Source organism: Moschus berezovskii, chromosome 5 (genome assembly GCF_049115385.1).
Source record: "Moschus berezovskii isolate FMDL1 chromosome 5, NW_MosBer_1.0, whole genome shotgun sequence".
NCBI lineage: Eukaryota > Metazoa > Chordata > Mammalia > Artiodactyla > Moschidae > Moschus > Moschus berezovskii.
The window spans coordinates 120,458,296-120,702,088 of record NC_142464.1 but is presented as its reverse complement, the minus strand read 5'-3'; the positions used below and the strand labels follow the sequence as shown (position 1 = coordinate 120,702,088).

General features: G+C 47.8%; 2 protein-coding genes and 1 pseudogene across 5 annotated transcripts; all 3 read left to right on the top strand.

The window, feature by feature from the left end:
• Positions 1-7,280: 7,280 nt before the first annotated feature.
• On the top strand, positions 7,281-165,676 carry PROM1 (prominin 1). Of its 4 annotated transcripts, none has more exons than XM_088836536.1 (27): positions 7,281-7,824; positions 10,394-10,524; positions 16,425-16,543; positions 43,110-43,552; positions 90,004-90,059; positions 99,604-99,809; positions 111,469-111,589; positions 112,412-112,475; positions 113,352-113,441; positions 120,201-120,418; positions 122,849-122,923; positions 125,267-125,330; positions 128,933-129,092; positions 131,943-132,095; positions 136,948-137,071; positions 141,329-141,432; positions 148,556-148,640; positions 150,454-150,600; positions 151,331-151,402; positions 152,105-152,197; positions 154,506-154,559; positions 155,167-155,247; positions 155,353-155,421; positions 159,022-159,114; positions 162,915-163,045; positions 163,534-163,593; positions 164,517-164,638. In XM_088836536.1, exons 4-27 carry the CDS (start codon positions 43,333-43,335, stop codon positions 164,524-164,526), a joined length of 2,550 nt encoding a protein of 849 aa, XP_088692662.1. In that variant the 5' UTR covers positions 7,281-7,824; positions 10,394-10,524; positions 16,425-16,543; positions 43,110-43,332; the 3' UTR covers positions 164,527-164,638. The 4 variants fall into 4 exon arrangements, with proteins under 4 accessions (XP_088692662.1, XP_088692661.1, XP_088692660.1 ...); XM_088836535.1 differs by lacking the exon at positions 164,517-164,638 and adding an exon at positions 164,019-164,457; XM_088836534.1 differs by lacking the exons at positions 7,281-7,824; positions 10,394-10,524; positions 16,425-16,543 and adding an exon at positions 33,678-33,897 and having other exon boundaries at positions 164,575-165,676.
• LOC148777936 (U6 spliceosomal RNA) lies at positions 129,257-129,357 on the top strand (annotated as a pseudogene).
• Positions 165,677-201,733: 36,057 nt separating the features above from the next.
• Positions 201,734-204,776, top strand: LOC148777935 (fibroblast growth factor-binding protein 1). Its single transcript, XM_088836532.1, has 2 exons — positions 201,734-201,866; positions 203,700-204,776. The coding sequence occupies exon 2, from the start codon at positions 203,720-203,722 to the stop codon at positions 204,422-204,424; it is 705 nt and encodes a 234-aa protein (XP_088692658.1). The 5' UTR covers positions 201,734-201,866; positions 203,700-203,719; the 3' UTR covers positions 204,425-204,776.
• Positions 204,777-243,793: the final 39,017 nt, after the last annotated feature.

Here is a 243,793-nt window from a genome sequence, read left to right as displayed (position 1 = left end):
CTGGACGTGGTACAGCTCCTCTCGGCCACCGCCCTAACTCTGGGCGCGGGGCAGCTCCTCTCAGCCACGATTCTGCACGTGGTCGGTTGCGCCGGGAGCCGGGCGTCTCTCGCGTCTGCGCCGCCGGGAGCCGGGCGTCTCTCGCGTCTGCGCCGCCGGGAGCCGGGCGTCTCTCGCGTCTGCGCCGCCGGGAGCCACCCCCTGTGCTTTAACAAGTTCCCCGAGTGATCCTCACACACATTCAAGTGTGGACAGCAACAGCTTCAGCAAAAACAGATTCACTATTTCATACATAAGTAGCGGGCTTCCCTGGTGGCTCAGATGGTAAAGAATCTGCCTACAGTGCAAGAGACCTGGGTTCGATCCCTGGGTCAGGAAGATCCCCTGGAGGAGGGCATGGCCACCTGCTCCAGTATTCTTGCCTGGAGAATTCCCAGGGACAGAGGAGCCTGGCGGGCTGCAGTCTGTGGGGTCACACAGAGTTGGACACGACTGAGTGACTAAGCACAGCAGAGCGAACAGGTAGCACAACGTCAGCTGGGAGGTGCTGTTTGATTTGACCCAGGGCCTGGGTGCTTTCTGCGCTGCTTGGTTTGCTGGCTTTGTTCTCAGGTTTGTCTCATGGCTGCTCAGCCTCTGACCACGAATCTTCTCAGAACCACGTCCGGGAACAGGAGGGGTGATTTCTCCTCACACAGCCTTTCCATCAGAGAGGAAATCCTCCCCCAATCCCCAAAGGACCCTCTCCTTTTCCCTCAGGAACAAGGGTCGCCTCCCATGGCTACTCCTAAGCCATCACGGATGTGGGCGAGGAGGGACCACAGATGGCTCAGACCAAGCCGCATCCATTGCCCGTGGGCTCAGAGGCGCCAGCTCCCTTGAGCAGGTGGGAGAGGGGATGCCCAGACCTGGCGGGGGCTTTGGCAGCAGGTGAAGAGGGTCCAGCCAGCTGAGGGGCACCCCCAGGAGGGTCTGCTGCTCGGACGACAGGAGGGTGGTCTGGAGCCATGGTCCCCAGGCTTCTGGGCACCAGGGGCCAGTTTCATGGAAGACAATTTTTCCACAGACCAAGGGTGGGGAGGGGATGGTTTCAGGATGATTCAAGCGCATTGCATTTATTGTGCACTTTACCCCTATTATTATTACATTGGGATATATAATGAAATAATTGTACACCTCACCAAAATGCAGAATCAGATCATCAGATTCTCGTAAGGAGCATGCCACCTAGATCCCTTGTGGGTACAGTTCACAGTAGGGTTCTCGCCCTCTGAGAATCTAGTTCTGTCCTGGGTCGGACAGGAGGCGGAGCTCGGGCGGTGATGGGAGCGATGGGGAGTGGCTGTAGATACAGAGGAGGCTTCACTTGCTCGCCCACCACTCACTTCTTTTGGTGCAACCTGGTTCCCAACAGGCCATGGACTGGGACCCGTCTGTGGTCCAAGGGTTGAGGACCTCTGCTCTAGATGTTGGAGCCATCGTGTTGCTTTATCCCATGATCTGTCAATGAAAATCACATGGACAGAGGAGCCTGGTGGGCTGCAGTCCATGGGGTCTACTAGTCGGACACGACTGAGCGACTTCACTTTCACTTTTCACTTTCACACATTGGAGAAGGAAATGGCAACCCACTCCAGTGTTCTTGCCTGGAGAATCCCAGTGACGGCAGAGCATGGTCGGCTGCCGTCTATGGGGTCGCACAGAGTCGGACACGACTGAAGTGACTTAGCAGCAGCGGCAGCAGTGGGGACCTCCACTGTGTTGGGAGCCTTCTCCATGGGTCATGGATGAGCAGGATTTTCCAGGTGTAACAAGTGAGTTTTCGTTGGTTCAAAAGGGCCAAGGAGAGAGGCTGGGCAGGCAGAGTCCCCCAGGCATTACCTGCCCCACAGGTCTATCCCGTGTGGACGTTGTAAGTCTTCTGCGGTGTCAAGGCCACACCCAAACCCGCCAGCATCACCATCCACGCAGCAGGGCTCCACCTGCTCAGTCGTCTCATCAACTAGCGGTGCCTGACGGCCTCCAGGGACACAGTCCAAGGCATTTCTAAGTTCACGAACAAGGCTTCACCTGGGGACGCCCTGGGAACTGAGGAACCGGGAGGTTTACCCGAGTCCGCCAAGCCCCCAGCTGGAGGACGCTTGAGCCTCACTGGAGGGATGGGTGTCCCGCTGCCAGAGTCAGCTTCCGTCCAACAAGCCAGGCCGCGTCCCCGGCAGGCCGGCCAGGCGCCCCCCGGATGGGGCTCCCCGGGGGCGGCCGGGACCCAGGCAGTGCCTGGGCCCCTAGTGAGGAGGGCGCAGCTCCTGCCGAGACGTGCCCTGGTCTCCAGAGGCCTCCAGACAGACGGAGGACGGGGCGCGAGCGCCCTGCAGGGGTTCGAGCCGCGCGGTCCTCCCCGGCGAATTGTCTGTGATGCCGTCTTGGTCGGGTGGTGATTTTAATTCGCATCCTGGGAAAAGGCCGCCGCCTCGCAGCTCTCCTGCGGCATCTCAGGGAGGCTCCAGGCCCCAGGGGCTGTTCTGGTTGCAAAGCAACGCTGAGCACCTGAGCGGGCGGCGCCGCGAGCCCCGGGCTGAGCCGGCTCCGAGCTTCAGCGCTCGAGGCGCTGCTCACGGCCGCTCAGGGCTCGCTCTGCGCCGGGCGGAGGGGAGGCGCGGTGGACGGCGTCTGGGAGCGGCGGCGGGGCCTGGCTCCGGCCGGCAGCAGCAGACGCCCGGCCTGGAGCGGCCTCGCCGAGGGCCCTGGACCGGCTCCGGGCGGCCGGCGGCCTCGGGGCGTCTGGCTCCGCTCTGCTCTCCGGGGCCCCTGCAGGGGCGCGGCCGGGTCCCCCCGAGACGGCCAGAGCGGGCGGCCGGGGGACGCCACCCGCAGCCCGGGGGACCCAGGAGGGAGCATGGAAGCTGGGGGCCGCCCAGAGGTGAGGGCCCGGGCAGGAGGTCTCCGGTGCCCGGGAGGGGGCCGTGGGGGCGGGACGGAGGCAGACAGCAGGTCTGCTGGGAGCCAGCTCTGCCCCAGCTCGCTGCGTGACCGCGACACCAACCTTCTCTGCAAAAGGAGGCGGTGATGACGACCGAGCGCATCCCGGACTCGAAAAGCAGTGTTTGCTTCCCATTGCCTTTTGGCAAGTTGCTTAACCTCTCTGACCCCGGGTTTCTTCCTCTGCAGATACAATGATGCCCATGACGTTGAGTTGTGGGGAAAATATGATAATAGCTGGGCTTCCCTGATAGCTCAGTTGGTAAAGAATCAGCCTGCAATGCAGGAGACCCAGGTTCTATTCCTGCATCGGGAGTATCCGCTGGAGAAGGGATAGATGCCCACTCCAGTATTCTTGGGCTTCCCTTGTGGCTCAGCTGGTGAAGAATCTGCCTGCAGTGCAGGAGACCTGGGTTCAATCCCAATGTGGGAACATCCTCTGGAGAAGGGAAAGGCTACCCACGCCAGTATTCTGGCCTGGAGAGTTCCGTGGACTGTGTGGTCCCTGGGGTCACAGACTGGACGACTTTCACTTTCATGTGTTGGCTCAGCGTTTATTCTGTGGCCTGCTCCATCTTCAGTTCTTCACATGTATTATTCATTCATTCACCTTCTCAATCGACCCCTGAATTGGGTACTATTATCATGTCCTTGTACATGTGAGGAAAGGAGATACAGAGAAGTCATGAAACCAACCCCAAGCACGTAGCGGGTAGAACAGCCTGGCTCCTCACTGATGTTAGCTTGAGGGCAAAAGTGGAAGATTTATCTCTGAAACATTAGCATCGTTATTCTGAGTAATGGGACCAGGAGCTATTTTAAGTGTCCATTTTGGAATTTTGTCAGTTTTCGGGTTTCCTACCATGAAATGTGTGACTTTCACTATGAAACACACGCGAGAGTCTCAACACAGGATAACAATTATCAGAACGGAAACCACAGCTCAGCTCTTCTCCACCTGGTGCTCTGCAGGTCGCTGAGAAGAGAGGGTCATGCAGTTCCATTTGTGGGAAGCATCCCGAAGAGGTGACCCCAGCAAGACAGATGCAGATTGTGGGGGCTCCTGGGGGCTGGGGGAGGGGCGGAGCCCCTGTTTCACGAGGAGGTGAGGAAGGCATGCTGGGACTAGAAAGAAACAGTAGTTGTCCAACATTGTGAATGGACTAAATGCCAGGGAACTGTACACTTGACAAGGGTTAATTCTACATGATGTGAATTTATCTCAATCTTTTACAAAGGAGGACAGACTCGTGCCTGTAGCTTATTCCTATCCAGGGGTTGGATCTGCTGGAATGACCCCCCATTTCCTCCCCAGGAAAGAAGCTCCAGTGGGGAAAGCCTCCTCTGCAGGTTTTGCCTGAGGCTCTGGGGGAGGCCAGCCCCCTGTTGGGGCCCCAGCACCTTCATGGGGGGCACTTATCAGGCCCTTGGAGCCTTATGGCCTTTTCTGGATGAGGACCACCCCCCCCAGCCCCCAACCCTGCCTAGGGAGAAGCCTGCTCCACAAACCCAGCCCTGGGTGATCCATGTGGCCTCAGGGCCTCGGTGCAGGGACCAACCTGGTTCCCAGCTTCAACACTTTTAGGAGACAGGGTGGGTGCGAGTTGACAAGAGAGCTCCGAGCCCTGCAGATGCAACAGAGAGGCAGGCAGGCCTCTGTTTCCACCCTTCCTCTCCTTCCCTCCTACAAAGTCTTCCCTGTGGCTCAGACGGAAAAGAATCTGCCTACAAGGTGGAAGACCCAGGTTTGATCCCGGGGTGGGGAAGATCCCCTGGAGGAGGGCATGACAACCACTCCAGTGTTCTTGCCTGGAGAATCTCATGGACAGAGGAGCCTGGTGGGCTACACTCCGTGGGGTCACAAAGAGTTGGACTGGACCGAGTGACTCACACTTTCACTTTTCCCTCCAACAAACAGCTGGCACTTGGCAACGGTCTCCAGAAGATTTCTGTGGGGAGACAATAAAATCTTGTGTTTCAGTCTCAGCTCTGCTCTCTGTGCATTCTTGAGCTTAGGTTTCCTTCCCTGTTCAAGGGGGAGGTAGGAGCAGCCCCTACCCCCAGCCCCCAAACACCCCCAGGGGTGGAGAAGTTGCATAGGCAAAGGGGCAAAGGCCAGCAGGCCCTGCGAAGGGGCCAGGAGACCCTGAGCTGCGTCGATGGGATGATGGCATTCTGGGAGAGGGGCCTCCACCAAGGCCTGCACACTGTCACTTTCACACATTTCCCGAAACCACCTGACTTATTTTCCCAGGGTTCAGCCCCCTGGGGTTAAAGAGCTGGAACTCCCACTGAGGCTTTCATTAGCTTTCAGATGTAAATAAGGAAACTTTCCTCCTCCTGGCCACCCAGAATCTGATCCCTTTCCTCCCCTGGGAGGGAGGTGTCCTGCCCCATGTGGGCACCAGGGAGATCACTGGACAGGTTTCCGCCTCACTCCAGAAGGAACAAGTGACCATGGTTACCATCGGGGCCTCCTCTGCTGCAGCACAAGGGTGCAGTCTGCTCCAGGCGTGGGAAACCCCAGGGCCCCCCAACCTCCCACGCCCCCATCTAGAGGAGCAGCTCCAGGCGGTGGGAGAAGTCTTGGCGGCCCGAATCTCAGCCTCCGGCTGGATGTCAGACCCTTCTTGCTGTTTTGCTGTTGTTGCTCAGTTGTCTGACTCTTTGTATCCTCAGGTTCCTAAACCTGCCAGGTTCCTGTATCCATGGAGTATCCCAGACAAAAATACTGGAGCAGATTGCCATTTCCTTCTCCAGGGGATCTTCTTGACCCAGGGATCAAACTCGTGTTTCCTGCACTGGCGGGCAGATTCTTTACCACTGAGCCACCAGGGGAACCTTGTGGGGAACATGAAAACTTTATGAGCTTCAGCTTCCTTATCTGTAAAATAGAGACAACTCCTCTCCCTTTGTGGGGTGTGGGTTCATTTGCTCAGGCCACTGGAACCAAGTACCACAGACAGGACTGTCTCACGTGAGGGGCTCTGTCCTTGGCTTGCAGGCGGCCACCTGCTCTCTGTATCTCTGCACAGCATCGTCCCTCTATGTCCGTCTTTCTGTCCAAATGTCCCCTTTATATAAGAATACCAGTCATAGTGAATTAGGACTTATCCTAATGGCCTTGTCTTAACAGTTACATCTCTAAGGACCCTGTCTCTGAAGAAGGTCACGCTTCAAGGTATTAGGGCTACGAACTTGAACATGAATTGAGGGGTATGTATTCCACCCATGCAGACCCTGATGCTGGGAAAGATTGAAGGCAGGAGGAGAAGGGGACGACAGATGAGATGGTTGGATGGTATTACCGACTTGATGGACATGAGTCTAAGTAAACTCCAGGAGTTGGTGATGGCCAGGGAGTCCTGGCATGCTGCAGGTCCTTAGAGTTGCAAAGAGTTGGACACGACTGACTGAACTGAACTGAACTAAATTGATTCCACCCATATCACGGCAGTTGAGTGAGACTGAGGCAAAGCTCTTGTTACCGAGGGAGGGTTCGTAAGCTTGATTCACCAAGAGCCAAATTCTGACAGTGGTGTTGGCAGCAAAGTCAGGGTTGACTTGCAGGACATCAACAGAGGATAACGGGAGACTCAGGCTCAAAAGACCTGAACCGCTGATGGCTTCCAGGTGAGCGTTTTGGAGACAGGGTTAGGGGAGGGTCCTAGGATGCCTGACTTCTGATTGGTCGGCGGTGAGGTAGCGGGCGCTGGTTTAGGGATCACCACGCTTCTGGCCTGGGGTCTCCGCGCTTGTGCTCAGCACAGTCACCATCCCCCACCTGGTGGGGTGTTAGGTGTTACAGAACAACTCGAGGTGTGCACCAGATTCTTCTGTGTCTCCAGGAGTCCAGTGACTCCTCTTCTAATCGTTAACCGCATGAGTTGGCTCTTTGGAGCTCAGGGAGACCTAGGGGACCCAGGCCTTTTTTCTACAAACAGGAGACGCGGCGCACGGAGGGGCTTTTGTATCCAGGAGGGCCCCCAGGTTCCTGCTTGGCCGCAATCCCTCCTTTTCCTTGACTCTCCTCAGTCCTGAGGGGCTCTGGGAAGGACAATAAAGGGAATGCAGTTTGGGGTAAACTCTGCTCGTGAACTCAGTCTCAGGGGCCCTGGGTTTCACTCAGGATGACCAAGCTGGGCTCCAAGGCCCCGGGGTGCTGGGCAGGGTCTCCCGCAGCGACGCTGCTGTCAATCAGGCAGGAAGAGGGGATTCTGGGACAGGAAGTGGCGCGGAGGGCGGGCCTGGGCCTGGGCGGCGCGGCGGCCTGCTTCTCTGAGGGCCCGTCTGAGGGCCCGGGCCCGGGGCAGGGGCTGCCCGGGAGGCGGCTGAGCCGCGCGGGGGCGGTTGCGGGAGGCCTGGGGGTCCTGAGGGCCGCCGAGGCGGGGGCGGTTGGCAGGTGCTCTGGTTACGTCCCCCGGGGGTCCCTGAGCCCCCTGTAAATCCTGCGAAACCGTCCAGCGCGGCTCGGCTCGGGGTTGGAACCGACGGAAGGGCCTGTGCTCAGGGTCAGTCAGAGGGTGAGGGGCGGCGGGGCGAGATGACCCCGGGGAGCCGCTCGGGCAGAGGGCAGTGCCGGAGCCGAGCCTGCCAGGGCCCGGCCCGCCCTTCCGGGCCGCCGGAGGAGCGGGATGAGAGCCGGTGAGGACGCTGCGGGGAGGCTCAGCCGCCGCGTGACCGCAGCCCTGCAGACACCGCCTTTCCGAGCTCGAGTGTCTGGGCTTGTGCGCCCCGGGGGCACCGGGGCAGGGGTTCGAGTGAGGGCAGAGGGAGCCTCCGGAGGGTCAGGAGGCTCTGCCTGCAAGAGCCAAGTTCAGATCCCGGGAGCACCAAGCTCAGAAGGTCAGAGCGTGATTGGGGGCATGTTATAGAGCTTAGGGTTTAGGAAGCCTCATCTGCACCCTCAAATCTCTGACCTTGTTTCCTGGCATTGCCCTGGGAACACCCAGGCTCCTGGCTCTTCCCCGAGACTGTGGAGCGGCCCCGAATCAGGGCCTTGGCACTGAACCTGTCGTGGTTCTCCCTGGAAGCCTCTCCCAGGGTTGTTCAGATAACTCGGATCTCTGCTTAAGCATCACCTCCCACCCCTGGAAAACAGCCCTCGTGCATCCCCTACGCTGTCTTTTACTTCACAGCTCTATTCCTTAAAACTGTATTCTACAGCACGGTTACCTGTGCATCTGATGACTGTGACTTTGCCCTGGGAGAATGGAACCCATGAAGGCAGGAGCCGTGTTTTGCTCCCTGTTGCCTCCCAAGGGTCTCAGACAGGGCCTGGCACATAGGAGATACTCAGTGAGTGTCTGCTGAGTAAATAATTACAGGTGATAGGTGTGTACTGACCTTCCACTGGAGTGCCCACACTTGCCTTTCTGGACCTCGGGCTGCGTTAAAGGGCCGGACACTGGCAGGGGCAGTGTGGACGAGCCACAGGTATCTCTAGGCCTTTGGCGACTCTGTCTCCCATCGTTCTCTCTCTGGTTCTCGGTCCTCTCCTCCGAGGAGACCCGGATCTCCGCAGTGGCCTCGGCCACACTGCTCACGTTTACTGCCCCGTCTTCCTTCTTGCTTTTGTCTTACGGTGTCTTTTCCTTTTTCCGTTTTCCAAATCTTGCTTCTCTTTCAGGTCAGAACTATTCATCCTTCAGGACCTAGCTTGAAGCTCTTAAATGTTTCTGTGAAAACCTTTTTTACCAGGCAAAACTAATATTCCTTTTCCTCAGATCCCTGAGCACTTCCATTAGACTTTGAGGACATAGCAGGGGTCTGTCCTGCTTAGCAGAGATGAACTTCTTAAAAATCTCAAATGGAGTGTTGGTATCTCCAGGATTTTGCATGTAATGAGTGCTCAATTAATGTTTGCTTAATTGAATAAAACTGACATTCTTCTCTGAGAATCAGAAGGGGAAAAGGAAGTGAATTTACATATGCTCTGGGTGTTTCACGCCACCACATACTTTAATTTCCAAAATCTTTTTTCCAAAAAATAGCACTCTTCCAGGAAATACATCTTATGGAGTGTACATTACCATCCCTGTTTTATAAACAAGGATCAGAGAAACTGTGTGAGCTGCCCAGGGTCACACAGCTAGTTAGAAGCAGAACAAGGGTTTAAAGTCAGACATATATATTTAGAGACAAAATGGCTTATATTCAAATTATTTTTATCCCTGTCAATTCAGAGTGAAATTCTAGAAGATGACCTAGCTAGATATAAATATAAGCATGGATTTGTAAACCTTATCCTAACAACCAAAGGGTAAAAAAAAAGTGACCTTTTCCTACAAGAATGAAAATAGTTTTTTAACTGCCTTTTGTGTGTGTGAGGAGTTTCTCTGAGCTACACAGACATCTGTCCCAGTTGAGTCAAAACAATAGGCTGCAGTGAGGTCCCATAAATGTGTGATGGCTAACTATCATTGTTCTGGAGGCTAAAACAATTAGTGCAGCTTTACCCAGGGCTTGAAAAGGCAAGAGAGATATTTATAGCAACAATAACAGGTGATTGCAAGCATCTGTATGCCAATTAAACTTATTCTAGGAAATCTTATAATTATCAAGTTCAGTAGCTATCCCATTGGATGCATCAGCTGAAGCTGCAGTTTAAAATTTTATTTTTAAAACCTCCATTGAAGCTAATAATAGACAAATAAGAGGGTTGTCCTGATATGGTGTCTCGGGGCAAACTCAACTCCCTGAAAGCAGTTTAGTCCCTGAACAGATAAAACTTTACAACTGTGTAAATGAAATAAAAGCTATCCGTAAAAAAAATATTTCCAAACAATGCATTGTGATGATTATAGAACTTATCAAGCAATTGTCCTTTAAAGTGGGCTTCTCTTGTGGCTCAGATGGTAAAGAATCTGCCTGTAATGCAAGAGGCCAGGGTTTGATCTCTGGGCCAGGACTGTCCCCTGGAGAAGGGGATGGCTACCCACACTGATATTCTTTCCTAGAGAATTCTATGGACTGAGGAACCTGATGGGCCTCTGGAGTCACAGCGTTGGATACCACTGAGCAACTAACACTACACGCATGAAATCCTTAAACTAAAAAGTTCCAGATTGAAAACTAAATGCATCTTTAAACTCTCATTTTTTTCCTAGAAAAGCTGGTTACCCAAATGTATCACTTATAAACTCAAACAATAGAAAAACTTTCAAACCTAAAAAAATAGAAAAGGAGGGATTGAATGGAGGTATGTTCATACAATGCTATGGATCTTTTTTTTCCTTCAAAGAGTTTTCATCTTGTAACGGTCATGCTTTCAAACAAAGGTTTGTAAAATAGAAAATCTGGCAGATACAGAAAGAATTTTAAAAGAAAAGGAAAAGACTTTTGTCCCATTGCTCCCAGAAACAATCGTGGCTAACGTGTCAATCTCCTCTTGCTTTGCTTTGTTTTTTCTCAGCCTGCTTCTCACTGTCTCCAGCTTTGCTGTTATTCATCTGCCCTGTTTCGCTCTGAGCAGTGCTGGTGACCTGGCAGATGGGGTCTTCGGAGGCCCCGGGGTCTGAGCTGCCGTCCATGTAGTGACCACAGGTGCGTTATTTCTCCTCTTCATGGTGGATGTTTACACAGGTCTGTTCTGAGAGTCTGAAAGAATCAAGCAACCTCTGTGCACAGATTCACACCACCTTGCATACAGGCTCTGTGGCCAGGTCCAAAGTGAAAGTGAAAGTTGTTCAGTCATGTCCGACTCTTTGCCACCCCATGGACTGTACAGTCCATGGAATTCTCTAGGCCAAAATACTGGAGTGGGTAGCCATTCCCTTCTCCAGGGGATCCAGACACCTCAGCTAACCAGAAGCCTCTTGTTCAATGCAACTATCTAGGTGAATCAAAGACCGCTTGGCATTAAAATGAACCCTTTTGAGTCAGTTCTGGTAAGCTGGATGAACCTAGAGCCTTACACAGAGTCAAGTAAGTCAAAAAGAGAAGAATGGATATCATATATGAACACATATACAGGGAATCTAGAAAAGTGGTACTGACGACCCTATTTACAGGCAAGACTAGAGACACGGACCTAGAGAACAGACTTTGGACAAGGGTGAGGTGGGGCAGACTGACGTGAGAGAGTAACACTGAAGCATATACATTACCCTGTGTCAGATAGATAGCCGGGAACTTGCTGTATGATGCAGGGAGCTCAGCCCGGGGCTCTGTGACAACCTCGAGGGTGGGATGGAGTGCGGAGGGGAGGGAGGTGCAAGGAGGGGACAGATGTGTACGTATGGCTGATGCATGCTGATGTACGGCGGAAACCGGCACAACGTTGCAAAGCAATCGTCTTCCAATTAAAAATAAACTTAGAAAAGTAAGATCGGAAAAATATAAAAAGAAATAAGACCCTTTGGAACCTGTGTCTGCTTCTCAGAGCGGCTTTCACGAGACCCTGCTTACTGTTTAATTCCCCGTGAGTTGTGAGCAGGAGGCAGGAGGAGAGAGCCTTTCCGGAACACTCCTGGGCCTCCCCGCTGCAGACTGCTCGCTGTCTCCATCTATCTTGCAGGCGGGTGGTAGGACGGGGGCGGGGGCGTCAGCAGGCTCTGTGCCCCTGACCCCGGGTCACTGCGGGAGACGTTCGGATGAAGGCCGTCTGTTTCTGTGTGGGTCCCGAGGAACGAAGCCTTAGTCAGGGCTCAGGGAAGGGTTTTCTTTTCTCTGCAAAATGGTCCAGCTTCGCTACATGCCCTGGCATGCACTGGATGTCACCCAGGGTGATGGCCACACCCAGGCCCCGGCCACACGGGGTCCAGGGGCAGCAGGACAAAGGCTAGAGTCCGAACAGCCTGGGCCACAGTGTGTGCAACCGTGACGCATGCCGTTTCCTCCAGGGGCACAGCCAAGCCAGCAGCGGGGCAGCAGGGAACCCGCAGGTCAGTCAGGGACAGCCAGGGGCTGGCAGGCAGGGCAGAGGGGCCAGTGGGGGCCCCGGGGATGAATGGTGCTCCGGGAAGGACTTCTCCTGGGAGCCTGGAAGACGGGAGATTGGGGTAGAAACAAACAGGGGAGTCCTTCCTAAGTACTGAGTTGGCCAAATAAATCGCTTGGGACAAACATTTTGGACAAATATGTTGGACAAAAATTTTGACCAACACAACATTTACTAAACTCAATGCTATCTATGCGATAATAGTATTATTCGAACTGACCAACCATGCGAGATAGGGCCTGTTCAGATATTATGGGCTGGTGCTCTGCCCCACACTCTGGGGCAGATGGCAGTAAGCAGACCCCAGATCTCTGTTCCCAGGAGCTCCCCTTCTACTGGAAGGAGCAGACAGGAAAGAACTAGACAAGTAGGTATCTGAGATGACAGGTGCCCCAAAGAAAACCAGAGCTACATTGATGGGGAGCCTTCGGGAAGGGCTGAGACCCCAGGGGGAAGACGCAGCCAGCACGCAGCCTGAGGGCAGTCTGCTGGGGCCTGGGGGCCACAAGGAGGCTGGAGCTGGGGGGCGGGTGGAAGGGGGAAGCTCATCAGAGGCCACCCTGGGCAATTTCCAAGTTGTTCTGAGTCCAGGTTGAGGTGGCGACCCTCAGGACTTCTGAGCAAAGCTGGGACAGGATCTGGCTTCCAGAGTGAAAGCCTGGCTCCCCTGGGCAGAGAAGTAGACCACGGTGGTGAGAAAGAAAGAGAGAAGGCAGGAGCGCCTCACTCACCAGTGAAGATTCAGGGCCCAGGAAGGGCCTGCAGCGTCTGATGGCTCCACGAGGGTCCGGCATCCTTGAGTGACTTCCCTTTAGAGTTAGGGCGCATGCGCTGAGGTGAGCCCGAGTGATCTCCCTCCACTCCCATCACAGTTCCCCCACTCCCCTGTCACTTTCTAGTTTTCTTTCTTGACTCCTCAAAGGGTCTGAGTCAGGAGTTCAGGTGGGCACCCGGCTCTGCCGCATTGTGCTATCCCTGCAGTGCGCTCAGCCCACCCGCTCACCTGGTCACGTCCTAGTCGTCTTTCACATCCTGAACGGCCTTTTCTCAGGGAAGTCATTTCGCGTGCCCGTCCGCTTTGGTGGCATTGCTCACCTTCAGGGGTTCCTGCCCTTTGGTAATCTCCCCTCCAGGCTATGGGACACCCATGGCCTTCTCTCTTTCCACTCATCAGCCCTTCAGCTGGGCCCATGATGATCTGACAGATGATATGGACACCTGCTCATCAGTACTTTGTGAGTTCAGTAAAACACTTGCCCAAGATCACACAGCTAATACACAGGAAGATCAGGACTCAAGCTTCTGACTCCAACTTTCTTGTAACCTTAGGACTTGGACTCTCGTCTTGGTTTAGCCCAGGAACTGAGTGCTTCTCACTTATTTATTTATCCTTGGGTGTGCTGCCTCTTTGTTGCTGTATGCAGGCTTTCTCCAGTTGCAGCGACAAGGGCTGTCTCAATTGTGGAACACAGGCTGTAGGGTGCAGGGGCTCAGTAGCTGGGGCACACAGGCCTAGTTGCCCTGAGGCATGTGGAATCTTTCCAGACCAGGGATCAGGCCCACGCCTCCTGCATTGGCAGTTGGATTCTTAACCACTGGACCACCCGGGAAGTCCGTGGGTGCTTCTTAAGCATACTTTTTCCCGGCCTTATTCTGATCTGTAGAATCACAGCTCCAAGACCGACTCGGGACTCTGGTTCTGTCTGTTTGTTAGTGTAATCAAGAACCCCAGCTTCTTACTACCAAGTGTACTTTTGAAACACATTACGATGGGGCTCCTTCCCAGAGGAGGTTCCTAAAAGAAAATGATCAAGGAGAAGGTGAAAACAAGATTCCAGGAACTAGTTCAACTATAACTACAGTTCCTCCTCAAACATCGTCTGTCTTTTACAAAAGGAAACTGCAACTGAAGCTTAATATTTATTTATGTGAATTATTTGGGGGGCCTAACGGAAGGTTCCTGAGTTTCCACTAAGAGTGTAATTTCCTAGAAAACTCTAAATGGCACTGCCTGATGAGCTTTGACCAACTTTGAATTAAGGAACACTTGAACACCATCAGAGGGGTGGGGGGAAAACCTTGAAGGCCCTGAAAGAAAAGACAGAAGACCAGAGAAGTTAACCAACCTCTCTGAAGGCGCACAGCTGGCAGGTGGTACAAGTGGAACCAGACCCAGCTCCCAGTACCCCTGGCTGGTCTTTTTCCATCTGAACAATGAGAGTGTGCCAGGGCAGTGTGGGCTCTGCACAGAAACAGAGATGCTCACACTTCAGAGGGAAGGTGCCCTGTAAACACCACATCAGCGACAACCCACTCTAAAAAGGGTGCATGGCACACACCAGGCACTCAGTGGGTCGTGGTTAGTTGATTGCCTGACCCCAGCCTCTTATCACCTGGAAATTGAACACTTCATACTATTTCATTCTCTGCCTTGTTGGATTAAGTCTGTGCAGTCAAGTTCCCACTAGTCAAATGAAAATATGTCTGATGATTTTGAAGGATAATTACTGTGGAATCAAGGGAGGCAGACTGATCATCACTCTGCCATCTCCTTCTCAGAACCTCAGTTTCCTCATCTGGAACATGGGGATGATGCCTTCCTCATGGTGGTGTTGGTGACAATTCAGTGAGATACTGCATAACCCCTGGAAAAGAGTCAGTCAGCATTTTGGTTGATGAAAATGAACAAATGAATGATGGAGGAAGTGGTTTGTTCTGCCTTAAATTTGGAATTTATCCTCCCTCCTCCAAACCTCTTGCTCTATTAAGTGCTCAGCAGCTATAGTCAGATGTTTCCTAAATGAAAAGTCAGTGGTTGAAATGAGAATGTGAGTCCAAATACACTCTACTAATAAAGGCAGCAATGAATGACAAAAAAGCCCCCAAAGGACCCACCACATTTCATCAAATGTGATATTTTGGCATTTAGTCATGAAGATGTTTGGTTACAAGTAATAGAAAAAAATGAAAACAACTAGCATAAATCTTACAGAGGTGTTTGTCACTCATAATCACAGTGATGGAAGGAAGGCAGTGTGGGCTGGAGTGATACCCCACTGTTCCTTTCATGTCTGCTGTATGTGGCTTCCAGTCTCAAGGTGAACTCATGGCCCAAGATGGCTGTTGGAGTTCCAGCCATCAGTCAAATTCTGGTCAGCAGGTAGGAGGAAGTGATGAATTACCATCTCCCTTTGTGGCGGTTCATTTTATGTGTCACCCTGACTGGCCACAGGTGCCCAGTTTAAACACTGTTTCTGGGTGTCTTTGTGAGAGTGTTTCCTGATAGGATTAGCATTTGAATGAGTTGCTTTAGAGAATTAGATCACCCTCCCCAATGAGGTAGGACATTGTCCAACCTATTGAGGCTTTGAATAGAACAAAAGGTTGAGTAAGAGGAGACTTTCCCCTCTTCTTCTTTCCTGCTTGAGCTGGGACATTTCATTTCATCTCCTCTCGTCTGTGGACTGGGATTTACTTTGTCAGCTTCCCTGGTTCTCAGGCATTCAGACTCAGACTGAATTATACCACCGACTTCCCCGGGGCTCCAGCTTGCTGTGGGGAGATCGAGGAACTCCTCAGCCTCCAAAGTCACGTGAGCCAATCTGTAGTAATAAATCTCTGTATAGATCTCCTGTTCAGTTCTGTTTCTCTGGAGAACCCTCCTTAATACGCCTTCTAAGGACATTTCCGAGAACTGCTTACTCCACTCTAGCTTCATTCTGCTTGACCATGATTTAGTGAAGCGGGGCACACCTAGCTCCGAGAAAGGCTGGGAGATGTGACCTTTCCTGGAGGAGGCGTGGGTAACTGCTTTTCTGAGGTCTCTGTGAGTGAACCGAGATGGAGAGATGAACACTGGTGGACAAGTGGCGGTTCCCATCAGTCACACTCTTCTTATCTGTGTGCTGCCTGACTACTCGTCAAGTTCTGACTTCTCTTCCTTTCTTTTTTAAATTTATTTTTTGGCCTTGCCGTGTAGCTTGCAGGTCTAGTTCCCCAGCCAGGTATCGAACTGGTGCACCCTGTAGTAAAAGTCCAGAATCCTTACCACTGGACCGCCAGGGAATGTCCACCTCAGGGCTTTCCCTAGGCCGATTCTAAATGTTGAGGTGGGATAAAGGATAGCTGCTTTTATTCTTAAATGAAGATCTTATTTAGTAACCCGACATATGTGGCTGACACCTGGGCATGTGCTCCCCTTGAAACGGGTAGGACCTGGACCCTGCCCTGTTCTGGGGCTCCCTGCCCCAGAGTTAGAAAACCACACTCAGAGCGGGAGCCCTTTGAGAAAAGGCCTCTGGTAAAGGAGGAGTCAATGGGCTTTTACTAGGTATGAGCTGTGTCAGATACACAACCCGGTGGTGCCCTTTGTTTCGCAAAGCTTGACGCCCACACCTCTCCAGCCCCGACACTCCTTCCGGAAGCAGGGCTAATCTTACTACCACTGTTCCTAATCATAACCTTCCCGTCTGGGCTTCTCCAGTGTTCTCTCTCCTCCCACCAGGGGCTGGAAGCAAAGACCCCTGAGCTGAGGATCCGGAACCCTCTGTCCCACCTTCCAGCGACCCCTAGCTACAGTCTCCTGAATCCCGCGGGGCTCCCGCTGCCAGCGTCGAGGATCCTGTGAGTTTCTGCACAGACGGGGGTGGGCAGAGCTGAGCCTTGGTGCGTGGGAGAGGGTGGTATGCAGGGGCTGTGCCAACCCTGGGGGCACTGGCTGCAGGCGCTGCTGGGGCATCTGGGAGGCGGGTGCAGTGAGGGGCAGGGAAGGGCAGCCCGCGCCAGCATTCTTGCCTGGGGAATCCCATGGACAGAAGAGCCTTGCGAGTCCCGGTCCCTGGGGTAGCAAAGAGTCGGACAGGACTGAGCGACTAACACTTCATAGTGGGGGGCAGGGTGCCTGAGAAGCCAAACCTTGTGAAGAGGGGCCTAAAAGCGCAAAAAGATCCAGGTTTATTTGGGTCTCCTTGGAGTTTAGTGGGGGAACTGCTCGGACCAACCCTCAGTGATGGGGGGCTAACACCATGGTCCCCAGCCTTTGTGGCACCAGGGAGCCATTTCATGGGAGACAGTTTTTTCCCATGGACTGGGGATGGGGGGTGGTTTGGGTATAATTCAAGTGCAATGCATTTATTATGCACTTTATCTCTTATTATTACATCAGCTCCGCCTCAGGTCATCAGGCATTGGATCCCAGAGGTTGGGGACCCCTGAGCTAGTCTTGAGAATCATTTCCCCAGACGCTGTCTGGGGAGTCTTTTGGCCTTCCAAATTATGGCCCAGATTTGAGAATGAGGCCATAACCCCCGGTCAGAGTGGTACCCCTGGAGCTCCACGTTTTGCAGACCTTGTAGCAATTTGGAGGTGACGGTGGCAAGAGTATTGGTGTCCTGTGATAAGCTCTGTCCGCAGAGGTGGGAGATGGGCTTCCCCAAGTGGTTTTGTGGTTGTGGGTGTTAGAGCAGCTGCTAGAGACGTGTCAGGTTCTGAGTGGTGGGGGGCGGCAGGGAACAGATACCTTTGGTGTGTGTGCATGTGTGCTCAGTCATGTCTGACTCTTTGTGACTTCATGGAACATAGATCCTGCCAGGCTTCTCTGTCCATGGAATTCTCCAGCCTAGAATACTGGAGTGGGTTTCCTTCAGGGTATCTTCCCAATGTAGGGATGGAACCCGCATCTCTTGAGTCTCTTGCATTGGCAGGCAGGTTCTTTACCACTGCACCACCTGAGAAGCCAGACACCTTTGAGAACTCCTCCAAATACCTCATTGGTACTCTAAAAGGCATCTAATTTTCTGCCTAGGTAGGTAGAGGGGGCAGGACGTGGAGACTCCTCACTGGGACATAAGCGTAAATGAGACTTTACTTTGTAGACCTAGGATGCTGAGGCCAACAGATGTTAGCTACATATAATAATTACCCTTCTTGCCATCAATTGGAAGGAAACAACACAAGGAGAGATTAAATCTCATGGATATTCCAGATGCCAGACCCCTTCAACAGAGAGGAAAAAGCCAGAATCCTGATTAGGACACCAAGGCCCTCATGAGCCAGCTTCTCAACACCCACCCTGGGTGGCCTCTGGTCAGGCTCCTCTCTCCCACTCTACACACCCCGCTGGTCCCCAGCTCTCCTTCTGGAGTGATCTACCGAAAACTAGGGTCATCCCTTCTCTCCTCTACTTTATAACACTGATGACTCCTCCGTTGCCTGCAGAGTGGTCCAAATGCCTTTGCATGGTTGGCGTGTGAGCCCCTTCGTAGCCTGACTCTCACAGCCCCCTGGTCTAGTCTCATCTCTCACTCCTCATTTTCTCCAAATTGTTTGTTCTAGACACTTCGCAGTCTAGCCCTACAATATCACTGACTGAACCTGAGTGTTATCAAACCCAAGTTCAGTCCCTGAAGCATGGTGAAGCCAGATATACTGAAACCTCAGAGTTTGGAGCAGAAAAGGTTTATTGCAAGGGCCAAGCAAGGAGAGTGGGTGGCTCATGCTCGAGTAGCCTGAACTCCCTGATGGTTTTTGGGGTTTGGAGGGAGGGCTGCAGGGTGTGTTCCAGGGCTACAGGCTTCCTCTGACTGGTGGGTGCTGAGGTTACAGGGTGGTGTTCCAGGAATCTCAGTCAGCAGGCTCCTGATTCCAGCCAGAAAGGCTCCTGATTCCAGCCAGAAAGGGTCCATGTGCTTATGCTTGGCCTGAAGTTACCATTCCCCACCTGGGCTCCTACTGAAGAACTCAGAGATACATGTCAGATTGTTCTGTACACCCTGTTCTACTGCTGTGCCATTGTTTCTTGACTGCCTTTCCTTTGTTTCTGCATTCCCTCACTCCCCTGATTAGTAACTGTTTGGATTTGCCCTTTGGAAGCTGTAGGAGGCTGGAACCTTTTTGCTGCAAATAAGAAACAGAGAAGTTTTGGGTCTTTGCTTCCAGTTTGAAGGTTTCTGTGTGTTCCCCTGGTAAGAACTTCCTTCCAGCTGGGAGGCAGAAGGTGGGATTTTGAAACAAATCATCCCATGTATGTATCTGTTCAGGTCCACTTTCCCTCCTGGATGAAACACTCTAGAAAGGCAAGGACTGTCACCTGCTGTGTTCCTGCCACCCAGCACCTCCTGGGACATAGTGGCTGCCCCCAAATTTTTTGTTTAATTTGCTTATATAATACCTGCTTCCTACGATCATCTTAAACAGGAAATGAAACATTGAGAGTCATGGTTACCTTAATAAACGGTTGGGTTGCCGAGGTGGTGCTTGTGGTAAAGAACTGCCTGCCAATGCAGGAGACATAAGAGATATGGGTTCAATCCCTGGGTCAGGAAGATCCCCTGGAGGAGGGCATGGCACCCCACTCCAGTATTCTTGCCTGGGAAATCCCCTGGACAGAGGAGCCTGGCGGCCTACAGTTCACAGGGTCACAAAGAGTTGGACATGACTGAAGCAACTTAGCATACGTGCTGTTCTTCCTGTTGGAAAAGATAGTACAGCCTGAGGTTGTGAGCCTCAGTTTCCTTCTCTGGAAAATGGGGGTAACGGTGCCCTCGCAGGAGGGTTTAATTAAATAAAGGAACATATGGAAAGCACTTTGCTCGATGCTTGAACAGAGAGACAGTAGATGGTCACCAAATGGCAGCAGCCAGAAAACTGTCCCATGGATGTAATCACCTGTCTCCTGCACTCTTGCTGTTACTTGATGTCAAGGAAAAAGTTAATCAGTAGTCAATCTAAGAAAGAAACAAAAAATTTTACTCACAGCAAACTGAGGATTATAACCCAGGAGAAGTCAGTCTCTCAGAGAGCTCTGAGAACTACTCCAAAGAGATGAAGGGGGTGGCCACCCACTATACACGTGACTTTGGTGAAAGGAGTTTGTGCAGTGAATCACACATCTCATAGAAGGTTGCTGCTGGCCTTGGGGGATAATCACCTTAATGAATGGTTTTAGGGCTTCTCTAAGAATGGAGAGATGCAAGAATCCAGGCTTATAAAACACTCCTCTTGAAAGTATCTAACTACAGGAAGGCCTGCTTTTCCCAGAACACATAGCACCTCATTCTGATCTTTGTCCTGAATGCCTAGCGGGTCAGGTCAGTTACTGCAGCAGCTAATGGCTTGATTGTTATGGACTGGGTGACAGGCAACCTTCTTTGTTTTATAATCGCTTCCCTTTCGGTCCTAATTTCAACCAAGGTTTGGGAGGCATTTCGTGACCAGTTTGTCCCACGGTGCTGGGAATCCTCATACCCAGGTCAGGCAAGGGTTTTGTTGACAGGCCACTCAGTGCACTATAACTGGACTGAACCCTGTTTACAATAAGCAAGGGCCGTCAGGATGGCCGCGTGGTCTAAGGCACCAGACTCCAGCTAGAATAATAAGCCTGCCTCACTGGTCTGTTATGGTCTAGGAAATGGTTCCCTCTTGTTGCTTCTTCCCATACGTAGAACTCTATAAGAGTTCATCTGATAGAACTCTACATTTGGCCAATCGTTTCAAGTCACCTAATGAGTGAACTCCGGGAGTTGGTGATGGACAGGGAGGCCTGGCGTGCTGTGATTCATGAGGTCGCAAAGAGTCGGACACCACTGAGTGACTGAACTGAACTGAACTGAATCATCATTAATTTTATCTGAGCCTCAGTCACATATAATGCAAGAAGCAATAATCTCGTAAAATGGGCAGAATATAAGGAATATAGCTGGTGACATTAATAATGGTGTGTTTGAGAGCTCAGTCGTGTCTGACTCTTTGCAACTCCAGGGACTATAGCCTGCCAGGCTCCTCTGTCCATGGGATTTCCCAGGCAATAATACTGGAGTGGGTTGCCATGCCCGCCTCCAGGGGATCTTCCTGACCCAGGGGTTGTGATTGGGAAAGGTTATTTTTGAATTTATGCTGGATCTGCTTCTGTGACTTTAACCCTCATCTTACTACTTTTGTTATTGTCCGTGTACCTCATGGCTGCCCACCTGTGAAGGACTGTAAGGAAGTGACACTAGTGCATCCTCCTGTCTGAGACTTGCCATTGTAAGGGACATTTGTAACGGCTGAATAATCTTTTCCCTCTGTTGCCTCACCTCCCCCCAAATCTTACCCATAAAAAAAAACAAACCTGGCATCCAGGCCCCACAAGATGGTTATTTTGAGGTTCTGGCCTGCCATCTCCTTGGTCAGCTGGCTCCCAAATAAAGCTCCTTCCTTGTCTCAACATCTTGTCTCAGATTTAGTGGCCTGTTGTGTGATGAGTGAGCTTGGACTGGGGTAATGGGACCAAACCCACATGTCTTACTTCTCCTGCGTTGGAGATTCTTTACTATTGAGCCACCCAGGAAGCCTCCTTATAAGGGTATAAGTAAATATTTAAGTGTAAACTTCCGCCTGGTGCAGTCCAGTATCTCCCCAGGTCATCTGACCAGTCTGTCGACAGCAGTCACTATCTCTATGGGAAATTATATGATGGCTTTATTGTGAATAAAGTTCACTGAAGATCTCTGCATGTACAAGGTGAGAGTGGGTCTCCCTGACCCCTTTCAGGGTTGAGGCAGGATTGTTATCTTCGAAGGAATTGCTTGGCTGGAGCCAGTAGGAGAAAAATAGATCTTCATGGTTGATCAGGTATGGTTAAAACATAATGCAGGTTCTGATGCACACCAGAGGGGAGGGAGGAGGCCAAAGGGCAGGAGAAAAAAAAACACCAACTTTAAATTTTTCTTGCCTTGCCTTAAAATGTGAACTTCTGTCTCATCACTACTTTTGTCTTCTTGATGAATTTACGTTGTTGTTCAGTCACTAAGTCATGTCTGACTCTTTGTAACCCAACAGACTGCAGCAAGCCAGGCTCCCACGTGTCCTTCACTATCTCCCAGAGTTTACTCAGGATGCTGTCTGTCTCATCCTCTGCTTGCCCCCTTCTCCTTTTGCCGTCAACCTTTCCCGACATCAGGGTCTTCCAAGGAATCAGCTCTTTGCATCAGGTGGCTAAAGTGTTTCAACTTCAGCATCAGTTCTTCTAATGAATATTCAGGGTTGATTTCCTTTAGAATGGACTGGTTGGATCTCCTTGCAGTCCAAGGGACTCTCAAGAGTCTTCTCCAGCACAATTCAAAAGCATCACTTCTTCAGCATTTAGCCTTCTTTATGGTCCAAATCTCACATCCATACATGACTACTAGAAAAACCATAACTTTGACTATATGGACCTTTGATGGCATCACCAACTCAATGGAAATGAGTTTGAGCAAACTCCAGGAAATGGTCAAGGACAAGGAAGCCTGGCTTGCTGCAGTTCATGGGGTTGCAGAGTCAGACATGACTGATTGACTGAACAGACAGAACAGAACCCTTACAGAGTTGTGATGTAACCTAGTCAATAGAAGTGAAGTCGCTCAGTTGTGTCCGACTCTTTGCTACCCTGTGGAGTATAGCCCACCAGGCTCCTCTGTCCATGGGATTTTCCAGGCAAGAATAGTGGAGTGGGTTGCCATTTCCTTCTCGAGGGGATCTTCCCAACCGAGGGATCGAACCCAGATTTCCCACATTGCAAGCAGATGCCTTAACCTCTGAGCCACCAGGGAAGCCCCCTGGTCAATAGAACTACAATCAAATACACACCTCTATCAGTTCAGTTCAGTTCAGTTCAGTTGCTCAGTAGTGTCCGACTCTCCACGACCCCATGAATCACAGAACGCCAGGCCTCCCTGTCCATCACCAACTCCCGGAGTTCATTCAAACTCATGTCCACAGAGTCAGTGATACCATCCAGCCATCTCATTCTTGGTCGTCCCCTTCTCCTCCCGCCCCCAACCCTCCCAGCATCAGAGTCTTTTCCAGTGAGTCAACTCGTCGCATGAGGTGGCCAAAGTATTGCAGTTTCAGTTTCAGCATCAGTCCTTCCAATGAACACCCAGGATCGATCTCCCTTAGAATGGACTGGTTGGAACTCCTTGCGGTACAAGGGACTCTCAAGAGTCTTCTCCAACACCACAGTTCAAAAGCATCAATTCTTCGGCGATCAGCTTTCTTCACAGTCCAACTCTCACATCCATACATGGCCACGGGAAAAACCATAGCCTTGACTAGACGGACCTTGGTTGGCAAAGTAATGTCTCTGCTTTTTAATATATTATCAAGGTTGATCATAACTTCCCTTCCAAGGAGTAAGCATCTTTTAATTTCATGGCTGCAATCAGCATCTGCAGTGATTTTGGAGCCCCAAAAAAATAAAGTCTGACACTGTTTCCACTGTTTCCCCATCTATTTCCCATGAAGTGATGGGACAAGATGCCATGATCTTTGTTTTCTGAATGTTGAGCTTCAAGCCAACGTTTTCACTCTCCTCTTTTACTTTCATCAAGAGGCTTTTGAGTTCCTCTTCACTTTCTGCCATAAGGGTAGTGTCATCTGCATATCTGAGGTTATTGATATTTCTCCCAGCAATCTTGATTCCAGCTTGTGCTTCTTCCAGCCCAGCGTTCCTCATGATGTACTCTGCATATAAGTTAAATAAGCAAGGTGACAATATACAACCTTGACGCACTCCTTTTCCTATTTGGAACCAGTCTGTTGTTCCATGTACAGTTCTGACTGTTGCTTCCTGACCTGCATACAGGTTTCTCAAGATCCAGGTCAGGTAGTCTGGTATTCCCACCTCTTTCAGAATTTTCCACAGTTTCTTGTGATCCACACAGTCAAAGGCTTTGGCATAGTCAATGAAGCAGAAATAGATGTTTTTCTGGAACTCTCTTGCTTTCTCCATGATCCAGCAGATGTTGGCAATTTGATCTCTGGTGCCTCTGCCTTTTCTAAAACCTGCTTGAACATCTGGGAGTTCATGGTTCACATATTGCTGAAGCCTAGCTTGGAGAATTTTGAGCATGACTTTACTAGTGTGTGAGATGAGTACAACTGTGCGGTAGTTTGAGCATTCTTTGGCATTGCCTTTCTTTGGGATGGGAATGAAGACTGACCTTTTCCAGTCCTGTGGCCACTGCTGAGTTTTCCAAATTTGCTGGCATATTGAGTGCAGCACTTTCACAGCATCATCTTTCAGGATTTGAAATAGCTCAACTGGAATTCCATCACCTCCACTAGCTTTGTTCCTAGTGATGCTTTCTAAGGCCCACTTGACTTCACATTCCAAGGTGTCTGGCTCTAGGTCAGTGATCACATTATCGTGACTATCTTGGTCGTGAAGATCTTTTTTGTACAGTTCTTCTGTGTATTCTTGCCACCTCTTCTTAATTTCTTCTGCTTCTGTTAGGTCCATGCCATTTCTGTCCTTTATCGAGCCCATCTTTGCATGAAATGTTCCCTTGGAATCTCTAATTTTCTTGAAGAGATCCCTGGTTTTTCCTATTCTGTTGCTTTCCTCTATTTCTTTGCATTGATCACTGCGGAAGGCTTTCTTATCTCTCCTTGCTATTCTTTGGAACTCTGCATTCAGATGCTTATATCTTTCCTTTTCTCCTTTGCTTTTCGCTTCTCTTCTTTTCACAGCTATTTGTAAGACCTCCTCAGACAGCCATTTTGCTTTTTTGCATTTCTTTTCCATGGGGATGGTCTTGGTCCCTGTCTCCTTTACAATGTCATGAACCTCCGTCCAGAGTTCATCAGGCACTCTATCTATCAGATCTAGTCCCTTAAATCTATTCCTCACTTCCACTGTATAATCATAAGGGATTTGGTTTAGGTCATATCTGAATGGTCTAGTGGTTTTCCCTACTTTCTTCAATTTAAGTCTGAATTTGGCAATAAGGAGTTCATGATCTGAGCCACAGTCAGCTCCTGGTCTTGTTTTTGCTAACTGTATACAGCTTCTCTATCTTTGGCTGCAAAGAATATAATCAATCTGATTTCGGTGTTGACCATCTGGTGATGTCCATGTGTAGAATCTTCTCTTGTGTTGTTGGAAGAGGGTGTTTGCTATGACCAGTGCGTTCTCTTGGCAAAACTCTATTAGCCTTTGCCCTGCTTCATTCCGTGCTCCAAGGCCAAATTTGCCTGTTACTCCAGGTGTTTCTTGACTTCCTACTTTTGCATTCCAGTCCCCTATAATGAAAAGGACATCTTTTTTGGGTGTTAGTTCTAAAAGGTCTTGTACGTCTTCATAGAACTGTTCAACTTCGTCTTCTTCAGCGTTACTGGTTGGGGCAGAGGCCTGGATTACTGTAATGTTGAATGGTTTGCCTTGGAAACGAATAGAAATCATTCTGTCGTTTTTAAGATTGCATCCAAGTACTGCATTTCGGACTCTTTTGTTGACCACGATGGCTACTCCATTTCTTCTAAGGGATTCCTGCCCACAGTAATAGATATAATGGTCATCTGAGTTAAATTCACCCATTCCAGTCCATTTTAATTCACTGATTCCTAGAATGTCTATGTTCACTCTTGCCATCTCGTGTTTGATCACTTCCGATTTGCCTTGATTCATGGACCTAACATTCCAAGTTCCTGTGCAATATTGCTCTTTACAGCATCGGACCTTGCTTCTATCACCGGTCACATCCACAGCTGGGTATTGGTTTTGCTTTTGCTCCATCCCTTTATTCCTTCTAGAGTTACTTCTCCACTGAGCTCCAGTAGCATACTGGGCACCTACCGACCTGGGGACTTCCTCATTCAGTATCCTATCATTTTGCCCTTTGATACTGTTCATGGGGTTCTCAAGGCAAGTATACTGAAGTGGTTTGCCATTCCCTTCTCCAGTGGACCATATTCGGCTGTGGTCCATGTGATCAGATCGACTAGTTTCCTGTGATTATGATTTCAGTGTGTCTGCCCTCTGATGCCCCCTCCCAATACCTACCGTCTTATTTGGGTTTCTCTTACCTTGCTCGTGGAAAATCTCTTCACAGCCGCTCCAGCAAAGTGCAGCCACTGTAACTTACCTTGGATGAAGGGTATCTCCTCAAGGCCGCCCCTCCTGACCTTGAACGTGGAGTAGCTCCTCTCGGCCCTCCTGTGCCCGCGCAGCCACCGCCTGTTGGACATGGGGCAGCTCCTCTCGGCCCCTGGCCCTGGCCTCAGGCGTGGGGTAGCTCCTCTCGGGCGGGCCTCTTTGCCTGATTGGTTGCGCCGGGGCCGGCGTCTCTTGCGTCTGCGCCGCCGGGGCCGGCGTCTCTCAGTAATTCCCAGAAGGTCCTTTAGATCACATACCTCACTCCACTGAAAAGATGCCCACTCATCTCCTTGACCCATTTCTGAGTCTTGGACAATTTCTTTTGCACAGCAGAGATCAGAGTATATCCAGCTCCTTCAGGCTCTCTGGCTTGGAGCCTTACAAATCCTTAGGATGTTAATATTTGTGAGATAAATATTTAGCTTGTGGATCCAAGAGTCCTACCCCACTAGAAATTGAAAATAACTTTGAGGGGTAGGGGTGAAAGAAAGTTTGACAGAGAGCTAACAGGAGCAGAATAATTGCCTCCATTCATTGCCTACTGTGTGCCAGCTATGTTGCACACATCATCTCATTTAATCTTTGTAAAACCTTTATTTCATAGGTGAGGAAACTGGGAATTCAGAGAGGTCAAGTACTTACTGAAGAGTATACACGGACATGATTGTTGCTTTGTTGGTTTGTGTGTGTCATGTTCTCCTTTATGAGAGGTTTGGCTCTCATAAAGGGGTGTCCTTTGTCTTATTCTCTGCTCTGTGTCTTTGCTGAGTCTTGTCCATGGCACGGGCTGAATCAGCGTTGGTTACGAGCAAGTGAGTGAATGATGAGTGAGTGAGTGAATAGAGTAGCAGAGCTGGAGCGCATTCCCAGGTCTGTTCAGCCTCCACCTCCCAGGCCTTCCCTACAAAACACACTTCAGTTTTTCCCTCTGGCATAAGTAGCTGGTTGGGACTATATTTTAACACTTTAATTGCTTGGGCAAAAAGTAAATAGTGTTTCAAGTAGCAAAAAGTGTACTGGGTTTAAAATAAATATCTGATGATAGCTTAGGTAGCCAAGTGTGAAGCAGAATAAAATTTTGCAGAGAATGCTTTTTTAGTAAGTCTCACAATGAGGGAAATATGCTAGGAAATAAGAGGAAAAGACAAGGCTTGATAAATGACTTTTTTCATAAGTTTTGAAATGATTATGTGTGATTCAGTGTGTGAAATATAAAACTTCCCCACAACTGTCCCTGACACAGGATGACTGACTTTTTGTAAGTATATTCTGGGTCAGAGTAACTAGATTCTCCAGCTGCTAATGAGGAACCGTGTTACTAAACTCAAATTCAGCTGCTTTTTGCTCAAGAATCTAGGATTTTCCCAGCAGTACAGTGGATGAGAATCTGCTTACCAATACAGGTGACATGGGTTCAGTCCCTGGTCTGGGGAGATTCCACATGCTGTGGGGCAACTAAACCTGTGTTCTGCAGCTGCTGAGCCCGTGTGCTGCAACTGCTGAAGCTCATGTGCCCTGGAGCCTGTGCTCTACAAAGAAGCCACGGCAGTGAGAAGCTTGCACATCACAACTAGAGAGTAGCCCCTGTTCTCTGAGACTACAGAAAAGCCCTTGCAGCAACAAAGACCCAGCAGAGCCAAAAAAGAAAAATAAATAAAATTTTAAGGAAAGACTCTCTTAAGAAAGAAGAATACAATACTGAGTGATGAATGTTGGGTGAAAGGAAAGAGATTTGTTGAGGAAGCCTGCCGTCCTGGGGAGAAGGTGGACTCACGTCCCAAAGACCCACCTCCGAATTCCCCAGGTTTTGCTCAGAGTTTGAATAGGGAAAAGAAGAAGGGGCTATGTGCTGAGTTGGGGGGAACCTTCTATTTTCAGAAATGATTGTCTTGATCACACGATTCCAAGTAGCCATCAGGTCTTCCTTGCAGTTGAAACATTACCTGAGCCATAAAGTGTGAAAGTTTTAGTCACTCAGTTGTGTCCAGCTCTTTGTGACCCCATGGACTGTAACCCACTAGGCTCCTCTATCCATGGAATTCTCCAGGCAAGAATACTGGAGTGGGTTGCCATTTCCTTTTCTAGGAGCTCTTCCTGACCCAGGGATCGAAACTGGGTCTCCCACGTTGCAGGCAGACTCTTTACTGTCTGAGCCAAATCTCTGGTTGTCTAGGAGGGCTCTGCAGGATCCTGCTAGGTTTCAGGTGCTGAGTAGATCCTGCTGAATGGATGAGTGAATGCTATTAATCGATGCTTAATAAGTGCTTTCAGATGCTGATGAAGACAATGCAAATTAGTAATTCTTTAGAGGGGAGTACCAACAGTAATTATTCCCAGATGGGCAAAGCAGTGTGTGCACAGAGGCAGGTTCTCTTTGTTTTTCTGGGTTTTGGTTGTTTTGCTGCACTCATTGTGTCCTTGTTGACGCGCAAGGGCTTTTCTGGTTGTGGTGAGTGGGGCTGCTCTCCACTTGCAGTGTGCAGGCCTCTCGCCTCAGAGGCTTCCCTTGTTGCAGAGCACAGGCTCCAGGGCACCTGGGCTTCAGTGGATGTAGCTCACTGACTCAGTAGATGTGGCACACGGGCTTAGTTGCCCTGAAGCATGTGTAATCTTTCTGGACCAGGGATCAAACCCATGTTCCCTGTATTGGCAAGTGGATTCTGAACCTCTGGACCACCAGGGAAGTCCTGGATACAAGTTTTGTGTTGCATAAATTAAAAGTTCCTGGGTGAATCTTTTTGGGGCTATGATAAAAACTGAAAACTAGAGAACCAGAAATTGTGGGATTTTCCTGCCTACCTCCTTCTGCAAGCTCTCAATAGCATTTGGCTGGAAAGAACCTTGCCTTCCTCAAGAAAATGAGAGTGAGTATCCTAACACTTTATAATTCTCTCACCTTTCACTGTTCTCCTGTTTCCCATACGGTTGCTAAAGGCAAATTATGACTCCCCATCTGAGTTAGTACATGTTAAAAATGATGTCAGAGGGAAAGCCAGCCATAGAGATGAGGCATTTATTCCAAAGTTACCAAAGACAGATTCAGCACATAAAATATAAAACTGCCCCACACCTGCCCCATTAAATTGTGACTGAGTTTTCCAAGTTCTCAGCAGGTTTTGTGTTTGGAATCCAGGCTCGGAGGCACTGTCTTTGGCCTGGCCCCTTTTCTGTCTTTCCTGCTCTTGCTCCAAACTGGATTGAAGTTTTCCCTCTCCATCTTTGAACCAGCATGCAGTGGGCTTGATGGATGAGTTCCAAATCTTAGCTGAAGGTTTTCAAAGCTCAAGAATGTATTTCTGACTTTTGGTTATTAAACACCAACAATACTATTTTTTTGGAATCTAAGCCCAGAGCCAAGTGGAAAAAAGAAAGATTAACAGGAAATCATGAGGTAAAACATTTATAAGAGAACCCTGCCTTGCGTGAAGCCATTCCCTTCAAAACTAGTGGAATTTCTATTAAGAACAATTACTCTCGTCCTCTTTCTGTCTCTGTCTGCCTCTCTGTCTCCCAGGTGGTCTTTACACAAATTTCAGTCTTAAGAAGATAAGTCAGTAGATGTTGGGATGATATGGATTTATTTTTCTATAGAGTCATATGCTGCCATATTTGTTAGTAACACAAACAAAATTTTTTGGAACGTAATTATTCATAGAAATTGTCAGATTAATTAGAATAATATACTCACTAACCTATTTTGTTTTAGTCTTAGACTCAGAGGAAAATTTTCAGTTCTTCATAAGGAACATCTTGCCAAAGATCAAGGATTGTTGAATGACCAGGGGTTGTGTAGTGACAATAACTGATATGTCAGTCAACACTTCATTTCTAATGTCATAAACCCTGACAACTTTTCCTGAAACTTGAGTTTGTTTTTGCAGTCCTGTTGTAATTTTTCCTTTAATATGGTTCTCTCTAAGGCAGCACTGTCCAACAGACCTGTCTGTGATATTGGAAACGTCCCATCTGCGTGCACTGTCCAAGATGGTGGCCTCTAGCCTGCTGTGGTCATTGAGTACTGCTGTTGACCAGTGAGGAAAGTGAAGCGCAGGGGTTACATGACTCACTAGGGACCACACTAGCTGTTCGTGACTGAATCTGAATGCCTCTTCTAGCTCTTTCGAGGGTGACCTGTTGTCTCGTGTTTACATTTCATCTGGGCAGGAAAAGGGAGGAGCGATTTCAGAAAGGGAGACCTAATTTTTGCATCTAATGACTCAGTGTGTATATGGGAACAGCATCACCCTCTCTGGCCTTGCCTATAACAGATGATGTAGAAATTCAGTTGGACTAAATCAAAAGGTATTCACCTCACACCCATCAGAGTGGCCATCATCAAAAAGTCTAAAAATAATAAATGTTGGAGAGGGTGTGGAAAAAAGGGAACCTCCTACACTGTTGCTGGGAATATAAACTAGGTGCAGCCACTAAAGACTATGGAAGTTCCTTATTAAAGATATGATCCACTCCTGAATACATATCTGGAAAAACTGAAAACTCTAATTTGAAAGGGTATATGCACCCCAGTGTTCATAGCAGCAGCTATTTACCATAGTGAAGACGTGGGAACAACCAAAGTGCCCAGCAACAGATGATTGCTTTAGGAAATGTTATGCATGTATATAATATATATATTTATATATATATGTCTCCCATATGTGTGTGTATATATATCTCCCAGATATATATATCTCCCATATGTGTGTGTGTATATCTATATCCCGTATATTATTCAGCAATAAAAAAAATGAAGTATTGCCATTTGCAGCAATATGGATGGACTCAGAGATATTATACATAAAGAAATAGGTCAGGCAGAGAAAGACTAATACTATATGATATCACTAATATGTGGAATCTAAAAATTAATACAAATGAATCTATATACAAAACAGAAAGAGACTCACATAGAAAACAAACTTATGGTTACCAAAGCAGAGGGGGTGAGGAGGGACAAATTAGGAATATGAGATTAACAGGTACAAACTGCTATACATAAAATAGATAAGCAACAAGGATTTACTGTATAGCACAGGGAATTATATCCAATATCTTGTAACAACCTATAATGGAATATAATCTGCAGAAAATAAAAACGAAACTCTGTCCTGTACACCTGTAACTAATGCAATATTGTAATCCATCTAGACCTCTATTAAAAAAAAAAAAAGAAAAGAAATTCAGTTGTGCTGAATAGTGAGACTGTTGGATTAGAACTCTAAGCCAAATTGAACAGAACAAATCATTAGGTCCTGTTGCTGTCTGCCTATGACTGCTCAGAACACATCTTAATATTGTTCTGTTTTTACCATTTATTCATTAATTTATTAAACACCTGCGATGGTCCAGGTAGAGTAGGTGTTGAGGGGTATGAAATGGATAAAAACAGTTAAAGCATTCAGTGTCTACAAGAAAACCAGTGGCCCACCCTTTCAATCCACAGTACACTATCTGTTGGGAGAGTACAGGCCCAGAGGGTTTCATGTTGTCTTGATGAAGGTGAAAGAGGAGTATTTTACTCTTCTTTAAGAATCTATATTAAATCTATTTAATAGAATAGATCTATTCTACTTAAGAATCTATTATTAATCTATATTTAAGCTGGCTTAAAACTCAACATTCAAAAAACGAATGGTGCCATACAGCCCCATCACTTCATGGCAAACGGATGGGGAAACAATAGAAACGGTGACTGACTTTATTTTCTTGGGCTTCAAAATCACTCCTGCCATGAAATTAAAAGATGCTTGCTCCTTGGAAGAAAAGCTATGACAAATCTAGACAGTGTATTAAAAAGCAGAGACATCGCTTTGGTGACAAAGGTCCATATAGTCACAGCTATGGTTTTTCCAGTAGTCATGTATGGATGTGACAGTTGGACCGTAAAGAAAGCTGAGCACCGAAGAATTGATGCTTCTGAACTGTGGTGTTGGAGGAGACTCTTGAGAGTCCCTGGGACTGCAAGGAGATCCAACCAGTCAATCCTAAAGGAAATCAGTCCTGGGTGTTCACTGGAAGGACTGATGCTGAAGCTGAAACTCCAATATTTTGGCCACCTGATGTGAAGAGCTGACTCACTGGAAAAGACCCTGATGCTGGGAAAGACTGAAGGCAGAAGGGGGCAGCAGAGGATTAGATGGCTGGATGGCATCACTGACTCAATGGATATGGGTTTGAGCAAATTTAGGGAGATAGTGAAGGACAGCCTGGCATGCTGCAGTCCACGGGGTCCTTTGCCTGGGAAATCTCATGGACAGAGGAGCCTGACGGACTATAGTCCATGGGGTCGCAGAGTCAGGCACTACTGCTATTGTCATTATTAGAGGTAAAAAAGAGCCTCCTGAGGCATAATTATTTTTATTTTGCAGACGAGGAAACAGGGTCAATGAGATGAAGCAGCCAGAGTCACAGGGATAAAAAGGAACAGCGTCCAAATTTGAGGCAGGAGAGCTGGCTGCTACTGGGAGGGGAGAGCTCGTCTCTGGGCCCCACTCAGAGAGGGCTGCCTTTGAGCGGAAGTGTGGGGATCTCTGGAGGTGTTCCAGTAGAGACCCGGAGCAGCTGATTAGATGTGTCAGGGTACCACCTAACCTCTCCATGCCTATAGTACAGGTTTCAGAAGTTTCCTGAGCTAGGAAATATCCTAGAAATATGCACAGTCAAGCTCAGTTTAAACTTTTAGTTTTCTTGCATTAAAAAAAATATTATTTGCTTGGTGCCCTGGGTCTTGGATCTTTAACCTTTGGTGTGGCATGGAGGATCTTATTTGCAGCCTGGGGACTCTTAGTTGTGGGCTGTGGGATGTAGCCCTCTGACAAGGGATTGAACCTGGCCCCTGCATTTGGAGGGTGGAGTCTCAGCTCCTGAACCACCAGGGAAGCCCCAAGATCAGTTTAAAAGTGAAAGTTGCTCAGTCTGTCTGACTCTTTGGGACCCCGTGGACTACACAGCCCTTGGAATTCTCCAGGCCAGAATACTGGAGTGAGTAGCCTTTCCCTTCTCCAGGGGATCTTCCCAACCCAGGGATCAGCCCAGGTCTCCTGCATTTCAGGCGGATTCTTTACCAGCTGAGCCACCAGGGAAGCTCCTCCCCACCTTTTTTTTTTTGACTTAAAGTTGTCAAACAAATAATGCTCTTTTGAGCACCTGTTTTCTGCTAGATTCTGGGGTAAGTGAAAGAACTATTAAGTCAACCTTCCTGTCCATCATTCAGTTGTCAGTCTGTCCATCTTTCCATTCATTCATCAATCCATCCATATCACAAACATGAAACACCTACTGTGTGCCTGACACTGTCCGGAAGGGAGTAGGAAGTAGTGAGTGAGGAGTGAGGTGAACCTCCGGTGACCACAGCGGGGGGGGGGGGGGCGCGTTGTTCTTGGAGAGAGCTTCACGCCCCTCACCAGTGGGGGTGGCAGGGGTGGGTGTCTGTGTTAGTCGCTCAGTTGTGCTGACTTTTAGCGACCTCATGGACTGTAGCCCGCCAGGCTTCTCTGTCCATGGAATTCTCCAGGCAAGAATACTGGAGTGGACTGCCATTCGGTTCTCCAGAGGATGGCAGGTAACTCCCAGCAAATGAAAGCTCCGTGTGTTTGGACCTGTAGCGGCTGCCTGTGTGTGTATATGGGAGCAAGGGTGGCTCTTTCTGGGTGTTCTAGCCCCAGCCACTAGCATTGCGGTTGGTACACGCTAAGGAACCAAAGGATTTTAGTTTGGTTTTATTTGGGTAAATTAAAAAAAAAAAAAAAAGGCCTTGTAATCTGTCAATAAAAGCGTCTAAGGTGGCAGAGGGAGTCAACCGAGGCAGGTCTGATTTGGAACCAGAGAGAAGTTTTCAGAAGCGCAGCGGTGTTCAAACACGCTCAGCCTGCCTCGAGGAGGCATGGGTGCTGGGAGAAGGGCGTGCGCGCCGGAGCCCGGCTCTCGCCGCAGGAAGTGGCAGCAGCTGGGTCTCCAGGAGTGCCCCGAGGCATGTGGGCAAAGCTGCCCAGCGGGTTCAACCGGGAGCGCGCGTGCAGAACCCTCAGCCGGTCCCCACCGGGGCCCCGGGCCGCGCGCTCGGCCCTCCAGCCGCAGGCGCGTACGTTTCAGGAAGCGGCGCGTTCCGGCGGCCGCATCCTCAAGTCCCCGCCCGTGAGCGCCAGTTGCGGGGGTGGGGGGCGGTCTGCAACAGGTCCCCGCGGCACCCCCCGCTCCGGACCTCGCCGGCTTGCCTCCAAGGCCGGCGCCTTTCCAGACCTGCCCTGTCCCGGGGTCTGTCTGGCAGGCGCGCGGGGCTGCGGGGCCGCCTCTCCGGAAGCCAGCCCGGTGGTCCCCGAAGCCGACTCATAAATCATTTATGAGCCGGGGCGGGGTGAGGCTGGTGGGGGGAGGCGAGGAAAGAGCCGGGGGCGGGGGGGCGGCGGCGGCGGCTAGATCTGAAGGAGAGCTGGACCCGGCGCGCGGTGAGTAGCCCCTTCGGGGCCCGGAAGGTGTCTGCGGCCCCGACCCGGGGGACTAAGCGCCCCGCTCCCAGAAAGCCGGGGGGTGGTAAATGGGGGGGAGGGGCACGCTCTGCGACCCCTGTCCCAGCCCCCGGCGCTCTCTCCCCGGCCCGCGGCAGGTGATGCCAGCCCAGAGAGCGGCAGGGGAACCGGAGGGGCTGCAGGGCGAGGTGGACCCCGCGGGAGTTCGGGTCAGGGCGCAGACGCGGGCCAACTTTGCGGGCTGCGTGCTGGGTCTTTCCACGCAGCGGAGAGGAGCCGACGGCTGTTGGGTGCGAGACGGAGATGGAAGCGCGAGCGCGACTCGGACCCCGAGGCCACCGGCTCGCTCTCTGAGAGGAGGGCGGACCAGGGAGGCGGGCCTGGGGCTTGGGAACTGGTGGTCGGTGAGGGGAGTCCCCGGGGGAGGGGGAGGTTAGTGGAACGAGGGGTGTGGGGCACTGACTCTCCCCGGCTGGATAGGGAGAGGGGTCCCCTTCCTCTGATTTGCTGAAAAGAGTACGGAGAGCGACCTACCAGCACACGTGGGGGCTCTGGGGGTGCCGTGGGCGGCCTTGTCGCCGTGCCCACGTGGGAGCGCAGTCACCCCTGGCTTGAAGCATCCCTCGGTCCACTTTCAGCGGTCGCCGGACGGAGAACGGGGTGTTGGAGGCGCACCCCGGCCGGTAAGGCGCCGGGGAGGATAACAAAGGGAAGCGTGGACAGAGGAAGATTCGCAGTGTGGGGGAGTCGGGGCCCGAGGTCAGTTTCTCCAAGTTCTCGCCGAGAGCGGCGGTGGATCGGATCGCGGGAACCGGGGGCGTACCTCTCGGGACCCCTCTCTCACCGGCGACCCCAGTCCACGCCAACCCGCGCCAGCGCCGGCCAAGTTACTCGGGCACCCCCCGGTTCCCCCGGGTGGCGAAGGATTCCTGGAGTCTCCGGGCTTCGCGCGCCCGCCCAGCCGGCCGCGGATCCTTTGTCCAGCAGCCCTGGAGAGGCTCCTGGCGCCGAGGGCGCGCGGGCAGGACGGGGCCCTGGGCCGACAGAGGGTGGCGGGAAAAGGCGGGAGCAAGCGGCGCCTCCAGCTCGGAGTAGCAACAGGTTGTGCCCTGTAGCCCGCGGCAGCTGCTGAAACTTGCTCCTGCCCCGGGGCTTGGAGGACGGTTTTCCCGGGTTCCAGAGACAGGCGGCTGAGCTTGCATAGTTTCAGCAGGTGTGTACTTGGGGTCCTGGAACGTCCCCGCCCCCGAGACTAAACTGCTGGCTGTTCCTGGGTTGCCTGAGCCGCATGACTGTTTTCGAAAGACTTGAATGTAGGCAACTTCCTATTATTCAACGTGTGTGAACTTAGGACTTTGGATCTTCTCCTCTGTCAGCGGCGGCCGCGGCGGAGCGGAGGCTGTTGCTCTTGGCAGGGGCGGTCCAGACCCTCTGTTGACTGCCAGGTGTGTGTGCGGCCACGTCCTGTACCTGTATTACATCGCCAGCCCTCCCACGCCATTCAAGACCCCATTTCACAGATAGCAATGAGAACCGCACGGGGACTGTAAACAACTGCTGTTACTCAGGTTATCAGTGGGACTAGAGACTTCCTCCTCTTAAAAGCCAGGGCCCTCTGTTCCCTGATACAGTGCCTTTTAATTAGTTTTCTTAATGTATCCCATTTAACTTCCTTATGAGTTCTGGGCTTCCCTGATAGCTCAGTTAGTAAAGAATCTGCCTGCAACGCAGGAGACCCGGGTTTGATTCCTGGATCAGGAAGATCCACTGGAGAAGGGATAAGCTACCCACTCTGGTATTCTTGAGCTTCTCTTGTGGCTCAGCTCATAAAGAATCCACCCGCAATGCGGGAGACCTGGGTTCAATCCCTGGGTTGGAAAGATCCCCTGGAGAAGGGACAGGTGACCCACTCCAGTATTCCGGGCTGGAGAATTCCATGGACTGCATAGTCCATGGGGTCCCAAAGAGTAGAACACAACTGAGGGACTTGCACTTTCACTTTATGAGTTCCATGCTGGACTATTCCTGTGTATCTAGTGTGGTGAAGCAAAGTGCATCAAAGAACAGGTAGAAAATAATAAAGCGAATATTGTTTTGTTGGGACCACTTACAGTATGAAGGAAGTCAGTTTGTAGGGAGCAAGAGTTCACACTGAGATTAGTTCAAAGTCAGGATGCATTGTTACAGATGATCGAAAGCAATTCTGCATAATTTTAGCAGAAAAGAGACTGGATACTGGGTGGCTTAGTGATGGGACCGAAAGACTGGCTAGCCAGGCTTGGGAGCCCAGAGGAGTGGACTCGGGGCTTGCAGCAGGATTCCTGATGGGATACAGCCGTGGCCGTCATGAGGCTCTGACTGTGGCTGCTCGCGTGTTGCCATCACTGAAGCTGAAACTGCCACTGCTGCCCTGTGTCTCGTGCACAAGCCCAGGAGTGAGCGTCTGATTGGCTGAGCCTGGGCTCAGTTTGGGTACCTCAGCAGCTTCCCAGGTGGCACCAGTGGTCAGTGCAGGAGACGCAAGAGATGTGGGCTAGATCCCTAGGTCGGAAAGATCCCCTGGAGGAGGGCATGGCAACCCACTGCAGTATTCTTGCCTGGAAAACCCCATGGACAGAGGAGCCTGGCAGGCTGCAATCTATGTGGTCCCAAAGAGTCAGATAGGACTTAGTGACTTAGCATGCACACATCCTTACTGAGTGCCTACTATGTGCCAGGTTCCAAGGGCACCAAAATGGGGAAGTCAGGGGCCCCACAAAGCTACTGGGCTTGGTCAGCTCAGTGCAACCGAAGAAAGATGTTTGGGGAGGTTTTGCTTCACGTCTGTTGTTCTGCAGTTGTGTTTGGGAGGATGGAGGTGTCTTTGGAAAGCTGCATGGATTAGTCAGGAACACTGCTGGTTCTCAAGCCTTCGTTGTCTAAGCATCAGTCACCAGGGTAGAAGGCTAAAAATGCAGATTAATGGGCTACATCTCCAGAAATGCAGTCTGATAATCTCACTTTAAACAAAGACCCTTGCTCTTGTCCGCACTCCACTGTGCTGGAGGAGGCATGAGCCCTAGCTCGAGCTAGAAATAAACACCATTCTTGCTTTTGCATTGCTGCGAGTGTCTTATTCTACCAGTATGGGGGGACCGGACTCAGGGCATAACATTTGGGGCCTTGTCCGGGATCCCTCTGACTGGGGAGAATAACTCTCTCCCGGCAGAAGGGGTTCATCAGCCCGGAGGAGGGCTGATTACAGCACCGGTGCCAGGTCTGATCAGGGGCAAATTGATTGCTGTAGCCGGCGTAAGGCCGAGGCCCAGCATTCGTGCTGGAAGGCAGCTGGCTCTGCGGGAGAGAGGTCTCTCCCCATCTGGAATCTGGTGGGCAGTGGACGCCCTTCGAAGATTTATAAAAAGGACTTTTGGATAAATACCAAGTTTCTGAACTGGGATTTGGCTGAGTTCTTGAAGAGCACCCAAGGTTTGTTTCTGAAGCTTGTCTCAGTGATCTATCTTTGGATGAAGATCAGATGCCTCATGACCTGCAACCAGGACTAGAAAAAGACATAATTTAAGGGACTGTCTCCAACCTGGATGGAAGGACTTACTTTTTGCAGAAGAAACTACACTACACCAGGATGAGAAGACGACGACATCAGAGGCAGACAGCTTGCCCAAGATGCTGGACCTGATTCGTATGATCATTTATAATGTTTTCTTGACTTCTTAGACCTCTGCATATAAATCAAATGCTTTTCTACCATAGGCCTAGTTTTAGAAATTAATCCCATTGTAGGGTTTGTAGACATGTAAAAGCTCATTTTGCTTATACAAAAACTCTGTTAGACTTATGCCATCCTAATGTCCTTAAACCATGGCAACAGTCTGCTTCTAAATAGGAAAATTAAAAACAATAGCTGGAAATCAGAGTCAGGGCTATGGGAAATCCAAGATGGCTGCTTGGCTTTTCCCAGCTCCCTGACAAACCTCATTTTTTATTTGACGGGTTAAAGCCTTCCTAGATACAGGGTTAATGTCTCCATAATGAAAAATCATGGAATATTAAGTTTTGTAAATTGTTAAATTAAGTTTCTAGTTTTGTTAATTAAGGTCTAGTGTTTACCAAGACTCACTGCTGAGACAGTTCCTTGTTACGTGATACTGCTAAAAGATTTAATTAAGTTATTAAAAAGGACACTCTAGGTTAGTTTCTAAGGCTTATCTCAGTAACCAATCTTCAGATAAAGGTCAGATGCTCCATAATGTACAACCAGGAGATTAACACCAGGCTATCGGAGAAGGAAATGGCAACCCACTCCAGTGTTCTTGCCTGGAGAATCCCAGGGACGTGGGAGCCCGGTGGGCTGCCATCTATGGGGTCGCACAGAGTCGGACACGACTGAAGCGACTTAGCAGCAGCAGCAGCAGCATAGTCATTTAACAAATGAAGTCAGGTGACTTGGGGTATACCAGGCTTTATCTAATAAATGTTCTTGACTTATAATTCTTATTTTGCTAATAACTGCTAGCTATGGCTATATTATTTTCTGTCACTTGTTTCACTGAGCCTGTGATATAATGCTGATATGCAGTTCCATATGAGATCAATAATTGTAATAATGTGACTCTGGGTATGAGAAAAAGCAACAAGAGGGAATATTTTCCTGGACCAGGAGGCTAGTAAGACAGTGGTCCAGAGACTTTTGCTACTTGCAAGGCCTGGTCCAATTTTAGCACACTGAGTGGCCCATCGCTTACCTAGACCTGGGAATGAGCCTTCCCAGCACCGCGGGACACAATGGCCATAAAATGGTGTCACATGGTCAGATATGTGGCTATGAAGGGACCCTGCTGACTGGAAGTTGGTACTTGCCAGCTGCCTCTACAAAGATTACATCATGACCATTCCAAGCTGCTGACCTTCAACACCCCCTGAAAGAAGTTCAGGGTGAAAATCAGGAATGAGGCACTCTGTGCTCTGAAAAAAACTGGCAGAACAGGCCTTCAGATAGTCAGATCTTTTCAGAAAAAGGTTTTATGAGTTCCAATTCTTGCATCTTCTCATACCTAGAAAAACACTGACGTCATTAATGGTGACATCTGCTTTGGCTATTAAAATTTTTTTTTTAACAATTAAAAGTCAAAATAGAGTAGCTATGGTTCAGACATCCTGGGAAATAACTATTTCCCAGATATCCTGAAAAATGATATTATGGGTGTGATTTCAGATTAGACGCTGTGACCTAATGTAGAACTTAATGCTTCTGTAATGCATTTTTGCTTCTGTACTTTGCTTGCTGCTTGCTGCTCGTAAAACCAAAGTTACTCCATTTTAGATAAGGTTGTTTTTAAAGATTCCTAAAATTGAAAAAAAAAAACAAAGACCCAGTTTTGTGCTGATGCAGCTCTTGGGTCTGGAGCCATCCTGGGGTTTCTGCTGGCAGTTCTCTGATGGCTCTCAGTGGGTCTTGCTACTGAATGTGCCAAAATACCCAGACCTTGAAAGCACAGCAGTTCGAACTGAGATGAAAACTTCTTCCTTGGCACCTTGACTTTTATCTGTAGTCTGGTGTTTCATAAGTAATGAGGTTTCGAAATGTTCTTAGAAGTGGCTTCAGAAGTTAAGAGGGACCTCCACTCGGGAGCAGGATGCATGCGCTGCTCGGGTGCTGCCCTGACCCAGTGGACAGCTCATCTTCACCTTTCCTGAGGGATGTCTCCACCCCTCTCCTCACTGAGGATGGCTGGAGTCTGTTTATTCACAGCGTCTCCCCTCGCTGGGTTTCTCTCTGTCCCCAGCGGAACCTTGGTGGCATTTCCGGGAAGTCAGCCTTCCTTAGCAGCTGAGCCTTTAATCCTTCCAGCGGCTGTGCTCCTGCGTGTCCTCTCGCAGAAAACACGACGTGTGTGCAGTGTGTGCCTGTGCGTGTGCATGTCCGCCTGTGGAGTGTATGCACCTGGTGTGTTCCGTGTGTGTTGTGGGTATGTGAGCTGTGTGTCAGTGTGAGAGCCTGAGTCGTGTGTGTGATGTGTGTGCATGTCCACCCGTGGAGTGTATGCACCTGGTGTGTTCCGTGTGTGTTGTGGGTATGTGAGCTGTGTGTCAGTGTGAGAGCCTGAGTCGTGTGTGTGATGTGTGTGCATGTCCGCCCGTGGAGTGTATGCACCTGGTGTGTTCCGTGTGTGTTGTGGGTATGTGAGCTGTGTGTCAGTGTGAGAGCCCAAGTTGTGTGTGTGATGTGTGTGCATGTCCGCCCGTGGAGTGTATGCACCTGGTGTGTTCCGTGTGTCAGTGTGAGAGCCCAAGTCGTGTGTGTGATGTGTGTGCATGTCCGCCTGTGGAGTGTATGCACCTGGTGTATTCCGTGTGTGTTGTGTCTATGTGAGTTGTGTGTCCGTGTGCCTGCCCGAGTCATGTGTGTGAGGCGCGTGCATGTCCGCCTGCCCACCCGCAGGAGCGTGGTCGTACCTGAATAACCACACGCCCCTCCATTGCATCTTCCTCCTGCCCTGTTCAGCCCTGCGGAGGTGCAGACGGGCTTGGCAGCGGCTGACTTGCTGTGTCTCCTTCTTTTTATCTGTTCTCTCTGGGAGAGATTTGGAGATGGATCAGGGGGCTGATTCGTGGTTCAGTTCAGTTCAGTCGCTCAGTCGTGTCCGACTCTTTGTGACCCCATGAATCATAGCACACCAGGCCTCCCTGTCCATCACCAACTCCCGGAGTTCACTCAGACTCATGTCCATCGAGTCGGTGATGCCATCCAGCCATCTCATTCTCTGTCGTCCCCTTCTCCTCCTGCCCCCTGATTCGTGGTGGAAACCGTGAAAGGCTCGAGCGCTTCCGAGCCCGAGCACAGGTTGTTGGCAGGGATTGTCCTTTAGAAATACCAACCAGGGTCCCGGTGTGTCTGTGTTCGTGGGTGAGGTGGACCCGAAAGCTTGGGGTCCATGAAGGTGGCACTGGGCACCACTGGGGAGCCAGACAGCCCATGGTTTGATAGGGGGAGAATCAAGGGTCCTTCCATTGGCAGGTCTGTACGGATGGGCCTGGAGTGGGACGGGGCTTAGAAGATGAGGTGGTTCTAAGGGCACCTGATGTGAATGAATGTCTTCACTCAGATGGCTCATTCCCTCCTGCTTCTGGCCTGGGGCTTTCTTTGACTTGGTGGAATATAGTGAGTCCTCTGGCCTCTTGTACAAATGTGTCCGTTTCTTGGTGGTCCCTCTCCCTCATCTTGTGTGTGTTTCTGGAGAAAGTGAAAGAACGTGAAGTTGCTCTTTGCAACCCCATGGACTGTAGCCCACCAGGCTTCTCCATCCATGGAATTTTCTAGGCAAGAATACTGGGATGGGTTGCCGTTTCCTTCTCCAGGGGGTCTTCCTGACCCAGGGATTGAACCCTTTACCATCTGAACCACCAAGGAATCCCTATGTGTTTCTGGAGCAACCCGTCCTTACTTTGAAAATTAGTGAGTGAAATACACGAAATAAAGTCAGGTGTTCCTGCCCCCAGAGGAGGACAGGCAGAGCGTGGCTGCCCCAGGAAGTTCTCTCTCGAGTCCCCCCGCCCAGTGCCTTGGCACAAGCCGAGCTCTTGGTCTGGGTTATGTGGTTGCCTGTTGCGCAGCTCACACTGAGCCCTGCCTGTGCGCCCTCCTCGTGCTCAGCTCTGGGGAGAGAAACTCCAGGAGCACAGGGTCCACACCGCCCCCACTGGATGCTGGGTTGGGAGCTGATTTTGGTTCCTGATCTTTCTCCCCGTCCCCAGGGGAGGGCGGGGGTCTCCTGCTGCTCAGCTTCTCATTTCCTGGACCCTGAGTCATCCAGGGGGTGACTTGAGATGGGGACTTCCATCAGGGTGACCTGGTGAGTGTGTTAGAAAGACAGAAAGCAGCGTCACCTGGCCTTATAAAGTTTGGTCTCTGCCCTTGAGACCATGCTCTTCCAGTTTGGGTTGAGGGGAGTGAAGAGATAAAGTTGGATCAGTGAGCGTATTAGTGAGATGAAAGATGGAGTAAAACACGTCTCCAGAAATGGGGTTGTTGCTGTTTGTTGTTTAGTCCTGACTGTTTTGTGACCCCGTGGACTGTAGCCCGCTAGGCTCCTCTGTCCATGGGATTTCCCGGCAAGAATACTGGAGTGGGTTGCCATTGCCTCCTCTGGCAAGAATACTGGAGTGGGTTGCCATTGCCTCCTCCAGGGGATCTTCCCCACCCGTGTCCCCTTCATTGCAGGTGGATTCTTTACCACTGAGCCAGATCACCGAGCCCATTAATAAAGTAAAACACAAAATAAGACATATCTGCGGAGACGGGGAGAACAGCCCAAAACTGGAGGAAAAGTGAGCATCTTATCTATTGCTGGGGGGCTGTGCCTCTTTGAGATGGACGGCTCTGCAGGGAGGTTGTCTCAGAGTTGGGAGAATCCAGGTGTGGGCTCTGAAAGCCACCTACTGGGTGTGAGTTCTGGCCTACTGTTAGTCAGCCGTGGCCTCGGGCAAGTCACTGAGATTCTCTGAGTCAGTTTCCTCATCTGTAAAATGGGATAATGCCTTAAGTGATTTCCTACCTGTGGGCATGTAGAAGGTTTTCAGATACGGTTGAGTGTCAGCTTCTGAGACTGCACAGTCACTCCACTGCCTGGTGTTCCTGGGTCTGGCTCCTGGTGGGTGACCTTCTAGCTTTCCTGCCCCCACGCTTGGAGCAGGCTCTGTGTTTCTTCCCCAGCAGCGGATTAGGCTAAGCGCTTGCTCTAAAGCCTGGCAGCCTCTCCACCAGGCGAGCTGCGGGTGTGGGCAGGCTGCAGGCATTAGTGACCCCGGTCCCTTATCTCCCTGCCAGGGATGCTGCTTTGATGGACTGAGTCCCCCTCCCCTGCCTGCCGGAGAACGTTCTCTGCTGCCCTTTGCTGCATGCCAGCCCGGCCAGGAAACTGAGGACACCACAGACTCAACCATCACGACACTTCTGCACAGGAACGCGCTTCTGCTGTCCCCAGGGCTTCCAGAACCCCTGACGCGGGTGGCCTCCAGTACCACCTCATGTTCGGGGCATCTTGCTAGCCATGGCCCTCCTCCTTGGCTTCCTCCTGCTGCTGGGACTCTGTGAGGACACTGTGTCAGAGGAGCCGTCGTCATCCGGGTACCGTCCTGATGGTTTGGAATTCCAGTTGCCTCCACCCTCCTATCAGACCAGCGACTCTTATGATCCTGGTCCCACTGGCTTCTTCTTTGAGATCGTGCGCCTCTTTGTCCAAATTGTGCAGCCCAGTGCTTTCCCTGAAGGTAAGTCCCTGGGAAAAGGTAGAATTTGTTTCCTAACACCACTCTCGGGCACACACGCATTAGTGTTGTTAATGACAGCGTGATCGGAGGAGGAAATATTCTGTGTGGTCAAGTGTGAGAATCTGAGTGATGGAGTTTCACAGGAGCAGAAAGCATTTCGATGGAAGTTAAGAAAATCAAGTGAAATAGGTTGTCAGGAACGTGATGATAAGAAAATGAAACTGAACTGTGTTGCCATGTTGTTCTTCCAATTCTTTATCCTCCGTCCCCTCCTTTTTTGTGTTGGTTGGAGAATTGAATTATCCTCAAGTTCCTACCAAAGGTAAAAGGTAGGGTAAAAATGCGAATTCCCTGCCATCAAATGAGGAGTTAATAATGACCACTCATGCACATTGAAAGTTACAAATTTAACTCTCCTCCACCTACCATGATATGTGGTTTTGACACTGCTTTGGGCTAGGTCAGGTGGACCACACCTGTTACCTGGGTAACGTGTTTGCTTCAGTTCTAAGAGTCTGAGTCTGAGGACAGGAGGGAACTTTGCTGGCATCGTGCAGTTGCTCTGTGTATGTGCCACTGTCTGGCCTTAGCACTGGGGCTAATCTGTACTGGGAAATCTTCGGGGTGTGTGTTTTCAGGAATGGGATTATGAAAATGTAAGTGGTCTATGGGAAGTGTCTGCTATTATGGTTTGGCAGCCTAAATTTTTATTGATTTAATGTTAGATCTAGCTTAGGCTTGTTCTTTTAACTGTGAAGATTTGTATACTGTCATTGATTATTAAGTGTTATAAAATTTGTGGTAGTCTTGATCATCTTCCTAAGATGGATAGCCATTGTTCATAAGAAGATTATTTGTGAGAGAGAGAGGAGAGAGAGAATGTATTTAGTGAACTTTAGCACCTGTTTATATTATGGGCAGTTTATTTTCTTAATATACATTTACATAGAATTTTTTACATGTATTTGTCTCAGATTAAGCAGTTGAAACAGTCTGAAGTGTAGTTCTCAAATTTTTTGTTAGTTTAAATTTCAAATCAGTGAAGTAAATCACTGTGAGCCCTTCTGTTGTAGAAGAGAGTCCTGCGCAAGCACTGGTTACTGTTTACATCACTGCCTAAAAGACTCAATCTGGAAGTCCGAAGGACGGAAGCAGAAGACACGTTGAGTTTATTTTTCATATTGAATACACGTTCACGCTTCTCAGTAGATACCTCTTCTTTTATCTTTAGACTTGATGTAAATATAATTGAGTAAATACACGGTTGACCAAAAAGTTGGTTGGAGGTTTTCTGTAACATGTTATGCAAAAACCCTCACAAACTTTTTGACCAGTAAGTATCTGGTGGTTCAGTGATAAAGAACGCACCTGAAAGTGCAGGAGGCCCAGGTTCGATCCCTGGGTTGAGAAAATCCCCTGGAAAAGGAAATAGCAACCCACTCCAGTATTCTTGCCTGAAGAATCGCATGGACAGAGAAACCTGGTGGGCTACAGTCCAGGGGGGTCACAGAGAGTTGGACACGACTGAGCACACGTGCAGGCAAGCACAAATGCCTACTAGTGATTTTAGTATTGGCTTCTTTTTTATGTAGGAAACATAGAATGCAGTGTCTGATATGAATTTGCAATGACTTCTTTAAAAAGATTGTGAGGGTTCTTTGTGTCTTTCTAAGGCAGATCACGTAATCAGTTAATCCTGTAATCTCTTTCCATATGTTTATTTTTCTCCCTCTGGGTTTCATAGGAAGACTTCCTCACACTGGTTTCACTAGGGAAGACAGTATTTTTGAAGGTCTTCACTCGAATGATCAGGTTAAAAGGTGTCTTACTTCCAGTGCTTCTAGGGTTTTCACCTCCAACAACATGATTAGTGTGGAATTTAAATCCTAATGTAATCTTAGGGTGTTAGCCTTCCTTGTCCCTTGACCTTCATCAATGCTTATTACTTTGGAGAAAGAAGGTCCCAGAAGGAGATCAGAGTAGACCAACACTGCCCCTTTCAAAAAGCTTGTCAGGCTACTTGGAGAATATAATAGCGAACTTAGCAGCTGATGCTTGCAAGTGTTGGCTTTCTTCCACCGCTTCCTTCTTATACCTTCCACTCAGTTATGAACTTTCATAGTAGCTTCAAAGTGCTCATTAGGTGCCTTGCAATATAAAGGCCACTAGGGCACAGTCATGGTTTTCTGGGGTTTTTTCCCCTTTTTCACATGACTTTTTTAAAAAAATTGAAGTGTAGTTTATTTACAGATTTACAGTGTGTGTTAGTTTCAGGCGTTCATCACGTTGATTCAGTTTTTTTTGTGTGTGTGTGTATAGTGTATTTATATACGTATTCTTTTCAGATTCCTTGCCCCAGTTCCCTGTGCTGTACATAGGTCTTTGTTGGTTATCTGTTTTATATACAGTAGTGTGTATATGTCAGTCGCATCCTCCCAGTTTATCCCTCCCCGCCATCCCCCTTAGTACCCATGGGTTTGTTTTCTGTGTCTCTGGGTCTGTTTCTGTTTTGTAAGTAAGTTCATTTGTGTTGTTTTGTTTTAGACTCTACACGTAAATGATATCAAATGATATTTGTGTGCCTCTGTCTTACTTCACGTAGTGCGGTCATCTCCAGGTCCGTCCATGTTGCTGCCATTGGCATTATTTCGTCCTTTTTTATGGCTGAGTGATATTCCGTTGTGCGTTGCACCACCTCTTCAGTATCCATCCCTCTGTTGATGAGCACTTGCTTTCCTGTCTTGTCCACTGTGAATAGTGTTGCGGTGACCTTTGGGGCCAGTGCATTTTATGAGCCCCAGAACGAAGGCTGAGGTCTTCATAATTTAAGATGCAGAGACAGAGAGGGAGAGGTGGATTTTTGTGTATTAGCTAACTTAATACATTAATCAAAACAGGAAACTTCAGGATGAGTCCTCTGTGGAGTAACATCTTCACAGAGGATCAGATCCCACAGGTCTGTTCTTTCATGTGAGGGAGTAGAAGTGTTTTGGGGGCACAATCCCAGTGCAGGGGCAGAAGAGGAAGGGAGGCCCTGGAACCCAGCTCCCTCTTCTTGTGCCGTAGGACCTGGGGAGTTTTCCAAGTTTACATCCTGTGTCCAACCAAAATGGAATAGCCAGTTTTGCATTTGGAACTCTCTAAAGAGAAGCACATTATTTTGCCAACAAAGGCCCATATACTCAAGGCTATGGTTTTTCCAGTAGTCATGTATGGATGTGAGAGTTGGACCATAAAGAAGACTGAGCAGCAGTTGATGCTTTTAAACTATGGTTCTGGGGAAGACTTTTGAGAGTCCCTTAGACTCCTAGGAGGTCAAACCAGTCAGTCCTAAAGAAAATCAACTCTGAGTCTTCATTGGAAGGACTGATGCTGAAGCTGAAGCTGCAATACTCTGGCCACCTGATGGGAAGAACCGACTCATTGGAAAAGAACCTGATGCTGGGAAAGACTGAAGGCAGGAGGAGAAGGGGACGACAGAGGAGGGGATGGTTGGATGGCATCACCCACTCAATGGACATGAGTTTGAGCAAGCTCCAGAAGATGGTGAAGGGCAGGAAATCTTGGTGTGCTGCAGTCCATGGGGTCGCAAAGAGCTGGACACGACTGAGCGACTGAACAGCAGCAAAGAGAAGCACAGGCTGCATCCTGGTAAATACAAGACGGAGAGTTCCTGTTCATCCAGGGCTTGAAACAGAGGCCTGTTCCTGCACAGAAGAAGGATTAGCTTAGATTAGACCAGGAAGACAGGCAGGTAAGCACACAGCTCAGCAGAATGTGCTCCAGAACTTGGTCTGGGTACTTCATAAACTCTGCCCTGATCTGAAGCTGCAGGGGAGATGTAGTGTCCTGGGCTTGGCTCACTAAGAAGCGAGTGATGACTTACATTAGGGAGGAACTGTTAGTCCGTTTATTAACGTAGAAAGGGTGTTGACGGCAGAATGTGTATGTGGGGGATGGGAGGTTGGGGAGATGGGGAGAGAACGTGCCGGGGAGAGAACGTGCCAGGCAGAGAAAACAGCGTGTCCAGGGAATGGAGGAGACAGCGGATCATGGTGGACCATGAGTTGTGCATTCAAGTCGGCCAAGGCGGGGGAGCTAGAGCTGGAGGACCCTGACTGGCAGCCCGGGGAGCTTTGTAGGGGGCAGGAAGCTAAGGCAGCATAAGCAAAGGTTGCATTCACTTGGCAAGTGTTGTTGAAAGCCGTGCCTTCTGTGGTGCACTTGCTGGGTGCTGGGAACCAGCCTCAAAGTGGACTTGGGTTTTGGGAAAAGAATCTGACTGCAGCTGGTAGGGTAGCTCACAGGGAGGGTGAGGCTCCTACCCTGATCCAGAGGGTGGTAATGATGAACTAACATGGGCAGGTGATGGGGCAGACTGAGGCAGGTTTCATTTACGTCCAGGGGATTTGGATTAAGTCCTAGGTCTTGCCTGTTGCCTGTCGGGCTAACAATTCTCAGAGCCTCTGTTCTCATAAATGTAGTGTGACTCTATAGCTTTTGTCTGTGAGACTTAGATGAGATGATGCATGTAAAGCCTATGTTTAAAACCATGCCTGAGAGGCACAGAGAAAAACCTTCCATTATATTGTTATTTAGGGCTTCTCTGGTGGCTCAGTCAAGAATCTGCCCACGATGAGGGAGACCAGTTTCAATCCCTGAGTGGGGAAGATCTCTTGGAGAAGGGAATGGCAACTCACTCTGTCATTCTTGCCTGGAGAAGTCCATGGACAGAGGAGCCTGGCAGGCTATAGTCCACGGGGTTGCAAAGAGTGGGACATGACTCAGCAACTAACACGTTTACTTTCATATTGTTATTTGCGAGGAAGCATTGACCAAACTTGTTGCAGAACTATTATTGGGAAGAATACAGGAAAGAAAAGGTGTCTCCAGGAGGCATCTTTAAAATGTCCTTGCAGCTGTTCCCTTAGGAACATTCTCCGTGGATATGCCTTGTGAGAAGCAGTTCCGTTACTTCTGAAGTTGGTTGGGCTGTGCTCCCCAGCAAGCCCCCACAGCAGCAGAGCTGGTCTAGAAGCCAGGACTTGGATGCAGCGCTGGTTTACTAAGTAGTCTCTACTGCCACAAAGTGTCTGCATCTCATGGGTGCTTGTTTTTCTCTTTTTTTTCCTGCTGTCCCCAGGGTCTGCTGTAAGGCATACTATGCATCATGTCGCTTGTTTGAATCTCCCACCAACTTTGAGAGGTGGATGGTGATTTTATTTCTATTTCTTACAGCCCCCTTTACAGATTGGAAAACTAAGTCAGGGTGAGATTACAGGTTCAAAGCACACAACTCGCCAGTGGCAGGTTGAGAACCCCCTGTCTCCAGGACTAGTTATTTTTGCTGTATTCTACAGCTTACTTGATGGGTAATATATTTCCGTTTTGTTTTGGCTAAGCTATGCCACACTCAGGATCTTAGTTCACCAACCAGGGATTGAACCCATGCCCTCTGCACTGGAAGTGCAGAGTTATAACCACCGTAACGCCAGAGAAGCCCCTCCCTTTTATTTGAATACTACTACTTTTAAACTGATTGTGCGTCACTATGAAGAGTAGTGACTTTTGCCCACTGTCAGTGGGCACTGCGGGAGATTATCTGGTGTGGGTGGTGAGCAGTTTCCAGTTTCATGTGCCCGTGATGAACGTGCGGAAATCATTAGAGCCTTTCTAATGGAGCAAACGGAAAAGCCTCCTCTGCTTTTATGTTCATAGAAATTTTCTAAAATTATTCTCTACTCTGTTTTGGTACATTTTAAAATTAGATTTGAGGATGGTTGACCTATTTCTAGGCCTTTCCCATGTGGCGCTTGTGGTAAAGAACCCACCTGCCAATACAGGAGACATAAGAGACTCGGGTTCGATCTCTGGATCGGGAAGATTCCCTGGAGGAGGGCATGGCAACCCACTCCAGTATTCTTGCCTGGAGAATCCCCGTGAACAGAGGAGCCTGGAGGGCTACAGTCCGTGGGGTCGCACAGAGTCGGACAGGACTGAGCGACTGAACACGCATGTACGCAGGACCCACTTCTAGCAGCATTTTCGGCTCATCTGATTTGCTCCCGGGAGCGGGTGTGGAGTGGGGTTGCGAAAGCGGTGGAAGTGCAGTAGAGGGAGGAGCTGAGCTTGGTGTCTGAGGACTTTGGTGCTATCAGACTGAGTGCCACGAGTCTGTCTGTTGCAGGTGACAAAAGCCTATTCACAAAGGCAGTCCAAAAAGGGATTTACCAACAATAGCGTCTTACTGCATAACTCTGGGGACCATGTTCAGTATCTCATAATAAACCAAGATGGTAAAGAATATGCATCCTAACAGTGACAACAACCAACAGCCGTGATGGGCCTGCCTCTGGGGATTTGAACAGCTCAGCAGTTCTGTGAGCTGGGGACTAGTAACCTCATTTATTCAGAAGAGGAAGCTGAAGTCCCGAGAGCTAGCTAGTTGACACAACGAGCCATTGGCAGAGCCAGGGCAGCTGGGTTGAATGTCCAAGCTCATGGTTGCCGCTTGTGTTTTGCTAATAAGGAAAGGGGGACCCAGGGAGGGAGGTTAAAGGACTGCTCCAAGGTCACACATGCCGATGGCTCAGGGACCATGCCATGGTCTGACCCATGGCACTGTGAGCACGTGTCTCCTCCATGGGCTTCCTGGTAGGAGGCAGGTCTGGAGAGTGTGTGTAACGGGCACTCCACTGATCCATCTGATGGGTCTCTTAGTACAGCTTTCATACAATGGACTTGAAAAGCGAGTCCTCTGTTGACTCTCTTCCCATAAGCTTGTCCACGAAGTGTGTGCCAGTCCCGTGGAATACGTGAGAAGGCGTGCTTCCTGGTCTCTAGTGAGGATGTCCTCTTCGAGGCCTTCAGGTACACGCAGGAAATGAGAGATTAAGTATGTAGTGTTAGCCACTCAGTCGTATCCAACTCTTTGCAACCCCATGGACTGTAGCCCCCCAGTCCCATGGCTTCTCCGTCCATGGGATTCTCCAGGCAAGAATACTGGAGTGGGTTGCCATGCCCTCCTCCAGGGGATCTTCCCGACCCAGGAGTGAACTCGGGTCTCCTGCATTGTAGGTGGATTCTTTACCATCTGAGCCGTAGACTAAGTGTGAATGTCAGTAAAGAGAGGCCCTCCCACCCCAGCAGCTGTGGGGTGAGACCCACGTGGTGGGAGACATCGCTTGTCTCCTGAGTGGGGGAGAAGCTCTAAGACAGACACCTAGAGAAGCAGCTGTCCACCATGATCCGGAAGTGCTGGGGCAGAAGCAAAGGGATGTTACAGGAGGGGTGGCCCCAGGCAGGCCCGTTGTGTACCCTCTGCTGGGCTGGAGTCTAGATTCAGAAATGAGCCCAACAGGTTTTGTTGCTGTTGCTTTTTCGGCCACATTGCACAGCTTGTGGGGATTTTAGCTCCCGGATCAAGGATCGAACCTGAAGCTCCTGCCTTGGAAGTGTGGAGTCTTAACGCTTGGACTGCCAGGGAAGTCCTGAGCCTGACATTTGAGTGGCGGTGATGAGTCTGCACTCTGGAGCCACTGCCTGGGTTTGAATTCCGGCTCCTGTATCAACGAGCTGTGTGACCTTGCTGCTGCTGCTGCTAAGTCACTTCAGTCGTGTTCGACTCTGTGTGACCCCACAGACGGAAGCCCACCAGGCTCCCCCATCTCTGGGATTCTCCAGGCAAGAACACTGGAGTGGGTTGCCATTTCCTTCTCCAGTGTGTGAAAGTGAAAAGTGAAAGTGAAGTCGTTCAGTTGTGTCCGACCCTTAGCGACCCCATGGACTGCAGCCTACCAGGCTCCTCCATCCATGGGATTTTCTAGGCAAGAGTACTGGAGTGGCTTGCCATTGCCTTCTCCATGTGTGACCTTGGGCATGCATAACTCATTGGAAAAGACCCTGATGCTGGGAAAGATTGAGGGTAGGAGGAGAAGGGGACAACAGAGGAGGAGATCGTTGGATGGCATCACCGACTCAATGGACATGAGTTTGAGCAAGCTCTGGGAGATGGTGAAGGACAGGGAGGCCTGGCGTGCTGCAGTCCATGGGTTTGCAAAGAGTCGGACATGACTGAGCAACTGAACAACAACAAATCTGCAGTGAGCTAGGCACCTGGTGCTCTTTGGAGAGATGGTGCCACCTGGATCTCCCTGCTGTCAAAAGGCTGACGTTGAGCCAGCAGCCTGTGCCTCAGCAGTCAGCTGCAAGGCTGGAAGCCTGGTCCCTGCTGACTGCCAGGCATGAACAGTGCCCAAGACTTCCGGAGGAGGGACTCGTGCTGGTGGGCCATTGTAGAAGACTTCCTGGAGGAATAGCGTTTGAGCTGAGCTATGTGGGTGTGGAGGAGCTCAGAGAGCAGAGTGGAGCACTCCTGGTGCCCAAGCAGAGAGGCCGGAATGATGCGAGATGAGACAGGGGCTGGAAGGATGGGGCCCGGGGAGCAGGGAGCCCAGAGCCCTGAGTATCTGGGAGGTTGTCAGGCTCCTAGCTTGGGGAGGAGCTTGTGGGCAGATGGCAGACCGACTCTGGAATGTTGGCTGACGTGCCTGCACGGGGTTTGATAGATGGTGGAAGGTGGGCATTGCTCAGTAAAGCTGTCACCCCAGCCCGAGCTGCAGGAAGGAGGCCGTAGGGGTGGGGTGGGGTGTGCACTGCCCACTGAGGCTGTTCCTGGGAATTCTCATGTTCACGTGGACACTCATGGCCTAGCTCAGTGCTACTCGAGGTGTGGCCTTTGGCCCAAAAACGTCAGCCTGATCTAGGAGTTTATAACCCATCCTTGGGCTCCACCTGCTAAATCAGGGGTCGCAAAGAGTCAGACACGGCTGAAGTGATCTGGCGGCAGCAGCCTCCTTGCTGTGTCCTCATTTGGTGGAGAGAGAGAAGGTTCTGGTCTGTCCCTCTTTTTCTTTTTTTTAAATAAATTATTTGGCTGCACCAGGTCTCAGTTGCGGCGTGCGGGATCGTCTGTTCATCGTGGCAGGCAGGATCGTTTTTAGTGTGGCCGGCGGACTCTTTGTTACGGCGTCCGGTTCCCCAGCCAGGGAGCAAACCTGAGCCCCCTGAATTGAGAGCTCGGAGTCTTAGCCGCCAGACCACCAGGGAAGTCCCTGGTCTCTTCCTTTTCTTGCGAGGACATTAATCCCCCCATGATCCCATCCTCATGAGTTCATCTAAACTGATCACCTCCCACAGACTTCACTTCCAAACTCCTGCATACTGAGGGTTAGGGATTCAGTCTATGAATTTGGGGTGACTCAGTCCATAGCAGGGCCTCAATACTTAGTGCTGCAGTGAAGATTCTTGTATGTGTCTTTTGTGATTATATATTCACATAATATATATGAATTGGGATGAATTCATATTTGAATTGCTGGGCCACAGGGTAAACATTTCTTTTCACCTTTACTCATACTACCAGTTTTCCAAAGTGAGTAAACCAACCCAATCCTTCATTTTTTTTAAATATGGAGAATTTCAAGTACATGTGCAAGTAGAAAGGCCCTCATCACCCATCACCCTCGACTCTGCAACTCGACCCATGACCCGTCTTATTTCTGCGAGTACCCAATGCTCACTCCCTTCACTTGGCAACCAATTCCAGTTTTTCCGTCATTTCCTCTGTAAATATTTCAGTGTAGCTCTTTAAAAATAAAGGCATCATGCTGTTATAGAGTAGAAAGTTAGCGGTAGATCTTCGGTGTAATAAAATATCCAGGAAACGTTCAGATTTCTTGATTATCTCATAAATGCAGTTTTTAGAACCATTTGTTTGAGCTGGGATCCCAACGATGCCAGCGCACTGCAGTTGTTACTGTGTCTCTCTGTCTGGTTTTCCCTTGTACGATGCCCCGCCGGGTCTCTTTCCCCCCTTGAATTTATTTGTTGAAGAACTTAGTTACTGTTGCAATAGTATTGCCCACGGGCTGAATTTTGCAGATTCCACCTTCAGGGTGTTCTTTACATGTTTCTTTGTCGTCTATGTCTCATATAAACTAAGACCCGTAGAGCTCAGATGCAGATTTGTTTGGGAGATATAACAGTTTATAGATGGTGTTGACATCTGGTTATCTCTCCTTTTGGTGATGTTAACAGCACGGATGGTCACCATCTATATTCACTCATTCGTAACCCATCCAGTCCTTTCAAAATCATTTGTAAACAGACTCTCAAGTACATTGGAACTCTTCAGAAAAACATATTTCTTTGCATATTCTGTAACTTGAATTGTTCACTCAGCATTTTTTGGCAGACATCTTCTTTTGTCCATTCCTGTAAGTTGTGTTGCCTAAAATAAAACTCTTCTAAAGCAAGGAACCTAAAACGTTGATTCCCCAATCTTTTGATGTAGGGTCAAGGCTTACATTTTTAAATTTTGAGTTAATTGCTTACAGTTCAACATCAGTTAGTGTCTCCGATATAAACCGCATCCATGATGCAGCCTCCATAATTTCTGGTTCTTTGTTTTGATTTCTTTGAAGTGGAGCTAAACAGAGTTCAGGGCTCTCGATTTTCAGTCTGGTTTTTCCTCCCCACACTTCTGCAGTTTACTCACATGTATTTCATCCAATGAACCGGCCTTTACTAAGTCTTTATAGAACGTTAGACTTAGTTTTCAGAGCTCATTCTTTTCATGTTCGTATTTCCTCAGTTTGTGTAATGTTTTAATCACACATTTCTTTAATATTTTGTTACTTATTATAGATGGGGAGGCAGAAAGAAACTTGAAAGCAAACCCAGGGTTATGGGTTGCATTGTCCCCCCCCCAGTTGGTACATTGAGGTCCTGACCCCCTGTACCCCAGACTGTGACCCTGTTTCGGGGTAGGGTTCTACTGGAGTAGCGTGGGCTCCTCATCCCTTGGGACCAGTGTCCTTGTGAAAGGGGAAAGCTGGGGGCATATCCAGACCCAGGGAGGACGCCACGTGAAGACTGGACACACGCTGCCCCAGGCAAAGGAAGCACCAGAGCTAGGGGAGATCTAGAACAAGTCTCCCTGAGCATCTTCGGAGGCAGCGCCTTGACACCCTGATTTCGGGCTTCCAGCCCCCAGAAGCGTGGGGCAATCAATTTCTTCTGGCTGAGCCACTCTATTGTGGTCCTTTTTTAAAGCACTATTTTAAAATTCATTTTTGGCTGCACTGGATAAAGATACAAAGATGAAACAAATTTGTCTTCTTTTCTGCATGTGGGCTGTCTCTAGATGTGGCTGGCAGGGGCGTCTCATTGAGGTGGCTTCTCTTGTTGTGGGGCACAGGCTCAGTTGCCTCCTGGCACATGGGATCTTCCCAGGCCAGGGGTTAAATACGTGTCCCCTGCACCAGCAGGTGGATTCTCAACCACTAGACGCCGGGGAAGCCCCCCTGCAGTACTTTGGTACAGCAGCTCTAGCTAACCCGTCTGGACGAGTGGACTGGTGTTTGCAGAGGACCAAGGGCAGGGGGTATGACTTCATGGTGACGGCTGGTCCACAGCCATGTTCTCTCAGGGCGGGGACTGATGTTTGGGTCGTATGCTCAGCTGCAAAGTGGGGTTTAGCTCCAGAATCTCCACCGTCCATTTGTACGCTCACATCATCCTTGCCTTGAATTCATGAAGATTCAGCTTTATGTGTTGAAGAGTAAGAAAAAGACAGAGAAGTAACTTAAGCAGTACAGATGTTTCTTCCTACAGTGGTACAGTTGCATTACATAGTATGGAGCTGCCTCCTGCATCAGTGCTTTAAAGAAAACCTCCCTGCTTGCTTGAGACAAGATTTAAGGGACTTTCATGAATAATCCCTTTTCTACCTGTTTTTTGTTTCCTGCACTTCCTGCTTGACCTTGAAGACATCGCCCCCTGGAGATCAGACACCTCATTCTGTTGCCTCCTTCCCACCACTGGCTTTCTGGCAGACTCCTTCTGTTTCTTTAAAACTGTCTTCACATGATACCTGTTCTGGAAATCTGGTCACGCTCCTCTCATCATTTTGTTTGTCTTATTTTGGTGTCTTTGTATTTTATGCACTTTTGCTGTTGTATGTTTGACATTACGTTTTAATAGTTTGCTATCTTAGGTTATAAAGTTACTGATGCTAACAGTGCCTGGCATAGTGGAGATCCTTCATCAACAGATGAGTAGATAAAGAAGGTGTGGTGTACACACACATACACACACACAATGGAGGATCACTTAGCCATTAAAAAAATGAAATTCTGTCATTTTCAACCACATGGGTGGACCTGCAGGGCATCACGTAAGTGCAGTAACGCAGACTGAGAAAGACAAATAATGAATGATATCACTTACATGTGGAATCTAAAAAAAAACTCAACAAACTAGTGAATATCACGAAACAGAAGCAGACTTCCAGAGTCAGAGAATAAACTAGTTACCAGTGGGGAGAGAGGGGAGGGCCTATAAAACGGGGGAATGGGTGGTACAAACTGTTAGGTGTAAGATGGGCTCAGCCATGCATTGTGCAACACAGGGAACACAGCCAATATTTTGTCATAACCATAAGTGGAACAGAACCTTTAAAAATTGTATAAAAATAAATTAAAAAAATTAAACAATAGAATCCTAAAAGCCAAGTTCTTCTTAAGTGGGATTTTAAAAAATACTAAATAATTTTAAAACTAGCAGTAAAAGGTTGGAGAAGACCCCCAGGGCAGTGGCTTAAGTGAGAGAAGTCTGTACAGCCCTTCCAGGAGAGGCGTGACCCGTCCACAGGAAGTAGCTTGAAAGAGAGACAGGCTTCTGTTTGGTAATTCTCCGGAAGGAAACTTTGGAGTAGGCGCTGTGGACCAAAAGGTGGGGGTGACCTAATTTCTTTGTGTTTGACATTTGTTTAGCTTGTATTGCAGGAATCTGTAAGTCCTTGTCCAATTTTATATTTTAATAATGTAATTGATGGTGTCACTGACTCGGTATGACATGTTTATTGACGGAGATGAAGGCTGTCTCCCAACCTGATTGGCAGTAAATAGCCTTGTATCCCAGAGAGGAGGAGGTTGTATGCTTTCTAATATCCTCGTGGAGGTTGGCTGACCCAGAAGCTCAGCCTAATGAGCTTTGGACAGCAGGCTTCTGGAAGGGCGATTGATTGTGACATGTGCGCTTAACACTGCAAGGCTCCCGTGCTATAAAATGATGGAATCCTCGGGAAGCCTGCTTTGCAAAGAACTGCCTTTCTTTAAGGAGTCATTCCAAATCTACCTGGAATTTAGTGCAACAGCAGTAAAGCAGAGTTGAGATGAACATCTACTCTGAAATTAACAGCTGACTTCAGAAACGCGTGCTTCCCGAGTATTACGTTGTGATCACAGACACAAACCAGTCTCCCTAAAGAACCAGCTTGCTCGCAGGTAGATCCACGAGTTCCGCTGTGAGCATGTGTATCAAATCTGCGCGCTTCTCTGTCCGGATGGTTCTCCCTCTCTGAGGCCGCCCATCACCCGGACCAGTGTGGATGCTTCAGCTCAGAGAGAATGGGGAGGGCGTACACCGTAGCCTCTAAAGGACCGTAACAGTTCGCACCAGCGGCCTCCCCCATCTTCCTGGAACACACCCCACGATGTCCTGCCATGGACCCTTAGCCTCTGACTGTTCTCTTTGCGTGGACTTTCTGCATGGCTTGCTTCTCACGTCACTTGGTCTCTGCTCAGATGTCATCTCCATCTCTGGCCACGCTCCCTAAGTGAATACCCCTCCCCCCAGTCCTTACCGTGCTTCATCTTTCTGTCTGGCACATATAGTGGTGTTTTAGTGTGACTGAGCTAGACAGCATATTAAAGAGCAGAGACATTACTTTGCCAACAAAGGTCCGTCTAGTCAAAGCCATGGTTTTCCCAGTAGTCATGTATGGATGTGAGAGTTGGACCATAAAGAAAGCTGAGCACCAAAGAATTGATGCTTTTGAACTGTGGCATTGGAGAAGATGCCTGAGAGTCCCTTGGACTGCAAGGAGAACCAACCAGTCCATCCTAAAGAAAATGAGTCTTGAATATTCATTGGAAGGACTGATGCTGAAGCACCAATGCTTTGGCCACCTGATGTGAAGAACTGACTCTGGAAAAGACCCTGATGCTGGGAAAGATTGAAGGCAGGAGGAGAAGGGGATGACAGAGGATGAGATGGTTGGATGGCATCACCGACCCAATGGACATGAATTTGAGCAAGCTCCGGGAGTTGGTGATGGACAGGGAGGCCTGGCGTGTTGCAGTCCATGGGGTCGCAGAGTCAGATATGACTGAGTGACTGAACTGAACTGATCGGCATCTTGAAGTGTGGGACTCTTGGGTTCACCTCTTCCGTACTGTGTCCCCAGAGCCCAGAAGAGCGTCCCTGGAACATACACAGCAAGTGCTCTTTAAATGTTTGTTGTGTTTGCACCAGTGGATAAGCTCTTGTACACCTCCGCACCCCGCCCTGCCCCTGCTGGCCTGTTAGGAACCAGAAGCTCTCCACATTCCTTCCTGTCAGTGGTGGCTTTGCACGTGTCATGCCTTCCGTCTCAATATTCCGCATCTTGGTGGGTGGCTGGTTCCTTCATCTCTGCCAAGTCTTGCCTGCCTGTATTTCTTCCTCCAATGGCGACCTTCCCAGATGCACAGCAGCAAGCTGCCTCCTTGCTTTGCCTGCTCCGACTCAGTGCTGCCTCCTCCCAGCCCCTCATCCTCCAGGAGCCCCCTCTGTGAGCACCATCCCGATCATCACCATCCCCTTCTTCTCTTCCATCTCGATTCTCTTCTGGCAAAACCTCAAATCTGGTCGCCCCTCTTTCTGGTTACTCCATCTTCTCATGTCCATGTCAGAGCAACTCACTGCTTCTAGGAAACATTGCAACTGCGCCTACAGGACTCGCTTTAAATGTGTGTCCACAGACTCCAAACACAGCACACCCCCGGCAGTCCAGACACGAGGTAAGTTCCCTTGCTGCTTGCATACTCTCTCTTCTCTTTCTCAGATTTCTACTCCAAACCTTCCTCCACCAGATAAGAACCTTGTACTTCATGGAGAAAATGGGTGGAATCACGTGGGAAATAACTTATCCATCTGTACTTTTATTTCCATTTTTTTGCTAGACTTATTCAGGCATTTAGAATTGTTTTCCCTTGAGTTAACAATGTCACGAACCTCCGTCCAGAGCTCATCAGGCACTCTATCTATCAGATCTAGTCCCTTAAATCTATTTCTTACTTCCACTGTATAATCATAAGGGATTTGATTTAGGTCATATCTGAATGGTCTAGTGGTTTTCCCTACTTTCTTTAATTTCAGTCTGAATTTGGCAATAAGGAGTTCATGATCTGAGCCACAGTCAGCTCCTGGTCTTGTTTTTGCTAACTGTATACAGCTTCTCCATCTTTGGCTGCAAAGAATATAATCAATCTAATTTTGGTGTTGACCATCTGGTGATGTCCATGTGTAGAGTCTTCTCTTGTGTTGTTGAAAGAGGGTGTTTGCTATGACCAGTGTGTTCTCTTGGCAAAACTCTATTAGCCTTTGCCCTGCTTCATTTCATGCTCCAAGGCCAAATTTGCCTGTTACTCCAGGTGTTTCTTGACATCCTACTTTTGCATTCCAGTCCCCTATAATGAAAAGGACATCTTTTTTGGGTGTTAGTTCTAAAAGGTCTTGTAGGTCTTCATAGAACCATTCAACTTCGGCTTCTTCAGCATTACTGGTTGGGGTATAGACTTGAATTACTGTAATATTGAATGGTTTGCCTTGGAAACGAACAGAAATCATTCTGTCTTTTTTAAGATTGCATGCAAGTACTGCATTTCAGACTCTTTTGTTGACCATGATGGCCACTCCATTTCTTCTAAGGGACTCATGCCCACAGTAGTAGATATAATGGTCATCTGAGTTAAATTCACCCATTCCAGTCCATTTTAGTTCACTGATTCCTAGAATGTTAACGTTCACTCTTGCCAGCTCCTGTTTGATCACTTCCAATTTGCCTTGATTCATGGACCTAACATTCTAGATTCCTATGCAATATTGCTCTTTGCAGCATCGGACCTTGCTTCTATCACCAGTCACATCCACAACTGGGTATTTGTTTTGCTTTGGCTCCACCCCTTCATTCTTTCTGACGGAGGTTCGTGACATTGTACAGGAGACAGGGACCAAGAACATCCCCATGGAAAAGAAATGCAAAAAAGCAAAATGGCTGTCTGAGGAGGCCTTACAAATAGCTGTGAAAAGAAGAGAAGCGAAAAGCAAAGGAGAAAAGGAAAGACGTAACCATCTGAATGCAGAGTTCCAAAGAATAGCTAGGAGAGATCAATGCAAAGAAATAGAGGAAAACAACAGAATAGGAAAAACAAGAGATCGCTTCAAGAAAATTAGAGATATCAAGGGACCATTTCATGCAAAGATGGGCTCGATAAGGGACAGAAATGGTATGGACCTAACAGAAGCAGAAGATATTAAGAAGAGGTGGCAAGAATACACAGAAGAACTGTACAAAAAAGATCTTCACGACGAAGATAATCACAATGGTGTGATCACTCACCTGTAACCAGACATCTTGGAATATGAAGTCAAGTGGGCCTTAGAGAGCATCACTACGAACAAAGCTAGTGGAGGTGATGGAATTCCAATTGAGCTATTTCAAATCCTGAAAGATGATGCTGTGAAAGTGCTGCACTCGATATGCCAGCAAATTTGGAAAACTCAGCAGTGGCCACAGGACTGGAAAAGGTCAGTCTTCATTCCAATCCCAAAGAAAGGCATTGCCAAAGAATGCTCAAACTGCCGCACAATTGCACTCATCTCACATGCTAGTAAAGTCATACTCAAAATTCTCCAAGCCAGGCTTTAGCAATATGTGAACCGTGAACTTCCAGATGTTCAAGCAGGTTTTAGAAAAGGCAGAGGCACCAGAGATCAAATTGCCAACATCTGCTGGATCATGGAGAAAGCAAGAGAGTTCCAGAAAAACATCTATTTCTGCTTTATTGATTATGCCAAAGCCTTTGACTGTGTGGATAACAATAAACTATGGAACATTCTGAAAGAGATGGGAATCCCAGACCACCTGACCTGCCTCTTGAGAAACCTGTATGCAGGTCAGGAAGCAACAGTTAGAACTGGACATGGAACAACAGACTGGTTCCAAATAGGAAAAGGAGTACGTCAAGGCTGTATATTGTCACCCTGCTTATTTAACTTCTATGCAGAGTACATCATGAGGAACGCAGGGCTGGAAGAAGCACAAGCTGGAATCAAGATTGCTGGGAGAAATATCAATAACCTCAGATATGCAGATGACACCACGCTTATGGAAGAAAGTGAAGAGGAACTCAAAGGCCTCTTGATGAAAGTGAAAGAGGAGAGTGAAAAGATTGGCTTGAAGCTCAACTTTCAGAAAACGAAGATCATGGCATCTGGTCCCATCATTTCATGGGAAATAGATGGGGAAACAGTGGAAACAGTGTCAGACTTTATTTTTGGGAGCTCCAAAATCACTGTGGATGCTGATTGCAGCCAGGAAATTAAAAGACACTTACTCCTTGGAAGGAAAGTTATGACCAGCCTAGATAGCATATTAAAAAGCAGAGACATTACTTTGCCAACCAAGGTCCGTCTAGTCAAGGCTATGGTTTTTCCCGTGGTCATGTATGGATGTGGGAGTTGGACTGTGAAGAAAGCTGATCGCCGAAGAATTGATGCTTTTGAACTGTGGTGCTGGAGAAGACTCTTGAGAGTCCCTTGGACTGCAAGGAGATCCAACCAGCCCATTCTAAAGGAGATCAGTCCTGGGTGTTCATTGGAAGAACTGATGCTAAAGCTGAAACTGCAATACTTTGGCCACCTCATGCGACGAGTTGACTCACTGGAAAAGAGTCTGATGCTGGGAGGGATTGAGGGTGGGAGGAGGCGGGGACAACAGAAAATGAGATGGCTGGATGGCATCACCGACTCGATGGACATGAGTTTGTGTGAACTCTGGGTGTTGGTGATGGACAGGGAGGCCTGGCGTGCTGTGATTCATGGGGTCGCAAAGAGTCAGACACGACTAAGCGACTGAACTGAACTGAACTGAGAGTTAACAATCAAAAGCTAGTTTTGGAAAGAACTGTCAACTTACCAGAAGGTCCTGAGATGGCTGATGCCACCACCAGTAATGTGTTGGACACTTTTTAGATGGAATTAATTGTATCTCATTACTTTAGTATATGTTTCTGATCACTGGGAAGGTTGATTGTTTTCCCACCTGTTTGTTTCCTTTTCGAGGAGTTTGTGAAATTCCTTCTGCTGGGTTGTGTCGCAGAGTCATTCTTCTTAATACTGATTCCAACAGGTCCTTATACAGACACGCTTTGCCTCATTTCTTGATTGTCAGTTGGCATTAGGTCATTGGTGTGGGGTACTTATTTAGGGGCAACCATTGGGTCAGAAATAGCCATCTGGTTTCACTGTTCCATTTTGTAGATGAAAACACTAAGGCCCAGAGATACAGGAACTTGCTCATTTTAAATTATCAAGCCAAACAAGAGCTAGCAGGACTGGGAGTCAGGAGAGATGATGTAGGGAGTGGTTGGCTGTGAGGGAGGCAGTGTCTGCTCGTTGTTGCAAGTTGGGTTCCTGGTACTCGAGGTATAGCAGGAACTTTTGTTCAGTCAAAGATGCTTTTGTTGACAGCGTTAGTCCTTTATCGTTTTTGGCCATGTCGTTCTTGGCAAGCGCAACAGGCATATGTTTATTTGTACCCATTTTACAGATAGAATATGTTCTTATACAAAATGCACAGAAACAGACATTTTTAAAAGAGTCCATTCTCCACCCAAAGAATAAAGATAGTTTTCCAGACATTTTCCCTAGGCAAAGATTTTTTTGGTTATTGTTTTTCTGTATCTAAAATCACCCTATGTTCTCGTGTAGAATGTGAGCATAAAGTTGTGAACTAGAGGAAAAACAAAACGATATTTAGATCATCTGGTTTCAAACCATTTACTCACTGGTCTCCTGTGTATATAGGTTATCTAGAACTGACTGTGCCTGAAGGTCTAATCATTTTTTTCTTATTAAATGAGACTTAAAAAAAATAAGTTGTGCATTTAAAAACCAGACTGAATTAAGGACTTAGAGCTGGAGAGAAATCAGATTTTGTCTGATGTTTAATGTACCACTGAAATGACCTGGGTTTTAAGGTTCAACAGTAATGGTGATTTGGGATCTGTTTTAGTTGTAAGAGGGCTTTCCTAGTGGGTCAACTGGTAAAAAAAATCCACCTGCAATTCAGGAGACCTGTGTTCGATCCCTGGGTTGGAAGATCCCTTGGAGAAGGGAATGGCTACCCACTCCAGTATTGTGGCCTGGAGATTCCATGGACTGTATAGTTCACGGGGTCGCAAAGAGTCGGATATGACTGAGTGACTTTCACTTCAGTTGTAAGAAGTCTTAGATTTCTCAACCCCACCCCTTTTGGTAAGACATGCAGGATTTTCTTTTTCCTTTTACAAATTATTTCTTATTTTTTTAAGTTTGATTTGTATTTAAATTGGAATATAGTTAAGTTATAATGTTGTGTTAGTTTCAGGCGTACAGCAAAGTGATTCAGTTATACTTATATATATACCCATTATTTTTCAGATTCTTTTTCCACATAGTTTATTACAGAATGTTGAATAGAGTCCCCTGTGCTATCCAGTAGGTCCTTGTTGACCATCTGTTTTGTGTATAGTGGGACGTGTGTGTTAATCCCCAATTCCTAATTCTTCTCTTCCCCCTATGGTTCCCCTTTGAAAACTGTAAGTCTGTTTCTAACGTCTGTGAGTCTGCTTCTCTTTCATAAATATTTGTATAATTTAGAATTCACATATAAGTGATATCGTATGATATCTGTCTTTCTCTGTCTGACTTCAGTTAGTATGATAATCTCTAGATCTATCCATGTTGCAGTAAATGGTATTATTTCATTCTTGTTCATGGTTGAGTAATATTCCATTCTATATATGTACCACATCTTTACCTATTCCTCTGTTGATGGACATTTAAGTTGCTTCCATGTCTGGGCTATTGTAAACAGTACTGCAATGAACACTGCATGTAACTTTTCATGCCTTCTGTTCTCCCTAGTGCTTGTGGGTATTTATTTACTTTCCCACCAATAGTATAGGAGGAGGATTGTTTTAAAACAAAATGTAGCAGAACTGCTTAAGAATAGTGCCCTGACTGTTTCTAGATATTTTTTTCAAGGAAAACATTCTTGCTTTGAAGAAGTTAGTTTCTTAGATCTGACTTCAGTGTCTTGTTTAGGGCATGCAAGTTTTACTGAGCTCTTGCCACAGATCACAACACTGGTTTAGTGATTATGAGATTTATGTGGGAGAGAGAACATTTCCTACTTCAACAGTCCTCGGTTGAGAAGGCAAGATGCATTTACAGAGAATAAATAGGGGGACATGTAAGCCAATGGATCATTCAGTGTTGCAAGTGAGTGATAAACTGTAGGTATTTGATGACAGGAGAAGTCAGCTGAGAATCTCAGGTTTTAACTTTGAAGAGGGTTTTGATAAATGGAGAAATAGAATCACCAACTTCAGAGGGGTCTTGAATAAGGTGTGTTTTGTTTTGGGGAAAAGAAAGGGATTCTGGCTAGATTGGAGGTGTTTTTATTCAAAGGGTGACATAATTACAGCAACTGTCTATTGACTGTGTAATATGTGCTGGGCATCTTGTTCAGAGCTTTCCATGTATTACTTTTTAATCGTGGGTGTTATTGCCTCTATATTACAGATGAGAAAATTGAGGTCCAGGGACATTAAATAGATGGCCAAGTTCACACAGCATTACATATCAGACCTGGGATTTGAACTCAGGATCACCTGATTTACAGTGTCCATTCAATTTATCATCCAAGCTAGAACGTTTTAAGAGTGGAAGGGAGCACTGGTGCTGACTACGCCAGAACAGTATGTTCAGACCTAGATAGCTTGGAAGATAAGTGGTGGAGGCCGTGCAAAACAGGTTGTTTGGTTCAGTTCAGTCACTCAGTCGTGTCCGACTCTTTGTGACCCCATGGACTGTAGCACGCCAGGCCTCCCTGTCCATCACCAACTCCTGAAGTTTATTGAAACTTGTGTCCATTGAGTCGGTGATGCCATCCAACCATCTCATCCTCTGTCGTCCCCTTCTCCTGCCCTCAGTCTTTCCCAGCATCAGGGTTTTTTCAAATGAGTCAGCTCTTCACATCAGGTGGCCAAAGTATTTGAGTTCAGTTTCAGCATCAGTCCCTCCAGTGAATATTCAGGATTGTTTTCCTTTAGGATGGACTGGTTGGATCTCCTTGCTGTCCAAGGAACTCTCAAGAGTCTTCTCCAGCACCACAGTTCAAAAGCATCAATTCTTTGTGGTCCAACTTTCTTTATGGTCCAACTCTCACATCCATACATGACTACTGGAAAAACCATAGCTTTGACTAGACGGACCTTTGTTGGCAAAGTAATGTCTCTGCTTTTTAATATGCTGTCTAGGTTGGTCATAACTTTTCTTCCAACAGGGTTGTAGGCTAATTAATTTGACAACATTGTATAGGATGGAGTAGAGTTAGAAGAGGTGAGAGTCTCAGGGAATAATCAGTAGGTGAGTTCATGAAAAATAGGTTACATATGAGGAAGATCTGAATTGAATGACGGAGTGAGAGAGAAGTAAGATTTCTTACAAATTGTTGATAATGAAAATTTTCATACCTACCCCAAAATGGAAAGAATAATACAATGAATTTCTACATGCCAGTGGCCCAGATGAAAAAATTACCTGATTTTGTCCTTCTTGTTTCATCCATCTTCCTTTTTAATTCTTTTTTCCACTTCCATGTGCATTTATAAAGAATATGGACATTTCTTACTATCCATAGTGCCATTACCAACTTATCAAAATTAATGAGAATGCTAATTTTTTACTATTAGTTCTCATTTTTCTTTGATATCCACATTTTCCCAGTTACCTTTTTGCCGATTCCTTTATTCCCTCGAGTCAGAATCCCAACAAGGAAGGAAGAAACCATTAAGCATTGTGACTTTCCAAAGCTGAGTCCAAAAGTTTTGAGCTTTCATAAACAGAAAACTAAGTTAATTGGCTAACCGGTACGGGAAATAATTTGGAAAAGGAATTTTCCAGATCCCTTTATAAACAAGATAATTTGGAAAATGGTTGCAGGGGAAGATGGGAAGAGAGCCAAGAAATTTTTTCCTTCCAAAATTTTGTTTCAAATAATTTCTAATCTTTAGAAATTTTACAAAACGCAGTGCAGATGGATATCTGTATATTCTTTACCTAGATTCATCAATTGTTAGCAGTTTGTAACACCACTATACTTCATCATGTATCTCAGAAGAATAAATCTCTCTCATGAACTTCTGGTTGCTGGGGGAGGATTGTGGGGAAGAGGTAGTTGGAGAGTCTGGGATGGACATGTACACACTGCTATGTTTGAAATGGGTATCTGACAAGGACCTACTGTACAGCACATGGAACTCTGCTCAATGTTGTGTGGTGGCCTGGATGGGAGGGGAGTTTTGGGGAGAATGGATATATGTATATGTATGGCTGAGTTCCTTTGCTGTCCACCTGAAACTATCACAGTATTGTTAATCGGCTATACCCCAATACAAAATAAAAAGTTTTTTTATTAAAAAAGAATAAATCTCTCTCCAACCACATGAAAGTACAACACTCAGGGCATTTAACATTATTATAGTACTTTTATCTAATGTACAGTTCATATTTACATTTCTCAGAATTTTCTATAATGTTCTATTTTTTAATTCCCCAGATCCAATATTCAGTCTAAAATCCTGCTTCACCTGTGTATATATATAGTCTCCTTTAATCTAAAACAGTTCTCTGGGACTTTTTTGCTTTATATAATACACATTTTTTTTTTTAAAACCTAAGCCATCCTCCTCCCCAGATGTCCTTTTATATTTGAATTTAATCAATATCTCCTGATTGGATTCAAATGAAATATTTTGTCAGGGATGGCATCATGTCAGGAGGTTATTGATGTCAGTTGGTCCCATTATTGGTGAAGTGAAATTTGCTTTGGTTGAGGTGGTTTCTTTTCTAGACTTTTCCATAGCCTATCCTGTTCCCCAATGCTTTTAGCATCCATGGATTACACCTGCCTGTATAAATCATCACCATGGTAGTTGTAAACGGGAACGTTCTACCATTTCTTTTCCAAACATTAGTGGGCTTTCTGCTGCATCAGAAGCATTCTGGTGTCACGTCTCAGGCATGGGGGAACCACACAGTGTAGTACTTCCCAAGGACTCTGGTGATTTGGGGTGGCTGGAACAGAGCTCAGGAACTTGGATTCTGTATGAGTGCAGCGAATGTGTGTCTCCACATACAGATGTCGAAACGATTGGGGTGGAAGGTCCACAGGCTCCATCAGTTGCTGGGGAGACTTCCGCTAGCCTGTGAATTCTCAGTGGGGCCCCAAGGGTCCTTAGCTCTCATGAAGCATTCCTTCTCATCTCCATGCTGCTTGCAGAGTTCCCATCCTATATCTGATAGACAGGCATAGCTACAGACCCAACAGAAGTTGGTTTGTATTGTGTTTAAATCGAAAGAAGGTGGGCTTTGGGCATTTCATTCCCTTCTTTTCATTAGGTAGGAGAGATTCAAACAAATAGGCAGTGTTGTGTTGGTAATGGGGTTTGGGACGTTGACTTTGGGGACTAGCAGGCTCTTGTTAATCCCAGCCTCTTTCTGAGTTTCTCACTCGTCCCTGCCACGAAGAGTAACTGGAGGACCGTGTAAAAGGCCAGGCCGCCAACCAGGCTCAGGAGCTGGGCCCAGGTTTGTTCCTTCTGCTTGAAGCTGCTTCCTTTCACTTACTGCATTTCTCCTCGTCCATTAAGACACAGGTCAGTTATCTCCTGCCCTGTCTTTCCTTCCTCCCCAGAGCTCCTCTGCTCCGCCTGCAGACGCTGAATCTTGTATGACCACATTGTCCCACATAGCACACCTACCTCTGTCTCCTTCTCTGTCTTCCTGGTAGACTGCGAGCCCAGTAACCACAGGATTATAACTTTTCAGTGCTGAACCCTTAGGACTAGTATGGGATCTGGGACATATCTGTGCTTACTAAATTTTTTTTTAAGATGCAACTCTTTATTGAGGTATCGGTTTACTGTGTTAACATTAGTTTCAAGTGTACAACACAGTGGTTCAAAATTTTTACAGAGCTTACTCCATCTTAAGTTATTATCAAGTATTGGCTGTGTTCCCTGTGATACACAGTATATCCTTGCAGCTTTTTAATTTTATACAAAGTAGTTTGCACCTCTTAATCCCCTACTCCAGTCTTAATCCTCTGCTTTCTGTCCTCTACCTTCCCTCCGTTGGCAATCACCAGTTTGTTCTCTGTGTCTGTGAATTTATGTCTTGTTCCATTCATTAGTTTGTTTTATTTTTCTTAGATGGTCTACGTACGCAGTAGTACACGGTGCTGGTTTTCCTCTGACTTGTCTCACTCAGCATGGTGCCCTCCGGGTTCACCCGTGTTGCTGTAAGGGCAGCACTCCCTCCTGTGGCTGAACAGCATCCCATTGCGTACGTGCCACATGTCCGTGCTCCATGTATCTGCTAGAGGATGCCTAGGGTGCTTCCGTGTCTTGGCCACTGTAAATATTACCGCTGTGAACATTGGGGCGCATGGATCTTTTTGAATTAGCGTTTCCGTTTTCTTCAGATATCCACCCAGAAATGGGATTGCTAGATCATATGTAGTTCTGTTTTTAGTTTTCTGAGGAACCTCCATAGTGTTTTCTTTAACGTCTGTTTATATTCCCACCAACAGTGTGCAAGAGTTCTCTTTTCTCCACGTCCTTGCCAATACTTGTTATTTTGTGCTCTTTTTGGTGATAGTTGTTCTGACACTTGTGAGGTGATATCTCATTGTGTATTTTTTAAAATTTATTTTTGTTTGATTTATGGTTGTGCTGGGTCTTTGTTGCTGCATGTGGGTTTTCTCTAGTTGCAGTGAGCAGAGACTACCCTTCACTGCGATGTTCAGGCTTCTTATTGCCATGGCTTCTCTCGTTGTGGAGCCCAGGCTCTAGGAGCGCTGACTGTAGTAGCCGTGGCATGTGGGCTCATTTGCTTCACGGCATGTGGAATCTTTCCAGACCAGGTATCAAACCTGTGTCCCCTGCATTAGCAGACAGATTCTTATCTCCTGTACCACCAGGGAAGTTCCTCACTGTAGCTTTGATTTGCTTTTCTCTGATGTTTGTTTATGGTGAGCATCTTTCTTGTGGCTGTTGGTGTATTATTTAGTTGGGTTTATTTTTAAATACTAAGTTGTATGAGCTGTTTATATGTTTTAGTTATTAGCCCCTCATCAATCATATCACTTGCAAGTACTTTCTCCCAATCGGTAGGTTTTCTTTTTGTTTTTGTCTGTGGTTTCCTGTGTTATGCACAGGCTTTTGAGTTTAATTAGGTCCCAAATGTTTCTTTTTGCTTTTATTCCTTCTGTTTTAGGAGACAGATCAAAAACAAATATTGCCATGAGTATGTCAAAGAGTGTTCTGCCTGTGTTTTATTTTTGGAGTTGGATGGTTTCCAGTCTTACATTTACGTCTTTAATCCACTTTGAATTTATTTTTGTATAAAGTGTGAGAAAATGATCTACTTTCATTCTTTTACATGTAGCTGTCCAATTTTCCCTGCACCACTTGTTGAAGATACTGTCTTTTCTTCATTATATATTCTTGCCTCCTTTGTTGTAGATTAGTTGACCACAAATGCATGAGTTTATTTCTGGGCTCTCTATATGATCTATGTGTCTGTTTTTGGGCCAGTATCATATTGTTTTGACTAGTGTAACTTTGTGACATAGTCTGCAGTCAAGGCATATGGTACCTCCAGCTCTGTTCTTTTTTTCTCAAGACTGCTTTGACTATTCAGGGTCTTTATGTTCCCATACAAATTTTAGAGTTATCTGTCCTGGTTCTGTGAAAAATGCTGTTGGTATTTTGATAGGGATTGCACTGAATCTATAGATTGCCTTTAGGTAGTATGGACATTTTAATAATACTGATTCTTCCAATCTGTGAATATAGTATATCTTTCCATCTAGCTATCAAATATTTTTGTGAGTGTAGCCTAATTATGTCATTATACCTATGGGAAAACTCAGACCAGAGAGGGTAAGGGACTTAATTGGATATGACAGAGCAAGTGAATGGAGAACTGGGACTAAGACCGCAGTCTTCTCCTCTTAACCTGCCATGAATAGATATTTTGCCAATATTTATCTTGGATCAAAAAGCCCAGAGACCTGTCTTTTCATAAACTACTACTTCAGCTACCACCACCACCGCCACTGTCACCACAATTTGGAGGCATTAATTATTATGTCAGGTACCCTCCTAGATGCTTTATACACCACATATAATTTACAATACTTAGGATCATCCTGCCAGGTAAGTCTTATTAACTCATTGTCCATATGAAGAAATGGAAGCATACAGAATTCAGGCAGTGGCCCAAGTCACTTTATTTGCCCACAGGTGGCAAGGCTGGACCTGGAATTTGAACCACACAGGGCTGTGTACTGGAAAGGGCGTGGGCTTCAGCATTAAAATGTTCCTGAGTCTGAATTTCTGCCCCCCCATTTGTGAACCAAGTGATCTCGTGCAGTGTGTTCAGCTTCTGAGCCTCAGGGTGCTCACTTGGGAATCAGAGTGGCCCCACTTCCCCTACCGGATTGCTGGGAGGATTCTGTGTGATGGCCATCTTATGTCATTCTGAGAAGCTCCTAAGTAGCAATTGCTTTCTCTTCATTTTACAGATGAAGAAATTGAGGCCCAGAGAGTTTCTGTAATTTGATCCATATTCTAACCGGTCACATGGCTTCTGAGTAGTGAAGGCAGAAATTGTTAAGTTCTAAACTGCATACTCTTGCTCTGCCATGCTACGTAAAGCACATGGCTCAGTGGTGATTCACAGGGCCCCGTGAATTTCCTGGTGGCTCAGATGGCAAAGAATCTGCCTGCAGTGCAGGAGGCCTGGGTCAGAAGATCCCCTGGAGAAAGGAATGGCAGCCCACTCCAGTATTCTTGCCTGGAGAATTCCATGGACAGAGGAGCCTGGCGGGCTACAGTCCATGGGGTCGCAAAGAGTCAGCCAGGACTGAATGACTCACATAACACTATCTTCCCCTCCATTTCCCCTAAGGATTCTGAGAAAGGATATAGATGTCGGGGCCCACAGGTTGGAAACTTGGACAGAGCAGAACAAATTATAATTCTTAGAGAATTCCTGCTAGATTGATTTATAGTAAAAAAAAATATTCCGTTCCATTCCATTCCGTCCCTCAGTCATGTCCGACTCTTTGCGACCCCATGGATTGTAGCAAAAAAAAATATTAAGATTAATTTAAGGAGAGTTCAGTTCAGTCGCTCAGTCGTGTCTGACTCTCCGCAACCGCATGAATCACAGCACGCCAGGCCTCCCTGTCCATCACCAACTCCCGGAGTACACTCAAACTCATGTCCACAGAGTCGGTGATGCCATCCAGCCATATCATCTCGGTCGTCCCCTTTTCCTCCCGCCCCTAACCTTTCCCAGCATCAGAGTCTTTTCCGGTGAGTCAACTCGTCGCATGAGGTGGCCAAAGTATTGGAGTTTCAGCTTTAGCATCAGTCCTTCCAATGAACACCCAGGATTGATCTCCTTTAGAATGGACTGGTTGGATCTCCTTGCAGTCCAAGGGACTCTCAAGAGTCTTCTCCAGCACCACAGTTCAAAAGCATCAATTCTTCGGCGATCAGCTTTCTTCACAGTCCAACTCTCACATCCATACATGACCACAGGAAAAACCATAGCCTTGACTAGACGGACCTTGGTTGGCAAAGTAATGTCTCTGCTTTTTAATATACTCTCAAGGTTGGTCATAACTTTCCTTCCAAGGAGTAAGCGTCTTTTAATTTCATGGCTACAATCAGCATCTGCAGTGATTTTGGAGCCCCCCAAAATAAAGTCTGACACTGTTTCCACTGTTTCCCCATCTATTTCCCATGAAGTGATGGGACCAGATGCCATGATCTTTGTTTTCTGAATGTTGAGCTTCAAGCCAACATTTTCACTCTCCTCTTTCACTTTCATCAAGAGGCTTTTGAGTTCCTCTTCACTTTCTGCCATAAGGGTAGTGTCATCTGTATATCTGCGGTTATTAATATTTCTCCCAGCAATCTTGATTCCAGCTTGTGCTTCTTCCAGTCCAGCGTTCCTCATGATGTACCCTGCATATAAGTTAAATAAGCAAGGTGACTATATACAGCCTTGACGTACTCCTTTTCCTATTTGGAACCAGTCTGTTGTTCCATGTACAGTTCTGACTGTTGCTTGCTGACCTTCATACAGGTTTCTCAAGAGGCAGGTCAGGTGGTCTGATATTCCCATCTCCTTCAGAATGTTCCACGGCTTATTGTGATCCACACAGTCAGAGGCTTTGGTGTAGTCAATAAAGCAGAAATAGATGTTTTTCTGGAACTCTCTTGCTTTCTCCATGATCCAGCGGATGTTGGCAATTTGATCTCTGGTGCCTCTGCCTTTTCTAAAACCTGCTTGAACATCTGGGAGTTCACATTTCACATATTGCTGAAGCCTGGCTTGGAGAATTTTGAGCATGACTTTACTAGCGTGTGAGATGAGTGCAACTGTGCAGTAGTTTGAGCATTCTTTGGCATTGCCTTTCTTTGGGATGGGAATGAAGACTGACCTTTTCCAGTCCTGTGGCCACTGCTGAGTTTTCCAAATCTGCTGGCATATTGAGTGCAGCACTTTCACAGCATCATCTTTCAAGATTTGAAATAGCTCAATTGGAATTCCATCACCTCCACTAGCTTTGTTCATAGTGATGCTTTCTAAGGCCCACTTGACTTCACATTCCAAGATGTCTGGCTCTAGGTCAGTGATCACGTTATCGTGACTATCTTGGTTGTGAAGATCTTTTTTGTACAGTCTTCTGTGTGTTCTTGCCACCTCTTCTTAATATCTTCTGCTTCTGTTAGGTCCATACCATTTCTGTCCTTTATCGAGCCCATCTTTGCATGAAATGTTCCCTTGGAATCTCTAATTTTCTTGAAGAGATCTCTTGCTTTTCCTATTCTGTTGTTTTCCTCTATTTCTTTGCATTGATTGCTGAGGAAGGCTTTCTTATCTCTCCTTGCTATTCTTTGGAACTCTGCATTCAGATGGTTATATCTTTCCTTTTCTCCTTTGCTTTTCGCTTCTCTTCTTTTCACAGCTATTTGTAAGGCCTCCCAGACAGCCATTTTGCTTTTTTGCATTTCTTTCCATGGGGATGGTCTTGGTCCCTGTGTCCTGTATAATGTCACGAACTTCTGTCCAGAGTTCATCAGGCACTCTATCAATCAGATCTAGTCCCTTAAATCCATTTCTCACTTCTACTGTATAATCATAAGGGATTTGATTGAGGTCATATCTGAATGGTCTAGTGGTTTTCCCTATTTTCTTCAATTTAAGTCTGAATTTGGCAATAAGGAGTTCATGATCTGAGCCACAATCAGCTCCTGGTCTTGTTTTTGCTAACTGTATAGAGCTTCTCCATCTTTGGCTGCAAAGAATATTAATCAATCTGATTTCGGTGTTGACCATCTGGTGATGTCCATGTGTAGAGTCTTCTCTTGTGTTGTTGAAAGAGGGTGTTTGCTATGACCAGTGCGTTCTCTTGACAAACTCTATTAGCCTTTGCCCTGCTTCATTTCGTGCTCCAAGGCCAAATTTGCCTGTTACTCCAGGTGTTTCTTGACATCCTACTTTTGCATTCCAGTCCCCTATAATGAAAAGGACATCTTTTTTGCGTGTTAGTTCTAAAAGGTCTTGTAGGTCTCCATAGAACTGTTCAACTTCGGCTTCTTCAGCGTTACTGGTTGGGGCATAGGCCTGGATTACTGTAATATTGAATGGTTTGCCTTGGAAACGAATAGAAATCATTCTGTCGTTTTTAAGATTGCATCCAAGTACAGCATTTCGGACTCTTTTGTTGACCATGATGGCTACTCCATTTATTCTAAGGGATTCCTGCCCACAGTAGTAGGTATAATGCTCATCTGAGTTAAATTCACCCATTCCAGTCCATTTTAATTCACTGATTCCTAGAATGTCTATGTTCACTCTTGCCATCTCCTGTTTGACCACTTCCAATTTGCCTTGATTCATGGACCTAACATTCCAGGTTCCTATGCAATATTGCTCTTTACAGCACTGGACCTTACTTCTATCACCGGTCACATCCACAACTGGGTATTGGTTTTGCTTTTGCTCCATCCCTTTATTCCTTCTAGAATTATGTCTCCACTGATCTCCAGTAGCATACTGGGCACCTACCGACCTGGGGAATTCCTCATTCAGTATCCTATCATTTTGCCCTTTGATACTGTTCATGGGGTTCTCAAGGCAAGTATACTGAAGTGGTTTGCCATTCTCTTCTCCAGTGGACCACATTCGGCTGTGGTCCATGTGATCAGATCGACTAGTTTCCTGTGATTATGATGCCCTCTGATGCCCCCTCGCAATACCTACCATCTTATTTGGGTTTCTCTTACCTTGGGCATGGGATATCTCTTCACAGCTGCTCCAAGAAAGCGCAGCCGCTGCACCTTACCTTGGATGAGGGGTATCTCCTCAAGGCTGCCCCTCCTGACCTTGAACATGGAGTAGCTCCTCTCGGCCCTCCTGCGCCCACGCAGCCACCGCCTCTTGGACATGGGACAGCTCCTGTCGGCCACCGCCCTGACCTTGGGCGTGGGGTAGCTCCTCTCGGCCACGCTTCTGCGCGTGTTCGGTTGCGCGGAGCTGGCGTTCTCGCGTCTGCGCCGCCAGGGCCGGCGTCTCTCGCATTTGCATCCTCTCATTCAACATTATGATTGGTAGTTGATTGGTTAAAGTTGGTAAATTTGGACTATCCGGAAAATGGTACATACTTCTTTTAGGCATTTTATTTTACCTTGAATTATAAATGTAAATCCTCCCAAGAATCATTTTTTTTCTTTTTTTTTTAAGCTCCTGTCTGAAGGTTCTCTAACATCTGGATTGTCTCTGCATCTGATACTCTCTTAACGATGGGTCACATTTTTTTCTTTCTTTTATGTGTGTCTTGTCATTTTTTTCCTGAATGCTGGACACTGTGTGTAGAATTGTAGAAACTGGGGTGAACCGTCCATGTCTCCTGTCAGGCTGTTCATGTGGGAAGCTGAGTCCTTCCAGTCAGTTGGTGAGCTGGGTTGAGTTGGTTGCTGTAGCAACTTCAGCACACCACCCTCAGGCTTTCAGTTCCCCCGCAGTGGAGTGCACAGTTCCCTTGTGCATCGTGGGGGGCCTGGCGTGTGTGCAGGAGGGCTGTCTGCAGTGTTCCCCTCCGCCCTCCTCATTGATCAGCCCCTGCTCACCTGTAGCCCCCCCCTGCCGCTCTGGCTCCTTCCGCCCTGATGGAGGCGCTTGTCACTTGCTGCTGCCTCATGGTGGGAGGCAGTGTCACCCTGGTCCAGCTTCAGGCTTAGCCAGCCAGCTGAGCCTGGGGGATGGCAGTAGGGTTTTCTCAGCCTTCGTAGGCCTTCTCCCCGTGGCAGCCATGGTCTGACGGGGATCTGCCCTGGTGTTGGGAAGAAGCAAGTCTTCTGCCCTAAGACTGCCTTCCTTCCTGGGAGCAAAGGAGTCTTGCTTCCACCTTTCCCTCCCCCGCCAGCAATTGGTCCTTCCCTGTGTCCTGCAGGCAGGAGGGTTTCCAGCCTCTTTTCCGTCATCAGTTGGGTTTGCTTCTCCTCCCAGCCTGGAAGAAGCAGTGGAGTGTTGCCTTGGCCATGGGACTCTGAGGCTTTGCCTCGTCTCAAAGGAACGTCCAGGGAAATATTTGGGCTTTGTGTGTGTCAGCTCACCACCTCCTGGCCCCCTGCCCCCAAGGGGACTTTGTCCAGGTACCTGCCCTGCCCCAGTCTCTTTCATAATCACCCCATGGAAGCTGCCAGCAAATACAAGCCCCTCCATGATTCTGGACTCTCATGTAGCCCATGGGGACGTGCTAGTCCAGACTCAGGCTTTAAGGCATTGTGAACACTTGCAGTGGTTTCCTTCTGCCTGACCACCAAAGGGGAAATAGCTAGCGTGGCCCTTGTCTCACCTCAGCAGCGTGGTGCTCACTGGAATAGGTTGCTTTGTGGTCTCAGCTCTCCTCTCCGATGCGTCCAGGAAAGCAATAATGTCACCTGTTATCTGACCAGTTCTCCATTCTAGGGGGTGGCACTAGTTTGGAGATTCCTGAGTCCTCATTTTCCACCGAACAATCCAAATGTCAGTTCAGTGCAGTCATTCAGTCATGTCCGACTCTCTGTGATCCCATGGGCTGTTGCGCGCCAGGCTTCCTTGTCCATCACCAACTATTGCAGCTTGCTCAAACAAATGTCCATCGAGTCAGTGATGCCATCCAACCATCTCATCTTCTGTCATCCTGTTCTCCTCCCACCTTCAATCCTTTCCAGTTTCATGGTCTTTTCAAATGAGTCAGCTCTTTGCATCAGGTGGCCAAAGTATTGGAGTTTCAGCTTCAGCATCAGTGCTTCCAATGAATATTCAGGATTGATTTCCTTTAGGATTGGCTGGTTTGAGAGTCCAAGGGACTCTCAAGAGTCTTCTTCAACACCACAGTTCAAAAGCATCAATTCTTTGGCACTCAGGTTTCTTTATGGTCCAACTCTCACGTCCATATATGACTACTGGAAAAACTATAGCTTTGACTAGATGGACATTTGTAAGCAAAGTAATGTCTCTGCTTTTTAATATGCTGTCTAGGTTGGTTATAGCTTTTCTTGTAAGGAGCAAGCATCTTTTAATTTCAAGGCCGCAGTCACCATTTGCAGTGATGTTGGGGCCCAGGAAAATAAAGTCTGTCACTGTTTCCACTGTTTCCCCATCTATTTGTCATGAAGTGATGGGACCGGATTCCATGGTCTTACTTTTCTGAATGTTGAGTTTTAAGCCAACTTTTTCACTCTCCTCTTTCACTTTGATCAAGAGGCTCTTTAGTTCCTCTTCGCTTTCTGCCATAAGGGTGGTGTCATCTGCATATCTGAGGTCATTGATATTTCTCTGGTCAGTCTTGATTCCAGCTTGTGCTTCTTCCAGCCCAGCGTTCCTCATGATGTACTCTGCATATAAGTTAAATAAGCAGGGTGACAATATACAGCCTTGATGTACTCCTTTCCCAATTTGGAGCCAGTCCGTTGTTCCATGTCTGGTTCTAACTGTTGCTACTTGACCTGCATACAGATTTCTCAGGAGGCAGGTCAGGTGGTCTGGTATTCCCATCTCTTTAAGAATTTCCCACAGTTTTCTGTGAATGTCGGGGGAGTGTCATCCTAATGTCAAAGGAGTGTAATTCTCTGGGTGGGAATTTCCCCAGCAACACAGCTCCTGTGGCTTCTAGTTCAGGTTTTGAATCTGTGGTGTCCACTGAGCACTGATTCCCCCTCCCCCCAGATTCTTATTGTTTTTCTATCAGGACTTTTGGGCTTCCCTGGTGACTCAGATGGTAAAGAATTCTCCTGAATGGAGACCCGAGTTTGATCCCTGGGTCAGGAATGTCCCGTGGAGAAGGGAATGGCAACACACTTCAGTATTCTTGCCTGGGAAATCCCGAGGACAGAGGAGCCTGGCGGGCTAGAGTCCATAGAGCCGGACGTGACTAAGCAATTAACACTTTCCCTTTCATCAGGGCTTTCAGAGTGGCTGCTCCTACAGTGCATTCAACAGACTTTTTTCATTGTAAAATAACCCCTCTTTAGTGAGTTTTAAAAAACATTCAATTTAGAATCTGTATAAACAACTTTTGTTTCTTGTAGTCGTGTTTTGTCTGTTTACATAATAATTAAGTTATGAAATTACATCAACAAGGACAACTGATAGAAAGTGGTTTGGAGACCAACATAAGAGACTCTTGGAGATTGTACAGCTCAGCTGGTGCAAGCTGAGAGAATAGAGACAAAACCACAAAAAAGGGTGCTTCTGGTGTGTTAGTAACAAAACACTGGAAGAGTGTATTTTGCCTGGACCACATACTTGTTGGGACAAAACTGGGCTTTTCTAGATCCTGACCATTTGATTATCACCTTTCCAATGATCATGTATTGGGAAACGTGTGAAATTTTGCAGATTTTAGCTTCATTTCTTTTCAGGATTTTTCTTGTTTCTTTTGGCCATGCCATGAGGCTTGTGGGATCTTAGTTCCCCGACCAGGAATCAAACCCATGCACCCTGCATTCGAAGTGCAGAGTCAGCCACTGGACCACTAGGGAATTAGCAAGGTTTTTTTCATTTGTTTGTTTTTTAAATGACAAATACTACATGCTGACATACTGTAAAAATGACTCCGGATCACATCTCCTACACAAGAAACTCTCAAATCTGGTTATATTTGTAGGAACTAGAATTTTTTAGCTTGATAGTGTTATAAACTCTGTCCTTTTACGGTTTTTTGGGGGAGAGGAGGGCTGGCAAAGGGGTGAAAGAGGATGTCTTTCATATTGTTTCGTTATTAGATAATAAATAGCTTTGTTTAAAAATTTTAAGATACTTTCTTAAAAATTCAAGGAAGTTTAGAATATACACAGGAAAAATTCTTCCTGCTTCACCCTGCTCCTGGTCTCACTCTGTATCCATGGGGGGCCGTGGTCCATAGCTGAGCCTTCTGTTGTCACACGAGGGAGCAAAATGGGACTTTGATTTGCACGCTCACGAGAGTGTCTGTGTGGTCACATGGACCTTGGCGCAGATGTGATTCAAACACCCTCAAGGTCAACATTCCTCAAATGGAGAGCAGACACAAAGTGTGCTTTCCAGGAATGTCTTAGTGAGGGAATGACCGCATACTCTGGACTCTGCAGGTACTTTGGCTCTGTTCCCTGCCTCCCCCGTCCTGGATTTACCAGCAGTGGCAACACTGCTGCCGGTCCCTCTTTGTCTCGGACCCAGTGGCCCCTTCCCAGCCCCGTCTCATGATCAGGAGGCCACTGGGCTTTGAGCCCTTATTCCAGTGGCATCTTTGTCAGGGATTCCAAGTTCCAGAGACCCCACAAGTCCCCCTGCTCCTGTGCAACGCAAGAGCCTGCCTTCTCTATGGCACTTGAAATGATTAAGCCAAGTCTGCCCCAGTCGCAGACTTGGCTGTACGTGGTCTCACAGTGAAATAGAATCCCTGGTGTGGATGGGTGTGAGCTGGTGCTGGGAAACGTCAAGGGCCAGACTGGTCCTGGAGGTTTTCTCAAGAATCGTGTCCTGTGTAGCATTTGCCTGGGCTCTTTTCTGGAAGAGTGAGCTAGTGCCAATGCGAATCTTGGTGCAAGCCCGTGTGTCCTCCTGCAGGGAAGCCACTCCAGTCAATTCAAGGAGAACTGTTCAAATGAAGGGAAACCACACCAAGGGTTGATTCAAATTGTATTAAATACAGGAAAAGGGGTTTTGCCCTCTGGGATACTTGGTGACATACCTGGAGACATGGAGACTACCTTTGATAAGTTCCAGTAAAGGCAGCTTGGCTTTCAAATATCTGAAGCATCAATCCCTTTACTGAACCACAAACCGAAGGATTTAGGCGTGTTGATGGAGGAGGTGAACTGCAGAAGGAAGTTCTCTGTGAAACTGAAAGGTACAGGACTGTGGCTGCCTGACGGGTTCATTGAAATGCATTCTTCCTGAAGTGTTAAGTTCAGACGGACTCATTGTGGACACTCCAGAAGGAATATGGTGAACTCCGGGACCCGAGGCAGTGGCATGGTTTGGGTCCCCAAACTGACATCCAGAGCAGCCAGACGAAGGTGTGAACCAAGGAATGGGCAGGTCATGTTCATCCCAATGTCAAAGAACAGCGAACACATTTCAGCCAATCAGGCTGCTGAAGATGGGCTCGCTGAAGTGTCTTTGTCAGAGAATTGACACTTAACCTTGGCAACTGACCAACTAATTTAGTTCTGACGTTTTTGATGGAAGTCTTTTCAAGATACAATTGTCTGCCTTTTGCTCAGTGCACACCAAACCTAAGTCGACTCAGGGTGCTTTGTTCCATCATTCAGGATCAGTTGTCCTCAGAGACGACCTTTGGCCCCCCGTCCTTGCCTAAAGGGACCCAATGACCTGGCTGGGGGCTCAAGTTGTCAGGACTTGTCACTACTGAGGGTGACAGGGCTGCTCAGATGCGCTCTGCTCCAGCACACCCACGGGGCGTAACCATTCCCTGGGGAGCGCACCTGGCATGGCCAGGTCATGGTAGGTCTTCTGTGTCCACGTGGCCAGAAAGTGGTACCCAGTGATTTGGTGAAGTGGTAATCTAAGCGTTGCTGGCAAGGTGCTTTGTAGCTGTGGTTCACACCTACAGAAGAGGACTCAGTCTAGGGGATTCCCCTCCATAATGTGGGTAGCCCTCATCCTATCAGCTGAAAGGTCTTCAGAGCAAAGCCAGGTTTCCACAGGAAGGAGAGACTCAGCTTCAAGACTGTGTGATGTCAGCCACTGCCTGAGCTCCCAATCTGCCTGAGGTTTCAGACTGGCCCGTGCCCACGAGTCCTCAGGACCAGTCTCCCACCTCCTGCCTCTCCCACCCCCTCTGTCTGTCCTTCTGCTTCTGTCTCTAGCTGTCTATACTCCCTATCTCACCTCCCTGTCTCATCTCTCTGTCTCTTCTCTCTGTCTCTCCTCCCTGTCTCCGTCTCTCTGTCTCCTCCCTCTCTCTCCTCCCTGTCTCTCCTCCCTGTCTCTCTGTCTCTGTCTCTCTGTCTCCTCCCTGTCTCTCCTCCCTGTCTCTCCTCCCTGTCTCTCTGTCTCTGTCTCTCTGTCTCTGTCTCTCTGTCTCCTCCCTGTCTCTCCTCCCTGTCTCTCCTCCCTGTCTCTCTGTCTCTGTCTCTCTGTCTCCTCCCTGTCTCTCCTCCCTGTCTCTCTGTCTCTGTCTCTCTGTCTCCTCCCTCTCTCTCCTCCCTGTCTCTCCTCCCTGTCTCTCTGTCTCTGTCTCTCTGTCTCCTCCCTGTCTCTCCTCCCTGTCTCTCCTCCCTGTCTCTCTGTCTCTGTCTCTCTGTCTCCTCCCTGTCTCTCTGTCTCTGTCTCTCTGTCTCCTCCCTGTCTCTCTGTCTCTGTCTCTCTGTCTCCTCCCTCTCTCTCCTCCCTGTCTCTCTGTCTCTCTCTCTCTGTCTCTCCTCCCTGTCTCTCCTCCCTGTCTCTCTGTCTCCTCCCTCTCTCTCCTCCCTCTCTCTCCTCCCTGTCTCTCTCCTCCCTGTCTCTCCTCCCTGTCTCTCTGTCTCTGTCTCTCTGTCTCCTCCCTCTCTCTCCTCCCTGTCTCTCCTCCCTGTCTCTCTGTCTCTGTCTCTCTGTCTCCTCCCTGTCTCTCCTCCCTGTCTCTCCTCCCTGTCTCTCTGTCTCTGTCTCTCTGTCTCCTCCCTGTCTCTCCTCCCTGTCTCTCCTCCCTGTCTCTCTGTCTCTGTCTCTCTGTCTCCTCCCTGTCTCTCTGTCTCTGTCTCTCTGTCTCCTCCCTGTCTCTCCTCCCTGTCTCTCTGTCTCTGTCTCTCTGTCTCCTCCCTCTCTCTCCTCCCTGTCTCTCTGTCTCTCTCTCTCTGTCTCTCCTCCCTGTCTCTCCTCCCTGTCTCTCTGTCTCCTCCCTCTCTCTCCTCCCTCTCTCTCCTCCCTGTCTCTCTCCTCCCTGTCTCTCCTCCCTGTCTCTCTGTCTCTGTCTCTCTGTCTCCTCCCTCTCTCTCCTCCCTGTCTCTCCTCCCTGTCTCTCTGTCTCTGTCTCTCTGTCTCCTCCCTGTCTCTCCTCCCTGTCTCTCCTCCCTGTCTCTCTGTCTCTGTCTCTCTGTCTCCTCCCTGTCTCTCCGTCTCTGTCTCTCTGTCTCTGTCTCTCTGTCTCCTCCCTGTCTCTCCTCCCTGTCTCTCCTCCCTGTCTCTCTGTCTCTGTCTCTCTGTCTCCTCCCTCTCTCTCCTCCCTGTCTCTCCTCCCTGTCTCTCTGTCTCTGTCTCTCTGTCTCCTCCCTCTCTCTCCTCCCTGTCTCTCCTCCCTGTCTCTCTGTCTCCTCCCTCTCTCTCCTCCCTGTCTCTCCTCCCTGTCTCTCTGTCTCTGTCTCTCTGTCTCCTCCCTCTCTCTCCTCCCTGTCTCTCCTCCCTGTCTCTCTGTCTCTGTCTCTCTGTCTCCTCCCTGTCTATCCTCCCTGTCTCTCTGTCTCTGTCTCTCTGTCTCCTCCCTCTCTCTCCTCCCTGTCTCTCCTCCCTGTCTCTCTGTCTCTGTCTCTCTGTCTCCTCCCTGTCTCTCCTCCCTGTCTCTCCTCCCTGTCTCTCTGTCTCTGTCTCTCTGTCTCCTCCCTGTCTCTCTGTCTCTGTCTCTCTGTCTCCTCCCTGTCTCTCCTCCCTGTCTCTCTGTCTCTGTCTCTCTGTCTCCTCCCTCTCTCTCCTCCCTGTCTCTCTGTCTCTCTCTCTCTGTCTCTCCTCCCTGTCTCTCTGTCTCCTCCCTCTCTCTCCTCCCTCTCTCTCCTCCCTGTCTCTCTCCTCCCTGTCTCTCCTCCCTGTCTCTCTGTCTCTGTCTCTCTGTCTCCTCCCTCTCTCTCCTCCCTGTCTCTCCTCCCTGTCTCTCTGTCTCCTCCCTGTCTCTCCTCCCTGTCTCTCCTCCCTGTCTCTCTGTCTCTGTCTCTCTGTCTCCTCCCTCTCTCTCCTCCCTGTCTCTCCTCCCTGTCTCTCTGTCTCTGTCTCTCTGTCTCCTCCCTGTCTCTCCTCCCTGTCTCTCTGTCTCTGTCTCTCTGTCTCCTCCCTGTCTCTCCTCCCTGTCTCTCTGTCTCTGTCTCTCTGTCTCCTCCCTCTCTCTCCTCCCTGTCTCTCTGTCTCTGTCTCTCTGTCTCCTCCCTCTCTCTCCTCCCTGTCTCTCCTCCCTGTCTCTCTGTCTCTCTCTCTCTGTCTCTCCTCCCTGTCTCTCCTCCCTGTCTCTCTGTCTCTCTCTCTCTGTCTCTCCTCCCTGTCTCTCCTCCCTGTCTCTCCTCCCTGTCTCTCCTCCCTGTCTCTCTGTCTCTGTCTCTCTGTCTCTCCTCCCTGTCTCTCCTCCCTGTCTCTGTCTCCATCTCTCTCTTTTCCTCTGACTCTGTCATCTCGCCTCTTCCTGGTTCTGTTTCTTCGGAGAACCTGACTGTCGGAGGCAGCTATCTCCAGTGTTTGAGGCTGGGGATGAGGAGGTAATGTGTAGCTGGTCAAAAGTCTAGTCCTGTCCCAATTCCAGTCACTGAAGAACTGAATAAGCAAGATCCTCCCATTTTCAGGGCAGAGCAGCGTGAGGGTGAAGGTGAAGGACAGCTGCCAACATCCCCAGTCAGTGTATCGATACCACATACCGAGCACTGCGCTGAACTCTGCTCGAGACAAGATGCCCCAAGCTCTTCCACACCCATGGACCACACCCATGGACCACAGTCTTGTCTAACTCAATGAAACTGTGAGCCATGCCGTGTAGGGCCACCTGAGGTTGACGACGGGTCATGGTGGAGAGTTCTGACAAATGTGGTCCACTGGAGAACAGAATGGCAAACCACTTCAGTGTTCTTGCCTTGAGAGCCCATGAATGGCCTCCGGTCCCATCACTTCAGGGCAAACAGATGGGGAAACAATGGAAACAGTGTCAGACTATATTTTGGGGCTCCAAAATCACTGCAGATGCTGATTGCAGCCATGAAATTAAAAGACGCTTGCTCCTTGGAAGAAAAGTTATGACCAACCTAGACAGCATATTAAAAAGCAGAGACATCACTTTGCTGACACAGGTCCATCTAGTCAAAGCTATGGCTTTTCCAGTACTCATGTATAGGTATGAGAGTTGGACCATAAAGAAAGCTGAGTACAGAAGAATTGATGCTTTTGAACTGTGGTCTTGGGGAAGACTCTTGAGAGTCTCTTGGACTGCAAGGAGATCCAACCAGTCTATCCTAAAGGAGATCAGTGCTGGGTGTTCATTGGAAGGACTGATATTGAAGCCGAAGCTCCAGTACTTTGGCCACCTGATGCGAAGAGCTGACTCATTTGAAAAGACCCTGATGCTGGGAAAGATTGAGGGCAGGAGGAGAAAGGGACGACAGAAGAGATGGTTGGATGGCATCACCAACTCAATGGACATGGGTTTGGGTGGACTCCGGGAGTTGGTGATGGACAGGGAGGGCTGGCATGCTGCGGTTCATGGTTGCAAAGAGTCGCATGCATGCAAAGTTGCAAAGAGTCGAACACAACTGAGCAACTGAACTACTGAACTACTTGTCAAGATGAGTGTTCTCTAAGCTGAGGAAGATGGATCTGTCAGAGACAGAGCCTGCACAAGGTATTTTTCTATTTTACATACATGGCTTGGGTAGCTTCAGACATCAAAAAACTCATGAAGAAATGACACATAAGGAGCCAAAAACAAAACCCACCCACTTTGTAACTTGGTGGTATAACCAAGGGATTATTCTTGCTCTTGCTACCACAATTCTTTTATTATTATTATTTTAATGGATATTTGGCTGCATCCAATTTTGGTTGACAACTTTTGTTTGTGTTTTTTCGGATCTATGAATCTGTCATTCATTTCACTGTCCTCTAGCCTCCATAGTTTCTTCTAGGAAGTTACGTTATTTGTAATAGTCTTGTTTCTGTATATAATACAAATTTTCTCTTGTTATTTTCAAGACTTTCTGTACTTTAATCTTTTAGTTGTTAATTTTTTTTGGCTAGGCCACATGGCATGTGGGATCTTAGTTCCCTGACCAAGAATCAAACCCTGTCCCCTGCATTAGTAGCTCAGAGTCTTAACTACTGAACTACCAGGACGTCCCGCTACCGCATTTCTTAATTTCCATCATCACATGCAGTTTAAAGTAAATCCCCAGTTGAGAAGACATTGTAAGGTCTGGGAGCCGAGCATAGAGAGGCTGACAGTCTACCCAGGAAAACCCACGGAGTCGGATTCTGAGAAACAGTCTTCTGCCGTGGAAATAACTTCCTCATCCACATGTTTACATATTTCCTTCACGCTGCTGTGTCTTCAGAGGCAACTACTATGTTATGGAAAAGAGAATGGAAAGATACAGTAAGAAGTGAATCCAGGGCAGGAAAAAAGATGACCAGAGCCGCCCTCTGAGTCCAGGGCAAGGAGATCTCACTTGCCTCCTGGAATAGTCCAGTCCTCTGCTCGTTGCCTTTTGGGTCCCATCTCAGTAGATCCTCTTTCAGCTCTGGAGGGACAAGGAGGTCACTATCGTCCACGCTGAAGCCTTATGGAGGGCAGGCGAACACTGCGGTTTCTCAAGCAAGGGGTCTGATTCCCTTCTATCATGATCAGAGCACCTGGCACCCTGTAGGCACTTAATACAGTGGTTGAGTGCTGAGTGACCCGAAGACTGGGTCAGGTGTAAGTCAGCAGGATTCTTGCAGCAAACGGAACCTGCTGCCCTCATGGTTTGGGTCATTTTATAACCTGCTTTGAGCTGTGCCTGCCTTCCCAAGAGCTGAGAAGCATGTAGACACGATGGACAGTATCAGGCGAGACTGTCCATTTAGACCATCCACCGTGACCCACACCAGTTCTGATGCTTTCCAGATGGACCGAGAAGGGAAGTGGGGGGAAAGTTGCTCAGTCGTGTCTGACTCTTTGCAACCCCAGGGACTGCAGTCCATGGAATTCTCCAGGCCAGCATACCGGAGTGGGTAGCCTTTCCCTTCTCCAGCGGATCTTTCCAACCCAGGGATCAAACCCAATCTGGGCAGCTACAGTCCATGGGGTCGCAAAGAGTCAGACACGACTGAGCGACTTTCCCCTCACTTCCCTTCACGGTCCATCTGGAAAGCATCAGAGCTGGTGTTGGTCACGGTGGGCAGTCTGTGGTGAGCACCCCGCCTAGGCCAAGGTTTCCGTTTGCATGTTCTCCAGTGCTCTGTACCGCCCGCGTGCTAATGGCTAATACTCAACAGGCGATATGGGGAACTAGTCACAGATTGAGGGGTCCCACCGGAACTGTGGGGTGGAAGCAACCCTCTTTCTGGTGAAGGAGTGTTGTGTGTGGGCAGCATTCACACCACGGATGGTTCTGGAGCCCTGGAATTTGTTGCTGGGTTGGTTCACGGCCTTGTAGCATGAGGGAGGGGGACCCAGGTGAAATCTGAAACTTGAGAGCAAGGAGAGGCTTAAGAGGTGGACCCCCCACCATGGGTCAGTAGCAGGTTTAAGAAGGAGGAAAACTTACTTTCGAGGCCTGTCTTGAGGGGCTGCAAGATGAGTAGATCTCTGCACAGCTCCCCCCAGCCCACCCTGAATCTTCCAAGTTACTGTGGGGGTCGACTGGGCTCTCTGGTGTACACCGTCCAGATGGGCTCAACTCGCATTCCTCTCTGCAGGCCGTGTCCTTGAACCCGGCTCCTCGTGTGGACAGAAAGAGTGTAGCAGGCGGGGCCGGGGGAGCCTCTGAGTGCCTGGGTCCAGCTTGCAGGCCAACCCACAGTCACGTCCTCTCCGTGACCTCCTCCCATGTGAGGACACAGGCCACCCGGAGACTTGGGGTGGTTCCACCAGAAGCCTTTCACGGGCCGGTCAGGAAAGATGAAGACAAAAGGACCAGGGCACAGTAGAGCGAGTGTGATGCTTGGGGACCATTGGGGGCGGCGCGAGAGGTGGGAGCCCGGTTCCTGCACATGCTTTCTGAGACGGATGACAGCGGATTCAGAGTTCTCACCAGCGATGAAGCTGTTAAATCCGAGATAGAGTTTCCTTGCCTGGAGGCCTCTGGTCTCCTGGAGGAGGTGTGAGCCACAGAAGGTCAGTCCCTGGCTTGTCAAGGAAAGAGGCTTGCGTCACGTTGGGCAGGCATTTCTCGTGTTCGCTTACCCTGATGAAGAGCCACTTAATTAGAGATACATAGGGAAGCTGAGGAAAGCATGGATATTGTGGTCCTGAGTGTGAAGGATGCTCATTCTGTGTGCTTGTGGCGAGGGACGCTGGGAAGCAGGGGAGGATAAGGAAGTGGATAGAGGCCTTAGGACTTTGAGGGGAGAGGGTGAACGCTAGGGTGAATTTAAGCAGGGGGACCCGCTGCCTCTGGGCCTGTGCTGTCTAGGGCAGAAGTCCCCCACCACATGTGGCCACAAAGCACTTGAACTGTAGCTTGTCTGAATTGCAATGCCCTAAAAGGATCCAAGGACTCTTGAGAGTCCCTTGGACTGCAAGGAGATCCAACCAGTCCATCAAAGGAGATCAGTGCTGAGGGTCCATTGGAAGGACTGATGCTGAAGCTGAAGCTCCAATACGTTGGCCACCTGATGCGAAGAACTGACTCATTTGACCTGATCAGACTCATCAGACCCTGATGCTGGGAAAGACTGAAGGCAGGAGGAGAAGGGGATGACAGAGGATGAGATGGTTGGTCGGCATCACTGACTCAATGGACATGAGTTTGAGTAAGCTCTGGGAGTTGGCGATGGACAGGTGCTGTGGTCCATGGGGTCGCAAAGAGTCGGACACGACTGAGTAACTGAACTGAACTGAAGGGATCCACACTAGCTTCTGAACTCTTACTATGAAAATCAGACTGTAAAACAGCTCATTCCTATTTGTGTGTGTGCTCAGTCACTCAGTCATGTCCAAATCTTTTGCAACCCCATGGACTGTAACCCACCAGTTTCCTCTGTCCATGGAATTTTCCGAGCAAGAATATTGCAGTGGGTTGCTATCTCCTCCTCCAGGGGGGTCTTCCTGACCCAGGGGTCAAACCTGGGTCTCCTGCATTGCATTGGCAGGCGGGTTCTTTACCTCTGAAACAACTGGAAAGCCCCTCCAGATTCATATTTATATTGATACCATATTGAAAAGACCCTGATGTTGGGAAAGATTGAGGGCAAGAGGAAAAGGGAGTGACAGAGAATAAGATGGTTGAATGGCATCACCAACTCAGCGGACGTGAGTTTGAGCAAATGCAGGGAGATGGTGAAGGACAGGGAAGCCTGGCGTGCTGCAGTCCATGGGGTCGCAAAGAGTCAGACACAACTTAGCAACTGAACAGCAACAACACTGAAGTGATACTGTTTTGCATATATTTGGAGTAAGTAAAATATTAAAGTTAATCTTAAAGATTTTTTTAAAATATTTGTATAACCTTGACATGGTAGAAATTTTTTGGAGGGCTGAACTGTAAGGCATGTGAGATATTAGTTCCCTGACGAGGGATTGAACCTCAGTCCCTGCATTGGAAGTGTGGAGTCTTAACCACTGGATTGCCTGGGAAGTCCCTAAAATTAATCTTAAATTAATTACCTTTTTCAATGGAGCTACTCAGAAATCTGAAATTACTTACGTGGCTCTCGGTGTTTCTGTAGCATGGTGCTGCTTTAAACCTTGGGAGCAGAGATGTCTCTGCTTCAAAGTCTTGAGGTGGGTTTTTGGTCAGCACAACAAGGTGAGGGCTCTGCCAGAGCAGCACTTGTTACCTGTGTGCAGATGAAGCAGAGACTGTTTCCAGGCCGGAGGATACCTGTGACCCTGCCCTGAGTTGTCCTGTGGGACCTTGGAGAAAATCTGGGGTTCCCAGGGCACCTGCCAGCTCGAAAGTCCCTGTTCCTGCATCACACGTGTCTGCTCCACGTGCCTGTCTGCTCCATGCAGTTGGGAAGCGGTTTTCCAGAAGGAAACCCCTCACGCGTCCTGTGGGGATGCGACTTGCTTTGTCTCCTGGCCTGTTCATCTGAACATCTTTGATTTAAAACGGGGTTCACCCTGGGATTTCGTTTGCCCCCTAGTAGTGCACTGTGGAAGCGATCGGGCAGGACTCAGAACATCCCAGACGCTCACTCCTCGGGCAGGAGACAATGGGCAGTGTGGGATGGACCCCTCCAGAGGGAGGAAGACCTGGGCTGGGCTCACAGATTTCAGACAAGGCGTCCTCCCTCTCAGCGCACCTGTGTGCTCAGTCCTTCAGTCGTGTCCGACTCTCTGTGACCCCATGCACTGTAGCCTGCCAGGCTCCTTGTCCATGGAATTTTCTAGGCAGGAATCCTGGAGTGCTGGAGTGGGTTGCCATTTCCTCCTCCAAGGAATCTTCCCAACCGAGGGATCGAGCCTGCTTCTCCTGCACTGGCAGTGGATTCTTTACCACTGAGCCACCTGCCGTCTGCTGTGCTATGTCATTACTAGATGAGTGGATCAGGATACAACGTAGCTCCAGACCTACATGAGAGTTTTTAAAATGCCCCAAATGATCATGCCCAGAAAAATCCAATTTTGTTTAGTGTTTCCGGATTTTCATGCAGTGCTTGGAGCTGGGGAGGGACAACTCATGTTGAGAGTCCTTGGTCAGGGACTTCCCTGGAAGTCCAGTGGCTGAGACTTCACCTTCCAATGCAGGGGCTGTGGGTTCCGTCCTTGGTCAGGGAGCTAAGATCCAACAGGCCTTGGGACCAAAAATACAACAGAAGTAATATTGTAACAAATTCGATAAAGACTAAAAATGGTCCTCATAAAAAAAAAAAAATCTTAACAAAAGAGCTCTTGGATTAGGTTAATTGTAAATTCCTTTCATTTGTAAAATATCATGTAAATGTGGAATTATTAAAGACTAAATTACATCTGTGTTTCCAAATAAGAATTCGCAGTTTCATGGGCTATGGGACAAAAAGCATTAGGGATAAATGGAGTCACAGTTCACTAAGGAAATCTGATTGCACTAACCTGTGTGCAACTGTTAACGCGTTTTCCAGCTAAAAACAAAAATCGCATTTACAGTTTAGATCTTCATTCTTTCCTGAGGCTGGTTGCTGTCAATCCAATTTGGATTACATAAATTAACCAGCAAAAATCAAGCGCGCCGTTCACGTTAAAACTTTAAACGTTTCAATTCAGTGTCCTGTCAGCGTGTTCATATGGACAAGGGTTGGCAGACTTGTTTTGTGAAGGGCAGGGTAGTAAAGATTTGAGGCTTTGAGGACCATATGGTTTCTGTTGCTCAGCTCTTGCAGTTTGTATGACTGAGCAACCAGAGTCAACATATGGGTGTGGCTGCACTGGAAACTTAAAAAGAAATGATTAAACTTGATTTATTGACAAACAAGAATTAGCGATTTCAATGTAACATTTTATCAGTGAGTATTAAGTAGGTATATGTAGTTTGGTGGTAAATAAGGCGTCTTGTGAAGAGCTGAAAACTCTTAAAAATGGCAATCCTCCAGTTCTGCCAACTGGCAAAACTTTAGGTCAAAAATATCTGCCCTCCATTCTTTGATTGATTAGAGCCTCATTATCTCAACTATTTACCTACATTAAGAAAGAAAAATAAAAGTATACTATGTCACAGTTCAGTAATTTGTGAGCACGTATTTTCTAAATAGGCTTTTTATATTTTTACTGAAAAAGTAATCTTGCTATTGTTTTGTGGCTTTTTTTCTCCCCCCAGATATTTTAAGAAAGATTATACAGAAGAAGTTTGACCTCTCAAAGGAGTATGATAAGGTAATTTTGGATTGATGTATTCGTTACCAAAAAATGAGTATGAGCAAAATATTGGCTAACTTGAAAGTTAATCTTTAAATAACCAGTTATCTGTGAATTTAGCTAATATTTTGACCTAGAAGTTTTATGGAATGTTGAAACACCTTATAAATCCCATTTGAACTACAGAAATTTCAGAGGTGGCATTTAGAGAACTATTCACCTTTTAAGCTATATTTTATTGAAAATCTAAAAGTTCCTTAAATGAAGTCTTATGCTGTTTTGTTTTTTTTTTAAGCCAAGGGAGGAGACCTCTAACAAATGGAGTGGTTTGAACATCCCTAGAAGCAGGGACACATACTTGTAACAGCTGCATGCACGCTGCATGCACACGTGTCGAGGAAAAAGTGAATTCTGAGCAGAGTGCGTCCACAAGGAGGCAACTCTGGTGAAGAAGACGATCAGGGCTGAGTGGAGGGGAGGCGGCTTTGCGGGTGGTCCAGGCTGCGGGGACCAGGGAGGGGAGGATGGGGTGTGACAGGAGGAAGCCCATAGATAGAGCCGGTGGGTGAGGGGAGAGGATGGCCAGGTGAGCTGGGGCCAGGGCAAGGAGGGCCTTGAAGGCCCCACTCAGGTGAGCGGCCAGTGTTCAGAAAGTACCCAGGCACCTGCATGTCTCCACTTAACTCCAAGGTTAGGGTTAGGCTGAGGGTGCTGCTAATTCACCCCGTTTGCATCCACGAGATTCACTTCCTTCAAGAGACAAACGTGTTCTTTCGATTCTGGCTTATGATGAATGCCAGTTGCCAGTAAAACAAACAGACAAATGTTTGTTGCCGTGAATGTTAGGATAACAGAGATTAGTTGAATCTGTTTGTCAAGCTATTATTCCTGCAGGGTTAGACTGCCCATTCCAACCTTTCCTTGTGTGAATGTGGTTGTCAAGACAACAGTCAAAAGGACTAGCAGGACTTTTACTTATTTAATGGCCAGCACATCAGATGTGAATGAAAGTGTCCCCGGTGGGTGTGAGGGCCCTGTACCAGGAGGGCAGTGAACCCTTCTTGCCTGACAGTGGCTGCATATTATCCATTTGCAGTAAAATGACAGTCAAGAAAAAACTGAATGTAAAAGCCAAGAGGAAAGCCTCATTTCATGGCCGTTTATGTGTATAAAAGAAAATGAGCCGTTTACTCCCTGATGCCCGCAGCCTGCCCTAGTACCTCGGAAAGCCTCTTTATTCTTCAGTTCCACTGGCTTCATTTGTATCTTCCAGACATTATGCCCCGTGTCTGCCTGCCTCCCTGGGCAGAATAAAATGACTGTTGCTTTCATATTTATGTCAGAAATTTGCATGCCATTAGCAGCCCAGCCAGAATGCCAGTTAGCCCTGCAGAGGCATGGGAGGGGGTTAGAGGCCGAGCTTCATCTGGGCCAGGCCTGGGGGGCCTAGGCCCTTGGACCCCGAGGTGACTCTGAGCGGCCTGTTAAGTATGAGCTTGCGTTGGCTGCCACCATCCCTGGACGAGTCCTCTGTGGTCGGCTTGATCTTAGACCTAGAGTTCCTGTAGACTTGGGGGCCCCTTTGTTCCTGATTTCCTCTCCACCTCAGGTGTCTTTCCAAATGGATAAACACTGCTGGGGTGGAGCTGGGATGGAGAAAGGAGACAGAACTGGGCCCACGTGAATGAACAGACTCCTGCCCTAGGCGTGGAACTGGGTCACGTTTTCCAGTTATCCAGGGAGAAGGATTTGGTTAAACAAAGACACCCAGCAAGCCAGGGCGCCTTGGGAGGGGAGTTTTCTGATTGGCCTTAGTCAGGTAAATGCTCTCTTGAAGCAGAGTCTGAGTCAAGGACTTTAGGGCGAGTCACTTATTTGGGAAGTTCTGGGAACCCTGGCTGGAGTGGGAGGTGAAACAGGAGGGAGGGCAGCCTACAGAGGGTGTTTCATTCCACCACCCACCACAGGGGGCGACAGAGCTCCGTCCCATAGAGCAGCTGCGCTGGACCCTGTAGACACAGCAGCGTGGGAATGAGCCCACTGGAAGGTGCAGGGGCTGAGCACTGTCTACACCGAGAGACTGAAGAGGCTCAGGGCCATTTGGGGCAGGGGACAGTGTTAATCCCTCAGCACTCTGTCCTTTCATGGTTCTGGAAGATGCCTTCAAGCACAAGTACCAGTAGTAAGAAGTCTGGGGAGGCCCACGGAGATGGCTAAGGTCCCGGGACTTGGGTGGACTCCACAGCATCCTCTATACTGGCCATGCCCACTGGGTGTAAGCTGCACAGTCACACAGGTACCCTCTGTCCAGCTGAACGGCCCTTGGGAGTTCTTCAGCTGTCCGTGTCCTGAGCTCGTTTCATCTCCTGGTGAGCCCACAGTAGTCAGGGCTGCTGACTTGGTGGTCTCTGGACAGGGGCTCTTTCAGTGAACTCCAAACCTTGGGAAGTTGGAAGCTGTCAATAGGTGTAGACCTTTTGTTCCAAGGGGCAGCCTTGACTCTGGATGGAAATATGACTCCTTCCCATGGAACTACCTCCTTCTTCCACGTCAGCTGAACGTGCAAAGTGGTACTTTAAAATCTGTGCACTCATTCTCTTCAGGAGATTTTTTAAAACACTTTTTCTCCCTTTGTTTAATGTATTCACTTAATGAGTATTTACAGAGTGCACGCTAGGAGCAACTCTTAATAGGAGGACAGCATGTGAAAGTAATGTCTTTACTCCAAGAATTTGCAGTTGGTGAGAAGGAGGTCGTGGGGTTAGACTTGTGCATGCTTGGATATTGAGAGCTGAATTGTGTCCAAAACTCATACGCTGAAGTGCTAATCCCCTGTGGCTCAGAATGGGATTGTATTTAGAGGTAAGGTCTTTAAAGGGGTGATTACGTCAAAATGGGGTCATTCAGGTGGGTCTTAATCTAGTCTGACTGGTCTCCTTCTAAGAAGAGATTAGGACACAGACAGAGAGAAGACTGTGTGGAGACAGGAAAGAAGATGGCCGTCTGCAAGCCAAGGCGTTGAAAGAAACTCGCCCGGTCCACACCTTGACCTTAGACTTTCCAGCCTCCAGAACTATGAGAAAATACATCTCTGTTCTTCAAGCCACCCAGCCCTGGTATTTGGTTAGAGCAGCCCTAGCCGACTGGTGCAGTAGATACCTGGAAGGCAAGATGGAGAGGGACGCACATGCCATGAGAAGTTCAGACCCAGGGCTGTGAACCTGCTGAGGATGGAAAGTGTGCTGCGCTTGGGGAAATCAAGAAAGCCTCCCGAGAGGCGCTGGCATGTAAACTGATACTTAAAGGCAAAGGGGCAATGAGAAACAGAGCTGTGAGAGTCCATGAGAAATAAAGCTCTGGTTCCATTTGCAAACCTGGCTCGAAGCACAAAGCTGCTCCTCTGCTTCTTTTATTTTTAAGATTTTTTTTTAATGTGGACAGTTTTTATGTCTTTACTGAATTTGTTACACGATTGTTGAACACCATTACTTCTGCTGCTTCTGTACTCGTTTTTTGTCTGTGAGGGATGTTGGGTCCTAGATTCCCAACTAGGAATGGAACCCACATCTCCTGCATTGAGAGGCCAAGTCTTAGCCACTGGACCGCCAAGGAAGTCCCTCCACCTGCTTCTTGAAGCATGTTCTTAAACTGTCACCTTCCACTTTGTGATAATAAGAGTCATCATTTCTTGTCTGCCATGTTCCAAGCACTGGATTAGCGGTATTTTAATTGTTTCTAATCCTCACAACACCTGTCCAAGACAATCCTGCACTCACAGAGTCTAGGGAACTGAGGTCACCCAAAGACTGGATGGCGACACTGGGGTCTGTCCCCAGGCCAGGCTAACTCTGAGCGCATCAACAAAAATGAGGCTCACTCCAGGTCAGCGTGCTGTTATCCTAAGGTGGCTCACTGGGAAGAGCGGCTTCCATTCGAGTATCTTGAGCTGTGAGCACAGAGGGTGAGATCCCCTGAGCTGCGCCTTTTACCTATGAAACCATGAAAGATTACTGTGTGTAATTCCCCCGGCAAGAAATGGTCAGGCAGGAGTGGAAGACCTGGATCGGAAGAGAATTTGGAGTTATGGAGCCATGGGGAAATCTGAGGACCAGACAGATGAAGCATAGAAATCCAAGAAGCAACTTGAATAACCCTCTTTTTTTTTTTTCACTTGTGTTTGGTTTTTTTTCTTTTTTTTAATTAATTTATTTTTATTGAAGGATAATTGCTTTACAAAATTTTGCTGTTTACTGTCAAACCTCAACATGAATCAGCCACAGGTATACATACATCCGCTCCCTTTCGAAACTCGCTCCCATTGACTAACCCTCACTTGCTAGCACTTGTGTAGCACAGGCTCCGGGCAGGCGCCCAAGAACACGCTTTGCAAATAGTCAGTGTTCACAGAGGTAGACTACCCACCGCAGAGGTATTTAGGCCACCATTAAATACATTCATCCATTCCGTCCTGAGCTTTCAGCACGCAGGGCATGAGCCAAGCCCTGGACTTGCGATGCAAAATGGGCTATGCAAAGCAACCCTGTTATGGAAGGATACATTTCCCCTGGGAACCAACGGGTGTGGGCCAGCCCCTCCACAGACTCTCCACCAGCTGGCTGACTGTAAACAAGGGAAACAGAGCAACATCACTCGTCTCACTGCTCACTTGGGGTTTCTGCAGGGAGAACGTCTCAGCCTAGCTCGTCAGAGTGGTGCCTGCTCAATGAAAGGACAAGGTTCCTATCTTCAAGGAAAGCACAATATCGGATAATTTAGGTAGTAACTTAGGGTCACCTCCCACCGATGACCCATAAGTGCCACCCACACCTCTAAAACTTTTCAGGGGAAGTTCTCCCAGCCCCCTGACCCCTCCCCGCTGCCATCTTTTATATTCTGGGCGTCACTATTGGCAGGACTTCGAGTCTCCTTGCAGTGACTTCCTGAAGTGGTTTCGTGTGGCCTTGGTTCAGCCCCACTCCAGCTCTTGGTTGATGATCCTCTAGACTCAGCTGGGCTGGATCCTCCTCATTCTTTTCATCCCTTGGTTACTACACTTCCCTGTCTTGGATGAGATGGCTGGCTGGCGTCACCAACTTGATGATGAGTTTCAGCAAGCTCTGGGAGTTGGTGGGGGACAGGGAAGCCTGGCGTGCTGCAGCTTATGGGGTCGCAAAGAGTAGGACACGACTGAGTGACTGAACTGAACTGAACAGTCTTAGAGCTTCCTCTGGGGTCAGGTGCAGGGCTTGGGACTGATTGCTGAGGCCTCAGTCCCGACCTCGCCAGAGCTAACCGTCCTGGGATATTGATTCGTCACTTTGTAAATGTCAGGTCATCAATCCAGGTGGGTTTGTGACGTTTGAAATCCAGCCTCCATGTTTGCAAAAGTGTAACAATGACTCTGTCCCCCCGTCATACATGAATCACCTCCTTCTTTTTTTAAAAAACAAGGGATAGCCTCATAACTTGAGCAAGTTTCTCATCGTGGGAAGCTCATTTCTTTGCTGTGGATCGGTGCTTGCTGGTCGCTGACAGTCCCCCATCTCTGGACCACTGTGGAGGGATTGTTGGTCTTAGGCGATGTGGCTCCTTCTCTCTTCTCTCCGTTAGCTTGTCTGACTGTGATCCGGCACCTCTCGTAAGGCAGGTCCTGGACCGAGCACCTGGGGGAGACGGCGAGTGTGATGGTCATGATGCTCACCCTCCTGGAGCTGCAGGTCCCGCGGGGCTGTCACTGCACACAATGGAAGGGCTGTGAGAAGGCGGCTGTAGGACCCCACGGCAGCACAGAGGAAGAATGTACAGCCAACCCAGACGCTATCAGGACAGACTTCCTGGAGGAAGCAACGTCCACACTCAGACTTGAATTTCCTCAGGAGAAGAGTGATGGGAATAATGTTCAAGCAGGGGGGAGCTCAAAGTGAGGGCGGGAGAGAGAGCACGGTGCTTTCTAGGGACTCGAGTGGCCCAGAAGAAGGGGACCAGGAAGCCAGGAGTAAGTAAGATAGGACCACATGGGGAAGTTTGAATTAAATGTGGTGGGAGCCCATGGCATGCTGCTAAGCACGAGGATGACATCAGTGGATTGTCGTTTGAGAAAGGACGCCTGGATGGTGCAGCCTTGGGTTCTGGGGTTTAGGCAGCCCCGGCCTCTGTTTTATGGGGACCCTGTGGTTAGTGTGTTAAGCACTTGCAGCTTTCCCTCTAATTCCCGGGTCCATAACTGATGGGCACACCGATGAAGAGCCTTTCAGGAAACGCAGCTGTGGATTCACGTGGGAGCCCTGGAGCTCGACTCTCCCCGAAGTGCTGCTCGTGGGTCCTTCTCTCTCTCTTGTCTCTCTGTGAAGGATGTTAATGTTCTCAGGGCCCGTTCATCGCTCCAGTAACGTTTTCTGTTTTCTTGATGCATGCTGCCTGTGCTTGCACAAACTCTGCAACGACTCTGCCTTCCTCAGCCAGAAAACGTAGTCTTGACTCTGAAGGTAACTCCCTCGCCTGCTGTTTTAAGTTGCTCTGTGTAAAGCCCGCTGTGACGCTTTTGCCAAAACTCCCCGTTCCCGGTGCTCTCCACTCTGATGGTTTTTAAGTTGTTTCCCTTTTGTTTCTGCCATTGTCTGCATCTTCTCTTTCAGCTCCAGTAGTCCAGGAAACAACAAACCATCTTGGCAAGCTGAAAATCTTGATCTTTTCAATGCAACCCACAAAGCCCTCCAGAAATCTTGGTGTATCAGGACAATATTTAGGTCTTTGTCAGATCTTGGCCAGACTTCAGTCTAAACGTGAACTCTGGAAATGACATATCTTGTTCCAGATACTGTTCGACCCAGTATTTAGTCCTCCCTGGTGACTCAGATGGTAACAAATCTGCCTACAATTCTGGGTTCAATTCCTGGGTCGGGAAGATCTCCTGGAGAAGGGAATGACTACCCACTCCAGTATTCTTTCCTGGAGAATCCCAAAGACAGAGAAGCCTGGTGGGCTACAGTCCATAGGGTCGCACAGTCGGATACCACTGAGCGACTTTCATTTCACTCACTTCATTGGAAAGCTTATATACAAAATACAAAGTTCTTATCTGGAACTAAAGACAGTGCCTCTAAAACGTTTCAATATACCTTCTCTCCTGGATTTGGGGTTCTCTGTCTCCTAGGATTCAGAAAGGATTTTAAATTCCTTTAGAAGTACTAACAGTTTTTAAAAATAGTCACAATTTAGAATACTTGCTGAGAAATGATAGCAGAATAAGAGTTTGGTGTGTCCAGAGCTGGTTTTTCAATTGGCAAGTGATGTGAGTCCTCAAGGGAGGGTTATATAGCAGCAAATAATGACTCTTCATGGCCCTAGTATCCAGCTTATTTTAAGGAGTATGTTTGATGAATGCATCAAAAAGGCACTATTTTTCTTTTTTATCCTTTTAACCTTATAGGATAAAGGATATCTAATTATATGGAATTAGATAATATTCAAGTGCCACGTACACCTAGTGTAATGCTCATAATAAGTATTTGCCCACAGAGTTAGCTAATATTGATTGAACATTTGCTGTGTGCTGGGCACTTTGCTAGTTGTTTACCCATTAGCTCATTTAATTATCTGTCCCTCTCAATCTGCTAATGACGTTAATCCTAGTGTAACATTTCCTGCTTTAGAGAATTTTTTTTTTTTAGGTAATTAATTTATTTTTTATTGGAGGCAAATTATTTTACAATATTATATTGGTTGGTTTTGCCATACATTGATATGAATTTGCCCCGGGTTTACATAAGTTCCCCCTCCTGAACTGCCCTACCACCTCCCTCCTCCCTTTATCCTCCCTCTGGGTCATCCCCGCATGCCAGCCCTGAGCATCCTATAACATGCATTGACCCTGAACTAGTGATTCGTTTCACATATGACAACATACGTGTTTCAATGCCATTCTCCCAAATCATCCCACCCTCACCCTCTCCCACAGAGTCCCAAAGACTGTTCTATACATCTGTGTCTCTTTTGCTGTCTCGTAAAAGCCTCCTCTGCTGGGATTCAGAGCAGGTTCTCAGACTCCCAGCTTCAGTGCTGTCTCACAGGGACATCACATTTGCTCGTAGGAGCAAGACTTGGGTTTCATTTTCCTTTGCTCTGCTTGGCTTCCGAATGTCTTGCTCTCTAGCTGCTCCAGTAGTTGCAGACCACCAACCTGTAGCTTTTCTGCATTCTTTCACAATGTCTTCCTTTATGTTGGTATGAGTAGCTTGCCTACAGGGATTGGAACGAGAACAAGTGTTATCCTCCTGGTGCGTTAATTTTTACTTAGCTGGAATAAAGCCAGCTGTGTTTATGAAAACAGGTTCAGTCACGTGATTGTGTCTAGAAATTGTGCTCGTTAGGAACCTAGGGACATGTGAGATGAAAGCTGCTGAGACTCATCCCACCGGCCTGAAAGGGGCACTTATGGAGCGTCTGCTTGTGCCAGGTACTTTCCTTGGCACCTTATCACTAATTGTATATGATCTCAGTGTTCACAATGACCTTACAAGGTATGTATTTTTATTCCCAGTACCTGGGTGAGGAAACTAACATGTTTGATTTGGAAAGACTGAACCTTTTCCCCCAAAATTTAGGTATATTCCAGATTCTTCTATAACAATGAATTTGTCATTAATTGATCCTATCCAAACTGCTGTGACTCCTAAATAACTACTGCTGGTTCTATCTTTCTGGTGAAAAACACCCTTGGTATGTGTGTGTTTAGTTGCTCAGTTGTGTCTTGTCTGGCTCTTTGCCATCCCATGGACAGTAGCCTTGCCAGGCCCGTCTGTCCGTGGGACTTTTCCCAACAAGAATACTGGAGCGAGTTGCCATTTCCTCCTCCAGGGGTTTGACCTTCCCACCCAGGGACTGAAGCAGTGTCTCCTGCATCTCCTGCATTACAGGCAGATTCTTTACTGCTGAGCCACCAGGGCTTATTCATTATGCAAGCAATTCTGGCAAAATTTATCATGCCATTTAAAAACAAACAAAGTACCTTTGAAAGTGGAAGTATTAATCTCTCAGTCATATCCAACTCTTTGGGGCTGAAATTAAACCATTTGCAACTTGACTTTGCATTTGGATATTTTCCTGGAAGTTGAAAGAAGGTCTTTTCCAGAACTGACTCATTGGAAAAGACCCTGATGCTGGGAAAGATTGAGGGCAGGAGGAGAAGGGAACGACAGGGGATGAGATGGCTGGATGGCATCACCAACTCAATGGACGTGAGTTTGCGTAAACTCCGGGAGTTGGCGATGGACAGGGAGGCCTGGCATGCTGCGGTCCATGGGGTCGCAAAGAGTTGGACACGACCGAGCGACTGGACTGACTGACTGAAAGAAGGCAACAACTGCTTGACCCCATGTTCTGACAACTCAGATCTTTGCACCCTTTGTTTCAGGAGGGATCTTCAAAGTGCACACACACACACCCCCCGAAGGTTTAACCCATGATGGCAAATAGGTTAAAAAGCATGAAATGTGTTCACTGTGGAATGTTCTCTGTGTAATTGGTGTCACAGTATGTGCTGTTTCTTTTGTTTGACTTGCAGATTATCTACTATGAGATCGGGATTATCATCTGTGCTGCCCTGGGATTGCTGTTTATTATTCTGATGCCTCTGGTGGGCTTTTTCTTTTGTCTGTGTCGTTGCTGTAACAAGTGTGGTGGAGAAATGCACCAGCGACAAAAGAAAAGTGGTCCCTTCCTCAGGAAATACTTTACAATCTCCCTCCTGGTGATCTGTGTGTTCATAAGGCAAGTAGAACCTTGGACAACAGCTGAGTGGGTTTGAGGCTGATGAGCAGTACTCGTGTTTAACTGTTAAGCACATGAGCTTGAAACAACAAGAGGATACAGAAACAGAAAAAAAAAAACAGAAAATAGAGAACAAAGATGTCTGTCCTGCGCATCACTATAAAGAAGATGGCAGTGTCACCGCTGCTCTAGGTCAGGTGATGAGCCAACCTCATGGTATTGTTTCCATTTTGAAGACGCCTGAATAAATTCTGGGCCTGCAGAAAGCACTCCCCTTCCAGGACAGCACCTCCTTCCTCCGAAATAGCGCTCTCCAGACAGGGGCCGTGCAGGACGGCGGAGCAAGTATCTACTCGCTGATCTTTATGTCCCAAGGGATCTTTTTTTAAAAAGTTGGTTGTTGTTTTTTTTTAATTGAAAATCAGTTGATCTACAGTATGTTACTGTCAGATGTCTAGCACAATGGTTCAGTTATATGTATATATGTGTGTGTACATATATATATATTCCTTTTCAGATTCTTTTCTTTTAAACATCATTACAAAATATTGAGTATAATATCCTGTGCCCTACAGATGGGTGGTGTTCTTGAATTGGGAGATTTAGAATATTGTTGGATGGAATTAGCTTCCTAATCGTATAGCCAGTTTTCCTGATTTTTACAATTATGCTGGAACCCTGTCTTCCTTTTTTTTTTAAGTTTGTTCAATGTAGATTCTTATTGTGAGAAAGAAATCTGTTCACTATACCTCTTTCCCCATTGGAAACGACAATTACGCTTGCAGTCACAGCTGCTTGAGAGAATGATCCTCACACCTGTGACGCAGAGTAGGGAATGAGTGTGTGGACACGGGGTGGGCTGGGATCGGAAGGTTGGGACTGGCGTGCACGCCACGTGTGAACCAGAGAGCGGAAACCTGCTGTGCGGCACCGAGGGCCCGGCAAGGTGCTCTGTGACGGCCCAGAGCGTTAGGATGGGTGTCTGGGGTGGGAGGGAGGCCCAGGAGGGAGGGGAGACGCGCATACATGTGGCTGATTCAGTTCATTGTATGGCAGAAACTAACAGGACATTGTGAAACAACTATACCCCAGTTTAATAAAACATAGCATCAAGACTATTCCTGAGTTAAAAATAAACAACACATGCAGAAATCTAGAAATCTAGCTCCTTCAGGGACTTCTCTGGTGGTCCAGTGGTTAAGACTCCATGCTGCCAATGAAGGGGTTGTGGGTTCGATCCCTGGTCAGGGAACTTAAGATCCCACATGCTGTGCATGCAGTGTGGCCAAAAAAAAAAAAAATCTAGCTCTTATAGTGTACCATGTTCTCTAAACATTTCCTTAAGTGTTTTGCATGGTAATCTGGAGGCAGGTGCCTGTACCCTAGTGATGCATTGCAGTTATAGAATGGGCGTATTTCTGGTTCTGTCTGTGTTCTTCCTTTTGGAAATAATATGGACCCCTCTCTTGAAGCCTGGAGCACACTTCATGATTTAGGATGTTTCTCCGGCAGCCCCTGCTGCTGCCAGAAGTTTTCAGTGGGCTGACAGATCAGAAGGACACTGCTTTTAAGATAAGGACAATTGTTCTTGTGTGTAGTAGCTAATTTGTGTCTGACTCTTTTGTGACCCCATGGATTGTAGACCTCCAGGCTCCTCTATCCATGAAATTTCTTGAGTCCAAATCAGATTCCTCCAAGAGGAGTGTGCTTCATGATCTTGGCACCCTGGTGGTGATATTTGGGGATCTTTCCACATTCCCTCCGGAGAAGGCAATGGCAACCCACTCCAGTACTCTTGCCTGGAGGATCCCAGGGATGGGGGAGCCTTGTGGGCTGCCGTCTATGGGGTTGCAGAGTCGGATACGACTGAAGCGACTTAGCAGCAGCAGCAGCAGCCGCCACCACATTCCCTCATCCGTTCAAGGAGCACGTCATATCCAGAAATAAAGTGCCTATGACATGAGCGATGCTGAGTTTCAAGGAGTCCCAGAGATAGTGCGGAGTGGCGAGTCACACCCTCCTTGACGTGTCTGCAAGCACCACAGTTGCTTAATAGCCGTGAGAAAGATTTTTCAAGTTTCGCTAAAGAACTGATATTGGGCAACTTAAGCAGAAAACAGACATTAAATAAAACAATTTAAAGTTCCGAAGTTCTGGCTGCAAATCAAAGAAGAAACGTTCTTTAAGCGTGGCCATCAGTAGAGGCGAGGAGAGAGGCACTATCTGGGGAGCTGACAGTCCCCAGCTGACTCCGTGCGGCTTGGTTTGACTGCCAGGGGGTTGTGTGTGCGTGTGCGTTTGTCTGCAAGGCACGGCTGTGGGCTCCGCTCCCTCTCTCTTTCCCTGTGTCTCTGTCTCTTGTTTGTAGTTTGAGTCTGACTGCTTTTGCACACTGAATTCTGAAAGGCAGCGTAAGTTTGGGGCGATGGTAATTCCAGATGTCCCCAGTCTCTCTGCTTTGTGTTTGAAGTATTTTCAGAAATGTACAGACCCAAAAACTGGGGGAGTAGCTACGGGAGGAATGTCGGTTACAGCCCAAGGCTAGTCAGACCCTGTGCATTTCCCTGAAGCCTGAAACCTACATCCTTCATTCATCCGGAGTCTTGAACTGTGGTCCCTCTTCCTCTCTGCACACCTGTGGACGTCAGAGATGAGGTTCAGGTGACAAAGTGTCTTTTGAAAATACTTGTCCTTGGGGCTTGTTAGCATGATTACTTAATAGTTTTCACTTCATGTAGATACATGTATTGTAAAGATGTATAAATGTTAAAGCTTCGATGTCAGCGATAAGCTTGGCTTTCATTTTATATAAAATGATTGCTACATAAATCCCTTTATTCTTGAGAACTCAGACTCATCAAACACATTTAGACAAGTTTTTTTTTCTCTTGAGTATATTTTAGTTTAGAAAATCATTTTAAAAAATACATCTGTGATTCTATAATCTGCTGTACATTCAGTGAAGATATTTTCCCCACTCAAGTAAAACTTGTAATTTAATATCATAATTTTAAATTCAGTGTAGTTAAACCAGAGTGGATCCATGCTTTGAGGCTGTGACAAATTTTAAGCTAATTTATTTCACATAATACATTGAATTTATATACAAATTATATACAGATTATAAAATAGGTCGAAATAAGAGGAGTATTGAGATTGTTTTGTTTACTTTAAATTCAGACTAGAAGTTTAAACTTCTTTACTTTGAATTTTAAACATTTAAATAGTGATTTTTAAGTCATCCTTTTAGAACACCTACTTGTTTGTAAGTTTCTTCAAAACCATGAGTTGTTTTAAATGTTTGCAAGTAGTCAAAACTAGCCAAGAAGATTAAAAACCAGAGGAAAACAGAAATATCCATACTATGACGAGATAAAAAGGAGGAGAGACTAGGTCCGCAACATCAGAAGATTAGATAAAACAAGAAGGAGGAGTGTCCACAGAATCAGAAGCAGAAGGAGAAAGAAAAAGAGGTGTGAGCGTGTGCCGCCGAAGACCTCGGCAGAGGCTGAGTGCCGCTGCTGTTTAATCTTTGTATGTGATTTTTTAAGAAGTCCCTTCAGAAGCCCAGAGCAGTCCACTTGCCTTTTATCAGGTTCAGTCCCAGTTTGTGGTTCTATACTAAGTGTTACATTCAAAAAGAAGTTGGTTTTTAAGTGTCTTGGTTTTTTTTTTATACATCCTATTTTGCAAAAGTTTTTAAAATCTTTTCTTTCTAATTGAGAAAGGCGTAGGTGTCAAGGAGAAAGATCCCCTGGTATATGTGGAATGTATGTGGTCATGTTCTTTCTCCTTTTGAGCTTTTCCCAAGGCAGCTATGGAATGTTCGAATTCCACAGGCATTGATGTATGTTTATGTAAGTCTGTCTGACCATCAGCAGTAGATTACATCGCCGCGTCTTACGGTGGACTCTTTAAGCACATGTGTCTTGCTCCAGAAAAAAAACAGGTTTTCTCTCCTTTCTTTCCTTTGCATTTATCATCACTGAATTTTTCAGAATTTCAAAAAGGTTATAAGCAACAACAAAAAGGACAGCTGTGCCTTTATTTCTCCAGCATGCAGTTGTTGCTAAGTGTGCCAGTACAATGTCAGCTTTTGCCAGTTACTGTGGTGAAAACTGAATCCCAGTCATTTTCAGGAAGGTGGCTCTTTTCAAAGTTAATTTTTGTTGTTGGTCTTAGGATGTGATGTCAATTCCGGGTTTGGAGGCCACAAACTTCTAGAAAAGAAATCGAGCTAGCATGCCTGGAAAGTCATGAGACTTTTTAATGAGAGGGCTAGTTATTTAAAATTGAAACTGAAATTGAAAAGTTATCTTTAAAAAATAAGAGGTTAGTCACAGACTTAAAGCATGTATTTGGCTCTTATTGGTGAACTTCATTGTCAGTAGGAATTGGTAGAAAAAAATTGCTACCTTTCTTAAAGGTTTAGAAACTCTAAAAACTTTTAAACATTTACTTTTAAGTGTATATGAGAGGAAAGTAGTCTGTTCATGTAAAATATAGAAAGTGTCATGTTAATATATCATAAAATAAATGCCCATCTTCTGCTAAAAACTTCAAGAGGTTTTGTTGTACAAACTAAAAGTATGTGTTTTCGATAGCTTAAAGTCTCTTTTTGTGTCAGTGCTAGAGAACTGTCAGTCATTTGGCTATCATTTGATTGAAATTTTATTCCTTTTTAATGTGAGGTGAATTTCCCTTATTATCATTATATCCTAAGAGTTGACTGAAGGTGACACTGCTAGTCATTCAGTCATCTCTGACTCTTTGCGACTCCATGGATTGTAGCTGCCAGGCTCATCTGTCCATGGAATTTCATTCCCCAGGCAAGAGTACTGGAGTGGATTGCCATTCTCCAGGGGATCTTTCTAACTCTGGGATCAAACCCAGATCTCCTGCATTGCAGGCAGATTCTTTACCATCTGAGCCACTAAGGAAGCCCAATAGTTGACTGCTAGTCATAAAAAAAAAAAAACATATTAATTCTTGTGATTTTCTTTTTCTTTTTTTGCCCAAAAGAACATTGAATAATAAGGAATGTCTAACTAACAGCCCCCCACCCCAAATGTAACTTTTAAATTCTCTTGTTGTTTATTCCTAAGTTGTGTCCAACTATTTTGAGACCCCATATACTGTAGCCCTCCAGGCTTCTCTGTCCATGGGAATTTCCAGGCAGGGATACTGGGGTTAGTTGCCATTTCCTTCTCCAGGGGATCTTCCTGACCCAAGGATCTAACTCTCCTCTCTTGCTTTGGCAGGCAGTTTCTTTACCACTGAGCCACCAGGGAAGCCCCCTTAATTCGCTGTACTGTGCTGTGTTTTGTCACTCAATTGTGTCCAACTCTTTGTGACACCATGGACTGTAGCCTGCCAGGTCCCTCTGTCCAAGGGGACTCTCCAGGCAAGAATACTGGAGTGGTTTGCCAGGGATCAAACCCAGATCTCCTGCATTGCAGGCAGATTCTTTACCATCTGAGCCACCAGAGAAGCCCAAGAATACAGGAGTGGGTAGCCTATCCCTTCTCCATGGGATCTTCCTGACCTCGGAATCAAACTGGGGTCTCCCACTTTGCAGGCAGATTCTTTACCAGCTGAGCTACCAGGGGAGCCCTCTTAATTCTCTGTTTGTATTTGAATAAAAGTTATACAATTGGTCTGTGTAGTATTCAGAATTTTTTTTTCTTTGATTTGCTGGTAGTATTTAAAAATGGGAAGTTTTTTTTAAAATAGGAAATTTTATTTAGATTCCCAGATTTTTGTGAATAATTGGAAGATCTGGCAACTCTGGTCTTCTTGCATCAAGGCAGCACTTACCAGAGGTGTAGAGAATCTCTGCCATCACCACCTCTGATCTCCCAGCTCCCACACACTTTGCCCTTCATGCTTTCTGCCTGCCTGTGTAGGCATTTGAATTTGCCATCTTTAATTTAAATATAAAATTTGCAGTGAGTTGTGAGTATGAAAATCAGCTTTGAAAGTTGGCTGAATTCTATCCCAGAATTCTGTTTAGTACAGTTTTTGAAAAATGATCCATGGCTTTCATTTTAATTAGATTCATAACTGAGTAACAGAAATGTGTCTTTAAATATGTTGCATTGAAAGTCAGCTGTTTTATTGCAATGCCGTTTCCTGATTTATGTTTGGAGTGAAGGCATTTATTCAGTAAAGGGATAGTTTCTTCCTGGGACACTCTGAACCTATGGCTAATCTTCTAAGTGGACCAGCTGAAACAAAGCCCAGTCCTTAAATCCATCTGCACCGAGCACCCACCTTGGACACAAGACCCTGCATTACCCAAGGTTGACCGAGAAGCAGTTCCAACCTCTTTTTAGGGCAGTTCAGCACAGGTGGAAATAGGGCAAAAGAGAGTATGAAGTGAGAAGAACCTGTCAGAACTTCAGGGTGAGCCTTCTGGGAGTTCAAGGGAAGGCATTCTCCTATGCAGGGGATTAAGGGAGAAGTTAACAACAAAGCTGTTCGTTTGCAACCGTCCACTGGAAGGTTCAAAGCAGTCCACCCTAAAGGAGATCAGTCCTGAATATTCATTGGAAGGACTGATGCCGAAGCTGAAACTCCAATACTTTGGCCAATACTGATGGGAAGAACTGACTCACTGGAAAAGACCCCAATGCTGGGAAAGATTGAGGGCAGGAGGAGAAGGGGACAACAGAGGATGAGGTGGCTGGATGGCATCACTGATTCAATGGACATGAGTTTGAGCAAGCTCCAGGAGTTGGTGATGGATCAGGAGGCCTGGCGTGCTGCAGTCCATGGGGCTGCAAAGAATTGGACAAGTGGAGCGACTGAACTGAGTGAGTGGGAGGCTGGGTGTTACCAACCATCCAGCCTGGACGTGAACTTGCTGCTTGTTCCCTGAGTGCACTTTGACTGGTGTGAGAAATGGGTCTGGAGAGTGGTGAATGACAGATAACTTGGACATGATGGGGAAGAGCAAGGGCCTCCCTCTGTGAAGTCCTCTGGTGAGCAGGGGTATCAGGTGGTGATCCTGACTTACCATCTAGAGGGGTGGAAATTTGGTGTGGTAAGAAAAGCTTCAGGAATATTGCTGTAACTCAACTTTTTTTTTTTCTTCTGTTGACATTACTTCAGAGTTTCTGTTTTGGGCTGTTTGGCCTTATTTTGTATGAATGTATTGTTTGTTAATAATAGACATTATTGCTCTTGGAGAAGGAAATGGCAACCCACTCCACTATTCTTGCTGGAAAATTCCATAGACAGAGAAGCCTGGTGGGCCCCAATCCATGGGGTCACAAAGAGCTGGATACATCTGAACGACTGAGCATTATTCCTCTGGTGTAATTTCAGCCTCATGAATACTAATGCAAACAAGACGGACGAAAATGGATTTGAAGGTGGTCCTCCAAGTGCCAGAGACTATTGTTAATTTCATTTTGAAAGATTATTGTCAGCGTGAATGCAAACGCGAAATACTCGAGCCCTTATGGACACCCAGTACCACCCTCCTTTGTCTCAGAAGCACTGGTCTAATGGCTTTTATAGTTTTGTGATACCACCTGATGCTCACGCAAGGAAAGGACTTTCTCAAGCTCACACAGAATGTGTTGGCAGTTGTGGGACCAGACCCCACGTCTCGTGTTCCTGCTCCAACGCAGTCTGCTGCAGCTTGTTAACCACAAGAAATAGTTTCCGCATTCTCTTAGAGACTGTTGGGGGTTAGTTTGGGAAGACCAATGCATATATGTAATGTTGCTATGGGAAAGTATTTGTTTTTTTGAAAATTTTAACTTTTTAATTGAAGTATAGTTGATTTACAGTATGATGTTCACTTCAGTTGTACATACAGCAGAGTGACTCAATTATACACACACACATATGTATGTATGTGTATATATATATATATGCTTACATATGCTGCTGCTGCTGCTAAGTCGCTGCAGTCGTGTTGGGCCCTGTGCGACCCCATAGACGGCAGCCCACCAGGCTGTGCCATCCCTGGGATTCTCCAGGCAAGAACACTGGAATGGGTTGCCATTTCCTTCTCTAATGCATGAAAGTGAAAAGTGAAAGTGAAGTCTCTCAGCCGTGTCCGACTCTTTGAGACGCCATGGACTGCAGCCCACCAGGTTCCTCTGTCCATGGGATTTTCCAGTCAAGAGTACTGGAGTGGGGTGCCATTGCCTTCTCCATATACTTATATAGATATAAGTATATATACACATATGATGTGTATGTGTGTGTGAATATGTGTGTGTGTGTGTGTGAAAGTCGCTCAGTCATATCCAACTCTTTGCAGCCCCATAGACTGTAGCCTGCCAGACTCCTCTGTCCATAGAATTCTCCAGGCAAGAGTACTGGAGTGGGTAGCCATTCCCATCTCCTATATATATATAGAGAGATTCTTTTCCCATATAGGTTATTACAAAACACTAAGCATAATTCCCTGTGTTATATATATAGCAGGTCCTTAGGTCCTTGTTGGTGATTTATTTTATATATAGTAGTGTGTATATGTTAATCCCAACCTCCTAATTTACCACCCCCCCCTTCTCCTTTGGTAAACAGACCAGCCTTACTTCTTGGAATGATTCATGACCAAAATGGGACAAATGATTACTCATTTATGCAGGACTGAGAGATGTCCTGGGAACAGTTGAGACTTGGTGCAAAAGAAGACAGCTGGCCACCCTACTTGTTAAAATATTAATATATAATTCTTAAGATGCTACTTTTGGTGAAGAAGCAGAAGTGTTCATATTCCGAATCAGATTTTTCCCCAAAGTTTGAATACTATTTGCAAAACTTTATTTTAGAAACATAGTTACACCTTCTATTCTACTGTTAACAATTCATTACAAACTGACAGTTTTGTTAACTTCTGCAGATAACGTCTGCAGTGTGTTATTATGTTTATGTAGCTTCTTGCTGCCACCTAGTGGCTAAATCCAACAGGGCCTTGGGGATTAGCAGTTTTAAATGTAACATTAAGCTTTGACACAAAAACAAACCAGTTGGTCAAATTAATTTGTCAAGAGATTGTTAGTAATTAGTCAACATTCAGTTCAGTTCAGTCGCTCAGTCGTGTCCGACTCTCCGCGACCCCATGAATCACAGCACGCCAGGCCTCCCTGTCCATCACCAACTCCCGGAGTACACTCAAACTCATGTCCACAGAGTCGGTGATGCCATCTAGCCATCTCATTCTCCGTCGTCCCCTTCTCCTCCCGCCCCCAACATTTCCCAGCATCAGAGTCTTTTCCAGTGAGTCAACTCGTCGCATGAGGTGGCCAAAGTATTGCAGTTTCAGCTTTAGCATCAGTCCCTCCAATGAACATCCAGGATTGATCTCCTTTAGAATGGACTGGTTGGATCTCCTTGAAGTATAAGGGACTCTCAAGAGTCTTCTCCAACACCACAGTTCAAAAGCATCGATTCTTCGGCGATCAGCTTTCTTCACAGTCCAACTCTCACATCCATACATGACCACGGGAAAAACCATAGCCTTGACTAGACGGACCTTGGTTGGCAAAGTAATGTCTCTGCTTTTTAATATACTATCAAGGTTGGTCACAACTTTCCTTCCAAGGAGCAAGCGTCTTTTAATTTCATGGCTGCAGTCAGCATCTGCAGTGATTTTGGAGCCCAAAAAAATAAAGTCTGACACTGTTTCCACTGTTTTTCCATCTATTTGCCATGAAGTGATGGGACCAGATGCCATGATCTTTGTTTTCTGAATGTTGAGCTTCAAGCCAACCTTTTCACTCTCCTCTTTCACTTTCATCAAGAGGCTTTTGAGTTCCTCTTCACTTTCTGCCATAAGGGTGGTGTCATCTGCATATCTGAGGTTATTGATATTTCTCCCAGCAATCTTGATTCCAGCTTGTGCTTCTTCCAGCCCAGCGTTCCTCATGATGTACTCTGCATATAAGTTAACATTAAGAGACCTTAAAATGATAAATGTACAAAACATAGGCATATATAAAAATTTTAAGACATATATAAAAATGTATAAAATGTAGACATTTTTGGTGGCTGGAAAAATATGGTTTTTATTTTCATGTAAAGCAGCTTTCATGCCAGATGTCTTTCATGTAGTATGTGTATAAAAATATTTTATCTACTTATTCATTGTTTGCCATCAGTTATGGTGGTCAGGCTCAGTAGTTGAGGCAGATGGGTTTAGCTGCTGTATGGCATATGAGATCTTAGTTCCCTGACCAGGAATCGAACTTGTGTTCCCTACACTGCAAGATGGACTCTTAACCACTGAACCACCAGGGAAGTCCCTCATGCAGTGTTTTTGAAACTCTTTAGTGAAGTATATCTTGCGTGAAAAAAAGTATTCATATCATAAGTGCACATGTATGAGTTTCCGTGAAGTCAACACACTTGATTACGTCATTACCCACCCCTCCCCCAAATATAACCACTGACTTTTAGCTTCATCATTTCGCTTGATTTTGTTCTTCGCATAAAGTGGAATGACATAAGATGTACCTGTTATGTGCAGCTTCTCATATAACATTTTAATGCTAAAATAATTTGTGTTTCTTTTCAACCTGGACAATGCAGTAGCTAACAAAGACAAGGTAGAGTAGCCAAAAGTATGGGTTAGCCCAGCCCACCTGACGATTTTAGGGTTTTTCCTGACAGTCTTCTTGAGGGAAGCAGAGGTGTGTATGTGGTACCTGAGTGTGTGCATGTGTGTGTGTGTGCGTGTGCATGTGTGTGTGAGTGTATGCGTGTGTGTGTGAGAGTGTGAGAGTGTGTGTGAGTGTGTGTGTGTGCATGTGCGTGCACATGTGCTGCACGGAACCTGTATACATACATTCGCATCTGTACAGAAGTGGGACTGTATTCCACACCCTGCCTTACAACCTGTGTAAATTCTGTTCTCTAAACATTGTTCTATTTATGAGATTCATACTTAACAGAATGATGTATCTTTTAAAATTTATTTACTTTTAATCAGAGGACAGTTGCTTTACAATATCGTGTTGGTTTCTGCTGTAATCAACATGAATCAGCCATGAGATGCACATGTCCCCTCCCTCTTGAACTTTCCTCCTACCTCCCACCCCATCCTGCCTCTAGATCGTCTCAGAACCAGGCTGAGCTCCCTGCATCATACAGCAACTTCCCATCAGCTATGTGTTTCACATAATGTAATGTGTATGTTTCCATGCTGCTCTCTCAATTCGTGCCACCCTGTCATTCCCCCGCTGTGTCCATAAGTCTGTTCTCTACGTCTGAGTCTCTATTCCTGTCCTGCACATAGGTTCGTCAGTATTGTTCTTCTAGATTCCATATATATGTTAATACACGATATTTGTTTTTCTCTTTTTGATTTACTCCACCCTGTTTAACAGGCTGTAAGGTTCATCCACCTCACTGGAACTGACTCCAATTCAGAACAATATGTCTTGAGTTGGATGTGCCTTCTCTGAGAGGACAGAGTCCTTTTCTGGGGCCCACATGTGGCGGTGGGTGGGTTATGGGCTGGAGGCAGGGAGGCTGCGGCAGTGGAGGGGCGGGGCTTGTGAAGGGGCGGGGCTTGGGATGGGGCTCTTCAGGTAGACCATCTCCCTCCTCCTTGCTGCGGGACTGTTCCGTGTCTCCTCACCCGGCCACGGCTGGCACAGTAAATGTGTCCCCTTCTCCATCCCCTGTCCTGCAGCATCGGGATCATCTATGGCTTTGCAGCAAATCAGTACATGAGGACTCAGGTGGAAGAGACTCGGAAATTGTCAGAAAGTAACTTCAATGACCTGAGAACTCTCCTGAGTGTGGTACCAGGGGTAAGGACACAACCTGTATTTCCCCCGACACTTTGTGTCAGGCCTTTTGGAGTTGCTTGTATATTTGGAATCGCATTTGAACCTGCTGAAATCCAGGTGTTGTCTTTTCATTTTGCAGATAAAGGAATAAAGGCCTAGTAAGTGATTTTTTTTTTTTTTTCAAGAGTACAAAGTCTCATGTCAGAATTAGTGCTCTTATTTCTGGAGAGGGAAATGGCAACCCACTCCAGCATTCTTGCCTGGAGAATCCTGTGGACAGAGGAGCCTGGTGGGCTGCTGTCCATGGGGTCGCACAGAGTCAGACATGACTAAAGCGACTTAGCATGCATGTGCTCTTATTTCATTTCACTTTATTTTTTGTTTTAACCATTTTAAAGATCTCATGATTTCTTTAAAATCAATATCTCTGGTGTCACTTCCTTTCTTCTTGGCAATATAATTGACTCCACATCGTTTGCTTGAAATTGCTCTGGTAATGAAACCTGTTTTATAAACACTGATTTGCTAATATTTGTATGCGTGTGTGTTCTCATTGCTCAGTCATGTTCGACTCTTTGTGACCTCATGGACTGTAGCCTGCCAGGCTTCTCTGCCCATGGGATTTCCCAGGCAAGGATACTGGAGTGGGTTTTTCTTTCCTTCTCCAGGGGATCTTCCCATCCCAGGGATCAAACCCTCATCTCTTGCCTTGGCAGGTGGATTCTTTACCACTGAGCCACCTGGGAGTCCTGCCTAATTTTCAGATGTTAATTCTCTTTTTATTGTGACTTGGGGCCTCAAGAGGAGGTTTCATGTAACCTTTCTTTTTTTTTTTTTTTAAAGCAAATTGACTATATACTGGACCAGTTTACCCACCCTAAGGAGAAAGCATTTGATGATCTGGATAGTGAGTAACATTGAACGTTACCTCAAATTTGGTTGTTTGTCTTGGCTAGGTGCTGTGGTCATCTCCCATAAAACATAGACTAAGAAACGAAGTATGCTGTTTCTCCAGTTCCTCCGTGAACACAGGGGAGGAACAGAACCGTTAACTCCCTGGTGTTACTGACGGTGTGTCGTTGGTGACTCAGACACTAAAACCTCGCATTTATTGTAAATACACTCTTGCTTTCATGCAGCCATGGCACTTTTGCTTCACTCCTCTCATGAGAGAAGAAGTGGGTCTCTGTCAGTTCTGCTGTTAAAGACAGAGCGGGACCCAGAGGAGCTGTGGCTTCTGGAACAGAAGGGTGGGCGGTGATGTTTCCCGAGTGGTCAGCTGTTAGCAACCAGGGCCTCTTTTGCCCTCAAAACATCTGGTAACGCCTGGAGGCAATTTCAATGTCCTGATCAGGTTGGGTCCCATTCGTTGGTAGAGGCCAGGGATGTGGCTAAAAGCGCTACAAGGCAGCCCAACCACAAAGAAGGATCTGGCTCCAAGTGTCACTAGAGCCAGGGTTCAGTGACCCTGGTCCAGCTGGAGATGGGGGCGGGACACGGGCAGCCAGGGATCAAGGTGAGAAGGCACACAGGTTCCCAGGGCACAGAAGCACCAAGTCTGCACTAAGTCTTCTGAAGGGCGCAGCCGGTGTGGGCACTCTGACGTGTGCCGAGAAATCACCAGGTGATACTTTCCTGCCCAAGTGGACTATGGGGTGCAAAGTGGGATTTTGTGGCGGGAGAGACTAAACCAGGCCACGGGACCTTGCCCGGGGACCTAGAGGTTAGAGGCGAAGAGAGAAAGAGCCCATCCTCAATGTGCCTTGTGCTTCTTGGGATTTAGATATTAACTCGTTGCTGGGAAGCAGCATTCACGAGCGTCTCAAACCCAAAGTGCTCCCTGTGCTGCAGGATATCAAGGACTTCGCAGAAGGTAAGGGCACGGCCCCGGGACCCAGACGGCGCCCACCTGTCCCACCTCCACTGGGGCAGCTCAGCCCCACCCTGCCTCCATCCCCGCCTTCCTTCCTCCTTCCTTCCCTCCTTCCACACCTGGCCAGCGCCCTCCTTTCCATTCCAGCCGTGAATCCCAGGGTTCATTCTGTGAGTCCCTGAAGGTGTTGTTCTCCTTCAGGCCCTGTGCCGCTTGTGCTTCATCTGCCCGAAATGCCACAGAACCTTTTCAACTAATACATATATACACACATTCATATATACGTACATATTAACTCTGTGTTAGTCACTCGGTTGTGTCCGGCTTTTTGCGACCCTATGGACTGTAGCCCACCAGGCTGGTCTGTCCGTGGAATTCTCCAGGTTAGAAACTGGAGTGGGTTGCCATTCACTTCTCGAGGGGATCTTCCCAACCCAGGAATGGAACCCAGGCCTCCTGCATTGCAGGCAGATTCTTTACCATCTGAGCCACCAGGGAAGCCCTGTATTACCTCTGTCCAGAGACAACTGGGTTCCTAGACTGTGTATTTAACCCTGTTAAGGATTGAAGTTTAAAACAGAAAGGCCTACCTTTAGAATATCTAAAGAAAGCTAAGTGCTGAAGAATTGATGCTTTTGAACTGTGGTGTTGGAGAAGACTCTTGAGAGTCCCTTGGACTGCAAGGAAAACCAACCAGTCCATCCTAAAGGAAATCAGTCCTAAATATTCACTGGAAGGTCTGATGCTGAAGCTGAAACTCCAATACTTTGGCCACCTTATGCAAAGAACTGACTCATTGGAAAAGACCCTGATGCTGGGAAAGATTGAGGGCAGGAGGAGAAGGGGGTGGCACAGGATGAGATGGTTGGATGGCATCACCGACTCTATGGACAGGTGTTTGAGTAAACTCTGGGAGTTGGTGATGGACAAGGAAGCCTGGTGTGCTGCGTCCATGGGGTCACAATGAGTTGGACATGACTGAATGCCTGAACTGAACTGATCTTTAGATAAGTTAGAATGAGTCTTATCCCCACGATTAAATCATCACCAATCACAGCAGAGGCTCAGTGGTATCTGAATAAAGGAAGGTGGATGGAGGAGGAAAAAAGAAAACAACAAAAAAAAGGTTTCTTGCTTTTGTCCTTCCTGGGGTATTGTTAGGGTATACCAGTTGTCCAACATTTCACAATGAATCTGCTTAAATTAGTGGAAATAAACTTCCATTTAATGGTTAATCTTGGTTCTGTCCATGAACCATGATTGTGAAGGAAGGAGATGGGTTGAAGACGAGCCCTTCCTTCCCCAGATGGTAAGGAACTGAGGTCTCCTGCCAACCAGCTCATTGACTGAGAAAGCTGATGGACCAGCCCCGGTCAGTCCTCAGATGAACGCAGCCCCAGCTGCCAGCTTGACTGTAAGACCTGGGAGATCCTGAGCCCAACCAGTCAGCTAAGCCAATCCCAGGTTTTGACCCTCACATACTGTGAGATAATAAATCTCTGTAGCTTTAAACTGCTGACTTTCCAAATAATATCTCCTGCAGCAATAGATAACTAATACAGTGAACAGTCATCAGTTTCCTCTCCAGGCTTCAACACGTGAGGAAGGAGAACTAAACGCTTCTGATTTCCTAGTCAATATATACTGTGCTATTTGTGATTCCTTATCAGACTGTAGTATAATACTCCTTGATTTTAAAGTAGCAGATATTGTATAGGCCATTGGATTAATAAATAATCTTTTCTGGGGAAGAGAGGAAAGTATCACATTAAATGCAATGTTGATTAAATATACATCCTCATTTCACGAAAGTTAAAATGTAAAAAAGAAAGTGAAAGGAGCCTGTGAATCAAGGAAATATGGTAATCTTTAAAAACTGACAGAGGGCCTGCTATGGCGCAAAAAGATGATGAGCGAAAGAAAAAATTGCGCAGAAAGAACGGAGTGTTCTAGATACAGAGCTCACTGTCCAAGGAGTGTAACCTCTTATTCCTGTTAGTTAGTTCATGTTCTTACCACTGAGTTACCTCTCTTTCCTCCAGCAACCACACTTAGGAATGAGCTCTTTGTGATCATGGCCAAGACGTGGCCCCAAAACTGCGTGTTATCGTCTTTTATTGAAAGTTAAATGGCATTAGTTACAAAATGGAAAAGACCTTGATGCTGGGAAAGATTGAGGGCAGGAGGAGAAGGGGGTGGCAGAGGATGAGATGGTTGGATCGCATCACTGACTCGATGGACATGAGTTTGAGCAAACTCTGAGAGATAGTGGGGGACAGGGAAGACTGGAGTGCTGCCGTCCTTGGGGTCATGAAGAGACACAACTGAGCGACTGAACAGCAACAATCAAATGACACCCTCCGTAAGCAGGGTGTCAGGCTGGAATATCAGAGTATTAAAAAGGTGGGTTTGCAATGGAGTAACCTGTGTTTGTTGATTAAGCTCATTAACTAATAGGATGGAGCGGGGGTTCTCATAAATAACATCCTTTAAAGTAGTGATGAGTAGACTTGATATTACCAGACAACACTGAACATGAAATGAAAATATTTCTGCCTTCTTCAGGGACAGTCAAGGCCCTGACGGAGAGTCACCATCTACATTCATAAGAGAAATCAGAGGCTGAAAGTGTAACTGGGGGCTAGTGGAAATAGGATGGGAGTTTGGTCTCATATGGCTTTTTTTCTTCCAAGCTCACAAATCCCTTTGAATTCTATGCACAGACCACAGTTTACAAACCGCCGATTTCAGCTCAGTTTGTCCAGGTAACCAGGTTATGTCTGAGACAAGGAGCTCACGGTTGTCATAGAGTTGACTAACAATTTTTCCGCGATGTCTTGGTCACTTGCTGTTTGAGCATTTCGGCCACAGGAAGGAAAATGAAGCCCAGACTTTTTCCCAGAGAAGTTTCCCTCCGTAGCTGCCACCCAACACCCCTCCCCCGCCCAGTCCTATGTTTTACCAGAAAATATTACTTAACTGGCAGGAACAGAACTAGGAGGAAAGATGGGGGTCCAGTGGCTCCTTGCTGTTTCACCTTGCAACTTCTTCCCTTTTGTCCAGTAGACACATAAAACCTTCCCTGTCCACTGCCTCCAGCATACAGTGGGTCCTTTGGGTCCGCTCATTATAGCGTCAAATGTTGGCACTTCACCAGTGGATTCATCAATCCTTGATCAGGATCTCGATCCTACAGACTGCAACTAAAACCCGGCACAGCCACATGAATAAATATGTGTTGAAAAAAGAGAGCTGGTGTGACCACAAGGTGGTGCCAGGCACCTCTGCACCCCAGATCCCTCTTGGGCCCATCACTGGAGTGTTGGTCTGCCAAGGTCTCCTCCAGCTCCAAAGTTATGTGAACATGAGCTCTGTGCAGAAGTGTACAAATGGCGCAGCGTGGTTGATACGTACGTTACTTTTTGCCTCATCGTCATTTTTCATTCGCTCAGTCGTGTCTGATTCTGCGACCCCATGGACTGCAACACGCCAGGCTTCCCTGTCCATCACCAACTCCCAAAACTTGCTCAAACTCATGTCCATTGAGTTGGTGGTACCATCTAACCATCTCATCCTCTGTTGCCCCCTTCTCCTCCCGCCCTCAATCTTTCCCAGCCTCAGGGTCTTTTCCAATGAGTCAGCCTCTGGTTTGCCCAGTGTTTAACATTTGCCTTACAATTCTAGCTGGATTGAAATAAATTAAAACAGGCCTTATTTTTCTTTTTGGTGCTTCCCGTATTATTGTAATTTTATATATTTCTTAAAACCAGCCTATATGGTTAAATGTCAGCCTCTGGTGTTGCCAGTACTTAGGAAACTGCTTCACCAAATTTTTTGCTAAAAATTCTTTGCAGCCTCATGTGGCCTTTGGAGAAAGCAGAAACCTGCAAATGGATTTCTGCAAATCATGTTTGAACTGCAGGCCAGACCTATAAAGGAAGTATGCTATGAGCTGGTAAAATGTTAATTAGTTAAAATTGAGAATCTAAAATATCTTTCCCCTGACTTCAGATACATAATATATGTGATCTTGGTAGGCTTGGAATGACTCCCAGAGTTATAACCCAGTAGACATTTTATGAAATGCTTTGATGCCTTTGACTTATTTCTAAGTCATTCTTGGGATATGACAGTATAGACACCCATAAGCCAGGACGTCTACACGTGGTCCCTAAATGGACTCATGTTTTCTGAACCTTCAGCTCATTTTATCATCTGTCATTCTTTGTTGTCATTTTTGTTCATTTCTTGCCTTAAAATGACTCATCCTGAAGTCAAAGTGGAAAGGGCTATGGGAGGTAAACCACAGAACGTTAAAATGTGAGGTGCACGTTGTGCGGTGTGAGTCATATTTGGGGACGTTCTTTTGCACTCTGTTGTGTGTTTCCAGCTGCCACCGTGCTCTTGCTCCCCTATGGCAGACACTTATTGAGCCTCTAGTGTGATCTGGGTTCTAGCTCCGTGCTCCGCTGCTAAACCTGGGAGGTAGGTGGAAAAGACGAGAGTCTGAGGCTCAGAGTGACTCTTTGATGAAGTCTCTATTATTATTATCTGAAATTACTGTTAAGATAGTCGTTCTTCACTACCTTGTTAGAGCATCTTTGGCAAACCCTTTCACCTCTCGGGACCTTGTTTGCTCATCTGCAGGTTGGTTGGGTCATCTCTTGGTTAACGAGGAGAGTCTCTCATTCTAGGTGATGCTTCAGCAGGTTTACACTTAGGAGATGGCATTGCCCATGTCATCCAAGATGGCACCCCAGCCTAGGTCTGGTGACTTACTCTAAGACCTGGGGAGGCTTCCAGGATTGGATTTCTGCCTCTTCATCCCAAATGGGGATCTCACCTTATCAGAACAGAAAATCTTGGGGTCTGCTTCAGACAATCCTTTGTCTTGAATTTTGATCCAGTCCTGGAAGGTAGCTAGAAGAACTGGGGCGAGACCACAACATAAAAGCATTAAAGTGTGTGTGGTTTTAGAACCAAGTCTTATGTGGTTGCCAGAGATAACTGGGGAAACCAGCTTTTAAGGGCATTCACACTTTTCCTGGGCTTCCCTTGTGGCTCGGCTGGTAAAGAATCCACCCGCAACACGGGAGACCTGGATTCAATCCCTGGGGTTGGGAAGATCCCCTGGAGAAGGGAAAGGCTACCCACTCCAGTATTCTGGCCTGGAGAATTCCATGGACTGTATAGTCCATGTGCTCGCAAACAGACACGACTGAGCGACCTTCACGTCACACTTTTCCTAGTAACACCCTGTTGTGACCTGATACTCCACCATCTGTTTTGCAAGCCCGGAAGACAAAAAGCAGTGTCCTCTAAATTTCACATCTCTTATGCTGTGATTTTAAGTCACTGGAGAAAAGAGTTATATTTTGCTACCTGCATAGTCATGCATATTGATTCCTGAACACCAGAGAAATCAGAGAGCAAATGATCTGTAGGGATCACCGAGGATAAGAATGTGTCCTAGGCTCTGGAGGCTTCTAAAATAGAAGAGGCAGACTCGCTGCCCTTGAGGGATTTCAATCTGATCATTCTGATCCCCACATTTTGTGATAAACCTTGTGGTGGCCTTATCATTTTTCAGATGAGGAAGTTGCTGAAGAATATTCAGGTATCTGCTTTGGGTCACACAGAGAGTATCTGTGTTGAAGTCTGTACCTAGACTGCCCTAATCTAAATCTGGGATCTTTTCTCTCTCTCTCTCTCTTTTTTTTAACATTCTCCTTTTATTTATTTATTTTAAATTAGACTGTTTATTTTGTGTTGGGGCAGAGCCCATTAACAATGCTCTGACAGTTGAAGGTGCACAGCAGAGGGACTGCACCATGCACACGCATGTATCCACCCTCCTCCACACCCCACTCCCATCCAGGCTGCCACATATCACTGAGCAGAGTTCCCTGTGCTACACAGCGGGTCCTTGTTGGTTGTCCATTGTAAATATCGCAGTGTGTACATGTCCATACCATGCACATGCCCATGAGTATCCCTTCCCCCCACCCTCCCCCCCGCTGCTGCTGCTAAGTCCCTTCAGTCGTGTCCGACTCTGCGCGACCCCATGGACAGCAGCCCACCAGGCTCCTCTGTCCACAGGATTCTCTAGGCAAGAACACTGGACCGAGTTGCCATTTGCTTCTCCTCCTTCCCCCTCGGTGACCATAAATTCATTCTCTGTGTCTATGAGTCCGTTTCCGTTTTGTCAGTCGGTTCATTTGTATCGTGTCTTTTTAGATTCGGCATATAAGGGACCAAATCTGTGATCTCTTGCTGTGTCTCCTTCCAGCTCTTTGAATATCCATCGCTCAGATCTGTCTGGGTGTCATCAGGTTTTCTGTGGATTAAAACTACCCGGGATTGGAGGTGTCTTGGCTGACCTCCTCAAGGCTGGGCAAGGCGAGGGTGGGGACGCCTTTTCTTGTGGCTGCTGCTCCAACGCCAGCCACTTAATGCTGCGCCCATGAGTCCCAGTCCCATTCCTAGGTTGATCTTCGCCCCTGTGTGTCTGAAAGAGCCCCCAGGTGGGGGAACTGAGCTGGCTGGAGTCGCTGGCAGAGGCAGACGGGGCCACAGTAGCCCTGAATTCCCCTGTCAGTCTGCCCGTCACAGCGGGCTCTCCTGGGTGCCTTCCAGTGTCATTTTTGCAAGTTGATCTCAAGTTCCTTTAAGGTCCTTTTGTAGATGGGAAGGGATTTTTTTCCCCACTGGTCAGCCCAGCGGGTGCCTCTGTTCTGAAGCAGGCTGTGTTCCTAACAGACATGAAAACTAATAGAAATAGGCTGGTCCGAGTGAACACTCTTCTGATGGACATAAAGCGGTCGTCGGCACATCTTCGTGCCAGCCTGAGAGACTTGAAAACCAGCGTGGAGCAAACACTCCTGGACCCCCAGTGCAACTCCCCTGTGGTGGCGCCCACATGCTACAGCATCAGGCAGTCCCTGAGCATCCTGGATGGCAGCGCTGATTTCGATCACGTGAGGAGGGGCCAGTCCTGCTCCAGGGTGGTGTCACTGGGGCGGCTGGGGAGGGTTCAGCGTGGCTCCCCCATCGGGGGACCGGTGGCCGGGGGGAGGAGCAATCTCTCTCGGCCTTCCTGGTTAGGTGGCCACCAAGTCAGAATGGCTGCAGCTGGAGAGAAGGGAGGATGGGAAATGCTCCCTGAGAGTTCTCTGCCATTCGTTGCTTGAAACTTACCAGGATGAATGAGCTGCCAAGGTGGCGCCAGTGGTCAAGAATCCACCTGCCGACGTCGGGGAGCCAAGAGACGCAGGTTCGATCCCGGGGTGGGGAAGATCCCCTGGAGGAGGGCACAGCAACCCACTCCAGTATTCCTGCCTGGAGAATCCCTTGGACAGAGGAGCCTGGTGGGCTACAGTCTGTGGGGTCACCAAGAGCCGGAAATGACTGAGCATGTACCGCCCCTCAGAATGAATTCAGCTCCCCCACCATTCTTCTTTCCCTGTTTATTTTGACAATTTCAGTGCGTGTTGTTTAAAGTATTGGCTATATTCCCTGTGTTGTACAGTGAATCCTTTAACTCATTTTATCCACAGTACTTTGTACCTCTTCATTCCCAATCCTGGTATTGCCTCTCCCCCCTTCCTTCTCTGCATTGGGACCAATGTATCTGTGATGAATTCAGCTTTAAAAATGAAAAAGGAAGCAGAATGCCTTTTTGCAGACCTTTAAAAATTAAAATGTGCTTTTAAATGATAGGCCTAGTGTATTAACCACAGATACCAAAATATAAGGTAATATCTCACAATCCCAAGAAGAAGATTAGAAAAAGAAAGGCTTTGGAGCAACTTGAAAATATAGAGTTCTGGGATCTAGATAAAGTAATCATAAGTCCTTATATTTTTAATGTTTCATTACAGTGATATATACCTATGTGTGTGCTCAGTCATTAAGTTGTATCCAACTCTTTGTGATCCCGTGGACTGCAGCCCACCAGGCTCCTCTGTCCATGGGAGTCTCCAGACAAGAATACTGGAGTGGGTTGCCATTCCCTCCTCCAGGGGATCTTCTTGTCCCAGGGATCAAACACGCATCTCCTACATTAGCAAGTGGCCTCTGTAGCACTGAGCCATTGGGGAAGCCCAGTGATATGTACCTGTCACACTTCTGTAAAACAATGTTTTAATACTGTTAGATTTTTCTCACTCTCACATTTCGTGAATCAGTTTTATTCAAACGCTTCACATTCAAATGATTCAACACCTGTGTAGAATCTACTCCAATAACTTGTTGTCATCGAACAGCAATATGTAGGACGCTTACTTGCATCTACATTCTTTGAAACTGAGTCCTTTCGGGAGTGGCTTTTAATTGTGATGTGCTTTAAAAAACATGCAGAGAATTTGCAACAATGGTACAAGTTTCCCTGTCTACATATTTTCACGTAGATTCACCAGTTGTCAACACTTTGCTCCATTTGTTTAATTACACTATTTTATCCATTTATCTGTGTATCTATCATCTGTTTATACTATCATCTATGTGGGTACAATCCTATGTATTCTGTTCTTTCCTCGGTCATTTAGAGGAAAGATGTAGACATAATGCTTTTTTACCCTTAAATATTTTGATGTGTTTCCTAACTTTACATAATGATCATGGCTACCAAAATAACCATAACATAATACTGATCCAATACCACCTTGTAATCCATAGTTTATATTCATAATTTGCTGATTTTTCTTAAAAAAATGCGCTTTAAAATTGATTTCTCTTTTCCCAGTTCACGGTCCAGTCTAGAGTACACATTGTCTTTAGTTGTCATGTGTCTTTAGTTCCTTTACCCTGGAACAGTTTCTCAGTCTTTCTTTGGTGACACTGACGTTTCTGAGACTGTTGTGGTTTCACTGCTAAGTCATGTCCACCTCTTGCAACCCCATTGACTGTAGCCTGCTAGACTCCTCTCCATGGGATTTCCCAGGCGGAATATCGGAGTGGGTTGCTGTTTCCTTCTGCAGGGTGTCTTCCTGACCCAGGATCAAGCTCACGTTTCCTGCATTGGCAGGTGGATTCTTCACCACAGGCCCACCAGGGATTCTCTTTATAAGGCTGTTTTTTAAGAAGCTGTTTACAACTGTATTCAACAATATTTAGTCCCAGTATTCAGTCACATGTGAGGTCACATGTATTCAATCTGTGTTAAATTTTTTGCCCTCAGCTGACTACTATGGGAGACCTCCAAACATGTAAAATCAGTACTTGTAGAGTCCATTCTGAGCCAATGGTGTTCCTCCAACATTATGCTGTTGTTCAGAAGAAACATAGATCACACCCTTTATAATATAGATGTCTCAGGAGTTGTATTTAAGAAGATCCCTTGCTTATGACAAAGAATTGGGAGTGCGGAGTAACCACCTGGCCTTATACTTTGTTTTATAAAATTTCAGCTCCTATCTTTGGATGAACACATTACTCAGCTTGATGGACTTCTTCAAACAGATTTGTCTGGCCTGGTCCAAAAGGTATGGTCTTTGAAGAAAAAAAACCCAAAAACACAGTAGCTTATTTCAGATTATTTTTAAGAGTAGAGTAGTGTATAAGGAACTAGGTAACAGCGGAAAAGCAGAGACATTCTGCAGCCGAGTTGCCAAGACGGGTGATGGATATTATCCTCCAGGACTGGATGGGTGTCATGGCAGACCTTGTGCTGGTTCCCACACAAGGCGCGCTTACGCTCTGCCAGGGAGTCAGCCACGTGGCGCCTCTCCTCACTTCTGCTCACGTGCAGACTGTGTGCTCCACCCGGCACTTTGTTTTTTTTCTCCCTGTCCTTTGCCCGGCTTCTTGGGCTACTAGTAGCTACCTGAAGTTTTTTATTTCACCTTCTTAATGAGGCCTTTCCCAGGCATCTTGACCAGATGAGAACCCTTTTTTAATACGCTCTTAGAGCACCGCAAATATTCTTTGTTAAGTTCCTCATCACAGTGACTGTTGCTTTCCTGTCTTGGTTGTCCCACAAGACTTTAAGCCCTAAAAAAAGACAGGGACCACCCTGGTCCAGAGTACTGGAATTTCCCCAAGAGCTGAAGAGGGAGAGAATAGCTTTATTCTCAACTCCAACTTTTAAGCATGGACATAAAGAAGTCATCAGCTATCTATCAAACGCTCATCTATGTGTGCTAACGAAGTAAGTTTCCCCTTAGACAAGTCGTTAGAAACTCGGTCTCTGCACTCTGACGTCATCTTGTTTGTCAAGTGAAGGAGTGGAATCAGAAGATGTGTAAATCCTTTTCTAGAGTTAGGCCTCTTGTGTTGGTTGACCTCTCCAAGTCCAAACACAGATGAATGTAGAGGGGTCAGGTGTACCAAAGGCACCGCAGGCACCAGTGTGCTGGGTGGCTTAGCTGCTTTTGAGGAAATGCAAGTCATGGACTTCCTTTTTATGGCATCAGTGTTGCTAAGCTAAAGTGGGAACTTGTTGTCACCATAAATCTTATGAAGTTTGTAACTTAGATTGTTGTTGTTGAGTCACTAAGTCATGTCCGACTTTTTCCCACCGATGGACTGCAGCATGCCAGGCTCCTCTGTCCTAGGGATATCCCACGCAGGAATACTGGAGTTGCCATTTCCTTCTCCTGGGGATCTTCCTGATCCAGGAATGGAACCCACGTCTCTTATGTTTCCTGCATTGGCAGGCGGGTTCTTTACCACTGAAGCACCTGAGAAGCCTGGACTTCTATAAGAGAATATCATAGACCAGGTGGTTTATAAACAACGGAAATGTATTTCTGACCAGTTCTTGTGGCTGAAAGTCAAAGATTAGGTTGCCAGCCTGGTTGGGCTCTGATGAGGGGGACCTCTTCTAGGTTGCAGACAGGCATTTTCACATTGTATCCTCACCAAGTAGAGAGAGCTCTCTGGGGTCCTTAATGCCCTTTAACAGGGCACTAATCCCGTTGATGGAGGCTCCACCCTCATGAGATAATCACATCCCAAAGACCCCACCTCCTAATTCCATCACTTTGGGGGTCAAGATTTCAACACATACATTCCAGGAAGACAGACATTCAGGTCGTAAGAGGTTGTAATCACTACAGTGTTCCCCAACAGATGTCTAAATACACCAGCAGACAGTTAAGAAACACAAATTAAACCCCTTCTAGACAGAAGTTTGGCTCTTTAGGTAAGTTCCTTGGAAATAATGACATTGTCCTTTCATGGATTTAGCCCAAGAGTGAGAGAGATTGGCACGGCTGTTTTGATTTTCATTTGAGCCTCACTATAGTTTGTCTTCTTTCTAAGTTGTGTTTCAGGACGTTACTATTCTCCGTGAGACTAGATCTCCAATTTTATCATGCAATTGCTTTGGAAAATAAGAGTCTGTTTTTAGAGTTTCACTTCATAGCTATACGTGGTACATTGTACAGATCAGGGTTTCTTAACCTCAGGGCACTTTGACTGGTCCTGTACACTGTCTTATTAGCAGTATTTATTAGCATCCCTGGCTGATGCCCGCCAGTGACAAGGACATTATCAGTTGTGATAACCAGAACATCTCCAGACATTGCCAGATATCTCCTGGGGGACAGAGTTGCCCCCAACTGAGAAACACTGGGATAAACACATGGAAATGTTTAACAGGAACTGAAAATTAAAAACTTTCAATGGATACAATTTAAAGCAAGTCCTCTCTAAAGGGGAATATTTTTTTTCAGACTTTTAATGACCATGTCATGATCATTTTAACCTTAAGATGAAGGTTACATTTGAATTTTGATTCTCTGTTCCATTGTAAGCTGAACATGAATACTATGAAATGCTCTTCTGCTTACTCTGTATAATGATTTTATTTGAACCTTCTTTAGGCCAATGACTCTCTTTCTGACATACCTGGGGAAGTGCAAAATCAAACCAGGGACTTCATATCAGGTGAGATTGCCAGTTAGAAGTAATTGTGTCTCCTTGTTAAGAGTTGGCTGGTTAGCACAAAGAAATGCATTATTAAGAATTGTTCTTTTTCCCTCTTAAAAAAGAAAAATAATTCTCTTCACTAAAACCCCAAACTACAAAACTAAATAGTGAATATTTCAATAATGCTACCTTCACCAAATGATATCAATTAAAAAAAATAATACTCCTATTAAACACAGATTAACATCCTCCTGTGGCTGGAAGCTACAGGGCTGAGGGTCAGATTGTGATGATAACCTGGCAGGTGCTATAAGAGCCAACAACAGGCATAGCTTATGATCTGGAAGCTCACGTTTGGGTTGTTTTCACTGTAAATTTATTTCCTAAAAGAGCTTAAAATTGGTTTTTTAAAGGAACACTCTGTCTGGGGACTTATTTTGTCTCTTTAGGAAAGCATTGGTCTGCTTCTTAGGCTGACGTCATGCTGCTGTAGGGTCTTAAGGTGCTTACACTTTTGGAGAGACAGAAGTGATGTCAAGAGAATCCCACTGGTCTCAAGCGACCAAGTCACACTGAATTCACGTGGTCCTACCTAGGGTGAAGGTACAGAGAAAGAATACAGTATAAACAATTCTTTGTGCAAGAGTGTGGAGTCCCCTGGGCTGTTTGCTAAGGGGACACATCTCTGAAGCTGTGTCAGGCTATCTCCTCTCTTTCTTTAAATCATCTTCTTAGTGCTTCTTTTTATCTGTTGATGGTGAAGTGAAAGTCGCTCCGTCGTGTCCGACTCTTTGCAACCCCGTGGACTATACTATCCAGGGAATTCTTCGGGCCAGAATATTGGAGTGGGTAGCCTTTCTCTTACTCCAAGGGGATCTTCCCAACCCAGGGATTGAACCCAGGTCTCCCGCATTGCAGGCGGGTTCTTTCCCAGCTGAGCCACCAGGGAAGACCTGTTGATGGAGTGGTTTTAAAATGTTGTGTTGGAGGTATTTGATTTTTTTTTTCCCCTAATACTGTTCTTTCAACCCATTAAGACTTTGAGTAAAGAGGATTTTCTCCTACTGCATGATGCTTTGGATGTTCTGTGGTTTCCCTTGTGTTTAAGATTCTGCTTTAAAATACTGACGTATTCAAGACAGAGTTGCCGGCATCTGAGAGAGAACCCACGCTGCTCATCTGAGAGCCACTTGCTTACTAATCTCTGTGTTTATTCTCTCTGTTTCGTCCTTCTGGACCTCCTCTGCCAATACGTGCCTCCCTCCCTTGTAAGTCTGGCCAAGCAAGGCGCGCAGTTTGCATGCGCGAGGCCTGGTGTACACACTGCCATCACCTGAACACGAGCCAGAGTTTTCTTGAGTCTGAGCGAGCGCCTCCCCCCACCCCCAGGCTGAAGACAAGTGAGGGTTTTCATGTCCTTCTCAAACAAACAACCCTTGGCGCCCATGATTGCCTGCTGTGTGCCCGCTGCTGCTAGGTTCTGGGGATGGGAGGTGAGGGAGGCATGACCCCTGCATACCCTACAGCTGGGCGTGAACCCTTACAGCTGCCTTTTATCACCCTCTGGGAACATGGTGAGGTGTGTGCAAGGGATCTAGCGGCCGGGGAGAATAGCGGAAGGCTTCCTGGAGGAAGCAACGTCCGAACTGAAGCCGGAAGAAGGTATTTGCCGAGAGGGCTGTAGCTCCGTACAGAGTCACCAAGGCTGCAGAGTGCGGGGAGGAACACAGCCAGAGAAGCGGAAGGGGCTCGATTCCGAGACCAGGAAACTGCGCTTCGGATGTGCTGCTGCTGCTGCTGCGAAGTCGCTTCAATCGTGTCCGACTCTGTGTGAAATCTCAGGGTGAACACAGAGCCCTTGAGGACTTCCCTGGTGGCATAGTGGACACCAAACTGCCTGCCAGTGTCAGGGACAAGGGTTCTTGCCCTGGTCCTGCAAGAGCCCGAAAACCAGAGTGCTTTGGGGCTCACGAGCTGCAGTTACTGAGCCTGAGTGCTGCAGCTCCTGAAGCCTGGGTGCTGCAGCTCCTGAAGCCTGGGTGCCTTGTGCTCTGCAGCAAGAGACGCCGCCGTGTCGAGAAGCCCGCAGACCTCAGTGAAGAGTAGCCCCCGTTCAACTGGCGGAAGCCCGCCCAAAGCAACGATGACCCAGGGCAATCAAAAATAAACACATTAATTAATTTTAAAAAGAGAGACCTACAGAGTCTCTGGGTCAAGGGTCCTCGGTCTCTGGGCATGAGTCATGTGGGGGAGATGTCCATCCACTGTGACTCCTAGGAGCTCCTGAGGATTCACACGGAGGTCAGCCACACAGTTCAGTTCAGTTCAGTTCAGTCGCTCAGTCGTGTCCGACTCTCTGCGACCCCATGAATTGCAGCACGCCAGGCCTCCCCGTCCATCACCAACTCCCGGAGTTCGCTCAAACTCATGTCCATCGAGTCAGTGATGCCATCCAGCCATCTCATTCTCTGTCGTCCCCGTCTCCTCCTGCCCCCAATCCCTCCCAGCATCAGAGTCTTTTCCAGTGAGTCAACTCTTCGCATGAGGTAGGTCAACCACACAATTTCAAGGAAAAAAAAAAAAAAAAATTCCCACCAGTGTGACGTCATTTCCTTTCGGACGGTGCTCCCAGCTCCCGGAAGTTCACCAGGAGCCCTGAATCGCATCGTGAGACTTGCCAGTCGGGGTTCCGCTGCTGCAGAGACGTGTCTCTGCCTTTCAGAATCAGCAGACCTTGACCGATGAGTGTTTCTGGGATGTCCCCCGTCAAGAATCAACTATAGATGAGGCCCCCTTCAGGTCTCAGTGAGTGGTGATGGTCCCCACCCCTGCTGACTTTGATCCCAGGACCTGCCCTGATAACCACACACATTCCCGACAGCTGTACCATAACCTCCCTGAGAGATTAGGATACATGTTAATAGAAACTGACCACAGGGAATAGTACTGCTTTTTGCATGTAGCAGACACAGACTTTAGCAAGATTCAATTTGTATGAGTCAAATGCAATTTTAACAAAAATGTCACCTGAGGTCACGTGTTAAAAAAATTGTTCTGGAGAATTACTGTATTCCTCAGTGCTATTTTGTAGTCGGAGGGATTCTTATATTATTAAATAGTTTTTTTTTTTTTCAAAATCATTTAACAGAAGCTCTACAGATAGGTGAACGTGAGTTTTTATAACCATTTCCAGTACTTTCTGAAAAACAGATCTATGGTCTAGCAATTTAACCCCTATGAGCCCAGCATCCCTGTTAGTGAAGTGGGAATGAGAAATGAGTTAACATTTATAAAAATGCCTTGTCTGTTGTAGGCACACAGTACAGTTTAGTCACTTGGTCCATTTTGCTTTTCTTTTTTTAGTGAACTAAGTAGAGGAAAACTCTGGCTTGATTTCACACCATGTCATCTAAGTCAGTTCTCATAGCTTGCTTTTTTGTTAAACAATTGCTTTTCAGTAGACTTGGCTGCATTCATGCTTGTTGTAGAATCTTCTCATATTTTAAACATCTGCACAACATGGGAAGAACTGAAAGTGGTTCAGGCTTTCCAGTTGAGTTCCAGACTAAGTGTCTTATCATCTCTATGAAAATGCATAACTGAGGCATCTTTGTTTTCAGAGTTTAAAAAGACCTTGAATTCCATTCAATCCGATGTCAAAAATATAAGCACAAAGATTCCTATTCAGCAGACACTGTCGAATTTCATCCGTTACGTTAATAACTCTGAAGATAATATCCTCCAGTATTTACCCACTGTGGAAGGATGCGAATCATACAGGTCAGTGCCCTCTTTGAGCTGTTCTGCTGTGAGCGTCGAACTTGCTGGGGAGTGGGGTGAGAATCTGACGATATAACCAGGATAATCTTAAGACAGCAAATTGTACAAAGAGGCCATAAGGTGATATGTGTTCACCCTAGTTTAAGTTCATTTAAAAAGTTGAAGTGTTCACTTCAGCGGCACGTGTACTGAAACCATGCTAAGAAGACTAGCATGGCCACCATGAAAGGATGACGTGAAAATTCATGAAGCGTTACATGTGTGTGTGTGTGTGTGTATATAAAGTGAAGACTGAAAGTTCTTGAGCCAAATAGTAAACTATTTGCAATTTTGATGGCTTCCAGAGTCTTGGTTATGATTATCTAAGGTATGTAACAGGATTTTAAAATTTAAAAGAAATCAGAAAGAACATTCAGATAGTATTTTTCTCTTTATGCGTATATAAAATAAGTACATAGAGGTTGGTTCTTACGGAAAGAGTATCCCTGAAACCAGTGTATTGTCTGAAGCTGCTATGGATCCCAGCTTTTTGTCCTTTCAGTTCAGTTCAGTTCAGTCACTCAGTCGTGTCCGACTCTTTGCGACCCCATGAATCACAGCACGCCAAGCCTCCCTGTCCTTTAGAAAAACGCTAATGGTAGGATGTGGTCCTGGGAGATGCTGGTGAACATATATCTCAGACAAGAGCTCAGGGGAGGACAGGACAGGAGAGACTCACAGGATCTCCAGGATCACGTGAGAAGACAGACAGGTTCTCTTCTCTGAAAGGCTCAGCCCCACGACCACTGCTGGAACTCTTCCAGCTGCCCAAACCCAGGAGATTGCAGAGACCACCATCCCTACTTGGGTTATTTATTATGCAGGAGCACAAGATAAATAGTGAGACAATAACAGTACTTGCTAGCCTTTAGGGAAGAATCGCAGTGTGCCCACCACGAGCTGCCCATGTGGCATCTCATAGAAAGCCCTCAGGTTGTATTGTGTTTATAGCCCTGTTTTGCTTAGACTCAGGGAGGTGAAGTGACTTACTCCAGACTGAGGACGACATGGCAAGGGTGGGTTTTCAGCTCCCACCTGACTATGCCCTCACTTAGCGCTGCGTATCCGCCAGCCTTTTCCTACCATGTGGCTTGGCCACCCCAGCAGGTGTCAGCACAAACAACAGAAAGTGAAGCCGCTCAGTCGTGTCTGACTCTTTGCGACCCCGTGGACTGTAGCCCACCAGGCTCCTCCATCCATGGGATTTTCCAGGCAAGAGTACTGGAGTGGGTTGCCATTTCCTTCTCCAGGGGATCTTCCCGACCCAGGGATTGAACCCGGGTCTCCCACATCGTAGGCAGACGCTTTACTGTCTGATCTACCAATACCTTCTTGAACAAACGTAAGACAGACCCTTTCCCAATGGGCTTGAAATCTCATTAGAAGTCAGAGTGGTACAGATGGGAGGAACGGTGCAATGATCTGTCTACATGCCAGCTCCCTTTCCTTCCTCCTCCCGCACCCGGAGACTATAGGCTTATTTTAAAAAGAAATTTAACAAAGCAGGTGAGGCATCCATTAACAGTAAATGATCCCTGAGATCAGATTCCATAGTTTATTTAAATTTGTATACTCAGGATCTGGCACAGAACATCACAGAGTAGGTGAAGGTGGCTGCCCTTGGGATTCTTCAGGCAGGAATACTGGAGTGGGGTGCCATGCCCTCCTCCAGGGGATCTTCCCAACCCAGGGATCGAACCCTTTTCTCTTAGGCCTCCTGCATTGACAGGTGGGTTCTTTACTGCTGGTGCCACCTGAAGCCCATTATCAATAATGATTGAGTTTATTCTTAACTGAATGGAAAACTGCAGTGACATCCTCTGTGGCAGAGTACATACTTTGTTTTTAGTGCTTTAAAGATTGGGAAGTATTTCTACCCTTGAACGCTCCTGGGTTGCTGTACATTTGAGGACTGCCAGTAAGACCTAACTGAGGATCCCTTATCCTCAAGTGTCTCACAAGACCTCCCATAACACTGAGACCCCCATTCTTCAGGCATTTGATTTGGGATGGGCCTAAAATTCTAAGGGCTTCCCAGGTGGTGCTAGTGGTAAAGAATTGGCTTGCCACTGCAGGAGATGCAGGAGACTCAGGTTGGATCCCTGGGTCAGGAAGATCCCCTGGAGTAGGAAATGGCACCCTTCTCCAGTATCTTTGCCTGGAGAATCCCATGGGCAGAGGAGTCTGGCAGGCTACAGTCCATGGGGTCACAAAGAGGTGGACATGGCAGCATGCACTGTTCTCACTTGATGTGGAAATTTCTAAAATGTTCAGTGCACTCATGAAGTAGAAGGTATCTGCCTCAGTAAGGAACACAGGTTACTCCCCACCCCCCTGTCCCTAGTATTCCTAAAATCACAAAACATTTTAGATAAAAGACCAGGGGAATGAGTCCTAAATTCTTCTGTTGTCTATCACGATCTGTCTGCATCTCATCCTCTTTATAATAAGCACTTGTAGCCTCAGGAACCTTGAGACAACTGAAAAGCCTTAAGGGGCATGGTTGTCAGTTGCCTCAGAGAGGCTGAGTCAACCCTGCTTCCGGGACTGTAGATTAAAGCAAAAGAAAAGAAGCAATAATTCCATGACCTTTGAGAGCTCTTTGAAACCAGGATAAATGTTGATTTGGTTGGGTTGGAAGACTCGGGCTGGAAAGGGGTCTTTTCACAGCGTGCTCTCCCTCTGCGGAATTAGCAGGACTCTGATGTTTGATTGCCAAGGGTAACGTGGACCCCTCCAGCCCAGGTCGGCACGCTTGTGTTGCGATGACGTCACTGCTCATGTGTGCCTGCTCTGTGTTTGCTCCACCAGGTGGCTGGCTGGCTTGGTCGTCTGCTGCTCGCTGACCCTCATCTTGATTTTTTACCTCCTGGGCTTGCTGTGTGGCACGTTGGGCTATGACCAGAATGCCACCCCAACCAGACGAGGCTGCGTCTCGAACACGGGGGGCCTCCTCCTCATGGTGTGAGTCTGGGTCCTTCCTTGGTCTGTGAAGGGTGGAAACACAGGGCGGGGGCCCTGGGGTGACAGGGACCCGGTGGCCTCGGGGCTAAGCACTCTGGGTTCCAGTGACCGACAGGGGAGACCTGATATGATTACGCTTCCATTGGTTTGGGAAATTCCATTAAGCATAAAAATCAAGGAAACTCTAGGTCAGTGGCACTTTGAGAGACAAGCTTAAAATCCATGTTTATATATATATTCATGTGTGTATGGTAGGCTCCTCCTTAAAGCAGCTATCAGGAAAGTATTTCCAAGTTTGCTTTCTTAATTCTCATTATTTTCCCCCATATCTGTCTATCTCTCTGGGCTTCCCTGGTGGCTCAGTGGTAAAGAATCCAGCTGCCAAAGCAGGATATGCAGGTTTGATCCCTGGCTTGGGAAGATCCGCTGGAAAAGAAAATGGCAGCCTACTCCAGTATTCTTACCTGGGACATTCCATGAGCAGGGGATCCTGTCGGGCTATGGTCCGCGGGGTCGAAAAAGACTGAAACACGACTTAACAACTAAAAAACAACAGCATCTATCTATCTGTCAATCTATCTGCCAATCCATGGGTTCACCAGATACTTTCTAAAGGTTGATCTGATACCAGACACTGTTCACTCTGAAGCTCTAAAGACTCGATTTAGAACAGAGATTGAGGAGCCAGCACCCTTGGGAGTTAGACAGGTAGCCTGTATCAGTGATGGGATCAGATATGAGGTACCAGCAGGTGCTAAACATGAAACAGACTGGAGCAGTTATCCTTGTATCAGTCAGATTCGTATCCAAGTTCCTATTTTTGTAAAGAAAACCGTTTAGTGGGTTATAACAAAGCAGAGGGGGCATGTGCTGGATGGAAGTGGAGGTGGAGCCAGAAATGTAAACCAATGACCAGGGGTAAAAGCTCGAAATGCTCCCCAGAGGGGAAGCTGTATGATTTTCTCTTTTCCAATAAACTCCTGGGAATGAGTTGGGGGATGGTGGTGATGAGGCTCCAGAGGAGGGTTAAGATTTAGAAGAGGTATTTTGGGCCATAGGGAACCAAAACCACAGCCATTTCTTTACTTGTGTCTATAGTGACATGCGTTAATTTGCTTTTTTAAACTTTGGGTCACTATAATAATCTGGCTGCTTATGAGCTGTGACTCTAAAGGTAAGGCCATTTCCATAAAGCTTCAGTCTTCACTGTAGTACAAACCTTTATTCACATGAATACAGGCACATGAGTTTTTGTTTTATTGAAGCATAGTTGATTTACAATGTGTGTTAATTTCTGCTGTACAGCGAAGTGACTCACGTGCATACATTCCTTTTTATAATCTATTTGGTGATGGTTTATTCCACGATATTAAATATAGTTCCCTGTGTCTACAGTAGGACCTTGTTGTTTATCCGTCCTAAATGGCATAATTTGTATGTACCCGCTGGCCCCAAACTCGCAGCCCATCCCTCTCCCTGCCCTACCCACTCCCTGAGCAAGTACCAGTCTTGCTCTTGTCTCTGAGTCTTTCTGTTAGGTTCATTTGTGGGTTGTTGTTTTTTAAGTGAAGCTTTAAAAAGTAACCTTAAAGCTAATGACATGGGAGTCTGCCAGAATTGGACAAAACTGGACAGAGTTCCACCCGTGGAAGAGCCTTCTTGCTCACATGCCTGAACTTCAGGAATTAACCCAGCAAGGAAGAGTGTATTTGCCCAGCCTTTTGTTTAAATGTCCACAGCTAGAGACAGAAGATTAATTTAATGTTCAAAATTTAATAATCCCATCACTTGGCTATTTTGTCAGTATTTTCCTGGTGGATTTATGTGTTGTTGATACATCTTTTTAATTATTGAAGGGAGAAAGTAAATTGCTCTGAAAAGGTTCAACTTTCATAAACGTCTGTTCTACTTTTTGGGGGGAATGAAAGCAAAAAAATGTGATATCTAGCTTCAAAAATATAAAATAGAGTCATGAGCAAATTGATGGGAGGCTGAGAGCCACTTTAGTTTGGATGTAATACTCATGTCTCAGGTTAAGGAATCTCTAAATCTCTCACATGTAAACCTTTGACTTAAGAGCCATAGGACCCATATCAGCAGTAGGGGAAAGTCTGGGAGCTATCAATTGCTGCCAGATGCATTCTGGGTGGTCTGCACCCTGAGGGGGTCTGCAGTTTTTTTGTCCTGTCAAAGCCCACCCCTCAGCATGGCATGCTTTACTATGCTTGGCAGAATGCTGCATCTTTTGAGCCATCTGGTCAACAACTGGATGGACTCATCAAACTAGGAGAATGCTGTTTCTTCCTTCTAATCACTGACTTGCTTGTAGAAATGAGAAAGAGTATGTTTAGTTCAGCTTCAAGCCAAAACACCACCTGCTCTTTGAAAGTGGTTGATCCTGTCCAGTCAAGAGCATGGTGTCTCTAACATCCAAGCAAGAGTCCTTCCCTCCCAGGAGGATCCGAGTGAAAAGATCTGAAAGGAGTCCTGGCTTCTCTGTGGTCCTGTGTCTTCTGAGGCTCCAGGGAGCATTGTAGGGGCTGAGTGGGGTACAGTGGTGAATGTCCATTGGCCACACCACAGGGCTCTCCCCTCTTTAGAAATGAAAACAGGAAATCCCATGGACACCCCATCCTCCCCTCTAACTCCCCTCTCTGCACAGACGTCTCAAAATGAAGGTCTGCGTCTGCTGCCCGTTTCCTGGTCTCCCACCTCCTGCCCAGCCCTAGCCACCGTGATTCCTTGCATGTCACTGTCAGCTCAGCAGTGACCTCTGCGTCTCCAGTCCAGTGGACTTCTCTGAGTCCTTCTCGAACGGCACAGCGGTGACGGAACAGCTGCCCCTCCCTCTGCAAACAGCCTGAACTCCCAGTGACCTCACGCCCTCCCCGTCTCCTTCCCACTCTCCTGAGCCTCCACCTTGGTCTCCTTTGCTGACTGTCTTTCCAGCGCTCTTGCTCAGATGGTGAGGTTCCCCCAGGCCCGGTCAGTCCTAGGCTTGCCCCTGCCTTCCCCCGCAGCCCCAAGGATCAGTCATCATGTCTAAGCCATCGACGCCCTAAGGTAGGTCTGTAACCTAGGCCTCTGTGCTCCAAACACCAAACTGCATCTGCGCGGCATGTGCTCCGCCATGTCTCCTGGAAAACAGGACCTTGTAAAGGTCCATCTTCTCCCCCTTTCCCTGTCCCTGCTGCTGACGAGCCCTGGTGCACCCGTCCTGTTCCCGTCCCTTTACTTCAAGCAGCCGAGTCTTCACCGTGTCCTCCTGTGTCTTCCTCCGGTTCAGCCTTCTTTCACCCTTGACTCCGCTTCACCACTCCCAGCTGCAGCAGGCCCCCATCTGGGGCCAGAAAGAGCCAGCTCCCTGACACCCTCCACTGTGGGCCCCTGTCCATCCACCCTTCACACGCAGCCGAGAGGGCCTGTTTTTACAGAGAGAAGTCAGGGCGTGTTCCTCCCACGCTTGAAGACCTTCAGTGGCCTTCCCTCTGGGGATCCTCCAGGCTTCCCCGCTGGATGCCCCTGCCCGCCATCTTGGGCTGTCCCTCACAGCACTTCTCTGTCTGCATCCCTCTGAATATCTGAATACATCTGCCCCTTTCAGACTCCCCAGAGTACATTTCCTGCTGTCAGCTGAAAAAAAACACACCCCCTAAAAGCTGAGAATTACGCTGTATTTGGTGGACAAAACTGAGGACTTAAGGCCAGGACACAGCCTCTCAAGTCGCTCTGAGGGAGCCGCTCTGAAGAGGTGAGGGAGGAGCCAAGACACAGCAGTTTTTCCAACAAAGACCTGGTCCTCAGCGCCTCAGAAGACTAGTGCTAATTAACGAAAACCACGTGGGGTTGGTCTCTCTGGGTCTGAGTCACTTCACTCAGTATGTTATATGATGTTGCTTATATGTGGAATCTAACAAAACACGGTACAAATGAACTTTTATTTGTAAAACAGCAATAGAGTCATGAACGGACTAAACAAACGTATGGTCACCAGGGAGTAAAGGGAGGTGGGATAAACTGGGAGGTTGGGGTAGACACGCACACACACTGCAGTAAATAAAATAGATAACTAGTAAGAACCTGCTGAATAGCGCGGGGAACTCGACTCCATGTTCTGTAATGGCCTATATGGGAAAAGAATCTAAACAAACAAAACAAACAGTGGACATATGTATAGGTCCAACTGATTCACTTTGCTGTGGTACACCTGAAACTAGCACAACATTCTACAAATTAAAAATAAAATCTTACAAGGCAGGCGGCATGTCTAAAGATTCATCTCTTTAAAAATGAAGAGAAAAGCAAGCCAGAGAGTCTGGGCTCACGTCATTCCTGCAACGAGCACCTCAGCTGTCCTGGGGCCCACGCTTTGTCCTCCCGAGTCTCCCCAGGGGTCGTCCTTCCAGTGGCTAGATGGGGGGGCGTCCTGTTTCTGTACTGAGCCCCCCGGGGCTCACCGTTGGCGCAGGTGTAATGGGTCGGCTGATGGCTGCAGCATCCTTTGCTGATAGGACAGGCAGCATTTTCCACGGACACTAACTCACAGCCTCCTTACTCACCAGACAGCCTTGGTTCCCTCAGGTGAGCCCAGGCCCACATCTGCCTACAGTGCTGGGCTGCAGACAGGCCAGGGACCTGGAGCCAAGTATCCCCTTAAGATGCTCCTTGCACTTCCTGTCTGTATTCCTGGGTAGGCTGAACCGAAAGCCTACCGAAAGCTTTTAGCCTGCCAAAAGCTGACATCCCAGGTCATTTTATATGTGGAATAGGTAGAATGAGTAAGTTCTGGTAATGGTGAATAACTGCCTGTAGAATTATTAACTTTCTTTCTGTTTTTTCTTTTTTTTTCCAGTGGGGTTGGATTCAGTTTCTTCTTTTCTTGGATAGTCATGACCATCGTGGTGCTGACTTTTGTCACTGGTGGAAATGTGGAAAAACTGGTCTGTGAGCCTTACAGAAACAAAAAGTTATTCCAGGTAAATATGGATTGTGTGTCCATTACGAAGGGCTTGAGCCAAAGCTTTTATGCTCCCCCCACGCCTAGTGGGTTTCTTCAAGAGTAAAAAGATGAGCACCTGGTTTGTATTCAGTTGGTTGAGAGTCCATCTGTTTGGCAGAGCAAAAAAAATATGGCAGTACAGGTGACCCTTGAACACCAGGGCGTTGGGGGTAACCATCCTCTGGGCATTCAACTTGTATTCAGACTTCTGTTCACATGGTTACTCCATATACCCTTCCTCAGATTCCACCGACCTCAGACCACGTAGCACTGTATTATTTAGTGCTGAAAAAAATTCACATAGAAGGGAATCCTCGCAGGTCAAACCCATGTTGTTGAAAGGCCAACTGTATTCATTTTTTAATGTCAGTGAAATCGGTACCAGGAGTTAAGGCTTACTCATCAACGCTGATTGTCATATTCAGGGAGAATACAGCTCTTCTCAGAAGTAGTTTCCAAATATGTGGAACATCAGAGGATAAATTTTCCAGGTTCCTTCCATACTTTAAGAGGTTTCTGATATTTCAAAGAGCTTCCCAGATGGCAGTTACCCACACAGATGGTGGAAGGGCCCTAAATTTGTAATGAAAGAGGGCACTTCCCTGCTTCCCTGGTGGTTCAGTGGCTAAGAATCCACCTTTCAATGCAGAGGACTCAGGTTTTATCCCTGGTGGAGAAACTAGCATCCCACCACCCAGGCAACTAAGCCTTCGTGATGAGCTTGCGAGCCACACCTAGACAGTCCACGTGCTGCAGTAAGACTGGATGCAGCCAATAAATAAATCTTCAAAAAATATTGACATGAAGGAGACTGCTAAATGGCACGCCTCATGGCTGAGGGTTGTCCCTGGTGGAAATCTCACGAGGTAGTTGGGAATTAAATTTGAACTTCATTTTTTTCCTCTACAACCAACTACTTCAGGTTTTAGGGTACTGTATCAAAGTTTAGCTTCACTAACTGATGAAGATGTTTTGATCTACAGGTCTGTCTTCTAATTTTGACTTTCCAGTGTTTTTCTCCCCATTCTGATTTTTAAAATGTATTTCCATTTTCCTGTTTTATTGTACATATTTGTCCACCTCATATCTGTTATAAAATCAGGTGAGGGTTGTGGAGGTATTTTAAATCCTCAGTTGGTTCAGGAAAACTCAGTTGGGAGCATCAGTTTGTCACACTATATCCATGTGGCCTCTTGATAAAAAAATTAATACATCAAGCCCAACTTCATCATCTTTTATTCTACGTTAAGTTGTTAAAAAGGAATTCTTTAAAAGTAGAGGAGAATATTTTGAAAACTGAGGGTATTTCCCATTTACACTCAAGTATGTATACAGTCATGTACTCATTCAGTTCAGTTCAGTTCAGTTCAGTCGCTCAGTCGTGTCTGACACTCCGCGACCCCATGAATCACAGCACGCCAGGCCTCCCTGTCCATCACCAACTCCCGGAGTTCACTCAAACTCATGTCCACAGAGTCGGTGATGCCATCTAGCTATCTCATTCTCTGTCGTCCCCTTCTCCTCACGCCCCCAACCTTTCCTAGCATCAGAGTCTTTTCCAGTGAGTCAACTCGTCGCATGAGGTGGCCAAAGTATTGCAGTTTCAGCTTTAGCATCACTCCTTCCAATGAACACCCAGGGTTGATCTCCTTCAGAATGGACTGGTTGGATCTCCTTGCAGTCCAAGGGACTCTCAAGAATCTTCTCCAACACCACAGTTCAAAAGCATCAATTCTTTGGCGATCAGCTTTCTTCACAGTCCAACTCTCACATCCATACATGACCACGGGAAAAACCATAGCCTTGACTGGACAGACCTTTGTTGGCAAAGTAATGTCTCTGCTTTTTAATATACTATCAAGGTTGGTCATAACTTTCCTTCCAAGGAGTAAGCATCTTTTAATTTCATGGCTGCAATCAGCATCTGCAGTGATTTTGGAGCCCAAAAAAATAAAGTCTGACAAATCTCAGATATGCAGATGACATTACCCTTATGGCAGAAAGTGAAGAGGAACTCAAAAGCCTCTTGATGAAAGTGAAAGAGGAGAGTGAAAAGGTTGGCTTGAAGCTCAACATTCAGAAAACAAAGATCATGGCATCTGGTCCCATCACTTCATGGCAAATAGATGGAAAAACAGTGGAAACAGTGTCAGACTTTATTTTTTTGGGCTCCAAAATCACTGTAGATGCTGATTGCAGCCATGAAATTAAAAGACGCTTACTCCTTGGAAGGAAAGTTATGACCAACCTTGATAATATATTAAAAAGCAGAGACATTACTTTGCCAACAAAGGTCCGTCCAGTCAAGGCTATGGTTTTTCCCGTGGTCATGTATGGATGTGAGAGTTGGACTGTGAAGAAAGCTGATCGCCGAAGAATTGATGCTTTTGAACTGTGGTGTTGGAGAAGACTCTTGAGAGTCCCTTGTACTGCAAGGAGATCCAACCAGTCCATTCTAAGGGAGATCGATCCTGGGTGTTCATTGGAAGGTCTGATGCTAAAGCTGAAACTGCAATACTTTGGCCACCTCATGAGGCGAGTTGACTCACTGGAAAAGACTGTGATGCTGGGAAATGTTGGGGGCGGGAGGAGAAGGGGACGACCGAGAATGAGATGGCTGGATGGCATCACCGACTCTGTGGACATGAGTTTGAGTGAACTCCGGGAGTTGGTGATAGACAGGGAGGCCTGGCGTGCTGTGATTCATGGGGTCGCGGAGAGTCAGACACGACAGCGACTGAACTGAACTGAATTGAACTGAACTGACACTGTTTCCACTGTTTTTCCATCTATTTCCCATGAAGTGATGGGACCAGATGCCATGATCTTTGTTTTCTGAATGTTGAGCTTCAAGCCAACCTTTTCACTCTCCTCTTTCACTTTCATCAAGAGGCTTTTGAGTTCCTCTTCACTTTCTGCCATAAGGGTAGTGTCATCTGCATATCTGAGGTTATTGATATTTCTCCCAGCAATCTTGATTCCAGCTTGTGCTTCTTCCAGCCCAGCGTTCCTCATGATGTACTCTGCATAGAAGTTAAATAAGCAGGGTGACAATATACAGCCTTGACGTACTCCTTTTCCTATTTGGAACCAGTCTGTTGTTCCATGTCCAGTTCTAACTGTTGCTTCCTGACCTTCATACAGGTTTCTCAAGAGGCAGGTCAGGTGGTCTGGTATTCCCATCTCTTTCAGAATGTTCCACAACTTATTGTGATCCACACAGTCAAAGGCTTTGGCATAGTCAGTGAAGCAGAAATGGATGTTTTTCTGGAACTCTCTTGCTTTCTCCATGATCCAGCGGATGTTGGCAATTTGATCTCTGGTGCCTCTGCCTTTAGGAGAAGGCAATGGCAAGCCACTCCAGTACTATTGCCTAGAAAATCCCATGGATGGAGGAGCCTGGTAGGCTGCAGTCTGTGGGGTCGCTAAGGGTCGGACACAACTGAACGACTTCACTTTCATTTTTCACTGTCACACATTGGGGAAGGAAATGGCAACCCACTCCAGTGTTCTTGCCTCTAGAATCCCAGGGACGGGGGAGCCTGGTGGGCTTCCGTCTGTGGGGTCGCACAGAGTCGGACACGACTGAAGTGACTTAGCAGCAGCAGCAGCAGCCTCTGCCTTTTCTGAAACCTGCTTGAACATCTGGGAGTTCACAGTTCACATATTGCTGAAGCCTGGCTTGGAGAATTTTGAGCATGACTTTACTAGCGTGTGAGATGAGTGCAATTGTGCAGTAGTTTGAGCATTCTTTGGCATTGCCTTTCTTTGGGATTGGAATGAAGACTGACCTTTTCCAGTCCTATGGCCACTGCTGAGTTTTCCAAATTTGCTGGCATATTGAGTGCAGCGTACTCATTAGCCCATCTTAAAATTACATAATGTGAAGCTGAAGAGTGTGCCTGATTTAACTCCATTTGTCTAGGGAGAAAGAGTGAAGAGCTGGGTCTACTGCTTCATTTCTTCCTATTAGATATTCTGAATCAATTATTCTTTAGCCATTTCTAATCTTTATTTTACTTAGATGTTCCTCTCGAAAACATACTCTTAATAATTCCTACGGTTTCTACCCAGTGATCTGTCTATTGCACTCACACTTCTATTTCCTAGTTTAATTGAAAATCAGTGGAGTCATGATATAAATAAAAATATCCCAAATATTTTATGTTTAACAGAATATTATTTAATTATATGCATATATGTTAGTGTAAAACCGTCTTTAAATATCTTCTAGGTTTTGGACACTCCATATTTACTAAATGAGGATTGGAAATACTATCTCTCTGGCATAGTATTTAACAAACCGGATATTAATCTCACTTTTGAACAAGTTTACAGGTATGAATAATTGCATTATGCATTTTTTTTGCTACTTAGAATGTTGTGTTTTTACAATGAGAATTTTTCTCTCAACGTGTCTTTCATTTGAATGGTCAACTTTCCAATTTCAGAAGTAAGCCAGTCTCTGGTCTCAGCAGTAAGACCAAAAAAGCAGTCTTCCCCAGAAAACCCTCTAGGACTTAGGATGGCGCGTCCCAGGTCACTCTGTCTTTATCACTAGAATTCACTGGTAGAGGTGACGCTAAAATACATTCATGGGACCCTGGGAAAACTCTTGTTTGAGAGTCACCCTGCCCCAGGTAAACGGCATATAACAGTTTAGAATTCGCTGGATGAGTCTGTCAGTGGGAATGACAAGCATGGGATTTCCCTGGAGGTTCAGTGGTTAGGACTTAATCCTTCTACTGCCAGAGCCCAGGTTCATCCTTTGCCCAGGAACTAAGATCCTGCAAGTCTTGTGGGACAGCAGAAAAAAAGAAAACAGAAATATACTACAGTCTTTAATAGGAATAGGAGAGAGTTTTATGTCGTTGAAGTCATGCGTTCTGGGAAACAAACTCACTCAGAAGGACAATGCAGATAGTGGAGTGCAGTTTATTACACCGGCGGGCCCAAGGCAGAGTCTCCTCTTAGCCAAGGATGCCAACCAGTTTTTGTGAAAACCTTATATACCCTAAGTGAACGTGCACAAACCCACCTCCCCAAATTCCCTGACAATCAAAGTTAATCCCTTATTCATATGCCTTAAGCCTAGGTAGTCAACAGTGGACAATTATCAATAGGCCTGTGGTCATACCCCAGTAAGCATAATAGAATATATGATTCTATTGGGTTACACAGACAATTAGGGTATTCTTTTAGTGATGGAGAGCCTTGGGGCTCTTCCTTCTGGGGGCCTGGTTTTCCAGTTGGTGTGTTGTTTCCATAGATCCTGGGCGTAGAGCTCAAAGTCCACAGTCTGGCCCAAGATAGAGTCCTGCTTTCAAGATAAAGTCCATTCTATTTCCTGCTTCAGTGTGAGCCAAACTGAGGACTCTAGCCAGGGAGACAGCCTCTCAGACAGCTCTGAGGAGTTGTTCCAGAAACCATGGCTCTGAGCAGAGTTTTATATCTAGTCAGGACAAGTAACATTAAATAAGTCAGGGATACATGCATTAAAGATTTCAAAAAACAAAAACAGATCAGCGTATATATAACGAGTCAGCATGGCCTTGGCACCTGGAGGGCAGTCTTATCACCAAGGGAGGACCAGAATTGATGTCCCAGGGAGGGAACCGTTTAATTTTTATTTTGATGGGTACATGCTCCTGGTCAGTGCACCCTTTTCTTTCATAATTTCATTGTATGTAAGCTGACATACAAATGTCTCTTTGACAGGCCACAAGCAATCTGTTTTAGTTAGCATAAAATTTGAGTTAGATCTTGCAGAAGCTGGAAAGACGTCCCTAGCCCTCCATATGCGAACATCTCTCATCAGGTTCGAGTCTCTCATGGGCTGACAGTGGTGTAGCCTGAGGACCAGGCCATGAATGAGGCCGCCTGGGCCCCAGGCCCGGCTCCACCCCCAGGGCCTCTGTGATCACATGGTCCCCTTCCTGTCGCTTCAGTAGGATGATCATAGTCAGCTGAGTATCACCAGCTCCCCTCACTTCCAGGGAAACAGACAGTCAGTAAACAGCAGAGGGGTCCATCTGCCTGGCACCTGGCCCCCATGGCAGACTTGCTCATCACCTGAGGTCTTCTGCTTTGCCCAGAAGGTCGCAGGAGCCTTCTCAACAGCATGTTCTAGGAAGACACTTTCAATCCATTGGAGTCTCTGTGCACTCCAAAGAATGCAATGAGTGAAACCCTCACCAGGCTGCAGAGAAGGAAGCCAAGCTTCTCGGCCTCGTCTGCCAGCTCTTTGGGATTCTGGCTCCAGTGGAAATCTCCGGTCTTTTCTCTGGTGGTCAGTGTATCACCAACGCCAGCCTACTTGGGGTTCCCTGAAGAGGAGCATCACCCCTCCCAGGATTCTGGGAAGTTCTTCTCCCAGGCATCCCTTGAGACCGGAGGGTCTTGGCAGGTGCACAAGGAAGCAGCACCCAGGACGAGGTCATCTGGGTGGCAAGGATGTGCAAGGGTGTGGCCACCCTGTTGAGCTCACTCGAGAAGGCATTTGCCACGTTTCAGAGAAGTTAGGAGAGGTGAGGCCAAGTTAGGTTTACAGCCAAAGTGGATGTTTGTCAGCCTCTCCCTGTCTCCTACCCTTAGTCCAACCTTAGGTTTATTAGGTAGAGCTCAACCCTGGAAATGTGGAGGGAAATGGTCAGGAAGGGGCTTGATAGAGTCTTTATTTTTTTTTTTTTAACATTTAACACCTCAGATATGCAGATGGTACCACTCTAATAGCAGAGGGTGAGGAAGAACTAAGGAGCCTCTTGATAAGGGTGAAAGAGGAGAGTGAAAAAGCTGGCTTGAGACTCAACATTCAAAAAACTAAGATCACAGCATCCAGTCCCATCACTTCATGGCACATACATGGGGAAAAAGTAGAAGAAGTGACAGGTCTTATTGTCTTGGGCTCCAAAATCACTGCAGATGGTGACTGCAGCTGTGATATTAAAAGATGCTTGCTCTTGGAAAGGAATGCTATGACACACCTAGATACCATATTAAAAAGCAGAGACATGACTTTGCTGACAAACTCTGTCTAGCCAAAGCTATGATTTTTCCAATAATCATATATGGATGTGAGAGTTGGATCATAAGGTTGAGCATGGAAGAAATGATGCTCTCGAATTGAGGTACTGGAGAAGACTCTTGAGAGTCCCTTGGACAGCAGGGAGATCAAACCAGTTAATCCTAAAGGAAATCAACCCTGAATATTTATTAGAAGAGCCGACACTGAAGCTGAAGCTCCAGTCCTTTGGCCACTTGATATAAAGAGCCGACTCATTGGAAAAGACCCTGATGCTGGGAAAGATTGAAGGCAGGAGGAGAAGGGGACGACAGAGGATGAGATGTGTAAGGTTGAAACTGCCCAGTGATGTTAAATAAAAGAACCCAGACGCCAAATAGATAATGTAACAGGCTTTAGGGACTGGAATGCAAAAGTAGGAAGTCAAGAAACACCTGGAGTAACAGGAAAATTTGACCTTGGAGCACGGAATGAAGCAGGGCAAAGGCTAATAGAGTTTTGCCAAGAGAACGCACTGGTCATAGCAAACACCCTCTTCAAACAACACAAGAGAAGACTCTACACATGGACATCACCAGATGGTCAACACCGAAATCAGATTGATTATATTCTTTGCAGCCAAAGATGGAGAAGCTGTATACAGTTAGCAAAAACAAGACCAGGAGGTGACTATGGCTCAGATCATGAACTCCTTATTGCCAAATTCAGACTTAAATTGAAGAAAGTAGGGAAAACCACTGGACCATTCAGGTATGACCTAAATCAAATACCTTATGATTATACAGTAGAAGGAGGAATAGATTTAAGGGACTAGATCTGATAGACAGAGTGCCTGATGAACTCTGGATGGAGGTTCGTGACATTGTACAGGAGACAGGGACCAAGACTATCCCCATGGAAAAGAAATGCAAAAAAGCAAAATGGCTATCTGAGGAGGCCTTACAAATAGCTGTGAAAAGAAGAGAAGCGAAAAGCAAAGGAGAAAAGGAAAGATATAAGCATCTGGATGCAGAGTTCCAAAGAATAGCAAGGAGAGATAAGAAAGCCATCCTCAGTGATCATTGCAAAGAAATAGAGGAAAGCAACAGAATAGAAAAAACAAGAGATCTCTTCAAGAAAATTAGAGATTCCAAGGGAACATTTCATGCAAAGATGGGCTCGATAAAGGACAGAAATGGTATGGACCTAACAGAAGCAGAAGATATTAAGAAGAGGTGGCGTGAATACACAGAAGAACTGTATGAAAAAGATCTTCACGACCAAGATAGTCACGATAATGTGATCACTGACCTAGAGCCAGACATCTTGGAATGTGAAGTCAAGTGGGCCTTAGAAAGCATCACTACGAACAAAGCTAGTGGAGGTGATAGAATTCCAGTTGAGCTATTTCAAATCTTGAAAGATGATGCTGTGAAAGTGCTGCACTCAATATGCCAGCAAATTTGGAAAACTCAGCAGTGGCCACAGGACTGGAAAAGGTCAGTCTTCATTCCAATCCCAAAGAAAGGCAATGCCAACGAATGCTCAAACTACCGCACAATTGCACTCATCTCACATGCTAGTAAAGTCATGCTCAAAATTCTCCAAGCCAGGCTTCAGCAGTACGTGAACCGTGAACTCCCAGATGTTCAAGCAGGTTTTAGAAAAGGCAGAGGCACCAGAGATCAAATTGCCAACATCCGCTGGATCATGGAGAAAGCAAGAGAGTTCCAGAAAACCATCTATTTCTGCTTCATTGACTGTGCCAAAGCCTTTGACTGTGTGGATCACAATAAACTGTGGAACATTCTGAAAGAGATGGGAATACCAGACCACCTGACCTGCCTCTTGAGAAACCTGTATGCAGGTCAGGAAGCAACAGTCAGAACTGGACATGGAACAACAGACTGGTTCCAAATAGGAAAAGGAGTACGTCAAGGCTTATATTGTCACCCTGCTTATTTAACTTCTATGCAGAGTACATCATGAGGAACGCTGGGCTGGAAGAAGCACAAGCTGGAATCAAGATTGCTGGGAGAAATATCGATAACCTCAGATATGCAGATGACACCACCCTTATGGCAGAAAGTGAAGAGGAACTCAAAAGACTCTTGATGAAAGTGAAAGAGGAGAGTGAAAAGGTTGGCTTGAAGCTCAACATTCAGAAAACAAAGATCATGGCATCTGGTCCCATCACTTCATGGGAAATAGATGGAAAAACAGTGGAAACAGTGTCAGACTTTATTTTTTTGGGCTCCAAAATCACTGCAGATGCTGATTGCAGCCGTGAAATTAAAAGACGCTTACTCCTTGGAAGGAAAGTTATGACCAACCTTGATAGTATATTAAAAAGCAGAGACATTACTTTGCCAACCAAGGTCCGTCTAGTCAAGGCTATGGTTTTTCCCGTGGTCATGTATGGATGTGAGAGTTGGACTGTGAAGAAAGCTAATCGCCGAAGAATTGATGCTTTTGAACTGTGGTGCTGGAGAAGACTCTTGAGAGTCCCTTGTACTGCAAGGAGATCCAGCCAGTCCATTCTAGAGGAGATCAATCCTGGGTGTTCATTGGAAGGACTGATGATAAAGCTGAAACTCCAATACTTTGGCCACCTCATGCGACGAGTTGACTCACTGGAAAAGACTCTGATGCTGGGAAAGGTTGGGGGCGTGAGGAGAAGGGGACGACAGAGAATGAGATGGCTGGATGACATCACCGACTCTGTGGACATGAGTTTGAGTGAACTCCGGGAGTTGGTGATGGACAGGGAGGCCTGGCGTGCTGTGATTCATGGGGTCTAGGAGAGTCCAACACGACTGAGCGACTGAACTGAACTGAACAGGCTTTAATGGCTAGGTGCCCCTGGGCGGGATTCCCGGACCTAACAGAGTGAGGTCGGAACAAAGGTAAGAGGCAACCTATATAGCTTTAGGCAAGATTTGGAGTGGTGGTCTCTCCTAGGTCAGTTAGCCGGGGGCAAGACTGGGTTGGTTGCCCGGTCTGCTCAAGGTTGTGCTGACGCAGCGGAATAGTTCTTGGCTGATTCTGGGCAGAATGCTGTTTCTGGACAGGAGGTTAGGAGAGGGTTGATCTCTACCAGGAACCGACACCTCAAGGACACTCCAGCCGTGGGGGAGGGAATGAGAGAATAGAGCACAACAGTCAGAGTCCGGCGGGGCTCTTTCCTGCTGGCGGGAAAGGGAAGAGGAGAAGGAGAAGCCAAGATGGCCACCGGGGTCCGGCCTTACGAGGTGTTTACACAGCATCACCAATTCAGTGGATGTGAATGTGGGCAAAGGAGGCAGTGCAGTACAGGGGAGCCGGTGGGCTGCAGTTCATGCGTTGGCAACGAGCGGGACATGACTTAACAGCTGACTAACAGCAGATTTATTTCTTGGCGTCACTGGGCCCTTAATTGCGGCCCACAGGATTTGTAATTGTAGCACATAAACTATTAGTTGCTTCATGTGATATCTAGTTCCTGACCAGGGATCAAGCCCAGGATCCTTGCATTTGGAGTGCAGAGTCTTAGTCATTGGACTGCCAGGAAGTCAGTGGATACAGTTTTATATATAATTTTATTTATTTATTTATTTTTGGCTGTGCTGGATCTTCGTCGCTGAGCAGGCCTTTCTATAGCCAGGGTGAGCTGGGGCTACACTCCAGTTGCCTTGCACGGGCTTCTCATTGTGGTAGCTTCTCTTGTTGCAGAGCACAGGCTTTAAGGCACGGGGGCTCAGTAGTTATGGCTCCTGGGCTCTGGAGCACAGGTTCAATAGTTGTGGCTCATGGGCTTAGTTGGCCCATGGCATGTTGAATCCTCCCAGATCAGGGTTTGGACCCATGTCTTCTGCACTGGCAGGTGGATTCTTTACCACTGAGCCACCAGGGAAGCCCGATAGAGTCGTCTAATAAATATTTATTAAATCTTTTAATAAAGATAATGCTTGGTAACACACATCTCTCTGACACGTTGCTTTTTTCAGGTTAGAATTTATGTCTTCCCAATTTGTAAACTTTGTTATCACTCAGAGCACTAAGTCTGTCATATCTACCTGTCTTCTTGTGGGCTTCCCTGGTGGCTCAGAGGGTAACACGTCTGCGTGCAGTATGGGAGACCTGGGTTTGATCCCTGGGTTGGGAAGATCCCCTGGAGAAGCCCATGAAGTTGCAAAGAGTCAGACACGACTGAGCGACTTCACTTTCACCTTTCACCTTGTATCTGTTTCAAACGTGGGACATTAAGGAAAAGAGGGAAAGGCGTCAGGAGTGGTGGGCCCCCTGGGAGATTCCTGAGGACACTGGTGGCAGCTTACTGCTTTGACACCCAGCTTCCACATCGTGTTCACATTCACAGATTAAACAAAGATGAACAGTTGACCTTTCTCTCCATCCTTTGCAGCGGACAGACGTAGCCACAACTGCCCTTTTGCATCCTGATTTCTCTGTTTATTCCCTCAGTGACTGCAAAGAAAATAAAGGCCTTTATGCCGCTCTTAAGCTCGACCACATCTATAATGTCAGTGAACAGCTCAACATTACAAAGGTAAGTGTGTGTGTGTGTGTGTTAGTTGCTTAGTCGTATCTGACTCTTTGCAACCCCATGGACTGTAGCCCACCAGGCCCCTCCGTCCATGGGATTCTCCCAGCAAGAACACTGGAGTGGGTTGCCGTTTCCTTCTTCGTAAGGAACTACAGGAAGAAAGTGAAGTCGCTCAGTCGTGTCCGACTCTTTGCCACCCCACGGACTATAGCCTGCCAGGCTCCTCCATCCATGGGATTTTGTAGGCAAGAGTACTGGAGTGGGTTGCCATTGCCTTCTCCAACAAAGGTGAGTAATTAGGACCAATCAGGAAATCGACATGTTCTTTTACCAAATTCAGTGGTCCCTGTTTTCTCTTTTGAGGTAGCTTTCACATTAGATAAAATGAGCCATTTTGAAGTGATTTTAGTACATTTGCAAGGCTGTGCAACCCTCACGTCTATCTAATTCCAAGACCTTGGCGTCACCCCCGACCAGCTGACTTTCTGAGACATGAGTTTCTCCTGTGAATGGAACAAAAGCCTCTCCAGGGCTTTCCCTGCAGACCCTTCACGGGGAAAGGGTTTAGCTTGCTGAATGTCAAAGTCCCTAGAGGCACAAACCCTACTTGCTTCCCAGGGTATTGACTTTCCCAGACCAGCCATCCTTCTCTGTCACGTCACTGATGAGGGACAAGAACTGTGGCCCACAGAGTCCTTACTCCATGTGAGTGGTGGCGGGACCCCAGGGCTCCTCCTAGGTGGGCCCTTGGCAAGACACAGCATGGCAGCAAGGATGGGAAGGGGCTGAATGGATGACCACTGTTCCTCCTTTACCCGAGCCCACAGCCGAGTCTGGGGCCTGCAGACTCCAAGGAGAGGCCCCTGCAGCACACACTGGCTGGGGGGAGGGGCGAGGGGGCTCCGGCGGCCAGGCCCCCGGTGCCCTTAGCCTAGGTGGTGCCCACTCCCTCATGCCTAGAGGCCTGCTGGGTTCTCTGCTGTGTAGGAAAGCTAAGGAAGCTTAGGTGTCTTCCGGGCTTCCAACACAGAAGCATATATCAAGGAAAGTCAAAGGAAGAGGTGGTTCCCCAAGCCCCATGGCTTCTGTACGGAGGCACCACCAAAGGGGCGCCATGAGGCCAAGATGGCCTGAGGGTCTTCAGAGGTCAAGAGGCTTCTTTGAAAGCTGTGTACAAATTTCGTATTCTCTTCTCTAGACGTACCTCGCATGCACTCGTAAATACCCATCCTGCAGCCAGGCCCCAAAGGGATGCCCTCTGCTCGCTCACTCATGATGTCATTTTCTCAGTGATGAGCGGTGCCCCCTGGACACACAAGACCCCGCAGTCACCAACCACTTGCCCGTGATCTGGAGTGTTTCTACTACCCAGTCCAGGGCAGGCCACCTCCTTCTCCTGGAAAGCAGCCCACCGAGCCCCTTTCAGCATCTCTGTTTGTCAAGACTTGGTCAGAAGCCACCTCCTCTCGGAAGCCCTCCCCAGCCCCCTGCCTTGCAAAGCTCGTGTCCTGATGCGTTTCATGTGCCTTTATCACAGTACCGCCTCTTCGCTTTGAGATCTTTGGGGGGTGGAGATGCAGCAGGCTTTTGCTTTGAATCCCAGCTCCTCACATGGTACTTGGCCTGGGGCCCAGCGAAGAAGGCTGGCAGTTGGGGAAGGGCTGGGAGGGAAGGCAAGGGGACAAGGAAGACATGCCAGTCAGGTGCACGTGTATTTATTTTTGGCTTGAGTAATTTTATTGCTCCTTTAAGTCGGTGACATTTTTGAAAATGAGCAGACTTACTAATCTTTTTTTTTTTTTTTTTTACTATGCAGCATACTGGAGACATAAATAGTAATTTGGAAAATATGAATATAAGAATTGAGGATATAGAACTGCTGGATAAAACAGGAAGGAAAAACCTTATGGATCTCAGATCTTCTGGAATAGACAATATAGACTATGCTGCCTACTTGAATGCGGTATGACCTGCGTGTTCCTGGGTGATCTTTTGCATGTTTTTTTTATTTGTTTGTCTTTTCTTTTTGTTTGTAACTGAGATGAGATTTGCACAACATTGAATTAACTCTTTTATTACCAACTGAGTAATTCAGTAACGTTTAGTATAATTGCAATGTTACACGACTGACTACCGTCTCTAACTAGTTCTAATGCGTGTTTATCACCTTCAACAGAAAGCTCCGCTCCCAGTAAGTAATTGCTCCCTGTCTCCAACTCCATTCCCCGGCAACCATCACTCTACATTTTGGCTTCTATGAATTTACTTATTCTGGATATTTCATATGAGTGGGGTGCCCTTTTTTTGTCTGATGACCTTCTCTGGTCCATTTCATGTAGCCTAAGGTTTTTGAGATTCATGTCCATTACAGCAGGTGCCAATATTTTGCTTCTCTTTATGGTTGAAAGCAAATTATGCTGTTTTGTGCGTGTAAATAAGAACACAAGGGTGTCTGACCTGACTTTGTGTTTATGGACCCATGTCCACTCTGTTGCTTCTTACAGGTTGTTGTTTAGTCATTAAGTCGTGTCCAGCTCTTTGTGACCCCATGGACTGTAGCCCGCCCAGCTTCTCTGTCCATGGGATTTTTCCAGGCAAGAGTACTGGAGTGGGTTGCCATCTCCTTCTGCATGTTGCAGGTTAAGGTTTAAAAATCCCATCTCTATAACACAGTTTTCTATACCTCTTTGTAGACCAATAGAAGTCCCACGAGAGTAAATCTTATGTCATTTGCAAATAATCTCCGAAGAAAAGCCAACCAGCTGGTGAGTACAGACGATCCTATTCAGGGCTGTCCTTGCTGTAGAGGGCAAAGGTCAATGCCATTCTTAGAGGAGCCATTGAAGAGGTTCCTGGCGCCACAGGTGTCCCTGGTATAAAAATGCCCCTCTGTGCCTGTTGAAAAGCTCCCATCAGTGGCCACTGCTGTGTGACCCGACAGTCCATTTAGCTTGTGAAGCTTCCCAGGGCCACGTTCCAAGGCTGTCCCCAGCCCTACCGCTTTTGCACTGGTCTGCTTTCATGCCATCCCCCCTCCGCTGCCCAACACCAGTGCATGCATATTTCTGCAGTGTAAGGAATGGTAACCTGGACGTGGGAGCGAGATCCCACTTGGTTCTTTATGGCTCCAAGGATGAGCAGATACGGAAGAGCAAAGAGTGCCTCAAACCCTCTAAGCTTCCCCATCACCAGCTCCTCTGCTGGTTGCTGACGAATCGCTGCAACTGGTCTCTTTCCTGAAGCAGCAGAGCGTGGTGGTCAGGACCCTGGATTTGGGGGGCAGTGCTCAGTGCCCTGCTCATGTCTGACTCTTGTCCACACTCTGGACTACGGGCGTCTCAGGACCATCCCTCCAAGCCCATCATTATATAAGAAGGGCTTTATGTGTGTGTCTGGTAGTGATTAGAAAGAGTGCTCCAGAGTCTGGAAGGAGATGCTAATGTTTATTTACTGTCTTTTCTTTGTAGCCCTCAGGACACTTGAAAACCAGCTTGAAAAGTCACGTAGATACCTTAATAAATATCCATCAGAACCAAGTCATTCCTTTGCAGAATTCAATGGTAACAGTCTACACCTTTTGCTATTTCACTGTGACCTATGCAAAGTCCATCTCACCTAGCCCAGTGATATGTTTGCATCTCACACGCAGGTCAAATTCAGTTAACCTCAGGCAAAGAAACGGAGCTATTTTTAAAAGAAACGATAGTAGCTGGACTTTGAAGAGGACACGTTTTCACTGTTCACACCTCCTTTTCTTATCAGTGTGTGAACAGCTTAAATGTGCGGTGCCTGCATCTGTTCTGCTCTCATTGTTCATGGCCTTAAAATGCTCCCCTAAGCCGTGCAGGTGGTAAGGGCTGGACTCGGCCTGGCCTAGTTTGCTCTTAGTACACTCTCTGTGTTCATGCCTTGCCACGGCATGCATGATGGCACTGCGACGTCCTTTCCGTCTGCATTAAGCTCTGCTCCGCGCTTCCCTTGTCTTCCTTCCTCTCTTCCATCCGACTTTCTCACTTTTCTCTTCTTTTTTTTGCTTTGAATAATTAATTTTTTAAAAATTGGGGTATCATTGCTTTGGGCTTCCCTGTTGGTTCAGAGGTAAAGAATCTGCCTGCCAATACAAGAGACACATGTTCCACCCCTGGGTTAGGAAGATCTCCAGGAGAAGGAAATGGCAGCCTATTCCAATATTCTTGCCTCTGAAATCCCATGGACAGAGAAGCCTGGGGGGCTACAGTCCATGGGGTTGCAAAAGTGTCAGACATGACTTAGCAGCCGAGCACCACCAATAGTTGCTTCAGAGCGTGGTGTTAGTATCTGCTCTACAGCAAGGTGAGTCAGCCGTCAGTACTGTGTGTCCCCTCCCTCTCGAACGCCCCGCCCACCCACTCCCATCTGCCCATCTGAGTCAGCCGTCAGTACTGTGTGTCCCCTCCCTCTCGAGCGCCCTCCCATCCGCCCATCTAGGTCATCAGAGCGCACCGCGCCGAGCCTCCTGTCTATACAGCAGGGAGCTAGCTATTTCAGACACCAGCCTTCTGTTTTACGCACGGCTGTGTGTATTTGTCAGTCTTCCTCTCTCAATTCCTTCCTTCCTTTTTTTTCTCACTACCCTCTGGCTTCTTTCTTAAATGCCAGAAAGGAAGCAGAGAAGGAACATACGCTCTTGAGTCAAGAGCTGATTTCAAGTCTTGCTTCTGCCTCTCCCAAAACTGGTAGCTTTAGTTTTTCTTGTTTAAAAGCAGGAGGAGGGGTCCTTGCCTCACTGTTACCTGGTTCTTGGAGATGAAGGATCTGACATCCCAGAGGGACTCTGCAAATAGGAGCCGTTATTATTATGCTTGATGTGTGCTTGGGGCAGGGGGTCGTGTATGCAGTTGTCAGGGAAACCAGCTTCCAGAGTCAGCCTGCTCAGCTTTAAAGAAGCTTATTCACTGGCTTGACTCTGACTTTAGAATCTTCTAGAACTAGTTTTTATCATCTCTCTCTTCATGTTCCCTCTTGACTTTCTAATTCACAAAGTCCTCTAGAATTTTCTTCATTTGTGTTTGGGCTCATCACAGTTCTCTTTGCGCTGTACTTTATGCCCTGCACAAATTTGTTAACAGTTTAAGTTGGTTTGGACAAGTCCCTTAAATGCTTTCCTTCAAGTAGACACAGGCCTCCTTGGCCTTTGCGGAGTTGTGCTGACCTACAATTAGGCAAGTTGTTCTATAGATATGACTTATGATCTAAACCAGGGCTTTGCAAACTGTAGCCCCTAGATGCCCCCCAGCCTGCTGCCTGTTTTTTATTTGATTAATTAATTCATTTTGGCCATGGCCTGTGGCTTTCGGGATCTTATTTCCCGAAATAAGCAGGAGGGAATGCCCCTCCTGCTGCCTGTTAATTAGAAGCAAGGCTCTCCTGGAGCAGAGCCAGGCCCGTCCTTTTTACAGATGCTCTGTGGTTGCTCCCGGCTACAAGGACAGAGTGGAGACATTCGGACAGAGTGTGGTCCCCAAAATCGAAAATACTTGTTATCTGGCCCTGAACTGATAAAGTTTGCCAACCGCTCGTCTAAACCAGGCACACGAAGCTACTGTGGTGGGGCAGGTTTTACTCTGAACAACCCACCTCAGAAGGGTCGTGTGGCTCTGTTACACATGAGTAACTGCCCATCAGAGCTCCCGAAGATGTATTCTGATTTTCTTCTTCAGGTTTTCTTACACTCAGATACGTGAGGTGCATATCATTCCCCGTGTCTGGTGTTTTTTTCTTGAATGAAACTGATGGCTGACGTGGCGTGGGGGTGCGGGGGCAGGGGGTGGACACAAAGATCCTGTGATCTTCTGGTTTCACTTACCGGGAAATATGTTTGTTCACTAGAGCGCCTTGCACGGACAAATGAAGGGGCTTCATGACAGGACCAGCGGATTGAAGGCAAGGATGTGCTTTCTTTCTCTGTCTTGGGGTCTCGTTACAGAAGTGCTCGTGGACTTTCAAGGTGCTGGGCTTTGCAGTTATTTTGAGTAAAATCCAGTCTTGGTTATCCACCCATTTTAAACACCGGACTGGGTTTCTCCAGCCTCCCCTTTCTGAACGCCTTCGGTGAATGCAGACTGCAGCCTGGCACATCGTTGTCTGCTCACGGAAAGCCGTGTGTGGACGTGGAGAACGCAAGTAAAGGCGGCCCATGGGTCACTTTTCACAGAGATGCTGCAGCTTCGCAAACAACCTCCAAACCTCAGTGCCTTCCGCCCACAAATTTTCATTCTCGCTGGAAAACCAGCGCAGGGTGACCCCATCCACGTTCCGTCTGCCAAAACAAGTTTCACACAGCCAGGTTCATCACGGACTGGGGACGTATACCCATGCCCTGGGAAGCCAAAGCCGGGAGGGTATCATAACCATGAACTGCTAGTACAGTCTTCACCGGCAAGTCATGGTGCTCTGGGGCTGCGTGAACTGTATTTGCATCGATATACAAACTGTCTGATGAAACCCCTGTGTCTCTTGATGCCGTGTCACCCGTTGCTGTGTTTTGCAGGTCAGAGTGTCCATCATGATTTTCTTTTTGAATTCTACCCAGGACTTTCTCACCAGCCAGCTGTCCGAAGTTGTTGTTGAGGTAAGTTGTTAAACCAGTAGGGGAGTGTGCAGCCATAGCCTTGTGCTCCCCCAGAGAGTGGTGGAGTCACTTTAACGGCTTTGTTGCTCTTTAATATTTTTCCAGGAAAGTAAGCAGTTCGGGAGCAAGATAATAAGCTACTTTGAACGTTATCTGCAGTGGGTCAAGATGGCCGTAAGTGGTGTGTCTTTGCTGGACCTAAGGAGGCTGTGTCTGGAGACAGTCATTTTCTAGGGTAAAACCAGGATTCAGAAATTAGACAGGAGATGAGCAAACCTTGAGCCTAGGGGCCACAAGTGGAGGAAACCATCAGAAGCCACACAAGTGCTGCCCACCCTGGGTGTCTTCCCGGGTCCGCCGTCACGGACGGCTGACCCCCACGTCCTGCCCACCCCCCACCCCACCCCGGCTCCCTCTGCTCCTTGTTCCGGGAATTCTGGCCTCCACTGTGTCTCCCCTGCTGAATCATGAGCTCCTTACTGCAGGGGCCATTTGCAGCTGTGGTTTGTCCATGCCTTGGGCAGCACTGAACCTGTGATTAACACGTCATTGGCGTATTTATGGATTTGGTGCTTAGACAACAGGAGTTTTATTTTCTCAAGATTTTGGAGGCTGGAAGTCCAAGTTCAAAGTGTGGGCAGGCTAGTTTCTTCTGAGGCCTCTGCGTGGCTTCTCCTGTGTTTCCACAGAGTCTCCCCTCTTCATGAGTCTGTGTCCCAATTTCTTCTTCTTTTATTTAATATGAAGAGCAGGCCTACTGGATCAGGGCCATCTTAGCGACCTCATCGCCTCTTCCAAGACCTCGTCTCCATATACGGTCACATTCAGAGGTACAGGGAGCTAGGACTTTACCCTGGGAACGCGTCGGGGACAAAAGTCAGTCCACAAAGCTGGGTCTCCATGAGTTGGTTGAAAGAGAGACGTTGAGAAGCAGAGTGAAGTTTCCAGTGGCGCACGTTCTCCCAGCACACGGTGAACTTAGCATCTCACAAATGCCTTTTGTCATCTTGGGCTCTGGGCCGGTCCCCACTGAGGACTGTTCCCCTGGGGGTGGGCTTACAGCTGAGTCACTGGGGGAGGGGCGGCCGGCCAAGAGGAACCCCGGGAAGTCTAGTGAGGCGGGGAGACTTAGGCCACCCTGAGCAACCAGGAGCTCTTCTGGCTCTGCTCCCAGCCCTTCACTGTCGGAGCGCCCTCCTCCCGCTCTCCTGATTCACCCCGCATCGCAGCCGCGATCTGATTCCAGGAAACATTCACCCCTCTCTCTGTATGATGCTCTGGGCATGTCACACCTCCTCTTCCCTAGGGCCCCACCCTCTAGACCAGGCGCCCGCCTCTCCTCCAAAGCCCAGCTTCCTGAGGTCTCCGCTACCCCCCACACCCCCCCAGAGCTGAAGGCCTTGGGGTCTCCTTGGCGCTGGCCCGCTGGGCACACCCAGGGTAGGCAGGGGAGTCGGGACTGCACTACCTCACCACCGTTGCCTCCTGCGTCTCCTCACTGGACAAGGGACCGCACATCGTTCACACATAACACCTGGAAGATGGAGTTGTTTCCACGCCATGGCTAGTGTCCTTATGCTCCTGTAAACATAGGGGTGTTGTAGTTTTTTCGAACTCCAGGTTCCTTCTTTTCCAGATATATGTCCAAGAGTGGGGTCGCCAGATCAGCCGGTAGCTCTGTTTTTAGTACTGTTTTCCGTACTGTTCTCCATAGTGGCTGCACTATTTCCATTCCCAGCAAAGTCCAGAGAGGGCTTCCTTTGCCCCATGCCCTCTCCAGCACTTATTACATGTAGACTTGTTATAACGGCCATTCTGACTGGTGGGAATTAATAGCACATTTGTAGTCTTGATTTGCATTTCTCTACTAATGAGAAATGTTCAGCATCTTTTCATGCACCTGTTGTCCATCTGTGTATCTTTTTTAGGGAAGTGTATTTAGGTGTTCTGCCCATTTTTTGACTGGGTTGTTTGGGTTTTTTTTTTTTTTTATTGAGCAGTCCAAACTTATTTTGGAAATTAAGCCATTGTTGGTCACATCACTTGCAAGTATTTTCTCCTGTTCCATAGGTTGTCTTTTCATTTTGTTTATGGTTTCCTTTGTGGTGCAAAAGCTTTTAAGTTTAATTAGGTCTTATTTGTTTATTTTTGCCTTTGTTTACATTACTCTAAGCCTCAGAGTCTAAGGAAATGGATCCAAAAAATATTGCTGCGATTTATGTCAGAGTGTCCTGCCTAAGTTTTCCTCTAGGTATTTCATAATATCCAGTCTTACAGTTGGGTCATTAATCCATTTTGGGCTTACTTCTGTACGTGTTGTTAGAGAATGTTCTACTTTGGTTCTTTTAGACCTAGCTGTCCAGTTTTCTCAGCACCACTAGCTGAAGGGACCGTCTTTTCTCCAGTGTGGATTCCCGCCTCCTTTGTCACAGGCTTACTCACCTGCGGTGGGCGGGGTTAATTAATTCTGTCCCACTGGTCCATGTGCGCCCTTCCCCCAGTTTTTATGAAACTAACTTTGAAAAAGCCCATAAAGAGAGCATACAGCTTTGAGCTAGGAGAAACCCACGGTTATCGATAACATGAGTTGCCTTGTCATGTGAAGGTGGGTGATGAGGGAGAGGTGAGTCAGCCAGTAAAGCAAAGGAAATAAGACGCACCCCTGCCCTGAAGAGCTGTTTAGCTTCGTGTACTCACTCCAGAGTTTTTTGACTGAATGAATATAGTTTTCTTAATCTGATGGGATGGGGGTATCTTGTCTGTGATTCATTAGACGTGTTTACTGTAACCTCAGTAATGAGTACCTTATTTTCTGTCTTCTCAGACTGGGTCTGCAGGTCCTGCCCATTTTGTAAATAAAGTTTTATTGGTATACCACCACACCCATTTGTTCATCTGTGGTTGCTTTCATCCCACCATGGCAGAGTGGAGCAACAGATATGTCTCAGCCTAGCCTGCAGAGCCTAAAATATTTACATTCTGGCCCTTTGTAGAAAAAGTTGGTCAACACCTGTTGTAAAATGTACATGTATTCATTACTTAACTTTCCATTTTCTTCCCATATACTTTGTCAGATTACAAAGGGGTCAGATAAGAAATTCAGACTGAGTCATTGTGCTGGCCACGTATACTCTTTAATTCTCTCCAGAGTCTACCCGGTTGGGTCTGACTGTTCCAAATAACAAGCGTTGTTTTTCAGCTGCTCAGTTGTGTCTGACTCTTTGGGACCCCAAGGACTGCAGCACACCAGACTCCTCTGTCCTTCACTCTTTCCTGGAGTTTGCTCAGATTCATTTCCCCTTGAGTTGGTGATGCTATCTAAACATCTCATCCTCTGCCGCCCCCTTCTCCTTTTTTTCCTGGAGGTTTCCTTGGTGGCTCAGTGGTAAAGAATCCACCTGCCAAGCAGGAGACACAGGTTCGATCCCTGGGTCAGGAATATCCCCTGGAGGAGGAAATGGCAACCCACGCCAATATTCTTCCCTGGGAATTCTCATGGACAGAGGAGCCTAGTGGTCTATAGTCCATGGAGTCTCAAAGAGTCGGACACGACTTAGGGAATAAACAAATAACAAATGAGGGAGCTGAAAACCGAGGCTCAGAGAGAACTGGGGTCTTGTTTTCAAGTACATGCTTTCATGTGTCGTAGAACTCCTCTATAAAGTCAGCTCTCAGCTTCCTATCCAGGGGGCCTGGAGATCCAGAGCTGAACGTTGTGTGGGATTGTGTGGGTGCAGCTCCATCAAAGTTTGCCTGTGTCTCTTATGGCCATAGATCACCCAGCAATTTGCAGCCTGCAAACCGGCGGCCACTGCACTGGATTCGGCTATTAACGTCTTTCTGTGCAGCTACATCGTCGACCCTCTGGTAAGAGTTTCACCTTTCAAAGGAAGACACAATGAACTCACCATCTTTTGCTTTCTCCAGATGATAGTTCATGCTATAACAGAAAACAGGTTTCTGAACCTCCAGGAGGTCCAGTGGAAAAAAGACTCTGTTCCTGATGCAGCGGCCACGGTTTCAGTGCCTGGCTACGGAACTAAGATCCTGAATGCTAGGCAGCCAAATAATGATAATAGTAAAGAAAAATTAAAAAATAAAAAAATTTTAAAAAGAGAATAATAGGCTTCTGCTTGGGTCTGTTACAGTCGTAGAATTCAAGACCTAAGATCTGAACTGTAGATGAATTTGTTGTGATAATAATAGGCTAGAAAGCTCAGCGTCCTCCCTGCCTATCTTCATTCCTTGGTAGAAGTTTATTTACAGAAGTCAGGAGACCTCCATGAAGAAAGCTCTTTTTGTTTGGCTGCACCATGCATCATGTGGAATCTTAGTTCTCCGACCAGGGAGGGAACTGACGCGCCCTGTAGTGGAAGGCAGATTCTTAACCACTGGACCACCAGGGAAGTCCCAAGAAAACTCTTTATTTGTCTGAAATAATTAGAAGGGGGCATCAGTGTTGTTGTGCAGATTGCCAGTATTTCAAAGGACTCTTAGTGAAGCTCTATATGTAACCCTAGAACTGCAGCGAAGTTAGTTTAGTTGGTTAGTGAACAGCCCTTTGAGATGCTCCCATTGGGCTGGTAAGTTGCGGTTCAGCAGTTTTATTACTGGCTCTGGATCACTCCTCACTGTACACCGATGTCTCCATGAGTCCATCGTCTGCCTGCTTTCACTGAAAGCACCCCGGTGGCTGGCCCAGAACCACGTAATACCCCCGGGTCCTTGACGTTACCCATGAGGCCCTGCCCACCTGGCCACATTCGTGCCGTTCACATCACGCTGTTGCCTGTGCTGCAGATGCTCTTGTTTTCTTTCCTTTCTGTAAAGGCCTCTGTGCCTCCCCACTGCAGGGCCTTTGCCTGTGTCACTTCCTCTGCCTGGAGACGAGACACAGGTTCTCTTTCTCTCACTCTTCCCCTCCAGACCTCTGCTCCAGCTCGCGGACTCCTCTAGGCCTTAGAATATAACGGCCGAGAACACAGGCTCTGAATTCAAATTCCTCTACATTTTCTGAACTCTGTGACTTGGAAAAAACGGTTGAACTTTTCTGAGCTTGTTTCAGTGCTTCGAAGGAAGTTGACGCGGAAAGCCCTTGACACTTTCACTGGTACATCAGCACACTCCATAAATATCATTAGCTGAGCTGTGGTCCAGTTTTCAGATCTCAGCTGAAATATATCTTTTTTTTTTTTTTTTCCTGGAAGCCTTTTCTGATCTTCCGAACTCCTCGCTTGTCTGCACACCCATGGGACTCTCTGCTTTTCCTGCAGAGATGTTGTGCTATCTGTACTGGGCACTGGTGTGTCTGTCTGACTAAGACCTGTCCCCTAACCACACACACTAGACTTTGACTCCTAGAGCAGTGTTTTTGTCACTGCTGCGTGTCTATCATCAGGGTGGTACCTGGCACAGGCCGTAAGGGTGGATTGAGAGCTGCCTGTCACCGTGCGTTCACGTCACTCCATCCGTCCATCTCCCTGGCCCACGTGTCTCTGCAGGGATGAGCTTTCGTCCCCGGATGGAGACGATCCTGCCCCTTTCCCAGCCAGGCAGACATCCCCCACCCCCACCTTGGCCTCCTGGCTACTTCTCTCCTCTTCCGACTTTGTACCCTTGTGTTTGCTGCTTAGAGCCCTTGCTGACTGCTTTGGCTGAAGCCCTCATTAGGGCAGCCCTCAGTTAGGCTGGTTCATTCTAAGTTGGTCTCCCAGCATCCAGTCTCCACCTCCTGCCTGCAGCCAGTCAAATCACCCAACTAGCAGGCACCTCTCCCAAATAATTGGGGACCACCGGAAGGGAGACCTGGACGATGCTCAAGAAGACTGTAGGCAAGAGCTTTGTAGAAGGCTGTTTAAAGGGGAAGGAAGAGTTCTGACTGTTGTCTCTGCTGGGAAAATAGACTCCAGGCTGGCAAACATGTTTGTTTTAATATCTTGATTGTACCCAGAAGGATTGAGGCAGCTTCCAGTAACAGGTATGGTTGTCATAAAGCTCTTAAGACTCTCAAAACTGTTGAAAGTGTAGAAATTTACCAATAAAAGAACACGTGGGAAAGGGGAACAGATTTACTGGAAATTCTCGGCCAAGTGATGGAACTGTGTCCAACACTCAGCCTAGCCAGGAACAGAGCAGAAATGCAGTTTCCGAGATCTGAAGGTCTGGGTTGTTGATTTTTTAAAATTTTTATGTACTTATTTATTTTTGGCCCTGCTGGGTTTTCCTTACTTTGCACAGCTTTCTCTGGTTGCAGTGAGCAGGAGCTAATCTTCATTGTTTCGCATGGACTTCTCATTGCGTGAGCCCCTCCTGTTGCCGAGGCGCAGGCTCTAGGCTCACCAGCCTCAGTAGTTGCAGCACGTGGGCTCAGTAGTTTCGGCTCACGGGCTTAGTTACTCCGAGGCATGTGGGATCTTCCCGGACCAGGGATTGAACCGTGTCCCCTGCACCGGCAGACGGACTCCTATCCACTCCCCTCCACCAGTGGGGTGGGCTACTCTAGGGTTCCAGCATTATCCTAAGACAGGGAGGTGGCAGGCGGTAGGTTTACAAAGCAGGCCCACATCAGACACTGTCTGGAATGTGGCACCCACAGGGCCATGCAGGTCATACATGGCCGTTGTCAGTTCTGGTTGGTGGGTCAGCTTAATAATGTTGGGTGCCATGCCTGCCAGGGCTAGTGGTGTGGCCTGCGGCCAGCTGGGGACAGAGGGCCCACTTAAAGGAAGAGCCAGCACTCAGCTCCAGGTGACGTTGTCCTGGGGGAACCAGGGCTCGGCATGATGAGGTCTGACATGAGACTCTTCCTGAAAAGATGAAAACCGAGGTCTCTATGTGACGTGACTTAGGAATATTGGCAGCTATCTTTTTTTTTTTTAATATTTATTTATCTAGCTGTGCTGGGTCTTCTTCACAGCACGCCAGATCTTTAGTTGAGACATGCGAGCTCTTAGTTGAGGTGTCTAGTGGGATCTAGTCCCCTGACCAGGCACTGAACCTGGGCCTCCTGCACTGGGAGCCCAGAGCCTTAGTCCCATCAGGGAAGTCTCAGCAGCTGTCTTTTAAAAACGACTTTAATGTTGCTTCTCAGACAGAACAGGACTGAATCCAGACCGGGACTGTTGTTCACAATTGGTTAAGTTCATCGCGGAATGTTGTTGGGAGCCTAGTGTGCACGAAATCATTGCATCTGTTTTCCTCACACAATAATGTCCCGGGGAGAGATGCTGTCATGCAGAGCAAAGTCAGAAAGTTCCAGGAGCCACCATCACATCAAAACAGCTCGGACAAGGACTGGGGCTCTGCTCTGCACACTGCCCATGCGTCTGTGGCTGGCCACACAGGGGGAGCCGTCGAGGAGGGCCCTTCCCAGTTGTTTCGGGGCCCTCAGTGCTTAATCTCGCTTTGCCAACTTTCTGCCCCTGTGCCTCATTTGTAAACATAAATTTCAACAAGTGGATCAATTCCAGGTTTTCAGAAAGACGGAATGAACTAGAATAACAGGTTAGCCCTTCAGCTGGTAGTTGGCTCATCTGAAGTTCATGAGATTAGAATTAATTTTAAAAAATGCGAAATTAAAATTTCTCCCCCCAAAACCAGTTGTTTTCCATTTCCCATCTTCAAGCATCTAATCCTCGTGATTTCCTTTTTCTCCACCACCCCCCCAGAATCTGTTTTGGTTTGGCGTGGGAAAAGCGACCACACTTTTACTCCCTGCTGTCATTTTTGCCGTGAAGCTGGCTAAGTACTTCCGTCGAATGTATTCTGAAGATGTGTATGAGGATGAGCCAGTGAACAAGTAAGAGGCTGCAGTGGTTTCTGAGTGGCGCCACCCTCCAAGAACTTGTTAAAAAAGGGCTCTGATGAGGTTGAACTCGATTGCTTTTTAAGTGGCGGGGTCACCCCTAATCAGATGTTTCCTTTGTAAAGATTTTCTTACACTTCCTTTAACTGTCTTTGCTCCTGCTCGCTCCTCTCAGCTGTCTTAATCAGCCTTCTTCTTTCTTCTTTGCAGTTCCTCTGTCTCGGGGACTTGGCACTTTACTTTGTAACTGTTTTTACTACTTTTCATTCTGACTCGTGGTCCACCCTTCACTCTGGGCCTAGTGAACTTGTACTCAAACTGTTCATTTTGACTCCGGTCACTTCCTTCTCAACACCTGTTTCTCCTGAACTTGTTTTGTCAGCGTCTGTATTAAAGTAAAAATGTGTGTGTGTGGCGGAGGGGAGGGGGTGCAACTGTTGAGCTGTAATTGTAATTATCTCCCTTTTTTTTGTATTTGATAGGGTTCAAAGTAAACCCAGGGTTCAAACTGTACCCATGGTTCAAACTGTACCCATGAAAAAGTAAGCCTTTTTTTTAAGCCATATTTCCCAAGATGAGACTGGGGAGGGCTTTATTATTACAGGATGAACTTTTAAAACTGAATTAATAATATTAAAATTACATAACTGCAACAGATATGCCCAGATAAATATAAAGGGTGTTGCCTCTTAAAATAGGAGCTGACACAGGGTGAATACTGAAGAAATCCTTGTGGAATGAATGAAAATTGTCTATGTTAAATTTATTAATAGAGAAAACAGTGTTTTATATCTCTGGTTTTTTTAATGGGAAGGAAAGGTAAATATACCTTTTAACTTTTTAAGTAGCTGTAACAAATTGTTCTATACCTTTTAGAACCATTAAGTTGTCTTTGTAATCCATAATGTAAATTCCTCTTAATGATAATGTGCTGTTTTTGGTGTATTTTTTTTTTTTTTTGTTACAGTATGAGACATGCTAATACCCGTTCTCCTGTAGAACAAGGCACTCAGACAATTTGAGCAGAGTTTGTAAACAGATCCAACTTGACCAGTTCTTGATCGGCAGTGATTCCAAATGTTGGGAAAGTAACCTCCCTTCAGGTGTTCACAGAGTCCAGTGAGATCACAGGGAATGTGTGCCCAGTGGCCAAAGAGAGGAAAGCACGGGTGTCTATTTTTTTTTTTTTTTGCAAGTTGTGCTTTTATCATCTGAGCCTTCCATAAAAGTTTAAATATGTAGCACATTCGTTAATTCCCACTTAGCCTTTGGAACAATACAGGAATTTTGGTACATTTCATCGAATGGGAGCTTGGACCCCTTGTTAGAGAAAGTTCAACGAATATCAATAGCAGATATGTGTGTGAACAATAAAGAATGATTTCACAGTTATGACTCTAATCGTTTCACTGAAAAATAGACCCAAACGACGGATGTCAGTGAAGTCTCTGTATTATTCTCTTAGGGCGCTGTAACACATCACACAAACCAGTTGACTTAGAGCAACATCTTCTCCACTTTAGCAGAGGCCGGAAGTCTGAAACCCACATGTCAGCAGAGCTGGCTCCTCCCAGGAAGCCCAAGAAAGAGTGTGTCCCGGCCTCTGTCTTCTCCTGGAGCTCTCCTTGGTATCTCTCACCTCCTAAGAACAGTGGTCATCGGATCAGGGCCCTTCCTAGGCAAGAACGACTTCATCTTCATTTGCCCACATCTGCAAACAACCTATTTTCAATCATTCACTGAGACCAGTGGACATAAGTTGGGGAGGGTGTCGGGGAGGGGCTTCCCTGGTGGCTCAGTTGTCAGGGATCCCTCTGCCAATGCCGGAGACCCGGGTGGGATCCCTGGTCTGGGTGGATTCCCCCCATGCCATCGAGCAGCTGAGCCCGTGAGTAACTACTGCTGGGCCTGCGCTCTTGAGCCTGGGAGCTGCAACTACTGAATCCGTGCGCCGAAACTACTGAAGATCGCTCGCCCCAGAGCCCATGCTCTGCAGCAAGACAAGCCCCTGCAATCAGAGACCTGGGCACCACACCCAGAGAGCAGCCCCCGCTCGCCCCAGCTGGAGAAAAGTCTGGGCAGAAGTGAAGACCTGGCACGGCCAAAACAATAAATTAATAAAATTACTTTTTTTAAAGGGGGGCAGAGGATATTATTCAACTTGCACAGTCGCCCAGCATCAGTAGCAAATAGCCAAAGAGATAGAGAAGTGAACACAAAAGAGCTGTATCAGATACACAAAAGGTAAATCACCAAAATCGAGAATGGCAGAACATAAAAAATGCTACTAGACATGGACTATCTTCAAAGTTGTCTGTACCTCAGAGCGCGTGGCTGAGCCACTGCTCATGTCAGTCAACTGCTTCTGCAGCTGACCCAGTGACGCCCAGCCCCCTCTGACTGGCTGGGTTCCTCCAAGGAGAGAGCCTTTTAAAACGCCTGATCCTTGGGTCCTCCCCCAAGAGATGCTGATGGATGAGGCTTGAGCGTGTGGATTTAAAATTTTTGCCTGGTGATTCTGATATAAAGCCAAGGTTGAGATATATGGCCTCTGATTAATTGAATCAGAATTTCTGAGATGTATCCCAGAGAACTCTCAAGTGTAACCTGGGTTGAGAGTTACTAATACAGTTTCTACATGCATTTCATCTGATTTATATGTGAGTGTGTGGGGGTGTGTGGGTGTGTGGGTACGTGTGCGCATGCTCAGTCATGCCTGACTCTCTGATCTCATGAACCGTTGCCCTGAAGGCGCTTCTGTCCATGAGATTTTCCAGGCAAGAGTACTGGTGTGGATTGCCATTTCCTTTTCCAGGGGGTCTTCCTGATCCGGGGTTGAACCCCCATGTCTTGCATCTGCTGCATGGGCAGGTGGGTTCTTTAGCACCAGTGCCACCTGGGAAGCCCGATTTGTATATATATATAAATTGTGTGTGTATATATATACACTCCTCAAATGGGTCATCTTGATTTCCACCTCTGACACTTCCTTGGAGGCTGGAGCTAGCAGACTATATCCATGCACTGACCATCTGCACCGTCCCAGGCACTGTACAAGACCCTGGGTGGGATACAGGTGAGTTAACAGACTAGGTCCAGCCTCCTAGGAGCTCTGTCTCAGTGGTGGAAACCAAGATGACCCACTTGAGTATATGAGACACAGAAGGATGGAGGGGTGGGAGTCGAGTGTGGTGGGAATCAGGGGAGGTTTCTTGCAGTTGAATTTCTAAAAAATATATACATTAAAAAATCTGTGCCACACTTAGCAAGTCTGTTTCCTGCGAAGGCTCTGGGCCTTTCACTTGTCCCCTCCATAATACTCACCGCATCCCTATGAGGTCAGCAGTTTTAGTTCTAATTATAAACTCAGTGGCCTGAAGCTTACAGAGCGATTGTCCAGTATGGCCCAGCCCATAGGATCCAGGTCTTCCAAATTCTGCAGCTCCTGGCTCAGCACAGGCGCACTGTTACAGAGAACAAACCTGACTGCTCATGGAATCCATTCCTTCAGCTCTGATCTTCCTGCTCTGTTTTCTCTGCTTAGTCATGCTGACTCTGCTCGTTTTGTAAAAGAATGTTGCCTATAGCCTGAGACACCCACGACATCCCATTCCCAAGGCTCTGACCTTTAGAGATGCACACTCTGCCATTCATATAATGATAAACAGAGGATAACTGTTTTCCCTGCTGGGAGGTTTATGGGGACACTGACCAAACCTACATGGACTGCTGCAAGGACAAAGGATCCCAGCACCTTTGGCATTGTGGTTTGGCAGAAACCAACACAACGTTATAAAAAAAAAATTTAATATTAAAAATAATTTTTTAAAGAAGTGGAAAAGCAAATGACTCCAGAAACCAGCCACAGTCACTCCCCTTTAAGTATAAAAGGAGCCTGAATTATAACTCAGTTAAAATGATTCTTTGGGACAAGAGTCCACCATCTTCTCTGTCTAAGGGGTTTCCAAATATAGTTGTTTTTCCTTACCCCCACAACTCATCTCTTGATTTATTTTTCTGTCCTACAGAGAGCAGTACAAATTGGACTCAGCAGTAAAGTCTCAAGCTCGGCTGGGTTTTGGCACAGACCACATACTCACAGCATTTTAAATTAAAGCCACCAGCTAGCTGTCCCGTGTTCTCTAGTGATGAAACGCAGTATAAATCAGTCCTACTCAGAGTGTGGCCTGAGAAACAGAAGTATCACCCAGGGAGCTCACAAAAGGCTAGTTCTTGACTTTAACTTAATTTTGGTTGTGCTGGGTCTTCACTGCTGCTTGGGCTTTTCTCTCCTTGCAGAGAGGGAGGGCTGCACTTTGCCGCAGCCATGACCTCATTGCGGTGGTTTTTCTTGTTGCAGAGTGTGCGCTCTAGGCACTTGGGCTTCAGTAGTTGAAGCAGGTGGGCTCAGTATTTTTGGCCCCCAGGCTTTAGAGTACAGGCTCAATAGTTGTACAGAGGCTTAGCTGCTCCCAGGCATGTTTCATCTTCTGGGATTAGGGATGGAACCAGTGTCTCCTGCGTTGGGAGGGAAATTCCTTACTACTGAGCTCCATGGGAATCCCACAAAGGCTAATTCTTCCTGCACTTCAGATGCACTCAATCAGAGTCTCCAAGGATGAGGTCCAGGAATGTGTATTTTAACAGGCTTTCCAGATTAGTCCCAACTACATAAAGTTGGCCCAAGCAATGCTTCAGATCACCCTGACGGAGAATATCCTGCTTCATTTAGAATAGCAGTCCCCAAACCTTTTGGCATCAGGGACCAGTTCTGTGGAAAACAGTTTTTCCATGGACGGGGGTGTGGGGATGGTTTGGGTTTCATCTGCCCCCTCACCTTCTGTGTGGCTCGGTTCTTAACAGGGCCTGGACTGGTACCAGTTCCTGGCCCAAGGTTGGGAACCCAGATTTAAAAATAGTTTTTGGTCCAAGAAATGTGGTGAAGTCTCAGTGCAAACTACAGACTGTTGGTGGGTGCCCAGGTAGTAGAATGAGACAGTTGGATGGCATCACTGACTCAATAGACATGAATCTGAGCAAACTCCAGGAGATGGTGGAGGACAGAGGAGCCTGGCGTGCTGCATGTGGGCCGTGGGGTCGGAAAGAGTGAACATGACTTAGCAACAACAAGGGTGGTAAGGGAAAAGGGAGAAGGTGGAGCCACCCCTGAGAGAGTGCTCATGGCTGACCCATTGGGGGTTTGCTGTGGCATCCAGTACTTTAGAAGCCTGGAGTCTACTGAGGGCTTCCCAGGTGGCGTTAGTAAAGAGCCTGCCTGCGGATGCAAGAGACATAAGAGCTGCTGGTTCAACCTCTGAGTCGGGAAGATCCCCTGGAGGAGGAAATGGCATCCCACTCCAGTATTCTTGCCTGGAGAACCCCATGGACAGAGAAGCCTGGAAGTCTGTGGTCCACAGGGTCACAAAGAGTCGGACATGACTGAAGTAACTTAGCACCAGGCACACATGGAGCCTACTGAAAGCTAGCAAATCCCAGGGGAAGTCTTGGATGGTACATTATGGGTAGTAGTAGAAGCAGTGTCAGTCACTCAGCCGTGTCCGACTCTTTGTGACCCCATGGACTATAGCCCACCAGGCTCCTCTGTCCATGGAATTCTCCAGGCAAGTATAATGGAGTGGGTTGTTACTCCCTTCTCCAGGGGATCTTTCCAACCCAGGGACTGAACCTGGGTCTCCCGCATTGCAGGCAGATTCTTTACCAGCTGAGCCTCCAGGAAGGGTTGATCTTGGTCAATTTCAACTCTTAAGCTTTGCAGCCACAGTCCTTTCCCCACCCCAGTCTGAAGGCAGCCAGTCAGCACTGCGCATGCTCCTTGAGTAGCTAGGATACAGACACTGGGAGCCAAGACGGGCATTAAGGCCCCCTCCTGCAGATGTGGGAGGCCTGCCTTCTGATCCCAGAGGTGCAAGCGCTGGAGCGAGCAGCCCCGGTTGCTCTCGCTCTGAGGCCGGCTGCACTGATGCCTACCTGGTCTGGCTCCGAGGGAGGCCGCGGTGCCGATAGCACTGTCTCCTGCCACCTTTTCCAGCCCCAGCGCTCAAAGTCCCTTCTGCCTCTGATGACACCACCAGTTGAGCAGAGGAGGAACGGAAACCGCTGTAGGACGTCATGCTCATCAGCAGCCCACCGTCAGGGCCCCCTGCTGAGAGTGCCGCGGCATCTATGGCCCTGAGTGGTCCAGATGTGCAGAAAGGTGGCCGAACTTGGACTCACGTGCTATGGTGCTTTGGCCCAAACCTACCGCTCTCACAGAAGGCATTTCCAGTTACAGGGTCAAGTGTCAAAGCCGTTAGAGGCCACAAGCCACCACCAGATGGCAGCAGAGGACACGTGCCGTGATTCTGCCAGACTGGCAAGGCTGCCCTTTGAGCTGTGAGGGTCGTGGTTCACACTGAGAAAGATGGATGATCTCCATGCAGGTCCCACATCCCGATGGCCATTCCCTTCCCCAGGCACACAGATGTGGGCTTTCCAGAGCTGCCGTGGCACTTGGTGGCTGCTGTCATCCACAGGATGCCATCAGCTTTTAGTTGCAATGAGCCTGCCCTAAACCAGACCCAGGTGCCCTCAGGGCTTCCGGGGAGCCATCTCCAGGTAGTCAAAGGCTGGCCCTGGACTAACCAAGGCAGCTAACCAAGCATGGACTTCAGCCTTCCTGTGTGAAGAGCACTCATCTGCGGGACCAGTCTTGATGCTCTATAATATTCCATTTCTTCTTTTTTAAAGCTAGAAATCTGTTTGTCTTTCCAACTCTGTATCTTTTTTTTTTTTTTTTGGCCATAGCGCCCATCTTGCGGGGTCTTAGTTCCCCGACCAGGGCTTGAACCCAGGCCCAGCCAGTGAAAGAGAAGAGTCCTCCCCACTGGAGCCAGGGAATTCTCCCAAGTCTGTCTTTAACCTAGGATGGGACCAGGGCAGGGTGAGGACTTCTGGATGCCATGATATCTGGCCCTCCTCTCTAAGGCACTGAATCTCCACAAGAGCCCATGAGCAGACCAGGAGCTGTGTTTCAAGTTGGGGTACCACCAGGAGCCGTGTCTCCCAAGAAGCCAGAGCCCCTAGGGCAGACTCGGGGCAGAGCTGCCTCCCTCAGCATCGTCCCTAGCCTCAGAGAGCTGGAATCACCGCATCCTCCGGGTTTACATACGGGGCCCTGGCATAGTAGCCTGTGGGGACTTTAACACACTTGCTCCCCAGGTCCCTGGTGGGCTGCAGTCCCTGCAGTTGCAAGGAGTCGGATGTGACTTAGCGACTGAACAATAACAGCAAAGACAAGAGTTGGCCGAAGCTGGGGCGGTAGAGGCAGAACCTCACTTTTGTTGGCTGTAACTAGCATCGTGTTGGGCTTAGTCCCTCAGTCGTGTCCGACCCTTTGAGACCCCATGGACTGCAACACACCAGGCTTCCCCGTCCTTCACTATCTCCCAAGTGTGCTGAAACTCACGTTGCAAATACATGGAGGTCTTTGAACTTGACAACAGCAATTTATAATCAGCATAAAGAAACCCTTTGAAGGTCTTTTTTGTGCCTGAAGAGCTCAAGTCTGAGACCATCCTGGAGGCAACGGGTGGTCTTGTGACTGTTCTTTAATAATATATGTATATTTTTTAATGTTTCCTGTGTCAGGTAGGTTTACTACTCTTCCTCGGTTCTTGTCTCATTTCAACAAAGATTTGGAAGAAAGGACTAAAGGATTTAAAACAACAGACAAGTTTCAGTTCAGTTCAGCTCAAGTGGACAGATCTTTTATTAGAAAGACACTCCCCAGACATGAGTACAGGCCAACCCCGAGGGAGTCAGTCTCCCCACCTCTCTTGGCTCCTCTCTATTTACACTTCCCGTCTCCTCCTCTTTGTCATGCCTTGTGTAGAATAGGGTTTGTACCCACCACCAGTCAATAGAAGGGGATGCAAACGGGCATATGCTCAAGGCCAGTTGAGAAGTTATGTAACAGCAGGCTCTGTTGTGTATGTCTTCCCATAATTGGGTCTGTGATAATCAGATGTATTTATGTGTAGAATATTTACAAACCCTTAATGGGCTCCTAGCTCCCTAAGGTTACTTGAGGAAGCCCCCCTCGTTAGTTTGTATCCACTGTGTGCCTAGGGTGGGGGTGCTGGAGTTGGAAAAGTCTCTGGGGTTAGTTTTGTAACATATCCGTGAGCTCTCCTGGATGTGCCTGGGATGGCTTTTCGAGATCATCCTTTTTGGCTAGGTCACCAGTCCACCGGGTCGCTAAGAGTCGGACGTGACTGAGCAACTTCACTTTCACTTTTCACTTTCATGCATTGCAGAAAGAAATGGCAACGCACTCCAGTGTTCTTGCCCGGAGAATCCCAGGGACGGGGGAGCCTGGTGGGCTGCCGCCTGTGGGGTCGCACAGAGTCGGACGCGACTGAAGCAACTCAGCAGCAGCAGCAGCACCCACTCGCTGCTCATGCCTAACTCCTAGCCAACACGCAAAAGTCACATATCCGTCAATGCTTTAGAGATCAGGGTTGGGAAGGACTTCAGACCTGCTGGAGACAGTGACAGTTTTATGCAACGGCATGCATCCCTACCCCTCTGGGTGGACCCTGTGAGTCGCTCACCTTGCACCCAGGAAGCGTCTGTCCTCTTTCTGCGTCTCCCTCCTTTCTCAGCCCCCAGGCCGCCAACTGAAGTCTTATCAGGATTTTCCACGTGGAATTTTATCTCCTGATCTCCCCCCACCCCCAGCACCCTGCACTCATTTGCTGTCAGGCTCGATTTAGGGTTGTGGTATCACAAAAAGATAAAAAAAAAAATCTTGAGAATTTCCCTGGTGGTCCAGTGATTAAGACGCTGTGCTTCCACCACAGGGGGACATGGGTTCGATCCCTGGATGGGGAACTAAAATTCCGCATACCATTCAGCAAAAAACCCACAAAAACAGCCAAGGCCATTTCTTTAAAAAAAAAAAAAAAGATGAAAAAATTTTTTTTTCTATCAGAGGACAAAGAGTGCATTTCTGAAGAAGGAGATCTGGGTGCAGCTAAAGGGATGGTGTTCTGACTCTATAGGGAAGTCACCAGTCATTTTCCTCATCTTTATTTTAAGTATAAATAACAGCCACACCTTACAGCTTTGCTATAAAAATCTAATGTAAAAATATACAGTGAAAGCATAGCAAGGCTTGGGTGGTATGTGCATGTGTAGTCTGATTATCACTCAAGTAGAAAAGAGATGGAAATGCTCAAAAGGAAGAAAAAAGAAAAAATCCTCCTATCCCTGTCTAGTCTTCAGGATAAGGTCACCACAGGGTGGCGATATGGAGTCACTGATACCAGGAAGCTCTTTATCAACTAAGGACAGAAGAAATTCTACTCCTACCCACTCCAGTGTTCTTGCCTGGAGAATCCCAGGGACGGGGGAGCCTGGTGGGCTGCCGTCTATGGGGTCACACAGAGTCGGACACGACTGAAGTGACTTAGCAGCAGCAGCAGCAGCAGGCAGTAGTACAATCCAGAAGAAATAAAGTGTATGTCAAAACAACACAAAAAAGAAGGACAAATAAACTGGCCTGCACCAACTCACAGACTTCGAGAATGAGCTTGTGATTGCTGCGGCCGGGGAGGGGGCTCGGGGTGAGGTGGAGGGGCCGGGGGTAAGAACGGGGAGCACAGACAGTTAGGGAGTGTGGGGGACGTGCAAACTCTGCTCGGTTTAAGGCGGGTAATCAACAGGTCCTACTGTGCAGCACGGGGAGCTCTGCCCAATGTTCCGCGGCAGCCTGGATGGGCGGGGAGTTCGGGGGAGACTGGATACATGCATGTGTGTGGCCTGATCCCTCTGCTGTGCGCCTGAAACTATCTCAACACTGCTAATCGGCCATACCCCAAGATAAAAAGCTTTAAAAAACAGACTAGCCTGAACAGAACCCAAACCATGAACATCTGATGTCCAGGTTGGTTGTTATCAATTAAAATCTAAGACGAATTAAATTGTTTAATTCATTCAGATGATTGGTTTTTTTAAAGATATATTTTGTTTATGAGTAACATTTCTTCTTAAAATTTCTTTATTTGCTATTAAAGTAGCTAGTGGGAAAGAATCTGCCTGCCAATGAAGAAGACACAAGAGCCACGGGTTCAATCCCCGCGTCAGGAATATCCCCTGGAGGAGAAAATGGTAACGCACTCCAGTCTTCTTGCCTGGAAAATGCCGTGGACAGAGGAGCCTGGTGGGCTACAGTCCATGGGGTCACAAAGATTCAGACACAACTTATTGACTGAGCACGCACACACATGTCAAGGCAGGGAGTGTGGAGACTCCAGAGTTCTGAGATCAGGCATCAGCAGCAAGTCCATTCCTGGGAGCCCTGGGCACTGAGGATCCAAGATGGATCCCTGAGACAGCAAGAAAAAAGTTACCCTAAAGACCTTACAAGCCAAGTAGGAAGCCCTGACTCAGGGGAGGGGGGCTGTAGCGGAACAGGAGCCACGATATCCTCGCCGGGTGTTTAATAGACTGTTGAGCTCTGTGTACACAGTGGCCAGAAAATCAGCCAGGTTTATGCGGGGATCTCTGGACCAGGTGTGCTGGGATCCCCACAGGTTACTATGCCGGGGCCCCATACGTCTCCACAGATATGTCTGACTTTGTCTTTTATTTTACTACTGGGCTCAGTGATCTGGCTCGGTGGTAAAGAATCCACCCCTAGGAGACACAGGTGGGGAAGATCCCCTGGAGGAGGCAATGGCAACCCACTCCAGTAATCTTGCCGGGAAATCCCATGGACAGAGGAGCCTGGCGGGCTACAGTCCACGGGGTCACAAAGAGTTGGGACTAAACAACAAACAGCAACAACCCCATTCCTGGAGACATGTTTTACTCCATCTTTTATCTCACCAAAACGCTCACTGATCTCACTTTTTCTCCTCTTCACTCCCCTCAACCCAAACTGGAAGAGCATGGCCTCAAGGGCAGGGACCAAACTCTTTAAGGCCAGGTGACGCTGCTTTCTGTCTTTCTAACACACTCACCAGGTCACCCTGATGGAAGTCCCCATCTCAGGTCACCCCCTGGACGACTCGGGGTCCAGGCGATGAGAGGCTGAGCAGCGGGAGACCCCCGCCCTCCCCTGGGGACGGGGAGAAAGATCAGGAACCGAAATCAGCTCCCAACCCAGCGTCCAGTGGGGGCGGCGTGGACCCCGTGCTCCTGGAGTTTCTCTCCCCAGAGCTGAGCACGAGGAGGGCACACAGGCAGGGCTCAGTGTGAGCTGCGCAACAGGCAACCACATAACCCAGACCAAGAGCTCGGCTTGTGCCAAGGCACTGGGCGGGGGGACTTGAGAGAGAACTTCCCGGGGCAGCCACGCTCTGCCTGTCCTCCTCTGGGGGCAGGAACACCTGACTTTATTTCCTGTATTTCACTCACTAACTTTCACTGGAAGAACTGATGCTGAGACTCCAATATTTTTGCCACTTGATGCAAAGAGCCGATTCATTAGAAAAGACCCTGATGCTGGGAAAGATTGAAGGCGGGAGGAGAAGGGGATGACAGAGGGCAAGATGGTGGATGGCATCACCGACTCTATGGACATGAGTTTCAGCAAGCTCCAGGAGATGGTGAAGGACAGGGAAGCCTGGTGTGCTGCGGTTCATGGGGTCGCAAAGAGTCAGATAAGACTGAGCAACTGAACAGCAACACTAATTTTCAAAATAAAGACAGAGTTCTCCTGAAACACACACAAGATGAGGGAGAGGGACCACCAAGAAACGGACAGACTTGTACAAGAGGCCAGAGGACTCACTATATTCCACCAAGTCAAAGAAAGCCCCAGGCCAGAGGCAGGAGGGAATGAGCCATCTGAGTGAAGACGTTCATTCACATCGGGTGCCCTTAGAACCGCCTCATCTTCTAAGCCCCGTCCCACTCCAGGCCCGTCCGCACAGACCTGCCAATGGAAGGACCCTCGATTCTCCCCTTATCAAACCATGGGCTGTCCAGCTCCCCAGTAGTGCCCGGTGCCACCTTCATGGACCCCAAGCTTCCGGGTCCACCTCACCCACAAACACAGACACATCGGGACCCTGGTTGGTGTTTCTAAAGGACGATCCCTGCCCACAACCTGTGCTCGGGCTCGGAAGCGCTCGAGCCTTTCACGGTTTCCACCATGAATCAGCCCCCTGATCCATCTCCAAATCTCTCCCAGAGAGAACAGATAAAAAGAAGGAGACACAGCAAGTCAGCCGCTGCCAAGCCCATCTGCACCTCCGCAGGGCTGAACGGGGCAGGAGGAAGATGCAATGGAGGGGCGTGTGGTTATTCAGGTACGACCACGCTCCTGTGGGCGGGCAGGCGGACATGCACGCGCCTCACACACACGACTCGGGCACGCACACGGACATACAACTCACATAGACACAACACACACAGAACACACCAGGTGCATACACTCCATGGGCGGACATGCACACACATCACACACACGACTCAGGCTCTCACACTGACACACAGCTCACATATCCACAACACACAGAGAACACACCAGGTGCATACACTCCACAGGCAGACATGCACACGCACAGGCACACACTGCACACACGTCGTGTTTTCTGCGAGAGGACACGCAGGAGCACAGCCGCTGGAAGGATTAAAGGCTCAGCTGCTAAGGAAGGCTGACTTCCCGGAAATGCCACCAAGGTTCCGCTGGGGACAGAGAGAAACCCAGCGAGGGGAGACGCTGTGAATAAACAGACTCCAGCCATCCTCAGTGAAGAGAGGGGTGGAGACATCCCTCAGGAAAGGTGAAGATGAGCTGTCCACTGGGTCAGGGCAGCACCCGAGCGGCGCATGCGTCCTGCTCCCGAGTGGAGGTCCCTCTTAACTTCTGGAGCCACTTCTAAGAACACATAGAAACCTCACTGCTCACAAAACAGTGTGTGTGTGTGTGTGTGTGTGTGTGTGTTAGTTGCTCAGTCGTGTCTGACTCTGAGACCCCATGGACCTCCATGGGATTCTCCAGGCAAGAATACTGGAGTGGATTGACATTCCCTTCTCCAGGGGATCTTCCCGATCCAGGGATTGAACCTGGGTCTCCTGCATTGCAGGCAGATCCTTTACTGTCTGAGCCACCAGAAAAGCCCCCACAAAACCAAAGACTACGGATAAATAAGGTAGTCAAGGTGAAAAGGAAGAAGTTTCATCTCAGTCTGAGTTGCTGTGCCAGAAAAGAAGGTGTGGCTACTTTGTCACACTCAGTAGCAAGAGCCACTGCGAGCCGTCAGGGAACTGCCAGCAGAAACCCCAGGATGGCTCCAGACTCGAGAGCTGCATCAGCGTAAAACTGCGTCCCTGTTTAATGTGAGACTGTCGAATCTCATTTCTGGGGATGCGGCCCATTAATCCCCATTTTTAACAGACTGCCTTGGTGAGTGATGCTTCAACAACTAACGTTTGAGAACCAGCACTGTTTCTCAGCCCCCACCTGACTAATCCATGCCGCTTTCCAAAGACACCTCCATCCTCCCAAATACGAGTGCAGAACAACAGGCCTGAGGCAAAATCTGCCCCCAAACCCTTCTTCTACCGCATTGAGCTGACCAAGCCCAGCGGCTTTGTGGCACCCCTGACTTCCCCACCTTGTCGGTGCCCTCGGAGCCTGGCACACAGTAGGCACTCAATACGGATGCTGTTGTCACTGTTGTTTAGTCGCTAAGTCATGTCCGACTCTTTGTGACCCCATGGACTGTAGCAAGCCAGGCTCTTCTTTGCTTCTTATCTCCTGGAGTTTGCTCAAACTCATGTCCGTTCAGGCAGTGACGCCACTCAACCCCACCCTCTGCTGCTCTTTATTCCCCAACCCCCGTCAGCCTCTCCCAGCACGTGTCTTTTCCAATGAGTCAGCTCTTCGCATCAGGTGGCCAAAATGTTGGAGGCTCAACTTCAGGATCATTCCTTTTAATGAATATTCAGGGCTGATTTCCTTTGGGATTGACTGGTTTGATCTCCTTGCTGTCCAAGGGGCTCTCGAGAGTCTTCTCCAGCACAATTCAAAAGCATCAATTTTTCAGTGCTCAGCCTTCTTTACGGTCCAACTCTCACACCTGTACTTGACTGCTGGAGAAACCATAGCTTTGAGTATACATATCTTTGTTGGGCAAAATGATGTCTCTGATTTTTAAAATGCTGTCTAGGTTTGTCACAGCTTCTCTTCCAAGGAGAAAGCTTCTTGTAATTTCGTGATGGTTGGCATTGAACAGTGGTGGTTAGAGAGAAGACTGATACAAAATGGTCACGTAGACCTATTTCAAAGTTGACCAAGCAGCAAACACAAACAAACAAACAAAACCCCGAAACTAAAAGGAACAAAACGAAACCTTCCATCCGGGCACAGCGTCTTACCCACCGGGAATAATGACCATGGTTACTTTCCTCTCGTCTGCTGTGTCCGATGCTTTGGACCCCACGGACTGCAGCATGCCGGGCCTCCTGGTCCACCACCATCTCCCGGAGTTCACTCAAACTCATGACCATTGAATTGATGATGCCACCCAACCATCTCATCCTCTGTCGCCCCTTCTCCTCCTGCCTTCCATCTTCCCCAGCATCAGGGTCCTTTCCAGTGAGTCAGCTCCTCACATCAGGTGGCCAAAGTACTGGAGCTTCAGCTTCAGCATCAGTCCTTCCAATGAATATTCAGGGCTGATTTCCTTTAGGGCTGACCCTGTTAGAGAAAGCCAAACTCTTCCTCATTCAGGCTTGCCAGGAGACAGAGCTCAATGACAGGATCCACCCATCAGGGACAGAGATGTTGACTTTCTCTTTGCCTGTTCCACAGTTAGAGGAACCCAGGGAGTGGCTCCTGGTTTGTGCAGGCCTTCTGTTCCTTCCTGATAGAGCTTAGAAAGAGACTGGGAATCTTGCAGATCCTCACCAGGGTGAATGACAGGGTGGCCAGGCACTTTGAGTCTCAGTCTGATGACCCTCGCTTCCACAAGTAGAAGCAGATCCCTAGTGTGGTCTCCATGCTCACCAAGGAACTCTACTTCTGAAGATAACCATTCCAGCCCATATTCCAACAATCCCCATCTTGCATGTTTGAGAAGCTTGAATAATGCAATTATTGTATAAGTAGCCTGGTGGGCTGTCATCTGTGCGGTCACACAGAGTCGGACGCGACTGAAGTGACTTAGCAGCAGCAGCAGCAGCATTGGGTTCAATAGGTACTTAGGAAGTTAGGAAGGACTCCCCTGTTTGTTTCTACCCCAATCTCCCGCCTTCCAGGCTCCCAGGAGAAGTCCTTCCCGGAGCACCATTCACCCCCGGGGCCCCCACTGGCCCCTCTGCCCTGCCTGCCAGCCCCTGGCTGTCCCTGACTGACCTGCGGGTTCCCTGCCACCCGCTGCTGGCTTGGCTGTGCCCCTAGAGGAAACGGCATGTGTCACGGTTGCACACACTGTGGCCCAGGCTGTTCGGACTCTAGCCTTTGTCCTGCTGCCCCTGGACCCCATGCGGCCGGGGCCTGGGTGTGGCCATCACCCTGGGTGACATCCAGTGCATGCCAGGGCATGTAGCGAAGCTGGACCATTTTGCAGAGAAAAGAAAACCCTTCCCTGAGCCTTGACTAAGGCTTCTTTCCTCAGGACCCGCACAGAAATAGACGGCCTTCATCCGAGCGTCTCCCGCAGTGACCCGGGGTCAGGGGCACAGAGCCTGCTGACGCCCCCGCCCTCGTCCTACCACCCGCCTGCAAGATAGATGGAGACGGCGAGCAGTCTGCAGCGGGGAGGCCCAGGAGTGTTCCGGAAAGGCTCTCTCCTCCTGCCTCCTGCTCACAAATCACGGGGAATTAAACAGTAAGCAGGGTCTCGTGAAAGTCGCTCTGAGAAGCAGAGGCACAACTGCCAAGGGGTCTTTATTATTTCTTTTTTTTCCCAATTTTATTGTTTTATTTTTAATTGGAGGACAATTGCTTTGTGTCCACAATTACATTGTGTTGATTTCCATCATACATCAACATGAATCAGCCATATATATACATATGTCCCCTCCTTCTTGTACCTCCTTACGGTGGCCCACCCCACCCCACCATCTAGCTAGTCACAGAGCACCAGGTTAAGATCCCTGAGTCACACAGCAAATTCCCGGCTATCTATTTTACATATGGCAGTGTGTATGTTTAAATGCTACTCTCTCAATTCGGTCTGCTCTCTCCTTCCCCGGCCGTGTACAAAGCCTGTTCTCAGGTCTGTGTCTCCAGTCCTCCCCTGCAAATAGAGTCGTCAATACCACTTCTCTGGATTCCATATATATGTGTTCATATTGTTCTCTTTTTGACTTACTTTACTCTGTGTAAGGCTCTAGGCTCATCCAGCTCACTAGAACTGACTCAGATATGCTCCTTTTTAGGCCAAAGTGAAAGTGAAGTCACTCGGTGGTGTCTAGTTCTTTGCAACTGTAAATGGACTGCAGCCCACCAGGCTCCTCCATCCACGGGATTTTTCCAGGCAAGAATACTGGAGTGGATTGTCATTTCCTCCTCCAGGGGATCCTCCCAATCCAGGGATTGAATTCATGTCTCCCACGTTGCAGGCAGACTCTTTGCCATCTGAGCCACCAGAAAATCCCCTTTCTATGCCAAGCGGTCTTTGAATCACCTAGATCACGGCGTTGAACCTGAGACTTCTGGCTGGCAGAGTGGTTTGGACCTGGGCGCTGAGCCTGTGTGCAAGGTGGTGTGGGTCTGTGCACAGAGGGTGCTTGATTCTTTCAGATTCACAGACCTGTGCAAACGTCTGGAGAAGAGAAATAACGCACCTGTGGTCACTACATGGACGGCAGCTCAGCCCCCATGGCTTCTGAAGACCCCATCTGCCAGGTCACCAGCACTGCTCAGAGCGAAACAGGGCAGATGAATAACAGCAAAGCCGGAGACAGTGAGAAGCAGGCCGAGAAAGAACAAAGCAAAGCAAGAGATCGACACGTTAGCCACGATTGTTTCTGGGAGCAATGGGACAAAAGTCTTTTAAAATTCTTTCTGTATCTGCCAGATTTTCTATTTTACAAACCTTTGCTTGAAAGCATTACTATTAAAGAGAAGAAAACTTTTTTTGAAGGACAAAAAAAATATCAGCAGCATTGTATGAAAATACCTTCATCCAATCCCTCCTTTTCTATTTTTTTAGGTTTGAAAGTTTTTCTATTGTTTGAGTTTATAAGTGATACATTTTGGGAACCAGCTTTTCTAGGGAAAAAAAACGTGAGAGTGTAAGAATGCATTTAGTTTTCACTCTGGAATTATTTAGTTTAAGGATTTCACGTAGTGCAGTGTTAGTTGCTTAGTGGTGTCTGACTCTTTGGGACTCCATGGACTGTAGCCCACCAGGCTCCTCTGTCCATGGAATTCTCTAGGAAAGAATATCGGAGTGGGTAGCCATTCCCTTCTCCAGAGGATCCCCTGAACCGGGGTCAAATCCGGATCTACTGCATTGCAGGCAGACTCTTTATCATCTGAGCTACAAGGGAAGCCCTCTTTAAGAGACAATTGTCTGATAAGTTCCAAAAACATCAGAGTGCATTGTTTCAATTTTTTTTTTTTATGGATCGTTTTTATTTCATTTACACTGTTGTAAAGTTTTGTGTCTTCAGGGACTGAACTACATTCAGGGAGCTGAGTTTGTCCTGAGACACCACTTCAGGGCAACCCTCTTATTTTTCTATTCTTAGCTTCAGTGGAGGTTTTAAAAATAAAATTTTAAACTGTATCTTCAGCTGAGTCCAATGGGTTAGCTACTGAACTTGGTAATTATAAGATTTCCTAGAATAAGTTTAATTAGCATACAGATGCTTGCAATCAGCTGTTATTGTTGCTATAAATCTCTCTCTTGCCTTTCCAAGCCCTGGGATAAAGCTGCACTAATTGTTCTAGCCTCCAGAACAATGTTAGTTAGGCATCACACATTTTTGGGACCTCATTGCAGCCAACTGTTTTGATTCAACTGGGAACAGATGTCTGTGTAGCTCAGAGAAACTCCTCTCACACACAAAAGGCAATAAAAAGTTATTGTCATTCTTGTGGGAAAAGGACACCATTTTTGGTGTGTTAGAATCATTTTACAACTCCATGCCTGTTTATATCTAACTATGTCATCTTCTAAAATTTCATTCTGAATTTACAGGGATGAAAATAATTTGAATACAAGCCATTAAACTAAATATAAACCATTTTGTCTCTAACACATATACATCTGACTTTAAACCCTTGTTCTGCTTCTAACTAGCTTTGTGATCCTGGGCAGCTCACACAACTTCTTTGATCCTCATTTATAATACAGGGATGATAATATACAACCATAAGATGTATATCCTGTAAGACTGCTGTTCTTCAGAAATTAAATTGTCTGACGGTATTATTAGCACATGGTGTTCCGCCCAGAGAACATTTGAATGTTTCCTTTTCCCCAGCTAATTCTCAGAGAAGAATGTCATTTTTATTCAATTAAGCAGCATTAATTGAGCATTCCTTATATGCAAAGTACTGGAGATACCAACACTCCATTTGAGATTTTTAAGAAGTTCATCTCTTCTAAGCAGGACAGACCCCTGCTATGTCCTCAAAGTCTAATGGAAGTGCTCAGGGATCTGAGGAAAAGGAATATTAGTTTTGCCTGGTAAAAAAGGTTTTCACAGAAACATTTAAGAGCTTCAAGCTAGGTCCTGAAGGATGAGTAGTTCTGACCTGAAAGAGAAGCAAGATTTGGAAAACGGAAAAAGGAGACACCGTAAGACAAAAGCAAGAAGGAAGACGGGACAGTAAACGTGAGCAGTGTGGCCGAGGCCACTGCGGAGAGCCGGGTCTCCTCGGAGGAGAGGACCGAGAACCAGAGAGAGAACGATGGGAGACAGAGTCTCCAAAGGCCTAGAGATACCTGTGGCTCGTCCACACTGCCCCTGCCAGTGTCCGGCCCTTTAACGCAGCCCAAGGTCCAGAAAGGCAAGTGTTGGCACTCCAGTGGAAGGTCAGTACACACCTATCACCTGTAATTATTTACTCAGCAGACACTCACTGAGTATCTCCTATGTGCCAGGCCCTGTCTGAGACCCTTGGGAGGCAACAGGGAGCAAAACACGGCTCCTGCCTTCACGGGTTCCATTCTCCCAGGGCAAAGTCACAGTCATCAGATGCACAGGTAACCGTGCTGTAGAATACAGTTTTAAGGAAAGAGCTGTGAAGTAAAAGACAGCGTAGGGGATGCGGGAGGGCTGTTTTCCAGGGGTGGGAGGTGATGCTTAAGCAGAGATCCGAGTTATCTGAACAACCGTGGGAGAGGCTTCCAGGGAGAACCACGACAGGTTCAGTGCCAAGGCCCTGATTCGGGGCCGCTCCACGGTCTCGGGGAAGAGCCAGGAGCCTGGGCGTTCCCAGGGCAGAGCCAGGAAACAAGGTCAGAGATTTGAGGGTGCAGATGAGGCTTCCTAAACCCTAAGCTCTATAACATGCCCCCAACCACGCTCTGACCTTCTGAGCTTGGTCCTCCCGGGATCTGAACTTGGCTGTTGCAGGCAGAGCCTCCTGACCCTCCGGAGGCTCCCTCTGCCCTCACTCGAACCCCTGCCCCGGTGCCCCCGGGGCGCACAAGCCCAGACACTCGAGCTCGGAAAGGCGGTGTCTGCAGGGCTGCGGTCACGCGGCGGCTGAGCCTCCCCGCAGCGTCCTCACCGGCTCTCATCCCGCTCCTCCGGCGGCCCGGAAGGGCGGGCCGGGCCCTGGCAGGCTCGGCTCCGGCACTGCCCTCTGCCCGAGCGGCTCCCCGGGGTCATCTCGCCCCGCCGCCCCTCACCGTCTGACTGACCCCGAGCACAGGCCCTTCCGTCAGTTCCAACCCCGAGCCGAGCCGCGCTGGACGGTTTCGCAGGATTTACAGGGGGCTCAGGGACCCCCGGGGGACGTAACCAGAGCAACTGCCAACCGCCCCCGCCTCGGCGGCCCTCAGGACCCCCAGGCCTCCCGCAACCGCCCCCGCGCGGCTCAGCCGCCGCCCGGGCCCTCAGACGGGCCCTCAGAGAAGCAGGCCGCCGCGCCGCCCAGGCCCAGGCCCGCCCTCCGCGCCACTTCCTGTCCCAGAATCCCCTCTTCCTGCCTGATTGACAGCAGCGTCGCTGCGGGAGACCCTGCCCAGCACCCCGGGGCCTTGGAGCCCAGCTTGGTCATCCTGAGTGAAACCCAGGGCCCCTGAGACTGAGTTCACGTGCAGAGTTTACCCCAAACTTCATTCCCTTTATTGTCCTTCCCAGAGCCCCTCAGGACTGAGGAGAGTCAAAGAAAAGGAGGGACTGCGGCCAAGCAGCAAGCCACTCCAGTACTCTTGCCTAGAAAATCCCATGGATGGAGGAGCCTGGTAGGCTGAGTCCATGGGGTCACTCAGTCGGACACGACTGAGAGACCTCACTTTCACTTTTCACTTTCATGCATTGGAGAAGGAAATGGCAACCCACTCCAGTGTTCTTGCCTGGAGAATCCCAGGGACGGGGGAACCTGGTGGGCTGCCGTCTATGGGGTCGCACAGAGTCGGACACGACTGAAGCGACTTAGCAGCAGCAGCAGCGGCCAAGCAGGAGCCTGGGGGCCCTCCTGGATACAAAAGCCCCTCCGTGCACCGCGTCTCCTGTTTGTAGAAAAAAGGCCTGGGTCCCCTAGGCCTTCCCTGAGTTCCAAAGAGCCGACTCACGCGGTTAATGGTTAGAAGAGGAGTCACTGGACTCCTGGAGACACAGAAGAATCTGGTGCACACCTCGAGTTGTTTTGTAACACCTAACACCCCACCAGGTGCGGGATGGTGACTGTGCTGAGCACAAGCGCGGAGACCCCAGGCTGGTGGGGCCAGAAGCGTGGTGACTGAGATCCCTAAACCATCGCCCTGCTACCTCACCGCCGACCAATCAGAAGTCAGGCATCCTAGGCCCCTCCCCTAACCCTGTCTCCAAAACGCTCACCTGGAAGCCATCAGCGGTTCAGGTCTTTTGAGCCTGAGTCTCCCGTTATCCTCTGTTGATGTCCTGCAAGTCAACCCTGACTTTGCTGCCAACACCACTGTCAGAATTTGGCTTTCGGTGCATCAAGCATGTGAACTGTCACTCGGTAATAAGAGCTCATCCTCGGAGAGTCATTCGGGGGCCACAGCTTCTTCTCCGGAGGGATTCCTCACAGCCCACCTGGTGCCCCTGGACGTGGTTCACCCTGCTTTGAGCTGCTTGGGGCAGGAGCTCCCACCTGGCTTGGCACCTTGAGTCTCCTCTCTGCTCTGTAGCCCCCACAAGGGGCTGGGGGTTGGGGGCAGTCAGGAACCGTGAAGGGGGCTGGCCTCTTGCCTGGAACCCTGCCTGTGCTGCTGAGTGTCTGGCTGGAGCAGCGCGTGGGCTTACAGTGGAAAGGAGGGGCTGCGGGGTGGCAGGGGCAGAGGACTGGCAAGTCTCAGGGCGGGCACGTGGCTCCTTTTACCCATCAGGCCTTGAGCTGAAGACCTGTCACCCTGCTTCCAAGTGAGACCCTGAAGGAAATGGAACAGAGTTGTTGCCCAGATTCAAACAGGACACACAGCGAGCAGAGTCTGGCCGACCTTGGAGGATGGAGACCGAGAGGGACACGCCATGGGTGTGGATACTGACGGTGAACTCATGTCAGCCTTAGAGATTGGATTCCAGATCATTCTCTGTCCCAGACACAGCACACCGGGCCCGTTCTCTTGATTCCCAAGGTGAAGAGATGTGGCAGAGCTCCACTGCTGAGTGGAGGTCAGGGACGGGGTGCAGGTGGGCCTGACTTGGGGACTGGGATTGTGGCTACCACACCAGACGGCTTCCTACACAAGGAAGCCTGAAGCCTGTGGTGAGAAAACAGAATGGAAGAATGTGCTGCAGCAGGTCTCTGGGTCACGGGACACCATGCTGAGCTCACAGCCCTTGTCCATCATAGAGTACAGTGGAATCATCTAGAAGACAGTACAGAACTACCCAGCAAGAGTCCTACAGGAGTTGCTTCTACTGCTAAGGCAAGGAAAGGATGAGGGAAGTGTCCCCAGGACAAAGGCGCCCCTCCTCTCGGAGAGAAAAGAGAGCTCGTTTATGAACCTTTCCTCACCCCCATCTCCTGTCACCATGGCAACTGCCATGATATGGGTGGGATTCACCCCCCCAAATTCATGTCCAAGTTTGTATCCCTAATGCATCACAGCGTGACCTTCCCCAGAGACAGGGTCCTTACAGATGTAATTGTTAAGGTCATTAGGATGGGTCCTAATTCATGTTGACTGGTGTTCTTAGAAAAAGGGGACATTTGGACAGAAAGACAGACATAGAGGAACGATGTTGTGCAAAGATACAAAGGGGGCCGCCTGCAAGCCAAGGAGAGAGTCCCTCACGTGAGACAGTCCTGTCTGTGTGTGGTACTTGGCTCCAGCAGCCTGAGCAAATGAACCCTCACCCCACAAAGGGAGAGGTGTTGTCTCTACCTTACAGATAAGGAAGCTGAGGTTCAGAGATGTTCCATGTCCCCCTCAAGGCTTCCCCGGTGGCTCAGTGGTAAAAAAAAAAGAAATCTGCCTGCCCATGTAGGAAACACGGGTTTGATCCCTGGGTCAGGAAGATCCCCTGGAGTAGGAAGTGGCAACCTTCTCCCATATTCTTGCCTGAGAAACTGCTGGTGGGCTACAGTCCTTGGGGCTGCAAAGAGTCTGACACGACTGAGCAATAACAACAGCAAGAAGGGTCTGACATCCAGCCGGAGGCTGAGATTCGGGCCGCCAAGCCTTCTCCCACCGCCTGGAGCTGCTCCTCTAGATGGGGGCGTGAGAGGTTGGGGGACCCTGGGGTTTCCCATGCCTGGAGCAGGCTGCACCCTTGTGCTTCAGCGGAGGAGGCCCTGACGGTAACCATGGTCACTTGTTCCTTCCGGGGTGAGGTGGAAACTGGTCCAGTGATCTCCCTGGTGCCCACATGGGGCAGGACACCTCCCTCCCGGGGGAGGAAAAGGATCAGATTCTGGGCAGCCAGGAGGAATAAAGTTTCCTTATTTACATCGGAAAGCTAATGAAAGCCTCTTGGGAGTTCCAGCTCTTTAACCCCAGGGGGCTGAACCCTGGGAAAATAAGTCAGGTGGTTTCGGGAAATGTGTGAAAGTGACAGTGTGCAGGCCTTGGTGGAGGCCCCTCTCCCAGAATGCCGTCATCCCATCGACGCAGCTCAGGGTCTCCTGGCCCCTTCGCAGGGCCTGCTGGCCTTTGCCCCTTCGCCTATGCCAACTTCTCCACCCCTGGCGGGGCCTGGGGGCTGGGGGCAGGGGCTGCTCCCACCTCCCCCTTGAACAGAGAAGGAAACCCAAGCTCAAGAATGCACAGAGAGCAGAGCTGAGACTGAAACACAAGATTTTATTGTCTCCCCACAGAAATCTTCTGGAGACCGTTGCCAAGTGCCAGCTGTTTGTTGGAGGGAAAAGTGAAAGTGTGAGTCACTTGGTCCGGTCCAACTCTTTGTGACCCCACGGAGTGTAGCCTGCCAGGCTCCTCTGTCCATGAGATTCTCCAGGCAAGAACACTGGAGTGGTTGTCATGCCCTCCTCCAGGGGATCTTCTCCACCCAGGGATTGAACCTGGGTCTTCCACCTTGTAGGCAGATTCTTTACTGTCTGAGCCACAGGGAAGACTTTGTAGGAGGGAAGGAGGGGAAGGGTGGAAACAGAGGCCCGCCTGCCTCTCTGTTGCGTCTACAGGGCCTCAGAGCTCTCTCTTTGCGGGCCCTCTTACCCACCCTGTCTCCTAAAAGTGTTGAAACTGGGAACCAGGTTGGTCCCTGCACTGAGGCCCCGAGACCACATGGCAAGTGTGGTCTGATCGCCCCAGGGCTGGGTTGTGGAGCAGACTCCTCCCCAGAGCAGAGGAGCCAGGAGAAGATAGCAGGCCGTGAGATTGCTGGGGGCTGGGATGGGGGTGGTGCTTCCGAGTTCTGCCACCTGACTTCCATCCCGTTCATCCTGTGACAGCAGCTTTCCAGCTGGGGTCCAGGGAGACCCCGGGGGTCAGACTTGAAGGATGGAGGGGGTGCAGGGGGTAATTGACTCACCTGAAATGACCACATCACAGGGAAAGAACAGTAAGTCTGACGAAGGGGCAGAGAGCCGGGACCTGCCACCTGCCCCCCCCCCGACCATCTGCCCTGGGGGTGGGGCTGTAACAGGATGGATCTTCCAGGCTGCCAGGAGGGGGCAGGAGGTGGGGGTGGGGAGTCCTCATCCAGAAAAGGCCCTAAGGCTCTAAGGGGCCTGATAAGTGCCCCCCATGAGGGTGCTGGGGCCGCAACAGGGGGCTGGCCTCCCCCAGAGCCTCAGGCAAAACCTGCAGAGGAGGCGTTCCCCACTGGAGCTTCTTTCCTGGGGAGGAAATGGGGGGTCATTCTAGCAGATCCAACCCCTGGACAGGAATAAGCCTCAGGCACGAGTCTGTCCTCATTTGTAAAAGATTGAGATAAATTCACATCACGTAGAATTAACCCTTGTCAAGTGTACAGTTCCCTGGCATTTAGTCCATTCACAATGTTGGACAACTACTGTCTCTTTCTAGTCCCAGCATACCTTCCTCACCTCCTCATGAAACAGGGGCTCCGCCCCTCCCCCAGCCCCCAGGAGCCCCCACAATCTGCATCTGTCTTGCTGGGGTCACCTCTTCAGGATGCTTCCCACAAATGGAACTGCACGACCCTCTCTTCTCAGCGACCTGCAGAGCACCGGGTGGAGAAGAGCTGAGCTGTGGTTTCCGTTCTGATAATTGTTATCCTGTGTTGAGACTCTCGCGTGTGTTTCATAGTGAAAGTCACACATTTCATGGTAGGAAACCCGAAAACTGACAAAATTCCAAAATGGACACTTAAAATAGCTCCTGGTGCCATTACTCAGAATAACGATGCTAATGTTTCAGAGATAAATCTTCCACTTTTGCCCTCAAGCTAACATCAGTGAGGAGCCAGGCTGTTCTACCCGCTACGTGCTTGGGGCTGGTTTCATGACTTCTCTGTATTGCCTTTCCTCACATGTACAAGGACATGATAATAGTACCCAATTCAGGGGTCGATTGAGAAGGTGAATGAATGAATAATACATGTGAAGAACTGAAGATGGAGCAGGCCACAGAATAAACGCTGAGCCAACACACGAAAGTGAAAGTCGTTCAGTCTGTGACCCCATGGACTATACAGTTCAGTTCAGTTCAGTTCAGTCGCTCAGTCGTGTCCGACTCTCCGCGACCCCATGAATCACAGCACGCCAGGCCTCCCTGTCCATCACCAACTCCCGGAGTACACCCAAACTCATGTCCACAGAGTTGGTGATGCCATCCAGCCATCTCATTCTCCGTCGTCCCCTTCTCCTCCCGCCCCCAACCTTTCCCAGCATCAGAGTCTTTTCCAGTGAGTCAACTCGTCTCATGAGGTGGCCAAAGTATTGGAGTTTCAGCTTCAGCATCAGTCCCTCCAATGAACATCCAGGATTGATCTCCTTTAGAATGGACTGGTTGGATCTCCTTGCAGTATACAGTCCACGGAATTTTCCAGGCCAGAATACTGGCGTGGGTAGCCTTTCCCTTCTCCAGAGGATGTTCCCAACATTGGGACTGAACCCAGGTCTCCTGCACTGCAGGCAGATTCTTCACCAGCTGAGCCACAGGGGAAGCCCAAGAATACTGGAGTGGGCATCTATCCCTTCTCCAGCGGATACTCCCGATGCAGGAATAGAACCTGGGTCTCCTGCATTGCAGGCTGATTCTTTACCAACTGAGCTATCAGGGAAGCCAAGCTATTATCATATTTTCCCCACAACTCAACGTCATGGGCATCATTGTATCTGCAGAGGAAGAAACCCGGGGTCAGAGAGGTTAAGCAACTTGCCAAAAGGCAAAGGGAAGCAAACACTGCTTTTCGAGTCCGGGATGCGCTCGGTCGTCATCACCGCCTCCTTTTGCAGAGAAGGTTGGTGTCGCGGTCACGCAGCGAGCTGGGACAGAGCTGGCTCCCAGCAGACCTGCTGTCTGCCTCCGTCCCGGCCCCACGGCCCCCTCCCGGGCACCGGAGACCCCCTGCCCGGGCCCTCACCTCTGTGCGGCCCCCAGCTTCCATGCTCCCTCCTGGGTCCCTGGGGCTGCGGGTGGCGTCCCCCGGCCGCCCGCTCTGGCCGTCTCGGGGGGGACCCGGCCGCGCCCCTGCAGGGGCCCCGGAGAGCAGAGCGGAGCCAGACGCCCCGAGGCCGCCGGCCGCCAGCGCCCGGGTCCCCGCCCGGGGCCGCCCGGAGCCGGTCCAGGGCCCTCGGGCGAGGCCGCGCGTCTGCCGCCGGCCGGAGCCAGGCCCCGCCGCCGCTCCCAGCCGCCGTCCACCGGGCCTCCCCTCCGCCCGGCGCAGAGCGAGCCCTGAGCGGCCGCGAGCAGCGCCGCAAGCGCTGAAGCTCGGAGCCGGCTCAGCCCGGGGCTCGCGGCGCCGCCCGCTCAGGTGCTCAGCGTTGCTTTGCAACCAGAACAGCCCCTGGGGCCTGGAGCCTCCCTGAGATGCCGCAGGAGAGCTGCGAGGCGGCGGCCTTTTCCCAGGATGCGAATTAAAATCACCACCCGACCAAGACGGCATCACAGACAATTCGCAGGGGAGGACCGCGCGGCCCCCGGGCTCGCGCGTGGCTCGAACCCCTGCAGGGCGCTCGCGCCCCGTCCTCCGTCTGTCTGGAGGCCTCTGGAGACCAGGGCACTTCTCGGCAGGAGCTGCGCCCTCCTCACTAGGGGCCCACGCGCTGCCTGGGTCCCGGCCGCCCCCGGGGAGCCCCATCCGGGCGGCGCCTGGCCGGCCTGCCGGGGACGCGGCCTGGCTTGTTGGACGGAAGCTGACTCTGGCAGCGGGACACCCGTCCCTCCAGTGAGGCTCAAGCGTCCTCCAGCTGGGGGCTTGGCGGACTCGGGTAAACCTCCCGGTTCCTCAGTTCCCAGGGCGTCCCCAGGTGAAGCCTTGTTCGTGAACTTAGAAATGCCTTGGACTGTGTCCCTGGAGGCCGTCAGGCACCGCTAGTTGATGAGACGACTGAGCAGGTGGAGCCCTGCTGCGTGGATGGTGATGCTGGCGGGTTTGGGTGTGGCCTTGACACTGGGGAAGACTTACAACGTCCACACGGGATAGACCTGTGGGGCAGGTGATGCCTGGGGGACTCTGCCTGCCCAGCCTCTCTCCTTGGCCCTTTTGAACCACCAAAAACTCACCTGTTACACCTGGAAAATCCTGCTCATCCATGACCCATGGAGAAGGCTCCCAACACAGAGGAGGTCCCCACACCTAGAGTTTAATTGACGGATCAGGGGAGAAAGCAACACGATGGCTCCAACATCTAGAGCAGAGGTCCTCAACCCCTGGACCACGGACGGGTCCCAGTCCATGGCCTGTTGGGAACCGGGTTGCACCGCAAGAAGTGAGTGGTGGCGAGCAAGTGAAGCCTCCTCTGTATTTACAGCCACTCCCCATGGCTCCCATCACCACCCGAGCTCCGCCTCCTGTCCGACCCAGGACAGAACTAGATTCTCAGAGAAGCGAGAACCCTACTGTGAGCTGTGCCCACAAGGGATCTAGGTGGCGTGCTCCTTACGAGAATCTGATGATCTGATTCTGCGTTTTGGTGAGGTGTACAATTATTTCATCATATATCCCAATGTAATAATGATAGGGGTAAAGTGCACAATAAATGTAATGCGCTTGAATCATCCTGAAACCATCCCCTCCCCACCCTTGGTCTGTGGAAAAATTGTCTTCCACAAAACCGGCCCCTGGTGCCCAGAAGCCTGGAGACTGCGGCTCCAGACCACCCTCCTGTCGTCCGAGCAGCACACCCTCCTGGGGGTGCCCCTCAGCTGGCTGGACCCTCTTCACCTGCTGCCAAAGCCCCCGCCAGGTCTGGGCATCCCCTCTCCCACCCACTCAAGGGAGCTGGCGCCTCTGAGCCCACGGGCAATGGATGCGGCTTGGTCTGAGCCATCCGTGGTCCCTCCTCGCCCACATCCATGAATGCTTAGAAGTAGCCATGGGAGGCGACCCTGGTTTCTGAGGGGAAAGGAGAGGGTCCTTTGGGGATTGGGGGAGGATGTCCTCCCTGATGGAAAGGCTGTGTGAGGAGAAATCACCCCTCCTGTTCCCGGACGTGATTCCGAGAAGATTCGTGATCAGAGGCTGAGCAGCCATGAGACAAACCTGAGAACAAAGCCAGCGAACCAAGCAGCGCAGAAAGCACCCAGGCCCTGGGTCAAATCAAACAGCACCTCCCAGCTGACGTTGTGCCACTTGTATATGAGAGAATAAATCTGTAGTTGCTGAAGTTGTTGCTGTCCACACTTGAGTGTGTGTGTGTGAGGATCACTCGGGGTCTTGTTAAAGCACAGAGGTGTGAGCTGGGGCTGAGGCTCCTGAGTTTGAGTTTCCAGCAAATCTCAGATGATGCCAATGCTGATCCAGGGGCTATACTTCTGAGTGAAAAGTGAAAGTGTCTCTCAGTCGTGTCCAACTCTTTGCAACCCCATGGACTGTAGCTCTACAGGCTCCTCTGTCCATGGAATTCTCCAGGCAAGAATACTGGAGTGGGTTGCCATTCCCTTCTCCAAGGGATCTTCCCAACCCAGGGATCAAACTTGGGTCTCCCACATTGCAGGTAGATTCTTTACCATCTGAACCACCAGGAAAGCCCTTACCTGCATACAGCAACGAAGACCCAGCACAACCAAAAATATAATAATAATAAAAAAAGAAATTTCCAATTAATTCTCAGTTTCGTTTCAGTTGTTTTGAGTTTTTTATTATTACTATCAGAATAATCTTGATAAATACAAAATCCAATTCAATCCAATAAACATTTGCTAAGTGCTTTCTAAGCTTCCTGCTTGAGTTCTGATCTAAGGATGCCATTATTCGGGCTGATGAAGGTGACCAGTACATGAATGAACCCAAATCAGGTGACACATCAAGCAAAATAATGGTGAAGCTGCAAGAAGCTGTGAGAATGCAGATGAAGGAACAGTGAATTCTGTCAGAAGCGCAGGGAGCCGGGCAGAGAGAGAACGAGCTGCATAAATAAGGGTGGAGTGGAATTTCAGGCCAAGGAGACAGTTCGGCAGAGGCAACTTGTTCTGAGACAGTGCGACATGGGAGGATAGGAGTGGACAGTGATGCACAGTTGGAATCCAGGGATATACATAAGTGTGTTGGGTATGACCTTGAGGTTAGCCAGGATCAAGGCAGGAAAGACCTCAGATCGGACCCAGAAATGTGGACCTTTTCTATAAGCAGTTGAGGAGCATCAGAAGCTTAAAATCTGAGATGTGATGAGATGTCAGTGCTGCAGGCATCACAGAGAGGGAACCATCGGCTGAGCTGGCGGCCTTGAGGGTGGCGCAGATCACATGCAGCTTGCACTCCACACACTGACTAGCACTGCCCTTTGCCTGGAGTGGTTACTGAGTAATGATTGAATAAATACTGTTCTTCCCCCCGAGCTGTTGAGCTATCTCTTGAGAAAGGCTCTTGAGAAATTGCCCCTGGCTAGGTCCGAGGTCCCCACCCTAGGCATTCCAGCCTTCCCTCCAGCAGCTCAGTAGCCTCTGCGTTGTGACTGGTATCCTCATCCTGCACATCTGGTGCCATCTCGTTGAGGATGAGTCGGGTCGCTCTTGACTGCATTTTGCTCAGTGACAGTGAGCCTGGGACACGCAGCACTTCGTGAGTGCCCTCTGGATGAACTGGGGGAGTGAGCGGACGACAGACGGAGTGGCAGAATGAATGAGGTCTGGCCGGAGGCTAGCCCTGCTCTTCCTGCAGCCAGTAGTGGCTTCTCCCCTGCCTCCCTCGTCTTCTTTGCAACTCACAGCACGCACGAGGGCTGTGCTCTTCAGCCGCAGGTACTGTTTGCCTCAAGTACCATCACAGGCCTTTTTAGAGCTGTTTTCTGATGTCTTTCATCTGAACTTCTTTTTATTCATCATATTTTTGGGTGTGCTGGATCTTCATTGCTGTACACAGGTGCTTCCCTGGTGGTTCAGATGATTAAGAATCTACCTGCAACGTGGGAGACCCAAGTTCGACCCCTGGGTGGGGAAGATCCCCTGGAGAAGGGAATGGTAACCCACTCCAGGGGTGAGGGGCAGGAGGGGTGAGGGGCAGGAGGGGTGAGGGAGGTTGTGTCCGACTTTTTGGGACCCCATGGACTGCAGCACGTCAGGCTTCCCTGTCCATCACCAACTCCTGGAGTTCACTCAAACTCATGTCCATTGAGTCGGTGATGCCATCCAGCCATCTCATCCTCTGTCATCCCCTTCTCCTCCTGTCCTCAATCTTTCCCAGCATCAGGGTCTTTTCCAACGAGTTGGCTCTTGGCATCAGGTGACCAAAGTATTGGAGCTTCAGCTTCAGCATCAGTCCTTCCTATGAATTACATGTGACAAAAGCAGCAAAACTTACACTCCCTTGCATGGTGACTGACAGCGTTCACGCAAAGAGCAACTTGTCTTCTCTCTTCTCCAGTTTTCCAGGGTGGCGACTGACGCTCTTTGTGACAAAAGGGACCGAGGGCCAGAGACTCGGGTTAGCGACTGATAACTCCAAAGGGAGCCTCGCTAAGGCCTTCTGCCCAAGATGTGGAGGTGACGGGGTGCATACGTTCCACACACCCATATGTGATGCTCCTGCACGAGAGTGTGCAGGTGCATGTGTGTGCGCTTGTGTGCAGAGGTGCACGGCCATGTGCGCACTTTGGAAATTTTATTCAAAAGAAGCAGACATCTTTAAACAATGATTAAGATGTTTTAGAGTGATTCCCTTTTTAAAAAAAAGATGTAAAAGGCCTAGAGATAATCAATGAACTTGTATGGAGAAATTTCATTATGAAACACTAAAAGATGTTGAATATAGCTTTGAAACAGCTGTATCACTAGAGAAAAAGTCTTCTAAAAATCTCTATTTATTAGTATTAGTTTGATCTAATTAAAATTTCTGATATTCTATCATTTTAACCTACCATAAACAGAAATTTCATTTGGTTTAAGTTTAAAAATGACTCATGGTTTTTGTGTTGATACAACAACCATGAGTCATTTTTTAGATAGGGTCAGAATCAAAACCAAGCGTTGCATGTGGCTTCTAATAAATACCTTCAATGTTATGAAGTGTGACATAGCGTACTCCTTTAAGATAAATAAACATGAATATCTTTTCCCTTTGCAGCCATACAGAAGGCTGTGCCATCAACTCTCTACCGCCTCTTATTTTTCTGAAGTAAAACTTTAGCACTGTCTAAATAATGTGATACACTGAACAAGAATTCTGAAATCACAAGAGTTATGAGCATTTTAAGTTTGGAATGCAAATACTGTTCTACAGGTCTAAGACGAATGCTACCTGCCAGCCAAGTTATTATTAGCTGGTATTTATTTGACCAGTTTCCTCATTTTTCTGACAGTGAGTAACTTAATGTACAGAATTTGACCAAAAAATTAATATTGCTTTGATACAGTAAGCATTTTGACTGTACATGAGGTCATTTTTGAAGGAGCAAATTTAGCCTGGCAATGCACAGTTAAGATTCACCTCAGAACAAAATCACACCTGCTAATACATCTCTAGTCACTGCACCCCCCAACTCTCTACCAGAGACCAGTCTCTGGGTTAAGGAACCATATGGTAACAAATGCATGAGGGTAAAATCAGCTTTTGAGCCTCAAAACTATCTGCGACCAGACTGCCTAGGACATATGCTGAGCTACTGGGTTCAGATTTTCAATGGAACCCTCAAGGGAACCTGCTGTCCATCATTTCAATCTTGGTTGAAGGAAAGAGTGACATAATCCCAATCTAATCATGAGAAAAACACCAAATTCCCAATGGGACACGTTCTCAAAACACCTGAGCAATCCTGAAAACTGTCAAGGTCATCACAACCAAGGAACGTCTGAGAAACACCACCACGAAAAGAAGCTCTGTCCACACATAGAGGAGTCGCGTCTATTAAAGGTCACGTGGGATCTCAGGTGGCTTGTTGGCCGTGTTGCTGTTGCTGTTCAGTTGCTCAGTCGTGTCTGACTCCTTGCGGCCCCATGGACTGCAGCCCATGAGGCTACCCTGTCCTTCACTCTCTCCCAGAGCTCGCTCAAACTCATCTCCACTGAGTCAGTGACGCCATCCAACCATCTCATCCTCTGTTGCCCCCTTCTCCTCCTGCCTTCAGTCTTTCCCAGAATCAGGGTCTTTTCCAGTGACTCGGCTCTTCGCGTCAGGTGACCAAAGTATTGGAGCTTCAGTTTCAGCATCAGTCCTTCCAATGAATATTCAGGGTTGATTTCCTTTAGGACTGACTGGTTTGATTTCCTTGCTGTCCAAGGGATTCTCAAGTCTTCTCCAACACCACAGTTCAAAAACATTCAGCTTTCTTTATGGTTCAGCTCTCACATTTGTACATGACTACTGGAAAAGCCATAGCTTTGACTATATGGATCTTTGTCAACAAAGTGATGTCTCTGTTTTTTAATATGCTGTCTAAGTTCATTATAGCTTTTCTTCCAAGGATCAAGCATCAAAAAACCACTACAAGTTGAAAACTTATGCTATAAACTTTCTTGTGCAGGTTTTGGTGTCAACATACATTTTTCAGGAAAAGACCATTAGAAGTTGAAAACATATTGACACAAAAACTTGCACATGGATGTTTATAGCAGCTTTTTTTCAAAATTGCCAAAACACTGGAGTTAACTGAGATGTTTTTCAGGAGGCAAATGGATAAATAAACTGTGGTACAAGTCGACAATGGAATATGATTCAGTGATAAAAAGAAATGAGCTTCTAAGCCACAGAAAGACACACAGGAATCTTAAAATCAAGTTACTGAGTGAAAGAAGACAATTTGAACAGAGTAAATTCAGTTTTATTCCAATTCTGTGGCCTTCATGAAAGGCAAAACTGTGGAAACAGTAAAAAGTTGAGGGGGTGTCCAGTGATTGAGGGATTAGATTTAAGATTAGGGTTAAGGTTAGGGTTCAGTTCAGTTCAGTCGCTCAGTTGTGTCCGACTCTTTGCGACCCCATGAACCACAGCATGCCAGGCCTCCCTGTCCATCACCAGCTCCCGGAGTTCACTCAAACTCATGTCCACAGAGTCGGTGATGCCATCCAGCCATCTCATTCTCTGTCATCCCCTTCTCCTCCCGCCCCCAATCCCTCCCAGCATCAGAGTCTTTTCCAGTGAGTCAACTCTTCGCATGAGGTGGCCAAAGTATTGGAGTTTCAGCTTTAGCATCAGTCCTTCCAATGAACAACCAGGACTGATCTCCTTTAGAATGGACTGGTTGGATCTCCTTGCAGTCCAAGGGACTCTCAAGAGTCTTCTCCAGCACCACAGTTCAAAAGCATCAATTCTTCAGCGCTCAGCTTTCTTCACAGTCCAATTCTCACATCCATACGTGACCACTGGAAAAACCATAGCCTTGACTAGATGGACCTTTGTTGGCAAAGTAATGTCTCTGCTTTTTAATGTGCTGTCTAAGTTGGTCATAACTTTCCTTCCAAGGAGTAAGCGTCTTTTAATTTCCTGGCTGCAATCAGCATCCGCAGTGATTTTGGAGCCCCAAAAAACAAAGTCTGACACTGTCTCCACTGTTTCCTCATCAAGGGGTGAATAGGTGTAGCACAGAGGATTTGGAGGGCTGTGAAACTACTATGTATGATGCTATAATGGTGGAAACATGCGATTATATCTTTGCCAAAACTGTGGATTATAACACCAAGAGTCAGCTACTGTGAAAGCTATTGACTTGGGGGATTATGATGTCCCAAAGAAGGCTCACTCTAGTGGAAAATACTGGCAGTGTGGACAGCTATGTTTGTGAAGGACAGTGATGGTATGAGAATTTTCTGAACTTTCCATTTTACTTTTCTGGAAACAAAAACTACTCGAAAATAAAGTCTATTAATGATGTTAAAAAGGGCATTGGGTAAAAACTAAGGAAGACTGAACAAAATATGGAATGTAGTAAAAACATAGCAATATTGATCCAATATAATTTATAAATGTAGCATTATGATGAAAAGGTCAACAATAGAGGAACATGGGTGAGACACAGGGCAAGGGGCCTGTCTGCAAATATTTTGTAAAGGTGCATGCGTGCTCAATTGCTAAGTCATGTCTGACTCTCTGTGACCCCATGGACTGTAGCCCACCAGGTTCCTCTGTCCATGGAATTTTCCAGGCAAGAATACTGGAGTGGTTTGCCATTTCCTTCTCCAGGGGATCTTCCCATCCTAGGGATCAAACTTGCATCTCTTGCATTTCCTGATTGGCAGGCAGATTCTTTACCACTGAGCCACCTGGGAAGCCCTTTTGTAAAGGTAATATTATTCTAATATTTTAATAGGTGTTTATTAAGAGAGAAAAGTTTACAATTTATCGAAGTATGGATATATTACTTTGTTTTTAATAAAAATATTAGAAGTGACCTGCAGTTAGTCTTTCTCTACTTGTGTGTCATGTGTAACGTGAAAATCCAAAATCAGTTCTCTAGGAGTCAGGGACCTCCTTGGTCCTGGGAGTATGGGGAGGTGGTGGGAACGTGTGGTTGGCAGTCTTCCTGGGACCCCCAAATCCTTTCCAGTTCCCAGTGCACTGTAGCTCAAGGGTATTATTTTCTCAGTGTATTGAGCTGTGACTTAATGTGTGGACACAGCCTTAGCACAATGCTGGCATGTGAACACTCATTGGGAGTGATGGTCTGTTTAATTCCATGAACATCCATGAAAAGGAGGGCATGGGAAAAGTTCAGAGGACCAATGATACCAACAGAGAGGAGATGACATTGGCGCTGGACCTTAAGGACCTGTGTGCATCTGGCAAAGCTGGACTGGAAGGGCATCCCAAGTAAACGGAAAAGCAGGAGCAAAAGCAGGAAGAGGACAAGCCCACCAAGTATTCAGGAAATGGTGGATGAGTGATTTAGTGTGGCCAGATTAAAGAGTGTGTTTGTGTCTAGAAATGGATTTTAAATAACAGGCCGAGCTAACAGGGAGAAAGCTACAAAGTCTGGTCTAGTATCATGACCCCTGTTTAGAAAAGAAGGGTCAAGGCAGAAGTTGGGATTGTTCCTTCAAGAGAAAGGGTGAAGATCCATGGGAAGTTGTTGGGGGTAAGTTACATGTTCTCTGCCAAATCTTAGAGACATTTCTCAGAAAAGATCCTGGAGTCCACATGTTGTCTTCTAAATTTGCTTTGTGTTCTGACCTATAGTCTTTCTCCAGAAAGAATCTGGCTGCTACCTGAGGATAAGATGATTTTCTTGTTTTGCAGGAGACCACTTTGGTCTACATCTCCTTGTGAAACAATGAAGCTTTGTCTTGCTTAGGTCCAGTAATCCTCCAGAATACCACTATGTAAGTGCCTGTTTGTGCAAGTCATGATTCAATGAGGTGACGATCATGATAACGGGGATGGATCTCAGGATGAGCCAGTTTTACATGAGGCTTGGAGTTTGGGGAAATAGCCTCCTTCAGTGGAATTCATGAGGAACATCCATAACTCTGTGACCTTGGAATTCTTGAGCAGGTGGAACTTCGATGGAATCCAACCACAGTTACAACTTTTTGTATTTTTATTGTGGGCAAGGATAATGTTCTAGAAATTTTCACTTAGATGCCAACCCAATTTCATATACACACATTTGCATGTTGAGGAATCTTTTAAAAGTTCATGAAATGTCTATTTCTACACAGCATTACCATCTGACCCAATACTGGGCAGATACCCTGAGAAAACCATAATGCAAAAGTACATATGCACCCCAGTGTTCACTGCAGCATGGTTTACAATATCTAGGACATGGAAACAGCCTAAATGTCCATAGACAGAGGAATGGATAAAGAAGATGTGGCACACGTATACAATGGAATATTACTCAGCTAGAAAAAGGAATGAAACTGAGTAATTTGCAAAGATATGGATGGACCTAGAGACTGTCATACAGAATGAAGTAAGTCAGAGAAAAATAAATATGTATTAATGCACATAGGTGGACTCTAAAGAAATGGTGCAGATGAGTGTATTTGCAGGGCAGGAAATAGAAATGCGGACATAGAAAACAGCTATGTGGACACAGGAAGGGAGGAGGAGGGCGGGACAAACTGAGAGAGTAGCATGGAAATGTATACCTTGCCATGTGTAAAACAGACGGCTAGTGAGACCCTGCTGCACAGCACAGGGAGCTCAGCTCGGCGCTCTGTGGTGACCCGGATGGGTGGGATGGGAGTGGGTGGCAAGCAGGCTAAAGAAGGAGGGGATGTATGTGTGTTTGTATTGATATATATATATATATGTATGTATGTATGCACATATATACACATAGGCTTCACACTGCTATATGGCAGAAACCAACACAACACTGTAAAGCAATTATACCCCAGTAAAAAGTATATGTGGAAAAATTCATTAGGTCTGAATATCTGAATATTGACCTGTGCCAACATGTTTTCTGTCACCTGGAGCTGAGTGTTGACACTTAGATATCAGGAACTACCCAGTTTGTCATCGCCCCCAGGACTCCTCATTGTTCCTATCCCAAAGGCAAGGGTCAGCTGCCATTTATTACTTATTATTATAGTTCAAATGCTATTGTTTTCCTTACAGCAGAGTCAAGAAAAAAAGGAACAACTTCTTATGCTCAAACATCATGAAAAGTAAAGTAATAAAATAAAGTGAGGTCCGTATCATTGTAGACATGAGTTCTTTTTACATTCTCAGTAAGGAAACAAAATGTACCTGGTTTTAAAGGATACAACTGAAGGCCACCTTATGAACCAAATCTGTTCTGCTTCACTTGATGAAGCAGAGATGTTACTTTGCCAACAAAGGTCCGTCTACGTCTAGTCAAGGCTATGGTTTTTCCCATGGTCATGTATGGATGTGAGAGTTGGACTCTAAAAAAAGCTGATCACCGAAGAATTGATGCTTTTGAACTGTGGTGTTGGAGAAGACTCTTGAGAGTCCCTTGGACTGCAAGGAGATCCAGCCAGTCCATTCTAAAGGAGATCAGTCCTGGGTGTTCATTGGAAGGACTGATGTTGAAGCTGAAACTCTAATACTTTGGCCACCTGATGCAAAGAGCTGACTCATTGGAAAAGACCCTGATGCTGGGAAAGATTGAAGGTGGGAGGAGAAGAGGATGACAGAGGATGAGACGGTTGGATGGCGTCACTGACTCAATGGACGTGAGTTTGAGTGAACTCCGGGAGTTGGTGATGGACAGGGAGGCCTGGCATGCTGCAGTCCATGGGGTCGCAGAGAGTCAGACACACTGAGCGACTGAACTAAACTGAATGGCTCAGCTTCCTGCATAATTTAGTCCACAGGGCTCCTCTGTTCATGGGGTTTTCCAGACAAGAATACTGGAGTGGGTTGCCATGCCCTCCTCCAGGGGATCTTCCTGACCCAGGGATTGAACCCACATCTCTTAAATCTCCTGTTGACAGGCAGGTCACTAGCATCACCTGGGAAGCCCAAATAATTTAGTATGAGACCCTAAACGAGGTGCTGATATCGTCAGTTGTCAACAGATGAGCAGAGGGAGGGTCAGAGAGGTTAAGATCACAGCTAAACGAATGCTGTGTCCGGGACTCCACTAGGCCATCCTGCTATTAGAGTCTGCCTAGAGAAGGCTCAGCAGAGTGAGGGCCCCCCTCTGTGACCACAAGGTGAAAACTTTTAATAAGACCCAGATCAGGAGTTTCTACTTTACTGGCCTCTTAGGGTCCAAGGATCCCTCTGCCCACCTAGCAACTTCAAGTGCCTCAGGTGAAAATGGGGATTCAAATGCTAGGGTGGTTTCCCCAGTCCAATCCTTCACTCACCAAGTGTTTATTGAGTGTGTCAGGTAAAAAGAGGACAGAGTGGACCCCGGGAGTCCAGGCTGTAAACCCTGGGCTCCTCCTCCTCCTAGCCCTGTGATCTTGGCCCAGCCTTGAATATCTTCAAGCTCCAAAATTCCATCTGTAAAATGGGACGAATTATATTGGAAGGACTGATGCTGAAGCTGTCGCTCCAATACCTTGGCCACCTGATGCAGAGAGCTGACTCATTGGAAAAGACCCTGATACTGAGAAAGATTGACGGCAAAAGAAGGGGTCGACAGAGGATGAGATAGTCAGATGGCATCACCAACTCAATGGACATGAATTTGAGCAAACTCTGGGAGATAGTGAAGAACAGGGGAGTCTGGCAGGCTGCAGTCCGTGGGGTCTCAGAGTCGGACATGACTTAGTGACTGAGCAATAACAATGTAGGTTGCTATATCATGGAGGGGCTCTGATGAGATTTAAGGGAGAGCTTTGGGTAGAATGAGTTATTGTTCATAACTCCCCCCACTCCCCCGCCAAGATTCTGCTGCTGGGGTCCTCTTCCCATCACGGAGGGTCTTTGCAAGGCTGTGCTCAGTTGGCCACTGGGGGAAAGGAAATGGCTTAAAAGAAACAGGTCTAATGCCATGCATGTAACACTCCCCGCCTCCCACGCTTACACACAGACAGGATTATGCCAAGCACTTTCCCTGCAGGAACTGGCTCTCTCTGAAGGGGCGTGGCTGGGAGGAGTGAGAATAAAGTGACACAGGTATGTGAGGTGTAAAAATCCTGTCTGTGTGGGCTCTTATATAAAGGGCCTTCCCGGCCTCTCACGGTGGATAAGACCACGGGAAGCTTGCAAGCTTCCTCTCCCATCCGGGGTCGCACTGGACCTGCAAGCTCAGAACAAGGTAAGAGCTGGCTCTCTGAAGAGTGTCATTCCTTGCCACCCCCGCTCCCTACCCCAGCTCCCTTGAGGACCTCAGGTTCCTCAAACCTGGATCTCCTCAGGGACAAGTAGGGGCTGAGTCCCACTGCCGTGAGGAATGAGCAAATCTTTATCTGACATACCTTGCTCCCAGCCCAACTTCGTTTCGGGAGCCCACGTTTTGTGACTGTCTTCCCTTTATCAGGAAGGGCTTCCCTGGAGGCTCAGATGGTAAAGAATCTGCTTGCAATGTAAGAGAGACCAGGGTCCGACCTCCGGGTCAGGAAGATCCCCTGGAGAAGGGAAGGGCAACCCTCTCCAGTATTCAGGCCTGGAAGATCCCATGAACAGGGGAGCCTGCGGGCTTCAGACCACGGGGTTGCAAAGAGTCAGATGTGACCGAGCAACTGACACTTTCCCTTGTCCCTTTATCAGTCCTAACGAGAGGTCATATGCCCAGGGTAGATAATGGGACCAAGACCATTCCCCGAATCAGCCTCTCCTTAAACAAAAGTCTGTATTCTTTTCAAATGGAGCACTGGCAATATGAATGATCTTATCACCAAGAACTAAGCCAAACAGAGAGAGTTGTTCCTAATCGCTTTTTTACTTCTGAAAGGCCAAGTAAAGTGAAAGCAAGAGGGATTCAGGATGGGCGTGGCATAAAGGACCAGGAGAGGTTCCGGCTGCCTGTCCCAACCATGTCACTTGCCCACTGTGGGACATTGAGCAATTTATTTGCCGCTCTGAGCCTTAACTGCCACACCTGTTACCTGGTGGTGCTGTATGATGACCTGCCCAGCAAGGCAATTAGCAAGGTGAAAGGGAAACACAGGTCATATGCTTAGCACGGAGTTGGTGTCAAATCGAAATGCTCATTCTCCTCTTTGAGGGGTGGTTTTTGTTGCCCACTTGATAAAATCTATTCAGTTTAGCGTAACAGTTAAAGTCATCCTATGTCTTTAATGATTTATTTTTAAAAGCATTGACTGGGGACTTTCTCTATGGTAAGGACAGTGTCAAAGCATTCCAAATGCGCTGGTGGAAACTCACCTCTGTTCTCCTGGTTGACTTTGCCCAGTCAAACTGTGTGATCTCCCATTCTGCATGCCATTCCCTGGGCTCTCACTGAAGCCCAAATGTCCCTGCTCACCAACCCACTCATCTCAGAGTGTCCAGACGTCATGCATATTTAACCTTGGGTCAGACATCACCTTGCATGTCACTTACCATGTCCTTACTCGTTGTGTGATCATCTGAGTCCATGTGGAACGGTGAGATAGAAACTCAGTCCACCGGAGCTGAAAGAGAGTCGACAATCATCTCACCCAACATCTTGATTTTCAGATAAAGGAGCTGAGACCCAGAAGGGGAGAGTGACTTGCCCAAGATCAGACTGGGGGACATGATTGGGACAAACTCCAGGTCAATGCTATTTAGGTTCCCTCAAAAAGTTGCCTCCAAGTTTTTAAGACGTGAGACTTTCTTATTCACCTGGATCAATTCAACATCTAGCCTGGGGCGTGGCTGGTAGTCGGTGCCCCATGAACGTACATTGAGTGCGAATGGAGCTGGAGTAGCGGAGTGAGGGCGTGAGGACTGTCGGGGTTCAGAGGGTACGGAAGAGCGAGCGAAGAGCAGGAAGTTTCTGGCATTCAAGGCTCAAGCAGAAACGCAGACAGAGCAGCTGCTTGTCTACTGATTCCAGGAAATAGAAGGTTCTTGGATCTCACCCTGAAGCAGGCAGACCGGTGCCAGGTGGAGGGGAGGGTCCTCCTCCAGCCCAGCGCTGACTCACCTGCCTTTTGTCAAACAGGTTCCCACCAAGCTGAAGGCATGAGGACCCACAGCCTCACCCTGCTCTCCCTCCTCCTTCTGGCTGTTCTGATGCTCTTGGCGGAGGCCAGAAAGGAAGGAAGGAATAGACACGGCAGCAAAGGCAGCGCAGATGAATCGCCTGCTCTGGGCAAGCCCGGGAAGGAGCCGAGGAGCCAGCCAACGAAATACCCGATCAAAGGCAAGTTCGTCACCCCAGACCACGCTGACTGCAGATGGGTGGTGACCAAGCAGGGGGAGGGCATCGCACTGAAGGTCGAATGCACCCAACAGGACAACACGTTTTCCTGTTTCTTCACTGGCAATCCAACCTCATGCCTAGAGTTGCACAAAAACAACGCCTACTGGAAACAAATTGGCCGGAATCTGCGTTCTCAGAAGGTCATCTGTGGTGATGCCAAGAGTGTCCTGAAGACCAGGGTGTGCAGAAAGAAGTTTCCAGAATCGAATCTCAAGCTGGTGAACTCTACTCTGATTAGGATCAAGAAACCCAGCCAGGAGTTAATGGAGCCCTCTCCCATGGACACAGTTGAAGTGACTACCTCCTCCAGCCCAGAAAAGACCCAGACCATGACCACCAAAGATCCTCAGTGTCTGGAGGAAGACTTGAAAAATCAAAGGAAGGCAGCCCTGGAGTACTGTGGGGAGACCTGGGGCTCTTTGTGTGAATTCTTCCTCTCCATGGTACAGGGCAGTTCATGCTAACGAGGTCGAAAGCAAACCGAGTCCATTAGGAGATGTCATGTCAAAGCCTTTTCATATGCTGTAAAGATCTCCTAACTCCCTGTCAGATGAACATTTATGCTATGGGTGTGCAAAGGACTATTTAAACAGATTTTGCAATTTTTGTCTCTGTGTTCGGAATTTGTTTTGTATTCATTTCCTTAGATGTGATTTTAAGAGGCTATTGTCCTCTGTATTTTTCCATGGCCCACAAAGCTTTGTTTCTGTGAGCAGTAAGGCCCACTCTTTGAACTGAATGAGTCAGAGCGGTGATTTCAGTGCAGTGCACTTTCTGCCCAGTTAAGATAATAAAGCCCTGTGCCTTTTTCAGAAATATGTTCAACCAGTGTTTGATTTCTCTCTGCCTAGTTCCAATGAACTTGCAAACAGGTCCTCATATATCAGTGGAAAAAATATCCTGTTCACCAGCCATCCCAGGTCATCCCATAAGGTGATCCATTCCCGAATCCCTATCTTCACAATTTTAGGCTTTGATCTGTGGTATTTGATGCTTACTGAACTGATTTCAAGTGGGTCGCCTGAAGCATCGTGTGATGAAGGCACCTGTCAGGGGCTCACAGATGGGAGGAGGGGAGGCAGGATTCAAAGCCAGGACATCAGCAAACCACATCCATGAGCTGGAGCAACATCCTCCACGGCTTCAAGCTAGGGCTCCCATTACTGCTTGCCATATACAGGACTCCTGAGTTTGGAGAGATGGGCCTGGATAAGTGCAGTGCCCTGAGAGGAAGATTCCAGGGCAAGAGGGAAACTCAGGGTGGAACCCCAGAGAGAAGAGGCAGAAACTTCTGGAAGATCTCAGGCTGAGCTTAACAGGAGAGGTGATGCTGGAGTTAGAACTTGGAGCGTATCTTTAGGGAGGAAGTGGGCAGAATGTAGGCACGATCGGCAGTTGATAGATACATGAAAGCAAAGAGAGGAGAAAAATCCTAAAAGATGGGAGAGGCCACGTGGGTAGATGGTGGTGAAATGCAGGGATGATGTCGTCGTTAGTCATTTACACGCTAGTCTGAAAGATCTAAGGGTTTGAATTCAAGAGTTGGGGAGAGAGAATGATGTAGCCCCAAAGTCATGTCACAATTCCACAACGAGCAAAAAGTAAGGAGTGGAAGTTGGCAGAAATACTGTTCTCTGGGGTCTTTTTAGAGTTGGTGGCAGGGAAGAATGGCAAATGGGGTGGAAAAGGGCCTCCCACACTCACCAGCCTACCAGGACCTACACAGAGGGCTCTCAGTGGTCCACCCAGAGTGTGACAGCCTCAGAGTGAGCTTGGGTATCATCTTTAACAGCATCAACACAAACAGTTCTCTCTCACTCTCTATGGCCCAGACTCTATGCTAAGTTCTTTCTGATTCACTAGTTCACCCAGAACATCATTTATTGAGCACAGACTCTTACAGCCTCTGTCTTAGCGACTAGAGACACAGTAGTGCACCAGTGATGAACACTCTGTCTTCATGGAGCTCCCAGTGGGGAAAGCAACTAAAACGCACAAATATACAAGTGACAGAGAGGAAAAGTCAAGGAGGAGAAAGGGGTGAGATCAATGGACAGTAACCAGCCTTAGGTGATACGGTCAAGGGAGGCCTCTCGCTGGAGGTGATTTTTGAGATTAGTTCTAAATGCGGTGAGGAATCAAGCCAGGTGTCTCTCCAGGGTAAGCATGTTCAAACAGTCAGTGAAAATACTCTGTAATTAATGAATGAGCTGTGAGCTCCTACTATGGATCTAGAGGACAAAAATACCTGCAAACCAGAAAGAAAAAATATTTCTGTCTTAGTGGTGCTTATATTCCAATGACTGGCCCCCGCTTGGTGGGTTCAGAAACATCAAAGACTGCAATGTCATTGCAGAGCAGAGCCCAAGACCTGACCTGTGACCCTGAACCCCACTCCCAAGAGAACTTAACCAATATCCAGACACTCACTAAGCTCCTCCTTGCTACACCATGGGAAGAACATTTCCCTTGAAGGTATAAACAGAGTGTGACTCCCGTCTGTCACTCAATTCTACGTAGTCCTAAGATAGGAAAAGACAATTAGACACTTCCAGGGGTCATTAAATAGCAACTCTGATCTGGTCTAGGTGACATAAACATTGGAGAATTGACTAGACCAGACTCAAAGCCGGCAGAGCTGGGAGGAGGTTGTTTCCAATATGTCTGAGTCAACTGCACCTGAGCTGGAGGTTTGCCTCTGACACCTCCAAACCAAGGTCTCTGAGCCAATTATTCAACTGTCTGAGCTCCAGTAGGGCTTTCCTGGTGGCTCAGTGGTAAAGAATCCTCCTGCCAATGCAGGGAGACATGGGTCTGATCCCCGGGTTGGGAAAATCCCCTGGCAAAGAAAATGGCAACCTGCTCCAGTATTCTTGCCTGGGAAATCCCAAGGACAGCGGAGCCTGGTGGGCTAGAGTTCGTGGGGTCACAAAAGAGTTAGACATGACTAAGTGATTAAACAACAACTAAGTTCCAATAAGGTCATCTCAACAATGAAGATCATTTGGGTGAAACTAATACTGCTGGGAAAAGGAATAAGAAAGGAAAAGGAGGGAAGGAAGGGAGAAAAGAAGACAACGGGGAGGAGATAAATAATAAAGTCTGTTGATAGTACTATTGGATTGCTTAAGCCAAACCAACCCAGAAGCTGCTCTGCCTTCAGAATTTGCAAATACCAGAGTTAATGAATTCAACTTACCATTAAAATTTTATTAACCAGCATAATGAAATCACCTTCAGAGATATTGTAAGACTTGCACTAGTCAATAAATCTTAAATGCCCAGTGCCCCATGGCTTACATTGTGGGTGTTTAGCACCACTGACTGTCTAAAGTCCACAGCACAAGACTGGCTTGTGGATGGAGCTCAGAAGTTCCTTATGTAAATGCCTAAAAGCGGAAGTTTGTCTTTTTTCTAACACGATCAGCAAAGGCTAGCAACCCTTACTTAAGGGTGGTACATGCCAGTGGCTTTGCCCCATTCTCTTTTTTATTCCCAACCAACTAACTGGGAGGTGTTTCATCCTGATAGATGAGGAAACTGAGGCTCAGAGAAGTTGGACCAGTTGCCAAGGTCACAAAGCCTGGGAGAGGCTGAGCTTGGGAGGAAGCTGAGTCTAGAGGCCCCCAAGCCCTTTCTGCCTCCGCAGCTCAGGATTTCTTCCCTGGTTGAGAGAAGACAGGCATTTGTGGTCTCTAGAGGTGGACCAGGCTGTGACATAAGCAGGATGCATCCATCCCATCCACGTGTACAGACCCTTCTGTGTTCTTACAGAGAAAGTGCCAGAAGCTCCAGCTTCCATTTGTCTTTGGTCCTAGTCACATCCTGAGGGGGGATGTTTTTAAAACAAATTTAAAATATTTTAAAAGCCAACACAGACTTTACATTAGCTTCTATCCAACTTGGCACTCCATATTTTCTCTCTCTGAGGAGGGCATGGCAACCCACTCCAGTATTCTTGCCTGGAGAATCCCACGGACGGAGGAGCCTGGCTGGCTACAGTCCATGGGGGTCACAAAGAGTCAGATACAACTGAAGCAACTTAGCACAGCACTGCCCATTTTCTCTCTGAGGGTTTTCTGCATATGAGGTGGAGGAGCCAGCGTGTGTGTGTGTGTGTGTGTGTACACGTGCACGCATGTATTTGTGCCGTGTCCCTGAAGGAATGATTCCCTGGGTAACAAAAGACTGGACACTCTCAAGTCAGTGAGTTAGAAATTCTGCATCCCCTAAAGCTGCTCAGTCATGGGAAAGTCTCTGGTTCCTTATAAAACTACATCTCAGCAGAAAAAAAAAAAGAAGAAGAAAAGAAAGCAGAGCTCTTCCCTGCAGCGGCTTGGCTGTGTGCTGCAGTGAACCACAACAAAACCAGTGCCGACTTGAACCTCCGGAATCCAGCACATCTCACCTGGCCTCCTACCCAGACACCTCTGCACCGGCCTCCCTCCTAAATCGTTTTTGGCAGGACATGCAAAGGAGGCAATGTGTTCAGGGCTGACAAATGCAAGGGCAGGCATCACCTACAGGGTTGGTTCTCATAACACGCCACGCTGAATGTCTACTTGGCGATCTCTCACTCAAAAGTCTTCCATGAACAATACACAGGAAAATCTTCATTTGGAGGCCTGCTAAGTGAGGTGGCAGGATGCCGGGGCAGAGAAGATTCTGGGGGAAGGATGTCGGGGGCCTGGTGAGTTTGAGGTGGTTATCCTGGAGGAGCTTCTCATCGGGTAGTTGGATATGTGGGTAATACCATGGCAAAGATGATTTCCATCTTGTCTATCAATACAGCCCCAGCCCTTAGGGCCCAGCCCAGCACATGAGAAGCCCTCCAAAAATCTCGGCTGAGTGAATAAAAGAGGAGAGAAAGGAAGGCAAGAACAAAGACCATAGACTTCAGAGTAAAAGAGGACTTGAGTGTCTAGTTGTGTGACCTGAAACAAGTCCTATTTTCTGTCTCAGCCTCAGTTTCTCCATCTATAAAATGGGTCTGCGAATATCCATCCGAGAAGAATTAGACGTCACTTAATTGAAGTCTAGAGCATGGGCCTTACACAGACAGATCCTTAAGATTTTATATCAGTGAATGGATGGATGAGGCAATTGACTGAGAGGAGAGACCAGGAGACAATACTCTAAGGAGGCTGCACAAATAACAAAAAATAAAACAACTTAAAGTTTTCCAACCAAAAAAAAAGAAGAAGGCTGCACAAATAACAAAAAATAAAACAACTTAAAGTTTTCCAACCAAAAAAAAAAAAAAGAGAAGGTTGCACAAGACTCCAGATCTGCTGTGCCAAAGGTCTGACTGTCAGAGGCAGCCTGACTGTTTGTAATCTGCTCCCAAGGACCACCCTGTCCGCAACGGTGCTTGAGCATCTCACACTTGGCGGCCTGAACGGAAGGACTTTCCGAGGAGTAGGAGGAAGTGAAGACACAGCTGGTTCTTTAGGACCACTTTGGGGCTTTTCTCACCAGCCTTTCAGCTCGCTTGCCAGGGTCCTCCCCGCCTCGCCTTCGGTTCTACCGCTTGAGGGCTCTTGGGCTCAGCCCAGCACCTGGTTCCCAGGTCACCTCCCCCGGTGTCACTGTTTTATATACCATCTGCCCACTTGCAATTCCCGCATATACTTCTTCAGTGAAGCCTGTTTGGGCTGAAGAGCATAGGAACAAGGCAAAATAACACAAGTAGTCTTCTTTTTCTACATTTTTCTATTTTGTGTTGGGGTATCACCGATTAACCACGTTGTGACAGTCCCAAGTGAACAGTGAAGGGATTCAGCCATCCATACCCAGGCATCCACTCTCCCCAAAACTCCCCTCCCGTCCAGGCTGCCACACAGTAGTGAGCAGAGCTCCCTGTGCTATAACCTTGTTTGTTAGCCATTTTAAATAGAGCAGTGTATACATGTCCATCCAAACTCTCTACCTATCCCTTCCCCCCAATTTTCCCCACAGCAACCATAAGTTTGTTCTCTTAAGTCTGTGTCTCCATCACAAGCGGTCTTCTTAATTGTATAAGTCAAATAACAATTCCAGATAATCAATAGAAATAAGTTGATCAAAGAAACGAGTCAAACAAAGCAGAAAACAATTTTTGAGCAGTAGGGGATTTAGTAAAGAAAACGTCCCTCCATGAATGTTTTTGTGCATCATCTCCGAAATCCATTAATGTATTGGCAGCAATTGTAGGAATAACAGAATGTTGTATCAAGGTACGATTACATTTATGTATGAAATTTTGTAACTCTTTGGTTCCTTGCAAAATCTTACATAAGGATTCTAAGGGGAAGCTAATTATCAAGAATAGAAAGAGTGGGGAATAACGTTTAGGTCCGCAAAACCCAAAGTCTCGTGGGGGAATGTAATAAGTGGGTCCCTTCCAATTAAAAGGTGGGCTTCCCTGGTGGCTCAGAAGGCAAAGAGTTCACTTGCAATGCAGGAGACCCAGGTTCAATCCCTGGGTCAGGAAGATCCCCTGGAGGCAGCCACAGAAACCCACTCCAGTATTCTTGCCTGGAGAATTCCATGGACAGAGGAGCCTGGTGGGTTACAGTCCATGGGGGCACAAAGAGTCGGACACAACTGAGCAACTGAGCACACATGCGTTAGCAGACATTAAAATTCCTTAGGCCTTTTCCTTTTGAACAAGGTAATATGACAGCTGCAGAGAACAAGCAGTCCAATCACACATGTCAGTTAAGGATTTATTTTGGTGTAACTGAAGGACAAGAAGGCATCAGAGGATGACATGGCCGGATGGCGTCACTGATGCAATGGCCATGAACGTGGGCAAACTTCGGGAGATGGTGATGGACAGGGAGATCTGGCTGTTACAGCCCGTGGGATTGCAAAGAGTTGGACATGATTGGGCGACTGAACAGCAACTGAAACATTACTGAGTCTGTAAACAATTGGAAAAAGTCTTTGTCACATGTTAACCTAAGTTCATGTGGTTTTGATGTTGTGGTGGTGGCTTAGTCACTAAGTCATGTCTGGCTTTTGTGACCCCACGTGGCCCGCCAGGCTCCTCTGTCCATAGGATTTTCCAGGCAAGAATACTGGAGTGGGTTGCCATGTCCTCTTAAAGGGGATCTGCCTGACCCAGGGATTGAACCTGTGTCTCTTATGCCTCCTGCATTGGCAGAGGGTTCTTTACCACTAGTGCCACCTGGGAAGCCCATGTGATCTAACAGACAGGTAAGCTGTGTCCATAGCTCATCACAGTTAGGAAAGAACAGGCCATGTTTTCTGGGCAGGTGAGAGTATGCTGACTTGGGATCTGGCTCATGTTTCTCCAGCTGAAGACCCTTGAAGTTTGAGGCATGAATCCACATTACGGTCAGACTTCTGAGAAGAGTCTGTGTGGTGCTTTTTTCCCAGATGGCCACGTTTCTGGTGTGCCCACAAAGTCAAGTCTTTTAAGTTACTGGAGTCTGGATCGACTTCCTCTGCTTGGATTCAGGTTTGTTCAAGTCATATCCAGATTAGAACAGTGCTGGGAAGTCCCTTGTTAACAGCAATCTGGGGTCCCAGCTGGGAGAGCGGTCCAGGAGTTGCATCCACTCCACAGGTGAGATTTCCTGTCTTGCACATTTTGGATGGTTACAGCATCCTTGGCTTCTACTCCCTAGATGCTTGCAGCAACCCTCCCTGAGTCGTGACAACCAAAAATATCTCCAGAGGTTGTCACACGTCTCTGGAGACAAAATCACCCTGATACAGAACAACTGAACTAGGGGGAAGTCATAGCACGTTGTCAATTAGCTCAGGTTTATGGAACAAAACGCATACTTCTGGGGGCATAGGGGGTGGAATTTGCAAAGGTGCGAATTCTGCAGACAGTCCCACCTGCTGGGGTGCTCGAGGCTGAGCACGGCCTGGAGAGTGAGAGCTTGCTGCTGTTCAGCCATCCCTGGTCTCCTAGTGTTTCAATTACACATTTTACTTTGCTCTAAGTTCAAACCAGTGACTTTTTCTGGTATTCAACCACAGAGAGGTCATAAAGACAATTTTTTAAAAAACAATCATTGGAGTGAGTTCCAAAGAATTGATGCTTTCAAATTGTGGTGCTGGAGAAGACTCTTGAGAGTCCCTTGGACTGCAAGGAGATCAAACCAGTCCATCCTAAAGCAAATCAGTCCTGAATATTCATTGGAAGGACTGATGCTGAAGCTCCAATACTTTGGCCACCTGATGCAAAGAGCCAGCTCACTGGTAAAGATCCTGATGCGGGGATAGATTGCGGGCAGGAGGAGAAGGGGGCAACAGACGATGAGACTGTTGAATGGCATCATGAGTTTGAGCAAGTTCCGGGAGATGGTGAAAGACAGGGCAGCCTGGTGGGCCGTAGTCCGTGGGGTCACAAAGAGTCGGACACGACTGGGTGACTGAACAACAGGAGAAATGTAGTTGCTTTACAATGCTGTGTTAGTTTCCGCCACACAGCAAAGTGAGTCAGCAGTATGGATGCGTATATTCCCTCTTTTTTGGATTTCCTTCCTCTTTAGGCAATTTTGACTAAAGTCAGGCTTTGCAAACCCAGGCGCTGATCCCAGATCCTGGCTACCACTTCACCTTGAGACTTGGGAGTGGTACTCTTGTACTGAATGCTGTCAGAACAGGCTTCCAAAGACACGCGGCAGCCTCCATTGAAATCAGCCTAGGTGGGGGCTCCTGCTCTTACAGGAGGGCCCCCAGAGCATCTAGGGCTCCTCAGGCCTCTCCTTCTGCACCCACTCCCACTAGCATGAGTGTTCTGGAACTGTCTTTCTTGAAATTGGGCACAGGGTTTGCGCTAGGCCAAATACCTGCAGCCCGAGGGCACCCTAGGGCTGCCTAGGAGTCCTAGGAACCCAGGAACCCAGAGGGGCCACCCAGAATGGACAGCATCATTGTCGGGAGGCTTGAGACCTCAGAATCTGGGAGCCAGGCAGGACCAGGGGCAGAAGTGGGTGTGACCAGACAGAACAAAGCATCTATTATTTATTAGCTGCTTCCTGAGTGCTAGGCAGTGGGACCCAAGCTTGGCTGCAGGTTAGAATTATCTGGAGGGGGGTTTTAGGAAACCCAATGTCCAGACTGCTCCCGGATCAATGACATCAGAATCTCGGGGGTGGGTGGCTCAGGGATTTTCAAGCTCTGAGAACCACTGTGACGTGCAACAAGGTTGCCTTCCCAGGGGCATTGCTCAAAGTGCTTTCCCTGCACCTTTTCAGCCTCTGATTTCTCCTCATCACTGAATTATTGCTGGGCTTCCCCGATGGCTCAGTGGTAAATAGTGGAGTCGCTCAATCGTGTCCGACTCTCTGCGACCCCATGGACTATAGCCCGCCAGGCTCCTCCGTCCATGGGATTCTCCAGGCAAGACTACTGGAGTGGGCTGCCATTCCCTTCTCCACAGTGGTAAATAATCCACCTGCAATTCAGGAGACGCAGAAGATGTGGGTTCGATCCCTGGATCAGGAAGATCCCCTGGAGAAGGGCATGACAACCCACTCCAGTAACCTTACCTGGAAAATTCCATGGACAGAGGAGCCTGGCGGGCTGCAGTCAGCAGAGTTGGACATGACTGGAGCGACGGAGCATGGCACGGTCCTATTGTCACGCCTGTCCTACAGATGAGGAAGCAGGCCACAGGGAGTCTCAGCATTGGCTTGGGTCAGAGTTGGCACCAGGCAGAGGCCACCTCCAGGGTCCAGTCTTCCGGGCATCATTACAGACACAAAGGCACCCACCATGCAGCAGAAACAGCAGGGACTTGGGTTTGAACCCTGCTTCTGCCTCCCCCCCACCCCACTGCCTGTGGGGTGGGATTCTGGGCAAGTCATTTCATTCCTTTGATTCTCTCAGCCTCTTATCTGCAGGACTGGGGGCTGTGGGGAGGCTGTGGAGGGTGCAGGTGTTGTCATTCTTGCAGAATATTAGAGGTTTCTATGAGATGATGCTTATGAAGATCCTTAGAGCAGTTTGGTGCACAGTTCAGTGCTTGGTTGTTTATCGTTATTATTGATGATGTGGCCAAAAATGGGCCAGCGGCTGAGACGGTACATGTTGAGAAGGGAGCATCCCCTGAAACAAGAGTTATCAGTCACAACCCTAAGGGGCTGCAGGACGGGCGGCAGGAATGGGAAGTGAGGCCAAGGCTGGGGCTGAGGCCAGGAGAGGCCCAGCAGTCCAGCGGATGGGGACCAGCAAGAGGGGACGAGGGCAGGGCGGCCAGGGGCATGCGAAGGGGTCGCGCCAGACGGTGCTGCTGTGCCACCCACATCCCATCCCCCATGCTCCTGATCGCGGGTAAACGCGGCGTCAGCCCAGCGGGGACGGTTTATGACTGCTCCCATTTCCCTTGGTACCCCCTTTCCTTTTTCCTTTTTTCCTCCCCAACCTGTGCCAGGCTTCCCCGTCCTTCACTTTCTCCCAGAGGTTACCCAAACTCATGTCCGTGGAGTTGGTGAAGCCATCCAACCACCTCATCCTCTATTGCCCCCTTCTCCCTCCGCCTTCAATCTTTCCCAGCATCAGGGTCTTTCCCAATGAGTCAGTTCTTCTCATCAGGTGGCCAAAGTATTGGAGTTTCAGCTTCAGCATGCAAACCTTTAGCCAAGGGTAGTGTTGATTGTTTTGGTTGCTTATGTTTCTAAACTATTCATTTTATATTGGGGTATAGCCAGTTAACAATGTTGTGATAGTTTCAGGTGGACAGCAAAGGGATTCAGCCACACACACACATGTATCCATTCTCCCCAAACTCCCCTCCCACCCAGGCTGCCACGTAACATTGTGCAGAGTTCCCTATGCTATACAGTAAGTTCTTGTTGGTTATCCATCTTAAATATAGCAGTGTGTGGGCAGGGCCCATCTAAAAGGGGACATTAAAAGACGGAAGAGGGAGTGAGGAAAAAAAGGATGTGCCATTCATTTCTGATAATACTTGTGTGCTTAGTACGTCACAAGTCCTACTTTTTGATACTTGTACCTGATAATAAGAACTGTTATACAGCAAACCAACCAGAAAGTGTAAACAAATAAAAGAAAGAAAGAACACAACTCTATCCACGTGACACTGCTTGTACTTGTGTGCATACCCCTCACCTCCTCCTTTAGACAAGTGTAAGATTAATTTTAATTCAATTCTATTATTACATGGTTATAACTTGTTTTTTTTACTGAAATTATCATGAAAAACAAAAAGTTATGAATGAAGATCTTTGACAATATGCTTGCTTCTGAAATACAACTCTTCCTACGCTTAAACCACTTCCAGTGTGTCATATAACTTAGGATAGGACCAACCCACTGTCCGAAGATCAGATGGTTGCCAACTGTTTGTTATTATAAACAATGCTCTTAGAAACCATCTTTAATGATAAATTTTTTCTTTTTAACATTTATAATTTTTTCCTTATCTTTCCTTTTTAACATTTAGAAGGCTTTTTCTTTAGGATAAGTTCTTAGAAAGTAGATTGCAAGGTCCAAGATTTTGCTTTGGAAAGACCCTTTTTCGTATTGAAATATGCAAACACTCATAAGTAAAGCAAGGAGTGTCATGAACGTGCAAGCACCCTTCACCCAGATTAAACAACTGTCAGCTCAGGGCCAGTCTCCTTTTATCCTCTCCCTTGGCTTGTTTTGAAGCAAATCCCAGACATATATTATTCCATTCATAAATATTTCAACACGTATCTCCGAAACATAGAGGCAAGAGCAGGCTCGTTTTTAAAGCTCCTGGGCGATATTACCAAGCTGCCTGCCAAAAACAAATTCTGCAATAATTTTCATTCCCACCATCAGCTTAAGAAGGTGGCAGCTCCTCACTTCTGTCGACCAGGAGTGCATCCATTCAGTGTCCCTTTCAGGGGAACACACAAAGCCAAAGCAGAGAGTTCAATAAAGGTGACTTTGAATAGGGAGCCAGTGACAAGGATAGTGGAAAAGCTGCAAGGACGAACAAAGTAGAGTGACACAGTCTGAGAGCCAGAAGCTTCCGACGAGCAGTCCTGGGATGCACAGATAAAGGAACAGGTGAAGCAAGCAGAGCCCAAGGGCCAGAGCACCCACCTGGAGCCAGAACACCCCCTCCCCACCAGAGAAATGGAGTCGGTGCCCGCAGGAGACGCCATCAGAAACAGAGTGTCGCCGGCCAACATCTTGGCCTTCTCTGTCCACTGAAGCTGAATTAAAAAATACGAGACAGAATGTATGGCAATAGAAAGGTGGCTTTAGTGTATGGTAATATAAAGGTGACAATAGAAAGGTGGCCAGCGGAGAGGGCAATACGGTAGGCTCATGCCTCAGAAACTGTGCCTCCCCAACCGCCATGAGGAGATTTGGGGCTTATATAAGATGAGGGCTTGCAGTCAGGTTTTGGCGCCGGTTTAGGCTCAGAGGGTAAAGCATTTGCCTGCAATATGGGAGACCTGGGTTCGATCCCTGGGTCAGAAAGATCCCCTGGAGAAGGAAATGGCTACCCACTCCAGTATTCTTGTCTGGAGAATCCCATGGACAGAGGAGCCTCGTGGGCTACAGTCCATGGGGTCTCAAAGACTCGTATAAGACTGAGCGACTTCACTTGTGCAGTCAGGAGTTGGTGGTAAGGAACAAAGGAATTAGGATCTTGGCTTCTTCCTCTTGCATTGTTTCAAAGACAGTTATAAACTGGTGTCAGTTAGCCAGGGATTGAGTCTGACAGTTCGGTGGCCTCCTTTCTGATATGTAACTACAAGGGGAAGGGTGTTGCAAGGGGAAACACCAGACAGGGGATGCATTTAGCATAGGGTCAGAGGAAAACATGACACTTGCAGATCCTGCAGAGTAAGGGGGCAGAAAAGCAAGCTTAGTTCCAGACATTCAGAGACAAGAGCAGTTAAAGTAAAAATGAAAAACAAACTAGGAATGTTCAGGCCTGCATTGTTCCCTTTATCTCCTTTGTTTTCAGGAAAGGGAAAGAGAAAAACGCATTCCTCTTTTTTCCTTCCCACTGCCCACAAGAGTGAGCAAGGTCCCAGTTTCCCCACTCCACCCGTCTGCTCCACCAGGCAATCCTAACCTGAGGTCAGTGGACAGGAGAGTCTGGGCTGTGAATTTGCTTCAGCTCTCACCCCGCCTCCTTCCCCCACGTAGGTCACTGATGTGGGGAGCTCGTCAGAGCCAACAGGCCAATGAGCAGCACTCTCAGCATCGCCGTTTCTTAATGAACACGGGCTCTGTGTGCGTCAAAAATATCTGCGAGGGACTTCCTGGGGGTCCAGTGGTTAGGACTCTGTTCTTCCGCTGCAGAGGGCTCGGGTTGGCTCCCTGACTGGGGAACTAGGATCCCGCATGCCTCACAGAGAGGCCAAAAAAACAAATAAATAAATTAGAGGAATAGTAATATCCGATCGATTTTAAGAATAACCTGCACGTCATGAGGGAAGGCATGAGACTGACTGGTGTGACGTGTAGGCCATAGACACGTGCCGTTGGGAAAAGGCCTATTAGTGCGACCTGTTTGGAGGGGAATTTGTCAATACCTCTCAGTAGTTAAAAACACCAGCGCTTTAGTGCAGTAATTTCCCTTCCAGAGATTCAGCTAAAGAAATAATGTTTTCATGCTGACATATGTCAGAAACCAACACAATATTTTAAAGTAATTATCCTTCGATTAAAAATAAATTTTTAAAAAAGGGTGCAGGCCATGCTTCCATGTATTCATAAATTAATAGGCAAGTAAAATACTTCTCCAATTGTCTGCAATATTCTGCAGGCCGCGGCAGCAGCTGTTGCCTTTGGGGAGAGGAAGCAGGGATTAGAATGGGAGAGAGGCCTTTGGACCCTTTATACTCAGAATTGGTTTGCTGTGTTTTGTATGAGAGGAACCTTGTGAAATTGCCTACGTGGTATCATTTTTGACCCACAAAGCAGCACTTCCGCGTGACCCAGGCCAAAGTGAAAGAAGTAACTAAGTTTTAAAATGTCAGCAGCAAGAGCTATGACCTTGGTATGTGAATTTGGAGACGACACTTTCGGTGCGATGAGGGGCACTTGATAATGTCACCCTCCCAGGGTCAGGATGGATCTCAGCTCTCAGAATTCAGTTAGAAAAGCCAGACTGGCGTCTCATGAACTCGGTGCTTTCAGGAGATTAGTCCCACAAGGATGCCCTCGTGACAATCAAGACAGTATCAACGTGCTTTAAATTGTCGACTGACAAAAATAGTCACAACCTGAAAGTATAGAGCTATTTTATCTGTTTAGGACTCTGAGCCCGGGAGATAGCATCTCAGTAGCTCTGAGCAAACTGCTCCAAGGAGGCAGGATGGGGAGTCAGGCTATACAGACTTGGTTGCAAGTTTGCGACAAACGGGCAGGGAGTCAACATCAGAGATCTGGTATCAAGTTAAGGAAGTTAGCATTCTGTGTATTGGAAGAAGCGAGCCTCTGGGCTCACTGAATCCATTCATTTTCTGTGCACCTCAGCTCTCTAGGCCAAATCCTATTTCCTTGCTCACCTTCTCGCATTCCCTCAGCTCCTCAGCACTCACCACTGTGGGGGGTGGGGGCTGGCGTCTGTTGGATCGTAGTTTGGGGAGCCCTCATTCACATCTGGAGGCCAGAAGTTGCTGATGCCTGTGACACGGGAGTGTGGCTGATTAACAGTGTTGTGTCAGTTCAGGTGTACAGCAAAGTGATTCACTTATCCATGCACATGTGTTTATTCTTCATCAAAATCTCTCCTCCACTGAGGTGGTTATATAAAATCGAGTAGGCCCTTATTGGTTATCCATTTTCTTCAGGAGGATAATTGCTTTACAATATTGCATTAGTTTCTGTTGTAGATGAAGTGAATCAGCTGGGTGTACACATATATCTTCTCCCTCTGAGCCTCCCTCCCACGCCCACCCCACCCCTTCTAGGTCACCACAGAGCACTGAGCTGAGCTCCCTGTGTTATGCAGCAGGTTCCCTCTAGCCATCTATTTTACGCGTGGTAGTGTATATTCGTCAGTCCTAATCTCCCAGTTCCTCCCACCCTCCCCTTCCCGCACTGTGTCCGCAAGTCCACTCTCTGTCTGTGTCTCTATTCCTGCCCTGGAAATAAGCTCACTTGTACCATTTTTCAAGATTCCACATACAAGCACTAATATGCAATCTTTGTTTTTCTCTTTCTGATTTACTTCACCCTGTAAAGTAAAATAGTCTCCCAGTCCATCCACATCCTACAAACGACCCACTTGCATTCATTTTTACGGCCGAGTAATATTCCATTGTATATAGTTACCACATCTTCTTTATCCATTCATCTGTCATTGGACGTTTAGGTTGTTTCGATGGGTCTCAGTGAACACAAAAACCAGGACTCGTATTTGAATGACCAACTGAATACCTGGACCAGCAACTGAGATGTAAAAAGTATATAGAAGGAACAACAAACAAGTTTAGAGAAAGGTAACGAATGAGCTTTCTTTGAAACAAGTTGAATATAAACTGTTTATGGAGCATCAGAGTGCAGATATCTAGCTTACACTCTAATTGGAGTCCTAATATTGAGCAGTCAGACTTCCCTGGTAGCTCAGCTAGTAAACAATCTGCCCACAATGCTGGAGACCTGGGTTCGATCCCTGGGTTGGGAAGATCCCATGGAGAAGCCTGGTAGGCTACAGTCCATGGGGTTGCAAAGAGTTGGACATGGCTGGGCAACTAAGCACAGCACAGCACATTGAGTAGTCTCTGCCCAGAGGTTTAGATACTAAGGCCATCAGTAGGCAAATTGCAGTTAAATCGATGCGGGTAAATAAGAAGTTCCAGGGAGATAGGGGTGTCTGGAGAAGTGGACCAAGTTGTCAGGGGAGCGTGAGATCTAAGAGGTGAGAAGAGGAAGAGCCGCCTACCAGGGAGACAGGCAGGGAGGAAGGCTGGAGAAGACAGGAGCCAGGAGAACGCAGCTTCTTGGAGTGATCAGCAGCATTAGACACGGTGGAAAGAAAAGGACAAGCGTGTCTGCTGGTTGGATTAGGAGGTTGTTGGAGCCTCTTGATGAGGGTGAAGAAGGAGAGTGAAAGAGCCAGCTTAAAACTAAATATTAAAAAACTGAGATCTTTTCATCCGGTCCCGTTACTTCATGGCAAATAGAAGGGGAAACGGTGGAAACAGTGACAGATTTCCTCTCCTTGGGCTCTAAAGTGACAGCAGACGGTGACCGCAGCCATGAAATCAGAAGATTGCTTCTTGGCAGGAAAGTTATGACCAACCAGACAGGGTGTTAAAAGCAGAGGTATTGCTCTGCTGACAAAGGTCTGCATCGTCAAGGCTCTGGTCTTCCCAGCAGTCACGCATGGTTGTGAGAGCAGGACGGTAAAGAAGGCAGAGCACCAAAGAACTGATGCTTTTGAACTGTGGTGTTGGAGAAGACTCCCGAGAGTCCCTTGGACAGCAAGGAGATCAAACCAGTCAATCTTAAGGGAAATCAACCCTGAATACTCATTGGAAGGACTGATGCTGAAGCTGAAGCTCCAGTATTTTGGTCACCTGATGCAACCAGCCAACTCATTCGCAAAGTCCCTGAAGCTGGGAGAGATTGAGGGCAGAAGGAGAAGCAGGAGTCAGAGGGTGAGATGGGTGGATGGCATCACCGATGCAGTGGACATGAACTTGGGCAAACCGTTGGAGATGGTGAGGGACAGGGGCCTGGCGTGCTGCAGTCCACGGGGTCACAAAGAGTCGGACATGACTGGGTGACTGATCAACAACAGCAACAGGTGACTTTTGAAAGAGCAGCTATAACTGAAGTTGGTGTCATGGGTTGGGGAAAGAGGTGAAGGTGAAGGACACACAGAGAATGCAGATTACTTAGAGGTGTGGATGGGGGGCGACGGATAAGATGACACCTTGGAGGACCTCCAGCTCAGTGGAGTTTTACGATATGAAGGAGGTTTGAGAAAGAACTGGTAAAGAAGAAGCAGAGAAGAGAGAGGAACTGATGATTCTTCAGAAGAGGGAAGATCACTGGTGGAGTCCAGAGCAGAGACACCAGGAGGGAGCAAAGCCAAACACCCTGTGAGCTCTAATTGCCCAAATGTGTATCCATCCCCTCAAACCCCACTAGTTAGCTGGGAACCCATATCTGACAGTGCCTGATACATGGGTGTGCTTACTGCTGAGTAAATGAATGAGTGCGTGGATGGCTGGGTGCCATAAATAAGTAAGACCAGAGCAATCTGCATGAGATGGCCAAGGTTTGAAACATGAACTCATCCAACAGAGCTCCAGACCTCCTGAGCAAGACAATGATTAGCAGGAAGGAAATCTCCAAGACTGACTTCACAGCTACACACTTAAAAACCAAACCCCAACCACATTATGCTGGATAAAGTCCCCTCCGGTGAGAGTTGCTTGCTTAGAATCAGAGAGGTTAGAAACCAATAATCTCTGTGTTTAAAAAATTAATTGGACATCTTAATAACACTGATTTTTATTAGTTCATTTAGTTTGACTTATAAGAGGTTACTGTGGTTGTGTGTCTTGCTTTGTCTTTGGTAGGGAGATATAGTCAAATTTCTCCTCAAGGCACTTCTTCAGGTTTTCAGTTGGATTTCTCTCCCAGAGTGACTAAGGGTCTGATCACTCACAGAGACAGCTGAAGAAGGGGTTCTCGTCTCTGATCAAGGTCTCTGTGAACTGTGGTCTCCGTTATTCATGCCTTCTCTCTGGAAACAGTAACTTCTTGGGCTTGCAGTTGGCTGGATCAACCAGAGAAGTCACCTACATGGTGGCTGGCTGAAAAGATGCTGAAAACCAAAACAAGAATTGTGGTCATTTGTGGGGGAAAGTGAAGGTAAATAGGGAAAATGAAGAACTTGTATTTCTTTTGAGAAGTAATAAGGAGGCTCAAAGCTCACTCACTGCTTGGGTTCTGGCTTCTTCACATTTCCCACTTGGACAGGCAAACCTACATGAAGCTCCTCTAACATGGCAATTTATTCATGCAAAATTTAATTGGTCTCTGCACTATTCTACGCACTTAAAGAACATCAAAAGACAATAATAATATACCTTCTTCAGAATGCTTTTGGGAGTAAATGAGACAGTATATATAGAATTTCCTGGTGACCATTCATGGAAGGTGTTGACTTAAAGGTCAGTACAATGATGATGGTGCTTCTCATACATGGAATATAATAAGACAGGGATATGCTGGATGCAGGAGGGTTGATGGAATGATTGTTGAGTTGAACATCTTATTTGTCTGCTGGGCTGTATGCTCCATGAATCCAGAAACCATGTGTGCAAGCCTGCTAAGTTGCTTCAGTCCTGTCCAATCCTGTGCAAAGCTATGGATTGTAATCTCCAAGGCTCCTCTGTCCATGGGATTCTCTGGGCAAGAATACTGGAGTGGGTTGCCATGCCCTCCTCCTGGGGATCTTCCCTATCCCGGATTGAACCCATGTCTCTTATGTCTCTTGCTTTGGCAGGCGGCTTCTTTACCACTAGTGCCACCTGCGAAGCCTGAATCCAGATACCACTTCTGCCTTATTCACCTCTCCGAATCCCTAGCACAGACTCTCACACATAAATATTTAGTTATTAATAAGCAATCATTCTCAACTGACTGCTGCCAGTTAAGTTACAGAATGTCTTCAAATTTTGTGCTCTCCATCTGTCAACATCCCAAGACGTAAGGTCCTGCTGACAATTCAGAAAGGGCAAGGCACTGCTACAATACCTGCTCCATGGCGATGCTCAGGACCCGATGATTCCTGTGGATCACTTCCTGTTTGAGGGCTCAGCCCAGTTGAACCGTGTTGTCCCTGAGCAGGAGCGCCTTCAGCACTCCTCCCCATGTGCACAGCGGAGGAATTAGGCTCAGGGCTGTGGAGGGAAGGGCCCCACACCACTCACCCAATAACAGACTGAGCTGGGGCAGGGCTAAGATGCGAGAGGTGTGAGTCTGGTCAATTCCTCAGCGTGTGTCTGCTGTCACTAGGGAGAAAACCCACTCATCAGTGAAACAGTTAAATACACGTGGCTGATGAAACATCGGAAGTCCCACAGTCGGGGAGGCGAGTGTGAGCAGGAATATGGAAGGAGGCAGCCTGGAGAAAGTGGGACTTCAACTGGACTTCTGGAGGGGAGAAAGGAGGCGATGGGGAGGGAACAGGATGAGCCAGGCCTCAGAGGTGAGGATGGCTGTGGTCAATCCAGAGGACGAAGAGGAGAGCCAGGCCATGGGAAGGAGACAGGCTAACTGACCTCTTCCATGTCTTCCACGACCTCTTGCATGCCTGTCAAGGGTCTCCACCCTAGTTTATTGCACTTTCGACTTAAAAACATATTCGCAACCGAAAAGCAGAGAATTATATTTTATTTGATGGGAATTTTTAGGACTTCAAGCCCGGGAGGCAGCATCTCACATGATCCTGAGGAACTACTCCAAGGAGGAGAAGTGGGAGGAGCCAGGTTATATAGAAGTTTTGCAACAAAGGCAGGCAATCTGAACATCAAAAGATTATTGTTAATAAAAGAAAAGCTAGACACTTCACGTTAAGGAATTTAGAGCTCTTTTATGTGTGGGAAGATGCAAGAGTCTGGGCTCATTGAAATCATTCCTTTGATATTGCATCTCAGCTATCTGGAGTCAGTATCCTGTGTTTTCACATCCTGAGTTCCTCAGGGCTCACCATAGGGAGTGGCTGCATCTTACGGTTGCCAGATAGCAGATATTCTTTCCTTCAGAGTTCCCTCAGGGCTCACCAACTCACCATCTGTGGTGACTAATTGCTGATGACTGTGATATCCTTTGTTTACTGATATGGCAGGACATATCCCATTTCTCATCATCCTCCCACAGAATTATGAGACAGATTGTGGCTGCCCTTTTATAGCTGGAGAACCAGGACTCCTTTGTTGCCACTGTTGTTCAGTTGCTGAGTCATGTGTGACTTCTTGCAACCCCATGGACTGCAGCACACCAGCCTCCTCTGTCCTCCACTATCTCCCGGAGTGAGCTCAAATTCATGCTCATTGAGTTGGTGATGCCATCTGACCATCTCATCCTCTGCCACTCCCTTCTCTTTTTGCCTTCCCACCATCAGGGTCTTTTCCAATAAGTTGTCTCTTCACATCAGGTGGCCAAAGTATTAGAGCTTCAGCATCAGCATCAGTCCTTCCAGTGAATATTCAGAGTTGATTTCCTCTAGGATTGACTGATTTTATCTCCTTGCAGTCCTACAGAGTCTCAAGAGTCTTCTCCACCACCTCAATTCAAAAACATCAATTCTTTGGCACTCAATCTTCTTTATGGTCCAACTTGCAAATCCATACGTGACTACTGGAAAAACATAGTTTTGATTATTCGGGCCTTAGTTGGCAAAGTGATGGCTCTGGTTTTTAATACACTATCTGACTGTATAGGAAAGCTGTTGCCATAGCTTTTTCCCAAGGAGCAAGAATCTTTTAATTTGATGGCTGCAGTCACCATCTGCAGGACCCCTTGGTATATGACAAAACTGATATTTGAACCAGGTCTGCCTAATGACAAAGCCTTTGTGCGTTCCCCCCAGTTATGCGTCTTCCTGGGGGGTGCCAACAGGTGAGCTCTCCCACTAGAACTGGCAAGTTCTTTGTTCTACCCCTGAGTAGCTGAGTGAAACGAGCAAGTGATTCAGCCTTTTACCTTCCTCTCCTCCTCTATCAAACAAGATAGGAACGGCTCTCGTTTTATAAATGGGAATAGTAGTTCCTCCTGTATGTGTCACAGATCAGCTCAGGGAGTGTCTTCTGTGGGATTCTCTCCTAGGACATGGGTTGATGGGGTGCCATGGTCACCAGGCATGGCTGTTAGAGCTTCACTCAGTGACATGCTCACCTCCACTTTTTTGGTCAAGGCAAGTCCAGTGGTCACACCCAAGTTTAAGGGAGTGGAAAATGTCATCTTACTATATATCTGCATGGGAGAAAATTGCAAATAATAACTCCTGCAAAAAGTAATAACTATCACTCTGAATGATCTATAAGAACTCTTTCTATTTCTGAATCCTCTCCATCCTTAGAACTCCCTGTGTGATTTTAAACCTCAGGATAAAGAATGTAGACATGATTCTAGTAATTGGGAACCTTTAAGATTTCCTGACAAGTGGGAGGGGACACGGATAAACCTATGGCTGATTTCTGCTGATGTTTGGTAGAAACCAGCACAATACTGTAAAGCAATTATCCTTCAGTTAAAAATAAATTAATTAAAAAAGGAAAAAGCTTCCTAAGAAGGAAGGTTGGAAATGCTAAAGTTCCATAAGTCAATGGAGACAACAATCGAAGCAGTGTTGGAGCAAAGACAATGGGGATGGAGTGCAGGGTGCATTTGCAGTGGGAGAACCTGAAAAGATGGCAGCCATGGAAAAGATTCTGGAACAATCCAGGGCAGCCTGGACTTCAGATGGTGCTGACGGGAAGAGGAGGGAATTCTACAGAGACATTTTATGCAATAAACACTCACGGAGTATCTACTCTGTGTAAGCACCGTGCAAGGCTCTGGAGGCACAGAGATGGACAAGAGTGACTGCAGAGACACTTCCAGTCCTGGTGGGTGAGACAGACACAAACAACTCTTCCTTTTAGGAGACAAGTGGAGTTAATGAAACTTGACCTTGGATGTGGCCACTGGACTTGCTTCGGTCAAAGAAGTGGAAATGAGCGTGCCACTTGTCTGCTTCTGTTCTCACCCCTGTGCCCACCTCAGAGAAAGATGTGACACTTATTTGTATCCCAAAAAGGTCAACCTGAAACATCCCTTTAGTGAAAGGTCCACATTCTGCTGAAGATATCACAGGGCATCTGGGAAGAGTCCTCCATCGCACATGCAAAAATACAGCTACCAAGGTCACCAAGCCCCATTCACCAAAGCTCTTCTTCCTGCATCTGTACCCTTGCCACAGCCTCTTCACTTTCTTGTCCCAGGTTACTAACACCCCCTCCAATATCCGTAATATTCTTTCTTTTCTTTTTCAAAGCAAGTTAGTGTTCCCCATCAGCCTCTCAGGGTCTCCATCACCATCCTGGCAGAGGATCAGCCCTCCTTGGAACTCCTCCTCTTTAGAAGGGGAAACAGGACGTGAAGACAACCACCAGCTTTCTCCATCTCAGTCCATCGCTTTTCCTGACACGCTTTACAGAGCAGAGAACTGTGGCTTCAGCTAATCTATTACTTAATCTTTTCTCAGAGAACTCTGAGAAGACAAAGCAGGCCTTCCACCTCTGCTGGGACTCCTCTTGCTTCTTGGCAGACATCTTCCATCTTCCTTTTGGCTCCTCTGCCTTGTCATTTAGGACAGAGACAGGTTGGCCTGGATCCACGGGTGAATCCACTGAACTTGAGGGCCGGGGGATTTGCAACTTTCTCCGGTTCTCCACCCCAGTGCTAGGATTCCAGGCACTTGGGGAAGAGGATGGAGGTCCCTGCTGGGTCTCCTGTGTATCTTTCTCCCTCATAGGAAGAGAAATTCAGCTCCCAATGTTACAGCCATATAAGTAGAATTAGCATTCCAAATAAAACTACATGATGAATATGTTCAGTTTAGTTCAGTCACTCAGTCGTGTCCAGCTCTTTGCAACCCCATGGACCACAGCACGCCAGGCCTTCCTGTCCATCACCAGCTCCTGGAGTTACCCAAACTCATGTCCATTCAGTCGGTGATACCATCCAACCATCTCATCCTCTATCATCCCCTTCTCCTCCCGACTTCAATCTTTCCCAACATCAGGGACTTTTCAAATGAGTCAGCTCTTCACATCAGGTGGCCAAAGTATTGGAGTTTCAGCTTCAACATCAGTCCTTCCAGTGAACACTCAGGACTGACCTCCTTTAGGATGGACTGGTTGGATCTCCTTGCAGTTCAAGGACTCTCAAGAGTCTTCTCCAATACCACAGTTCAAAAGCATCAATTCTTTAGTGCTCAGTTTTCTTCACAGTCCAACTCTCACATCCATACATGACTACTGGAAAAACCATAGCCTTGACTAGATGGGCCTTTGTTGGCAAAGTAATATTCTTCCTAGAATGACAAAGCAACTGACAAATGTCGTGGTTCTTGTTTTTCTAGGGTTTTTGTTTTAACATTTATTTATCTAGCTGTCCAGGCCTTAGTTGTGGCACGTGGGATCTTTGACCCTCCTGGCAGCATGGGGGATCTTTCACTGCAGCATGCGAACTCTTAGTTACATCATGTGGGATCTAGTTCCTGTCCAAAGGTCGAACCTGGGCCCCATGCAATGGGAGCGTGGTTAGCCACTGGACCGCCAGGGACGTCCCTGTGTTTTTAAACATGTAAGTAAACAAAGCAGCGTTGAATGAGTGACCTAATGTATCAATGACTAGTGTCCGGTCACCGAATGATGGGATCACTTCCTCCTCCTTGTCCTGACTCACAGCTGCTGGCTGGACTCTGCCTCATCCCCAGCATGTCCTGGGCATGGAGAAGGCCCACATCTCTAAAGCCCTGAAGAGGGCTCCTGTCTCCACCTCAGTCAGGTCTCTACAGTTTCCCCAGATCCTAGAGAAGGGCCTGTGACAGAGCCCTTCCTCTTCTTGGGAAGCAAGTAGAACTAAAGAAGCTTGAAGCAAGTCCACCAGCCTCTGTGTGTCCTTTTCCTGGAAAATAAATGAACAAGAACCAGGATGGCTAAGAAGAAGGAAAAAATGTGCCATGTGCAGAAGTTCCTACACAAAGCCTTCTTGTTGAGGAGACAGTGCTGGCTGAGTGCTGTGTTTCTCTTAGAGACGAAAACGAAAACCCAACCATCCTGCTCTGGTGCAGATGACATGAGAAAGTTGGGACTCTGGTCCACAGAGAGCATAACAGGGCTCAGGACACCTTGCACCTTAAAGATGATCACCTGCCCGAGGTCACAGAGCTTTGCTGGCCATTGCAGACCAACTGCCCTGAGCCCATTCTTGAGCCAACAGTGGATGATTAGATACCACCCACTGTTTAATCATGTTTTATTATTTTCTGTATTTCCTAACGTTTTGATATCTTGGGGCCTTGCTGCCCAGAAGACACTTCTACTCCCAGGACCAGCCCATTTCTAGAGATGGAAAAAATCTACAAACATTAAATGCTGGAGAGGGTATGGAGAAAGAGGAATCTTCCTGTACTGACGGTGGGAACGTGAATTGGTATAGCCACTATGGAAAACAGTATGGAGGTTCCTTAAAAACTAAAAATAGAACTAATATATGACCTAGCAATCTCACCCCTGGGCATATACCTTGAGGAAACCATAATCAAAAAGAAACTCATACCCCCAATATTCACTTCAGTGCTATTTACAATAGGCAGGACATGGAAGTAACCTAAAGATCCATAGACAGAGGAATGGATAAAGAAAATGTGGTACATATGTACAATGGAATAATACTTGGCCATAAAAAGGAACGAAACTGGGTCCTTCACAGAGACTTAGAGATGGATCTAAGTCGATGGACTTAGAGAGTGTCGTAACAGTGAAGTAAGTGAGAAAGAAAACCAACTATCATATATTAACACACATTTGTGGAATCTGGAAAAATGGTATGCTGCTGCTGCTGCTGCTAAGTCACTTCAGTCATGCCCGACTCTGTGCCACCCCATAGACGGAAGCCCACCAGGCTCCCCCGTCCATGGGATTCTCCAGGCAAGAACACTGGAGTGGGATGCCATTTCCTTCTCCAATGTGTGAAAGTGAAAAGCGAAAGTGAAGTCGCTCAGTCGTGTCCGACCCTTAGCGACCCCACGGACTGCAGCCCACCAGGCTCCTCCATCCATGGGATTTTCTAGGCAATAGTACTGGAGTGGCTTGCCATTGCCTTCTCCAGGAAAAATGGTATAGGTGATCCTATTTCCAAAGCACAGAGACACAGACATAGAGAACAAATGTATGGACACCAAGGTGGGAAGTGGGGGTGGGAGGGATTGAGGGATTGGGATTGACATACTTAGTACACTATGGATATTATGTATAAAATGGATAACTAAAGCAAGTATACTGTATAGTGCTGGTAACTCTACTTAATGCCCTATGTGGTGACCTGAATGAGAAGGAAGTCCAAAAGGGAAGCCTATACGGATAAGATAGTGGATTCATATTGCTGTATAGCAGAAACTAACACAACATTGTAAAGTGGCTATACTCCAATAAAAAATTAATTTGAAAAAAGAAAAAGGAGGGAAAAAATCCAGCTGCAAGTCCTCCTTCCAAGTGCAAACCTACCAACCCAAAGCCCACACCACAAACATCTCCCTTATTGGGCTCACACAGGACTCTTACACTCCATGCCAACATTCCCCTACCCTGATCTCCCCCCCAGGAAGAGCTGGGTACCAGACAACCCAGGACAGTCTCCACTCTGCAGAACCTGATGGAAGTAGTCAGAGCAGCCAATGCGAAGCCTGCCTTGCCCACAGCTTCTCAAAGAAACCCCAGTACAGGCTCTTGCCACGTTCGCCTCCTGCTATCTGCCTCCTGACCAACCCTGGTGCTTCCCCCTGTGGCCCTACATGGTGTGACGTGTCCCCTTCCCCTGGGAACTGTGCCTGGCAGGTAATTTTCAATGGGAGTCATCTCCTGGCCTGGTACCTTACTATTTCTGAATAACAATGAAACTTACACTTTCAGACATCCACCATGGGCAGAGGGCTGGAAGTGATGTTGGCAATATCTAAATGTTGCATAGCTTTATCTTGGATGGGGGAAAAAGATCAGTGACTAGTGTCAGTCTCTGGGCGTCCTGAAACTTCTGTCTCACTGGATTAACAAAATCCAAATAAGTCTTAGGGCAGAGAGGTGAGTCACTGACAATCTGACAGGTCCTGAAACAGAGAATCAGTACGGGTTTCCGTGTGTCCTCATTTTGCAGTGAAGTTTGTCAGAACCCAAAGCCTTCTCAGGTGGTTCAGGGTAAAGACTCCACCTGCCAATGCAGGAGATGTGGGTTTCATCCCTGGGTCAGGAAGATACTCTGGAGAAGGAAATGCAACCCACTCCAGTATCCTTGCCTGGGAAATCTCATGGACAGAGTGGGATCAGAAGAGTTGGACATGACTTAGCAACTAAACAACAATAACACAAGTCTATGTAAAAGAAATCAACCCTTAATATTTACTGGAAGGACTGATGCTGAAGCTGAAGCTCCAATACTTTGACCATCTGATGCGAAAAGCTGAGTCATTGGAAAAGACCCTGATGCTGGAAAAGATGAAGGACAGGAGGAGAAGGAAACAACAGAGGATAAGATGGTTGGATGGCATCCCGTCTCAATGGACATGAGTTCAAGAGAACTCTTCAAGATATTTAAGAACAGGGAATCCTGATGTGTTGCAGTCCGTGGGGTCACAAAGAGTCGGCCATGGCTTAGCAACTGAATAACAACAACAAAGCAGGTATGTTTCATGTCATCTCAGGACAGAACTCATCCTTGAAACTTATTACCCCTAGTGGGGAAGGAGGTGAGGAAGACTCCCCATCCAGAAAGCAGAGAAGCATCTTCTTGGTAATTAACAGACATGAAAAGGAATGAAACCAGACCCTGATGCTGGAAAAGACTAAGGGCAGGTGGAGAAGGGGATGACAGAGGATTAGAGGGTTAGATGGCATCACCGACTCAATAGACATGAGTTTGAGCAAACTCTGGGAGATCGTGAAGGATAGGGAAGCCTGGCGTGCTGCTTTTCATGGGGTGGCAAAGAGTTGAACACGACTTAGCCACTGACAACAACAACAGTGATGAAACATCAGCTTTCCCTTGGTTGGTATATTTCACTGTTACAAACAAAGGCTGCAGGGAACACCATCACACTTGAATCTGAGCAAACTTTTGCTAGTAAATTCCTAGGCTCAATTCCTATCTGGTGGATTCCTGGGTCAGAGGATACTTGTAGCCTGCACACCAGTGCACATGTGTGTGTGTGTGCATGCTCAGTTGCTCAGTTGGGTCTGATTCTTTGCTACCCCATGGACTGCATGCAGCCTGCCAGGCTCCTCTGTCCATGGAATTTCCCAGCAAGAATACTGGAACAGGTTCCATTTCCTACTCCGGGGGCTCTTCCCAACCCAGGGATCGAACCTGCACCTCTCGCATTCTCTGGTGGATCCTTCTACCACTAAGCCATCTGGGAAGCACACTGGTGGGCTGTGCCAAGTCTCCACTTCTGAAAAGCACTCCAACACATGCTCCTACCAGGAGTGGATGAGAGAGCCTACTCCCATGAGTGTTAGCTCATTTTAGAAACAGAGCTTCAAGCTCTTTGTAATTCCTCTGCTGACTCCTGACTCCCCAGGCGAATCGAAGATCCCCAAGTGCCCTCTTGTCTCTGTATGACAGCTTCCTGCAAGGATTTATTTAGTGATAATTTCCTAAAGGCAGGGGAAAGCTGGCTTCACCCCTGTGCACCCCGTGTCTTAATCACAGCTGACGCTCATTTATTGGCTCCTTGGAGTCCCTTCTGATCTGAGAAATCCTGTAAGTCTAAGTTGGAACAGTGTTTTATTCCCCTGTGTTTCTCCAGGCCTGAGCACAGTTCCTAACATGGGCAGGTGTTCAGGAAAGAGTTCTAGAGAGCAGCACATTTCCAAGAAGCCAGGTCAACCATGATGTGCTAACTGCTAGTTTTCTTTTTATTTATTTATTTATTTTAATTGGAGGTTAATTACTTTACATTATTGTAATGGTTTTGCCATACATTGACATGAATCCGCCCCGGGTGTACATGTGTTCCCCATCTTGAACCCCCCTCCTACCTCCCTCCCCATCCCATCCCTCTGGGTCATCCCAGTGCACCAGCCCCGAGCGTCCTGTATCATGCACTGAACCTGGACTGGCGATTCGTTTCACATACGATAATATACATGTTTCAGTGCCATTCTCCCACATCATCCCGCCCTCGCCCTCTTGCCCCTTGAAGCAGACGGGGAGAGGATGAGTGAAGGAAGGAGGGGGAAGGGAAGGGGGAGCAGGAGGCGGGGAGAGAGGGGGGTAGGGAAGGTTGGGGGTGTTGGAGAGGGAGATGGAGACGCAGAGAGGAGGCAGAGGGGAGAGGTGGGGAAGAGCTAAAGCTGCAGAGAAGACAGGCGAGGCGTGGCGGGAGGCCTGATGGCAGAGGCACTGTCATTTCTGGGGAGCCTGCCTCCAGAGGGACACAGTGATGACCAAGGAGCGGAGGTCCTTGTGCTGCGGGGGGGCTCAAGCCAAGTCCCAGGGTGTCTTGGGAAACTGTCACTCCGAGGGTGGTCATGGAATACAGGTGGCCTCAATGTGATGGGCTGGCATCTAGCCCATCTGGGCCATCAGAGTAGATAGAGACCTCGGAGCAGAGAGGGGCGGCCATTCTGTTATTTCAACCTCCATCCAATGTTCAGAAACTTCCCTGGTGGTCCAGTGGCTAAGACTGAGCTCCCAAAGCAAGGGCTTGGTTCGATCTCTGGTCAAGGACCACATAGGGCAACTAAAGATGCTGCAGCAAAGATGGAACTTGCTGCGGTGTGCACATAACCTGGTGCAGCCAAACAAATTAATGTTTTTAAAAAGTTGAGATGGTGCCCCTCACTTGGCAAGCCAGGACTGTGATCTTTTGAATGGTAAAAACTTTAAAATTTCAAGATACTTATGGAAATGGAGAGCAGGATCAAAGCCCACCCAGAGGGACGTGACAAGGACTAGATAGGCCTGGAGGGGCTGGAGCCTGGGCTGGGGGCAGCAGTTGGGGGTGGGCAGACGGCTTCGGAGGGTCTCCCAGGGCACCAAGAAAAGCCCCCATTCCCCACCCAAGCATAATGAAGGGTGAGCCAGCTGACAGGGCACTTGACAGCCTCCTTTCTCTGCCCTCAGAACAGTTTGGAGGGGTGAGCAGTGAAGACCCTTCCTGAATTTCGGACTTGCTGATTCCGTGACTTAAGGAAGTCTTGAAAAGCAAGTTTGGACAGAAGGATAAGTCTGGTTTTTAGAAGGTGGTGGCTGAGGTGTGTGGTCTTCTTGTCACCATCTATGATGTGGAAAAATGGTTTCAAGTCCCCAAGCCAATTGAATTAACAAGACGATGCTTAAGAAAGTAGCTCTTAAAAGTTCTCATCACAAGGAAAAAAATCCGAACTGTGGGTGGTGATGGTTGTTAACCAGCCTTTTGCAGTGATGATTTTGCAATAGACACATACGTGTACTCATCATGTTATACACCTGAAACTAATATGATGTTCTATGTCAACTATATTTCACTGAGGCAGAGAAGATTCTTTATTAGTAGAAACTTACCATTCTCTTAAAAACAAAGGACAAGGGGTTCTCTGCTGCTCTAGTGGCTAGGACTCCGCTCTCTGAGTGCAGGGGGCTGGAGTTCAGTCTCTGGTGCAGGAGCTAGATCCCGCGTTGCACAACTAAGATCCGGTATGGTAAAAACAAACAAAACACAAAAAACTGTGCTATTTAAAAAATAAATAAAAAGGACAGAATAATAGTCCCCTTGAAGGCAAAGGGCTATGGATTATAAACCTGACTTTGCTACTGACTGACTGCAGTGGGTGTGCGGTTCTGAGCCTCTGTGGTCCTCAGTTTTCCCATCTATAAAATGGGAATTAAAACATCTCCTACTCAGGGCTGTTGTGAGAATTCAGTGAGCCCCAGGGCAGAGAAAGTACTCAACATGGTGGTCAGTAAACCGCCTCTTGTTAAGGGGCGAGGCTGTGGGGAGTGTTGGGTCTTTGGAGGCGAACTTCTCTCTGTTAGGAAACTTGCATCATTCTAAATGCACATTCTTTTTCCCACCCAGGACTGACTTAGTCACCCACTTGGCAGCAGCGGGGACCTTGGTGGCTCACACACTTGCCTAATCGCACACCCTGGGACAGGAACCCGGGCAGGGGCTGGACACACCCCGCTGAGCGGCCCGCCCCGCCCCGTCGCCCGATGTCTCCCCACGCGCGCGGGCCAATCGGCGCGGCCGCCGCGCTGGCCAGGTACCCGGCTGGCACCTGTGGGCAGCGAACCCTTGGGATGCTCTGGCGCGCTCTTCTGGCCCCTCCCAAACCTACAGCGCTGCCAGCCTTCCCGGGAGGCCTAGACTCTCACCTTTGATGTGGTTTCGTCCATCCCATTCCTTTTAAAGGCCCCCTTCCCTTAAAAGGCAGGAACCTTCATTCCTTAGCAGCCAGGGGTCAGCGGGTGGGCGTGGGGCTGGCGGAATGAGGGGAGAGCCATCCACACCAGGGCATTTCTTGCAAGGCTGGCCTTGAGCCAGCTTTTAATTTCTTTCCCCCTCTTGAGACCAAAACTGGCTTTTCCCCCTTGGCTGGTAAAGATTGTCAAGGGGCGGTGACTGCACGGAGAAGGAACTGGAAACCTGGGGGCAATCACCTGGATGTGGAGACAATGGGAGGAGGGTGTGACTGCCAGCCCACCCCCACCTGATTCCCCTTAGAGTCAGGGAAGATCGGAAGTCCTGCTGTGCGCTCTCTTGAGCGCTTACTAACAGCAGGTGTCCTGCGGAAACGCCTTTTACCTTTCCTTACTGTCTCATTTAATTTTCTTGCCTGTTGTTTTCCAGTTGCTAAGTCGTGTCTGTGACCCCACGGATGGCAGCGCGCCAGCCTTCCCTGTCCTCCACTCTCTCCCGGGGTCTGCTCAAACTCATGTCCATTGAGTCCATGATGCCATCCAACCATCTCATCCTCTGTCGTCCCCTTCTCCTCCTGCCTTCAATCTTTCCCAGCATCAGGGTCTTTTCCAATGAGTCAGTTCGTTGCATCAGGTGGCCCAAGTATTGGAGCTGCAGCTTCAGCATCAGTCCTTCCAGTGAATATTCAGGGCTGATTTCCTTTAGGGTTGACTGATTTGACCTCCTTGCAGTCCAAGGGACTCTCAAGAGTCTTTTCCAGCACCACAGTTTGAACAGATTTGTATCATTGCCTCCAGTTTGAAGAGGAGGCAACTGAGCTCCCAGGATGATGGTTTAAGCAATCAGTAAGTGACCAAGCCAGAAGGCAAAGCTCTTGGTGCAAACGCTCCAGCTTTGGTACCCAGTGATGGGTCAGCTAACATCCAGCAGGGAGCCGACACGGAACACACCAGCTTGGTGGGCAGAGGACTGTGGACTGAAAAGAACTGCAGAACTTAAAAGTTGAGAATTATGTTCTATTTAGCAGACTTTCTGAGAACTTCACACCTGAGAGACAGGACTCTCAGATCTCTCTGAAGAGGTAAGGGAGAAGATAGGGTATAGAAGAGTTTTTGCAACAAATACCTAGTCAGAACATCAAAAGATTATTAACTGAGTATTAATTATTAATGTGTTTGTCTCTCAGCCATGTCCAACAATGTGTGACCCCATGGACTGTACCCACCAGACTCCTCTGTCCATGGAATTCTCCAGGCAAGAATAGTGGAGTGGGTAGCTTTTCCCTTCTCCAGGGGATCTTCTGACCCAGGGATCGAACCCAGGTCTTGAACTTGATGGACATTTAGGTTGCCTGCATTGCAGGTGGTTCTTAACCATCTGAGCCACCAAGGAAGCCCTTAGTTATTAATAAACCAAGATTATTAAAGAAAGAAAACCAGATATCTCAAGGAATTTAATGCTTTTCTATATATGGAAAAATGTGAGAGTCTGGGCTTACTGAAATCATTCTTTTGATGCACACCCCAGCTATCTGGGGCCTATATCCTGAGTTTTCTCATCTTGAATCTCCTCAAAGTGTGTTGTTGGGTGGGTGGTGGTGACTGCAGTGGCTGACAGCTGGATGCAGACATCCTGTTTCTGTCCTGAGCTCCCTCAGTGCCCAGTGTCAGAGAGGTTGTGAAGTGCTGGCTTGATGGTTGCATCATTCTTTGTTTACTGATAGGGCAGGCAACATTTTTTTCTTCAGGGGACAAAAGATAGGACAAAGGAAAAATACCATTTTGATGATAACTGCCCAGAACATTTGGGCTTCGCAGCAGCACATCCAAAAATCATCTGATTTATTTCGGCATTCAGTTAACAAACATCACTGAGTCCTTGTATGCGCCAGGCACTGTCCTAAGAGTCAGACAGATAGCCTTGCCCTTGTGGAGCTGACATCCTAGTGAGGGGTGGGAAGAGATAGGCAATAAGCAATAAGTGTAAGAAAATCATAATTTAATTGTACAGTAAAATCAGTGCTATGAGAAAAAGTGGAGCGTGATAAGGGGATTGAAAGTGCCAAAAAAGTGGGAGCAGACTGCAACTATAAATAGGGCTTTTGGATGTTGACTTAAAAAAAATTCGCAACCTAACAGTTCTTTGGAAGGACTGATGTTGAAGCTGAAACTCCAATACTTTGGCCACCTGATGCGAAGAACTGACTCATTTGAAAAGACCCTGATGCTGGGAAAGATTGAAGGCAGGAGGAGAAGGGGACGACAGAGGATGAGATGGCTGGATGGCATCACCAACTCAATGGACATGAGTTTGGGTAAACTCTGGGAGTTGATAATGGACAGGGAGGCCTGGCGTGCTGCAGTCCATGGAGTTGCAAAGAGTCGGACATGACTGAGCGACTGAACTGAACAGTTGAGAGTTGTTTTATCTGATGGGAAGTTTTAGGACTTAAGCTTGGGAGGCAGCATCCCAAGCAACCCTGAGAAGTAGTCCGGAGGAAGTTGGGCAGGGGGAGGTTACATAGAAGTTTGTAACAAAGGGCAGGTAGTATGAATGTCAAAGATATTTTTGTGAACTAAAGAAAACCAGATATCCCAAGTTAAGGACTTTAGCACTTTTCTATGCAGGGGAAGATGTAAGCGTCTGGGCTCACTGAACTCATTCCTTTCATGTGCATCTCAGCTATCGGGGCCAGTATCCTGTGTTTCACTTCCTGGGCTCCCTTGGGCTCACCGTAGGGAGTGGCTGCAGTCTGGTTGTTGCTGGATCACAGGTATTCTTCTCCTTCCTGAGTGCCCTTAGAGCTCACCAGCTCACACTGGAGTGCTGGAGCTGCTGATGACTGTGACATTCCTGTTTTCTGATATGGCAGGAAATACTCCATTCTCATGCTGTAGCTAAGGCACAGCCACACTTGGTATGGGAGCTTTTCCTGTGCTCCAGCCCAATGTTCCTTTATGCCGGTGGCGGCTTTCACACCACCTTATGTGCCAGCTTCCTTCCTACCGCCACTGCCAGGTAAATTTCTACTTACCTTTATAGCTTAGGTAAATGGCACATTTCAAAGAACATTTTGTTGACACTAAGTGCCTGATGTCAATCTCTCGACCCTTATTATCCGTGCCACCCAGTGTGACACTTGATCATATGCCATTGTTTGTGGTTCACCACTTCCTTGAGGTTTGCTAGCCATCTTTCTCAAAGGTGAGTGCTCACGCCTTATCTGGAGAAGGCAATGGCACCCCACTCCAGTACTCTTGCCTGGAAAATCCCATGGACGGAGGAGCCTGGTGTGCTGCAGTCCATGGGGTCGTGAAGAGTTGGACACGACTGAGTGACTTCACTTTCACTTTTCACTTTCACGCATTGGAGAAGGAAATGGCAACCCACTCCAGTGTTCTTGCCTGGAGAATCCCAGGGACAGGGAAGCCTGGCAGGCTGCCGTCTATGGGGTCGCACAGAGTCAGACACAACTGAAACGACTTAGCAGCAGCAGCAGCGTGCCTTATCACTTGTATTTGATAGGACGTGTGGCTCTTAATGGGCCTCAACCAGAGCTTACTGATTGAGCTGCTCTTGGACATTGTGGTGAATGACCACTGACATGGTGTGTGGCTGTGTCAGTTGGCAATCACAGATTTGAGATCACGGTGTCAGCGCTTGTCTATTTCAGAGACCTGTCGTCAGATGAGAAGCTTGAATCCCAAAGAGAATAAGTGACAGGTCAGAGGTCTTTTAGGGACTCACAGAGGCGGGACTAGGATCTACCTGCTCCAGTGTTTAGACGGGTGCCCTTTCCCCCACACTCATGCAGCTGGAACTGGGACATCTGGCATCTTTTAAGAGAGACTCCAAAATGAAACTCGGATTGCCTCAGAGCAGGTGCAAAACAGAGTGTTTTGAAACAGACACTCTCCCAATCTGTTGCTGGGAGTAAATCTCCACAGGTTCTTCGTAAAGCAGTTTGCCAGTATTGAATCAGACTTGGAAATGAGCAAACCCTTTAACCCAGCAAATCCGTATCTAGATATTTGCCCTAAAATAAACTCTGATGGGCAGGAAATGACATGTATGCAAGTCTAGCTATTATAGCAGTGTTTGTAGGAGCAAAATCTGGAAACAATCTAAAAAGGTATTAATAAGGAAGAGCCAAGATCAGTCAGAGTCATCCCTCCCTGTAAGGGGCACAGTTCTGAAAAGGAGTTGATCTCATGCAGCCAATTTCACGTGCTAATATGAATGTGAGAGTTGGACTATAAAGAAAGCTGAGTGCCAAAGAGTTGATGCTTTTGAACTGTGGTGTTGGAGAAGATTCTTGAGGGTCCCTTGGACTGCAAGGAGATCCCACCAGTCCATCCTAAAGGAGATCAGTCCTGGGTGTTCATTGGAAGGATTGATGTTGAAGCTGAAACTCCAATACTTTGGCCACCTGATGCAAAGAGCTGACTCATTTGAAAAGCCCCTGATGCTAGGAAAGATTGAGGGTAGGAGGAGGAGAAGGGAATGACAGAGAATGAGATGATTGGATGGCATCACTGACTCAGTGGACATGAGTTTGAGTAAACTCTGGGAGTTGGTGATGGGGTCGCGAAGAGTCATACACAACTGAGCGACTGAACTGAACTGAATATGAAATCAGGTCCAAGGGGGAAAGGCACAATAGGGAATGGTGTGCACACAAGATTGCTACATTTGCATAAGAGGAAAATGGACATGTCTACGTAAATATGTTCGTGTATATTTCTGGACCAAAAAAAAACTGATAGTAACTGTTTAGGGGGAGAGGAAAACTAGGGAGGGAGGTTTATCTTTTTTATTTTATATTCATTTTTTCAATTTCTATTACCTTTTCAACTAAAAATTTAATGAAATATATTCCTATAACTGAAGTACTATATATTGTCCAAAAATGATTTGCAGGGAGCCCTTGTTGTCATTCTTCCTTTTAAAATTTTCATTTATTTATTTGGCTATGCTGAGTCTTAGCGGTTGGTACATGAGATCTTTAATTGCAATATGTGGGATCCATTTACCTGATCAGGACTCGAACCCAGGTCCTCCGCACTGGCAGCGTGGAGTTTCAGTCACTGGGCCACCAGAGAAGCTTCCCCATTTTTTGGCAGGCGACCTGGATGAATAAGACCACTGTCCCCTAAAGGAAGGAAATCTGTCAGAAACATACACCTGAGGAAGCTCATCCATTTTGACCCTCCGCAGCATCTTCATTCTTGGTGGTGACTGCTGACCAGCTGCGAAATCACTCGACCGCCTAGGTGTCCTTGAGAGGCCAGACTTCAGCAGGGGAATAAGAAAAGGAACATCCACCCGTCATCTCTCACGGGCAGGGTCACAAGCTTGGGAAAGTATAATTCACACCCTTCTGCACCAGGAAGGGGGACCTAATACAGCACCACCAACTCTGATCTAATAAATCAGAATCGCTGGGGTAGGGCCCTGCAGCTACATTTCTTATCTGCTTCCCCCACCCACCCCCCATCCTGGCACACACACCCAGGAAGACACATAGGTTTGGTAATGCTTCCCTTTCCAGTTCTAATTTATACCCCCTGAAACTTAGCTTCACTAGTAGAGGGACCGTTGTCCTAACTGCTGTCCTAAACCACTGTCCTTCATCCAACTATATCCTAATGGGACTGTTGATTGGATGCCATGTAGCCGTGGACTTGTGGTTGGCAGAATGCTGCCGCCCCCAAAGATGTCCATGTTCTGATTCCTAGAACCTGTGCATATGAGAGCTTCGAGGTCCCCCTAGCTGCACAAGAATTCTGAGTGGCAGAACTGGAATGGACACTCGGAGAAGTCTGAGCGAGAGACAAACTGCTCATATGTGGCTGAAAGTCACATGAGAAGGGAAAGCAATGCAATTCATGAGATTATGCCAAGGGGTGTTGGAAGGGGACAGACAAAAAAGTTATGACAATAGCCTGCCTGGGCTCAATCCCTGACCTGGGAAGATCCATGTGCCTCAGGGCAACTAAGTTTGTGCACCACAGCTATTGAGCCTGTGCTCTGGAGCCTGGGAGCCACCACGCCTGAAGCCCACATGCCCTAGAGCCCATGAGAAGCCATTGCGATGATAAGCCTGCACCCGGCAACTAAAGAGTAGCCCCCGCTCAAGGCAACTAGAGAAAAGCAGAGCACAGGATCTTCACACAGTAGTGAAGATCCAGCACAACCGAAAATAAGATAGCATGCCTGACAAATCGCTGTGCTTTGCATTCCTTTTAGAGCGTGCTGCCTGTGGCTCCACACACACTGGACAGATGATTCCTCTGCTTTGAAGTCCTTGTTGTTCAGTTGCTCACTCATGTCCAGCTCTTTAAGACCCCGTGGACTGCAGCATGCCAGGCTTTCCTGTCCTTCACTCTCTCCTGGAGTTTGCTCAAACTCATGTCCATTGAGTTGGTGATGCCATCCAACCATCTCGTCCTCTGGCGTCCCCTTCTCCGCCTGCCTTCAATCTTTCCCAGCATCAGAGTCTTTTCTAAGGAGTTGGCTCTTCACATCAGGTGGCCGAAGTATTGGAGTTCAGCTTCCACATCAGTCCTTCCAATGAATATTCAGGGTTGGTTTCCTTTAGGATGGACTGGTTTGGAATCCTAGCCTATTAGAAATAATTTTTAGCCTTGACTCTCAAAGTTGACTTTCTAGTGTTCCTAGGAAGACAGTTGTGTTAAATACCAAACTTTAAAAAAAAAAAAAGACAGGTCAGAAGGGATTTTCTGTATTGGAAATGTTCCCTGTTACTTATCTAACCTGGACCTCAAGGATCACAGGGTCACAGCACCTGCCAGAGGGAAGACCCCAGATCTAATGTGAGTGATATGCCCCTGTGAAGGAGGAAGCAGGACGGGAGGAATGGAACAAAGGTGTCATAACCAAGTTTTCCTGCTGCCCCCAAACCTGGGGGTAAAACTCCAAGGGCGGAGGGGAGTGAAGGAGGGTTGGAGCACCTGCATGGGTTTGGAGCTAATCTAAGCAGGGGCTGCCACTACACAGGTGAACCATGAGGCTCCGAGAGAATGCCTTTGTTGGGCCTTGTACCTGCCTCCCAGGGCCCACGGCGAAGGGGCTTCTGAGGGCAGTGAGAGCCGTTACCTCTGTCCCTGTGGCCCCCCATCCTGAGGAAGAGGACCGCAAGATGCTGAGAGAGCCGGTGGGTGAGGGATGCAGACAGGGATGAAGGTGGCAGGGCCCAAGAGGTCAGGGACAGAGCCGGGACTGGGAACCAGCCAGCAGGAGCCACACACGGCAGCAAAGACCCAGGACCGAGACCCCACCCCGCTCCACGCACTGCCCGCTGTCCCCAGATGGCTTCCTGAGGTTAAGGAGTGAGGAGACCCCTGAAGAGAGGGAGGAAATACTCTTATGTTTGAACTTCCTACCCCATAGAGGTTGAGGCGACCCCAAAGAGAATAATTAAAATCCCAGAAGAGAAAGCAACCTTTCACCGCCTTGCTAAGCCCCTCTTCCAGCATCATTAGCGGGGACAGGGGTTTCCAAGCACAATACCGTCAGTCCACAGGCAATACACGTGCTTTGCAGGTCCAAGCTGTACAGCACTCGTTTCCACTTGTCAGTTCTCAGAGCTCGTCTGGCTCAGACTTTCAGGAACTTAGGACACATGGATCACATGGATTTCTGGAAATACTCCCTTTTCTAGGCTGTGGGGCATCACGCTCTGAGCCAGCCTTTCCTTGCAGACTGCTTGCTCTGCATCATCTTTGCTGTCTCCATCTCCTCTTTCCAACCTCTCTCTCCTGGAGTGTTCCAAGGATCAGTCCCGGGACCCCTACTCTTGTCATCTACCTGCCTGCCTCCCAAAGCCTCCGAAGACCACTCTGTCCTCTGGGTCCAAGTGTCTACTTGACACATGACGTGGGTGCCTAGTAGGCATTTCAAAGTAAGCATGTCAAGAACCCTTGACTCCTAACTGGCTCCTTCCCCACAGGCCCCCAGATCTGTAGATGACTCTCATGATTATCCACCTATTTGGATCGTGACCTGGACCCCTCTCTGACCCTTTTCTCCCCTTTAGTCTGACATCAAATCCATATACAGGGGCCCTGGGGTTCTCCCATCAAACCGCCATCACTTCATACTTTGTCTAACTGGACTTCCTGCTTCTGCTCCCCTCCAAGTAATTCTCCTCTTAGCACCAGAGCATAGTTTAAAAAACCGACCCATTACTCTCCTGCCCAGTACCCTCCAGCCTTCCTTACAGGTAGGATAAAATGCAGCCTCTTCTCCGTGGCTTGTGAATCCCTCCATAACCTGTCTCTCTCTGGCCTCATCTCTAATTTCTAATAGCTCTGGCTCCTTGCTGTGACTTGTTGCCCCTGTTCCAGTCCACATGGGCCTGCTTGCATTTCCACTCTCCTCAAACTTACTCCCCGCTTGGGGTCTTTGCTCCTTGCTTTCGCCTCTGCCAAGAAGTCCTGCCCTAGGTATTCATATGGCTGATTTAGCTCACCTCTTCCTAGAGGCATTCTGGAACCTTCTCTCTAAAGTAACATCCCTCCACCATTTCCCACGTTCCCCTTGAGAAGGGAGAATTGGCTTTGAAACCATTGGGTGTCACTTCAGGGGCTCCAAAGAGCTCCAGTACCACAGTCCTTTATGTTTCAGCAAAGGTAGAATTCAGCAAGAGGCAACGTGATAGATAAGAAATGATTTATTAGAATGGGTGCTTCTGAGGCTTAAAGCGGGCAGGTGAGAGGGCGCAACGCCCTTGGAACTTAATGGGCAACAGTTTTATAATCAAAGGAAAAGTGGAGTGCAGAGGACCTTCTGCATCCTTCTTGAGTAGATATCGTGCTCCCATCATCAGCTTCTCCTCCTGGTTGAGCAGGGGAGTTTTCTTGTCCCAGCATGGTCAAGCTGGGTCCACAAATGATCACTTTTTATGTGGGCAGAGAGCAGGTACTAGGAATCACTAACTTACTGAGCTCTCTGGGCAGGATGTGGGTCTCATGCCACCATTGTTTTATTGTTTGGGGGCATGTCTCACGCTTCTGTCACATGGTTTTGTTGCTAAGTGAGCCTGCTTGGTTTTGTGGTTAAGCAAACCTGCTTTCTTGAGTAACTTAACTTACAGGGATCTCCCATATTTTTTTCTACTTACAGGCCCCTTGTGGGATTAACTATTTAATCACCTACCATGTCCCTTTTCTCTGTCCCTATGAGCTTGAGGGCTTCCCTCGTGGCTCAGATGGTAAAGAGTCTGCCTGCAGTGCGGGAGACCCAGGTTCAATCCCTGGGTCAGGAAGATCCCCTGGAGAAGGAAATGGCAACCTACAGTAACCTTGCCTGGAAAATCCCATAGACAGTGAAGCCTGGCAGGCTATAGTCCATGGGGTCACAAAGAGTCAGACAGGACTGAGCGACTTCACTTTCTTTTCACTTTATAAACTTGAGAATGAGGCCAGCACAGGGGACAGCAGACTTGAGCAATGCAGAGAAATACAATAGTGGAATATCTTTCTCTAATCATAGATTCATAATATATGGTGTAATCATGTGAGCCTCTGCTTCCACCCAAGCCTGGACTTGGAACCTTTGCAGTATCATGAGTCAGTGGAATCTCTTTGTGCTGAAAACCCAGTTTGGGTTGGTTTTTTTTTTCTGTCATTTATAATCAAGGGTCTTTATCATGGAAACCAAACCTATGTGTGCCCATGAGCTGTCAATCTTGACACGA

Coding starts and splice junctions, on each gene's coding strand:
- LOC148777935 (XM_088836532.1), top strand. CDS start 203,720: ATGAGGACCCACAGCCTCACCCTGCTCTCCCTCCTCCTTCTGGCTGTT.
- PROM1 (XM_088836534.1), top strand. CDS start 43,333: ATGGCCCTCCTCCTTGGCTTCCTCCTGCTGCTGGGACTCTGTGAGGAC. Junction 137,072..141,328: donor GAAACAAAAAGTTATTCCAG/GTAAATATGGAT, acceptor AATATCTTCTAG/GTTTTGGACACTCCATATTT. Junction 155,248..155,352: donor TGTCCGAAGTTGTTGTTGAG/GTAAGTTGTTAA, acceptor ATATTTTTCCAG/GAAAGTAAGCAGTTCGGGAG.